This window comes from Lathyrus oleraceus, chromosome 7 (genome assembly GCF_024323335.1).
Source record: "Lathyrus oleraceus cultivar Zhongwan6 chromosome 7, CAAS_Psat_ZW6_1.0, whole genome shotgun sequence".
NCBI lineage: Eukaryota > Viridiplantae > Streptophyta > Magnoliopsida > Fabales > Fabaceae > Lathyrus > Lathyrus oleraceus.
This window is the reverse complement of record NC_066585.1, coordinates 330985773-331274130: the sequence shown is the minus strand read 5'-3', so window position 1 is coordinate 331274130 and position 288358 is coordinate 330985773.

The window sequence follows — 288358 nt, the reverse complement described above, 5'->3', positions numbered from 1 at the left end:
TATGAGAGAGAGAGAGATTAAGAGGCTTCGTGCAGCTTATCTTCCGGCATCCCGAGCTTCTAGGGATCCATAGGATGTTTATTTTCCTTTTCTCTTGTAATAATTGATAATGCTGTACTTCTTTGTCCAAATATATTTGATGAGATATTTTCCATATGCGATTTAAATGCTTAATATTTCAAAGTTTGCAAATAAAACCCTCGAGTTCCTTTGAAATAAAAACAAAGCATATGCACGAACATTGCATGCATCATTTGCATAAGCAGGTGTTGTTCCGGTCTTCTTGTCTGTGGCCTAACTCTGTGCTCTTCATTTATTTTGAAGACAAGCTGACTCATCGGTACTACACCAGAGCCAACTCTGCAAGATTAATGGATCATCTAGAGCAAGAGAATCGTGAGCTGAAGGATGAAGTTGCCAGACTGACTGCTTTGATGGAGCAATTCTTAGCTACTCAGAATCAACCGTCTCCACCACCTGCAACTCCTCCCCAGAGGACGGTTATTTCAGAGATAGTCTCCTCGACAGTGCTAGCTGCCAGTGCTCATTTTGTGCCAACAGCCATGCCACCCGGGTTTCCGTGGGGGATGCCTCCTGGTTATATGCCTGATATTCCAGCTCCGACATTTGCTTCTATGCCGGCATCTAGCCCGGTCCTTGCAATGCCTCCTCCTGTCGTGCATACCATTCCTAGGGTAGACGACACCATCTATCATTCTGAGCCGTCTGAGGGCCCAGATGTGAATGAGAAGATGGATGCAATGAATGACCAATTCCTTGAACTCCGTAAGGAATTGAAGACCCTTCGAGGGAAGGATTTGTTCGGCAAATCTGCAGCTGAACTCTGTTTAGTTCCCGGTGTTAAGATACCTGTAAAATTCAAAGTCCCTGACTTTGAGAAGTACAAAGGGAACACCTGCCCTCTCAGCCACCTGGTTATGTATGCTAGAAAAATGTCTACTCAAACGGATAATGATCAGCTGCTGATTCATTATTTCCAGGATAGTTTATCCGGTGCTGCACTAAGATGGTACATGAGTCTGGATAGTGTAAACATCTGTTCCTTCAATGATCTTGGCGAAGCCTTCGTCAAGCAGTACAAATATAGTGTGGATATGGCTCCCGATCGTGATCAGCTCAGAGCCATGTCCCAGAAGGACAAAGAGACATTTAAAGAGTATGCCTAGAGGTGGCGAGAGCTGGCAGCTCAGATTACTCCTCCGCTGGAAGAGAAGGAAATGACTAAAATCTTTTTGAAGACTTTGAGTTCATTTTATTATGAGCGGATGATCGCTAGTGCTCCCTCTGACTTCACCGAAATGGTGAACATGGGGATGCGATTGGAGGAAGGAGTCCGTGAAGGATGGCTATCCAAAGAGGAAGGCTCTTCTAGCAAGCGATATGGGGCATTTGCTAAGAAGAAAGATGGGGAGGCACATGCTGTACAATCCCATGTCAAGTCCAGAAGACCCTCTGCAAAGAGGAAGCCTGTGCGTCATGCCAGCAGTCAGCATCAGGTGGCTCATATAGCACCTGTCTTCCGTGATAATCAGCAATATCAGCATCAACAACACAACAATCGACAACAATCTCAACAGTATCAACAACATCGCCCTCAGCAGCATGCCTACCAGCCTCGCAACAGTAATCAAGCTGGTCCGAGTTATGAAAGGAAAAAGATCACCTTCGATCCGATTCCTGTATCATATGCAGAGCTGTATCCCTCTTTGATAGAGCGGAAATTGATTACTCCTAGGGATCCTCCGGCTATACCTGCTAACCCGCAGTGGTGGTATAAGCCTGATCAACATTGCGTTTACCACTCTGGTGCTCCGGGCCATAATGTGGAAAACTGCTTTCCTTTGAAGACTAAGGTTCAAGACCTTATGAGATGCGGCATTCTGAGCTTTGAGGACTCAGGCCCTAATGTTACGAAGAACCCATTGCCCGAGCATGGGAAGTCGGTTAACATGGTCCAGGGTTGCCTTGGCAAGTACAAGGTCAAATATGTAAGCCATATTCGACAGTCATTGGTTGAGTTGCATCGTCTACTGTGTGATTACAGTCATATGGAGCACGACCATGACAAATGCCGTATCTGCTCTGTCAATCATCTGGGTTGCCGCCAAGTGCGCAGAGAGCTGCAAGAGTTGTTAGATGATGGGACTATTGAGATTCTTCAAAACAGAAACGTTGATGAAGATGAGCCAGAGGTGAATGTGATTTCTCCTGTGTTCAAGATACCTGAGCCTGTTGTCATTCGTTATGATGGTAGCAAGCAGAAGGTTTCTCCTTCGCTGATTATCAAGCCTGCAGGTCCTGTGCCTTATTCGTCTGATAAAGCAGTTCCCTTCCGCTATAATCCAGTTGCTGTTGAAGATGGGAAGGAAGTGCCCTTGCCTTCGTCTTCTATTGTGAATATAGCTGATGTGAGCGGGTTGACCCGTAGTGGTCGTGTGTTTTCCCCTCCGAAGCCTCAGGCTAGAGCTGATTGTGATGTGCGTCCAGTTGGGAATGCGGTTAATCCTCCAAACCCGACACCTGTTGCCAAAACCTCCTCTGTACAAAAGACTCCTACTTCTTCTGTTGGCCCTAGTGGCACTGTGAATGAAGACTGTGATGAGATGCTGAGGCTCATCAAGAAGAGTGAGTACAACGTTGTAGACCAGCTTCTACAAACACCGTCCAAGATCTCCGTGTTATCTTTGCTTCTGAATTCAGAACCCCATAGGGAGGCTCTGCAGAAAGTCTTGGACTTAGCTTATGTTGATCATGATGTCACAATTGAACAGTTTGACAGCATTTTTGCAAACATCACTGCTTGCAACACTTTGAGTTTCTATGACGCTGATCTCCCTGAGGAGGGAAGAGACCACAACATGGCTTTACATATTTCCATGAATTGCAAGAACGACGCCATGTCCAACGTGCTGGTGGACACTGGGTCATCTCTGAATGTATTACCGAAGACCACTCTCTCTAGATTGTCATATCAAGGGCCTCCCATGAGGCAGAGTGGTGTTGTTGTGAAAGCTTTTGATGGGTCGCGTAAGACCGTAATTGGGGAAGTTGATCTCCCAATCAAGATTGGACCAAGTGATTTCCAAGTTACCTTTCAAGTTATGGATATCCACACATCTTATAGCTGTCTCCTTGGTAGACCATGGATTCACAAGGCTGGCGCTGTGACATCCACCCTACACCAGAAGCTGAAATTCGTTAAGAACAAGAAACTGGTTGTGGTAGGGGGAGAAAAGGCTCTCCTGGTTATCCACTTGTCTTCTTTCTCATACATTGATGCTGAGGATGAAGTTGGAATGCCTTTCCAAGCTTTATCTATAGCCGAGCCGATTGAGAAGAGGTCTCCTTCATTTACTTCCTATCGAGATGCGAAACTGGCCATTGAATGTGGTGCAGTTGCTGGTCTAGGAAAAATGATTGAGCTTGAAGATAACAAGTCCCGGGCTGGCATTGGCTATTCTTCTGGGGTCTTCAACGACAGAGGGCTGTTCAAGAGTGGAGGTTTCATCCACGCCAATCAGAGTGAGGAAGCTGCTGCTATCTTGGAAGAGGATGCAGAGGACTCTGACAATTTTGTCATCCCTGGCGGGATCTGCCACAATTGGGTCGCTGTAGATGTTCCTACAGTCATTCATAAGTCAGCGTAATATGTTCACTTTGTTTAAAAACCCTTCTCCCATGCCAAAAGGAGAAGTGATGACATTGTTGGCATCATATACAATGATATTTCATTCAATTGATGCATGTTAAACATTTGTTTTTCCAATTGTTTTCACTTTTTGCTTTTTGCATGAAAACGGTGATCACAAAAAACCCTGAAAAACAAATAAAAGCAATCTTTTCATCTGCATAATGATTTGCTTGTTTAAATTCTAAAGTTTTTCATTATCCAAAATCGTTATGCAGGGATTTCTAAACCCATTGAACATAATGATCCAATGCCATCTCCCAATTTTGAATTCCCTGTATTTGAGGCAGAGGAAGATGATGTTGAAGAGATTCCTGATGAGATCACTCGTCTTCTTGAGCACGAAAAGAAGGTCATTCAGCTGTATCTTGAGAATCAGCAAAACAGTCAAACTGGGGCATTACAAATGTAATAAAAAAAAAGAGAGGGTAAAAAAAAAATCAAAAATCAATTTTTTTTAAAAAAAAAGAAACAAATAAAAGAAAAGTATACCCTCAAACCCCAAGTTGACTGATGCTGAATGGATTCAGAGTCGTTACGACCAGTTGAATCTCATCGAAGAGAAGCGATTGACTGCCATGTGCCATGGTCAATTATATCAGCAGAGAATGAAGAAAGCATTCGATAAGAAGGTAAAGCCTCGTGTGTTCCGAGAAGGTGACCTTGTGCTCAAGAAAGTTTTGCCTTTCGCGCCCGATTCCAGGGGCAAGTGGACTCCAAACTATGAAGGTCCATATGTTGTCAAGAGAGCCTTTTCAGGCGGTGCTTTGATACTTACAACAATGGATGGGGAGGATTTCACTCGTCCTGTGAATTCAGATGCAGCCAAGAAATATTTTGCCTAAAAATAAAAACAGAATAGCTCGCTAAGTTGAAAACCTGAAAGGGCGACTTAGGCAAAAATGAGCGTCTCGGTGGAAAACCCGAAAGGGCGATCCAGGCAAAAATTAGAGACATAAAAAAAAGAGAATTTGCATCCCGCTAGATTGAGTACCTCACTCTGGGGCAATCTGGGCAAAAATTAGGGATTTGGCAAGTAACTGCATCCTGACAAGACTTTCTGTTTCACAGCCGTCTTTTCGTCAGAGATTCTCGCTCAGTCATCGTCAACTGAAGCGTCAAATACATTGGATTCAAATTGGTAGAGAAATGATCATTATGTTCAATGTAGCCCTCTTCCAATATATATCACCGATTTCAAATTTGTACAGATCTATGGAGTCTTGCCATTTGCAGACTACCATTCCATCAAATCAATTTGAGCTTTTAGCCAATTATTTGCACTCTTATTTGTTTCAATTCAACAAATGTTTTGCATGTTTTAATTGATAAAATATCATTGTTTTCAAAATAATTTTTTTTCTTCACAAAAACAACTTTTAAACAAAGTGAACATTCATAATGATCAAAGGATACTCAAGAGATTCTCAGTGCTCTCCCAAGGGTGGTATGATTTCCAATATGGTAAGACATTTGTTCATATCTCCAGCATAACTGTATCTTTTTCCTGTAGAACCTTTCATGATTTCTCCTCAGCGAGGTTGCTCAGTGCAGTGTTGGTTGAAGTTGTTCAGCTTCATTTCCCCGGCAGTACATCATTCTGCCTCCTAGCCTCTACTAGCCCCATGGTGGTTTTCATCCCCAGTGGAGTGCTGTTCTAGCCCTATTGTGGTTTTTATCCCCAGTAGAGTGCTGTTTGAACGTTTTTGTGGGCCAGTCCCGAGCAGAGTGTTTGTTGAAGACTTCAACTTGCCTCTCCAGCTTTATTCTCTCCCCGACATGGGTGCTTTCCTCTTGGAACGGTAGTTGGTGGATTGACATCCCAGTACTTCGTCTTTTTCCTCAGTGAAGTCGCCATCGGAGTTGTTGGTATGATGTACTTCATCTACGCTATCTCCCCCCATCAGGGTGCTTGTTGAGGTTTTCACCTTTTCTCCCTTCAGCAGAGCAGTGATTATTTCCTCCTCAGCAGTTGTGGTTTCCTTTTGGAAGGTTTGGTATTTGGTGGTTGATCCCCAGTTCTCCTTCTCTGCCTCAGATAAATCCCCAGTAGATTTGTGGTGATGGATTGTATCTGTGATGGTTTTCTCCCCTGTAGAGATTTGGTGATTTCCTGATGCTTTTGATCCCCAGTAGAGTTGCTTGTGTGGCAGAATCTACTTGCGTGATCTTTTCTCCCTCAGTGGATTTATCCCCAATGGAGTTGCTGACAGTATCCCCGGTAGAGTTTCTTGTGCGGCCAGATTCTACTTGTGTGTTCGGTTCTCTTCAGCAGTTTCTGCTTATGCAGTAAGCTCCTTTTCTCAGTCGAGACTGATGATCCCCCTGCAGAAATCTCGTGATTTCTCCACTTCCCCAACAGAGTTGCTTTCGTGGCAGTTTCTGCCTATTGTGAACTTCTGATCCCCAGTTGGGTTGATTGATGATCCATCGCTCAGAGATTTTGTGATTTCTTTGATATTGTCGCATCACGCGAAAAACCGGCGGGAAAACAAGAACAACAGAGCCGCCACCGTGCGTTATTTATCCCAAAAGAGGGAAAGGAAACGCTCAGAGTAAACCTGGAAAAAAGCATGGCCTCACGACCAAAGAGAATGGGATCGGGAGTCGGTTATGCGAAGGGAAGGTATTAGCACCCCTACGCATCTGTCGTACTCGACGGGATCCACGCATAATAGAAAGGAAAATGGTTGCTAAAAACACTGCTCACACACACACAACTGGCTGAAAGAGACACAAGAAAACAAAAGAGACTGACTCGGCAGAATATCGCATCCTGGGCCTACTTAGTCTATCAGGCATAGACATCAGAGTCGAAGTAGTTCAGACTGGGGAAACGACACATGCTCGCTAGGATATCGTATCCTATGCATACATATCTTCTCGGACGAGAGAAGAATCAGAGCATTCGTAGCTCGGCTGACACGCACACAAACAAACACAGGCAAAGGCAAACGTGGAGCCTGAATGCCAATCACTGGACTTACATCAGCATCCGAACCAAAACACACACAAAGAGGCAAACGTGGAGCCTGAACGCCAATCACTGGACTTACATCAGCATCCGAACCAACAAACCCACACTGGAACCCAAATGCCACTCGATGGACTTACATCAGCTTCCAAGCACACAACAAGACAAAACAAAGACACAGGCGCCCGGAGAGATCAGCTCATCTCCTGCCTACGTACCTCATCTGGTATGAGGATCAGGGCGACGTAGTTCCCCTACAGAGGGATACAGGACTAGCCTAACCAGATAACAGAGGGAGACACAACACTAGGGAGACTACGACTCGAGCCTAGATGTTGTCATGCAAGATTGTCCCTAAGTTAAGGTTTCTAGCTAACCGGCACAAGGGCCAACCTATCCTAGACATGACTTGCACAGGAAGCAAGCCACCTCTAACTTGCACAGGAAGCAAGCTAAAGCAAACCTAACTTGCACAGGAAGCAAGCTAAAGCAAACACACAAGCACAAGTAGCACACACTATATGCAAGCAATGGGCTTAAACAAGGTCAGGTTTTAGTCGAGGGGTCATATCAACCTCAACAAACAAACCACTGGAACTGGGTAGTGTTAGCTCTTAACCTTGCCATTGAGGGGCTAAGGTGAAGCAGATGAAAGGTGAGTGAAGATAAGACTTCACAGCTCTTATCCCTGGCCTGGGAGAGCTTAAGACAAGAATGTGTGGGTTCAGAAAGGGGAACCCTTCTGCACATTTGAAACTGACTCAACTGTACAATGGTACAAGATCTTGGGTTTGTATCTGCAATGCATCAACACAGTGATGTGAGCAAAGCAGATGACACACAGAATAGCAGGGGATGGATTGCACATCCCTTGTGTCTGCCAATGCCTCTTCACTTAGGAGGTCTTTGACTCTATACAAGGACAAATGTAAACAGTCACAAACATTGCCTCTTAAGGAGGACTTCAGACAGTTGCCTGGCCAAGTAACAGGCCAGGTCTTCCAGACTACATGAAGATTAGAAATATACCTCAATGCAAATTGCTTATACAAGCAAAGCAAAGCAAAAAGTTCACAAGGAACTGAGCAACTAAAAGCACCTGAAATAGTCAAACAGACATTAGTATACAACTTCAAAACAGAGCAAAAGGAAACAGTCATCAACAGTTAATCATAGGCAAATGGATGTGCAAGGCACAAGGCTCAAGGCATGTGAGCCAAGCAACCTATAAAACAAAACATGTTAGTCATGATAAACAAACACACACAACCAATTTGTATTGGTCTCAATGGACAATTGCTGGTTAACCTGAAAACATGAGCTCAAAGGTGAGTAACATGACCACTAGGGCAAGCCTAGGGTCAAAAAGGAATGAAAAAGTCAAAACAGCAAAAGGCAAGCATCCAAAATCATGTTCAAACAATCAAGAATCAATACCAATTGGTTTCACATTCATATTAATTATCATCATCATTTCATGAACAAACTAGGTCAAGGTATTGCAAACAGAAGCTCATAGAAGTCAACAGCAAGACTTAGCTCAAAAGCAATCTTAAACATTTCCAAAAATCACCAAATAAATCATGGTCAATCATAACCCATAGCATGGTATGCATGTCAAATTTCATCTCATTTGGACAAGTAGAAGATAGTCAATGAAAATCAGAAAGGCAAGGTAATTTTGAACATGCTCAAAGAAGTCAACCAAACATGCATCAACTTGAAAAAATCATAAATCAAGGATGGCATATGATAAATGAATGGGACTAAAACCATGGCAAAGATTATGATGTCTAGTAATCACATATCAAATTTCATGTCCATCCAATAAGGTATGAGAATTTCACAAATGAAATGGGAACATGTGTCACAAAAAGTCAACATAAGACCAGACAGGGGAGAAAATCCCAAACAATTAGGAAATGCCACAAATAATTCCAAGAAAATTCACATGTAAACTAGACATCCAAGAGTACATTCATGAAAAAATTCAAACCAATTTGAGGTCAAGAGGCATGGTATCAAAAATCATGAAGTTGCACATCAATGGTGTGACACAAATTGTCACACCCTAATTCAAAAATTCATAACTCAACAACCAGATAAGATAAATTCACAAACTCTAAACCAAAATCACCATGAATGTGTCTAGTTTAAGCACAAAAAATTTCAGGGCCAAAGGATAATGCATCACTATTTCACAAATGATTTGGCAAAGTGTACAAAATATGAGCACATGTCATAAACCCTAGCACCAATTAAAATCTATCCATGCAAAAATTCTGGAAAAAAATATCATAAAAAACTAGAGGTCAAGATGAACATTTCACAAAAAATCCCATCCAATTTGGATCATCCTTTAATTATTTATGATTTTTTGAAGTTTGTAAAGAAAATGAAATAAAAAAACGAAAATGTAAGGAAATGTTTATTGATTAATTATTTAATAATTATTATTAAAAAAGAAGAAAAGAAAGCAACACACTTGCTGAGCATGAAGCTTCAGCGCTTCATTAAAGGAAGTTTTTTAACGCCAGCCTAAACAGTGCACGGACCAATAAAAAGAAAACACGGCAATTGCAATGGCAGTAAAGCAGACATATCAAAATCATGGTACATGCGGTACGGTACGTTGTAGCTAGCACTGAATTACAAAAGCTGAAGCTTGGCCACTGTAGCAATTGGAAATAAGATAAAGGCTTGGAATTAAAAGAGTAATCAACCCATCATTAATCCTAGGTGGCGGTGGGACCAAGTTGCGCCCTTCCTAGCCAATGGTTTTGTTTGCGTGGCACAGTAATTCGGACCAACAGCAACAGCGGACAAAACCCCAACCAATTAAAATATTCCTTTAAAAAGGCCAACATGCACAGCGTGAATGCAAAAAACCCTAAGGACTTAATGGCACGGCTACAGGAAATTCCAGCATCATGTTTGCAGAAAAAAACGTCCAGTATCCATATGTTCATCACAGCAAATTCCAGCAACACAATTTTTTACCAAAAACCGAAAATCCAAAATACCAAAATGTTCATCTAAACATGCTCAAGCATAAATCAACTTCCATTAATCTCAACTCATGCTAAAATGGACAAATCATGTAAAAAAGTAAATGAACATCAAGTTTGGATTTCAAATTTCTCTCTCAATTCCTAACCGTTTCCTTCGATTCAAAGCTCAGTAAGCTCATGGCAAAGAGATCTTCAAGATGTAGTTCATGATTTTGGAAAAGGATGGATTCGAAACCTTACTTGATTTTGAAGCAAATAGTGAAACAGTGTTGTTTGGATGTGTTGTAGTGAAACAGATGTCCAGCAAGCTTCCCAAAGTTGAATGGAGAGTGACTTGTAGCTCAACAGCCTTTGAAAATGCTCAAATCGAAAATCACCATTGATGGAGCTTGGAGAAAACAGAACTCGAAATGAGCTTTCAGTTGGGATTTGAGACTTGAAATGAGTTTGAAAATGAGGGTGTATGAGGTAGCAAGCAAGGCAGGTCGTGCTTCTTTGAAATTTTGAGCAGAAAATTTCCAAAGTGCAAAATGAATGTTTTAGAGAGAAATGGTTTTCTGTGTGTAATGTTATGGCTGCTAGGGTTTGTTTCAGAGAGAAAATGATGAATATATACTCTGTTTAATGGTACTTAATCAAGGTTCATGAAAAAGTGGAATGGAGTTGGTGAAAAGTGTCCTTTTGCCAATTTTCAAGCAAGTTGGTGATGGGTGTGTGTACTGCACGAAAATGGGCCTTGAACATGTCCAAAATATGATTTCTGAACATATTTGATTGGTAGAATTGGTTGGAAGTGGTTAATTTTGAAACTCATTTTTCAACCTCACTTGAAATTAATTCATGCAAGTCCAAAAATGCCATTTTGATTGGTAATGTTTTGATGCATGATGGTTGCATATTTGGAAAGAGGGGATCAAATGTGACTTGTTGCAAAAAACCCCACCCAATTTGGCCAAATGGTTTGAGAGATATGGCCTTTTGAAGTTCAAAAATTTCTGAAAATGATTCGATCATAACTTGCCAACCATACATGGGAATTGAGAGTTCTTGGACTTTTTGGAAATGGGAGAACAAGATCTTCAACTTTCATGTTGGGCAAAAATTCATTTGAAGCTTGTATCATGATGTAAGTTTGAGGATCAAGACTTTCCATTTTTGGCAAGTTTCAGTTACAGGTCCAGTTTCTATTTTTGGAAATTTCTTGTCTGGCTTCCAATTCTTCAATAATGGTCTTTGACATGATACATGAGGCCTATTTGGACATGAATGAGCTCTCTCAAACCAAATCCAACCATCAAAACCATAAAATCAGACACAGTTGACCAAGTTTGACTTTTTAGGGTTTCTGACTGACTGTGCATTGACTGATGACTTCTGAACATCCAATCCTTGACCAAAATACTTCAAAAGGACCCCTAGGTCATGTGAACATGTTGGACAAACCCTAGGGCCTTGGCTCAATGGAATTTGTACTTGCTTGCTTGACTGACTGATCTCCTGACCAGTTTGACCTAATTCTTCTGACTGGCTTGCATTTGAGGCAAAGGGGACAATGCAATGTTATGCAGTGGACCATGTTATGTTATGACCAAATATGAAAATGTATGTACAATGATAGGTGCAAATTTGAGGTGCTACAGCTGCCCCTATTCAATCGGCTGGGAACCCGAACGGATGATAGCAACGACTGTCAGACTTTCAGGGTAAACAGGGATTGAATACCAAGAACCGTAGAAGTTTGCACTCTGCCGGATATGATACAAGAAGAACCACGTCATTTACCGATGACGCCTGCAATTGACAACTTCAGAAGGGAGAAATCATTTACTGATGGTTAGAAACTGGAAACTTGATATTTACCGATATCAACTTCAGCAAGACCATTTACCGATGGCTGCTGGGAAACAACTCTGATGTAAAAGGAAGCAAGACCATTTACCGATGGCGGCTTCAAAGAAACTTGACATTTACCGATATCAACTTCAACTCGACCATTTACCGATGGCTACTGCAAACTGGGGATCCGATATTTACCGATATCGAAGAAAATGGGGCCATTTACCGATGGCAGATAAAACTGGGCATTCCATATTTACCGATGTCGAAGCATACGGGGCCATTTACCGATGGCGTCTCCACTTGAGGAGGAACAAAATCTTTGTGGTGTAATCAGACAAGACGTTTACCGACGACTTCTGGGGATCTTGATTTTATCAACAAGGAAACAAAGCATGACCAGACATTTACTGATGACTGGGATGAGACTCGATGTTTACCGACATCGAAAGATGATGTTTACCGACATCAAAAGAAACGACCAGACATTTACCGATGACCGGGGAACACTTCACTAAGGGAAAAAACAAATATTTGCAACTAGAAACCAGATATGACATTTACCGATGACTCTACTGGGGATCCCTAGCTGGGGATTATCAGACATTTACCGATGACTGAGGAAAAGACTCGATGTTTACCGACACCGAAACAATGGTGTTTACCGACACCAAAAAATGATGACCAGACATTTACCGATGGCTGGGGAGAATACCCGATGTTTACAGACACCGAAACAATGGTGTTTACCGACACCAAACAAAGAAACACACGCGGGTGCTGGCATGACACTTACCGGTATCACAAGAACGACATCTTAGATATGTCAAGGCAAGGTTGACCACTTGCTGGGGGTCTCACTAGGGAGAAACAAACTTTCTGTCGCCAACGGGTGAGGTAATAAACCTCTCTGGGGATATCAATCCTGAGTGCTGTCAGGAGCCACTGTAGCAGGGTGTTGCACCGATGTTGAACAAATGATCCGCCTCTGCCGGGGATACGGTCTGGTGAGGTTAACACATGAATGCATATGTTTGAATTTTTCTATGGCGTGATGCTCCATATTGAATGGGAATGCTACGCAGTTTGAGGATGCAATGATCACTAAAATGCAAAAATGCAAAAATGATGAAAAACTCCGGCTGGGGAGCCAAAACTGATCGGGTACTCCAACTCTGCGGGGAGACTCTGCAAGGAGAGCAACGACTTCTCACTCATGTTGGAGAATAGCACTGCTGCTGGGGAAAGGTAAACTCCGCTGGGGATATCCTTCAGTCCACAGATAGGATAAATGCTGGAGATAAATTTCAATGAACCTGCCTCACTCGGGGAGGAAATCGGCAAATACAGGCCTGCTGGGGATAGGCAATCCTTAGATCTGTTGGGGAATAGAAGGCACTATCCACAGACGTCTCCGCAGGGGAACATAGCTCTGATAGCTTCCAAACTTGCTTGGGGAAAATATCTGCTGAGGAAACGTCCTCACAGACGCCAACCCGAAAAACAGCACAACAAAATGCCCCCAGAGGATACATGGACAAGATACGCTCAAGTGTCCTCAACATTCAAAATGATTTTCAAATGTTTCGTCATCCTGCAAGCTATTGTTTAGCCTTCATGTTTTTATATGCAATGCTTATCAAAAATTCGGACATTTTTGCAAACAAAACAGTAAAAATAAAAACAAAAGAGCCATTTATCTGAATAACGACTTTATTGATTGAAAATGCGCCTGAAAAGGCAAATACATGGGGAAGCAATTCCTAGAAAGAGGTAATTGCGCACAAAAGGAAAGATCTATCCTAATGGCAATGTGAACACGAAATCCACTATTTCCCAATTCTGTTATAACTCACAGATCATCAGTTTTCCTCCCAACTCCTTGCTTTCTGAGAAGAATGACTGGACAGATCATATCTCTCGAGATGGCAGACGACAAAGCTTGATGAAGTACAGACAACTCAGACTGTAGTCTTCGCTTTAATCCCTCTTTTGGCTGGATCGCCCTTTCGGGTTTTCAATCCACCGGGATACCCATTTTTGCCTAAGCCGCCCTTGCGGGTTTTCGACTTACCGGGTGTACAAATTCTTTTCATTTTATCCCTAATTTTTGCCCGAACCTTTTCTTTCTGTTTTTGGTTCGCCGGGATGCCCATTTTTTGCCTGGACTCTTTTTTCTTTTTGTCCAGCGGGTCAATTTATGCGAAGTATTTTTTGACTACATCTGAGTTAACAGGAGACGGAAAATCTTCACCATCCATAGTTGTAAGCATCAAGGCTCCACCGGAGAATACCTTTTTCACAACATATGGACCTTCATAATTAGGAGTCCACTTGCCCCTGTTATCTGCACCGGGAGGGAGGATCCTCTTCAAAACTAGATCACCGATCTGATAGCTTCGAGGACGCACTTTCTGATCAAAGGCTCGCTTCATCCTTCGCTGATACAACTGTCCATGGCATACAGCTGCTAGCCGTCTCTCTTCGATAAGGCTCAACTCGTTAAACCTTGTTCGAATCCACTCGGCTTCGTCCAGCTTGACATCCAATAAAACTCTCAGAGAAGGAATCTCCACTTCAACAGGTAGGACAACTTCCATACCATACACAAGGGAGTAAGGGGTTGCCCCGGTCGACGTACGTACTGAGGTACGGTACCCATGCAAAGCGAAAGGCAGCATCTCATGCCAATCCTTGTACGTAACGACCATCTTCTGCACAATCTTCTTGATATTCTTGTTCGCCGCTTCTACAGCACCATTCATCTTCGGTCTGTAAGGAGAAGAATTGTGATGTTCAATCTTGAAATCTTTACAAAGCTCTTTCATCATCTTGTTATTGAGATTCGAACCATTGTCAGTGATGATTCTCTCAGGAACTCCATAACGACATATGATTTCTTTCTTGATGAACCGGGTAACCACTTGTTTGGTAACGTTAGCATAGGAAGCTGCTTCCACCCATTTGGTGAAATAGTCAATCGCAACCAAGATGAAGCGATGTCCATTCGAAGCAGTAGGCTCAATCTTCCCAATCATATCAATGCCCCACATGGCAAACGGCCAAGGCGAATTCATGACATTCAGAGGGCTTGGTGGTACATGCACCTTATCAGCATAAATTTGACACTTATGGCACTTCCGAGCATACTTGAAACAATCGGATTCCATAGTCATCCAGTAATAACCCGCTCTCAACAATTTCTTAGCCATTGCATGTCCGCCGGCATGAGTACCGAAGGAACCTTCATGAACTTCCTGCATTAACATGTCTGCCTCGGGTCTGTCCACGCATCTGAGCAAGACCATGTCAAAGTTTCTCTTATACAACACATCATCCTGATTCAAATAGAAGCTTCCAGCTAGCCTTCTCAGGGTTTTCTTGTCATTCTTCGACGCACCTTCAGGATACTCCTGAGTCTTGAGGAAGTTCTTGATGTCATAATACCACGGCTTCTCATCAATCACAACAGACTCGGCTGCAAACACATACGCAGGCCTCTCGAGTCGATTCACCGCAACATGTGGCACATGATTCCACCAATGAACTTTGATCATAGACGACAAAGTTGCCAAAGCATCAGCCATTTGATTCTCATCCCGGGGGACATGATACAACTTCACCTTCTTGAAGAACGTCAGTATTCTTCTGGTGTAATCTCTATACGGAATCAAATGCGGCTGGTTCGTATTCCAATCTCCATTGACTTGATTGACCACTAGAGCGGAATCTCCAAATATATCAAGAGTTTTGATCCTCAGATCAATGGCTTCTTCTATCCCCATGATACAAGCCTCATACTCAGCTTCGTTGTTGGTGACGTCAAACGTCAATCTGGCAGAAAAAGGTATATGAGCACCTTTGGGATTGATCATACTGCCCCACACCGTTACCATTCATATTCACAGCCCCATCAAACATCAGTGTCCATTTGTCATCCGGATCCGGTCCTTCCTCGACAAGAGGCTCTTCGCAATCTTTCATCTTAAGATACATGATGTCTTCATCAGGGAATTCAAACATCATAGGCTGATAATCTTCAATCGGTTGCTCGGCGAGGTAGTCTGACAGAATACTACCTTTGATGGCCTTTTGTGACGTGTACTGAATATCATATTCTGTTAGAATCATCTGCCAACGAGCAACGCGTCCGGTGAGAGCCGGTTTCTCAAAGATGTACTTCACTGGATCCATCTTAGAAATCAACAAGGTAGTATGGTTCAACATATACTGCCTCAGTCGGCGAGCAGCCCAGGCCAAAGCACAGCAAGTTTTCTCGAGCAGTGAATATCTTGTTTCACAGTCGGTAAACTTTTTGCTAAGGTAGTATATGGCATGCTCTTTTCGACCAGACTCGTCATGCTGTCCCAATACACACCCCATCGAGTTCTCAGTCACTGACAGGTACATTATCAGAGGTCTCCCTGGAACTGGAGGTATAAGGATTGGAGGTTTCTGTAAATACTCTTTAATCTTGTCAAAAGCCTTCTGACAATCATCATTCCACTTGATCGCCTGATTCTTTCTTAGCAATTTGAAAATTGGTTCACACGTGGCAGTTAGGTGAGATATGAACCTTGCAATGTAGTTCAACCTCCCTAAAAACCCACGGACCTGCTTTTCCGTTTTTGGTTCAGGCATCTCTTGAATAGCTTTGACTTTCGCTGGATCAACCTCAATCCCTTTCTCACTGACAATGAAGCCTAAAAGCTTCCCCGATCTCACCCCAAACGTACACTTGTTCGGATTCAACCTCAGCTTGAACTTTCTCAACCGGTCAAACAGCTTCTGCAAATTAGCCAGGTGCTCCTCTTCTGTCTGCGACTTCGCAATCATATCATCTACGTACACTTCAATTTCTTTGTGCATCATGTCATGAAAAAGAGTCGTCATTGCCCTCTGATAGGTAGCACCAGCATTCTTTAGCCCAAATGGCATCACCTTATAGCAGAACGTGCCCCAAGGTGTAATGAATGTCGTCTTTTCCATGTCCTCTGGCGCCATCTTGATCTGATTATATCCAGAGAAACCATCCATGAAAGAGAATACCGAGGATTGAGCCGTATTATCAACCAATACATCAATGTGAGGTAATGGGAAATCATCTTTCGGACTCGCTCTATTCAAATCCCGGTAATCGACACACATTCTGACTTTGCCATCCTTCTTCGGCACAGGAACGATGTTGGCCACCCATGGGGGATAACTTGTAACAGCCAAAAAACCTGCATCCCACTGCTTCTGAACCTCTTCCTTGATCTTAGTTGCCATATCAGGACTCGTTCTACGAAGCTTCTGCTTGACCGAAGGACATCCTTCTCTAAGAGGTAATCGATGCACCACAATGTCTGTATCCAACCCAGGCATATCTTGATATGACCAGGCGAATATCTCCACATATTCTCTCAGCATCTCAATCAGCCTCCTCTTGACAGAGTCCTCTAAAGCAGCCCCAATCTTGATTTCTCTTTTGGCGTCCTCAGTACCCAAATTAACAACCTCCAACTCCTCCTGATGAGGTTGGATGACCCTTTCCTCCTGCTTCAGCAATCTGACCAATTCTGCAGGAAGTTCACAGTCTTCCTCACTCTCCTCTTCAGCTTGGTAGATGGGATTGTCGAAATCATACTGAGCCATAACAGAACTGTTCATAGTGAATGCCATAAGATCGCTTCTGCATGTTTAATGCTTTGTTTTAGAAAAAGAGTTCAATAAAGTCACAAAAAACAAAAACATTGCCATTTTTATTGTTTTTGAAAAAAGATGAAAACAAAAAATAGAAAGACAGGGATCACAAAGTTTGATTGCAAAAAATGTCCTTCATTAATGATAATCATTAAAACATGATGAGGCCCTACAATGAATCACTACGCCTTGGGCAGATCGTAGGATTTTCATGCAAAATGAAAAAACAACAGAAAATTACTCTGTCAGAAGAGTAACTTGAACCACTTCTTCAGCCGTCCAGTTGTTGATAGACCTCCCTGGTGCACACGGGCGAACCCAGTTGTCCAAATCACAATCACTGTCACAGTCTTCACTACCGGTTGCAGAGACGTCGCCATGATTCATCAGCCCAGCGCTGGTAAAGGTACTCGGACCCGCTTGACCATTCTGCTCTGCTTGGAGAGGCTCGTAACCAACGCCAAATTTGTCTTCTTTGACAGGCAAATCCACCATCTTGCCCCAGCCTTCAGCTTTGCCAGAATCAACAACCTCCTTAGCCTGCTTGTAAGAAGTAATTGAAGCACCTGGCTTCCTCTGCTCAGCGTACGCCACTTTCTCAAGAGCCACAGTCTCAAACGCCTGGCATAAGGTTTCGTGGATCTCGCCATCCACCTCAACATATTTGAACGAGGATAGATGACTCACCAGAATCTCTTCTTCACCGCACACGGTCACAATCTGACCGTTCCAGACATACTTGAGTTTTTGATGGAGAGTCGACGAGACTGCCCCTGCTGCATGAATCCATGGACGCCCCAATAAACAACTATAGGCGGGCTGGATGTCCATAACATAGAAGATGATATCGAATACCTCAGGACCTATCTTCACAGGCAAGGTAACTTCCCCACACACAGAACGTTTGGAGCCGTCGAAAGCACGAACGATCAGGTCACTGGGAGTAAGCACAAACCCTTCCACATCAATCTTCTTCAGAATCTGCTTAGGCAACACATTCAGCGACGACCCGGTGTCTACCAATACGTGAGACAACACTGCCCCCTTGCACTCCATGGTGATGTGCAAGGCTTTGTTATGGTTCCGCCCTTCAGGCGGTAAGTCCAGGTTGGTGAATCCTACACCATGCCTGGTGCTCACATTGGCCATCACACCCTCCAGTTGATTGACAGAAATCTCCCGAGGCACGTAAGCCAGATTCAACATCTTCAGCAAGGCATTACGGTGTGCCTCAGAGCACAACAACAGTGAAAGTATAGAAATCTTGGACGGAGTTTGATTCAACTGATCTACAATCTTGTAGTCACTCTTCTTGATTATCTTCATAAACTCCTCCACGTCCTTCTCGAATGTGCCCTCGGGCGCTTCCTTCTGGACAGGCTCTTCCTCAACCACAGCTTGCTTACCCTTTGCTTTGGCGAGAGCCTCAGCATTATTGTCCCTCAAAGGCTGCGGTGCGAACAGACGACCGCTTCTGGTAAAACCTCCTGGACCCCCTACATTATCCACAGCCGGACCAACAGTTGCAGGAACTCTATTCGGTAAACCAATTGTCACTAGAGCTTGATTCACTGGTCTCGTCTGACTTTCAGCCCTTCTGCTACTGCGGTAAGCATTATCATACTTCCACGGCACGACTCTACTATTCTCAACAGCCGTTCTTCCAGACGCAACGATAGTAGTTGGAGCACTGATGGTTACAGGCACGGAAATGGTAACTGGGGTACCATTTGTTGCAGGTGCACTAACGACCCTTTGTCCACGTCCTTCAGACGGTTTAAAGTAAATGGTGATAGTTGACACTGTCCCACGATCTTTTACAGCCCTACTGAATTGCAAACAACCCTCATCCATCATACCCTGGATACCGGCCCTTAACTGGTCGCAACCATTCTCAGATTCTGCACAGCCCAAACAATCCTCATCACAGCCCGAGTAGACACCCCCATTCAGCAGACGGCCCTTCACAACTAGCAGAGAAGTCTGAACATCATCAACATTAACAACCAGATCTTCAGCTTCTTTCCCCTCAATATTGTTCACTCTATGCCCACCATGCTGAGGCATAGGGTTGTTTACGACGTTAGGCACTGGAGCGAAGTTGATCGCCTTGGCATCGATCAAATCTTGGACCTTGTGCTGGAGAGCCCGACACTTCTCAGTATGATGCCCTGGTGCCCCAGAGTGAAAGTCACAACGGACGTTGGCGTCGTACCCAGGAGGCAATACTGTAGGCGGAGCCATTGTACGCAACTCAACCAACCCCAACCTGAGTAGTTCGGGCAGCAGTTCGGCGTACGACATGGGTAGCGAATCAAAACGTCGATCAGGCATCCTTTGTCTGGGCTGATACGGACGTTGCTGTTGTTGTTGTTGTTGCGGTTGTTGAACTCTTTGTTGTTGTTGTTGACGAGGTTGAGGTGCCGGAATGGTCACTGCAGCAACCTGACAGCGTTGACTTCTGTTCTGATCTCTGCGGTATTGAACAGCATTAGTTTCACCCTCTCTTCGACGAGGTGCCCCAGCAAACGGCTTCTTAGAAGAAGAGGAACCAGCATCTTGGATCTTCCCAGTTTTAATCAAGCTCTCAGTCCTCTCTCCACAAATGACAACATCAGAAAAACTACCGAATGGGCAGCTCCCCATCCGGTCCATAAACACACCCTGAAGAGTACCGATAAACATATCTGTCAACTCCCTCTCCAGCATAGGGGGTTGAACTCTAGCAGCCAGTTCACGCCACCTCTGGGCGTACTCCTTGAAGCTCTCTCCGGATTTCTGACATAGACTCTGCAGCTGAGTCCGGCTAGGCGCCATGTCCATGTTATGTTTATATTGCCTCAAGAAGGCCTCACCCAGATCCCTCCAGCATCGGATCGAATCTCTCTTTAATTCCATGTACCAGTCCAAAGAAGCCCCAGATAGACTATCTTGGAAAAAATACATCCACATCTTTTCATCATCGGTATACGCAGAGATTTTTCGATAATAAGCCTGCACATGGGTGCGAGGGCAAGAAGTACCGTTGTATTTATCGAAGGACGGTGCTTTGAACTTGTAAGGGATTCTCAAACCTTCCACCAACCCCATATTGGTAACATCAAAACCGAGAGAATTCTGACATTCCATAGCTCTAATTTTCTCAGCAAGGGCATCAACTTTACGATCCCTCTCATCAACCCTTCCCAGAACGTCTTCGTCTTCACTGAGCAGAGTGAACATATCCTCTTGTCTGTCAACAATCGGAGCAGGATTACGGGCCGGGGCACGGACTGCTCTGGCATTAGCGGCATCTGGAGCAATAGGTTGACCGTTGATTCGAATACCCCCCAACTCATCACCTACAGCATAGTTGTTGATGGGTACAGCAGCAGCAACATTATTATCATTGACCGGGCCTCCCTCTGGCGGAGCATGGTTGACCGGTGGAATTGCAGCCTCTTGTCTCTGAACCATGGCTCGAAGCTCTTCTTGACCTTGTGCAACCCCTTGCATCATATTCATAAACTGGGCCATGTTAGCCTTCATCTCAGCCAACTCAGCTTGAACTTGATCCATACCTCTCTGTTGATTCAGTCTTGTTGAGTAGCGGTGCGGACGTTGATCAGCTATCCTGCCTGAACAGGAACCAAGAGTGAGAAGTCACGACCAAGAACACCTGTTATGCAAAATGATATGAGTATGGTGCTAATGATGCGTATGATGCACATGATATGTTCATTCCTCAGGCATTCAAAGAGCCTGAGTCATCCTCAAAAGATGGCAACCTGCAGCAAGAACAACATAGAAGCACAGAAACAACATACACAAGAGTGATGAGTACAAGGTGAAACCAACAACCTCATCTATATGAGTAACAGGATCATACAACAAAGTCGACAAAGAAAATCCAAACAATCGGAGTACAACAATGAATCCCATCCAACAAGCCTGGAGGTGATTCTCAACATACATATCAAAGATACAAGCTAAGACAAACGGCCTCCCGGAATGAGAGTCTTCAAGTACTGACACTGGTCTATCAACAGGTCACATTCTGAACATTCTGGCAAAAGAGTGATCTTCTCCTTCAGTTGTCGTCTAAGCTCTACCACTTCTCCTCCAAGGTGGTTCTCTGATGCCTGTCTCAAGTCTACTTCCTTCTTCAACTGGATGTCTTTATCTCTAAGTTGCTTCTCCAAGTCTCTGATCTTCTTCTGATAGCTGGCCTCAACCCTCTGCAGCCTCAAGCACTCCCGGTGTTCTGCATCTAACATGCTCTCCATCTCCTCGTAGGATCTCTTCTTGCTTCTCAGTCTGCTAGCATCTCCTTCTCGCACTCCTCTGAGTTGATGAGCCAAGTTCAACCTATCAGCTTTGGCTTTGTACAGCTCCATCTGGGTATCTTGCTCCTTCTCTCTCAAACGGCGATTCTCCATCAGGGCTTGCTTGTAGTGCTCCGCAGGCACACTCTCAGCAAGGATCAAAGGTGGTTGCTCCTGCAACGGCTCCATCCTATCGTAGGGTAACAACAAAGTTTCTACTCTCTCCTTGACCCAATCAGTGTAATCGGGCATAGCAACGGTAAACTTCTTCCCTAAGACAGATCCATCCTTCATACCAATAGACTTCCAAGCTCTTCCTATCTGCTCCAATCTATCCGGGTCACTCTGCTTCTCAAAATACACACTTTCTGCTACCTCAGCCTCAAGTGGTCTTCCCTTCATCACAAACCCCAACTGGCGGGGAGAAAGAACCGGGTTGTAATTGATGCAACCCCTAGTCCCTACGAGTGGCACATTGCGGAATCCTCCACAGCTCATAATGACGTTACACACATCTATCCGGTAAGATTGCCATCTGATATCATAGGAGGTAAGAGACATAACCCTCTGAGTCCACTTATGCGTGCTCTGAGCATCCACAAAAGGTCCACTGACTGGCAGAAGAGACAAGAACCATCTGAGCAAAAGCGGGAGACAACACCTGATAGCCCCACCCTTACCATGCCTACTGTGAATAGCGTAGTAAGTGTCAGCCAACAGAGTAGGAACTGGATTTCCTCCAATGAAAATACTGACTGCAGCATAGTCAACAAAATTGGGCATACTCGGAAACAGGACGATCCCATAGATCATGACGGCCAACTGAGCATGAAAGGCTTCCCAACTTCCCTTCTCTGCTTCTTCTCTAGCTACCCTCAACAGAAACTTCAAAGGCAATCCTACAACATCCCCACTGGACTTCCAACTATCACTGACTTCCTTGATACCCAAATGGAGAGCTCTGGCAACAACTCTGAAATCAACCTCCTTGGGCACATCCAAGAAAGGAACCTGATACCGGACCGGGACACTCAGCAGAATGGAGTACTCCTCAAGAGTAGGCGTCAACTGATAATCCTGAAAGGTGAAACAATGAAGCTCTGGGTCGTAGAACTGTAGAAGAGTCTGCAACGGCACCGGATCGACTACCATCTTCAATAGTGTCAGAATATCTCCATACTGGTCAACAAACCCCTTCTGGTTACCACTGGTCATAAGGTTACTCAACTCAATCAGAGACGTCAAAGGTTCACGGTGAAAGCTGTAGGAACAAGTCTTCCGCTTCAACTCTGGGACTGTTGCCATCTCTATCAGTGAACAAGCTCTGGAATGTACCTGAGAAATGATATGCATGCAGGGATTAGTTTTTTTTTCTTTTTTTTTTCCTTTTTTTTTTTGCGTATTTTTTGAAAATAAACATGCTATGATGCAAATGATGCAGACACGACTGGTTGGCTGCGTCTCTCAGAACACAGGATCAAAGCTTCGGCTTGAACTCGGAACCACAAATTCATCTGAAACCCAAAGTCATCTGAGACCCCAAATTTCTGGACCAATAGTCACCAACAGGATCACAAGTCACCAACAAGTCACCAACAAGTCACCAACTGTACCTGTAATAATGATCATTCCCTCCCCACTCACGGGTGTCATCTAGGCCAGGGTAAGGTCGAGAGAAACGCAGCATAAATAACCTTTCGCAGAATATCATCATATACACACCCGAAGTATGTAACGATAATATCCCACCAGGGTCTGAACTGCTCGTGATATCAATGTTCCGCTAAGTGGCGCAATACCACCCGCTTCCCATGAATCACTCTATTCCTAAGTATCCTAGATTTCACTCATGGTCTGGGTATTGGGCCTTTTACCTCATGTAACTCCCACCCCAACAGAGAGAAACAGACATCCAGCCAGATGAATAATGAATGTGAATGAATGCAAACATAAGTGCAAACATGAATGCAAACAATAAATAAATGAATGCAATAAATAACAGCAAAAGCAACCAAACCCTATCCTAGAGAGCGCTAGGAGAGACTCGCTTAGGGGAGATGGACCAGCATAGGTCAACTTCTCTATAGTCCCCAGCTGTCGCATCACGCGAAAAACCGGCGGGAAAACAAGAACAACAGAGCCGCCACCGTGCGTTATTTATCCCAAAAGAGGGAAAGGAAACGCTCAGAGTAAACCTGGAAAAAAGCATGGCCTCGCGACCAAAGAGAATGGGATCGGGAGTCGGTTATGCGAAGGGAAGGTATTAGCACCCCTACGCATCCGTCGTACTCGACGGGATCCACGCACAATAGAAAGGAAAATGGTTGCTAAAAATACTGCTCACACACACACAACTGGCTGAAAGAGACACAAGAAAACAAAAGAGACTGACTCGGCAGAATATCGCATCCTGGGCCTACTTAGTCTATCAGGCATAGACATCAGAGTCGAAGTAGTTCAGACTGGGGAAATGACACATGCTCGCTAGGATATCGCATCCTATGCATACGTATCTTCTCGGACGAGAGAAGAATCAGAGCATTCGTAGCTCGGCTGACACGCACACAAACAAACACAGGCAAAGGCAAACGTGGAGCCTGAATGCCAATCACTGGACTTACATCAGCATCCGAACCAAAACACACACAAAGAGGCAAACGTGGAGCCTGAACGCCAATCACTGGACTTACATCAGCATCCGAACCAACAAACCCACACTGGAACCCAAATGCCACTCGATGGACTTACATCAGCTTCCAAGCACACAACAAGACAAAACAAAGACACAGGCGCCCGGAGAGATCAGCTCATCTCCTGCCTACGTACCTCATCTGGTATGAGGATCAGGGCGACGTAGTTCCCCTACAGAGGGATACAGGACTAGCCTAACCAGATAACAGAGGGAGACACAACACTAGGGAGACTACGACTCGAGCCTAGATGTTGTCATGCAAGATTGTCCCTAAGTTAAGGTTTCTAGCTAACCGGCACAAGGGCCAACCTATCCTAGACATGACTTGCACAGGAAGCAAGCCACCTCTAACTTGCACAGGAAGCAAGCTAAAGCAAACCTAACTTGCACAGGAAGCAAGCTAAAGCAAACACACAAGCACAAGTAGCACACACTATATGCAAGCAATGGGCTTAAACAAGGTCAGGTTTTAGTCGAGGGGTCATATCAACCTCAACAAACAAACCACTGGAACTGGGTAGTGTTAGCTCTTAACCTTGCCATTGAGGGGCTAAGGTGAAGCAGATGAAAGGTGAGTGAAGATAAGACTTCACAGCTCTTATCCCTGGCCTGGGAGAGCTTAAGACAAGAATGTGTGGGTTCAGAAAGGGGGAACCCTTCTGCACATTTGAAACTGACTCAACTGTACAATGGTACAAGATCTTGGGTTTGTATCTGCAATGCAACAACACAGTGATGTGAGCAAAGCAGATGACACACAGAATAGCAGGGGATGGATTGCACATCCCTTGTGTCTGCCAATGCCTCTTCACTTAGGAGGTCTTTGACTCTATACAAGGACAAATGTAAACAGTCACAAACATTGCCTCTTAAGGAGGACTTCAGACAGTTGCCTGGCCAAGTAACAGGCCAGGTCTTCCAGACTACATGAAGATTAGAAATATACCTCAATGCAAATTGCTTATACAAGCAAAGCAAAGCAAAAAGTTCACAAGGAACTGAGCAACTAAAAGCACCTGAAATAGTCAAACAGACATTAGTATACAACTTCAAAACAAAGCAAAAGGAAACAGTCATCAACAGTTAATCATAGGCAAATGGATGTGCAAGGCACAAGGCTCAAGGCATGTGAGCCAAGCAACCTATAAAACAAAACATGTTAGTCATGATAAACAAACACACACAACCAATTTGTATTGGTCTCAATGGACAATTGCTGGTTAACCTGAAAACATGAGCTCAAAGGTGAGTAACATGACCACAAGGGCAAGCCTAGGGTCAAAAAGGAATGAAAAAGTCAAAACAGCAAAAGGCAAGCATCCAAAATCATTTTCAAACAATCAAGACTCAATACCAATTGGTTTCACATTCATATTAATTATCATCATCATTTCATGAACAAACTAGGTCAAGGTATTGCAAAGAGAAGCTCATAGAAGTCAACAGCAAGACTTAGCTCAAAAGCAATCTTAAACATTTCCAAAAATCACCAAATAAATCATGGTCAATCACAACCCATAGCATGGTATGCATGTCAAATTTCATCTCATTTGGACAAGTAGAAGATAGTCAATGAAAATCAGAAAGGCAAGGTAATTTTGAACATGCTCAAAGAAGTCAACCAAACATGCATCAACTTGAAAAAATCATAAATCAAGGATGGCATATGATAAATGAATGGGACTAAAACCATGGCAAATATCAAGATGTCTAGTAATCACATATCAAATTTCATGTCCATCCAATAAGGTATGAGAATTTCACAAATGAAATGGGAACATGTGTCACAAAAAGTCAACATAAGACCAGACAGGGGAGAAAATCCCAAACAATTAGGAAATGCCACAAATAATTCCAAGAAAATTCACATGTAAACTAGACATCCAAGATTACATTCATGCAAAAATTCAAACCAATTTGAGGTCAAGAGGCATGGTATCAAAAATCATGAAGTTGCACATCAATGGTGTGACACAAATTGTCACACCCTAATTCAAAAATTCATAACTCAACAACCAGATAAGATAAATTCACAAACTCTAAACCAAAATCACCATGAATGTGTCTAGTTTAAGCACAAAAAATTTCAGGGCCAAAGGATAATGCATCACTATTTCACAAATGATTTGGCAAAGTGTACAAAATATGAGTACATGTCATAAACCCTAGCACCAATTAAAATCTATCCATGCAAAAATTCTGGAAAAAAAATATCATAAAAAACTAGAGGTCAAGATGAACATTTCACAAAAAATCCCATCCAATTTGGATCATCCTTTAATTATTTATGAATTTTTGAAGTTTGTAAAGAAAATGAAATAAAAAAACGAAAATGTAAGGAAATGTTTATTGATTAATTATTTAATAATTATTATTAAAAAAGAAGAAAAGAAAGCAACACACTTGCTGAGCATGAAGCTTCAGCGCTTCATTAAAGGAAGTTTTTTAACGCCAGCCTAAACAGTGCACGGACCAATAAAAAGAAAAACACGGCAATTGCAATGGCAGTAAAGCAGACATATCAAAATCATGGTACATGCGGTACGGTACGTTGTAGCTAGCACTGAATTACAAAAGCTGAAGCTTGGCCACTGTAGCAATTGGAAATAAGATAAAGGCTTGGAATTAAAAGAGTAATCAACCCATCATTAATCCTAGGTGGCGGTGGGACCAAGTTGCGCCCTTCCTAGCCAATGGTTTTGTTTGCGTGGCACAGTAATTCGGACCAACAGCAACAGCGGACAAAACCCCAACCAATTAAAATATTCCTTTAAAAAAGGCCAACATGCACAGCGTGAATGCAAAAAACCCTAAGGACTTAATGGCACGGCTACAGGAAATTCCAGCATCATGTTTGCAGAAAAAAACGTCCAGTATCCATATGTTCATCACAGCAAATTCCAGCAACACAATTTTTTACCAAAAACCGAAAATCCAAAATACCAAAATGTTCATCTAAACATGCTCAAGCATAAATTAACTTCCATTAATCTCAACTCATGCTAAAATGGACAAATCATGTAAAAAAGTAAATGAACATCAAGTTTGGATTTCAAATTTCTCTCTCAATTCCTAACCGTTTCCTTCGATTCAAAGCTCAGTAAGCTCATGGCAAAGAGATCTTCAAGATGTAGTTCATGATTTTGGAAAAGGATGGATTCGAAACCTTACTTGATTTTGAAGCAAATAGTGAAACAGTGTTGTTTGGATGTGTTGTAGTGAAACAAATGTCCAGCAAGCTTCCCAAAGTTGAATGGAGAGTGACTTGTAGCTCAACAGCCTTTGAAAATGCTCAAATCGAAAATCACCATTGATGGAGCTTGGAGAAAACAGAACTCGAAATGAGCTTCCAGTTGGGATTTGAGACTTGAAATGAGTTTGAAAATGAGGGTGTATGAGGTAGCAAGCAAGGCAGGTCGTGCTTCTTTGAAAGTTTGAGCAGAAAATTTCCAAAGTGCAAAATGAATGTTTTAGAGAGAAATGGTTTTCTGTGTGTAATGTTATGGCTGCTAGGGTTTGTTTCAGAGAGAAAATGATGAATATATACTCTGTTTAATGGTACTTAATCAAGGTTCATGAAAAAGTGGAATGGAGTTGGTGAAAAGTGTCCTTTTGCCAATTTTCAAGCAAGTTGGTGATGGGTGTGTGTACTGCACGAAAATGGGCCTTGAACATGTCCAAAATATGATTTCTGAACATATTTGATTGGTAGAATTGGTTGGAAGTGGTTAATTTTGAAACTCATTTTTCAACCTCACTTGAAATTAATTCATGCAAGTCCAAAAATGCCATTTTGATTGGTAATGTTTTGATGCATGATGGTTGCATATTTGGAAAGAGGGGATCAAATGTGACTTGTTGCAAAAAACCCCACCCAATTTGGCCAAATGGTTTGAGAGATATGGCCTTTTGAAGTTCAAAAATTTCTGAAAATGATTCGATCATAACTTGCCAACCATACATGGGAATTGAGAGTTCTTGGACTTTTTGGAAATGGGAGAACAAGATCTTCAACTTTCATGTTGGGCAAAAATTCATTTGAAGCTTGTATCATGATGTAAGTTTGAGGATCAAGACTTTCCATTTTTGGCAAGTTTCAATTACAGGTCCAGTTTCTATTTTTGGAAATTTCTTGTCTGGCTTCCAATTCTTCAATAATGGTCTTTGACATGATACATGAGGCCTATTTGGACATGAATGAGCTCTCTCAAACCAAATCCAACCATCAAAACCATAAAATCAGACACAGTTGACCAAGTTTGACTTTTTAGGGTTTCTGACTGACTGTGCATTGACTGATGACTTCTGAACATCCAATCCTTGACCAAAATACTTCAAAAGGACCCCTAGGTCATGTGAACATGTTGGACAAACCCTAGGGCCTTGGCTCAATGGAATTTGTACTTGCTTGCTTGACTGACTGATCTCCTGACCAGTTTGACCTAATTCTTCTAACTGGCTTGCATTTGAGGCAAAGGGGACAATGCAATGTTATGCAGTGGACCATGTTATGTTATGACCAAATATGAAAATGTATGTACAATGATAGGTGCAAATTTGAGGTGCTACAGATATCTCTGGATTTTTCCCAGCAGATCTCTGCTTTTTTAGCATTCAGATCTCCAGCAGATTGGCTTTCCAGTTGGATTTCTTGGCTTTTCCTCTGGAAGTGTAGTACCGGGCGTTTGATTCCTGGACCTGTTTGTGTTAGAAATGTCTGTTTTGTCAGCATTCATCAAACATAAATCACGCATATTCATGCATACTTTCAACATTCAGATATTCATGTTGCATTTTTTGCCATATATCTTTTGTTTGCTGTCTCCTGCTATTGGTGATATAGATCTCTCCAGTAGATCTTCCCAAGCAGATGTCGGGTGTTTAATCTCTCAATATAGAGTCAGCCCCATAAGCAGAAAGTGTCTGTCATTCCTTCTACAGTTCCCCACTGAGATATATCCTCGTGGATGGCGGTTGTTTCCGTGACCTCCCAACACATATATTGGGATGGGTTTTCCCTATTGAGTTATATCCTCATTAGGACGAGTCTTGATTCAGTTTGCCTTTTTGGTTTGATCCTGAATTGGCCTTTTTTCAACTGTCTCTTGTGCTTCCCTGTGGAATAAGTGAATAAATTGCCCAGTAACCGACAACAGTTCATTTTATCCTCAGCGGAGTTGGGCCTTCTACCCAGTAACCGGTAGTTATAAGTCCTATCCTTTGGGCCTTCTACCCAGTAACCGGTAGTTGTAAGTCCTATCTTTGTGGCCTCTACCCAGTATTCGGTAGTTGTAAGTCCTATCTTTTCGGTTTTCTACCCAGTAACCGGTAGTTGTAAATCCTATATACCTTTTTCCCTTTTGTGGAATCTGTGGTTGTGAACATTTTGTTCCTCAGCAAGAGTCGGTGGTTTTCTACCCAGTATTCGGTAGTTGTAAAATCCTATTTTTTCTTGCTCTCCAGCAGTTTGTGGTTTTCTACCCAGTAACTGGTAGTTATAAACCCTATTTGTGTTTTCCCGTGCGGAGTTGTGATCCTTTCACTCCCCACACAGAGGCTTTGGTTTTCTACCCCGTATTCGGTAGTTGTAAACCCTACTTTTTGTATCCTCATCAGAGTTTTGGCCCTCTACCCAGTAACCGATAGTCGTAAGTCCTATCTCTATTCCCCTAGCAGAGGTAACCTTTGTGGTTCATTCTGGTTGATGGCGGATTTTGCGGTCTTCTACCCAGTATTCGGTAGTTGTAAATCCTATGTTGTTGTTGTCTCCCTAATGGAGTTTGTGCTTTCTTGTGGATAATTTCCATATGCTAGCAATTTTATCCTCAGCTGAGTCTTTGGTTTTCTACCCAGTAGTTGGTAGTGGTAAACCTCTTGTTTCCTTAGCCAGAGTCTTTGGTCTTCTACCCAGTATTCGGTAGTTGTAAAATCCTTTGTTCTCCCCTTTGCCGAGTTAACCTTGTTGTTCATCCTAAATCGATGATGGTTACTCGTCCGTGGTTTTCTACCCAGTATTCGGTAGATGTAATCCCCTCTTCATGGTTGTCCTCATCCAGTATTCGATGTTGATATTCCCTTGTCTGGGTAATTGCTCTGAGTAAGCAATTGTATCCCCAACATGTTTTTGTGGATAATTGCCGTATGCTAGCAATTCTATCCTCAGCGGGTCCTTTCACCGTATGCCAGTGATTTGTTCCCCGGATCATTGATTTTTTATCAATGCATCCCCAGTGAGTCATCCTTCATCTACCCTTTTATCGGTGATGATTGTTGCTCCCTTTGATCGGTCATCTTTATATACCTAGTTTTGGTATCCCGATGCCTTTCTTGTTCGGATGATTTATCCTTTATTAACCCAGTAACCGGTTATGGATAATCTTCCATGCGAGTATATTATCCATGTTCTGACGGTAATGGATAATATATCTCATGCACTCTTCAGTCGAAGCCTGTTGTGTTTCCCCAGTTGAGTAAGATTCGTGTTCCTTTGCGGAATCGAGTATTCATTTCTATCCCTCTTTTGAGCGTATCTCCCAGTAACCGGTGATATGTCTCCTGGATAATTGCCGTATGTTTGCAATTTATCCCCAACGAGTTATCTCTCGTCTACCCTGTTGTTGTTGGTAACGATTGTTTCTCTTTTCGGTGGGTCACCTATTATATACCCAGTAACCGGTATCCCTGGTGTTCCTTCCATGCGAGTATATTATCTACGTTCTGACGGTAATAGATAATATATCTCATGCACTCTTTGGGTCAAATCTTTTGATTTTTTCTCCAGCAGAGTAAGATTCGTATTTCACTTTCGTGAATCGAATGTCCATCCTATAAACAAGTTTGCATTTTGCACTCTTCCAGGATGATGAGTGTTTTGGCAGTAAAAACCAATTCACGTCTCGGTTGATCACCTATTATATGCCCAGTAACCGGTATCCCTGGTGATTCTTCCTTTCGAGTGTATTATCTATGTTCTGACGGTAATAGATAATATGTCTCATGCGCTCTTTGGTTGAAGCCTTCTGTCCTTCTCCAATCGAGTAAGATTCGTATTTCCCTTTGTGGAGTCGAATATTCCATCCTAAAAAAAAAATAAAAATAAAAATCAAATCAAGTTTGTATTTTGGATGATGAGTGTTTTGGCAGTAAAAACCAATTCACGTTTTCGGTCGGTCACCTATTATATACCCAGTAACCGGTATCCTTGGTGTTCCTTCCTTTCTGCTCCCTATTATGACCTTGGTCCCCTGTGGAGTCAGATTTTCCTGAGTGATATATCCTTTTCGGGTCTTCCTCATATGTTTTGGTTGTTTGATATCTCTCACCCTTATACCGGTCTTAGATATTCTTTCTTCCTGAGCTTGTTGATTCTTTCACCCAGTAACCGGTGTTCAGATCACATGCCTCTTTGAGCTTGTTACCCAGTAACCGGTAACACCTCATCTTACAGATTTTCCCCAGGAGAGTCTCTTTGTTAGACATTCCCCAATGGAGTTTCTGTTGTGATTTTACCCTTTTGCTGTATTGGTGTTTTCCTCAATATATGCAGTTTTCCCCGGCAGGGAGGTTCTGTGTGAATCTTTCCCCAGTCCGAGTCCGGATTTTTATCCGAAGTATCCTTTGTGGATAGTTGTGCTGTGTTGGCGTTTTCCCCAGTACACGCATTTTTGAGTCAGCTTAAGTCTTTCTAATAGATTTGTTCCCTTTGGAAATTTCTTTCCCCAGTTTGAGTCCTTTACTCCCTAGTGAGGTCTCCAGCTCACGCAGTGTCTAGTTTTTCCCTAATTCAGAGTCGTGTCCTGCTCATGCATTTCTTTTTCTTATCCCCATAAGAGTCCTGTTAGAGTCTCCGTTCCTGGTGAGTGTATGACTCCGATGGATCGTCTTTTCTTCTTTGCGGACCCATATTCCCCACAGAGATTTGTTTCTTTTGCATACATACATTTGCATCATGAGGTCTCTTAGGGACCAAAATTTGTCTCATTGTTGTTATTTAAGCCCATTCTACCACGTCGAGATGAAGATTTTAACCTTCACTTCTCCGGCTAGAATGACCTTAAATAGGGGCATCTGTAAGACCCCAATTTTGTCCCTAAGATCCCTCATGGCATCATATCATAACATTGCATAGCCTCAAGGATCATTGGACACCTTGCTTCCTTACCTGTGGGGGGGATGTATTTTTGAGAGTGATTCTTGATCACCAAGCATTGCTTGCATTTTGTATATCATTTCTTTTCTTTTAATCACTAACCAAAAGTACAAAAATATGTCATTAACCTTTGTTACTTGCAGCTGAAGCAATTGCAGGTCAAGCACATCAAAGGCATTCACTGAGCAATAGATGGTGGTATTTTCTTGAGATATGGATCGTGTGATCATCATATGGAGCTTATATGAGCTATAGGTTCATTTTGGAGCAAATTCCGCAAGTGGTTGAGGCTCAAGTTCATCAGAACATGTTCAGGTCATCTAAGGGCCAATGTAGTCAACTGTAAAGTCAACTGTGGACTTTGAGGTTGGGGAGTCGATGGATACACTTCTTTCATGTTCAAACAGGTCTCATTTGACATTTCAAACACTCACATTGAAAAATTTGAGGTCCAGTCAAAAATTTCCAAAAATAGAAAGTGACCTATAATTTCAAGTTTCCAAAAGTGGAAAGGTTTTGGACCAACTTCAACTCAATCTTACATCATCAAGGAAGCTTCAAATAAAATTTTTCTGAACATGAAAGTTGTAGATCTCTCTCTCCCATTTCCAAAAAGTCCAAGATCATGAGCATCTGTTGTATGGTTGAGGAGATATGACCAAATCATTGCCAAGGGTGCATGGAACTTCAAATGGCCATATCTTTTGATTCATAACTCCAAATTGAGTGGCTCTTCTTGCATTTTTCTTGTCATGACATGAAGTATCCAAATCAATCATCAAATTGCATAAAATGTTATCACATGATCATTTTCTATTCCATGCCTTTTTTGGAGGGAAATTGCAAAATTCAAAAATGGTGCATCATGGGAACTTTCTACCATTGCCATTATGTTTAAAAAATGATTTTGAGTGTAATTGATCAAGGAAATGGTACTGTTCATATGGGATTAGTCCATGCACCATGCATTTTTGAAATTTGGCAAAACACCTTATTTTAATTAATCAAGTTAAGTATGGATTAGCAAGGTGATTAAGGAGGCATATAAATACCTAAATCTAACAGAATTTGAAGGAGGTTAATCATTTTTCACCATTTCAAGATCCAAATTCTCTCTCCCTTCAAAATTTTCTCTCAAGCATAATTCAAATTTTTTCCAAATAACATTTCTATTTCTTTCCATATTCTTGTTCTCTGGCTTTGATTTAGTGCAGATCAAGTTTTAGATTGTGGAATTCGAGCAAGAATCAAGTGTAGCAAGTTCATGAAGGTGAAGATGGAAATTCTGATTTAAGCTAGATCCAGCACCTGCCAAGCTTCAATTTCTTCATCAAACATCATTACAAGTGTTATAGAGTGGATTTGGATCATTCAAGGCTTTGGATCGTGCAGTTTCAAGAATCTGCTATTCAAGAGGTCAAGTTTCGAATCTTATAATTTTGCAATTCATGCACATATTCTTGTAGATCTATTCTTGCTGATGATTCTGGTGAAAATTTCATGAAAAATGATGCATTATTGAGTGAGTTATGTGTGAATAAAGTTTTGTGCACCAATCTTATTTTCATCGATTCTCTTTGATCATGTTGAATTAGGCTTAGTTGTTAGTTGATCTATAATCTCCATTGCAAGAGCTTCATGTTGATATAAGAATTTTGAGTTTCTGGAAAAAATTTTGTTGGAGGTGTACTGTTCATCTTCATCTTCGTGAAGAAGATGAAGTTTTCCAGGTTAGCGTCCGTTTTGTGACGGTTTAGCGTCCATTCTGGTTTGGCTAGGGTTTACAGGTGAAACGACATCGTTTTGTTGTGGCGCGCTCCATTTTGAATGTTAACATGGATCGATTCCTGGCGAGAGCAATTATTCAAATTCATTCATCTTTATTACATTTCCCTCCAAATTACATGCTATGTGATCATTTTGTTTTTTTTTCATCAACTTTAAAAATCATAACAAATTGAAAAGTGACTCAAATAATTCCAAATTTTTTGTAGCATGATCCTCTGTTTGTCTAGTTTTTTATGATGATAATTGCTGAAGTTGTGCATGGTTGGATTTTGAATGGTGTTAGACTCTTTGATCATATGTGCTTATGTGACCTTGCCTTGCTCTTTCTATCATGAAATGCTTGATTTTAATCCAATGGACATGAAATTTTACATGATGATTCTTGACATGTTGATGGATGTTTTAGGCTTGGTTTGACATTTTTCCCATTTACCATTTCTGTTTTATACACATGTTTGCATGGTGTGACAATTTGTGTCACACATGTGGTTGATCAACTTGTGCAAATTAATTTCCATATCAAATGATCTCTAATGCTCCTGATTTTTTGTATGATGATCATGTTGAATGTGTTGAATGGTCATGAATATTTCTAGAATTATTTGAATCGTTTCTGTTTTGATTTGGAATTTTCATTCTCAATGTCCAAATATGAGCTTTGAAATTGTCTTTGACTTCCCTTGCACATGAAATGCTTTTGCTTGATGGTTTTGATGTGATCCTTTTTAGGACATGTTAATATGTGTTTGAAGTTGCATTGTGTTGAATTTCAGCTCCTGTTTTGAATTTTTTCTTCACCTTTGACCCTAGGCTTTGAGCTAGTGGTTTGTACTTACATGTGAGCTTTGAATTTCAGGTTCAAGCATCCAAATTCCATGGTTAATGTTGCTTCATAATTTGAATGTTGATATTTGCTCTTTATTGCTAACATTTTCTGTTTTTTAGGTTGATGATAAGTCACTTGAGTTTGCCCTATGGCTTATGTGTTGTACATTGGGATTGTCTGTTTGTTATTGACTGTTGTCTGTTTGTCTGAGTATTGTACTGATTTGTTTAGTTGTTTCCACAGGTACTTAAGTTGATTTAAGTTCATTAGAACTTTGCTTTGCTTTGCTTGTGGTTGGCATACCACTTAGGTATAATCCCTATTCTTCATGTAGTCTGGAAGACCTGTCATGTTATTTTGGCAGGCACCTGTCTGAAGCCCTCCTTAAGAGGCCATGTTTTTGCTTGTTTAATTTTGTGCCAAGCAGGTTAAGTCCTCTTAAGAGGCAATTGGAAGATAAAAGGGATGTATGATCCATCCCCTGCTATTCTGTTGTGTCATTCATTTTGCTCACACCATGTGTTGATGCACTTTGAATAAAAAACCCAAAATCTGGTCCATAGAGTCAGTCATTTGTGGAGAAGAGTTCCTTCATTCTGAACTCCCACACTTTCTATTGATTAAAGCTCTCCCAGGCCAGGGATAAGAGCTATGAGGCATAACCCTCATCTCCATTTCATCTGCTTCACCCTAACTCTCAATGTTAGGGTTAAGAGCTCAAAACACCCATTTCCAGTTGGCTTGTTTGTCAAGGTTGATATGACCCCTTGACTAAAGCCCAACCTTGCTTGAGCCTATTGATTGTGTATAATGTGTGATAATTGACTGCTTGTTTGCTTATTTGCCTATTGGTACATAATTGTCTGTGCCTCTGTGCATTGCTTTCATCTTTGGGCATTAATTGTGCATTATTTCATGATCATATTTCATACTTTGTGACATTTTGTTTTGTCCATTGAGGAGTCAATTGTAAGTCCAGTTATTGGCAGTTGTTTCCTGTGATCTGGTAGGAGTTGGAACTAAGACCATTGAGTGGCATTCCATTTACTTGGAGTCGAGTGTAAGACCATTTATTGGCAACTTGTTTCCTCTTGCTTATTGCATTTGTTTTCTTTGTTTTGTGAGACTAGTATAAGTCCAAAGATTGGCATCCGGTATCCATGTTCTCTTTGTTTTGTGAGATTGGTATAAGTCCATTGATTGGCATCCGGTATCCATCTTTGTTTTATGAGTCTAGTGTAAGTCCATTGATTGGCATCTGGGTTCCATTTATGTTGACTTGTTTCTGATACATTGCTTATCTGTTACCTGCTTGTTGCCTTTTCCAAAGGAATCACTTGGATCATCTACATATGATCTCAAGAGGTGAACTCATAAGAAGTTTTACTCCTCATCCCCACCTTTTGTTTTCTTTAAACCTCCATTTGCATGTTAACCCAAACCAGAAAACTTTGTGCAAACATTTTCACTTGTTTTCAAAACTAGAAACCTAGGCATCAAGCCTTTGATTTTCAAACTTCATTTTCACAATACTTCTTCTGAATTGAATCTAGTGTCAACTTTGACCATTTTTGTGAATATCCTAATTGGTTAATTTCACTCATTCAATTGTTTTGTGGCTTTGCCCGTTCTTGATAAGTTTTCATACATTAGCCATAGATCTCAGTTATCTTAGTGGTTGATGTAAATCTCACCTTTTGTCCTTAGTGATTGATTTGTAAGACTTCCTTGCTTATTATAGGGCATGGTCCCTCACTAGCAAGTTGAAGCTTTTCTCACATGGTGGACTTGTGGTTGTATAGGTTGAGTTTTCTCCCGTGGATAATGAAAGACCTTAGGGCTTTTGTTTAAAATCAATCCACTCATATTTTGGAAATCTTTTAGCCGAACTACGAGGTTTTGATCCTTATCTTTCATGAAAAGGTACGTAGGCAATGTATCTTTCCATCCAAACACAAAAATAATAAAAATTGTATATTCTTCTCTCATCTCTACAATCAATGTTTGCACAAAAATATTTCATAAACAAATAATGATACAACAAGTTGTGAAAAGAGGTTCCCTTGAAGTACCTAGGATGCATTGGGTGCCTAACACCTTCCCTTTGCATAATTACCCCCTTACCCAAATCTCTGACCTTTTATTAGTTTTCTTCGTGTAAAACTTCTTAGGCTTTTGTTCGCTTTCTAGCCATTCCTTTGGATAAATAGAAGTGCGGTGGCGACTCTATCTTTGTATGCTTTGCTTTTGATTTAGTCAATAAATCATAAAGTGACGAATACACTGCTACAGGTGGTCCACGAGACTTATGTCTCTCACTAATGATGATATCTCTTGGTACAACCGTGTCTATGATGGTGTGCAAATTATCGACTCTTGTGGTGAATTCTCTAATGTACCTCTTCTTGGTACATGCGGTGGGATTAATTACAACCCCGTTTTAGCACGTCGTCAGCTTGGGTTCCCCCTAAAGGATAAACCCAATAACGTTCTGTTAGAGGGTGTGTTCTTTCAGGAGGGTAAAGATTCCCAAGGCTTGAAGGGCAGGATGGTCCGCACTTGGCGCAAGATTCATAGGAAAGGAAGGAACGAGCTGGGTCCGAAGAACTGTGTCGCTTTGGAGCCTTACACTGCTTGGGTTAGGAAGAGAGCGTCTGAGTATCTCATGCCTTATGAGTATCCGAGACCTACACCTTTGGTCGTGGCTGGGCCTTCAACCCTCCCTGATCAAGGAGTAGAGGAGTTGAGAGACGAAGACCGTTCACGTGCCTGGATCCGTGAACGAGAAGAGTTGCTTCAGCAGATTAAGGAAAAGGATGCTTTGATTGAGTTCCTTGAGCATCAGGTTATTGATGATCCTAATGATGCATGGACTTCTCTACTTCCTCAGTCTTCCAAGTTCTGGAAGAGGAAGTACGATCGACTCGCCAAGGAGAAGGCAGATATGGAGGCAGCCTATGAGGAGGAGGTGAAGACGCTTCGTGCATCTTATCTTCCTGTGTCCCGAGCGTTAGATGATTGTTTCTAGGGATCCATAGGATGATTATTTTCCTTTTCTCTTGTATGTGGTTACCAATGCTGTACTTCTTTGATGTAAAACTATTTTCCAGATATTAGTGACAAGATACTTTCATATATGATAAGTGTTTAATATTTCCAAAATATGCAAATAGAACTCTAAAGTTCCTCTGAAATAAAAAACAAATCATATGCACGAGCATTGCATGCATCATGTGCATAAGCAGGTTTTGTTCCCGGCTTCTTGTCCTTCGGTCTAACTCTGTGTTCTTCATTTATTTTGAAGACAAGCTGACTCACCGGTACTACACCAGAGCCAATTCTTCAAGACTGATGGATCATCTAGAACAAGAAAACCGCAAGCTGAAGGAGGAAGTAGCCAGGTTGACTGCCTTAATCGAGTCATTCTTGGCCGCTCAGAGCCAATCTTCTCCAACGCCATCAACTCCTCCCTAGAGGACGGTCATTTCTGAGATCGTGACTTCTACTGTGCCTGCTGCAACGACTCATTTTGCGCCATCTATGCCAGCTGGATTCCCTTGGGGAATGCCTCCCAACTTTGTACCAGAGGGTTTCGCCTCTACTCTTGCTTCTCTGCCGGCATTTAGCCCGGTCCTTTCAGTGCCACCGCCCGTTGTGCACACGTTACCAAGAGTCGAGGATACCATCTACCACTCTGAGCCATCTGAGGGCCCAGATGTTTATGAAAAGATGGATGATATGAAAGACCAATTCCTTGAACTTCGCAAGGAACTGAAAACTTTGAGGGGGAAAGACCTCTTTGGTAAAAGTGCTGCTAAGTTGTGCCTTGTGCCCAACGTGAAGATCCCTATTAAATTCAAAGTGCCTGACTTTGAGAAGTATAAGGGAAACACATGCCCCCTCAACCATCTTGTGATGTATGCTCGCAAGATGTCAACGCAAACTGACAACGACCAACTGCTCATCCATTACTTCCAGGACAGTCTGTCCGGTGCCGCTCTCAGATGGTACATGGGTTTGGAGAGTTCGAACATCCGATCTTTCAACGATCTTGGCGAGGCCTTCGTCAAGCAATATAAATACAATGTGGATATGGCTCCTGATAGGGACCAATTGAGAGCAATGTCGCAAAAGGATAAGGAGACCTTCAAAGAGTACGCTCAGAGATGGCGCGAAGTGGCAGCTCAGATAGTGCCTCCCCTAGAGGAAATAGAGATGACCAAGATCTTCTTGAAGACCTTGAGCTCGTTTTATTACAAGAGGATGATAGCCAGTGCTCCCTTAGACTTCACCGAGATGGTGAATATGGGGATGAGATTGGAAGAAGGGGTCCGTGAAGGACGCTTAGCTCGAGACGAAGGCTCTTCAGCAAAGAGATATGGAAGCTTTACGAAGAAGAAGGAGGGAGAGGCACATGCCGTGTCTTCCCATGTCAAAAGAAGACCCTCTGTGCAAAGGAAGACTACCCGCCCAGTCAACAATCAGCATCAGGTGACTCATATAGCACCTGTTTTCAGGGAAGCTCAACATTATCAGCAACCGCAAACTCAGCAATATCATCAACAACAACAGCGTCCACAACAGCAGGCCTACCAGCCTCGAAATAACAACAATGCCAGCATCAGCTATGAGAGGAAGAGGGTCACCTTTGATCCAATTCCGATGACTTATGCTGAACTCTATCCGTCGTTGATCGATAGAAAATTGATTACTCCGCGAGACCCTCCCGCTGTACCTACTAACCCCCAGTGGTGGTACAAGCCCGAACTTCATTGTGTGTATCATTCCGATGCTCCCAGACATGACGTAGAGAACTGTTATCCCTTGAAAACCAAGGTGCAAGACCTTGTGAGGAGTGAGATTTTATTTTTCGAAGACGTAGGTCCAAATGTGAAGAAGAACCCATTGCCCGAGCATGGGAAGTCTGTCAATATGGTCCAGGGCTGCCCTGGCAAGTACAAGGTGAAATATGTCAGTCATATCCGACAGTCTCTGGTTGAGATGCATAGATTGCTGTGTGACTATAGCCATTACGAGCATGACCATGATAGATGTCGAGTATGCTCTGTTAATTAGAGAGGTTGTCGCCAGGTGCGCAAAGATGTGCAAGAGATGTTGGACGAAGGAGTCATTGAGATCCTTCAGAATAGAAATGTTGATGAAGATGAGCCCGAAGTTAATGTGATTTCTCCGGTATTCCGGATACCTGAGTCTGTTGTCATCAAGTATGATGGTAGCAAGCAAAAGGCTTCTCCTACTCTCGTCATCAAACCATCCGGACCTATACCGTACTCCTCCGAGAAAGCAGTTCCCTATCGCTACAACATTGTGGCAGTGGAAAATGGGAAAGAGGTGTCCCTGCCTTCCTCATCTGTCGTAAATATTGCTGATGTTAGTGGTTTGACCCGTAGTGGTCGTGTATTTTCAGCACCGTCAAAGCCTCAAGCTGATGTTCGAGGAAGTGTGGATGCTGATTCTGTTAAGCGCCCGATTGGAAATGCTGTGGGCACCCCGAATCCGGCACTTGTTGTTAAGCCCTCCTCTACGTTGAAAACTCCTGCTTCTGTTGGCCTGAGTGGCAATACGAAAGAAGACTGTGATGAGATGCTGAGGCTCATCAAGAGAAGCGAGTAGAACGTTGTAGACCAGCTTCTACAAACGCCATCCAAAATATCTGTGTTATCATTGCTTTTGAATTCAGAACCACACCGAGAAGCTCTGCAAAAGGTGTTGGATGTGGCGTACGTAGATCACGATGTCACGATAGAACAATTTGATAGCATCGTCGCAAACATTACCGCTTGTAACAACTTGAGTTTCTGTGACTCTGATCTCCCCGAGGAGGGAAGAGACCACAACTTAGCTTTACACATATCTATGAGTTGCATGGATGATGCCATGTCCAATATTCTGGTGGACATTGGGTCATCATTGAATGTTCTGCCAAAATCCACTCTTACAAAGCTGTCATATCAAGGGCCTCCCATGAGGCAGAGTGGAGTAGTTGTGAAGGCTTTCGATGGGTCTCGTAAAACTGTGATTGGCGAGGTTGATCTCCCAGTCAAAATCGGACCAAGTGATTTCCAGATTACTTTCCAGGTTATGGATATTCACCCATCATATAGCTGTCTTTTGGGCAAACCATGGATTCACGAGGCTGGCGCCATGACATCCACCCTACACCAGAAACTGAAATTTGTGAAGAATAAGAAGCTGGTGGTGGTAGGGGGAGAAAAGGCTCTCCTTGTTAGCCATTTGTCTTCCTTCTCTTATATAGATGCTGAGGATGAAGTTGGAACTCCCTTCCAAGCTTTATCTATTGCTGAGCCTATTAAGAAGGGAATTTCTTCATTTACTTCCTACAAAGATGCAAAGTTGGCCATTGAGCATGGCGCAACTGATGGTTTGGGGCAAATGATTGAGTTAAAAGACAACAAGTCCCAGGCTGGCATAGGTTATTCTTCTGGGGTTTCCAATATGCAAGGGCTGTTCAAGAGTGGAGGTTTCATCCACACCAGTCAAGACGAGGAGGCTGCTTCCATCTTGGAAGAGGACGAAGAGGATTCTGGAAACTTCGTCATCCCTGGGGGGATCTGCAATAATTGGGTCGCTGTGGATATTCCAACAGTTATCCATAAGTCCAAGTAATGTTCATTGTGTTTAAATACCCTTCTCCCATGCCAAAAGGAGAAGTGATGACATTGTGGGCGCATAAATACAATGATATTTTTCATTCAATAGATTCATGTTAAATGTTTGTTTTCCCATTTATTTTCCCTTTTCGCTTTTGCATGAAATTGGTGATCACATAAAACCCTAAAAATAAGAATAAAATCAATATTTTCATCTGCATAATGATTTGCCTTGTTTGAATTCTAAAGCTCTTTATACCCAAAATCATTATGCAGGTTAATCAAACCCATTGAACATAATGACCCAACACCATCTCCTAACTTTGAATTCCCTATATTTGAGGCGGAAGAAGATGATGTTGAAGAGATTCCTGACGAGATTACCCGTCTACTTGAGCATGAAGAGAAGATCATTCAGCCGCATCTTGAGAATCTGGAAACAGTCAACTTGGGGTCTGAGGATTGTGTGTGAGAAGTGAAGATCGGGGCACTCCTGGAAGAGTCTGTTAAGAAGGGGTTGATTGAGTTGCTACAAGAGTACGTCGATGTCTTTTCCTGGTTATATGAAGACATGCCTAGTCTAGATACTGATATTGTGCAACATTTCTTACCTTTGAAACCTGAGTGCGTGCCTGTAAAGCAGAAGCTCAGAAGAACTCATCCTGATATGGCAGTAAAGATCAAAGTGGAAGTTCAGAAGCAAATTGGTGCGGGGTTTCTGGTGACTTCTACGTATCCTCAATGGATGGCTAATATTGTGCCCGTGCCTAAGAAAGATGGAAAAGTCCGGATGTGCGTGGACTATAGAGACTTGAATAAAGCTAGTCCGAAAGATGATTTTCCTCTACCACATATTGATATGTTGGTAGATAATACAGCTAAATTCAACGTCTTCTCATTTATGGATGGATTTTCCGGATATAATCAGATTAAGATGGCACCCGAGGATATGGAGAAGACAACATTCATCACACCTTGGGGAACATTCTGTTATCGAGTAATGCCCTTCGGTTTGAAGAACGCCGGAGCCACGTATCAACGAGCCATGACTACCTTGTTTCATGATATGATGCACAAGGAGATCGAGGTATATGTCGATGATATGATCGCTAACGGAGGTTGAACATGTAGAGCACTTGTTGAAGCTTTTTCAGCGATTGAGGAAGTACAAGCTTCATCTGAATCCCAACAAGTGTACATTTGGAGTCCGTTCCGGTAAGTTATTGGGCTTTATTGTCAGTGAAAGAGGTATTGAGGTTGATCCTGTAAAGGTCAAAGCAATACAAGAAATGCCTGCGCCCAGAACTGAGAAGCAAGTCCGAGGTTTTCTTGGCCGCTTGAATTACATTTCCAGATTCATATCCCACATGACTGCCACATGTGTACCAATATTCAAGCTCCTCCGGAAAGATCAGCCTCATGATTGGACCGAGGATTTCCAGAAAGCTTTTGACAGTATTAAAGAGTATCTGTCTGAGCCTCCGATTCTGTCTCCGCCTGTGGAGGGAAAACCATTGATTATGTATCTGACGGTTCTTGAAGACTCGATGGGTTGTGTCCTTGGTCATCAAGACGAATCAGGAAAGAAAGAATATGCTATTTACTACTTGAGCAAGAAGTTCACTGATTGTGAGTCTCGATACTCAATGCTTGAGAAGACATGCTGTGCTTTGGCTTAGGCTGCTAAGCGCTTACGCCAGTACATGTTAAATCATATGACTTGGTTGATATCCAGAATGGATCCAATCAAGTATATCTTCGAGAAGCCTGCTTTAACCGGAAGGATTACCCGTTGGCAGATGTTGTTGTCTGAGTATGATATTGAGTATCGAGCTCAAAAGGCTATTAAAGGTAGTATCTTGGCTGATCACTTGGCACATCAACCAATTGAGGATTATCAGTCAGTTCAGTATGAATTCCCGGATGAGGAGATTCTGTATTTGAAAATGAAAGATTGTGATGAGCCTACGCTCGATGAAGGGCCAGAGCCTGGTTCCAGATGGAGTATGGTATTTGATGGCGCTGTAAGTCAATATGGAAATGGTATTGGGGCAGTAATTATTACTCCCCAAGGCACACATTTTCCTTTTACGGCAAGGCTAACTTTCAAATGCACGAATAATATGGTTGAGTATGAAGCTTGTATTATGGGATTGGAAGAATGCATTGATCTAAGGATCAAGCATCTTGATGTATATGGAGATTCAACCCTCGTTGTTAATCAGATTAAGGGTGAATGGGAAACGAATCAGCCTGGCCTCATTCCATATAGGGATTATGCGAGGAGAATTTCAACATTCTTTACTGAGGTTGACTTCCATCATATTCCTCGAGATGAGAATCAGATGGCAGATGCTCTTGCTACACTTGCTTCAATGATTGTGGTTAGACTTTGGAATGAAGTTCCCAATATCATTGTGATGCGCTTGGACAGACCAACTCATGTATTTGCAGTAGAAGAAGTGGAAGATGATAAGCCATGGTACTATGACATCAAGTGTTTCCTTCAGATCCAGATTTACCCACCAGGGGCATCTGTGAAAGATAGGAAGACTTTGAGGAGATTGGCAGGCAGTTTCTACCTCAATGGTGATGTGCTTTATAAGAGAAATTTTGACATGGTGTTGCTCAGATACGTGGATAGACACGAAGCAGACCTATTAATGACTGAGGTCCATGAAGGTTCGTTTGGTACTCATTCCAATGGACACGCCATGGCCAGAAAGATGCTGAGAGCAGGCTACTATTGGCTGACAATGGAGTTTGACTGTTGCAGATATGTGAAGAAATGCCATAAGTGTCAGATTTATGCGGATAAGATTCATATTCCTCCGACACTTCTAAATGTGATTTCGTCACCATGGCCTTTCTCCATGTGGGGAGTTGACATGATTGGCATGATAGAGCCAAAAGCGTCCAATGGACACAGATTCATTCTCGTAGCCATTGATTACTTCACTAAGTGGGTTGAAGCAGCATCATATGCTAATGTGACCAGGCAGGTGGTCGTGAAGTTCATCAAGAATCAACTCATATGCCGATATGGTGTGACAGATAAGATCATTACTGATAATGGATCTAACCTGAACAACAAGATGATGAAAGAGCTATATGGTGAGTTCAAGATCGTACACCATAATTCTTCTCCTTACAGACCCAAGATGAATGGGGATGTTGAAGCTGCTAATAAGAATATCAAGAAGATTATCCAGAAGATGGTTGTCATGTATAAATATTGGCATGAGATGTTGCCGTTTGCTTTACATGGGTATCGTACATCTGTTTGCACTTCAACAGGGGCAACCCCTTTCTCTCTCGTTTATGGCATGGAGGTTGTGCTCCCAGTAGAGGTGGAGATCCCATCAATGAGAGTCTTGATGGAAGCCAAGTTGACTGATTCTGAATGGGTTCAGAGTCGTTATGACCAATTGAATTTGATCGAAGAGAAGAGATTGACTGCCATGTGTCACGGTCAATTATATCAGCAAAGGATGAAGAAAGCCTTTGATAAGAAGGTCAAGCCTCGTGTGTCCCGAGAAGGTGACTTGGTGCTCAAGAAAGTCTTATCTTTCGTGCCCGATTCCAGGGGCAAGTGGACTCCAAACTATGAAAGTCCATATGTTGTTAAGAGAGCCTTTTCAGGCGGTGCTTTGATACTCACAACTATGGATGGGGAGGATTTCACTCGTCCTGTGAATTCAGATGTAGTCAAGAAATACTTCGCCTAAAATAAAAAACAGAATAACTCACTAAGTTGAAAACCCGAAAGGGCGGCTTAGGAAAAAATGAGCATCTCGGTGGATTGAAAACCCGAAAGGGCGATCCAGGCAAAAATTAGAGACAAAAAAATGATGAATATATGTATCCCGTTAGATTGAGTACCTCACCCTGGGGCAATCTAGGCAAAAATAGGGATTTGGCAAGTAACTGCATCCTGACAAGACTTTGTTCTACAACCGTCTTCCGTCAAAGATTCTCGCTCATTCATCATCAACCAAAGTTTCAAATACATCAGATTCAGAATTGGTGGAGAAATGGTGATTATGTTCAATGTAGCCCTTTTCCAATATACATCACCAATCTCAAATTTGTAAAGATCTATGGAGTCTTGCCATTTGCAGACTACCATTCCATCAAATAAATTTGAGCCTTTATCCGATTATTTGCAATCTTATTTGTTTCTATTCAACAAATGTTTGACATGTTTTAATTGAAAAAATATCATTGTTTTAAATAATCAAATTTTTCATAATTTTGTTTTTAAACAAAGTGAACATTCACAATGACATGAGGATACTGAGAGATCTTCAGTGCTCTCCCAAGGACGGTATGATCCCCAACAGGGTAGGACATGTGTTCATATCCCAGGCCTGCTTGTATCCTCTTCCTCCAGAGACCTTTGTGGAACAGAGTGTTGGTAATATGTTCATCTCTTCCCTTCAGCAGGATAGTGATCTTTCCTCCTCAGCAGATGTGGTCTCACTATTTGAGACGGTATTTGATGACCCTTGGGATAACTTCCCAGTAGAGTTGCCCCTATGTCGGAGTTCATTTATGCCACGACTTTGCCCCAGTAGATACGACTGGCGCTCCTCCCATACAGAGATCTTTGTTGGCCTGGTTCTCTCTCTCTTGAGATGTAGTACCGGATGTTTGTGTACTTATTCTTTGGACCTGTTTGTGTTAGAAATATCTGTTTGTCAGCATTCATTATACATAAACTATGCATGTGTGCATATAACTTTCAATCATTCATATACTCATATCGCATTCTTTGCCATATATCTTTGCTTGCGATCCCCTGCTAGTTGGTAATACATTTCCCCAAGCAGATGTTTGCGTCTGATCTCTCCATATAGAGTCAGCCTCTTAAGTAGAAAAGGTTTATCCTTCCTCCCATATTCCCCACCGTGTTATATCCTCGTGGATGATGGTTGTTTCTGTCTCTTCCCAACACATATATTGGGATGGGAGTCCCCATTGATTTATATCCTCACTGGGACGAGTCTTGATTCAGCTTGCCTCTTTAGTTTGATCCTAGATTGGCTTCTTGTGACTTTTTCCTGCGCTTCCCTGTGGTAAATGAATAATTGCTCAGTAATCAGTAATCATTCATCTTATCCCCAGTGGAGTCTGTGGTTTTCTACCCTTATACCGGTAGTTGTAAACCCTATTTCATCCTCGTGCAGAGTTAACCTTTTGTTCATACTAATCGATGACGGTTACCTTTCTGCGGTCTTCTACCCAGTATCCGGTAGATGTAATCCCCGCCTTGACGACTATCATTATCCAATATTCGGTATTGATAAGTCCTTCACCCCCCGATGATTTATCTCTTGGATAATCGCTCCGGTCAGGCAGTTTATCCACAGCAAGTCATCTTTCATTTACCGATTACCGATAATGTTTGTTGCTCCCCTTGAATGGTCATCATTTTATACCTAGTTTCGGTATCCCGATGCCTTCCTTTGTCGGTTGATTTATCCTTTATTAACCTAGTAGCCGGTTGTGGATAATCTTCCATGCAAGTATATTATCTACGTTCTGACGGTAATAGATAATATATCTCATGCACTCTTTGGTTGAAGCCTTTTGTTCTTCCCCAGTTGAGTAAGATTCGTATCCCTTTTGGGAATCGAATGTCCATCCCTTAATCGAGTTTGCTTTTAGCCCTCTTTTGGATGATGAGTGTCTTGGGAATATTCCCCAATTCACGTTTTGATTGGTCACCTATTATATGCCCAGTAACCGGCATCCCTGGTGTTCCTTCCTTCTGCTCCCTATTATGACCTTGTGTCCCCTTGCGGAGTCAGATTTTCCTGAGCCGAAGTTTACCCTTTTAGGTCTTCTTCAGATGATTTTCGGATGTTTGATATCTCTCACCCTTGTACCGGTCTTAGATATTCATCCTCCCGGAGCATGCTTTCTCTCACCTTTATACCGGTGTTCAGATTACATGTCTCTTTGAGCTTATTACCCAGTAACTGGTAATACCTCATTTGTTATTTCCCTACATGGGTTCGGATTTTTATCCGAAGTATCCGTTGTGGATAGTTTTGCTGTATTGGCCTATTTCCCCAATACAGGCATCTTTGAGTCAGCTCGAGTCTTTCCACTGATCTATTTCACTGGATTTCCTTCGTGTCTCTCAGCAAGTTTCAAGTCGTGACCTGCTCATGCGTTTTTATCCCTTTACTCCCCGGTAGAGTCTCTGTCCCACTGAGTGTATTACTCATATGGATTGTCAGTTTCTCCTGATCTTTTCCTTTGTGGACACATCCCCCCACAAAGTATTACCATTTGCATACATACATTCACATCATGAGGTCTCTTAGGGACCAAAATTCGTCTCTTTGTTATTATTTAAGCCCATTCTACCTCGTCGAGGCAAAGATTTTAACCTTCACTTCTCCGGCTAGAATGACCTTAAATAGGGGCATCTGTAAGACCCTAATTTTTATCCTAAGATCCCTCATGGCATTATAACATTGCATTTGCATTGCCTCAAGGATCATAAGCATCTTGGCTCCTTACCTTTGGGTGGGATCTCTTCTTGTGAGTGGTTTGAGATCACCAAGCATGCTTGAATTGTATATCATTGCTTTTCTCATTTTTGTCTACTAACCAAAAGCACAAAAATATGTCACTAACATCTTTTGTTTATAGCTTGAGCAATCACAAGGTCAAAAGTTTCAAGGAGATCATTGATGCAAAGATATGGCCAAGAGAAGAGGAAAACAAGCATGGTAATGGTTCCCAAAGCTCTCATCCATCAAATATTCCCCCCTAGCATCTCAATTCATCATTTTGATCAAAACAAGTCAAAGGGTTTGAGGTTTGTCCCCCAAGGAAACCCTAGTTCATCTGATCATCCACAATGCCTTGCTCTTGAAGCTACCTCAGCCCATGATCAAATACAATCAAGGGAAGTTCTTTAATTCATCATTTTATGCATATTTGAACTTATTTTAGTGTCCTCAATCTTCAATTTATCAAGATATGAGTCATGGACTTGAGAAGTTGATCAGTCAATCCATCTGACTATTTTGAAATGCACTGAAACCTAACTTTTTATGTGTTGGTCAAATGGAGATGATCCCAAAAGAAAAAATGTTCTTAAGAACAATATGAACAACTTTCATGTTCATAAAAAATTGATTTGAAGCTTGGAAGGTCATCTCCCATTCCAAGACATTATAGGTCATTTTGACTGAAACCCTAATTTTGGGTCAACTTCCCAAGAACATAACTCATTCATTTTTTATGATTTTGAGGTGGGATAAAATGCATTGGAAATATTAAGATGTCTACTTCAAATTTTATGTTGAACAAAATTTCAAAATATCAAAGGAAATACATGTGATAATGCAAATGCATTGAAAGTCAAAAAAGTCCAACTTCAAATGCCCATAACTCTTTCATAAAAAATCCAAATGATGTAAAATGTAAGTCCATTTTTATTGTCTTGAAGAGATCCATAACTTTGATGTTGGAGGTTATTTCATTTGAGACTTGCATCATCAAAACAGAGGGGCTTGAACATTGGCCAAATTTGGAAACCTTGCCTTTGCATGTTTTGCACCTTACACTTTAAATTCAAAATTCACTAATTTCCACACTTCAAATGGATTTTTTCCCAACATAACATTTGTTCCTTACATCAAGACCTTTCCAACCATTACTTACATGCTCATGTTTGGATTTGGAAAATGGCATTTTCGAAGAGGAGAAGTTTTAGGCATAATTGTGCATAACATGTTGGAACTCATTATGCAAGCTTGTGCATTGCCAATTACACGACCATTTCAGCTCAATTATGCTTCAGATTGCATTTGGCATTGAATTTGGGCCTTTTGAATGATCATGCAAGCCCATGCAAGGAGTATCCATTTGCCATGCACACGGATTGATCACACTTGCCTTGCCTCTCCATCTATAAATAGAAGCCTCACTCCATTCAAATATCATCCATGAATCAACCTGAAGTGCTGCTGAAATCAAAACCGAGCCACACCTAAAGGAACTATTTCAATTTTCTTCAATTTCTTAGATCTGAAATTCAAATAAATCAGGTTGAATTTCTAGATCTAAAGTTCCTAGACCTCCCTCTCATACTCCATTGATCTTCTATTTGGCCAAAGGAAGCAAGTAAAAGAGCTCAGATCTCCACAATCCAAGGTTGTTCTTCAACTGGTTTTTTCTTCGAAACTCACCATTTACTGATCTATTTGCTTGGATATTGTGTTGGCTGAAGTCGTCTTCATAGAGGCAATTGTTTTGAGTGCTTAATTGTTGAAATCCATGAAGTTCACATGAACACCACAGAATTTCCATATATGATTTCTCTCAATATAGAGATCTAGAGTGGAATTGAGTGGTACAGGGATGATGTACATCATCCCAGCTTTTCAATGATGTATGGATCGTGTATTTTGGTTAAGCTTTTGAAACCTGCAATTCTGACCGGAATCTTCATGCTCACCGGAGAAGACGGTGGCTCCGATGACCGTCCCTTTGCCAGATGCGTTGTGGACCATTGGATCTGATCTCCAGTTTGTATCCCAGCCCTTGGATCTTTTGACTTTTAATAATGCCATGTGTTTCGCTGATGACTTTGGTACACCATGGAAGCGCGCATGTGGAGCGTCTGATCAGCCACGTCAATTAATGAGGCTTGATCAGACGCTCCTTGTTTTTTTGAATTTTCTAATTTCTATTTTAATTTCTTTTATTCCCATTATTTTTAAAAATTCATATCTTCTTCATTTTAATTCCAAAAAATATGGGACCAATTGCATTCTTCTCCAAATAATTTCTAGTTTCTAATTTTGATTTTTTATTTTTTTTTATTTTGTCATTTGATATTTTTTGTGAATTTTCTCTTTTCTGGTTATTTTTAATTCATTTTAAATAGTTTTTGATATTCAAAAAATACAAAAATATTTTCCTAACCTATTTGAATGATGATGGATCTATGAAAAATATTCTCATCAATTTTTTAATTGATTTGAGATTTATTTGAGATTTTAGTTCAATTAGGTTATTTTTATTCATTTTTAATTGATTAAAAATAGTTTCTGACTTTTAAAAATGCTGAAAATTTTTGTCAAACTTTGTTTGACCTTGTTGAACTTGGGATAAATCACTTGGACCTTTCAAGGTTGATTTGAAGTGATTTTGAAGTTTGACCTTTCTTTTATTTTTAATTCAAGTTTATTTTAACATTAAAAATGCCAAAAATATTTTGCTTGTTATTTGACCTCCAATCTTTATCTCACTTCTGATTTCTCATTGTTTGACTTTGACTTTCAATGTCATTTGGTCAATACACATGGATTGGTACATTTTATTCACTTTATGCATTTTATTCTTTCCATTTTCTTTTCCATTATTCATCTCTTTCTTCTTCTTTTTCTTTTTTGATTAATGAGTTGAAGGTTGATAAGTTAGCATTGATTAGGGAGACTTAATCTTCCTTGATCCAAATCTAATTCATCTTGATCAATTGATCAAGTGAATGGCTTTGCATTAAGGATAGGTTGTTTCCTAAATCATACAAAAGACTTAAACCAATACAAGATCAATTCTCTTTTTGTTTGTGCATGGCAAGTTGTTCGAACTTGGTTCACTAATCAAGACTTCTAACTTGTGTTTGTTGTCTACATTATTATTGACCGGCCTCAGATAGTTGTGACTTCTACATAAGTCCAATTACGATTGCTTAACATAGCGCTAAATTTGCCTTATGGCACACTAACTACTAACACTAACTATTAACCATTAACATTTACTTTTGCTCTTTACTTTTATGCAATTTACTATTCTGGCACATATTATCCATTTGTTTTTTCCTTTGCTCACTTGAGCACATGTTTATGTTAATGCAATTTGCCTTTTGCTCACTTGAGCACATAATTATGTATATATTATTGTGCTTGTGTTTTGATTTGATTGTTGTGGACCAAATGCAAAGAAATGGACAAATGGACTTAGTTTCTAGGATATTCCCTATGCAAAATTGGAGTAAAAGGACCTTAATGTTGAAGATGATCATGAAGGACCAAACCTCTAAACTCACTCTTTTCCATTCTTGATTTGCTTCATAAAACTCTTTGATGTGTGTGTTCTTGTGCTAGGGATTCCATCTTGATTCAAATTTAAGGAACCATTGCCATGAGCTTCTAAGAGAAAGAGTTACAAGATGCCTTGAAGAGCCTTCCAAGAATTCATTTGATTGATGATTGCTTAAGTTTATGCTTATGTGATTGCTTATTCCAAAGGATGGGAGCTACTTGGATCATCCATATGATCTCAAGAGAGGAACTCCATTGTGGTCTTATTCTTTATCCCTCACTTCTTTGTATGCTTATGACTTTAGCCTTTCTTCTTCTTCTCTCCACTCTAACCCAAGCCAAAACTTTGTGCAAACATCTAACACTTGTTTTCAACATTAGAAACCTAAGCCTTATGCTTTTGATTTTCAAACTCTCTTTTTTATAACACTTATTTTGAATTGAATCTTTAAGTCAACTTTGACCATTTTTGTAAATACTTTTCATTGGTAAATATAACTCATTCAAATGTCTTTTGTGGTTTCAATGGCCACTTTCTTAATCAAACTTTTTCATAACCTTTAGCTATTAGGTTTGAGTTATCCTTGTAGTAGATGTAATACTCACCTATATCCTTCGTGATGGACACTGAGTCTTCCATGCTTATTATAGGGTTAACCCCTCACTAGCACGTTGAAGCTATCCTCACATGGTGGATTTGTGGTTTTGGGTTGAGTTTTCTCCCTTGGATAACAAAAGACCTTAAGGCTTTTGGACTAATCAATTCACCAACTTGTTTTTTTGAGATTTTTACCCCGAACTACGAGGTTTTGATCCTAATCTTTTTCAAGATGGTACGTAGGCAATGGGTTTATCCATCCAAACACAAAATGTAAATAACTTGTATATTCTCTTCTCATCTCTTCAATCATGTTTGCACAAGCAAATTTTTCACAAGACAACAACCTTTACAACAAATGTGAAAAGGGTTCCCTAGGAGTACCTAGGATGTTTTGGGTGCCTAACACCTTCCCATTGCATAACCAACCCCCTTACCCAGATCTCTGATTTCTCTTTTACTAGTTTTTGATTTGATAAAACTTTTAGGTTTTTGTTCTCTTTCTAACCATTCCTTTGGATAAATAGAAGTGCGGTGGCGACTCGACTTGTATGGTTTACCTTGGATTTAGTCAATATCTCTAATGGTAACGAATACACCGCTACAATGCTAATCTGAACAAATCTTCTAGTTATTACTAGTTATTGGAGGAACAAATCAGGGCCATAGAAAGATTCTCAGCCCATGGAATGGATGCCAAAGAGTTATGTTTGGTACCCAATATTGTGTTGCCTCAGAAATTTAAGGCCTTTGGCTTTCAGAAATACAAGGGCTTGAGTTGTTTGAAAAGCCATATAACCGTGTACTGCAGAAAAATGGACTTTTATATTGACAATGGCATTTTGCTGATACATTGCTTCTAAGACATCTTGTCTGTAGCGTCTCTGGATTTGTATATGAGGTTGGAATGAAGCAAGATCCAAACCTGGAAAGATCTATTTGATGTTTCCCTAAAGCAATATAAATAAAACCTCGATATGGATCTAACTACAAAACCAAGCTCAAAGAAATAATGAATCTTTCAAAGAATACGCACAATGTTGGAGGGAGATGGCAACTCGAGTTCAACCACCTTTATCTAAGTTTGAACTCATAGGAATTTTCATGAATATGCTCCAGGATTTGTATTTTAAGAAGATGGTTGGAAGCACGTCATCTAACTTCTCAAACTAGGTCACAAACGGTGAACACATAGAGAACGGGCTAAAGACGAGTAATGTAACGCCCCAAACTACTTTCAAGATTACCGACTGACCCCACAAACCAACACGAGTATTTTTCGCATGTTTTGTCCTCACTCATGCGCTTTCTAGGAAACTTCCCATAAGGTCACCCATCTAAATACTACTCCAAGTTAAGCACGATTAACTATGGAGTTCTTATTTGTTAGGCTACCGAAAAAAAATGCATCTTGTTGGCATAGGTAGTTGATCAATGCATTTTGATGCATATTATTATACTATTATACTTAGGCAACTCTATAGTTTATTCTATTATTTTCACTATTTTAGTGTGTTTTAATATTTAAGTTTTTTTGGCTTTATTTTATTTTCGTACTTTATTTTCAGCATAAACAATTATTTGATACCTTATCACTATGTAGATCATAAGTTGAGCTATATGATGCAGATTGATGCATTCTAATATGTGTTGGAAAGATAAGATAAAGAGCTATAAATTTTATGTTGAAGTCAAAAGAAGATTCGGAATGAAGAAGAGTCGAATAATTCATTTAATTTCTAGACTTAATTAAAATGTTAGTTTGAGCCAATTTTTATAATTTTCGATTGATATATGTTCCATAATCATGTTTTCTTAATTTGCGTATGTGTAATACCCCAAAATTTACCCTTCATTTTTCCTGGAGGCATGGGATTATGTTTTACACTTCATTAGCATCATATTAGGTCATACTCATTGCATACTGCATTAGTGACATGGAGATCAGGTTTTGATCGATCACTCCTTAACAGAAGGAGCCCACACAAAGCAAGGTTGAGAATTGGACTTCATTTTCTAAGTATATAAGTCTCAAGGGTCTCAGGGGGGTCCAAGTATCTTATTGTGGTCCTCAGTTCATCAGTCAAGGATTCAAAGATATCAGAGTGTTCATCTGGATTTAATCAGAAATTAGGGTTTCATTGCTACCTGCAACAGACAATGTTTGGTTGGAAGTAGAGGAACTTATCCATGTCATGATTGGAGAGGCATCTTGGCCTACGAAGATTCACAATTGCCTCAGAAAGATCCATTGGCAATCAGTGCAATCAGTTCCTGATCATTTTGCCCTAAAACTAGGGTTTGGTATAAAATCAGTTTATTTATGATTCTTTGGGTGAAACTCTTTTCCATGGCCCTCCATATGTCCACAAGGGTCTACATACAAAAAATCAGCTCTTTATTTGAGCCAGAGGTGCTTCAATTGATCACTGAAATCGGGAATCAGACAGTTTGGGAAAAGTCAACTGTGGGGCCAAAAAAGTCAACTCCTGACATTTTGAGAGTGGAATCTCAAAATCCATGCCTATGGGAGCTTACATGTGAAGTTTGATCAAGGTTGGATCATGGATTCATCATTTAATCAGGAATTGGAAAAGTTACTTAATTTGGAAATGGTTGACTTTCCATTTAGGGCAAGTTTTCATGATTGTTGCACTAACTTTAAACCCATTTTCCATCAAGATAAAAGCTCCATTTGAAAATATCTCCAATATGAAAGTTGTTCCTCTTGTTCCAAGCTTTCTAGAGATATACAATTTTCTCCATTTGGATTTTAATTAAGAAAGTTATGCTTAGTCAAAGTGAGACATATTTTTAGGACACTTAGAAAAATTTCTAAGTCCAAAATCTTCAAAATTTGTCAAGAATTCTTGGCCAGTTTTCTTGCACTTCAAGGCATTATTTGAAAATACTTTCTTCACAAAAATTGTACCTTGTCATGTCCTCTTTCACATCCTTTTGGAATCATCTCATTTGGATCCATGGTTTGAGAGATACATTCATTTAAAGTGGGCACCATGACTTGACTTTCTAGGCAGATTTTGGGTCTGGCTGGCCCAATCAGATTTTCTAAGCATGATGCACAAACCAGTCACGTTTTTTTACCTCTTTTGGCCATACATTAGACATCCATTCACTTAGGTTTGGCCCAAAATAACAACATTTTACACCTCACTTCACACTTTTATTCTTATGGATAAATCACTTATTAAAAAGCCCCTGAGAACACCTAATCCACCCTATTTAAGAAGCTGAAACCCTAACCCTAAAGGAGCATTGGAATTTCGTGGCAAGGAGGAAAAGCTTCATCACATATCAGATTCTATTCCTTTTCCATTCCACTTCTATTTTCCATTAGGTAATCATCTCTTCCATGGCCATGTTTTGATATATCTACGCTTGCTTACCATGTTCATCACCATTAATCCTTCCATTCTCATATTTCTTTTTCTTATTTAAAATATTTTCTTCGTCCATAAAATCACCCAAAAATATTTTTCACTTTTCTTAACGTTTTATTTAATTTTATATAATTTTTATTTTCGTATTGTTTTAATATTAATATTTTATTTTAATTATTTATTCTAAATGGTCCATTTTAACACACTTTTTTTATTGATTTTATTTTTATGACTTAAAATTATTGTTAGCATTTGATTTTTGGGATGAAGGTTGACCACTGTCTCATGGTCAACCTGACCTTTCCTTGGAATTTTATTTCACATTTTAAATTTATTTTGGATTTATTTTTGACCTAGTTTGGTTGGTTGACTTTTAATTTGACTTCTGTTTTATTTTAATTAATTCACGTGCCAATTTTCATTATTTTTAAAATCTTTTTGGGGGATGATGATGTCCTAACCCCAAATTATTTAGTTTAATTTTTCATAATTTTCTTGATTAATTTTCTATTTATTCTTGATTTATTTCTAACCTAGTCTTATTAATTGACTTTTGGTTTGACCTATGTTTTGTTTTAATTAATTCACGTGCCAATTTTCATTATTTTTAAAATCTTTTTGGGGGATGATGATGTCCTGACCCCACCTTATTTAGTTTAATTTTCATAATTTTCTTGATTAATTTGCTATTTATTTGTTATTTTTTAAGTTGACTTGAATTTTCAGTTGACTTCTTTATGATCGATGTTTGACTTAGGGATTGCTTATGGCAATTGAAGAGATCTTTTGATCCTCCCTCGTTCATCTCATATGCCATGTATTAGTGGCCTTTTACCTTGATTTTATTTGGTCCTTACTTCATTTCCTGATTAAATTATTCAGTGGATCCTTCGTGTGCATATTTTCATCTGTTTGATTCATCTGTTATCTTTTATACTTGTTTCTCTAATTCATGCTTTCTATTGCTTGATTATTTAACATGTTCATACTCCCATGCATTGTTTAAATGCTCCATTATTTGATTCTTTGGTTTGATTATATATTGTTTATTTATCCGATCTGATTGATAACTGTTGCCTACTTGTATGATGTATGAGGCATATATTCTTATTGTTTATTTGCCATGAACAATCCCCATTCATAACAAATGTACCCCTCTCCCATAAAGTGTATAATATTTATTTCTTTATTTCTTTAGTCACCTTTAATACAAGAATTAAAATGAACATCCGATAACCATTTCAAAATAAGATCAAAAGCTCGATCCAACGCCGAGTAATCATTTTCAAAACTTAACAAAACCAGCACGCATTCATCCATCCTCTTGTAAGTCGATTGCCTTAGGCACCGCCATCTACCTGTAAGTCGATTGCCTCCGGCATCACCATCTACCCTTATCCGTAACTCCTCTCCGCGCTCCATCTGTCGACTCTTGTTCCGTTTAGGTAGCACCCATTAGGTAGAACCCTTTGTATGATAACATAGGTAGAATTCCCTTATTCTTTGCATGCTAACATTAGGTAGATGATCCCCTTTGTAAATCCTAACACATAGGTCCATATTGCATGACAACTCTAGAGCAGAGGTTCCCCACTTTTAGACCTTCCGTGCGTCTTTGATCTTGTGGCATGTCAGTCCATTCTATTGCAAAGAGGTAACTGCCTAAGACTCGATTCAGCGAGTTGCGACACCTACTGCTAGGACGTGAGCGCATTGCCCACTTTCCTTTGACACAGTTGGTGTCCCCTTTTGTAAGTCCATGTTCAGATGGCAATCCTTAACCCCTAGTTTAGTCGAACTACGACAACTCTGATTCTCATGTTCAGATGAGATACGTAGGCATGAGACGCGATGTCTTGCCGAGTTTGATTGACGACTAACAACTAATCCTTGCTTGCTTTCTCCCTTGCTACGATTCTTTTCTCTCGCCCTCGTTGCGATCGAGACCGTCCGTTTCCCTTGCCCTAGTTGCAATCGAGACCCTTGTTCCCATAGTTAGCCGAACTACGTTTTGCTCTGATTCTCATTCCAGATGAGATACGTAGGCATAAGACGCGACGTCTTACCGAGCTCACTTCTCTTTAACCCATAGGTAGCCGAGCTACGAAGACTCTGATTCTCATACTCAGATGATATACGTAGGCAGTGGATGCGACATCCTTGCGAGTCATTTTCTTTTAACCTTCCTTTTAGTAAATAGTACTTTAGATATACCTACACCCTTTAGACTAGAACAACACTTATGAAAAGGGCTCCCTAGGAGTACCTAGGATGTTTTGGGTGCTTAAAACCTTCCCATTACATAACCAACCCCCTTACCCAGATCTCTGACATTTTTACTAGTTTTTGATTCGATAAAACTTTTAGGTTTTTGTTCGCTTTCTAACCATTCCTTTGGATAAATAGAAGTGCGGTGGCGACTCGACTTGTATGGTTTACCTTGGATTTAGTCAATATCTCTAATGGTAACGAATACCCCACTACAGTATGCTTAACCTGTTTGCTTAATTCGGAATTTGTTTGCTTAATTCAGAAATTAAGAGTACATATCATATATTAGTATCAATGCACTTGATATTGTTACTGTAATCGAAAAGGGATTAGAATCCTCTTAGGGCATGAAAATTATATTAACCAATGATAAGTTAGTAAACCAAATCAATAGATCAACTTATTTCATAATCAATTATAATCACTTTTTATAATCGCTTATTCTAATCGAATCGAAACTCCCTTTTTTTCATTTTCTTATTTGGTTAATTTGTTAAGAGTCCTTGTGATACGATACTCGAGTGTCACTTCCCTTTTTACTGCATTTTTCCTTAAACTCATTTTTGACCCGTGTGCGACAGCGGATCAATAGTACTAATTAAACCTTATAGAAATTACTTCAATAATTCAGTCTCATACATGCACAGCCTCAGGAACCCTCTCATTCCGATGTGAACTCGGCGACCACTCTCCTCCCTCTTGGGCCTCAAGTGTTACATCCACTCTCAGCCCTCTTCGGCCTCAGGTGTTACGTTCTCACCATATTTCATTTGATTCGTCCCCGAACCACATCGTACTGGGAGAGATCTAACTCGGATACCATTTGTAACGCCCTAGAATGCTTCCAAGATTACCGACTGACCCCATAAAGCAACACGAATATTTCCAACATGTTTTATCCTCACTCACGCATTTTTCGGGAGACTTCCTAGAAGGTCACCCATCCAAATACTACTTCAAGTCAAGCATTTTCAACTATGGATTTCTTATTTGTTAGGATACTAAAAAGAAGATGCATCTTATTGGTATAGATAATACCAATTAATATTTATAAGCCTTCCTTCAACCATGCAATCCCATACGTGTACAACCTCAAGAACCCTCTCATTCCAATGTGAATTAGGCGACCACTCTCTTCCATTTTCAGCCTCAAGTGTTACATCCACTTTCCACCCTCTTCAACCTCGGGTGTTACAAGTAAGATTCCACGTGCTGGTGCTGGTAATCAAGCAGGATATAAGAAGCCTTAAGGCAACTTTATCAAAAATAAAGAGGGAGAGACTAGTGTTGTAACGACCAATGTTCATCCCCAATACCAGGCACCCATGGCTCCCATGTCATACTATCTGTTATTGTAAATCATTGCAACATAGTATCATCAATCTCTATTTCAATATCAAGCATCATAAGGGTACCAACAACATCGACTCATACTCCACAGAATCAATAACTCACACAAAATAATCAAAACCAAAGGGCACGACTAGAATAAACTATAGAACAATAGTCAGGAGAGGAAACGTCCCTGCTTTGATAAAATCCCAGTGTCTTATACCCACTTAATGCCTTATCTTGTTCATGTTGGGGAAGTTGTGCCTAAAAAGATAAAGCTTGATATTTTCCCCTATCATCCTAAGCATGACCCTAATGCCTCATGCGCCTACCATGCAGGATATATAGGGCATTCTATACATGATTTTTATTTTTTCAAGAATAAAGTTCAAGAGCTTCTTAATCAAAAGTTACTGGCCTTTACTAAAGAACAACTGAACGTAAAGAAGAATTCTTTACCTGGCCATGATGGGTCAGCGGTTAATGCAATTGACGAGGTAGATGGAACAAAAGTAATCAAAGAGGTCTCCAGGGTCAAGACCTCGATGTCAATAATTAAAGAGAGACTAAAAGACCATGGTTTCTTGCAAGATTTGCATAATGATTATAACATCTGCCAAATGGAACCTGGTTAGTGTAATGAACTGAAGAATTGTGTACAAACTTTGATGAACTAGGGTGTGATCCAGTTCAGAAAAAAATGAACAGGTGTCCACTATTGAACAAATCAATATTGTCTACAAACGGAAACTGATACATGTGCCAGTGAAGAAACTATTGCAACCTATAAATATTTGTATTCCAGGGCCTTTCCCCTTCCAGAGTGTAAGACCCCAATTTTGACCCTAAGATCCCTCATGGCATCATAACATTGCATTTGCATTGCCTCAAGGATCTTTAGCATCTTGGTTCCCTTTGCCTTTGGGTGGGACTCCTTGTGATTGGTTTGAGATCACCAAGCATGCTTGAATTATACATCATTGTTTCTCTTACTTTTGTTTACTAACCAAAAGCACAAAAATGTTTCACTAACATCTTTTGTTTGAAGCTTGAGTATCATCCAAGACACTTTGTGGGTTCTATTTAGATGATCAGTCAACACAAGGGAATGACTTGAGATACTTCCAACAGGTTCAAATGGGGTCTATTCGTCAGTCAAAACGTTAATCTTGAAGGAGAAAAAGTTTGTTCATGAGCTATCATGCTCGCTAGGTGAACAGAATGGGTTGCCTAGCGAGTCCCAAGAAAAGCCACCAGAATCACCTACGCTCTGAGGAATTTCTTGAACTGTCATGCTCGCTAGGAGAAGCCCACGTGTTTAAAAAAAAAGGAAAATAAATAAATAAATAAATAAATAAAATATAACAGAAAATTTTTGGACTTGGGCCTCTCTCATTTGAGCCCACAGGTCCACAAAAATCAGGTTATAAATTCAGAGTTTCAGTGAAACAAAAAGCAATTCTATTCCTATTACCATGGCAGGGAAAAAGATAGTGAGAGAAGAGCTAACAGAGTTCAGAGCAACCTCCAGAGACTGAAGGGAACTCATCGACAAAGAACCAATTCCCTCTCATATAAACCCTAAGAGTGCTTTGCAAACCCAACCGGGCAATTCAATTTCATTCGATCTCTCCAGTCAGGTTTGCCTTATTCCCATTAATTTATGCTTTTAATTTGAATGCTCTGAATGTATGAGGTATTATGGGTGAATTTGATACCCTTTTGATGCATGTGTTTGACAAGAGGTTTAGGCCTCCTACCCTTGGTTGCTTTTTGTGAGCTTTTTGTGAATTTTAATGGCATGATTCATGTGGTTACATTTTGATTTGGGGGAAACTCTTGATTACCCTATCTTGTTTCTCTAACCTGTTTGTTGAGTTTTGTTTTGTGAGGGTTCATATGACTCTTGCAGAGATGGCTTGCCTGGTGTTCCACTTTATTTGTGGGATACCACCTGGAGGTTTATTCCGATTACCTGTATTGACTCACTTTCTTTGATGGTGCTAGCTTGAGAGATCTCTGGGTTTCTTATCTCTTTAATTGCTGTTACTTTGGATCTTTATCCGTACGGTAGATCTCTCGATCCCTTTACTTTTCCCGCGTGTTACCGATTTCTTAGGTTTCATATAGCCTCTCGTGGCATGTCATTTAAGGTAGCGCGGTTCCTTCATCTAGGACTGCCTTTTTGCATGAGCATCCCTAAACACCCCAAAATCATTGATTTTTCTTCTCCTAAGAACACGTTATCTCCTTCTACTACAGGCGAGTAAGTCTCCAAAGGTCGAGCATCCGGTAGATTGCGTAGTAACATCGTTCACCCTAAAACACAACCCTTACCCCATAGGTGGTCGAACTACGTTTTGCTCTGATTTTCATCCCAGATGAGATACGTAGGCATAAGACGCGATGTCTTAGCGAGCACACTCCTCTTTAACCCATAGGTAGCCGAGCTACGAAGACTCTGATTCTCAGATTCAGATGAGATACGTATGCAGTGGATGCGACGTCCGTGCGAGTCCTTTTCTTTTGACCCTTCTTTTAGTAAGTAGTACATTAGATAAACATACACGCTCTTCTCATCCCTTCAATCATGTTTGCACAAATACATTTTCAAAAAAACAACAACCTTTGCAACAAATGTGAAAAGGGCTCCCTAGGAGTACCTAGGATGCTTTGGGTGCCTAATACCTTCCCATTGCATAACCAACCCCCTTACCCAGATCTCTGACATTTTTACTAGTTTTTGATTCGATAAAACTTTTAGGTTTTTGTTCGCTTTCTAACCATTCCTTTGGATAAATAGAAGTGCGGTGGCGACTCGACTTGTATGATTTACCTTGGATTTAGTCAATATCTCTAATGGTAACGAATACCCCGCTATAGAAAAGTGGCGACTCTGTTGGGGATATGTATTTGCCTAGTGGGTTTTGCCGACTTTTCATGCTTGTTGTATTGTATTTGTTTTGTGACATATTTTTGTGCAATTTGGGATTACTGTATTGTATGTAATGATTGAATTTCTTGAATATTAATTCCTTGTATGCTTGGTGATCTTTGTGAGATGAGTTCTATACCCGAACTCGAGTGCACTTAGGATAGGAGAATGGCATAGTCTTGTCGACTTGTGTGGAGTTATTCCTTAGCAAGTTGACTTGCAAGTCCATTCACTTGGTGGCGGTTATGTTGGGATCAATAATGTCACACAAGTAAGTTGTGGTTAGACATTACTCTTTCCAATATAGACCTTAGAAGCCAAGGACCTTAGTTTACCAAGCCCATCTTGGCCTATTCTTAGGATGTAGTACGAAAGTCGTTCAAGTGTAAGATTTGATACGATTGTTACGCGATACTACACTCATAAGAGTCTCTCTTGAGAATATTTTCGGAATATCGGAAAGATGGGATGATGACTATGGGAACCTCTTGTAGAACATGTTTGGCAGGTTTAAACCCTAGTACACTCCCTTTTGGGTGGTTCTTAACCTAACTCGATGCTCGTGACTTACAACAAACCCTTGATTCATGGTTGATCCGTTCATGAATCCTTAATACTAATGGAACTTGGGTGTTGATAAGGTGTAAACCATAATCCACCAAAATGGATGATTGCTATTAAGGATAACATGATCCATCCCATGACCTTTGTTTGGTGTGCTTTGCTTGATCCTTGAGTGTGATTGTTGCATTCATGCACCCATTTGCATCCATATCATCAATAAATAAGAAAATTTTCAAGGAACTTAAGAGGTTTATTTGCAAAATTTTCAGACATGGAAAGACAAAGAAGGAATACAAAGAAGTACAGTTTCAGACAACCAGACTTGAAAGAGTTAAGGAATCTGACATCCTATGTATTAGATCCTTTGGGTTTCAAGGCTCGTTTTGGGAAGCTTCTTCCTCTTCTGACTACTCAGGTGGATGAAGGGTTGATGAGTATATTGGTGCAGTTTTACGATCCTTTGTACCGTTGCTTCACGTTTCCGGATTTTCAGCTTTTGCCTACACTTGAGGAGTATGCTTATCTCGTGGGTATACCTATTCTAGACCAAGTGTCGTTCAGTGGCTTGGAGAGTATTCCTACTTCTCAAGAGATAGCTGACATGTTACACATAGATGAATCTCTGGTTGGTGCTCATATGACTACCAAAGGTGGAATTCAAGGTCTCCCTTCTGAGTTCCTCATTGCTCAAGCTACTATATATGGGAAGGCCATGAGTGAGGACGCCTTTGAGGCCATATTTGTACTTCTCATCTATGGGTTAGTGTTATTCCCCAACATCGACAAGTTTGTGGATGTGAACGCTTTTAGGATTTTCTCTACTCTTAATCCCGTTCCGACTCTGTTGGGCGATACCTATTTCTCTTTGCATATGAAGAATGCGAAGGGTGGTGGCACCATTGTGTGTTGTTTGCCTCTGTTGTATAAGTGGTTTATTTCTCACTTACCTCAGACGGTCGCTTTCAAGGAGAACAAGGAATGTCTACGGTGGTCCACGAGACTTATGTCTCTCACTAATGATGATATCTCTTGGTATAACCATGTGTATGTTGGTGTGCGGATTATTGACTATTGTGGCGAATTCTCCAATGTACCTCTTCTTGGTACATGTGGTGGGATTAACTACAATCCTGTTTTGGCACGTCGGCAGCTTGGGTTCCCCTTAAAGGATAAACCCAATAACATTCTGTTAGAAGGTGTATTCTTTCAGGATGGTAAAGATCCCCAAGGCTTGAAAGCTAGGATGGTCCGCGCTTGGCGCAAGATTCATAGGAAAGGAAGGAAAGAGTTGGGTCCTAAGAATTGCATCGCTTTGGAGCCTTACACTGTTTGGGTTAGGAAGAGGGCGTCTGAGTATCTCATGCCTTACGAGTATCCGAGACCTACACCTATGATTATGGATGGGCCTTCAACCCTCCCTAATTAAGGAGTAGAGGAGTTGAGAGACGAAGACCGTTCACGTTCCTGGATCCGTGAACGTGAAGAGTTGCTTCAGCAGATTAAGGAGAAGGATGCGTTGATTGAGTTTCTTGAGCATCAGGTTATTGATGACCCTGATTATGTATGGACTTCTCTACTTCCTCAGTCTTCTAAGTTCTGGAAGAGGAGGTATGATCGACTCGCCAAAGAGGAGGCCGATATGGAGGCAGCCTACGAGAGGGTGGTGAAGAGGCTTCGCGCATCTTATCTTCCTGTGTCCCGAGCTTTAGATGATTGTTTCTAGGGATCCATAAGACGATTATTTTCCTTTTCTCTTGTATATGATTGACGATGCTGCACTTCTTTTCCCTGATATTATTTGATGAGATATTTCCATATGTGATAAAATGCTTAATATTTCCAGAATTTGCAAATAAAACTCTAAAGTTCCTTTGAAATAAAAAACAAATCATATGCACAAACATTGCATGTATCATATGCATAACCAGGTTTTGTTTCCGGTCCCTTGCCCTGTGGTCTAACTCTGTGTCCTTCATTTATTTTGAAGACAAGCTGACTCACCGGTACTACACTAGAGCCAACATTTCAAGACTGATGGATCACTTATAGCAAGAGAACCGCGAGCTGAAAGAGGAAGTGGCCAGATTGACTGCCCTAATGGAGTCACTCATGGCTGCCCAGAGCTAGTCTTCTCCGACACCTTCAACTCCTCCCCAGAGGACAGTTATCTTCGAGATCGTCTCCTCTACTGTGCCCGCTGCCAGTGCACACTTTGTTTCAACAGCCATGCCAACCGGGTTCCCGTGGGGGATGCCTCCCAATTTCATGCCTGAGGGTCTTGTTCCCACCTTTGCTTCTCTGCCAGCATCTAGCCCGGTCCTTGTCGTTCCTCCTCCTGTCGTGCATACTTTGCCCAGGGTAGACGACACCATCTATCATTCTGAGCCGTCTGAGGGTCCAGATGTTTATGAGAAGATGGATGCTATGAACGATCAATTTCTTGAGCTTCACAAGGAATTGAAAACTCTCAGAGGGAAGGATCTTTTCGGCAAGTCTGCTGCCGAACTCTGCTTGGTTCCAAATGTGAAGATCCCTGTGAAATTCAAGGTCCCTGATTTTGAAAAGTACAAAGGAAATACTTGTCCTCTCAGCCACCTGGTCATGTATGCCAGGAAGATGTCGACTCAAACCGATAATGACCAACTACTCATCCACTACTTTCAGGACAGTCTGTTCGGTGCCGCTTTGCGTTGGTACATGGGTTTGGACAGCGCGAACATCCGATCCTTCAATGATCTCGGCGAAGCCTTCGTCAAGCGGTACAAGTACAACGTGGATATGGCTCCCGATAGAGATCAATTGAGATCCATGTCCCAGAAGGATAAAGAAACATTTAAGGAGTACGCCCATAGGTGGCGAGAGGTGGCAGCACAGATCGTGCCCCCGTTAGAAGAGAAAGAGATGACTAAGATCTTTTTGAAGACTTTAAGTTCTTTTTATTATGAGCGGATGATTGCTAGCGCTCCTTCTGACTTCACCGAGATGGTGAATATGGGGATGCGTCTAGAAGAAGGGGTCCGTGAAGGACGGTTAACCAGAGAAGAAGGCTCTTCTTCCAAACGTTATGGGGCGTTTGCAAAGAAGAAAGATGGAGAGGCACATGCTGTGATCTCCCTTGAGAAACCAAGAAGACCCTCTGTGAGGAGGAAGACTGTGAGTAACCAGCACCAGGTGGCTCATATAGCACCTGTTTTCAGAGACAATCAACAGTATCAGCAACATAGTAACAATCAGCAACCACATCCGTAATATCAGCAACAACAGCACCGACCGCAGCAGCAGGCCTACCAACCTCGAAACAGTAATCAGACCAGTACGAGTTACGAGAGGAAAAGGGTCACCTTCGATCCTATTCCTATGACGTACGCAGAGTTATATCCCTCTTTGATAGAAAGGAAGCTGATTACTCCGAGAGACCCACCGACTATACCTGCTAACCCCCAGTGGTGGTATAAGCCTGAGTTACATTGTGTTTACCATTCTGGTGCTCCCGGCCACGACGTGGAGAATTGTTACCCTTTGAAGACCAAGGTTCAAGACCTTGTGAGGTGTGGTATTCTATGTTTTGAGGACGTATGCCCTAATGTGAAGAAGAACCCATTGCCCGAACATGGGAAATCTGTCAACATGGTCCAGGGTTGCCCTGGAAAATACAAGGTCAAATATGTCAGTCATATTCAACAGTCTCTGGTCCAGATGCATCGTTTGTTGTGTGACTACAGTCATTATGAGCATGACCATGATAGATGCCGAGTCTACTCTGTTAACCGATTGGGTTGTTGCCAGGTGCGCAAGGATGTTCAGGAAATGCTGGACGAAGGAGTCATTGAGATCCTTCAAAACAGGAATGTTGATGAAAATGAGCCTGAGGTCAATGTGATCTCCCCAGTATTCCGGATACCCGAGCCTGTTATCATCAAGTACAATGGTAGCAAGTAGAAGGCTTCTCCCGCTCTGATCATTAAGCCTGCTGGTCCTGTGCCTTACTCTTCTGAAAAGGTAGTTCCCTATCACTACAACGCCGTAGCAGTAGAGAATGGGAAAGAGGTGTCCTTGCCCTCTTCTTCTGTTGTGAATATCGCCGATGTTAGCGGTTTGACCCGTAGTGGCCGTGTATTTTCAGCACCGCCGAAGCCTCAAATTAATGCTGATTTTATTGAACGCCCGATCGGGAACGCTGTGAATTCTCCGAATCCGGCACTTGCTGTTAAGCCCTCCTCTGTACTGAAAACTCCTACTTCTGTTGGCCCTAGTGGCAATGTGAAAGAAGACTGTGATGAGATGCTGAGACTCATCAAAAGGAGCGAGTACAATGTTGTAGACCAACTTCTACAAACGCCATCCAAAATATCTGTGTTATCCTTACTCTTAAATTCAGAACCACACCGAGAGGCTCAGCAGAAGGTGTTGGATGTGGCATATGTAGATCACGATGTCACTTTGGAGCAATTCGATAGCATTGTTGCAAACATTACTGCTTGCAACAACCTGAGCTTTTGTGACTCTGATCTCCCTGAGGAGGGAAGAGACCACAACTTGGCTTTACACATATCTATGAATTACAAAGACGACGCCATGTCCAATGTGCTGGTAGACACCGGGTCATCATTGAACGTATTGCCAAAGTCCACTCTCTCAAAGCTATCATATCAAGGGCCTCCCATGAGGCAGAGTGGAGTAGTTGTGAAGGCTTTCGATGGGTCTCGCAAAACTGTGATTGGGGAAGTTGATCTCCCAATCAAGATCGGACCAAGTGATTTCCAGATTACCTTCCAGGTGGTAATCTTCATCCAATATTCGATGATGATATCCCCTCATCTTCTTGGATAATTTCCCTGATTACGCAATTTATCCCCAGCGGGTCATCTCTCGTCTACCTTGTTGTTGTTGGTAACAATTGTTTCTCCCCTGAATTGGTCATCATTATATACCTAGTTTCAGTATCCCGATGCCTTTTCTTTTCGGTCGATTTATCCTTTATTAACCCAGTAACCGGTTGTGGATAATCGTCCATGCGAGTATATTATCTATGTTCTGACGGTAATAGGTAGTATATCTCATGCACTCTCGGGTCTAAAGCCTTTTGTTCTTCCCCAGTTGAGTAAGATTCGTATCCCCTTTGTGGAGTCGAATATCCATCCTATAATCGAGTTTGCTTTTAGCCCTCTTTTGGATGATGAGTGTTTTGGGAATATTCCCCAATTCACGCCTTGGTTGGTCACCTATTATATGCCCAGTAATCGGTATCCCTGGTGTTCCTTCCTCTCTGCTCCCTATTATGACTTTTTGTCCCCCGTGGAGTCAGAATCCCTGAGTTGAAGTATACCTTTTAGGTTTTCCTCAGACGTTTTGAAGTTTTGATATCTCTCACCCTTATGTCGGTCTTGGATATTCATCTCTTCCTGAGCATGTTGTATCTCTCACCCTCATACCTGGCGTTCAGATCACATGTCTCCTTGAGCTTATTGCCCAGTAACCGGTAATACCTCGTTTTGCTGCTTCCCCAGGAGTGTCCTTGTGGACATCCCCAGCGAAGTCCCTTAGTGGATTGTTTTCATCCGGATTTTATCCGAAGTATCCGCTGTGGATAGTTTTTCGCTGTATTGGCATATTCCCCAATACATGCATCTTCGAGTCAGCTCGAGTCTTTCCATTGGATCTTCTCCCTTTGGAATTTTGTTCCCCGCGCTTTGAGTCATGACCTGCTCGCGCATTTTTATCCCTTTTCTATCCCCAGGAGAGTCCCCAAGGTCTTGGTCCCATGGAGTGAATTGCTCATATGGATTATCAGTGGCTTCTGATTTCTTTGCTTTTGTGGACACATATCTCCACAAAGTGCTACCATTTTTCATACCTACATTTGCATCATGAGGTCTCTTAGGGACCAAAATTCGTCTCTTTGTTATTATTTAAGCCCATTCTACCCCGTCGAGACGAAGATTTTAACCTTCACTTCTCCGACTAGAATGACCTTAAATAGGGGCATCTGTAAGACCCCAATTTTGACCCTAAGATCCCTCATGGCATCATAACATTGCATTTGCATTGCCTCAAGGATCTTTAGCATCTTGGTTCCCTTTGCCTTTGGGTGGGACTCCTTGTGATTGGTTTGAGATCACCAAGCATGCTTGAATTATACATCATTGTTTCTCTTACTTTTGTTTACTAACCAAAAGCACAAAAATGTGTCAATAACATCTTTTGTTTGAAGCTTGAGTATCATCCAAGACACTTTGTGGGTTCTATTTAGATGATCAGTCAACCCAAGGGAATGGCTTGAGATACTTCCAACAGGTTCAAATGGGGTCTATTCGTCAGTCAAAACGTTAATCTTGAAGGAGCAAAAGTTTGTTCATGAGCTGTCATGCTCGCTAGGCGAGCAGAATGGGTCGCCTAGCGAGTCCCAAGAAAAGCCACCAGAATCACCTACACTCAGAGGAATTTCTTGAATTGTCATGCTCGCTAGGCGAAGCCCACGTGTTTAAAAAAAAAAAGAACGAAAAACGAAAAAAAAAAAACGAAAAAAAAACACAAAAATAAAATAAAATAATAAGTAAATAAATTAAATATAACAGAAATTTTTTGGACTTGGGCCTCTCTCATTTGAGCCCACAGGTCCACAAAAATCAGGTTATAAATTCAGAGTTTCAGTGAAACAAAAGGGATTCTATTCCTATTTACCCTGGCAGGGAAAAAGATAGTGAGAGAAGATCTAACAGAATTCAGAGCAACCTCCAGAGACTGAAGGGAACTCATCAGCAAAGAACCAATTCCCTCTCATATAAACCCTCAGATTGCTTTGCAAACCCAACCGGGCAATTCGGTTTCATTCGATCTCTCCAGTCAGGTTTGCCTTATTCCCATTACTTTATGCTTTTAATTTGAATGCTCTGAATGTATGAGGTATTATGGGTGAATTTGATACCCTTTTGATGCATGTGTTTGACAAGAGGTTTAGGCCTCCTAACCTTGGTTGCTTTTTGTGAGCTTTTTTTTTAATTTTAATGGCATGATTCATGTGGTTACATTTTGATTTGGGGCCAACTCTTGATTACCCTATCATGTTTGCTCTAACCTGTTTTGTGTTTGTTATGACATTGTTTTCTCCTAATTCCGTCATATTACGCTAACCTGTTTGTTGAGTTTTGTTTTGTGAGGGCTCATATGACTCTTGCAGAGATGGCTTGCCTGGTGTTCCACTTTATTTGTGGGATACCACCTGGAGGTTTATTCCGATTACCTGTACTGACTCACTTTCTTTGATGGTGCTAGCTTGAGAGATCTCTGGGTTTTTTATCTCTTTAATTGCTGTTACTTCGGATCTTTATTTGTTACTTCTTATCTCTATTCCCGTGTGTTACCGATTTCTTAGGTTTCGTATAGCCTCTCGTGGCATGTCATTTAAGGTAGCGCGGTTCCTTCATCTAGGACTGCCTTTTTGCATGACCATCCCTAAACACCCCAAACTCATTGATTTTTCTTCTCCTAGGAACACGTTATCTCCTTCTACTACAGGAGAGTAAGTCTCCAAAGGTCGAGCATCCGGTAGATTGCGTAGTAACGTCGTTCACCCTAAAACACAACCCTTACCCCGTAGGTGGTCGAACTATGTTTTGCTCTGATTTTTATCCCAGATGAGATACGTAGGCATAAGACGCGATGTCTTAGCGAGCACACTCCTCTTTAACCCATAGGTAGCCGAGCTACGAAGACTCTGATTCTCAGATTCAGATGAGATACGTATGTAGTGGATGCGACGTCCGTGCGAGTCCTTTTCTTTTGACCCTTCTTTTAGTAAGTAGTACATTAGATAAACATACACGCTCTTCTCATCCCTTCAATCATGTTTGCATAAATAAATTTTCAAAAAAACAACAACCTTTGCAACAAATATGAAAAGGGCTCCCTAGGAGTACCTAGGATGCTTTGGGTGCCTAATACCTTCCCATTGCATAACCAACCCCCTTACCCAGATCTCTGACATTTTTACTAGTTTTTGATTCGATAAAACTTTTAGGTTTTTGTTCGCTTTCTAACCATTCCTTTGGATAAATAGAAGTGCGGTGGAGACTCGACTTGTATGATTTACCTTGGATTTAGTCAATATCTCTAATGGTAACGAATACCCCGCTACACAGAGTACCAAGGTTGTGCTCGGAAATATGAAACTACTACTTATGTGGGAGGAAATCCCATAGACCCATAGAAATCTCTGAGTAAGAAATCATCAACATAGTAGGAACTGGGAGAATGGCCCAGAGTGGTCGTGTGTTCGCCTCAAATTCACAATGAAACCAGATCCACCTACAACATCTCTCACCAAGGAGAAAAGTATAACAGTAGCGTCTCCCCAAGAGGAAGGGGTACTAACATCCATTCCTCATAATAAGGTTACACCAGATTCTCCACCCAAGGTGAATGATGTTATGAATAAGCCAACAAAAGCTACTCCTTCCAAGGAAAAGGGTAGTGGACGTGGAGGCACAACTAGAACCTCACAAAGAGAATATCTCTCCTGATGAAAATCAGAATTCCCCAGAATAATTTGGAAGAGAGACTTCAAGATTGTGTACCAATTAGGTCAGACACCATCTAAGATCTAGGTCCTATCACTGCTCTTGAGCCCAAAGGCTCATCGAGCAACTTTGATGAAGGTACTTAATGTTGCCCATGTAATGCAAGATATCATTGTTGACCAGTTTGACAAGGTAGTCACAAATATTACAGCCAACTGTTACTTGGGATTCAAAAATATGGAGTTACCAAGTGGAGGAGCTTCCCACAACAAGGTGTTGCGTATCTCTGTTACCTGCATGGACACTCTCCTATCCAGAGTTCTTGTAGATACCAGTTCCTCCCTGAACATAATGCCAAAGAATATGTTGAATCAACTATTAGTGGAAAGGAAAAAATTAGAGCTAGTGCATTATTTGTAATAACTTTTGATGGTTCTAGAAGACAAGTGATCAATGAGATCGATTTACCAATTCGGGTTGGACCTCATCTGTTTACCATTACGTTCCAAGTGATGGACATTAGCCATGCTTATAGCTATTTACTTGGGAGACCATAGATTCATGCTACTTGGGCAATAACTTCTATGTTGAATCAGAAGTTGAAATTCATGGTGGAAGACAAGTTGGTTATTATCTCCGGTGAAGAAGACCTGCTTATAAGCGAGTTATCGACATTTTGATATGTTGAAACCGACGAGGGTGAAATAGAGGTCTCCTTTCACTGCTTGGATTTGATAATGTCAATACCACTATGTCTAATCTGGACAAGACACCATAATTGATCGTTTCTTCACTGAAGAGTGCCAAAGAGACCTTTGAAACAGGTAACCCTACTATTTGGGGATATGTGCTTGACATCACTAAGAAGAATAACTAGTTTGGTATTAGCTGCCATCCATCACCAAGCATGCCTAATCCAGAAGACCAGAAGAAATTCTGCAATATACAAGAGGTGTTCAGTAGTGATGTGTTCCAACATGGCAACCTAGTGGAAGTCGTGGGAGATGCAAGCGAAGAAATTCCAAGCTTCATACACCGGTGTCCACCTGGCTTTGCATTAAATAACTGAACGACTTCTGTAGTTCCTGCAATATTTTAAATATCAAAGTAATGCATTTGTATTTTCTAAATCCCTTATTAAGAGGATAGCTTTGTAAAGGGCCTCCCTATGTTTAAAAGCATTATATTTCAATCAATAAAAAGTATTTTGCATTCAAAATCTCATTCGTTTTCTTTCCTTTATTTTTATTTTTCACAAATAAATGAAAAAAGCTTCTTTTTCTTTGCATTTTTACAAGTATACTTCTAAAATAAAATCCCATAAATATGTAGAAATAATGAGTCCATTGATAACAACACTGGTATAATCCGCTGTAACTCAAGGCTCCCAATTAACCACGCCGAAGATGACGATGAGGAAGATTGTGAACTTCCAGCTAAACTAGCCAGGCTCCTTGAGCAAGAACAAAATGAGATTCAACTGTACCAAGAGCCAGTAGAGGTCATTAATCTAGGGACTGAAGAAGGCGAAAAGGAGGTAGAGGTTGGGGCATCTCTAGAGAAACATATGCATATAGAGTTGGCCAAGTTACTGTAAGAGTATGCGGATGCCTTCGTCTGGCCTTATCAAGATATGTTTGGTTTAGACACTAACATTATTGAGCATCACTTACCACTCAAGCCTGACTGTTTGCCTGTCGAGCAAAAGCTCAGAAAGACAAGACCAGACATGACACTCAAGATCAGAGAAGAGGTTAAGAAACAATTTGATGTTGGTTTCTTAGCTATATCTGAGTATCCTCATTAAGTTGCAAACATAGTAATAGTCATGAAAAAGGATGGTAAGTTCAAGATGTGTGTGGACTAAGAGACTTAAATGAAGAAAGCTTGAAGGATGATTTCCCTTTGTCTAATATTGACGTCTTAGTTGACAACACCGCCCAATTCTACGTCTTTTCATTCATTGATGGTTTCTCTGGATACAATCAAATAAATATGTCTTCTGATGACATGGAAAAAAACTACCTTTATCACCCTGTGCGGAATGTTCTGCTATAAAGTCATGCCTTTCGGTTTAAAATATGCAAGGCAACCTATCAAACGACCATGGTAACCCTCTTTCACGATATGATACATAAAGAGATATAGGTTTACATAGACAACATGATTGCCAAGTCTAGGACTGAAGACAAACATATTAACCATCTGAGAAAAATGTTTGCTAGACTCGGGAAATATAAGCTATGGTTGAACCCTACAAAGTGCACCTTTGGGGTTAGGTCCAGTAAACTACTGGGATTCATCGTGAGTCAACGAGGCATTGAATTTGACCCTAACAAAGTTCGAGCTATTCAGGATATGTCATTTCCTAGAACAGAAAGGGAAGTCTAAGGTTTTTTGGGTAGACTAAATTACATCTCAAGGTTCATCTCTCATCTAACAGCTACATGCGAACCTATATTCAAATTATCGAGGAAAAATCAAACGATTGAGTGGAATGACGATTTCCATGGGGTATTCGATAAAATAAAAAATTACTTGCAAAAACCATTGATCATAATACCACAAGTTCCAGGTAGACCACTAATAATGTATCTCACAGTTGTAGATGAATCAATGGATTGTGTACTTGGTCAGTACGACGGTACATGAAGAAAAGAGCACGCCGTCTATTAGATGAGCAAGAAATTCACTGATTGTGAGACCAGATACTCACTTTTGGAGAATACTTGTTACGCTATGGCATGGGTTACTTGATACTTAAGGCAGTACATGGTATATCTGTCGCATCTCGAAAAATATGATCCCTCGCGATGGTCGCGAAAAAATTTAGTTCGAACAGAGTCGCCACCGAACTTTATTTATCCCAATGAAGGAATAGGAAAATATCGATAAAACCTTTGAAAAATTGAATAATGGTCATCACAACCATATTCGGGTTCAGGAGTCGATTACGCAAGGGGAAACTATTAGCACCCCTCACGTCCATTGTACTCAATGGGAACCTTTTAGTTTAATTTGTGATTTGAATGTTAGCTAATGTTGTTTGTTTTCTTCGAGTGATAAAAATATTGAAAAAAGAGATGGATGGAAACCTCAGAAGGGGGGAAAGGGGAGGTTTTTTATTAGTGTTCTCGCCAAGATCTCGCAATCTCGTGCCTAAGTATCCTTATAGTGCAATAAGGAATTCAGAACATTCGTAGTTCGGGGAACTACGGTTGATTGGTATCTTTTAATGAACAGTTGTTTAGGTCACGTTCTAAAGGCTAAACGTTGGCTTGTCTACTCTCGGCGGAGGCTTAAGCACTAGTTTGTTGTGCACGTTAGAAAGGATTAAACAGTGTTCTTTTTTAAAAAAGTTTCGATCGCACGGGGGTGACGAAAGAGGTTTGATAAGTTGGATGTGTTTTAATGAACAAGTGCTTAGATCGCATCCTATCGGTTAAACGTTGGCTTGCATGCTCGCGGTGGAGACTTAAGCGCTACTTTGTGTATGCACTAGAAAGGATTAAGCAATGTTCTTTCTAAAACGATTTAAGTTGTTGGTCGCACAGGGGCGAGAATTTAGGTTTAATGTGTTTGGTATTTTGAATAAGAACGACGAAAGATTGAGCAATACGGTGCACACAAATCATTCAATCTTTCGAAAAATAACAAGGTGAACGTCTCCTATTTCCTTTTTCGTTCAAATTAATATTAAAAGTTGTTTGTGGAAATCGAATATGCGCGGTGGTGAGGCGAGCGCCTCCCACTTGCTTATTCAAGGAATAATGAGGCGCGCACTACCCATTCCTTTATCCAAGTTCATTTAGCGTGTTTTAATCCGAAGTCGATAATTTAAGCAATATGGCGAGCACCAACCATTCAATTATTCGAGAGGTGGTGAGGCGTACGCCTCCCATTCTTTTTTCATCCAAAGTTTAAATTATAAGGATTATCTTAGAAGTTTTATTGATTTGATAAATGGTTTGAATTTGTACGGTTAATCAGATTTAAATAGAAATACTCGGCATTGGACCAAGATTTTCGCTTATGAGCGAGATTGAACGGGTTTTAGTTTAGAAATGATGCGAAATGGTGATAGTGAACAAAATCGATCAACTTCTAGTAAACAAAATTAATTGATTAAAATTTGATTAAATCACTTATCTAATATAATAAAAAATAATTATCAAAATTGTTTGATTTAAATCAAATATTCAAGATAATTAAAATTAATTATTAAAATTAACTAATTTAAACAAAGCTCAATTAATTAATTAATTTAATTGAAAATTATTGAAATAAATAAATCACAATGTGCTCAAAAACCGGTTTGTGCGAAATAACCACGGGATTAATGTCATACGCAAGATCATAACACGGTGAAAATATTCTATTGATGTATTGAATTTTTCGGGTGGCATAACGACACATAAAAGTCGTATCCATGGATTAAAATCTTAATTTATCGTGATGAAATCGAATAGAAACCAACATCATCACACAATTATATTTATTTCTTACAAATCTTGTGTGCATAGAGTAATGACGAATTTTAAAATAACGCACATGTTAGTACCTGTCGAACTGAAAACTCAACATACAGAGATAATATGTGCACAATTGCAACGGGCTTATAGACACAGAAGCAAGTTGGCCCAACAGATCTCTAAACATGATTATTAATTATAGTGGTAAAAGAGATATAAATAATAATAACATAAATTGTGTTGACTTTCCAAACCAAACTCAAACTTTCCTTATGTAAGAAAACCTGCATTCTGTTAGGGAGAAATGTAAAATCAAATATCCATCCTTCTTTCCCCTTTTTTTATAGATAAAATTAGAACAACATAATTATAGTGATAATCCAGTCTTGCTTTCTGACTTAATTTTTCAAACAAACATCAACCAAAAGATCACGAAACCTATGATCATTTATCTAATCTCTTTTTCACATATAATTCATATCTTAACATATAAACAGTGAAGAGACGTGGCCAAAACAAACTCGAAGCAAATAAAATGGCTCATGATACTGCACAGAAAGAAAGAAAAATAAAAAAGATATCAAACATTCACCATTTCTCTTATCCCTCTCTTTGACTCTCTCATGCTTTCATAAAGTCATCACACAATACAAATTGATTATCCATAAACATAAACAATAATAAAACAAGTGCGTTATTAAAACAAATCCAATATTTACATCTCTAATTTACTCAAAACAATCAACACCCAAAAATGATGCAGTAACAACAAGGAATGAAACTCCATCCAAAAATCATTACCAAATGCCAAGAAATTCCACATCGATATTTTTGAATGCAATCGTCATTGTGGAAGGAACACACTCAACACAGGTGATGGAATGAAGTGATATCACTGTAAAGTTTTACTCTTTGTGAGAACCACCATCGGTTGGAAGTGAGCAATGGTTGAGAGAGAAGATCTCGCAGCGCCATGGATGGAAGGTTGTCGCCGTTGGTGGCCTTCGATAGTTTTATGGTTTGTTTGAAGGTTGGGTACGGAAGATGTTGTGGAGGTGTTTGAGGGTGGAATCTCCGGCGGATGGTAGTTGTTGATGACGTTGTCGGTGGTCATTTGGTGGACGGAGTGGAGAACGGTGATAGGTTTTTTCGTGGGGTTGTGAAGCCAAAACGGCGGTCGGAGGTTGTTAGGAAGGCGACGAAGGTTATGGAGGAGGTGAGGACGAACGGAGGTGAAGGGGATGTTGTGTGGAAGAAGAGCGATAATGTGTGTTATAGGTAAAGAAGAGAAAAGACGAGAGGTTTTGGAAAGGAAGAAGAAGGACTTCCTCCCACCTCTTAATTTACTGAGTTTTTTATTCTTTCCTTTTTGAGAGGAGATCTTGAAGAAAATAGGTGAGTATCCATTTTCATCACGAGTGGAGGCTTTTTTTTATTGATGAAGAAGAGGAGTTGAGAAAAATCCATCCAAAAAGCAAAAAACCCTCTAAAAAAAGTTTTTTTTAATCTTTTTCCCTTCATGACCGTTGGAGTCATAGAGAGGAAAAGCCTCTTTTTCTTTTCCAAGAAAACGTGTCCCCTTATGTTAGCTGGCTCTTTCTTTCTTTATCATCTTACCCCCCAAGCACGGTACTTTCACACCCAACTCCAAAAGGAAAATACGCGTCCGTTTCCAATTGCATTGGAGGGAAATATTTTTATCACAACCAATGAGAAAAGATTATGACAAAACGTTACCCAACCAAAAGAGGACACGTGGCAAATCCTGAAGAGAAGGAGAGAAATATTTGTATTTTCTAGCTAGCTGTCACGTGGAGAATCCCACAGTGAGTGGAGAAAGAGATATTATTTATTTCCTAATTCCATTTGTTAATCTATTTAATTAAACTCTTGATTTTTGATTGGTCAATAGAAAAATACATGGATAGCTAATGAAGACCATTAATTAATTTGAAACAAGGATTAGGATTTAATCAAAGAAGCACAAACAATTCAAAATGTCAAAGTTATGCCTTCTAGATGATTTAATTGATTTAAACAATTTAAATCAATTGAATCAAATAAAATTCACAACTTTCTAAATAAATATGATAAACATAAAATGTGAACATGGAAAATTCTATTTATTTAATTTGAATACTTTGACAAAAGAATAAAAATAAAACGACTGATTGTGAGTAAAAATCGGGCGCCAAAGTGCTCGAAAAATTAAATCGGATGCACTAAAATGATCAGCACGAAATATACTTACTAGAAAAATACAGCGTTTCTTTTAATTTTGAAATAAATTTTGACCGGTTAAAAGGCTTAGGCGGGTCAAAATGCGACTGAAAAAGTTGTCGAAAAATATAACGAGCACATCAGGTTAAACTACGCGAACCGTAGATTAATAATACTGATGTCTGCAAGCTTGACTTCAAAACTTTTTACCCGCTGATTTTGCACGTGCTTGAGGAATGATTTAACCAATTTTTCTGTATCTTCGAGAATTTATTCCGACTGATATTTTAGGTATTATTCATGATGAAATGCATGTCATGCTATACATATGATGCAAATTGAAAATGAAATCAAATTTATGAAAATTTTAAAATGCCTGGACAAAATTGGGGTATGACAATATCATACTACTTTATGATATCCAAAATGGATCCAATTAAGTACATATTCGAAAAACCTGCTGTCACTGGAAGAATAACTTGTTGGAAAATTCTATTGACTAAATATGATATCCAATATGTTACCTAAAAGGCAATCAAAGGAAGCGTGTTAGCATATCATCTTGCTCACCAACCTCTGGAATAATATCAACCAATACCGTTTGACTTCCCTGACAAGGATGTAATTAATTCTTGTAAAAGACTATGAAATTCCCCGTCCAAATGAGGAACCTCAAATTCTATGTGGCATGGAATTGGATCCTTCTCGATCACTCAGAATAATGGTTATATTCCTTTGACTGCGAGATTATGCTTCAACTGTACAAACAATATGGTTGAATATGAAGTTTGTATCATAGGTCTCGAAGTTGCTTTCTTCCTAAGGATCAAAACTCTAAAGGTGTACGGATACTCATCGCTCATTATCTATTAAGTAAAAGGTGAATGGGTAACCCGTCACTCAAACTTGGTTCCTTATTGTGATCATGTCTTAGAATTGATGAAGAATTTTGAAGAAATTACCTTTCATCACATTCCTAGAGAAGAAAACCAAGTGGAAGATGCTTTAGCTACATTATCATTAATGTACAAAGTAAACTACCCTATTGAATCACCAGTAATAAAGATGGATCTTAGAGATGAACCAACAATTTGTTTCACATTCGAAGAAGAATCTGATGGCAAACCTTGGTACCATGACATCAAGTGTTTCCTTAAAAACAAGAGTATCCAACAGGGGCATCCAACTGTGGCCTAAAATATATGCGAAGACATGTTTTCAAATTTTTCATCAATGAAGATGTACTCTACAAAAGAAACTATGACATGGTCTTGCTCAGATGCATGGATAGACACGAAGCAAACATGATTGTAAAAGAAATCCATGAGGGTTATAAAGGGATCCAAGCAAATGGATATGCTATGACCAAGAAAATCCTTCGAGTTGGCTACTATTGGGCGACTATGGAGTCTTACTGTTTCAACTACGTCAAAAGGTGCCACAAATGCCAAACATATGCTGACAAGATTCATGTGCCACAAACTCCTTTAACCGTCTTAACATCACCATGACCCTTCTCTATGTGGGGAATCAATATTATTAGAATGATCAAACCAAAAGCTTTGAATGGTCATTGCTTCATTTTAGCCACTATCGATTACTTCAGTAAATGGGTGGAATCTGGTTCATACACCAATGTCACTCGACAAGTGGTTACACTGTTTATCGAAAAGGAAATAATATGTCACTATGGAGTTCATAGAAAAAATATCACTGACAATGCCAGTAACCTAAATAATAAAATGATGAAAGAGCTGTGTGAAAGCTTCAAAATTGAACACCACAACTCTTTACCATATTGGCCTAAGATGAATGGCATCGTGGAAGCAGCGAATAGGAACATCAAAAAGATTGTCTAGAAAATGGTAAAAACCTACAAAGATTGGCATGAGATGCTTCCCTTCTCTCCACATGGCTAAAGAACTTCGATACATACCTCTACTAAGGCAACTCCATTCTCACTTGTATATGGCATGGAAGTTGTGCTTCTAATCGGGGTTGAAATTCCATCAATGAGGGTCATCATGGAAGCCAAACTTGATGAATCAGGATGGATCTAGACCAGGTTTAATCAGCTAAATCTCATAGAAGAAAATTTCTTGAATTCTCTCTTCCATGGTCAGCTATACCAAAGATGACTCAAGAACGCTTTTGGCAAAAAGGTTCAACCCTCACGAATTCCAAGAAGGTGACCTAGTGGTCAATAAATACTTGTCAATACATTTGGGTCCACGAGGCATGTCGACTCTTAACTATGAAGGACCATTTATCATAAAGAAGACCTTCTCAGGTGGAGCCATGATCCTCACCACCATGGATGGGGAGGAGTTTTCACTTTCAATGAACTCTGATGCAGTCAAAAAATATTATGCCTAAAAAAATGATGAACAAAGTGCCCAATAGGTTAACATCCGAAAGGACAACCTAGGAAAAAATGGGTATCCCGGTGTACCAAATAAATAAATGTCTATTCAAAAATTAGGGATCAAATAAAAAATGATGATAATAAGCCCGCTAAGTCGAAAACTTAAAAAGGAAATTTAGGCAAAAATGGGTATCCCAGTGGACGAAAAAATTTGAAATATGTCTAGACAAAAGTTAGGGATAAAGGAATTTAACTGCAACATTTAAGCCTACTTCACCACGACCAGAATTCAAACGACATGGATCAGTCCAATCATCATCGGCTGAAGTAAAGTATTAGGATTCAGATCTTATAGTGGATGATAGCATGCGTTGTAATCATTAGAAATTTGTATAAATTTCCCATTACCATTTACCATATTTTTCAAGTTATTGTAAATTCCTCTTTTAGGATTTTGCATTCTTGTACTCACATGTTATGTACAAACTTTCTACATCCAATAAAATTCTCTTTGTTTTCCTTTAATTTTCCTTCTTTTTCTATATTTTATATGCAAAATGTTGATTATTGTTGATAAATAATATTGCAAAACATTGATAATAACAAAAAGCTCCAAAAGAAAAACTTTTGCATTGCCCTGATTACTTGAAAAAATTTAAAGGAAGATCGACAGTCTACAATGTACGCTTAATACATGATAGAATCTCGATGCCCGTCCGATCAGATCATAAACTATTCTCTCTCAGAAAGAATCAAAATGAATCTCCAACAGTTATGGTAACCTGAAGTTCTCTCTTTTACTACAAGTTCTTTGGTCCAACTATCAGATGTAGGAGAATCAAATTTCACCACCATACCAAGAACCATAACTAGAGGTTCATTCTTGTAGATACCAATCATTTCCTTCATAAAAATAGCCTACATTTCTACATAACATGCAAAATCTCATGCATCATATATTCAAACATAAGTATTGCATGCATAATGCATAACACAAGTCAAAATATGACAAGATATATCTCTTTCACGATTGATCTATTTCCCAACAAAGTATATCAGTCAATCCTCAGCAAATAATCCCCACAGAGTCTACCTTCTATTTCGTATCCCCATCAAATAAATTCTCAATAAATACATCTAGTCTCATTGCATTATAGTGCATATCATTGACAAAGAGAATTTTTTTGGGTCTTTGTATTTAATCATCTTCTACCTTGAATGTCTAAAAAGATGTTGTTATTCATACCTTCAAGTTTAAGATGATTAAATAGGGGAAACTATCATACCCCAAAATTTGCCATACCCTTTCATTCAACTTCATCTGGCTCATGCTTTCAAATTTATCTACCCACATCCATCCTAACCATTCATTTGCATTCATTTGCATAGGGTAACATGATTGGTTCAAAAGATTCACGATTTCAACAAGATTGTCTCAACATTTGGGATATTGAGGATTTAATCATATAACTATGATTTGTGCTCTTTTTGTTACTTGTGGAACAATATGTTGTGAATTTCAATTGGGTGCTATTGGCCTCATGGACTATGGTTTTGTTGTTGTTACTTATGGATCAAGTCATTTTGGACTATTACTTGGAAAAGAAGAAATTGTTGCTTCAGTTGATTTTGGTCAAAGTCAACTATGAGAGGTTGACTTTTGTTGACCTATTTATTGGGACTTTCTTATTCATGAGGGATCATGGTTACATTTTGGATCCATTTATTGAAGACATTTTGGATGCATTGGTTGACTTATGGTCAACCAAGTCAATCATAAAAGGTTGACTTGTTATTGACCAAGTCATATTGATTTTCTCATTACCATTATCATTGGAATACATTATGGTTTCAATTGGATATTGATTTTTACATTCAAAGTGAACTCAAATTCAAATTGGAAAATTGGAGGGTAAATTGTTTTATTACTGAAAGAACAAGTTACAATCCATTTACAAGTCAAAAAGTTGCCCATTCCTTGACCCGAGTTTGACCTAACCCTAAATTGATCCTAGACCTATTTACAAGTTATCTTTAGAATTCTTCATGTCATCAAGCAATTGCATCATTATCTTGTTCTTCAAGTGATCAAAATCTAATTATTGTTTGGTGCCTTCAAGATAAGCCATGTTCATGCTAAATGAAATCCAAACCCGCACTAGACCCTATAAACATAAACATCAGCATCACATAGTCATACATATTTCTACCATATATTAGCTCACACTTAATGCAACATAAACTGTGTAGTCCAGTTGCAACACATATATAGTAATCATACAATAAAACTCATATCCAAACCAAGCACTGCAGTAATACATAAAAATATCCAACTATCAAAATCATGCTAAATAACCAATTCACATAAAAATGACAAACATAAAATTCATCATCAATATAATCCAGCTTAAGAAAACCAATGTAATGCATACGTCATAATACAAAATAGGCCTTCAAACAAACCCAAATCAAGCTCCAAATCAAAGTTCAACATACACAAACTATATCCTAATAGAAGTTTAATGTCATGGTTAGCCACATACATCATCATAACACAATTAAGTCACCATATATTAGCTCACACTCAATATGATCAAACACATACATAGTCCAAACCCCACCATTATCTCATCTAAACATACATCAATCAAACTCAACTATTATAACATCCATACATACACACACAATCTTTAACCTCATAACCAATTGTCAATTAACCATGTAACTAACCTTTCCCCATTGCCCTATTTAACTGCCCAAGTTACTTTCAATGTTAACTACCTTAAAACTAACTTACACCTCAAATTAACAAAATTCTAACTTATACCCTCTAACCAACCTTAACAAACTTGAAACAAGTCTGTAACTGCCTCAACAGCTAGTGCCACGTGCCCTATGCCAAAGTATCATATTGCCCCTCATTTCAAAATTCCCTCCAAATCAATTTCAAACTCTAACTAATTTCTAACTACCAAATTAACACAAATCCACTCAAGTTTCTTCACTCAACAAAATCATAACCTAACTGTTTTTTTTTACTCTCAACCATTGATTAACTCTAGCCTAGGATCACTATCCAAAGGCTAGAATTCAATCATGCCTAACTGAATTAACAATATTTCACTCTTAAAATCTCATACATTTATCTATATAAGAACCCTAATCTTTATCATCAAGTTTTCAACCACCCTACTATTACTTTGCACAATTCATTCCCTAATCTTACAAACCCTCACTCATAGCTCTATCTCCTCAATTTATAGAGCTTCAACCTCTTAGGCTCTGTGAAATAGAGCTTGGCCTCTCCATTCCCACATCTCTCTGCAAACTATCAACACCAATCCTAATTCCCATCTCTATCTACCATTGTACCAGCACAACAACAATCTCATCAACTCAGTTACAAGAGAATTATAAAAAGAAGAGGTAGAACAAGAGGCAAGGATCAAGACTCATACCTTGTAGCTAGAACCTTCCCTATGGATTTCTATCTACTCCGTCACCATTTTCAAGCTTGGCATTAACAACTACCATAACGTTCCTCTGTTTCGTTGGTAAACACGAGCCTCCAATTCTTCTCCTTTCCTTTTGATTCTTGATACCATGCTATGATATTGAGCTTGTTGAGTTTCATCTTGCCTCCAATTGCTTGATTTCATGGAGATTTAAGGTTTAACTTTTTTCATAGTTAGGGTTTAGTTAGGGTTTTGGGGATTAAGAGATATCCATGAGGTAATAAAAGATATGAAGGTGAGATTCAAATAGAGGTTCATGATACAATCAGAATGGTGGTGGTTTGGGGTTATTTTGGGCCGCACCACTGCCAGAGGAGATTTTCGGTGAGACGGAGATTTCAGGTGAAAGGGAGAGTGAGAATAAACGAGGGACAAGTCTGAAGAGTGAGAGTGTCAAATGAGGGTGTTTTTTTTCCTTTTACTTTTTTTGACCCTCTCATAGGCCATGGATCTAAGGCCCACTGGCCTTTGCGTATGAAGTAGAAATATACCCGAACGTATCGCACGTTCGAACATATAATAGAGTCTCCATCAAAATTTATTTATTCCCGAAGGAAAGGGAGAACATCAATAAAACTCGAGGGAAAGAGATAACTGGGTAAGGAAGTCAGTTATGCATGAGGAAGATATTAACACCCCTCACATCCGTTGTACTCAACGAGAACCATTTTGATTGTTCTTTGCTCAGATGGGGGTTATATCTAAGGTTACTCGCAAAAGAATAAGGGAAAAAGGAAAAGAATAGATAGAGTGCTCGATGAGGATTAGGGCCATCATGCCTACGTATCCTTATAGTGTAATAAGGAATTCGGAGCTTCGTAGTTCATAAAACTAATGGCGGGAGGTGAAAATAAGTTGTGATAACAAATGGTCTGAACCAAAAGGATCATGTTGTTTGACTCAAAAAATGAATGAAATCTGGACCTAAGAGTAAATCTGGCATTAACCAATATGTGGGTAGCTTGAAGCATTCGCCACTATATATGGTACAAAAAAAAACAAAGAGAATTAAGTGTTTAGTTTCACAACACAAACAACTCTTGGTTCATAAGCAGACACAAGATGGATCTCAAAGAAATAATGTATTTGGCTGAAGAAGGGAGGTATATCACATGAAGTGAATGAAGGTATAATTTGAATGAAGGATTATGGAAGATCTAGATGATGCCCTGAGGAAGAAGGAAAACTAATGATAAATATACTCGTGGAGGATTAGAACCCTCATGCCTATGTATTCTCACCGTGCAATAAGAAAATCAAAGCTGCGATGTGTAAGACCCCAATTTTGACACTAAGATCCCTCATGTCATCTCATCATTTACATTGGCTTTGGGATCACACCTTGGCATCCTCCTCACCCCCCATTTATTGGGTTTGCATTGGAAGAGATAACCAAGCATTTTTTATTGTATCATACTTTATATTTCTTTATTTTACTAACCAAATACCAAAAATATGTCTAGTGTAGTGTTATTTCTTTTGTAGGTAGTGTGTGCATCCACATGTGCCTCATCAAGTTCACATCTAGGGTTTTAGACCCTCAGTGCAAGAGACCAATCAAATAAGGGTACACAATGGTTCTAAGCATCATATATGTATCCCCGTGTTCTCTATTTGTCATTTTTATCAAGAATCATCAAGTGTGTGAAGCTTGTTTATCATGGAAGCCCTAATTCATCTGGGTATCTTATGTGTCTTCCTTAGCAAGTTTCTTTAACAAATTGGTAAAAAATATCAAAGGATACTCCATTTTACTTCATCATAAGCATATATGATCCTACATGATCCTCTAAGATCAAAGGAACTTCAATTTTGTAAGTTGATTCAAAGAGGTTGATAAAAAAAGTCAACTGGTCAAATCTAGGGTTCCTTACACTCTATCTCCTACAATTTATATCATATGAAAATGATTCCAATAGAAAAGTTACTCTTTATGACACTACAAACAACTTTCATTTTGGCATCAAGATCTAATTTGGCTTGAAAAAGCATTTTTTATGGTGAAAGATTATAAGTGATTTTGTATATGCCCTAGATAGAAGACCCATTTCCAAGAACCATAACTTACTCAATTTGTATGATATGAAGATCATCCAAGTTTCATGATTAATTTCAAAATGTCTTCTCCAATATTCTTCATTGATAAATTTCAAATTTCACTTGCAAGGGCATGTGCTAAGAGGAAATATTATAGGTCATTTTGGGCCATCACCATTGAACAAGCAATTTTCCACAACTTCTAAAATTCATAACTCCATCATGCTAGATCCAAATGGTGTCAAATTTGTGACTAAATTGAAGAGTATTGAAATATATACAAATTTGAAGAAGGAACCAAAGTCATTTGAAGCTCATAGAAAAAGTTATTCAAGGTGGAAAAAGGGGTCATTTGATTTTTAACTTAGAAACTTTTCAAGCATGTTTGATTCCTCCAACTTCCACACCAAAATTCATGATGATCCAAGCTCCAAATGGAAAAATTTCCAACATCAAAGTTGTTACCCTTCACGGTAGCTTTCCAAATAGTCCAAGATCATTGCATTTGGATCAAACTTGAGGTTCTTGCACATGGTTATTTTGAATGGCCCTATTTGGAAACTTTTGAACTCAATTTTCAACCAACATTGCATGGCTTCATAAAGTGATCTCAGCATCAATTGTGCATGAATTAGGACTTGTTGCAATCATCATTTAGACCTAAATACATTCCCATTCACCCATGCACACAAGTTACTATTTTTGACCAACTTTTGAAATGGTGTGGAAATTGTAGCGGGGTATTCGTTACCATTAGAGATATTGACTAAATCCAAGGTAAATCATACAAGTCGAGTCGCCACCACACTTCTATTTATCCAAAGGAATGGTTAGAAAGCGAACAAAAACCTAAAAGTTTTATCGAATCAAAAACTAGTAAAAATGTCAAAGATCTGGGTAAGGGGGTTGGTTACGCAATGGGAAGGTATTAGGCACCCAAAGCATCCTAGGTACTCCTAGGGAGCTCTTTTCACATTAGTTGCAAAGGTTGTTGTTTTTTTTTGAAAATTTATTTGTGCAAACATGACTGAAGGGATGAGAAAAGCGTGTATGTTTATCTAATGTACTACTTACTAAAAGAAGGGTCAAAAGAAAATGACTCGCACGGACGTCGCATCCACTGCATACGTATCTCATCTGAATCTGAGAATCAGAGTCTTCGTAGCTCGGTTACCTATGGGTTGAAGAGGAGTATGCTCTCTAAGACATCGCGTCTTATGCCTACGTATCTCATCTGGGATGAAAATGAAAGCAAAGCGTAGTTCGACCACCTATGGGGTAAGGGTTGTGTTTTGGGGTGAACGACGTTACTACGCAATCTACCGGATGCTCGACCTTTGGAGACTTACTCGCCTGTAGTAGAAGGAGATAACGTGTTCCTAGGAGAAGAAAAATCAATGAGTTTGGGGTTTTAGGGATGCTCACGCAAAAAGGCAGTCCTAGATGAAGGAACCGCGCTACCTTAAATGACATGCCACGGGAGGCTATACGAAACCTAAGAAATCGGTAAAATACGGGAAAAGTAAAGGGATCGAGAGATCTACTGTACGAATAAAGATCCGAAGTAACAACAATTAAAGAGATAAGAAACCCAGAGATCTCTCAAGTTAGCACCATCAAAGAAAGTGAGTCAGTACAGGTAATCGGAATAAACCTCCAGGTGGTATCCCACAAATAAAGTGGAACACCAAGCAAGCTATCCCTGCAAGAGTATGTGAGCCCTCACAAAAACTCAACAAACAGGTTAGAGTAATATGACGGAATTAGGAGAAAACAATGCCATAACAAACACAAAATAGGTTAGAGCAAACAGGATAGGGTAATCAAGAGTTGCCGCCAAATCAAAATGTAACCACATGAATCATGCCATTAAAATTAAAAAAAAGCTCACAAAAAGCAACCAAGGGTAGGAGGCCTAAGCCTCTTGTCAAACACATGCATCAAAAGGGTATCAAATTCACCCATAATACCTCATACATTCAGAGCATTCAAATTAAAAGCATAAAGTAATGGGAATAAGGCAAACCTAACTGGAGATATCAAATGAAATTGAATTGCCCGGTTGGGTTTGCAAAGAAATCTGAGGGTTTATATGAGAGGGAATTGGTTCTTTGCCGATGAGTTCCCTTCAGTCTCTGGAGGTTGCTCTGAACTCTGTTAGATATTCTCTCACTATCTTTTTCACTGCCAGGGTAAATAGGAATAGAATCCCTTTTGTTTCACTGAAACTCTGAATTTATAACCTGATTTTTATGGACCTGTGGGCTCAAATGAGAGAGGCCCAAGTCCAAAAATTTTCTGTTATATTTTATTTATTTACTTATTATTTTATTTTTATTTTCGTTTTTTTTTTCGTTTTTTTTCTTTTTTTGTTTTTTTTAAACACGTGGGCTTCGCCTAGCGAGCATGACAGTTCAAGAAATTCCTCTGAGCGTAGGTGATTCTGGTGGCTTTTCTTGGGACTCGCTAGGCGACCCATTCTGCTCGCCTAGCGAGCATGACAGCTCATGAACAAACTTTTGCTCCTTCAAGATTAACGTTTTGACTGACGAATAGACCCCATTTGAACCTGTTGGAAGTATCTCAAGCCATTCCCTTATGTTGACTGATCATCTAAATAGAACCCACAAAGTGTCTTGGATGATACTCAAGCTTCAAACAAAAGATGTTATTGATACATTTTTGTGCTTTTGGTTAGTAAACAAAAGTAAGAGAAACAATGATGTATAATTCAAGCATGCTTGGTGATCTCAAACCAATCACAAGGAGTCCCACCCAAAGGCAAAGGGAACCAAGATGCTAAAGATCCTTGAGGCAATGCAAATGCAATGTTATGATGCCATGAGGGATCTTAGGGTAAAAATTGGGGTGTTACAGATGCCCCTTTCTCAAACTTATAAATACATGTCCATTGCCTCAGAATTAAGGACCCTTGCCCAAGCTTTGATCTGCAAATCCCCCTAACCTTCATTTCAAGAATACCTTGAAGGTTTCACTTGAAATCTAGTTTTAGTTCTCTTTCTGTTTTTGAGATAAAACTCCAAGGATTCAAAGCCATTTATGCTCTAATCATCTCCTACAAGCAAGAGGAAACAAAGCCAAGAAGAATTGCATCGAGATCAAGCCAAATCACTGCAACCCGAAGGTGGATCTTTAGAAACTTTCCTTCTTTGATTCTCTCTTATTTCTCCATAATTTTACTTGATTTATAGTTAGCTGAAGTCCTACCAATGTAGGAAATAAGTTTGAGTTTCTTTGAGCTTAAATCTAAGAAACTCAGTTTGCATACCGTATTTTTCAATTCCACACATCTTTTCATATAATGAGAATTAGAAGAAATGGATGTCAAATTCGTGTTCCTCGTGTTTTCTCTTCAAAACCATATATGGATCTTTCATTTTTGTGAAACTTTTGGTTGGAATAGTCCGGTGAGGGTCACCAGAGATGATGACCGGAGCTAGGGCTCCGATGGTGCGCTGAAGTGATCCAGGCCATTTGATCTAATCCTTGGCTTATAATCCTGACCCTTGGTTTTGATTACCTTGTTTGCCACGCATTGACTTCTCTCCACCATGGAATACACTTGCGTGGCCATCCGATTTGGCACCTGAATTAATGAGGGAGATCTCATGGCCCTCATTTTTTCTGATTAATTGATTTTTCCTTTTATTATTTTAATTATCCTTTTCTTATTAAATTCATATTAATTTCAATTTTATCCAAAAAATATGGGACTTTCACCAAAAATCTTTAAATAATTTCCTCTTCCATATTTTGAATTAAAATCATTTTTTGGATTGGATTTGATATTTTTTGTGAATCTAATAGTTTTTGACCTATTTTTAATTAATTTTAAATACTTCTGACTTTCAAAAATTTCTCAATTTTTTTGTCTAAGATCGTTTGACCTTGTTTGACCTAGGATAAATCCCTTGACCGCTTATTTGGTGATTTGAAGGGATTTGAGGTTTTTTCCCTTTTAAAATGCATTTTTATTCATTTAAAAATTGATTTTAATTTGATTAATTATTTAAATATTATGTTGAGCTATTTGGTTTACCTTGTGTTGTTTCATCTTCTGTTTAACGTTGATCATGGTTGATTTGAATTTCCATTTGATCAATACTATTGGGTTTAGGGGGTTGATGAAGTGTAAACTTCATCCCCCAAGATGAATGGATAGTATTGATTAGATTAAATTCTTCCATTAATCAATTTGGGATTCCATTTCCATTTCTCTTCATCTTCATCTCATTCTTCCCTAACCCATCATTGACCAATGACTTCTCAAATATTCAAATGCTAGTTGATTCCTCAATGACCTTGTGTCAGATGAATCAACATGAGCTTGATTAAGATATGTCCATCCCATTTTATTTTTGTGTGTGGAATGCTTTAGGAGCTTGGTCATTATACCTTGTCTATAGCATGCATTAACACCAATATTTTTATTGCCCAACCTCAGATAGTTGCGACTTCTACATAAGTCTAATTACGATTACTTAACATAGAGCTAAATTTGTCCCAAAAGGATAGTGTTTTTGTAAGTGAGATTGTAAGTCTCCCATTCCTCATGGTATTGTGTGAAGACATAAACTTTTATCCATTTGTGAGAGCTATTGGCATACTTGTTGATTTATCCACGTTGGATCCCTTCTCATGGATGATGTCTTGGTTCATGTCTTCATGCTTGTGAGTGGATGATTAAGTGTTCTCCAAAGAATGACTTAAACAATTGTGTTCTTCACTAACATTTCACTAACATATCTTTGTATTGCTTTACTCTTATACAATTTATTTTAATGCAATTTAAAATTATGCACTTTATCATTCATTATCATTTATATTTCATGCAAGTTGTTTATGTTTCAATCATTTTCACTTTACTCACTTGAGCCATATCTTGTGTTTGTATATACTTGTGTGCTTGTGATTTTGTTTTGTTTGTGGTCTTAAAACCTTAAAATACCTAATAACCAGAAGAACCTCTATCTTGAATTGATATGAGCTTTTAGACTTAGAATAGGCAACATCCTTATGTTGTGGAAAGGACTTGGCCAATGCCATTATTTGAGACTGAGTTATCTTGGCCAATCCCATTCATCTGATACAAGCTTTTAGAGACCCGTTGGTTTATCTGTTATTTTGTCTATGTAGTTAAGTTATTATCTTGATCCTATTGTTTATATCTGATGATTGTTTCTATGAGTTTGCCACAAGGAATATTTCATCTAATACATTTGAAGACACTGAAGACTGCTTACTTTTAGAGTGCTTGCTTGGATGTTAGTGTAGCGGGGTTTTCGATACCTTTAAGTTTATTGACTAAACCAAAAGTCAACATACAATTCGAGTCGCCACCACACTTTTATTTATCCAAAGGAAAGGCTAAAAAGCGAACAAAAGCCAAGTAAGAAGTTTTTCAAATCATAAACTAATAAAAATGTCAGAGATCTAGGTAAGGGGGTTGGTTATGATATGGGAAGGTTTTATGCATCCAAAACATCCTTAGTACTCTAAGGGAACCCTTTTTGCAAATATGTGTTGGAGGTTGGTATTTGTGAAAAGATTTGTGCAAAAAGATTGGAGGGATGAGAAGAGAATAGATTATATTTACAAATTTTGTTGTTTGAATGGATGAACCCATTGCCCACATACCATCACAAAGGAGGATCAAAACCTCATAGTTCGTGGTAAAAATTTCAAAAGTTGGTGAATTGATTTTAATCAAAATCCTTAAGGTCTTTTGTTATCAAAGAGAGAAAACTCAACCTAAACCAACAATCCACCATGTGAGGAAGCTTCAACATGCTAGTGAGGGGTTAACCCTATAATAAGCATGGAAGGCTTACAATCCAACACTAAGGATGAGGTGAGATTTACATCAACCACTATGATAACTCAAACCTATGACTAATGTTTTTGAATTTTTTTTAACAAGTGGCCATTAGGACCACAAAAACAACTTGAAATGGGTTATATTTATAAGTTAAATTTATTTACAAAATGAGGTCAAAGTTGGATTAAAGTCTATTTACAATGAGTATTTATGAAAATGGTTTTGAAAAGTCAAAGGCCTAAGGCCTAGGTTTCTAATTTGAAATAAAGTCAAAGTTTTGAAAATGAATTTTGGCTTGGTTAGAGTGGGGAGAAGAGAGAAGGGCTATTCCTAAAGCATACAAAGATAAAAGGGGAGAGATAACCCTTGGAGTTCCTTTTCTTGGAGTCATAGAGATGACTCAAGATGCTCCTTTCTCTTGGATTTAGCACACAAAACAAGCAATCAATAAATTGAATTCAAGCTCCTAGGATCTCCATTTGGCTTGGCTCTTAAATTGGCTACTCATGACAATGGTTCTCTTTTCACAATCTTAAGATGAGGTTCCTATCACACAAAAGCACACATAAAAAAAAGCTCAAAACATAATAAAGGGGATGGGCAAAAAATAAGTTTGAGGAGAAGTCCTTTGAGGTCAACTTTGAATTTTAGCATTCTAAAGGCATGAGACCTAGTTGCTCTTCAACGCATTTTGCATTCTAAAGGCATGAGGCCTAGTTGCTCTTGAACTCCTTTAAGCATGGATGAATCCTAATTCTAAGTCCTTTCACCTTTTGTATTTTGGTTCACATCAAAACAAACACAAAAACAACACAAAATAGCAATATATTTATACATAATAATGGGCTCAAATGAGCAAAATAAAAATGACATAAACATAAAATATGTGCTCAAGTGAGAAAAAATGAAAATCAAGATGAATAATGAGCAAGAAATAAATGACATTGAAAGTAAATGACAAGAATTTAAAAGAACAAATTAAAGTTAGTAGTTTGTAGAGTTATCTTAGTTTGTCATTGTCGTACCCCAAATTTTGCCCACACTTCATATGTTTTCTAGTGCCATTTTATTTCAAATAACTGAAATGGCACATTTGATAAGAGAGCATGTGTAAGGAGTACAATCATAAGGTCTTGGGTTCAAATCCCAACTCTCATTTTTTTAGTACATTTTTCTCTTTTTCCGTTATTTCTACCTTTCACAAAAAATTAAAAAAAATTACATTCTTATTTTTGATTTTTGATTTAATATTTTTAGATAAATACAATCTTTCCATTTTTATGAACTTTTATTTAAAAAGAGTAAAAAAATATCCAGAAAAATATTATTAATATTACTTGTTCCATTTTATGCACTTTTATTTAAAAAAGAGTAAAAAATATCCAGAAAAATATTATTAATATTACTTGTTCCATTTTATGCACTTTTATTTAAAAAGAGTAAAAAAAATATCATTTAAGATTACTTGTTCGATTTTATGCATTTTTATTTAAAAAGATTAAAAAAATATAAAAAAGTTTTATGGTATATATTTTTGCTCCATTTTATTTCAAATAATTATAATAGCTCAGCTGATGAGAGTTTAAGTATGAAGAGTGGCAAACATAGGGTCCTAGGTTTGAATTATGTTGGGACATTTTATTAATTTTTATTTCTTCTCATTTTTCTTATTTTAATTCATTTTCTATTCTTCTTCTTTTTATTTATTTATTTACTATTATAACTATTATTATTATATTTTGATATTATTAGTAACATTAGGTACTGTTATTATTATTAAAAGAAAAAATCAAACAAATCTTGGTTAGTTAATTTTACTATTAATTTCATTAGGCATAGTATTATCATTGTCTTAAATGTTATTATTATAAGTATTAAAAGAAAAAAAAGTAAGAAAAAAGAATTATGTTATCATTATTACTATTATTAAATTGAATAATTATTTTTGATATATTATTATTAATTATTTAATTATAGTCATTTATTATTATTATTATGCTATTTAACCAATAAATATCCCAAATATAAAAAAATAATAGTACAAGATCTTGCAATAGCATTTCAAAATCAACCCCAAATTAAAACCAGATCAAAACTTCTTTTTTTTCTTCCCAGATAAAAATAGAAAAAAAATCAAAATCTTTTTACATTGCTATTATTATTATTATAAATTATTATTCTTATTTACAAGTAAAATTCATAAAATGTTTTTTCAGGATATCATTAATATCTTTATTATTAGTATTGATTCCTTTAATTATTATTGATTTACTATCATCAATTATCCGGATTATCATCATCAATTATCCAGATTATTATAATCAAACATCAAGTCAAAAAAATCATTTTTTATCATTTAATTAAAAACATTAATTTTTTTCATTAAAATTATAATTTTATGCCTAAAATCTCAAAATATCGTAAAATAAAAAAAAATTGGAAATATTTTGTTTATATTTATTTTAGGATAGTAATTCAATTTCATTTAACATTTCATTTTAGGATAGTAATTTAAATCGATTTTTAATATAAAGAATATACAAAACGTAATTAAGTGATTTTGTTCTTTTTAAATTTTTCCATAATATTTTTATTTTTTTTTTTTATTTTGGAAATAATCAACATTACTAGTTTCTAAAGCTAAAAAAAGTAAGTTTATTTCTTAACTTTCGGTTTTCTTTTTAGATAATTTTTAAAAATTATTATTTTGTACTTTTAGGTATTATTAGTAAAACAAAAATCAGAAAATGTGTCATTAATTTGATTGACTTCATTTTTAGCATGTTTTAAATATAAATATAGAACTTTAAGAAATATCAAGTTAATTAATAAAAATAATTGAAATTCAAGTCAAATGAAATATGTGTTTTTGGACTTTTGAATTGTTTTAATTAATTGTTGGAATAAAATTAATTTGTTTCCTTCTTAATTTAACCTAATTTTATCTATAAATAGGACTTATGTTTACACTTCACAGTCATCCACAATTTACATACTCTTATCCTAAAATTGTTGCTCTTCACATCGAAGAACAACAACAAATAAATCCTAGACTCCAAAATCAAGTTGATCAAGAAATATCGAAAGAAAAAGGAAGAACGCGAGGAATAGGAGGAAGGAAGCAGCAGCTTACGTGGGTCACGACACTTCAGGTTGGTATTTTCATACTATTGATTATCAATTGTATATATTCATTCTTGAATTCTTGTTTGGATTGCGATTTGGGGTCTGAATTAATTTTTGTGTGTTTTATTATTAAATAATTATGTATTTGAGTATTTAATTAATTTGATGTTGTATATACTTAATTTTGTTTTTGTGTAAGATTAACTTTTATTAAATTTTTATATAATCAAGTTTAATTATCATCATAAACTAAAATAACCTAACTTTACAAAATTCTATTCCCTGTAAAAAAAATTTATACAATTATCACAATTTTGTTTTACATCTAATTAACATATTATCTTGCCAAAACTCATAAACATAATCCTAATAACCTAAAACAAAATCTCACGAAGCCTAATAAAACAAACCTGCATTTTATTTTTCAGTGAGTTTACAAACGTTCTCACACTAATGCAATTTCAAACACATCTTTAAAAAGGGCTGAATTGTTAACATTGAACCTTCCATATTTTTTTCAGTAAAAAAACTCAATACAAGGGATAAAAACAAGGGATAAAAACAAGGGATAAAAACAAGGGATAAAAACAAGGGATAAAAACAAGGGATAAAAACAAGGGATAAAAACAAGGGATAAAAACAAGGGATAAAAACAAGGGATAAAAACAAGGGATAAAAACAAGGGATACAACAAGGGATAAAAACAAGGGATACAACAAGGGATACAACAAGGGACAAAAACATGTATAAAATTCTATAACAATTTCAAGGGATAAAAACAAGGGATAAAATTTATGGGATAAAATTATGAGATAAATATAGGGATAATATGGGATAAAATTTGGGGATAATTTCTAAGATTTTAAGGGATTTAAATTAGGGATAACATTGGGATAGAGGATTTATCTTATTACATTTTTTTAATTTTCTTAATTAAATTAAACTATATTTTCAAATCAAATGGGAGAAGGACATGGGATAAAGTACTAGGAATTTTCAAGGGATAAAACTATGGACAAAATTAGGGATAAGGGTTATGTCTAAATATTCGATTATAATCACTAATTTATTTTCTTAAATAAGTTAAATATTTTTATTTTTATAACATAACATGGGATAAAATCTATAACATTTGTTAGGGATAAAATTGGGATAAGGGATATATCTTATTACATCTAAATTAATTTATTTTTATTAATTAAATTAAATTATATTTTTAAATTTAATGGGATAAGAATGCGGGATACAATGTGGGATAAAACTCTTTTCTTTCCAAGGGTTAAATTGGGGATAAAATTGGGATAAAGGATTACATCTAATACATAACTATGACTCTTAATTTATTTTCTCAAATAAATTAAAACAACATTTTTCGCAAGGGATAAAGGGATAAAGTCAATTCAAACTCACTTCAAATCATAAGACCTCTACCCTAGTGTATTGAGGCATTTTTTAAGATTACTTCTCCACCCCCGATGCGCGAGAACTTTTAAGGGATAAAAATAACCAACCAACCAACAATTTTTAAGAAGAACTACGGTACTCTGATCCCTCGCCTAATGCGAAGGTACGTAGGCATAGAGTTGTAAACTCTAGCGAGTACAATTATGAAAAGTATTTTTGGGTTTCTCGTCCATTTAAAAGTAATACATTCTGTAAATAAATAAATAATTAATAATTAATAAATATTAAAGCAAACACTTTAGAAACACACACTAGCCCTAAAATTGTAGGAGGATCCCATTGAGTACAATGGAGGTAAGGGGTGCCTAACACCTTCCCCTTTCTTAACTGACTCCCGAACCTAGTCTCTTACTCTTAACTATTAGGTTTTATCATTATTTCCCTGTTCCTTAGGAACAAATAAAGGATGGTGGCGACTCTGTCATTTTTTCCAGCCGCGACAGCTGGCGACTCTGCTGGGGAGTTCTTATACTTTCCCTAAAGAGAGTCAATCCTAACCTTGGGTTTTAAGGTTGTGTTTGTTTCTATGTGTATTTGCTTTCCTTTATTTATGTTTATCTATTTATTTATTCACTTTATTATTTAATATATTATTATGCCTGTCATATCATGTTGATTGGGATTTTCAAAGGTGTGAAGCCAAAACCCAGGCTTGAGAAAAAATATAAGCTTAAGTAAGGGGTCGTCCTGTCTCGGCCATCGGGGTTTTCATCCCGTAGGGTCTTTGATGACGATTCCGCCCAGAATAGATCAATTCAAAAGGGTTGTCATGAGAAGGCCAGCACTTCTTCGTGATAAAACTTTGAATTCGATCCATGACTCTGGGGACCTCTTCTAGAACCCTCTTAACTTAGGGTGACCTTATGTTATCAACCTGCAAAGGTCGTTACTAAGGTCCCGCCTAGACGAGACTTATCCCGAAGGATTACGGTAGGAAGGCTTGCTCCTTCTCATGGTAAAACAAGGGTATAATCCATGACTCTAGGGCTATCATCCTACAAAAACTTTATATCCTACAAGTGAGGGGATTGGGTAGTCTAAGCCTAGATCTGACATATCATAAGGAATCTACCCTTAACTAGGTCATGCTTGCATATTATCTTACATATCTCAAAATCGTTTGGGTTTACCATGGCAATTATTACCCCTATAAATAAGGAACCTTTTTAAAAAAGGTGTCCTTATATTCGACATTATCCTTAAACCCATATGTGGGTTCTACATTCATCACAATCTCTAAACCCGTGTGGGTTCTCTTATTTGTCATTATCCTAATGTAACACTTGCATTGCATCTAAAAGAAAACCTTTTAGCATACCTTCAAAGTAAAAAATAAAAAATATTTTTGCATACCCACGCATTTTCGTGCATTTGCATACATACATATACATTTGCATACATACATATACATTTGCATATCCTTTCCACTTTCTCCCCTATCCAGCTAGCAAGTCTCCCGATGCTCGCAAATGAACTTGCCACATGTCTCAAGAAGAGAAAGTACCATCTAAGAGAGAAGGTAACCCTTTTCCTTGCAAGCCACCGACCTATCCAATGCTTTAAATACAACGAACCTGGATGATGTCACCGTAACAAGGTCAGCAACAATATCTTCTTCAGCAGCAGCCCTATGCGCCTCATTAATCACAACAAAGGAAGCTTGGAAGGGAATTGGATCCTATACTAACCTCTCATGACTTAATCAGAGGTTCCCTAGTAGGACTACAACCGAATGATCTCTCTTATGGTTTATACCCTAGAAGTCATGGCGACAATGCCCGATGTAAGCACAAAGTACAAGACCTACAATTGACTTTCAAAGAAGGAGTCCCATTGATGAATGGTCACCCTTACTTTAACAATGTGCAAAGACATCAAGAAAAGCATCCCCTAAAGATAATGGATCAACAATGAAGCTCATCCCTGGAATCAATAGACTTTATCATTGCTAGTTGTAATTTCTTTTTTGCTAAGGGTTGTTTGTATTTATAATTTGTACTCTTTGAAAAGTAATTTTAATAAAATGAGCATGCACATTTTTTGGATTGATCCATTCGTTTTCACTCTTTCTTATTCCATAAAAGAATATCAAGGCTTTTCCATTCCACTTTTCAACCATCAACAAACTTATGAGGAGAATGATATAAAAAATAACTAAATTTTGCTGACTATGCTTTTAATAGTAAGACCTGGCTGACGATGTAAGGCATTGTTTCACTTCCCAAACACTGGAGAAATAAGGAGATAATCCGTAGTCAACCCCCTCGAGCTAGAAGTTGGTGTTTCTCTTTCTATTCATAAAAACCCTTAATATTAACCAGGGGCAGGGTAGTTTCAATTAAGTCAATGATGCATTCTAGTCTCAAGAGAATTGTTCCATGTAATCACAAGGATGATAGGTCCAAGCACATCTTATTCCTCACACCATTCAACATCGAGGAAGCAATAAAGTCAAAGCTTACAATAGCTAACATGATAGTCACAACTTTTGAAATCAAAAGCAAAATCACAAGAGTTGTTTAAAAAAGACCCGCTAAGTAAAAAAAAAAAAAAGGAAACAACCAGAAATATTTTTGACTTAGGCAAAAGTTAGGGCATTATTTTGTTTAAAAAAAAAGCCCTCTAAGTCAAAAACTAAAACAGAGTTGACTTAGGCAAAAGGGGCATCCCGATGGACCACAATTCAAAAGAATTGGTGCGTGCAAAAATAGGGATTAAAAATAAAAAAATAATAAAAAACGAAAACAAGCTTCTAAGTGAAAGTAAGTGACTGCCACCTCAAGAATCTCATCAGTACTTGAATCATTACATCTACTTCCATCATCATCTATCAAAATTCTCTTGCAGACTAAATGCATGTGTTGAATTAATTGGATTTAGGAATGAAGATCATCAAGGAGAAGGGGTGGGATAAAATTAAAATTTGAGCCTTATATCTTTTGTTTCATAAACCGTGAACCAGACCACGTTATAACATTTAAAAGTCCTAATTGAAGCTAGGTTCACTATGAAAGCATACTCGGCAAAATCGTTATTAAACTAACTCTGAATGTTTGTTATTAACCAGCTTATTCTATCATATCTTCCTTTATACCAACCTCATGGCCATATATCATATGTATACACCATGTTCGTTTTCCATAATAATTTTCAATTTCAAAAACTTGCATGAGCATGATGTTATAATTACTTTTCAAAGAGAACATTTTTCTCACAAATCAATACTTAGCATCAAGGAAATTTCAGCAATAGTCTGATCAAAGGCGAACAGTTTCAAGACACTAGAGGTAAGTCATCTAAGGATCCTTCTAGTTAGGGGAAATCCTTATAATCATGGGCAAATCATCCAAAGATCCTACTAACTAAGGGCAAAGCGTCCCAAGATTTGACTCATCAATGCTGAATCACTTCTATGACCCTAATGATAAGGGGAGAACCTTGCAAAACTCAAATATTGGGGCAGCCTATATCCAATTCATATCACAGCATGGCAAGATCCATGTTCCTTTTCGGGCAACACCTTTGGATCCTAATTGTCAGGGACATACCTTTCAAGACTCTCATACTGGGGCATACCAACTCAGGGGCATATTGAGGCTAATCACTCCAAAAAGTCATCCAATCTGGGGCATACTTTTCAAAGATTCAAATACTGGGGCAATTCATATAAAGGTCATATCACAACATTGTGGGATCCAAGTTCCTTCTCAGGACACTCCTTCAGACCCTAATAATCAGAGACATGCTTTCCAGGATTCATATACCGGGGCAATCCATATCAAAGTCATACTACATCATGATGGGATCCAAGTTCCTTTTCAGAAAATACCCTCCAAGCCTTTATCAATCTGGGACAGACCGCCATAAGGCTTGATCAAAAGAGACCACTTCAAAAGAACAATTCATCTGGGGCAATATCATTCTAAGGGTCGATTAGTCAAGGACGGATCTCTCCAAGGCTAAAATTACGACATGACGTCTCAAGTGCATGGTATGGCTAAGTCACTTCAAATACATATTGACATGAATTTCTTCAAAGACCTAACAGACAGGGGAAACTATGGGATACTGCAGGGACAATCCCTCTCAATACTTTCAAGATGCATGTACAAGATCTATCATAAGATCAACAATCGTCAAGTTTCAAACGGGTATCGGGAAGCCATGCTAGCGTAACACCCTACCACCTTTTGACAAACTAACTTGGTTACACGAACAACCTCTCTAATCCCTAACAGTCCACGACCCACCACAGAGGCACTTGTGGAAACATTCAAATCATTGTCATGCATTAATCATGTCGCTACGCTCTAGCGTCAAACCATTCATATCATCTCATTCATATAGAATATTCCCATATCATGAATCTAACATCTACAAAAGCCCAACCTCACTTGGCACTTACATCCAGAAAGCCCAACCTTGCTTGGCATTCAATACCTACAAATGTCCCAATCTTCAGCGGCACAACCCAAGACTAATACATTGCATGCATCAATCATCACATTAATACATCATATCACACGAATGTGAAACATTATACCATACAAACACTAAACATGCATAAATGACACAGCATAACATGCATACATAACATAGATACATAACACAGACTGAGACTCAAGACTCATCGTGAGAGTCTGGATATCCCCAGTTAATCGGTGATAGATCTCAGTCCAAGCTTCTCCCGAGATCTTTTTTCATTGTACACCCAGTGGGTTAGTCTTAAGGACAATTCCCCCGCAAGTATCCTTGGAACTCATTCTCCAAGCAGAAAATACTTAGCAGCATTGTCCCCAGTATGCCCTAATGGTATACAATTCCTTCACCAGATCCTTGCAGGGATTTCTTAGGGCTTTCTCCAACACCCGCGCTTCTTAGGGAACCTTGCCTGGAAGCATATTCCCTAGTAGACAGTCATCTTACGTGACACCAGTCTTCCCCATTAGGGACATCGAGTTCTTTTGTCAATCTCCTTTTATTCACGTCTTCTTAGAAAACTCCTCAATAAAAGTTCTATTACCATTGTCACTTTGGTTCTTACACCACTGTTCACTTTGGTTCTTACACTATTGCCACTCAGTCACTTCGGCTTTCACACCGTTGTCATTTACTCACTGTGGGTTTTACGTCATTTTCATCCAGTCATTTTGGTTTTTACACTGTTTATCAATTCATTTGTATGGGTTCTTATACCGTTTGTCATTTCAGTTTACGGTTCTTCTACCGTTGTTACTTCTTTTAGTTCTTATACCACTATCACTACTCTCGGGGTTTTACAACAACGATAATTTATTTAACATTGGTTCTTATATCGAGGATGATTGAATTCTCAATCCCCAGCTACACAAGTACAATTCCCAAGCAAGAATGCTTATTGGGCTTCCCCAATAAGTAACCATCTCCATAGAGCCTTTTCAATAAAGGACTTTCCCAACAAACTCACTCACCGTGAGTCGTCAGAGGAATATATCCATTAGTCTGTCATCCTGAATAATCGTTATCAACTATTGAGCGGGTACTCACCTCTTACATCTCTAGCTTATTAACTTATCCCAAACGAGGGATATGTTCCATCAAATGCACCAGGGTTTTATCAAAGGGTTACACCGGGGTTTTTCAAGGGGTTCCATCAAGGGTTTCATCGAAGAGTTTTTACCAGGAGTTCCATTAGGGGTTTCATCAAAAGTATAAAGGATTTTCATCAATGGGTTCTACCAAGGGATTTTATCAAAGGGGTTTTATCAAAGGGGTTCAATCAAGGAGTTTTCATCAGAGATTATCCGCCGAGGGTTCACTAGGGTTTTACCAAGAAGTTTCAACAAAGGGTTAATATCAAGGGGTTTCATCATGGATTTATCAAAGGGTTTCACCGGAATTTTCTATCAAAGGGTTCTGCCAGAATTTTATCAAAAGGATTTTTTCAAGGGATTTTATCAAAAGGGTTTATCAGGAATGTCATCGAAAGATTTCATCAAGGGTTCTACAAGAATTTTACCAAGGGTTTCATCCAGAGTGATCGGGGTATCAGAAGAGTGCTACCCGATTCCCGTAAAATGATCGGATGGTCATGGGAATCGTATGCAAGTTTCACCTAGAAGGGTTAAGATTGATCAAAAAGGGTTTCATTAATAGGTTTCATCAAAGGTATTACGGGTTTCATCATGGTTTTATAAAAGGGTTCCACCAGGATTCCACCAGGTTTACACTGTGGGTTTCACTAAGGATTTTATCAGGGGTTTCATCAAAAGATTCTATCAGGAGTGTCATCAAGGGGTTTCACCAGATTTCTATCAAGGGGTTTCACCAGATTTCTATCAAGGGGTTTCATAAAGGGATTTCATTAAAAGAGTTTTATCAAAGGTTTCATCTAAGAATTCTATCTGAAGGATTCTATCAAGGAGTTCTATCAAGAGCTTTATCAAAGGGTTCTATCAAGGGGTTTCACCAGATTTCTATCAAAGAGTTTCATAAAGGGATTTCATCAAAAATGTTTTATAAAGGGTTTCATCTAGGGATTCTATTTGAAGTTTCATCAAAAGTTTCCATCAAGGGGGTCTACCAGAACTTTCTCAAGGGGTTTCACCAGAATATCACCAAAGGGGTTTCATCTAGAGTGACTGTGATATCACCAAAGTCGTATTCGACTCCAGTGACATGATCAGAGGATCATAGGCAAATATCACCCGGAGAGGTTGAAACTGATCATCAGGGATTAATCAAGGGGTTCCATCAGGAATTCGTCAAAGGGTTTCATTAGGGTTTTATCATCAGATGTTCCATTAGAAGTTGTATCAGGGGTTTCATCAAGAGTTTTGCAAAGGATTTTATTATGAGTTTTATTAGGGGTTCTACCAAGGTTTTATCAAATAACGACCGGAGGATCATCAGAGTCCTACCCAATTTCAATAACATGATCGGGTGATCATAAGAATTGTATGCAAATTTCACTCAATTGGACTGAAATTAATCGTCAGGGTATTATAGGGGTTCCATCAAAGGTTGGTCTTGATCCCATTAGAGCATTAAATATCGTTCAATCATTGCGTACTCCCAGAATCTACTGACTACGTGGTCAAAATTAGGGTCTCTCTCTATATTTAATCATCTTTCACCATGAGAAGATGAAGGCTCAACGTCATCATCCTCTCAGTTTGAAGCTGATTAAATAGGGGCAGCTGTCGTACCCCAAATTTTGCCCATACTTCATATGTTTTCTAGTGCCATTTTATTTCAAATAACTGAAATGGCACATTTGGTAAGAGAGCATGTGTAAGGAGTACAATCATAAGGTCTTGGGTTCAAATCCCAACTCTCATTTTTTTAGTACATTTTTCTCTTTTTCCGTTATTTCTACCTTTCACAAAAAAATAAAAAAAATTACATTCTTATTTTTGATTTTTGATTTAATATTTTTAGATAAATACAATCTTTCCATTTTTATGAACTTTTATTTAAAAAGAGTAAAAAAATATCCAGAAAAATATTATTAATATTACTTGTTCCATTTTATGCACTTTTATTTAAAAAGAGTAAAAAATATCCAGAAAAATATTATTAATATTACTTGTTCCATTTTATGCACTTTTATTTAAAAGAGTAAAAAAAATATCATTTAAGATTACTTGTTCGATTTTATGCATTTTTATTTAAAAAGATTAAAAAAATATAAAAAGTTTTATGGTATATATTTTGCTCCATTTTATTTCAAATAATTATAATAGCTCAGCTGATGAGAGTTTAAGTATGAAGAGTGGCAAACATAGGGTCCTAGGTTTGAATTATGTTGGGACATTTTATTAATTTTTATTTCTTCTCATTTTTCTTATTTTAATTCATTTTCTATTCTTCTTCTTTTATTTATTTATTTACTATTATAACTATTATTATTATATTTTGATATTATTAGTAACATTAGGTATTGTTATTATTATTAAAAGAAAAAATCAAACAAATCTTGGTTAGTTAATTTTACTATTAATTTCATTAGGCATAGTATTATCATTGTCTTAAATGTTATTATTATAAGTATTAAAAGAAAAAAAAAGTAAGAAAAAAGAATTATGTTATCATTATTACTATTATTAAATTGAATAATTATTTTTGATATTATTATTATTAATTTAAATTATAGTCATTTATTATTATTATTATTATGCTATTTAACCAATAAATATCCCAAATATAAAAAAATAATAGTACAAGATCTTGCAATAGCATTTCAAAATCAACCCCAAATTAAAACCAGATCAAAACTTCTTTTTTCTTCCCAGATAAAATAGAAAAAAAATCAAAATCTTTTTACATTGCTATTATTATTATATAATTATTATTCTTATTTACAAGTAAAATTCATAAAATGTTTTTTCAGGATATCATTAATATCTTTATTATTAGTATTGATTCCTTTAATTATTATTGATTTACTATCATCAATTATCCGGATTATCATCATCAATTATCCAGATTATTATAATCAAACATCAAGTCAAAAAAATCATTTTTTATCATTTAATTAAAAACATTAATTTTTTCATTAAAATTATAATTTTATGCCTAAAATCTCAAAATATCGTAAAATAAAAAAAATTTGGAAATATTTTGTTTATATTTTATTTTAGGATAGTAATTCAATTTCATTTAACATTTCATTTTAGGATAGTAATTTAAATCGATTTTTAATATAAAGAATATACAAAACGTAATTAAGTGATTTTGTTCTTTTTAAATTTTTCCATAATATTTTTATTTTTTATTTTTTATTTTGGAAATAATCAACATTACTAGTTTCTAAAGCTAAAAAAAGTAAGTTTATTTCTTAACTTTCGGTTTTTCTTTTTAGATAATTTTTAAAAATTATTATTTTGTACTTTTATGTATTATTAGTAAAACAAAAATCAGAAAATGTGTCATTAATTTGATTGACTTCATTTTTAGCATGTTTTAAATATAAATATAGAACTTTAAGAAATATCAAGTTAATTAATAAAAATAATTGAAATTCAAGTCAAATGAAATATGTGTTTTTGGACTTTTGAATTGTTTTAATTAATTGTTGGAATAAAATTAATTTGTTTCCTTCTTAATTTAACCTAATTTTATCTATAAATAGGACTTATGTTTACACTTCACAGTCATCCACAATTTACATACTCTTATCCTAAAATTGTTGCTCTTCACATCGAAGAACAACAACAAATAAATCCTAGACTCCAAAATCAAGTTGATCAAGAAATATCGAAAGAAAAAGGAAGAACGCGAGGAATAGGAGGAAGGAAGCAGCAGCTTACGTGGGTCACGACACTTCAGGTTGGTATTTTCATACTATTGATTATCAATTGTATATATTCATTCTTGAATTCTTGTTTGGATTGCGATTTGGGGTCTGAATTAATTTTTGTGTGTTTTATTATTAAATAATTATGTATTTGAGTATTTAATTAATTTGATGTTGTATATACTTAATTTTGTTTTTGTGTAAGATTAACTTTTATTAAATTTTTATATAATCAAGTTTAATTATCATCATAAACTAAAATAACCTAACTTTACAAAATTCTATTCCCTGTAAAAAAAATTTATACAATTATCACAATTTTGTTTTACATCTAATTAACATATTATCTTGCCAAAACTCATAAACATAATCCTAATAACCTAAAACAAAATCTCACGAAGCCTAATAAAACAAACCTGCATTTTATTTTTCAGTGAGTTTACAAACGTTCTCACACTAATGCAATTTCAAACACATCTTTAAAAAGGGCTGAATTGTTAACATTGAACCTTCCATATTTTTTTCAGTAAAAAAACTCAATACATAATATACTTCCGGCCTATTTTTTAAGGGATAAAAATTTATGGGATAATTTAGGTATAATAAATAGGGATAATTTTTTAGGGTTTTAGGGATAAATAATTAGAGATAAGGGATAAAAACAAGGGATAAAAACAAGGGATACAACAAGGGATACAACAAGGGACAAAAACATGTATAAAATTCTATAACAATTTCAAGGGATAAAAACAAGGGATAAAATTTATGGGATAAAATTATGAGATAAATATAGGGATAATATGGGATAAAATTTGGGGATAATTTCTAAGATTTTAAGGGATTTAAATTAGGGATAACATTGGGATAGAGGATTTATCTTATTACATTTTTTTAATTTTCTTAATTAAATTAAACTATATTTTCAAATCAAATGGGAGAAGGACATGGGATAAAGTACTAGGAATTTTCAAGGGATAAAACTATGGACAAAATTAGGGATAAGGGTTATGTCTAAATATTCGATTATAATCACTAATTTATTTTCTTAAATAAGTTAAATATTTTTATTTTTATAACATAACATGGGATAAAATCTATAACATTTGTTAGGGATAAAATTGGGATAAGGGATATATCTTATTACATCTAAATTAATTTATTTTATTAATTAAATTAATTATATTTTTAAATTTAATGGGATAAGAATGCGGGATACAATGTGGGATAAAACTCTTTTCTTTCCAAGGGTTAAATTGGGGATAAAATTGGGATAAAGGATTACATCTAATACATAACTATGACTCTTAATTTATTTTCTCAAATAAATTAAAACAACATTTTTCGCAAGGGATAAAGGGATAAAGTCAATTCAAACTCACTTCAAATCATAAGACCTCTACCCTAGTGTATTGAGGCATTTTTTAAGATTACTTCTCCACCCCCGATGCGCGAGAACTTTTAAGGGATAAAAATAACCAACCAACCAACAATTTTTAAGAAGAACTACGGTACTCTGATCCCTCGCCTAATGCGAAGGTACGTAGGCATAGAGTTGTAAACTCTAGCGAGTACAATTATGAAAAGTATTTTTGGGTTTCTCGTCCATTTAAAAGTAATACATTCTGTAAATAAATAAATAATTAATAATTAATAAATATTAAAGCAAACACTTTAGAAACACACACTAGCCCTAAAATTGTAGGAGGATCCCATTGAGTACAATGGAGGTAAGGGGTGCCTAACACCTTCCCCTTTCTTAACTGACTCCCGAACCTAGTCTCTTACTCTTAACTATTAGGTTTTATCATTATTTCCCTGTTCCTTAGGAACAAATAAAGGATGGTGGCGACTCTGTCATTTTTTCCAGCCGCGACAGTCATAAAACAATGTAGCACTATGTTAAGCAATCGTAAATGGACTAATATAGTAGTCACACCTATTTGAGGTTGGTCAATAAGAATATAGGCAAAAAAACACAATTTAGAGGTCATGACTAGTAAGCCAAGCTCCATGAACTTGCCATGCCAAACAAAAGGGGAAGGGCCTTGTGTTGACTTTTGGTTATTTTCTTGACCAAGAAGTAACCTATATTTGACACAAAATAACTCACTTGATCATGGATCAAGTTGAGTTGGTTTGGATCAAAGAAGATTAAACTCCTATTTGTCAAGACCAACCTCAATACTTTAACTCATTGGCCATTGAGGGAAAGAAAGGGATGAGGATTAAAGGGAGGGGGGGTGGGGGGTAAGAAGTCAACAACCAATCCCTATTAATCAAGGGATAACTCATCCTTGATCAAATTCATTCATCTTTCTAGGTGATGATCCTTAAGGATTCTCAAACCACAAGATCCAATGAATTTGATCAAAGTTGAATCAATTCAACCTTGATCAACACCAAACAGAAGAGAAATGAATATAACAAGTCAAGAAGTCCACAATATTTTTTTGGTATTTTTTGAATTAAAAGAAAATACAAATAAAAAATAAACAAAAAAAATTGAACCTCAAATTTAATTCAAAGCAACTTCAAAAAGTCCAATTAAATTTTCATACGTTCAACATAGTCAAACACATTTTGACTAATTTTCTTACAAATTTTTAAAATCATAAAGTAATTAAATACAATTAAAAACAACCAAAAAATAGTATAATATGAATTAAAATCTCAAACAATCTCAAAACAATCAAGAAATTGTTGAGACTATTTTTCATTGACTTATCATGATCCATAGGTGATATGAAAATATTTTTGTATTTTTTAAAAGTCAGAAAGCATTTTAAAATTAATTAAAATCATTAAAAACCAAATAATTCATGAAAAATATCAAATGAAGTCACAAAAATAATTAAAAATCATAATATGAAATTAGATTTTTCAAGAAAAATTTCAAAGTTGGTCTCATATTTTTTTGACTTCATATGAATTTTTAATGAATTTTTGAAAATAGAATGAATTAAAGAAAATAAAAGGAAAATGAAATAAAACCAAAAATGCTGAGCCACCGGATCCAATTCATTAATTGACGTGGCAATGGTGCATGACTTGGATATGAGGACACACGATGCACTTAAGTCAACATCACCACATAATGAATTAAAACAAGTAATTAAAACGGACGCATGCGATTAGATCGTGAGAGAGAGATCCAAAGGCTATGAGCTGCACACGTGGTGGTGGTGGTGGTGGAAACCACCGTCTTCTCCGGCCAACCAACAGATTCCGGCCAGATTTGTAGAAAAATAAATCTCAACAAAAATGAAAAACAAGGACATGGAAATGAAGCTCGTGTGATGTTGATCATCAATGTACCATTGGATTTCTTTCATTCTTCCTATATTGAGAGAAAGATGAAGGAGAAAATCACGGTGTCCACACGGATTGTTCATGAAATGGCAAATTGAATGCACCAAAAGCTTGCCTAAAGTTTGAGGACTTCAGAGAACCACCAAAACACAAGAAAACTACATTGAATTAGGAGTTTCAGATGCAAATAGTTTGAGTTTATACCTTCAAAATGATCAGCTTCTAGCCACGAATTCTTCAAGCGTTTTGCTCCTATTTGATCTCTGAGTGTAGGGAAGATGATTGGCTTTTTTTTAGGAATCTAGCTTTGAAACTCAGGTAATGTTACTGAATTTCAAGCTCGAAAATCTAAAAAATTATGAGTGATTCCTTTCATGAGGGTTATGGTTTCAGTTCTGCAGCATATGGGATCTCCAAAAGGTTGTGAAATGAAGGAGAAGAAGCCTCTATTTATAGGTGAATGCATCTGAGTTCACACTTTGCTCATGTGCATGGGATTTGAAATTTTGAGTGCATGGGCCTTTGTGGACGTGTGAGAGGCCCATGTATGGCTGAAAAAGCTTGCTGATATCATGAGAAAGGCATGTGGTCGTGCACTTGGAGAAAAGCTTGCTGATATCATGAGAGGCCCATGAAAAGAAATTCGAATCTCCCAAATGGTAGACCCCAATGACTATTGTGAGTAATGGTTGGAAAACTCTTGAAATAAGGAATAAAAGTCATGTTGGGAAAAAAATCATTTGACGTGTGCAAATTGATCAAAACTGGCTTGGAAAGTTCATGTATAAAACATATTCAAATGAAAAAGTTAACCAAAAGTTAACCAAAGTTGTAAGCTTAATCAAACCCCTCTGTCCTCATGATACAAGTTTCAAATGAAAATATCTCCAACACCAAAGTTGTAGATAGTTTCAAGATGGTCAATCTAGAATCATAGTTTGCATCATTTGGATTTTCTATGACATAGTTATGGGCATTTGAAGTTGGGTACTTTTTCAAATTCAATGAATTAGGTCCAAGATGACCTATAATGTTTTGCAATATCACATGTATTTCCTTTAGGATTATGAAATTTTCTCCAACATAACATTTGAATTATACATCTCAATATTTTCAATGCCTTTAGTTTCACCTCAAAATCATAAAAATTAAGGAAGTTATGCCCTTGGAAAGTTGACCCAAAATTAGCATTTTAGTCAAAATGACCTATAATGTTTTGAAATGAATGATGACCTTCCAAGCTTCAAATGGATTTTATGAACATGAAAGTTGTTCATATGGTTCTTAGGAACATGTTTTCGTTTGGGGTCATCTTCATTTTACAAATACATCAAAAGTTATATCTCATTTATCCTCAGCTTAGTCAGATGACTTGACTGGTCAACTTTTCAAAGTCAAACTTCCAATCTTGATGAATAAATGATTGAGGGGCCTCAAATATGGCCATATATGCATAAAATGATAAATTAAAGAACTTACCTTAATTAAATTTGATCAGCGGTTGAGATTGCTTCATGGGCAAGGCACAGTCAAAACACATGGAAATTAGGGTTTCCTTGGGAAACAATCTTCAAGCCCTTTGGGTTATCTTGATCAAATTGGAAAATTGAGATACTTTGGAGACATATATGATGATTAGGAACTTTGTGGACCATTGTCATGTTATCTCATCTTCATCTAGCCATTACATCGGGCTTAGGAGCCTCCTAGGAGCATTGTGGAGCACGTGATCGCTTGAGCTTAAAAAAAGAGTTAGTGACATATTTTGTGCTTTTGGTTAGTAATAAAATAAGAAAACAATAACATAAAATACAATCATGCTTGGTGATCTCAAATTACTCAAACAAATCCCAACCCTAGGGTTAAGGAGCCAAACATGCTATGATCCTTGAGGCAATGCACTTGTGCAATAACATGATGCCATGAGGGATCTTAGGGTCAAAATTATGGTCTTACAGATGCCCCTATCTAAGGTCACTCTAGCCGGAGATATGAAGGTTAGAATCTTCGTCTCGACGAGATAGAATGAGCTTAAATAATAGCAAAGAGACAAATTTTGGTCCCTAAGAGACCTCATGATGAAAATGTATGCATGCAAAATAAAATCTTCATGGTGAATGATTCCCACGAATGAAAAGAAATTGGGAGAACTGAAGACCCATAGGAGTAACTCACTCACTAGGGAGACAGAGACTCTGGGGGGAAATAAGGTAAAAATGCGTGAGCAGGTCACGACTTGAAAACTTGCTGGGAGACACGAAGGGATTCCACGAAAATAAATCGAAGGAAAGACTCGAGCTAACGCAAAGATGCATGTATTGGGGAATATGCCAATACAACAAAACTATCCACATCGGATAAAAAATCCAGACTCAGACGGGGATGTCCACAAAGGACTCAGCTGAGGAAGAAACAACGAGATATTACCGGTTATTGGGTAATAAACTCAAAGAGAGACATGTTATCAAAATACCGGTTACTGGGTGAGAGAATAACAAGCTTAGGGAGAAAGAATATCTAAAACCAGTATAAGGGTGAAAGATATCAATCATCCAAGACATCTGAGGAGGACCCAAAAGGCACATCTCAACTCAGGAAAATCTGACTCCACAAGGGACAAAAAGTCATAATAGGGAGCAGAAGGAAGGAACACCAGCGATACCGGTTACTAGGTATATAATAGGTGACCAACCAGGCGTGAATTGGGAACATATCCAAGACACTCATCATCCAAAAGGAGGGCTGAAAAACCAAACTCGACTTACAGGATGGACATTCGATTCCATAAGGAAATACGAATCTTACTCGACTGGGGAAGAAAAAGACTTCGACTGAAGAGCAGATGAGATATATTATCTACTACCGTTATATGGGTAAAAATGTAGATAACATACTCGCATGGAAGATTATCCGCAACCGGTTACTGGGTTAATAAAGGATAAATCGACCGAAAAGAAAGGACATCGAGATACCGATTACTGGGTATAAAATGATGACCAATCAGAAGGAGAAACAATCATGACCAAACAAGGGTAAATGAAAGATGACTCGCTAGGGACAAATTGCCTGACAACAGCAGTTATCCAAGAGATATATCACCGGTTACTGGGTGGTATACTCAAAAACGAAGGAATATCAATACCAATTACTGGGTAGAGATAACCAACAAAGAGGGGATTACATCTACCGGTTACTGGGTAGAAAACCACAAAAATAGGACTTACAACTACCGGTTACTGGGTAGAAGGCCCGAAAGTTTGTTGGGGAAAGGATGAATAATTACTGGTTACTGAGCAATCAAACAACTGAACCACAGGGAACTGCAGGGGATAACAAGAAAGGAAAATCAATCTAGGAACAAACTAGAAACACACAATCAAACAAGACTCAACCCGGTGAGGATATAACTCAGTGGAGATGAAAGAAGGAAAGATAAACACTTTCTGCCTATGGGGCTGACTCTATGTGAAGAGATCAGACACAAACCTCTGCTTGGGGAAGAACATTTCACCAATAGCAGGAGATAACAAACAAAGATATATGGAAAAGAATGCATCATGAATATCTGAATGCTATGATTATGCATGTATATGCATGATTTGTGTATAATTAATGCTAACAAACAGACATATCTAACACAAACAAGTCCAAGAGTCACGAATAGACACTCAGCAAACGTCTCGACAAGAAGGGCGAAGCTTACTGGAGAACTCAGCTTGGGAATAACCCGAGGAGGATGAAAATAAATCATCGGGGATATCAAACCCTATCCCAAAGCTACACTTGCTGAGGATACAAAGAAAATGTATTCAAGGGCAACGAAAGAAAATAATCAAATAGAGAACTCAACTCTGATGGGGATTATCTCTAGAATAAAAGGAAACAAAGGGAAGGCTTTAACCATAGCTGAGGATAGGCAAAGTCAAAGCTTCCAACTGTAGGAAATAACACTCTGCATAGGATAAGTCTTCCAATAGCAATCAATTCTGACATAAGGAAGATGCAGAAAAAATCTGTCGGGGAGTTTCCATCAACTCTCTTGGGGACATGTTGTTTAATAACAATAAGATCCGCCAAAGAAGAAGCTCTACTAGGGAAGCTTATCAAGGAATGATGTGAAACTCTATGGGGAACAACCACCAATCAGATGTACATCAATTAAAAAATCACTTTTATTTGCTGGAGAGGAAACTCTGCAAAAGGGAATAATAGCATTTTGCTCCACTGGGGACGAAAGTAAACATTTTCACCACCAGCTCTGAATGCTAGAAGAAATCTTCAGACTCGGAGGAGATATAAACATCAAACTCTTATCTGGCAACCCTACTGGGGACAAGCTGCAAATGCTCTTGAGGAAACTATCCTTGCTGGAGAAATTGGAAATGAATCCTTCATCAACAAGCAACATGTCGGGGATACCTCTTTTCAAAATAAATGAAACGAGAAATAAGCCCTTCATCAATTGCACTCGGTAACTTCCTGCTGAGGAGACAAATATCTGGAAAGATAGCTCTGCAGGGAACACATGCATACTCCGTTGGAGATTCTTACTTAGGCTGGGGAAAGGCACACTTCCTCGTGAGTAGATAGTCAGGATTGTGAGACAAAGGATATTCTCAAATAAATCATATCAACTTTTTATCAATCTATAAGGGATTTTAGCTCAATCTGCACAAGGGATGACAACCATACAAATGATAAAACACAAATGCCAGTGCCTGATACAGAGGGATACATATCTCTAAAATATCGAGGCAAAAATTTGGAAAAGAAGGGATCATTCACAGATCAACCATATACCAATCATGGATTGCTAAAACTCCGCGGGGAAAACAAGTATGTATACACAAACAAACTACCAGGAATGCGTTGGATGAGAATCCAACTAGGGGAAGGCAATCCATAAGACAAATCAATCCACTTCCATCAAGGAGAACTTCTCATACCAGACTCTCTTTGAAGCTGATGATGAGGATATAAGGAGAAAGAATGCCAGAATATGAACAAATGTCTTACCCTTTGGTGATCATACTATCCTTGGGAAAGCACTGAGGACATTCCTCTTATCCTTTCAGTCATTGTGAATGTTCACTTTGTTTAAAATAGTTTATTTATGAAAACTTTATTTTTTTAAAACAATGATATTCATCAATTAAAACATGCAAACATTTGTTAAACATAAACAAATAAAAGTGCAAAGAATAGGATAAAGGCTCAAATTTATTTAAGAGAATGGTAATCTGAAAATGGCGAAACCCCATGGATCTTTACAAATTTGAAATTGGTGATATACATGGAAAATGGATACATTGAACATAATGGCCGTTTCTCCACCGACTCTGAATCCATTGTATTCAAAACTTCAGTTGATGATGACTGAGCGAGAATCTTTGACAGGCGATAGTTGTAGAACAAAGTTTTGTCAGGATGCAGTTACTTGCCAAATCCCTAATTTTTGCCTAGATTGCTCCAGGGTGAGGTACTCAATCTAGCGGGATATAAATTCATTTTTTATGTCTCTAACTTTTGCCTGGATCGCCCTTTCGGGTTTTCAATCCACCGAGACGCTTATTTTTGCCTAGGCCTCCCTTTCGGGTTTTCAACTTAGCGAGCTATTCTGTTTTTTTATTTTTAAGGCGAAGTATTTCTTTACTGCATCTAAATTCACAGGACGAGTGAAATCCTCCCCATCCATAGTTGTGAGCAACAAAGCACCGCCTGAAAAGGCTCTCTTAACAATGTATGGACCTTCATAGTTTGGAGTCCACTTGCCCCTGGAATCGGGCGCGAAAGAAAAGACTTTCTTGAGCACGAGGTCACCTTCTCGGAACACACAAGGCTTGACCTTCTTATCAAAGGCTTTCTTCATCCTTTGTTGATATAACTGACCATGGCACATGGCAGTTAATCTCTTCTCTTCAATCAAATTCAGTTGGTCATAATGACTCTGAACCCATTCAGCCTCAGTCAACTTGGCTTCCATCAAGACTCTCATTGATGGGATCTCGACCTCTACGGGGAGCACAACCTCCATGCCATATACAAGGGAGAAAGGGGTTGCCCCTGTTGAAGTGCGGACGGATGTACGATAGCCATGCAAAGCAAATGGTAACATCTCATGCCAATCTTTGTACGTAATAACCATCTTCTGAATAATCTTCTTGATGTTCTTGTTAGCAGCTTCAACAACCCCATTCATCTTGGGTCTATAGGGAGAGGAATTATGATGTGCAATCTTGAACTCGTTACACAACTCTTTCATCATCTTATTGTTCAAGTTAGATCCATTATCAGTAATGATCTTGTCTGGCACACCATATCGGCATATGAGTTGGTTCTTGATAAACCTCACAACCATATTCCTGGTCACATTTGCATACGATGCAGCTTCAATCCACTTGGTGAAGTAATCAATGGCTACGAGAATAAAATGGTGACCGTTTGATGCCTTAGGCTCAACCATGCCAATCATGTAAATTCCCCGCATGGAGAAAGGCCATGGTGAGGAAATAACATTCATAAGTGTCGGGGGAATATGAATCTTGTCCGCATAAATCTGACACTTGTGGCATTTCTTCACAAACTTGCAGCAGTCAGACTCTATTGTCAGCCAATAGCAGCCTGCTCTCAACATTCTTCTCGCCATGGCATGTTCATTGGAATGAGTACCAAATGAAGCCTCATGGACTTCAGTCATCAATAGGTCTTCTTCGTGTCTATCCACGCATCTGAGCAGAAACTTCCAGATAAGGTAAAGCACATCACCATTAAGGTATAAACTACCAGATAATCTCCTCAAAGTCTTCTTATCTTTAACAGATGCCCCATGCGGGTAAGTCTAACTTTGGAGAAAGCACTTGATATCATAATACCATGGCTTATCATCTTTCACCTCCTAAATTGCAAACACGTGAGTTGGTCAATCCAAGCGCATCATAGTAATCTTTAGGACTTCATTCCAATAATTGACAGCAATCATTGAAGCAAGCGTAGCGAGAGCATCCGCCATCCGATTCTCATCTCGAGGAATATGATGGAAGTCAACTTTAGTAAAGAAAGTTGAAATCCTCCTTGTATAATCTCTATATGGGATGATACCAGGTTGATTCGTCTCACATTCACCCTTAATCTGATTAACAACAAGGGCCAAATCGCCATAAACATCAAGATGTTTGATCCTAAGATCAATACATTCTTCTAAACCCATAATACAGGCCTCATACTCCGCCATATTATTCATGCATTTGAAAGTTAGCCTTGTTGTAAAAGGAAAATGTGTGCCTTAAGGAGTAATAATCACTGCCCCAATACCATTTCCATACTGATTGACAGCGCCATCGAACACCATACCCCATCGGGAACCAGGCTCTGGCCCTTCATCGAGCATAGGTTCATCACAATCTTTCATTTTCAAATGCAAAATCTCCTCATCAGGGAATTCGTATTGCACAGACTGATAATCTTCAATTGGTTGATGCGCCAAATGGTTAGCTAAGATACCGCCTTTAATAGCTTTTTGAGCTCGATCAATATCGTACTCAGATAACAACATCTGCCAATGGGAAATTCTCCCAGTTAAAGCAGGCTTCTCAAAGATATACTTGATCGGATCCATTTTGGATATCAACCAATTTGTATGATTTAACATATACAGGCGTAAACGCTTAGCAGCCCAAGCCAAAGCACAATATGTCTTCTCAAGCATTGAGTACCGAGAGTCACAGTCAGTGAACTTTTTACTCAAGTAGTATATTGCATATTCTTTCTCTGATTCATCTTGTTGACCAAGGACACAACCCATGGAATCATCAAGCACAGTCAGATACATAATCAATGGTCTCCCTTCAACAGGCGGAGACAGAATCAGAGGCTCGGACAGATACTCTTTGATACTGTCAAAGGCCTTTTGGCAATCCTCGGTCCAATCATGACACTGATCTTTCTGGAGGAGCTTGAATATAGGCGCACATGTGGCAGTCATGTGGGATATAAATCTTGAAATGTAATTCAAGCGGCCAAGAAAACCTCGGACTTGCTTATCAGTTTTGGGCGCATGCATCTCTTGTATTGCTTTGACCTTGGCAGGATCAACTTCAATACGTCTCTCGCTGACAATAAAGCCTAATAACTTGCCGGAATGGACTCCAAATGTACACTTGCTCGGATTCAAACGGAGTTTGTACTTCCTCAAATGCTAGAAAAGCTTCAACAAGTGTTCTACATGTTCAACTTCCGTTTTCGACTTTGCAATCATATCGTCAACATACACCTCGATCTCCTTGTGCATCATGTCATGAAACAAGGTAGTCATAGCATGTTGATACGTGGCTCCGGCGTTCTTCAAACCGAAGGGCATCACTCGATAACAGAATGTTCCCCAAGGTGTGATGAATATTGTCTTCTCCATATCCTCGGGTGCCATTTTAATCTGATTATAACCGGAAAATCCGTCCATAAATGAAAAGACATTGAATTTAGCCGTATTGTCTACCAACATATCAATGTGTGGTAGAGGAAAAACATCTTTTGGACTAGCTTTATTCAAGTCACGGTAATCCACGCATATTCGGACTTTTCCGTCTTTCTTAGGTACAGGCACAATATTGGCTACCCATTGAGGATATGTAGAAGTCACCAGAAACCCCACATCAATTTGCTTATGAACTCCTTCTTTAATCTTCACTGCCATATCAGGATGAGTTCTTCTAAGCTTTTGCTTCACAGGCACACACTCAGGCTTCAACGGTAAGAAATGTTGCACAATATCAATATCTAGACCAGGCATGTCTTCATACGACCAGGCAAAGATGTCGACATATTCTCGTACCAACTCAATCAACCCCTTCTTAATAGACTCTTCAAGGAGTGCCCCAATCTTCACTTCACGAATGCAGTCTTCAGACCCCAAGTTGACTGTTTCCAGATTCTCAAGATGTGGCTGAATGATCTTCTCCTCATACTCAAGCAGATGGGTAATCTCATCAGGAATCTCTTCAACATCATCTTCTTCTGCCTCAAATACAGGGAACTCAAAGTTGGGAGATGGTGTTGGATCATTATGTTCAATGGGTTTGATTAACCTGCATAATGATTTTGAGTATAAAAGAGATTTCAGGATTCAAACAAGGCAAATCATTATGTAGATGAAAAAGATTGTTTTTATTCTCTTTTTAAGGTGTAAGACCCTAATTTTGACCCTAAGATCCCTCATGGCATCATATCATTGCTCATTGCATTTGCCTCAAGGATCATATCATCTTGGCTCCTTACCCTTGGGTTGGGACTTGTGTGAGTTGGTTTAAGACCACCAAGCATGCTTGAATTGTATATTATTGCTTTTCTTATTTTGTTTACTAACCAAAAGCACAAAAATATGTCACTAACTTGTTTGGTTTTGAAGCTTGAGCAATCATGTGATCCAAGGCTCCTAGGAGGCCCCTATGCCCATTGAAATGGCCAGGTGAAGTTGAAAGCAAGCATGAAAATGGTTCCAAAATCTATCATTCATCATATATGCCTCCCAAGTATTGTCAATTTGGTCAAGATGAACCAAGGGGCTTGAGGATTGTTTCCCAAGGAAACCCTAATTCAACTGATCATTGACTGTGCCTTGCTCATGAAGCAGCCTTAACACATGATCAAATACAATTAAGGGAAGTTCTTTCATTCATCATTTTATGCATATATGAGCTTATATGAGTGTCCTCAATCATCAATTCATCAAGATTTGAGGTTTGGACATGAGAAGTTGATCAGTCAATTCATCTGACTATTTTGAAATCCACTGAGACCTAACGTTTGATGTGTTTGTCAAATGGTGATGACCCCAAGAGAAAACATGTTCTTAAGAACCATATGAATAACTTTCATGTTCATCAAAAATCCATTTGAAACTTGGAAGGTCATCATTCATTCCAAAACATTATAGGTCATTTTGACTGAAACCCTAATTTTGGGTAAACTTCCTAAGGACCTAACTCACTCATTTTTCAGGATTTTTAGGTGGGATCAAATGAAATGGAAATTTCAAGGTGTCTACTTCATTTGTTATGTTGAAAAAATTTTCATAATACTAAAATAAACAGATGTTATAGTACAAAACATTATAGGTCACTTTGGACCAAAGTCATTGAAATGTGAAAAAGTCCAACTTCAAGTGCCCATAACTTTCTCATAAAAAATCCAAATGATGCAAAATTTAATGTTGGAGGTTTCTTATAATACAAAACATTATAGCTACAACTTTGATGTTGGAGGTTTTGTCATTTGAGTCATGCATCATTGAACCAGAAGGGCTTGAAGTTTGTCCATTTTGGCAAAATTTCCATATACATGTTTTGCACCTTGAACTTCATGATCAGTTTTCAATACTTTCCCAACTCCAAATGGATTTTTGTTCAACATAACATTTGTTCCTCGTGTCAGGACCTTTCCAACCATTACCCACATGGCTATGTTTCAATTTGGTAAATGGTATTTTCGAAGAGGTGAAGATTTGTGTTCATTTATGGAAACCATGTTGAATCTTTGTGCACAAGCCAATGCAATCAAATCTGCACGTCCACACCATTGAACACTCATCTCAGCTTGCATTTGCAATGGATTTTGGGCCTCACATGCGCCTGTACAGGCTCATGCATGGAGGCCCCAACTTCACATGCACATGAGTATTTCATTGCTTGCATCATGTCTGGCTATAAATAAAAGCTCCATTCCTCTTCAAAATCCAACCTTAAGGCACCTGAATTGCTGCAGAAGTAAAATCCCAACCTCCATTAAAAGGAATTTTTCTTTTCTCTTTTAATTTTCAAGTTCAATTTTCAACTTCATTGGTTGATCATTGAACTTCAATTCCTAAACATTGCTTCCTTGCCATCTCAAGAACACACTGCATCAAAGAATTGGAGTGGATCAAGTCTTGTAAAGCTGCACTTCAAAGGTTGTTGTTCAAACTTTTTTGATTCGAAACTCCTTGGATACTGATCATTTCTTGTGTTCATTGGTACCACTGAAGTCCTCATGTGAGAGGCAGTTGATATGTGCATTTAATTTCATGAATTGAGCAAGTTCAGTATGAACACCATAAATTTCCATCTCAGATTTCTCTCTCTAGAGATCTTGAGTGGAAACCAATGGCACAGGGGTGATGTACATCACCCCAGCTTTCTAAAGATATTTAGATCGTGCATTTTGGTGAAGTTTTTAAAACCTGCAAGTTTTGGCCGGAACTGTGAATCTCGCCGGAGAAGACGGTGGTTTCCACCACCGCCCCCACGTGGCTGAGTTCTTGGCCCTTGGATCTAATCTCAGCGCTTCACTTGATTGACTTGATTTTATGCTTTGTGTGATGCTGTTGACTCAAGCACACCATGCGCGCGCGTTTTCCCGCCCTCTGATGCGCCACGTCAATTAATAAATCCAGATCTGACGCCTCTGGATTTTTGTCATTTTTAATTTCTGATTTTATTTTCTTTTATTTCAATTATTTTCAAAAATTCATAACTTCTTCATTTTTAATTCAAAAAATATGGGACTAATTTCATTATTTCCCTTTTAAATTCTAGTTTCTGAAAATGATTTTTAATATTTTTTATGAGTCCATTTAATATTTTTTGTGAATTTTCTCTTTTCTGGTTATTTTTAATTCATTTAAAATAGTTTCCAATATTAAAAAATGCCAAAAAATATTTTCTTAACATATTTGAATGATGTTGAATCTATGAAAAATATTCTCATCAATTTATTAATTGATTTGAGATTTATTTGAGATTTTAGTTCAATCATGTCATATTTTCTTCATTTTTAATTTTTTAAAATTAGTTTCTGGTTTCTAAAAATTATGAATTTTTTTGTCAAATCTTGTTTGACCATGTTGAACTTAGGATGATCCATTTGGACTTTTCCAAGTTGATTTGAAATGGATTTGAAGTTTGACCTTTATTTTTTTATTTTAATTCAAGTATTATTTTAATTTCAAAAATTACAAAAAATATTTTATTTGTTTCTTAACTTTTAAGTTTCATCTCACTTTTGTTTACCATTGATTGATGTTGATTCCATTCATGTTTGATCAATGTGTTTTGTTTATGTCATTTCAACTTCAATTATGTACATTCCATTTCTTGTTCTTGTTCTTCTTCTTCTTCTTCTTCTTCTTTTTGTTTTTGATCAATGAGTTAATGATTGGTGGTTAGCCTTGACATATGAGGGGCTTAACCTTCTTTGATCCAAATCAAATTCATCTTGATCAAAGATCAAGTGAATTGCTTTGCATTAGAGATAGGTTGCTTCTTGGTCAAGCAAAAAACCTAAATCCATATAAGATCATTCTTCTTTTTCTTTTGGCATAGCAAGTTGTAGGAGCTTGGCTTACTAGTCATGGTCTCTAACTTGTGTTTGTTGCCTATAGTTTTATTGACCGGTCTCAGATAGGTGTGACTACTACATTAGTCCACTTACGATTGCTTAACATAGCGCTAAATTGCCTTATGGCACACTAACACTAACTACTAATCAATAAATTTTAATTCAAGCATTTAATTCTTGCAATTTACCTTAACGCAATTTAATTTCTTGCACATTAATTCATTTGTCTTTGCCCTTTGCTCACTTGAGCTCATATTTATGTTAATGCAATTTGCCTTTTGCTCACTTGAGCACATTATTGTGTATATACTATTGCTTTGTGCTTGTTTTGTTTTGTTTGTGTGAACCCAATGCAAATGGAGAAAGGACTTGGATTTTAGGATCTTACCTATGCTAATGGAGTTTGAAGAGAAACTAGGCCTCATGCCTTTAGAATGCTATAAATTTTCAAAGAGCAACTAGGCCTCATGCCTTTAGAATGCCTAATCTTGAAGAAGACATTGAAAGGACCCCTAATTCTAAACTCACTCTTGTCCATTCTTTCTATTGCATTTTGGAACTTTTTGATTTGTGCGTTCTTGTGTGTTAGAGATCCTAAACTTGAGCCAAGTAGAAGAACCATTGTCATGAGCATCCAAAGTGAGAGATACAAAAGCCAATTGGAAGATTCCTAGGAGCTTGATTGATTATTTGCTTGATCGCTTGAGTTATTTGCTTATTGATTGCTAAATCCAAAGGAAGGAGCAACTTGGATCATCTTTATGATCTCAAGAAGGGAACTTCAATGTGGTTTTATTTCTCTTCCCTCGTCTTTGCATGTTTAGGACCTAGCCCCTTCTCTTTTTCTCTCCACTCTAACCCAAGCCAATTTTTTGTGCAAACATTAATATTATTTTCAAAAATTAGAAACCTAGGCACTATGCCTTTGATTTTTTCAAACTCTTTTCATAACACTTATTTTGAATTGAATCCTAAGTCAACTTTGACCTTACTTTGTTAATACTTTTCATTTGTAAATACAACTCACTCAATTGTTTTTGTGGTTCCAATGACCATGTGCGTTAAAGCTTTTCATAAACATTAGCTATTAGGTTTGAGTTATCCTAGAGGTTGATATAATACTCACCTATATCCTTAGTGATGGACTATAAGTCTTCCATGCTTATTATAGGGTTAATCCCTCACTAGCATGTTGAAGCTCTCCTCACATGGTGGATTTGTGGTTTTAGGTTGAGTTTTCTCCCTTTTGATAACAAAAGACCTTAAGGCTTTTGACCAATCAATTCACCAACTTTTTTTGAGATTTTTACCCCGAACTACGAGGTTTTGATCCTACCTTTTTAAGATGGTACGTAGGCCATGGATTTATCCATTCAAACACAAAATTGTAAATAACTTGTATATTCTTTTCTCATCTCCCCAATCATGTTTGCACAAATATTTTCAGAAATACCAACCTACCTTACAAAATTTGTAAAAAGGGCTCCCTTAGAGTACTAAGGATGTTTTGGGTGCTTAGAACCTTCCCATTGCATAACCAGCCCCCTTACCCAGATCTCTGACATTTTTATTAGTTTTTGATTTGATAAAACTTCTCGGTTTTTGTCGCTTTCTAACCTTTTCTTTGGATAAATAGAAGTCTGGTGGCGACTCGAATTGTATGATTTACTTTTGATTTAGTCAATAAATCTAAAGGTAACGAATACCCCGCTACAAAAAAGTGGCGACTCTGCTGGGGAACATTTGCCTAGTGGGTTTTGCCTACTTTTTCCTTTGTTGTATTGTATGTTTATATTATTTGTGACATATTTTTGTGCAAATTTGGGATGACAACATTGTTTGTAATGTACGAATTGCTTGATATATATCAATTGCTTGTGTGCTTGGTGGTCGTTTGTGAGAAGAGTTCTATACCCGAACTCGAGTGCACTTATGATAGGATAATGGCATAGTCTTGTTGACTTGTGTGGAGTTATTCCTTAGCAAGTTGATTTGCAAGCCCATTCACTTGGTGGAGGTTATGTTGGGATCAATAATGTCATACGAGTAGTCGTGGCTCGACATTACTCTTTCCAATATATGCCTTAGAAGCCAATGACCTTAGATTACCTAGCCCATCTTGGCCTATTTTAGGACGTAGTGCAAAGGTCGTTCAAGTGTAAGATTTGATACGATTGTTACGCGGTACTACACTCATAAGAGTCTCTCTTGAGAATATTTTTGGAATACGAGTAGTCGTTTATCCGATAATATCCGAAAGATGGGATGATGACTATGGGAACCTCTTTTAGAACATGATTGTCAGGTTTAACCATAGTACACTCCCTTTGGGTGGTTCTTAACCGAGACTCCATGCTCGTGACTTGCAACAAACCCTTGATTCATGGTTGATCCGTTCTTGTATATCCTTATTCAATGGAACTTGGGTGTTGATAAGGTGTAAACCATAATCCACCAAAATGGATGATTGATATTAAGGATGACTTAATCCATCCCATGACCTTTGTGTGGTAAGTTTTGCTTGATCGTTGAGTGTGATTGTTGCATCCATGCATTCATGCATTCATACACATCCATATCATCAACAATGAGAAAATTTTCAAGGGACTTAAGAGGTCTATTTGCAAATTTTCAGACAGATGTGCTGGTGCAGTTCTATGATCCCTTGTACTGTTGCTTCACTTTCCCGGATTTCCAGCTTTTTCCTATGCTTGAGGAGTATGCCTATCTTGTGGGTATACCTATTCTAGATCAGTTGCCGTTCAGTGGCTTGGAGAGGGTCTCTACTTCTCAAGAGATTGCTGATCTGTTGCATATAGATGAATATGTTGTTGGTGCTCATATGACTACCAAAGGTGGAATTCAAGGTCTCCCATCTGATTTCCTCATTGCTCAAGCTACTATGTATGGGAAGGCCATGAGTGAGGACGCCTTTGAGGCCATATTTGTACTTCTCATCTATGGGCTAGTGTTATTCCCCAACATCGACACGTTTGTGTATGTAAACGCTATTAGGATTTTCTCTACTCTTAATCCCGTTCCTACTCTGTTGGGTGACACTTATTTCTCTTTGCATATGAGGAATGCAAAGGGTGGTTTATTTCGCACTTGCCACAGACACTCGCCTTCAAGGAGAACAAATGATGTCTACGGTGGTCCACGAGACTTATGTCTCTCACTAATGATGATATCTTTTGGTATAACTGTGTATATGATGGTGTGCAGATTATTGACTCTTGTGGTGAATTCTCCAATGTGTCTCTTCTTGGTACATGTGGTGGGATTAACTACAACCCTGTTTTGGCACGTCGTCAGCTTGGGTTCCCCTTAAAGGATAAACCTAATAACATTTTGTTAGAAGGTGTGTTCTTTCAAGAGGGTAAAGATCCCTAAAACTTGAAGGGCAGGATGGTCCGCGCTTGGCGCAAGATTCATAGGAAGGGAAGGAAAGAGCTTGGTCCAAAGAATTGTATCGCTTTGGAATCCTATACCTCATGGGTTAGGAGGAGAGTGCTTGAGTACCGTATGCCCTATGATTACCCGAGACCTACACCTATGGTTATGGATGGGCCTTCAACCCTCCCTAATCAAGGAGTAGAGGAGTTGAGAGATGAAGACCGTTCGCGTGCTTGGGTCCGTGAGTGAGAGGAGCTACTTCAGCAGATTAGAGATAAGGATGCTTTGATAGAGTTTCTGGAGCATCAGGTTATCAACGAGCCTGATGATGTGGTGACTTCTCTTCTTCCTCAGTCTTCCAGGTTTTGGAAGAGGAAGTACGATCGACTCGCCAAAGAGAAGGTGGATATGGAGGCAGCCTATGAGAGAGAGGTGAAGAGGCTTCGTGCATCTTATCTTTCGGTCTCAAGAGCTTTGGACGATTGTTTCTAGGGTTCCATAGGATGTTCATTTTCCTTCTCTCTTGTATTGTATTTTGGTTACCAAGACTGTACTTCTTTGGTGTAAATTTTTTTTTCCAGATATTATTGATATGATATTTCCAATATATGTCTAAATGATTAATATATCCAAATGTTTGTAAATAGATCTCTAAAGTTCCTCTGATTAAAAAAGTAATAAAATCATATGCACAAGCATTGCATGCATCATGTGCATAAGCAGGTTTTGTTCCAGGGCTTCTTGTTCAGTGGTCTAACTCTGTGTTCTTCATTTATTTTGAAGACAAGCTGATGCACCGGTACTACACCAGAGCCAACTCATCAAAGCTAATGGATCACCTCGAGCAAGAGAACAGGGAACTCAAGGAGGAAGTGGCAAGATTGACTTCCCTGATGGAGTCTTTCTTGGCCGCCCACAGCCAATCATCTCCAACACCTTCAACTCCTCCCTAGAGGACGATCATCTCAGAGGTTGCTTCCTCTACCATGCCTGCTGCCAGTGCTCACTTTGCGCCGTCTGCTATGCCAGCCGAGTTTCCCTGGGGGATGCCCGCTAACTTTGCTCCAGAGGGTCTCGCCCCTACATTTGCTTCTCTGCCGGCATCTTGCCCGGTCCTTGCTGTGCCACCTCCAGTCGTGCATACTTTATCGAGAGTTGATGACACCATTTACCACTCTGAGCCATCTGAGGGCCCATATGCCTACGAGAAAATGGACGCTATGAATGATCAATTCCTTGAGCTGTGCAAGGAACTCAAAACTCTCAGAGGGAAGGACCTCTTTGGCAAATCTGCTGCTGAGCTATGCCTCGTGCCTAATGTCAAGATTCATGTCAAATTCAAAGTGCCAGACTTTGAAAAGTACAAAGGAAACACTTTCCCGCTCAGCCATCTTGTGATGTATGCACGCAAGATGTCGACTCAGACCGACAACGATCAACTCCTTATCCACTACTTCCAGGACAGCCTGTCCGGTGCCGCTTTGAGATGGTACATGGGTCTGGATAGTGTGAACATCCGCTCCTTCAACGACCTTGGTGAAGCCTTCGTCAAGCAATACAAATATAACATTGATATGGCTCCCGATAGGGACCAACTGAGGGGCATGTCCCAGAAGGAGAAAGAAACATTTAAGGAGTACGCCTAAAGGTGGCGTGAATTGGCTGCACAAATTGTGCCCCCCGCTTGAAGAGAAAGAAATGACGAAGATCTTTCTCAAGACTTTAAGCTCTTTCTACTACGAGCAGATGATTGCTAGCGCTCCTTCTGATTTCACCGAGATGGTGAACATGGGGATGCGTTTAGAAGAAGGAGTCAGGGAAGGGCGCCTGACCAGAGAAGAAGGCGCTTCTGCCAAACGTTATGGGGCGTTTGCCAAGAAGAAAGATGGAGAGGCACATGATGTGACCTCCCATGTTAAATCAAGAAGACCCTCTGTGAAGAGGAAAACTGTGCGTCCGGCCAGTAACCAGCACCAGGTGGCTCATATAGCACCTGCATTAAGAGAAAACCAACATTATCAGCATCAGAATCAATAACAACAACATCGTCCTCAACAACAGGCCTACCAGCCTTGAAACAACAACCAAACCAGCACTAGCTATGATAGGAAGAGGGTCACTTTTGATCCAATTCCGATGACCTGCGCAGAATTATATCCTTCATTAATTGAAAGGAAATTGATTACTCCACGTGACCCACCTGCTATACCGACCAACCCTCAGTGGTGGTATAGGCCCGAGCTTCACTGTGTTTATCATTTCGGTGCTCACGGACATGATGTGGAGAACTGTTACCCTCTCAAGACCAAGGTTCAAGACATTGTTAGAAGCGGTATCTTGTTTTTCGAGGACGTAGGTCCTAACGTCAAGAAGAACCCATTGCCCGAGCATGGGAAATCTGCTGTTAACATGGTTCAGGGTTGCCCTAACAAGTACAAGGTCAGATATGTCATCCATATCAGACAATCACTGGTCGAGATGCACAGACTGTTATTTGGATATAGTCATTACGAGCATGACCACGACAGCTGCCGTGTATGCATTGTCAATGAGAGGGGATGTCATCAAGTCAGAAAAGACATCCAAGAAATGATGGACCAAGGTGTGATAGAGATACTTCAGAATCGTGATGAGGATGAAGTTAATATGATATCCCCTGTATTTAGATTACCTGAGCCTGTTGTTGTCAGATATGATGGTAGCAAGCACAAGGCTTCTCCTACTCTCATTATTAAGCCAGCTGGCCCTGTTTCATACTCTTTCGACAAGGCTGTTCCCTATCGATATAAGGCAGTTGCATTAGAAGATGGGAATGAGGTGCCTCTACCCTCCACTTCTGTTGTGAATATTGCTGATGTTAGTGGATTGACCCGCAGTGGTCATGTATTTTCGGCGCCGTCGAAACCCCAGGCTGACACCAGAAGAGTTGATACTGTTGATAATGCTACCCTTCTTTTGGGGAATTCTTTTTCTTCTCCGAATCCGGCACTTGCTGTTGATACACCTGCCACTGTTGCTAGAGCTCCTGTCCCTGCTGGCCAGAATGGCATGATTAGAGAGGACTGTGATGAGATGCTGAGGCTCATCAAAAGGAGTGAGTACAATGTTGTAGGTCAGCTGCTACAAACGCCTTCAAAGATATCAGTGTTGTCTTTTTTGATGAACTCCGAGCCACACCGTGAAGCTTTGCAGAAGGTGTTGGACGTGGCGTACGTAGATCACGACGTCACCATAGAACAATTTGACAGCATTGTTACAAACATTACTGCTTGTAACAACCTGAGCTTCTGTGATGCTGATCTCCCCGAGGAGGGAAGAGACCACAATTTGGCACTACACATCTCTATGAACTGCAAGGATGATGCTTTGTCTAATGTGCTGGTAAACACAAGATCATCGCTGAATATGTTGCCAAAATCCACTATGGCGAAACTTTCATACCAGGGGCCTCCCATGAGGCAGAGTGGAGTGGTCGTTAAGGCTTTTGATGGATCCCGAAAGGCAGTGATTGGCGAGGTTGAGCTCCCAGTCAAGATAGGTCCTAGTGATTTCCAAATCACTTTTAAGGTCATGGATATCCACCCATTATATAGTTGTTTGTTGGGTAGACCATGGATTCACGAGGCAGGCACCGTGACATCCACCATACACCAAAAGTTGAAGTTCGTGAAGAACAAAAAGCTGGTGGTGATAGGGGGAGAGAAGGCTCTCTTGGTAAGCCATCTATCTTCCTTTTCTTATATTGATGCTGAGGATGAGGTTGGGACGCCGTTCCAGGCCTTGTCTATTGCTGAGACTTCTAAGAAAGGAACTTCTTCATTTGCATCCTACAATGATGCGAAGCTGGCCATTGAGCATGGCACAACTACTGGTTTAGCACAAATGATTAAGCTGGAAGACAATAAATCTCGGGCTGGCATAGGGTATTGTTCAGGCACTTTTAACAAGCACGGTTTGTTTCAGAGTGGTGGTTTCATCCACACGATCGAAGACCAAGAGGCTGCTGCTATAGTGGAAGATGATGCAGAGGAAGATTCTGGAAACTTTGTCATCCCTGGAAGAGTCTGCAATAATTGGCTCGCTGTTGATGTTCCAACGGTTGTCCATAAGTCCACGTAACGTTCATTTTTGTTTAAAAACCCTTATCCCATGCCAAAAGGAGAAGTGATGACATTGTTGGCCTATAAATACAATGATATTCATTCAATAATTACATGTTAAATGTTTGTTTTTCCAAATTATTTTCACTTTTCACTTTTTGCATGAAATTGGTGATCACATAAAACCCTAAAAATAGAATAAAATTAATCTTTTCATCTGCATAATGATTTGCCTTGTTTGAATTCTAAAATCTCTTTTATATCCAAAATAATTATGCAGGTTGATCAAACTCATTGAACATAATGATCCAACACCATCTTCCAACTTTGAGTTCCCTGTATTTGAGGCCGAAGAAGATGATGTTGAAAAGATTCCTGATGAGATTACCCGTCTACTTGAGCACGAAGTGAAGATCATTCATCCGCATCTTGAGAATCTAGAAACAGTCAACTTGGGGTCTGAGGATTGTGTTCGAAAAGTGAAGATTGGGGCACTCCTAGAAGAATCTGTAAAGAAGGGGTTGATTGAGTTGCTACGAGAATATGTCGACATCTTTGCCTGGTCATATGAAGACATGCCTGGTCTGGATACTGATATCGTGCAACATTTCCTACCTTTGAAGCCTGAGTACGTGCCTATGAAGCAGAAGCTCAGAAGAACTCATCCCGATATGGCGGTGAAGATTAAAGAAGAAGTTCAGAAGCAAATTGATGTGGGGTTTCTGGTGACTTCTACATATCCTGAGTGGGTGGCCAATATTGTGCCCGTGCCTAAGAAAGATGGAAAAGTCCGAATGTGTGTGGACTATAGAGACTTGAATAAAGCTAGTCCAAAAGATGATTTTCCTCTACCACACATTGATATGTTGGTAGACAATACAGCTAAATTCAATGTTTTCTCATTTATGGACGGATTTCCTAGTTATAATCATATCAAAATGGCACCTGAGGATATGGAGAAGACAACATTCATCACACCTTGGGGAACATTTTGTTATCGAGTGATGCCCTTCGGTTTGAAGAACGCCGGAGCCACGTATCAACGAGCCATGACTACTTTGTTTCATGGTATGATGCACAAGGAGATCGAGGTATATGTTGATGATATGATTGCAAAGTCGAGAATGGAAGTTGAACATGTTGAGCACTTGTTGAAGCTTTTTCAGTGTTTGAGGAAGTATAAACTCCGTCTGAATCCGAACAAGTGTACATTTGGAGTTCGTTCTGGCAAGTTATTGGGTTTTATTGTCAGTGAAAGAGGTATTGAAGTTGATCCTGCCAAGGTCAAAGCAATACAAGAGATGCATGCGCCCAAGACTGAGAAGCAAGTCTGAGGTTTTCTTGGCCGCTTGAATTATATTTCCAGATTTATATCCCACATGACTTCCACATGTGCGCCAATATTCAAGCTCCTCCAGAAAGATCAGCGTCATGATTGGACCGAGGATTGCTAGAAGGCCATTGACAGTATTAAAGAGTATCTGTCCGAGCCTCCGATTCTGTCTCCGCCTGTAGAAGGGAGACCCTTGATTATGTACTTGACTGTTCTTGAAGACTCTATGGGGTGCGTATTGGGTCAGCAAGATGAATCAGGGAAGAAAGAGTATGCCATTTACTATTTGAGTAAGAAGTTCATTGATTGTGAGTCTCGATACTCAATGCTTGAGAAAACATGTTGTGCTTTGGCTTGGGCTGCTAAGCGCTTACGCCAATATATGTTGAATCATACGACTTGGTTGATATCCAAAATGGATCCAATTAAGTATATCTTCGAGAAGCCTGTTTTAACTGGGAGGATTTCCCGTTGGCAGATGCTGTTGTCTGAGTATGATATTAAGTATCGAGCTCAAAAAGCTATTAAGGGTAGTATCTTGGCTGACCACTTGGCACATCAACCAATTGAGGATTATCAGTCAGTTTAGTATGACTTCCCGGATGAGGAGATTCTGTATTTGAAATGAAAGATTGCAATGAGCCTACGCTTGATGAAGGGCCAGAGCCTGGTTCCCGATGGAGCATGGTATTCGATGGCGCTGTTAATCAATATGGAAATGGAATTGGGGCAGTGATTATTACTCCTCAGGGCACACATTTTCCTTTTACAACAAGGCTAACTTTCAAATGCACGAATAATATGGCGGAGTATGAGGCCTGCATTATGGGTTTAGAAGAATGTATTGATCTTAGGACCAAGCATCTCGATGTGTATGGTGATTCGGCCCTTGTTGTTAATCAGATCAAGGGTGAATGGGAGACGAATCAACCTGGCCTCATCCCATACAGAGATTATGCGAGGAGGATTTCAACGTTCTTTACCGAGGTTGACTTCCATCATATTCCTCAAGATGAGAATCAGATGGCAGATGCTCTTGCTACGCCTGCTTCTATGTTTGTGGTGAAGTTTTGGAATGAAGTCCCCAATATCACTATGATGCGCTTGGATAGACCAGCTCATGTATTTGCAGTAGAAGAAGTGAAAGACGATAAGCCATGGTATTATGATATCAAATGTTTTCTTTAGAGTCAGATTTACTCGCCTAGGGCATCTGTTAAAGATAAGAAAACTTGGAGGAGATTATCTGGCAGTTTCTACCTCAATGGCGATGTGCTTTATAAGAGAAATTTTGACATGGTTCTGCTCAGATGCGTGGATAGACACGAAGCAGACCTGTTGATGACTGAAGTCCATGAGGGTTCATTTGGTACTCATTCCAATGGACATGCCATGGCAAAGAAGATGTTGAGAGCAGGCTACTATTGGCTGACAATGGAGTCTGATTACTGCAAGCATGTGAAGAAATGCCATAAGTGTCAGATTTATGCGGATAAGATTCATCTTCCCCCGACACTTATGAATGTGATTTCATCACCATGGCCTTTCTCTATGTGGGGAATTGACATGATTGGCATGATAGAGCCAAAAGCGTCCAACGGTTACAGATTTATTCTCGTAGCAATTGATTACTTCACCAAGTGGGTTGGAGCAGCATCGTATGCGAACGTGACCAGGCAGGTGGTTGTGAAGTATATTTAGAACCAACTTATATGGCGATATGGTGTGCCAGATAAGATCATTACTGATAATGGATCTAACTTGAACAACAAGATGATGAAAGAGTTATGTAGCGAGTTCAAGATTGCACATTATAATTCTTCTCCTTATAGACCCAAGATGAATGGGGCTGTTGAAGCTGCTAATAAGAACATCAAGAAGATTATCCAGAAGATGGTTGTTACGTACAAAGATTGGCATGAGATACTGCCATTTGCCTTGCATGGCTATCGTACATCTGTCCGCACTTCAACAGGGGAAACCCCTTTCTCCCTTGTATATGGCATGGAGGTTGTGCTCCCCGTGGAGGTTGAGATCCCATCAATGAGAGTCTTGATGGAAGCTAAGTTGACTGAGGCTGAATGGGTTCAGAGTCGTTATGACCAACTGAATTTGATAGAAGAGAAGAGATTGAATGCAATGTGCCATGGTCAGTTATATCAGCAAAGGATGAAGAAAGCCTTTGATAAGAAGGTCAAGCCTCATGTGTTCCGAGAATGTGACCTCGTGCTCAAGAAAGTCTTGTCTTTCGCTTCCGATTCCAGGGGAAAGTGGACTCCAAACTATGAAGGTCCATATGTTGTTAAGAGAGCCTTTTCAGGCGGTGCTTTGATACTTACAACTATGGATGGGGAGGATTTCACTCGTCCTGTGAATTCAGATGCAGTCAAGAAATACTTCGCCTAAAATAAAAACAGAATAACTCGCTAAGTTGAAAACCCGAAAGGGAGGCTTAGGCAAAAATGAGCGTCTCGGTGGATTGAAAACCCAAAAGGGTGATCCAGGCAAAAGTTAGAGACATAAAAAATGAATATATATCCCGCTAGATTGAGTACCTCACCCTGGGGCAATCTAGGCAAAAATTAGGGATTTGGCAAGTAACTGCATCCTGACAAGAGTTTGTTTTTTCAACTGTCATCTGTCAAAGATTCTCGCTCAGTCATCGTCAACTAAAGCTTCAAATACATTGGATTGAGAGTTGGTGGAGAAATGGTCATTATGTTCAATGTAGCCTTTTTCCAAAATATATCACCAATTTTAAATTCGTAAAGATCCATGGAGTCTTTCCATTTGCAGACTACCATTCCATCAAATAAATTTGAGCCTTTATCCAATTCTTTGCACTCTTATTTGTTTCTGTTTAACAAATGTTTGCATGCTTTAGTTGATAAATATCATTGTTTTAAATAAATAAAAGTTTTTATAAACTGTTTTTAAACAAAGTGAACATTCACATTGACTTAAAGGATAAATGGATTGTCTTCAGTGCTCTCCCAAGGATAGTATGATCTCCAAAAGGGTAAGACATTTGTTCATATTCCTAGCATATCTGTTATCTTCTTCATCATCTTTCAGGTTGTCTCCTCAGTGAGCGCAAGAGAAAGTGATACACCACTCAGATCCCCTGAGAAGTCTGGAGTTTGGTCCTAATATTCTAGCTCCCCAGTAAGGCTGGATCTAGCATCTATGTTATCAATTATATGGTTGTCATCCCTTGTGTGGATTGACCTAAAATCCCTTATAGATTGATAAGTTGGCATGCTATCTTTTTCGAGGAAATTGGTTTGTAGCCTATCCCCTGTGGATTCGCCTACATTAATATCCAGCGGGTTTACCTCCCGTTCATCCTCAGCAGGGTTGTTCGCTTCAGACTTCCCTAGTTTGGTCACCAGCAGGTTATTTCCAGCTGATCGCCTACAGGTTGTTCCTGGTTCAGTCCTCAGCAGTTGTTCCCTAATGGAGTTGCCTGATCAGAGTCTGATTGTTGTTGCTTCCTCCTTCTCGGATAATTTTCCTCCTAGTAGAGCGAGTGATGAAAATGTTTATTTTCCTATCCCCAGCGGAGCAGTGTTTCCCTTTTCCTCGGCAGAAATTTGTTTCTCCAACAGTTTGAGAAAATGTGATGGTTTTAGAACTTTTGCTCGGTGGTTATTCCCCGAAGAGTTTCTTATCTTTCCTCAGCTCTTCCCTAGTAGAGTTACTTCTACAGTGGATCTTACATGTGTTAAGCTCCCCAGTGGTGATGGAATAGCTTCCCCAGCTAAGGCTTTACCTGATTTTAGTGTGGCGTTGGAACTTCGAGGAAGATGTGTTGATTCCTTCCCCAGCGGAGTGACTGGTCTTCCTTCTCCATAGCAGAGATATTTCCTTCTGTGATTAGAAGTGAATGTTTGTTGGATGTGCTTCTGTTTGGTGGTTGTTCCCCACAAAAGTCCACATCACCCCTTGATAAGATCCCCAGTAGATTTCTTCTCTGTTTGATCTTATCCTCGTCTCTGCGTATTCTTGGAGGATCCCCAGCTTTGGTGATTGTGATCCCTTGCTCATTCCCAACAGCGGTCTCTAATTCCCCGTTGATCCTCTGCTTGTTCCCTTAACAGTAGTCTTTGTTCCCGGCAGCGACTCTGTTTGGTCCTCAACTTTGGCCTTTATCCCCTGCAGAGATTGGTGTTTCCTGGTATTTTGCTTCCCCCACCAGATTGGTTTGCTCCTATGGGCCTGGCTTTCTCTTTTTGAGATGTAGTACCGGATGTCTGTCCTTTGGTTCCTGGACCTATTTGTGTTAGATATGTCTGTTTGTCAGCATTAATCATACATAAACCACACATATACGTGCATAATTATAACATTCAGATATTCATGTTGCATTCTTTGCAATATATCTTTGTTTGATATCTCCTATTATTTGGTGATATATATTTCCCCAAGCAGATGTTTGTGTCTGATCTCTCCATATAGAGTCGACCCCATAAGCAGAAAGTGTCTATCCTTTCTTCCATATTCCCCACTGAGTTATGTTCTCATGGATGATTATTATTTCAGTTCCTCCCAAAACATGTATTGGGAAGGAATTACTCCCCTGAGTTATATCCTCATCAGGTTGAGTCTTGTTTCATTGTGTCTCTCTAGTTCGTTCCTAGATTGATTGCTCTTGTTATTTCCTCTGCAGTTCCCTGTGGATCAGGTGACCAATTGCTTAGTAAACATTAATTGTTCATTCTCTCCCCAGCGGATGTTGTGGCCTTCTACCCAGTAACCGGTAGTTGTAAGTCCTATTTCTGTGGTTTTCTACCCAGTAACCGATAGTTGTAAACCCCATTTTGTCCCTTTGCAGAGTTAACCCTTGATTTTGTTCATCCTAACCGATGACGGTTACTCTCTTCTGTGGTTTTCTACCCAGTAACCGATAGATGTAATCCCCTCCTTGTTGGTTATCTTTATCCAATATTCAGTATTGATATTCCTTCATTTTGAGTATTTCACCCAGTAACCGGTGATATATCTCTTGGATAATTATTCTGATTAAGCAATTTTTCCCTAACGAGTCATCTTTCATTTACCCTTGTTTGGTAATGATTGTTTCTCCCCTTTGATTGGTCATCATTTTGTACCCAGTAGCCGATATCCCGATGTCCTTTCTTTTTGGTCGATTTATCCTTTATTAACCCAATAACCGGTTGTGGATAATCTTCCATGCGAGTATGTTATCTACGTTCTGACGGTAATAGATAATATATCTCATGCGCTATTCAGTCGAAGTCTCTTTCTTCCCCAGTCGAGTAAGATTCGTATTTCCTTATGGAATCGAATGCCCATCCTGTAATCGAGTTTGCTTTTTAAGCCCTCCTTTCGGATGATGAGTGTCTTGGAAATATTCCCCAATTCACGCCTAGTTGGTCACTTATTATATGCCCAGCAACCGGTATCCCTAGTGTTCGTTCCTTCTGCTCCCTGTTATGACTTTTTGTTCCCTGTGGAGTTAGATTTTCCTGAGTTGAAATTGCCTTTTTAGGTCTTCCTTAGATGTTTCGGATGATTGATATCTCTCACCCTTATACCGGTCTTAGATATTCATTCTTCCCGAGCGTGTTGTTCTCTCACCCTTATACCGGCGTCTTGATCACATGTCTCTTTGAGCTTATTACCCAGTAACTGGTAATACCTCATTTGTTTCTTACTCAACTGAGTCCTTTATGGATATCCTCGCCTGAGTCCCTTAGTGGGTTTTCCTCATCTGTGTCCGGATTTTTATCCGAAGTATCCTTTGTGGATAGCTTGCTGTATTGGCATATCCCCCAATACATGCATCTTTGCGTCAGCTCGAGTCTTTCCATTGATTTATTTTCATGGAATCCCTTCGTGTCTCTCAGCAAGTTTTAAGTCGTGTCCTGGTCGCGCATTTTATCCCCTTTACTCCCCAGTAAAGTCCCTAGAGTCTCTGTCCCATTTATGAGTGTATTACTCATATGGATTTTCAGTTTCTCCTGATGTCGTTTTCCTTTGTGGACACATATCCCCACAGAGTATTTTACTTTCGCATACATACATTTGCATCATGAGGTCTCTTAGGGACCAAAATTTGTCTCTTTGTTATTATTTAAGCCTATTCTACCTCGTCGAGACGAAGATTTTAACCTTCATATCTTCGGCTAGAATGACCTTAAATAGGGGGATCTGTAAGACGCTAATTTTGACCCTAAGATCCCCCATGGCATCATATCATTGCTCATTGCATTTGCCTCAAGGATCATAACATCTTGGCTCCTTACCCTTGGGTTGGGACTTGTGTGAGTTGGTTTGAGACCACCAAGCATGCTTGAATTGTATATTATTGCTTTTCTTATTTTTTTACTAACCAAAAGCATAAAAATATGTCACTAACTTGTTTTGTTTTGAAGCTTGAGCAATCATGTGATCCAAGGCTCCTAGGAGGCCCCTATGCCCATTGAAATGGCCAGATGAAGTTGAAAGCAAGCATGAAAATGGTTCCCAAAGCTCTCATTCATCATATATGCCTCCCAAGTATCTCAATTTGTCAATTTGATCAAGATGAACCAAGGGGCTTGAGGATTGTTTCCCAAGGAAACCCTAATTCAACTGTGCATTGACTGTGCCTTGCCCATGAAGCAACCTCAACCCATGATCAAATACAATTAAGGTAAGTTCTTTCATTCATCATTTTATGCATATATGAGCCTATGTGAGTGTCTTAAATCATCAATTCATCAAGATTTGAGCTTTGGACTTGAGAAGTTGATCAGTCAATTCATCAGACTATTTTGAAATCCACTGAGACCTAACTTTTGATGTGTTTGTAAAATGGTGATGACCCCAAGAGAAAAAATGTTCTTAAGAACCATATGAACAACTTTCATGTTCATCAAAAATCCATTTGAAACTTGGAACGTCATCATTCATTCCAAAACATTATAGGTCATTTTGACTGAAACCCTAATTTTAGGTCAACATCCCAAGGACCTAACTCACTCATTTTTCATGATTTTGAGGTGGGATCAAATGAATTGGAAAGTTCATGATGTCTAATTCATTTTTTATATTGAACAAAGTTTCATAATCCTAAAATAAACACATGTGATAATACAAAACATTATAGGTCACTTTGGACCAAAGTCATTGAAATGTGAAAAAGTCCAACTTCAAGTGCCCATAACTTTCTCATCAAAAATCCAAATGATGCAAACTTTAAGTCTAAATTAATTGTCTTGAAAAGATATAAAACTTTGGTGTTGGAGGTTTTGTCCTTTGAGTCTTGAATCATTGAAACAGAAGGGCTTGAAGTTGGTGCATTTTGGCAAAATTTCCATATACATGTTTTGCACCTTGAACTTCATGATCAGTTTTCAATAATTTCCCAACTAGAAATGGATTTTTGTTCAACATAACATTTGTTCCTCATGTCAAGACCTTTCTAACCATTACCCATATGGCTATGTTTCAATTTGGTAAATGGTATTTTTGAAGAGGTGAAGATTTGTGTTTATTTATGGAAACCATGTTGAATCTTTGTGCACAAGCCAATGCAATCAAATCTGCACGTCCAACCATTGCACACTCATCTCAGCTTGCATTTGCAATGGATTTTGGGCCTCACATGCGCCTGTACAGGCCCATGCATGGAGGCCCCAACTTCACATGCACATGAGTATTTCATTGCTTGCATCATGCCTGGCTATAAATAGAAACTCCATTCCTTTTTAAAATCCAACCTCAAGGCGCCTGAATTGCTGCAGAAGTAAAATCCCAACCTCCATTAAAAGGAATTTTTCTTTTCTCTTTCAATTTTCAAGTTCAATTTTCAACTTCATTAGTTGATCATTGAGCTTCAATTCCTAAACCTTGCTTCCTTGCCATCTCAAGAACATACTGCATCAAAGAATTGGAGTGGATCAAGTCTTGTAAAGCTGCACTTCAAAGGTTGTTGTTCAAACTTTTTTGATTCGAAACTCCTTTGATACTGATCATTTCTTGTGTTTGTTGGTACCTCTGAAGTCCTCATGTGAGAGGCAATTGATCTGTGCATTTAATTTCATGAATTGAGCAAGTTTAGTATGAACACCATAAATTTCCATCTCAGATTTCTCTCTCTATAGAGATCTTTAGTGGAAACCAATGGCACAGGGGTGATGTACATCACCCCAGCTTTCTAAAGATATATAGATCGTGCATTTTGGTGAAGTTTTTAAAACCTGCAAGTTTTGGCCGGAACTGTGAATCTCGCCGGAGAAGACGGTGGTTTCCACCACCGTCCCCACGTGGCTGAGTTCTTGGCCCTTCGATCTAATCTCAACGTCTCATTTGATTGATTTGCTCTAATGCCTTGTGTGATGCTATTGACTCAACTACACCATGTGCGCGCGTTTCCATGCCCTCAGATGCGCCACGTCAATTAATGAATCCAGATCTGACGCCTCTGGATTTTTGTCATTTTTAATTTCTGATTTTATTTTCTTTTATTTCAATTATTTTCAAAAACTCATAACTTCTTCATTTTTATTCCAAAAAATATGGGACTAATTGCATTATTTCCCTTTTAAATTCTAGTTTCTGAAAATGATTTTTAATATTTTTTATGAGTCCAGTTAATATTTTTTGTGAATTTTCTCTTTTCTGGTTATTTTTAATTCATTTAAAATAGTTTCCAATATTCAAAAATGCCAAAAAATATTTTCTTAACATCCTTGAATGATGATGAATCTATGAAAAATATTCTCATCAATTTCTTAATTGATTTGAGATTTATTTGAGATTTTAGTTCAATTATGTTATATTTTCTTCATTTTTAATTGTTTAAAATTAGTTTCTGGTTTTTATAAAAATGATGAAATTTTTTGTCAAACCTTGTTTGACCATGTTGAACTTAGGATGATCCATTTGGACTTTTCCAAGTTGATTTGAAATGGATTTGAAGTTTGACCTTTATTTATTTATTTTAATTCAAGTATTATTTTAATTCAAAAAATTACCAAAAATATTTTATTTGTTTCTTAACTTCTAAGTTTAATCTCACTTCTGTTTACCATTGATTGATGTTGATTCCATTCATGTTTGATCAATGTGTTTTGTTTATGTCATTTGAACTTCAATTATGTACATTCCATTTCTTCTTCTTTTTTTTCTTTTTGATCAATGAGTTAATGATTGGTGGTTAGCCTTGACATATGAGGGGCTTAACCTTCTTTGATCCAAATCAAATTCATCTTGATCAAAGATCAAGTGAATTGCTTTGCATTAGAGATAGGTTGCTTCTTGGTCAAGCAAAAAACCTAAATCGATACAAGATCATTCTTCTTTTTCTTTTGGCATAGCAAGTTGTAGGAGTTTGGCTTACTAGTCATGGTCTCTAACTTGTGTTTGTTGCCTATAGTTTTATTGACCGACCTCAGATAGGCGTGACTACTACATTAGTCCATTTACGATTGCTTAACATAGCGCTAAATTGGCTTATGGCACACTAACACTAACTACTAATCACTAACTTTTAATTCATGCATTTAATTCTTGCAATTTACCTTAATTCAATTTAATTTCTTGCACATTAATTAATTTGTCTTTGCCCTTTGCTCACTTGAGCTCATGTTTATGTTAATGCAATTTGCCTTTTGCTCACTTGAGCATATTATTGTGTATATACTATTGCTTTGTGCTTGTTTTGTTTTGATTGTGTGAACCCAATGCAAATGGAGAAAGGACTTAGATTTTAGGATCTTACCTATGCTAATGGAGTTTGAAGAGCAACTAGGCCTGATGCCTTTAGAATGCTATAAATTGTCAAAAGAGCAACTAGACCTCATGCCTTTAGAATGCTTAATCTTGAAGAAGACATTGATAGGACCCCTAATTCTAAACTCACTCTTGTCCATTCTTTCTATAGCATTGTGGAACTTTTTGATTTGTGTGTTGTTGTGTGCTAGGGATCCTAAACTTGAGCCAAGTAGAAGAACTATTGTCATGAGCATCCTAAGTGAGAGATACAAAAGCCAATTGGAAGATTCCTATGAGCTTGATTGATTATTTGCTTGATTGCTTGAGTTATTTGCTTATTGATTGCTAAATCCAAAGGAAGGAGCAACTTGGATCATCTTTATGATCTCAAGAAGGGAACTCCAATGTGGTTTTATTTCTCTTCCCTCATCTTTGCATGTTTAGGACCTAGCCCCTTCTCTTCTTCTCTCCACTCTAACCCAAGCCAAATTTTTGTGCAAACATTAACATTGCTTTAAAAAATTAGAAACCTAGGTACTATGCCTTTGATTTTTTCAAACTCTTTTCATAACACTTATTTTGAATTGAATCCTAAGTCAACTTTGACTTTACTTTGTTAATACTTTTCATTTGTAAATACAACTCACTCAATTGTTTTTGTGGTTCCAATGACCATGTGTGTTAAAGCTTTTCATAAACATTATCTATTAGGTTTGAGTTATCCTAGAGGTTGATATAATACTCACCTATATCCTTAGTGATGGACTATAAGTCTTCCATGCTTATTATAGGGTTAACCCCTCACTAGCATGTTGAAGCTCTCCTTACATGGTGGATTTGTGGTTTTAGGTTGAGTTTTCTCCCTTTTGATAACAAAATACCTTAAGGCTTTTGACCAATCAATTCACCAACTTCTTTTGAGATTTTTACCCCGAACTACAAGGTTTTGATCCTACCTTTTTAAGATGGTACGTAGGCAATGGGTTTATCCATTCAAACACAAAATTGTAAATAACTTGTATATTCTTTTCTCATCTCCCCAATCATGTTTGCACAAATATTTTCAGAAATACCAACCTACCTTACAAAATTTGTAAAAAGGGCTCCCTTAGAGTACTAAGGATGTTTTGGGTGCTTAGAACCTTCCCATTGCATAACCAACCCCCTTACCCAGATCTCTGACATTTTTATTAGTTTTTGATTTGATAAAACTTCTCGGTTTTTGTTCGCTTTCTAACCTTTCCTTTGGATAAATAGAAGTGCGGTGGCGACTCATATTGTGTGATTTACTTTTGATTTAGTCAATAAATCTAAAGGTAACGAATACCCCGCTATTATTGAATGAATATCATTATATTAACAAAATATGCCAACAATGTCTTCACTTCTCCTTTTTTCACGGGAGAAGGGTTTTTAAACAGGAATGAACATATTACGTTGACTTATGGATAACTGTTGGAACATCCACAGCGACCTAATTATTGCAGATCCCGCCAGGTATGACAAAGTTGTCGAAGTATTCCTCTTCATCTTCTTCAATGATGGCAACAACTTCTTGATCTCCATCGGTTTGGATGAAACCTCCACTCTGAAACAACCCAAGATCATTAGAAATACCGAAAGAATACCCTATACCAGCCCGGGATTTATTATCTTCCATCTTTATCATTTTCCCCAAACCATTAGTTGCACCACTTTCGATGGCCAACTTCGCGTCATTGTAGGAGACAAATAAGGAAAGTCCTTTCCTAGAAGGCTCAACAATAGATAAGGCTTGGAATGGAGTTCCAACCTCATCCTCAGCATCGATGTAGGAAAAGGAAGATAAATGGCTGACCAAGAGAGCCTTCTCTCCCCCTATCACCACCAACTTCTTGTTCTTGACGAACTTCAACTTTTTGGTGTAGGGTGGATGTCACGGCGCATGCCTCGTGAATCCATGGTCTACCAAGTAAACAACTATATGACGGATGTATGTCCATAAATTGGAAAGTGATCTGGAAATCACTAGGTCCAATTTTGATCGAGAGGTCTAATTCGCCGATCATGATCTTGCGCGATCCATCAAAAGCTTTTACTACCACTCCACTCTGCCTCATGGGAGGTCTCTAATACGAAAGTTTGGCGAGAGTGGACTTTGGCAATACATTAAGTGATGACCCTGTGTCCACCAACACATTAGACATGGCATCATATTTATAGTTCATAGAGATATGTAATGGCAAATTGTGATCTTTTCCCTCCTCGAGAAGATCATCATCGCAGAAGCTCAAATTGTTGCAGGCAGTTATATTTGCAACAATGTTATCAAACTGTTCAATTGTGACATCGTGATCCACATATGCCACGTCCAACACCCTTTGCAACGCCTCATGTGTGGCTCTGAATTCATCAACAAAGATAGGACAAATATCTTTGATGGATTTTGAAGCAACGACTCCACAACATTGTACTCGCTCCTCTTGATGAGCCTCAGCATCTCATCGCCATCCTCACTCAATATGCCAGACTGGCCAACTAGCATAGGAGCTTTATCAGCTTTGACTACAACACGGTCAACACCCTTCACAACAGAAATAGAATGATTTGAAGAAGACATTCCCACGGGACCGGCAAGACTAACAACATCTCTCTTCACGACGTTTTCATGGGATTTCGGCTGAGCCGAGAAAACACGACCACTACGGGTCACTCCACTAACGTTGGATATGCTTACAACAGAGGTTGAGGGCAACGACACCTCCTTCCCATCTTCCAGCATAACAGCATTGTAACGGTACGGGACCGCTTTATCTAACACATACGGAACAGGGCCCGCAAGCTTTATCACAAGAGTTGACACCACCTTCCTTTTGCTGCCATCATACTTAATGACAACAGGATCAGGAATATTGAACACGGGGGTAATAACATCAACTTCATCCTCATCACGATTTTGAAGTATCTCAATCATCCCTTGGTCTAGCATCTCTTGGATATCCCTTCTTATCTTGCGGCATCCTCTTTCATTGAGAGTGCACACATGACACCTATCGTGATCGTACTCATAGTGACTGTGCTCACACAACAACCTATGTATTTCCACCAGGGACTACCTTATATCATTCACATAAAGGACTTTATATTTTCCAGGGCAACCCTGGACCATGTTGACTGCCGCTTTCCCATGCTCGGGCAATGGGTTCTTCATAACATTCGGGCCTACATCCTCAAAGAATAGTATCGCACTCCTCACAAGGTCTTGCACCTTGGTGTTCAACGGAAAGCAATTCTCCACATCACGTCTGGGCGCACCAGAATGATACACACAATGAAGTTCAGGCTTGTACCACCATTGCGGATTGGCTGGCACAGCAAGAGGATTACGTGGAGTTATCAACTTCCTATCAATCAAGGAAGGGTACAATTCAGTGTAGGTGATAGGAATCGGGTCAAAAGTCACCTTTTTTCTCTCATAATTACTGGTACTGTTGTTGTTATTGTTGTTACAAGGTTGGTAAGCCTGTTGTTGTTGACGAGATTGTTGTTATTGTTGAGCTTCTCTGAAAGCAGGTGTTATATGAGCCACCTGGTGTTGGTTGACGACTGGTCGGACTTCCTTCCTCCTCACAAAGGGTCTTCTTTTATTATGGGAAGAAACAACATGAGTCTCCCCTTCCTTCTTCCTGGAAAATCCTCCATACTTCTTTGCCGAAGAATCATCACGGGACATACGTCCTTCACGGACTCCCTCTTCTAGCCTCATCCCCATATTTACCATTTCGGTAAAGTCCGAGGGAGCACTAGCAATCATGCGCTCATGATAGAAAGAGCTCAAAGTCTTCAAAAAGATCTTTGTCATCTCCTTCTCCTCCAATGGTGGCACTATCCGAGCTTCAAATTCTCTCCATCTCTAGGCATATTCCTTGAAGGTTTCCTTATCTTTTTGGGACATCTCCCTCAGTTCATCTCTGTCCGGAACCATATCCACGTTGTACTTTTAGTGCTTTACAAAAGCCTCACCGAGGTCATTGAAAGTGCGCACATAGCCACAATCAAGACCCATATACCATTTCAAGGCAGCGCCAGACAGTCTGTCTTGAAAATAATGGATGAGCAGTTGGTCATTATCGGTATGCGTAGACATTTTTCTAGCATACATAACCAAATGGATGAGTGGACAGCTATTCCCCTTGTATTTTTCAAAGTCTGGGACCTTGAATTTCATTGGAATCTTTACATTTCAGACCAAATAGAGCTCATAGGCGCTCTTCCCAAACAAGGCTTTCCCTCTAAGGGCCTTCATTTCCTTCCTCAAGTCAGAGAACTGGTCTCTCATCTCATCTAATTTATCATACACATCCGGGTTCTCAAAGGCCTCGAAATGGTAGATAGTCTCGTCAACACAGACTTAAGGAATGTGAGCTAGAGTAGGAACAGAATTAACCATCGGGGGTGGCACCACAGGGACCGGGCTAGATGCCGACTGAACTTGCACTTGCGGATGATGTCCTTCAGGCATGAAATTATGGGGCATCCCCCAAGGGTAACTGGAAGGCATGACACTGGCTGATCCTATAGCAGGGGCTGGTATAGAGGTAGGAGCTACCTCAGGCGCTTGATTGGACACCCATGCTTGCACATTCACAGATTGCTTCTGAGCTTGGAGCAGAGACTCCACCAGAGCAGATAACCGGTTGACTTCCTCTTTGAGTTCTCTGTTCTCGTTCTCTAGTTGTTCATCCATTTCCTTGATGTTTGCGCGAGTGCGGTATGGATGCGTCAGCTTGTCTTCAAAATAAATGAAGAGCCAAGAGTTAGACCACTGTATCAAGAGCTCGGAACTAAAACCTGCTTATGCATATGAGCATGCAATGCTCGTGCATATGTTTTTGTTTTTTATCGGAGGAACTTTATAAGGGTCCATTTGCAAATATTTTGAAAAATATTGAACTTTTTGAGACATATATGGAATACTCATAGCAATATAATATTTGGAAACTTTTTACACCAAAGAAGTAGTACAGTTTTGGTAACAAAATACAATACAAGATAAAAGGAGAATAAACATCCTATGGAGCCCTAGAAGCAATTGTCTAAAGCCTTCGAGATCGGAAGATACGTCGCACGAAGCCTCTTCACCTCTCTCTCATAAGCTGCTTCCATGTCGGCCTTCTCTTTGGCAAGCTGATCATATCTCTTCTTCCAAAACCTAGATGAGTGAGGCAGGAGAGAAGTAACCACATCATCGGGCTCATCAATAACCTGATGCTCTAGAAACTCGATCATTGCATCCTTATCCTTGAGTTGCTGAAGAAGCTCCTCACGCTCACGAACCCAAGCACGCGAACGATCTTCGTCTCTCAACTCTTATACTCCTTGATTAGGGAGGGTTAAAGGCCCAACCATAACCATAGGGGTAGGTCTTGGATACTCATACGGCATGCGGTACCCGAGGGCTCTCTTCCTTACCCAAGAGGTGTAAGGCTCCAAAGCAACACAGTTCTTCGGACCAAGCTCATTCCCCCCTTTCCTATGAACCTTGCGCCAGGCGAGGACCGTCCTATCCTTCAAGTTTTGGGGATCTTTACCCTCTTGAAAGAATAAGCCTTCCAACAAAATGTTGTTAGGTTTATCCTTTAAGGGGAACCCAAGCTGACAGCGAGCCAAAGCAGGGTTGTAGTTAATTCCACCACATGTACCAAGAAGAGGTACATTGGAGAACTCACCACAAGAATCAATAATCTTAACACCATCATAAACACGATTATACCAAGAGATATCATCATTAGTGAGAGCCATAAGTCTCGTGGACCACCGTAGACATCCCTTGTTCTCCTTGAAGGCGAGCGTCTAAGGCAAGTGCGAAATAAACCACTTGTATAACAAAGGCAGACAACATACAATGGAACCACCACCCTTCGCATTCCTCATATGCATTGAGAAATAAGTGTCACCCAATAGAGTCAGAACGGGATTAAGAGAAGAGAAAATCCTAATAGCGTTTACATCCACGAAGTTGTCGATGTTGGGAAATAACACTAGCCCATAGATGAGGAGTACAAATATGGCTTCAAAAGCTTCCTTACTCATGGCCTTCCCAAACAAGGTAGCTTTTGCAATCATAAAATCAGACGGGAGACCTTGAATTCCACCCTTGGTAGTCATATTGGCAACAATGTCGGATACCTCCACCTGAAGCATGTCAGCAATCTCTTGAGAAGACAGAATCTTCTCCAAACCACTGAACGACAATCGGTCAAGTATAGGTATACCCATATGATAAGCGTACTCCTCCAATGTAGGCAAAAGCTAGAAATTCGGAAAAGTGAAGCACCGATACAGAGGATCGTAGAACTGCACCAACACACTAATCAGACCCTCATCCACCTTGGTAGAGAGAATAGCTAGAAGCTTCCCATAGTGAGCTTTGAACTCCAAGGGCTCTAATACATAATATGTTATACGCCTTAACTCTCTCAAGTCGGGTTGTCTGAAATTGTACTTCTTCGTATTCCGTCTTTGTTTATCCATGTTTGAAAATTTGTAAATAGACCTTTTAAGTTCCTTGTAAAAATCTTATTGTCGATGACATGAATGCGGATGGATGCATGGATGCATAGATGCAACAAACACACTCAAGGATCAAGCAAGTCACACCACACAAAGGTCACGGGATGGCTCAAGTCATCGTCAATATCAATCATCCATTTTGGTGGATTATGGTTTACACCTTATCAACACCCAAGTTCCATTGATTTTGAGGATATACGAGAACGGATCGACCGTGGATCACGGGTTTGTTGTAAGTCACGAGCATGGAGTCTCGGTTAAGAACTACCCAACGGGAGTGTACTATGGTTAAACCTGACAAGCATGTTCTAGAAGGTTCCCATAGTCATCATCCCATCTTTCGGATATTATCGGATAAAACGACTACTCGTACTCCAAAAATATTCTCAAGAGGGACTCTTGTGAGTGTAGTATCGCGTAACAATCGCATCAAGTCTTACACTTGAACGACCTTCACACTACGTTCTAAAATAGGTCAAGATGGGCTAGGTATCTAAGGTCCTTGGTTTCTAGGGTTCATATTGGAAAGAGTAATGCCTAACCATGACTACTCGTGTGACATTAGTGATCCCAATAAAACCTCCACCAAGTGAATGGACTTGCAAGTTAACTTGTTAAGGACTAACTCCACACAAGTCAACAAGACTATGCCATTCTCTTATCATAAGTACACTTGAGTTCGAGTATAGAACTCATCTCACAAGAAACCACCAAGCATACAAGCAATTAATATCAAGCAATTCCTACATTACAAATAATACATTCATCCCAAATTTGCAATAAAATATGCCACAAATAAATATAAACATAAAACACATACAAGTGAAAAGTAGGCTAAACCCACAGGGCCTTCTTTGTATCCCCACTAGAGTCGCCACTTTTCTGTAGCGGGGTTTTCGTTTCCTTTAGGTTTATTGACTAAACCAAAAGTCAACATACAATTTGAGTCGCCACCTCACTTTTATTTGTCCAAAGGAAAGGCTAAAAAGCGAACAAAAGCCAAGTAATAAGTTTTTCAAATAAAAAACTAATAAAAATGTCAGAGATCTAGGTAAGGGGGTTGGTTATGAAATGGGAAGGTTTTACGCATCCAAAACATCCTTAGTACTCTAAGGGAACCCTTTTTGCAAATATGTGTTGGAGGTTGGTATTTGTGAAAATATTTGTGCAAAAAGATTGGAGGGATGAGAAGATAATAGATTATATTTACAAATTTTGTTGTTTGGATGGATGAACCCATTGCCTATGTACCATCACAAAGGAGGATCAAAACCTCGTAGTTCGTGGTAAAAATTTCAAAAGTTGGTGAATTGATTTTAATCAAAAGCCTTAAGGTCTTTTGTTATCAAAGGGAGAAAACTCAACCTAAACCAACAATCCACCATGTGCGGAAGGCTTCAACATGCTAGTGAGGGGTTAACCCTATAATAAGCATGGAAGGCTTACAATCCAACACTAAGGATGAAGTGAGATTTACATCAACCACTATGATAACTCAAACCTCTGACTAATGTTTTTGAAAAAGTTTTAACAAGTTTCCATTGGGACCACAAAAACAACTTGAAATGGGTTATATTTACAAGTTAAATTTATTTTAAAAATGAGGTCAAAGTTGGATTAAAGTTTATTTACAATGAGTATTTATGAAAATGGTTTTGAAAAGTCAAAGGCCTAAGGCCTAGGTTTCTAATTTGAAATAAAGTCAAAGTTTTGAAAATTATTTTTGGCTTGGTTAGAGTGGGGAGAAGAGAGAAGGGCTATTCCTAAAGCATACAAAGATAAAAGGGGAGAGATAACCCTTGGAGTTCCTTTTCTTGGAGTCATAGAGATGACTCAAGACGCTCCTTTCCTTTGGATTTAGCACACAAAACAAGAAATCAATAAATTGAATTCAAGCTCCTAGGATCTCCATTTGGCTTGGCTCTTAACTTGGCTACTCATGACAATGGTCCTCTTTTCACAATCTTAAGATGAGGTTCCTATCACACAAAAACACACATAAAAAAAGCTCACAACATAATAAAGGGGATGGACAAAGAATAAGTTTGAGGAGAAGTCCTTTGAGGTTAACTTTGAATTTTAGCGTTCTAAAGGCATGAGGCCTAGTTGCTCTTCAACGCATTTTGCATTCTAAAGGCATGAGGCCTAGTTTCTCTTGAACTCCTTTAAGCATGGGTGAATCCTAATTCTAAGTCCTTTCTCCTTTTGTATTTTGGTTCACATCAAAACAAACACAAAACCAACACAAAATAGAAATATATTTATACACAATAATGGGCTCAAATGAGCAAAAGAAAAATGACATAAACATAAAATATGTGCTCAAGTGAGCAAAAATGAAAATCAAGATGAATAATGAGCAAGAAATAAATGACATTGAAAGTAAATGACAAGAATTTAAAAGCTCAAATTAAAGTTAGTAGTTAGTAGAGTTATGTTAGTTTGTCATAAGACAATGTAGCGCCATGTTAAGCAATCGTAAGTGGACTAATATAGTAGTCACACCTATCTGAGGTCGGTCAATAAGAATATAGGCAAAGAACACAAGTTAGAGGTCATGACTAGTAAGCCAAGCTCCATGAACTTGCCATGCCAAACAAAAGGGGAAGGGCCTTGTATTTACCTTTGGTTATTTGCTTGACCAAGAAGTAACCTATCTTTGACACAAAATAACTCACTTGATCATGGATCAAGTTGAGTTTGGTTTGGATCAAAGAAGATTAAACTCCTATTTGTCAAGACCAACCTCAAGACTTTAACTCATTAGCCATTGAGGGACAGAAATGGATGAATATGAAAGGGAGGGGGGTAAGAAGTCAACAACCAATCCCAATTAATCAAGGGATAACTCATCCTTGATCAAATTCATTCATCTTCTAGGTGATGATCCTTTAGGATTCTCAAACCACAAGATCCAATGAATTTGATCAAAGTTGAATCAATTCAACCTTGATCAACACCAAACAGAAGAGAAATGAATATAACAAGTCAAGAAGTCCACAATATTTTTTTGGTATTTTTTGAATTAAAAGAAAATACAAATAAAAAATAAACAAACAAAATTGAACCTCAAATTTAATTCAAAGCAACTTCAAAAAGTCCAATTAAATTTTCATAGGTTCAACATAGTCAAACACACTTTGACTAATTTTCTCACAAATTTTTAAAGTCAGAAAGTAATTAAAATCAATTAAAAACAACCAAAAAATAGCATAATATGAATTAAAATCTCAAACAATCTCAAAACAATCAAGAAATTGTTAAGACTATTTTTCATTGACTTATCATGACCAATAGATGATATGAAAATATTTTTGTATTTTTTAAAAGTCAGAAAGCATTTTAAAATGAATTAAAATCATTAAAAACCAAATAATTCATGAAAAATATCAAATGAAGTCACAAAAATAATTAAAAATCATAATATGAAACTAGATTTTTCAAGAAAAATTTCAAAGTTGGTCTCATATTTTTCTGACTTCATATGAATTTTTAATGAATTTTTGAAAATAGAATGAATTAAAGAAAATAAAAGGAAAATGAAATAAAACCAAAAATGTTGAGCCACCGGATCCAATTCATTAATTGACGTGGCAATGGTGCACGACTTGGATTTGAGGACACACGATGCACTTAAGTCAACAACACCACATAATGAATTAAAACAAGTAATTAAAAGGGACGCATGAGATTAGATCGTGAGAGAGAGATCCAAAGGCCATGAGCTGCACACATGGTGGTGGTTGTGGAAACCACCGTCTTCCCCGGCCAACCAACAGATTCCGGCCAGATTTGCAGAAAAATAAATCTCAACAAAAATGAAAAACAAGGACATGGAAATGAAGCTCGTGTGATGTAGATCATCACTGTACCATTGGATTTCTTTCATTCTTCCTATATTGAGAGAAAGATGAAGGAGAAAATCATGGTGTCCACACGGATTGTTCATGAAATGGAAAATTGAATGCACCAAAAGCTTGCCTCAAGTATGGGGACTTCAAAGAACCACCAAAACACAAGAAAACTACATTGAATTAGGAGTTTCAGATCCAAATAGTTTGAGTTTATACCTTCAAAATGAGGAGCTTCTGGCCACGAATTCTTCAAGCTTTTTGCTCCTCTTTGATCTCTGAGTGTAGGGAAGATGATTGGCTAAGGAATTTCAAGCTCGAAAATCTGAAAAATTATGAGTGATTCCTTCGGTGAGGGTTATGGTTTCAGTTCTGCAACATATGGGATCTCCAAAAGGTTGTGAAATGAAGGAGAAGAAGCCTCTATTTATAGGTGAATGCAGCTGAGTTTACACTTTGCTCATGTGCATGGGATTTGAAATTTTGAGCGCATGGGCCTTTATGAACGTGTGAGAGGCCCATGGATGGCTGAAAAAGCTTGCTGATATCATGAGGAAGGCATGTGGTCGTGCAGTTGGAGTGAAGAATGCTTGCATTTCCAATTTTAACATAAAATATCAAAAGTGCACATAAATGAAAAGAAATTCGAATCTTCCAAATGGTAGATCCTAATGACTATTGTGAGTAATGGTTGGAAAGCTATTGAAATAAGGAATAAAAGTCATGTTGGGCAAAAAATCATTTGACATGTGAAAATTGATCAAAACTGGCTTGGAAAGTTCAAGTATAAAACATATTCAAATCACTTTGAAAAAGTTAACCAAAAGTAAGCTTAATCAAACCCCTCTGTCCTCATGATACATGTTTCACATGAACAAATCTCCAATATCAAAGTTGTAGATATTTTCAAAATGGTCAATATAGACTCAAAGTTTGCATCATTTGAATTTTCTATGACAAAGTTATGGGCATTTTAAGTTGGGTACTTTTTCAAAGTCAATGAATTAGGTCCAAGATGACCTATAATGTTTTGCAATATCACATGTATTTCCTTTAAGATTATGCAATTATGTCCAACATAACATCTGAAGTAGACATCTCAAGATTTCCAATGCGTTTGGTTTCACCTCAAAATCATAAAAATTAAGGAAGTTATTCCCTTGGAAAGTTGACCCAGAATTAGGGTTTCAGTCAAAATGACCTATAATGTTTTAAAATGAATGATGACCTTCCAAGCTTCAAATGGATTTTTGATGAACATGAAAGTTTTTCATATGGTTCTTAGGAACATGTTTCATTTTGGGGTCATCTTCATTTGACAAATACATCAAACTTTATATCTCATTGATCCTCAGCTTAGTCAGATGACTTGACTGGTCAACTTTTCAAAGTAAAACTTCCAATCTTGATGAATAAATGATTGAGGGGCCTCAAATAGGCTCATATATGCATAAAATGATAAATGAAATAACTTAACTTGATTAAATTTGATCATAGGTTGAGATTGCTTCATGGGCAAGGCATAGTCAAAGCACAGGGAAATTAGGGTTTCCTTGGGAAACAATCTTCAAGACCTTTGGGTTATCTTGATCAAATTGGAAAATTGAGATACTTGGGAGACATATATGATAATTAGGAACTTTTTGTACCATTGTCATGCTTTTTCTCATCTTCATCTAGCCATTGCATCAGGCTTAGGAGCCTCCTAGGAGCATTGTGGAGCACATGATCACTTGAGCTTAAAAAAAGAGTTAGTGACATATTTTTGTGTTTTTGGTTAGTAATCAAATAAGAAAGCAATAACATAAAATTCAAGCATGCTTGGTGATCTCAAATCACTCAAACAAGTCCTAACCCTAGGGTTAAGGAGTCAAACATGCTATGATCCTTGAGGCAATGCACTTGTGCAATAACATGATGCCATAAGGGATCTTAGGGTCAAAATTAGGGTCTTACAGTTAGCTATCTTTATTTGATGCCTATGATCTTCATATTAATTTCTTGGATGGTTATGCTTGTTGCCTTCTTAATAGTGCAAATAAAATGTGTTTCTACCTGACATTCTTGTCTTGTGTATTATATTCCATTGGTCAGATCTTTTCAACTCTAAACTTTTAATTTTTGTTTAGGATAATACCTTTATATCCTCCTTTCGTTCTTAAAATTCAGTATCTCTCCCTCATTTTAAAACCTTCTTTGTTTGTGTTTTCAACTTAGATTTGTTTTGATGAGTAGAAACTTTGGCCATATGCCATTGATTTTCAAAATATCTTCTTAATCAAACTTGTGAATAAACTTAATCATATTGACTTTAATTTCAAAAAAAAAAGACAAAAAGAACTAACAACCTCATCTAATCCTTTTGGCTATATTGTGCCTTTTGCTTTTAATTTTTTCAAAAGAAAGCATTTATATATGAGTTATCTTTGGTTGAGATATAATTCTCCCATTCCATGACATTGATCATAAGTCTTTCCATTTACTAGGGGTCAGTGGCATACTTGTTGATTGAATCCAAGTTGGAACCTTCCCTCTTAAATGTTGTAAAGCACTCATTATTGGTGGATGTTTGGTTGAGTATTATCCCATTGATGCCAAAAGATCTTTAAGATTTTGTTAAAACCAATCCACCAATCTTTGAAATTTTTACCATAAACTGCGAGGTTTTGATCCCTCATTTTATGTTGGTACGTAGGCATAAGACCGAAGGTATTTTCAAACACAAAAATATAATTAATGAATTCTTTTCTCATCCCCACATTAAAATTTTAGCGAACATCATTTCCAACTAAAACACTTGCACATAAAAAGGGCTCCATAGGAGTACCTAGGACACTTTGGGTGCTAATACCTTCCCTCCGTGTAACCAACCCTCTTACCTTTAACCTCTGACATTTTATTAGTTTTGTTTTGAAAACTTCTTATCTTTGGGTTTTGTTCGTACTTTTTCCCTTTTCCTTTAGAAACAATAAAAGCGTAGTGGCGACTCTAGTTATATTGATGTTGTGTTAATCAATAGCTCAATGGTCATGAATTTACCACTACAAAAAGAAAGTGGTGACTCTAATGGGGAGTAGTCCTCAGTGGATATAGCCTACTTTTTATGTGTATTATATTTGTTGATATTTGATGTTTTTTTGTATATATTGTTATGTGATACTCTCTATCTCTTATGCTTGGTGATCTCTGAGTGGTGAGATAAGTTCTAACCCGAACTTGAGTGCAATTAAGATATGAGGATTGTATAGTCATGTTCGACTCGTGTGGAGTAGTCCTTAACGAGTTGGCTTGAGATCCATCTACTTAGTGGAGACCCCCTTGGAATTACTGATGTCACACAGGTAAGTCATGGATAGACATTACTTTTGCTGACCTGGGAGTCCGAGAAGCTGAGGATTGTAGATAATTTCAACCAACTTGGCCTATTTAGGATGTAGTGCTGAGACTGTTCAAGTGTAGACTTGATAACAATTGTTATGCGATACTACACTCAGAAGAGTTTCTCTTGAGAATACTATGGGTTGATGAGTCAGTCATCCTAACCTATAGTGTTCGATAGATGGGATAACGACTTTAGGAACTTCTTAGAACACGCTCTACAGGTTTTTATCCTTAGTATACTCCTTTAGGATGATTTTATTAACCTGAATCCATGCTCGTGACTCACAACAAACCCTCTGATTATCAGTTGATCGGATCAGTTATCATCAGAATCAATGGATCTTGGGTGTTGATAAGGTGAAAAAACCATAATCCACCAAAATGGATGATTGATCTTGATGATGACTTGATCCGTCCCGTGACCTTTGTTTGTGTTTGCCTTATGTGTGATCCCTTGTGTGTGATTGTTGCATTCATACACATCATAACATTCATCACATTAATAATTTTCAAGGAACTAAGGTCATGTTTGCAAATATTTTTCAGACAATGGATTGTGGGCTAAAGAACACCAAAAAGTACAGTTTCAGATGTCCCAACTTGAAAGAGTTAAGGTAGCTATCATCCTTTGTATTAGATCCCTTGGATTTCAAGCAACGTCATGAGAAGCTTCTATCTGTATTGTCTACCGAAGTTGTGGAAGGACTCTTGAGTGTCTTGTTCTAGTTCTATGATCCTGTTTATCGGTGCTTCACTTTTCCTGATTATCAGCTTTTGCCCAAGTTGGAAGAGTATGCTCATCTCTTAGGTATACTCATGTCTAACAAGGTGCCTTTCGGTGGATTAGAGGAGATTCCAAGGTCTCAAGTCATAGCTGAGGCTCTTCATTTGAAGAAATCCGAGGTTGATGCTAATATGATGAAGAAAGGAAGGATTCTAGGGTTAACTTCTGAGTTTCTCATTGGTAGAACTACTGCTTTTGCTCAAGTTGGTATCATGGACGCTTTTGAATCCATTTTTATCTTGCTCATCTATAGTCTAGTGTTGTTCCTTAACATTGATAGCTTCATTGATGTTAACGCCATTAGCATTTTCTTGATTGGGAATCTTGTTCCGACTTTGCTGGGTGACACGTATTTCTCTTTGCATTTAAGGAATTATAAAGGTGGTGGAACCGTTGCGTGTTGTGTTCCTCTTCTGTACAAGTGGTTTATTTTGCACTTGCCTAAGACACCCGTCTTATTGGAGAACAAGCAATGTCTATGGTGGTCTCAGAGACTCATGTCTCTCACTAATGATGATATTGTTTGGTATGATTCTACATATGATGGCTTGTAGATTATTGACAGTTGTAGTGAGTTCTCTAATGTGCCTCTTATTGGTACACAAGGAGGAATCAACTACGACCCTGATTTCGCTCATCGTCAGCTTGAGTTCCCTTTGAAGGATAAACCTAATAACATTCAGTTAAAAGGTTTGTTCTATCAAGAGGGTAAATATCCATAAAATTTGAAGAGTTGAATGGTGCATGCTTGGCATAATACTCATAGGAAGGGAAAAGCCGAGTTTGGTCCGCGTAATTGTGTAGCTTTGGAAGGTTACACTTCTTGGGTTAATAAGAGAGCTTTGGAGCTTAAGATTTCGTACGTGTAGCGGTGTATTCGTCACTTTATGATTTATTGACTAAATCAAAAGCAAAGCATACAAAGATAGAGTCGCCACCGCACTTTTATTTATCCAAAGGAATGGCTAAAAAGCGAACAAAAGCCTAAGAAGTTTTACACATAGAAAACTAATGAAAGGTCAGAGATCTGGGTAAGGGGGTAATTATGTTGTGGGAAGGTGTTAGGCACCCACAACATCCTAGGTACTCCTAGGGAACCTCTTTTCACAACTTGTTGTATCATTATTTGTTTATGAAATATTTTTGTGCAAACATTGATTGAAGAGATGAGAAAAGAATATACAAGTTAGTTATTTTTGTGTTTGGATGGATGAAACCCATTGCCTACGTACCTTTTCATGAAAGATAAGGATCAAAACACCGTAGTTCGGCTAAAAGATTTCCAAAAAGTAAGTGGATTGATTTTAAACAAAAGCCCTAAGGTCTTTCATTATCCACGGGAGAAAACTCAACCTATACAACCACAAGTCCACCATGTGAGAACAACTTCAACTTGCTAGTGAGGGACCATGCCGTATAATAAGCAAGGAAGTATTACAATTCAATCACTAAGGACAAAAGGTGAGATTTGTAAAGGTAAAAAGTCAGACAACATACGATCGCAAGTTTCGATGATGACAAATGACCACCATGCACGTCTACAAACAAATGTAACACATTACCTATCATATCCTTTCCTATGCTTATCTAAATCTGTTATAATTCTTAAAAACATATGTGGACAAAATGTGATCATGACGAAATGCATGAAAATCACAAAACACAAATTTTTGCAGATTTGAAGACTTTGAGTCGACCATAAGGGTCGGCGCATAGCTCACGGGTCAGCGCATAACTCAGACAAATTGGAGATTGGTCAGCGCATACTTGCTTGAGTCGACCATAAGGGTCGGCGCATAGCTCACGGGTCAGCGCATAAAACCCTTGAGTCGACCACAGGTCGGCGCATGGCATAGTAATGCTATCCACGGGTCAGCACATGAAATCTTTGAGTCGACCATAAGGGTCGGCGCATCTCCCACGGGTCAGCGCACGCCGACCTATGGTCGACCGCTCGTGCGTATACTCAGTTTTCTGAGTACTTTCCACTGTTTGAAAAGCTGTTATTGTTGGTTGGTTTGCTAGCTACTATAAATAGAAGTCAAAACACTTTTATTAACCAACATTTGCCAATTTGAATTCAAGTGTTCAAGGAAACAAGAAAGAGTGAAAAAGGTGTCCAAGATTCATCATCTTCATCCTCATCATTTCACAACACATCAACTGCACACAATTACTTTTGATGTGGTTTGTGATTGATTAAAGGTGATAAGGTTCGAAGCTACGATTGGAGAATCCGGTTCGAGTTGAAGCTTGTGGCAGGTTCTTTCTTGATTAAAACCGTTAGGGTTTTGTCCTCCAATACCGGTTTGTGTTTGGGGGTTTTTGGACGAATTACTTCATCAATATTCAGCTGAGCGAAGGTGATTGAGAAGAGGAAGTCTTCATCAGTCTAGTAGCGGATTCGGTGATATTGAATTAAAGGATTCAGGTTCGATTCATTGTGTTTGAGATCAGCCGGGCCGAGGGTTTGAAGAACGGAATATTCTTCAACAAAGGGGCTGGAATCGGAGGTCTAGCAACAACGATCGAAGGTCTTGATTCGTCTTGAATCAAGGAACAAGGAAAGGAAGCAGCATTCAACACATTGAGAGTTCTGTTGTTTACTTGCTTTGCAATCCTTGTATAAACCGTTAAATTTCACAGGTGATATCTAATAAAATCATCTCAATTCTAAGTTTAGAATTGAGGGTAGACGTACCCCGAAGCGAGGACGGCGGGGGAACTGCCTCATCAAATCTCTGTCTTCTTTAATTTTCTGCATAAGTGTTTTTCAGCTTAAAAATTAAGTGATTTTAGTTTAAGCAATTTTACCAAACATTGATATAAGTTGAGTAAGAGATTAAAACTCCTGTTTGAATAACAAAGTACAATAGTATATTGTACTAGGTCAATTTGAATTACTTACTCAACTCAAATATCACTTAGAGTGTTTATGCACACCAAGTGTTTGTTAATTTGCATAAGCCAAAGTTGTCTTAAGTTTGCATCTAGTTTAATTTGGTATTTTGGATCATTGGAACTAGGCTTGCTAGTAAGTGAAATATATCATTGATTGTGCAAATAGTGTAGTGATTTGTATTTCACTTTATCTCTAATCCATTAGCTTAACGCATATCCGGTTTTCCAATAACGGTTCGTTTTAGACTAACATTTTTCCTCGGCTGCTTCCGCACTTAAAACAAATTTTCAAAACCAATCTTTAAATTGGTAGCGCCGACTCAAGTTTTTAATTGGGATCTATTCAACCCCCCCCCCCCTTCTAGATCCGTGCCATAGTCTAACAAGATCCACATCAACCACTAAGATAATTGAGATCTATGGCTAATGTATGAAAACTTATCAAGAATGGACAAAGCCACAAAACAATTGAATGAGTGGAATTAGTCAATTGGAATTATTCACAAAAGATGGTCAAAGTATGATTAGAATTCAATTCAAAAGAAGTATTATGAAAATGAAGTTTGAAAAATCAAAGGCTTAAGGCCTTGGTTTCTAGTTTACAAAGAAATGAAAATGTTTGCACAATATTTTTTTGGTTTGAGTTAACATGCAAATGGAGGTTTAAGGAACAAAAAGGTGGGAGGTTAAGGGATGCAAAACTTCTTAGGTGTTCATCTCTTGAGATCATATGTAGATGATTCAAGTGATTCCTTTGGAAAAGACAACAAGCAAATAACAACATAAATGGAAACCAGATGCCAATCAATGGACTTACACTAGACTCATAAAAAACCAAAATGGATACCAGATGCCAATCAATGGACTTACACTAATCTCACAAAACAAAGAAAAAACATGGATACCAGATGCCAATCAATGGACTTATACTAGTCTCACAAAACAAAGAAAACATGGATACCAGATGCCAATCAATGGACTTATACTAGTCTCACAAAACAAAGAAAACAAATGCAATAAGCAAGAGGAAACAAGTTGCCAATAAATGGTCTTACACTCGACTCCAAGGAAATGGGATGCCAATCAATGGTCTTAGTCCCAACTCCTACCAGATCACAGGAAACAATTGCCAATAAATGGACTTACAATTGACTCCTCAACGGACAAAACAACATGTCACAAAGTATGAACAATGATCATGAAATGATATACAATTAATGTTTAAAGATGAAAGCAATGTACAGAGGCACACAAAAACAATTATGCACATATGGGCAAACAAGCCAACAAGCAACCAATTAGCACACACTATACACAATCAATAGGCTCAAGCAAGGTTAGGCTTTAGAAACAAGCCAACTGGAATGGGGTGTTTTGAGCTCTTAACCCTAACATTGAGAGTTAGGGTGAAGCAGATGAAATGGAGATGAGGGTTATGCCTCATAGCTCTTATCCCTGGCCTGGGAGAGCTTTAATCAATAGAAAGTGTGGGAGTTCAGAATGTAGGAACTCTTCTCCACAAATGACTGACTCTATGGACAAGATTTTGGGTTTTTTTATTCAAAGTGCATCCACACATGGTGTGAGCAAAGTGAATGACACAACTGAATAGCAGGGGATGGATTACACATCCCTTTTATCTGCCAATTGCCTCTTAAGAGGACATAACCTGCTTGGTACAAAGATAAACAAACAAGAACATGGCCTCTTAAGGAGGGCTTCAGACAGGTGCCTGCCAAAATAACATGACAGGTCTTCCAGACTACATGAAGATTAGGGATTATACCTAAGTGGTATGCCAACCACAAGCAAAAGCAAAGCAAAGTTCAAATGAACTTAAAGCAACTTAGGTACCTATGTAAACAACTAAACAAATCAGTACAGTAATCAGATAAACAGACAACAGTCAACAACAAAATAATCCCAATGTGCAACAAATAAGCCATAAGGCAAACTGAAATGAGTTATCATCAACCTACAAAACAACAAATGTTAGCAATCAATAGCAAATATCAACATTCAAATGATGAAGCAACATTAACCATGGAATTTGGATGCTTGAACCTGAAATTCAAAGCTCATATGTAAGTACAAACCACTAGGGTCAAAGCCTAGGGTCAAAGGTGAAGAAAAAATTCAAAACAGGAGCTGAAATTCAACACAATGCAACTTCAAACACGTATTAACATGTCCTAAAAAGGATCACATCAAAATCATCAAGCAAAAACATTTCATGTGCAAGGGAAGTCAAAGACAATTTCAAAGCTCATATTTGGACATTGAGAATGAAAATTCTAAATCAAAACAGAAATGATTCAAATAATTCTGGAAAAATTCATGAACATTCAACACATCCAATACAATCATCATACAAAAAATCAGAATCAACAGAGGTCATTTGATATGGAAATGAAATTGCACAAGCTGATCATCCAATTGTGTGACACAAATTGTCACACCATGTTAACATGTACATAAAACAGAAATGACAGATGAGAAAAATGTCAAACCAAAACCAAAACATCCATCAACATATTAAGAACAATCATGTAAAATTCATGGCATTTGGATTAAAATCAAGCATTTCATGATAAGATGAATGGAGCAAGGTCACAAATGTACACATGTTCACATATTCTAACACAAATCAAAATCCAGCCAAGCACAACTTCAAAAATTAACATCATCAAATAGAGGACATCTCAATGAACAAGTAGCAAAAAACCAGGTATTTTTTGGAGCATTTTTCAATTTTATATGAATTTTTAAAGTTGGAAGAAAAAATTGAAATCAAAATGAACACATGGCATGAAATATGGAGGGAAAGGCATATATGTGAAAACGTTTGAAAAATTGTCTTCGCCAGGAATCGATCCGTGTGAACATTTGAAATGAAGCGCGCCATAAGATGAAACGCACCGTTTCATTAAACAGCGTGGCACAGTCAACGCTTATTTGGCGCGGTCAGACTAATGTGAACCAATGGAAATGCTAGCGAGGAAATAACGTGGACCAATACAAACAAAACCCTAGGCCAGCGTGTACAAAAACCAGAATGGACGCTAACATGGAAGCTTCGGACGCTAACCTGGAAAACTTCATCTTCTTTACGAAGAAGAAGATGAACAGTACATGCGTATGAACAAAATTTCCATATTTTCAAAACAAGTATATCATTTCAAAGATCCTTCCATGGTGATTACAGATTGAGCAACAACTATGCCTAATTCCATATAATCAAAGAGAATCGAGCAAAAGAAAATTTGTGCACAAAACTTGAATCATTCATATCTCATTCAATAATGCATCATTTCATGTGATTTTTAGCTCAGAATCATCAGGAACACAAGATCTACAAGAATATGGCAATGAATTTGAGAATTAAGAGATTCGAAACTTGACCTCTTGAAGAGCAGATTCTTGAATTCGCACGATCTGAAGCTTTGAATGATCCAAATCCACTCTAGAATGCTTGTGATGATATTTGATGAAGAAAAGGAAGCTTGAAAACGTGTAGATCTAGCTCAAAACAGAATTTCCATCTTCAACTTCATGAACTTGCTACACTTGATTCTTGCACGAAATTCACAATCCAAAGCTTGATCTGCATTCAACCAAAGCCAGAGAACAAGAATATGGAAAGAAATAGCAATGTTATTTGGAAAAAATTTGAATTATGCTTGAGAGAAAATTTTGGAGGGAGAGAGAATTTGGATCTTGAAATGGTGAAAAATGATTAACCTCCCCCAAATTCTGTTAGATTAGAGTATTTATATGCTCTCTTAATCACCTTGCTAATCCATACTTAACTTGGTTAATTAAAATAAGGTGTTTTGAAAAATTTCAAAAATGCATGGTGCATGGACTAATCCCACGTGAACAGTACCATTTCCTTGATCAATTACACTCAAAATCATTTTTTAAACCCAATGGCAATGGTAGAAAGTTCCCATGATGCACCATTTTTGAATTTTGCAATTTCCCTCCAAAAAAGGCATGGATATGCAAATGATCATGTGACAACATTTCATGCAATGTGGTGAATGTTTTGAAAAGCTCATGTCATGACAAAGCATTTTAGAAAAAGAGGCACCAAATTTGGAGTTATGAATCAAAAGATATGGCCATTTGAAGTTCCAAGCACCCTTGTCAATGATTTGATCATATCTCCTCAACCATTCATCAGATGCTCATGATCTTGGACGTTTTGGAAATGGGAGAGAGAGATCTTCAACTTTCATGTTGGAAAAAAATTAATTTGAAGCTTCTTTGATGTTGGAAAGTTGAGTTGAAGTTGGATCAAAAAATTGCCATTTTTGGAAAGTTGAAATTATAGGTCACTTTCCATTTTTGGAAACTTTTGACTTGACCTCAAATTCTTCAACCTTGATCTTTGAAATGATGAATAAGCATTATTTGGACATGAATGGGATGAAGAAACTCAATTTCTCAATTCAAAACCCACAGTTGACTTCTCAGTTGACTGCATTGGCCCTTAGATGACCTGAAAATGTTCTGATGAATTTGGGGCCTTTGCCACTTGGGAATTTGCTCCAAAATGAACCTATAGCTCAAATAAGCTCCATATTATGATCACATGATCCATATTTCAAGAAAATACCATCTGCTCTTTGTACCATGAATTCACCTGATGCCTTGACCTGTTGACTGCTTAAGCTGCAAGTAACAAGGGTTAATGACATATTTTTGTACATTTTTGGTTAGTGATTAAAAGAAAAGCAATGATATACACATGCAAGCAATGTTTGGTGATCAAAAAACACTCTCAAAAAGACATCCTCCTACAGGGAAGGAAGCAATGTGTCCAATGATCCTTGAGATTATACAATGATATGATATGATGCCATGAGGGATCTTAGGGACAAAATTGGGGTCTTACAGTACGCCTATGAAAGACCTATGTATATGGTTGTGGTTTAGCCATCAACTCTCCCCAACCAAGATGTAGAGGAGTTGGAAGATTCACTTGCCAAGATGAAGCAAGAGAATGACCTTTGGGAAGAACGGTTCCATGCTTTGAACCGAAAGTATGTGGAGTTGGAACTTGAGTCGAAAGACAAAGATGAACTCATTGAGGTTATTGAAGAGCGTGCATTGAAGAGAAAGAGAGAGCAGGAGGATTCATTTTAATCATGTATTCCTCATCCTTCCGGTGCTTCGAAGAAGATCCTTGATCAACTCGTCATCGAGAAAGCTCAAATGAAGACAACTTTTGAGTCAGAGATCAGACGCATCCGAATGAAGTATATGCCCTTGGCTAGTTCAGCTGATTCATTTGCTAGGGATCCTTAGGATGAGACTCTCCTTTTCTCTTGTATTTGTACTTTTTGGTTTCTGAAATTGTACTCAATGTAATCCTTCCAAAATTTTATGAATAAAAAGAGAGATTTTATGGTAAAAAATTGTTATTACTGATTATTATTATTGATTTTTAAAATATTTGCAAATAGGACTTTGTATGTTCCTTGAAAATTAAAATAAATTAAAAACCATTGCATTTCATGCATCACTTGCATAACAGGTTTCTTGCATTCTAACCTTCAGCCAGATATCTTATTGTTCTTCCTCTTTGTATCAGACAAGTTGACTCATCACTATAACACTCGAGCTAATCTCCAGAGAAGAATGGATCATCTACAACAAGAGAACCGAGAGCTCAAGGAAGAGATTACTAGGCTCATTGATTTGATGGAGTCTGTCATTGTTGCTCAGAATCAACCATCTCCGCCTTCCATAACTCCTCCTTAAAGGACTGCTATCTCTGAAGTTATTTTTGCACCAGTGCCTATAGTTCTCGCTAGCCAGTCTGCACCAGTTATGCCTGCCGGATTCCCGTGGGGAATGCCTCCGAACTTCGTGCCTAAAGGATATGCTCCAACTTTTGCTCATATGTCGACATATAGTCCGGTCATGATTGTACCTCCTCCTGTCGTGCATACTTTGCCTCGTGTCGAGGAAACCATCTATCATTCTGAGCCGTCTGAGGGCCCTGATGTTTATAAGAATATGGATGAGATGAAAGACCAATTTCTTGAGCTGAGAAAGTAACTGAAGACCCTAAGGGGTAAAGATTTGTTCTGTAAGAGTTCTGTTGAGTTGTACTTAGTGCCCAACGTCAAAATCCCTGTCAAATTTGAGGTCTCATACTTTGAGAAGTATAAGGGAAATACATGTCCTCTGAGTCATCTTGTAATGCATGCCCGCAAGATGTCTACTCAGACGGACAATGTTCAACTACTAATCCACTACTTCCAAGACAGTTTAACTGGTGCTGCACTTCAGTGGTATATGGGTTTGGACAGTGCAAGTGTCCGTACTTTAAATGACTTGGGCGAGGCCTTCGTCAAGCAATACAAGTACAACATTAATATGGCTCCCGATCAGGACCAGTTACGGTCGATTTCTTAGAAAGATAAGGACACATTTAAGGAGTACGCACAGAGATGGAGAGAACTTGCTGCTCAAATTAGCCCACCCTTAGAGGAGAAGGAAATGACCAAGATCTTTTTGTAAACTCTGAGTTCATTTTATCATGAACATATAATTGCTAGTGCTCCTAATGGTTTCACTAAAATGGTAAACATGGGGATACGGTTAGAAGAGAGTGCCCGAGAGGGCCGATTATCTAAAGAAGAGGCGTCTATGAGCAAAAAATATGATGGAAATTTCTCCAAGAAGAAGGAAGGGGAAACCAATGTAGTGTCTGTAGGGAGGCAGAGGAAGCCTCATGTGAGGAAAAATGCCAGATCTCAGCAACAATATCAAGTATCAGAAGTTATTCCTGTTTTTACCAATAATTCAACAATTCAATAAGTACTCGTTCAACAACAACATCAACAACAACAACGTACCCACAACAATCACTACAACAATAATCAAAAAAAATTTGAGAGGAAGAAGGTTACTTTTGATCCTATTTCGATGACTTACGCAGAATTATATCCTTCTTTGGTTGTTAAGAATTTGATTCAACCAAGAAACCCTCCACATACACCTGAACCTTTGCCATGGTGGTTCAAGCCCGATATGCATTGTACTTTTCATCAGGGAGCCCCTAACCATGACATTTAAAATTGATATCCTTTGAAGAATGAGGTCCCGAAATTGATCTAGAATGGTATGGTGTCCTTTGAGGACCGCACGCCTAATATCAAAGTTAATTCATTGCCTGCTCATGGCAATGCTTCTGTGAATATGGTAGATGGTTGTCCTGGGAATTTCAGGGTTTTCGATGTTCTTCATATTCTCCAATCATTTGTAGAGATTCATCGAACTCTGTGCCTGATCAGTGATTGTGAGCATGACCATGATGGTGGTGTTATATGTAGTGTCAACCCTCGAGGATGTGTGATTGTCAAAAGGGATATTCAGAAATTGGTAGATGAAGGTGTAACTCAGAGCCGACAATCCAGACATATGGGTAATGCTGTAAATGTTATCGTACCAGTGTTTAAAGCTCCCGAGCAAGTAGTCATCCAGTATGACAAAAACAAGACTGACAATAGATCGGTATCGCCATTGGTAATACGGTTAGCGAGCCCAGTCCCATATTCATCCGATAAAGTTGTGCCTTATAAATACAATTCTACTATGATTGAGAATGAGCAAGAGGTTTCTCTTCCCGCTGCAAATTACGTAGTAAGCATTGCAGATGTCGTCAAGGTGACTCGTAGCGGTCGTGTATTTGGCACAGTACCTCCTAAGGTTATGGAAGATGTTGGTAAGAAGGCTGATGTCCCTTCAGTTGATCTTGTTAACACTTCAACTTGCCAATCTAGTGAATCCAGCGGGTTGCAGGTTAAAGATGATGATAATGATGAAGTTCTGCGATTAATCAAGAAGAGTGAGTTCAACATAGTGGAGCAGCTGCTCCAAATGCCACCAAAGATTTTTGTGTTATCTTTATTGATGAACTCCAAAGCGCATAGAGAGGATTTACAAAAAGTGATGGAGAAAGCATATGTAGAGCATGATGTCATAGTGGATCAGTTTGATCATATTGTTGCCAATATCACTTATTGCAATAATTTGAGCTTTTGTGATGAAGAGCTTCCCGAGGAAGGCAGAATCACAACTTGGCACTCCACATATCCATGAATTGAAAAGAGGATGCTCTGTCAAAATTTTTGGTGGATACCTTTTCGTCATTAAATGTGCTACCGAAATTAACTTTGGCAAGACTGTGTTATCAAGACGCCCATATGAGGTACAATGGTGTGGTGGTAAAAGCGTTCGGCGGTTCCCAAAAAACTATCATTGGAGAGGTGAACCTTCTAGTCAACATAGGTATGAGTTATTTTCAGATTACTTTTCAAGTAATGGATATTCACCCGGCATACAACTGTTTACCGGGAAGGCCATGGATTCATGAAGCTGGTGCTGTGATGTCTACTCTACATCAGAAGCTGAAATTTGTTAAGATTGGCAAGCTCGTCGTTGTTGGTGGAGAGAAAGCGTTATTGGTTGTCCATCTATCATCCTTCACCTATGTAGAAGCTGAAGACGAAGTTGGAACGTCGTTCTAAGCTTTGTCTATTGCTGATGAGATTCAGAAAACTGGGGCATATATGTCTTCTCTGAAAGATGCAAGGGAAATTGTTCAGGCTGGTAGCACCGACAAGTGGGGTCGTGTTGTAGAGGTCGTCGAGAATAAGAACAAAGCGGATTTGGGATTCCAGCAAGGGCCGTTCAACGACAGTGTCAAGACTGTGCAACCAGTTTTCCACAGTGGAGGGTTCATTCATAAGAATGAACAACACTCGACTGTAATTATTGAAGATGACGATGAAGATGAAGCTTGTGCCAACTTTGTGACACATGGCCAAACTTGCAACAATTGGGTTGCAGTAGACATTCCTATTGTTATACATCATTCAAAGTGATTTGTTTTATTATTAAAAGAAAAACACTTCTCTTATGCCTAAGGGAGAAGTGAAACATTGTTGGGCATTTTCAAATTTATCATCAATAAAAATACAATTTTATTCATCCACATCTATGATGTTTGTTTTTACTCTTTGCTTTTCTGAAAAATGGTAATCACTGAAAGCATAAATGAACAATAATTTTCCCATATCTGCATAATATTTGTGTGCATTCCATTTCTCTAAAATCAAAATATCAAATCATTATGCAGGTTGGTTCTCAAACCCATTGAACATGATGATCCTACTCCCTATCCAAACTTTGATTTCCCTGTGTTTGAAGTTGAGGAAGAGAATGCTGATGAAGAAGTTCCTAATGAGTTATCCTGACTGCTTGAGCAAGAGAAAAGAACCACTCAGCCATTTGAAAAGCAAATTGAATTAGCCAACTTGGGTACCGAGGATGATGTCAAGGAAGTCAAGATTGGGTTGCAACCTTGTCCCGAGGTTAAGAAGGCGTTGGTTTATCTTATTTGAGAATACTCTGATGTGTTTTCTTGGTCCTATCAAGATATGCCAAGTCTTGATACCGATATTATGGAGAATAAATTATCGTTGAAGCCAAAATGCCCACAAGTCAAGCAGAAGTTAAGAAGACTCATCCTGATATGGAAGTGAAGATTAAGGAGGAAGTGCATAAGCAGATTGATGCTGGTTTCCTTGTTATCTCCGAGTTTCCACAATGGGTGGCCAATATTGTACATGTTCCTAAGAAGGACAGAAAAGTCCGCATGTGTTTTGACTATAGAGATTTGAATAAAGCCGGTCCGAAAGATGATTTTCCTCTGCCACACATTGATATGTTGATAGATAATACAACTAAATTCAAAGTCTTCTTTTTTATGGACGGATTTTCCAGTTATAATCAGATCAAGATGGCACCCAAAGATAAGGAGAAGACCATATTCATTACACCTTAGGGAACATTATGTTATCGAGTGATGCTCTTCGGTTTAAAGAATGCTGGTGCAACGTACCAGAGAGCTATGAACACTCTTTTCCATGATATGATGCATAAAAAGATTGAGGTCTATGTTGATGATATGATTTCTAAATCAAGAACTGAAGATGAACATGTTGAGAATTTGTTAAAGCTAGTCCAGCATTTGAGGAAGTATAAACTCTGCTTGAATCCAAATAAGTGTACATTTGGTGTTCACTCTGGTAAGTTGTTGGGCTTTATTGTTAACGAGAAAGGTATTAAAGTCGATCCTGCCAAGGTCAAAGAAATACAAGAGATGCCTGCGCCCAAGACTGAGAAGCAAGTCATAGGTTTTCTGGGCCGCTTGAACTATATCTCAAGATTTATATCGCATATGAATGCCACATGTGCACCTATATTCAAGCTTCTTCGGAAAGATAAGTCTTGTGGTTGGACCAAGGATTCCAAAAAGATTTTGACAGTATCAAAGAATATCTGCTTGAGCGTCCGATTCTGTCTTCGCTTGTTGAAAGAAGACCGTTGATCATGTATTTGATTATGCTTTAAGAGAGTATGGGTTGTGTTATTGGTCAGTAAGATGAATCTGGGAAGAAAGAATATGCAATTTACTACCTCTGTAAGAAGTTCACTGATTGTGAGACTCGGTATTCTATGCTTGAGAAGACATGATGTGCCTTAGCTTGGGCTACTAAGAGTCCACACCAGTATATGTTGAATCATACTACTTGGTTGATATCCAAAATGGATCCAATAAAGTACATTTTTGAGAAGCCTGCTTTAACTGGGAGGATGGCCCATTGGCAGATGTTGTTATCTGAGTATGATATTGAATACCGAGCTCAGAAAGCTAGTAAAGGTAGTGTCTTGGCTGACCATTTGGCTAACAAACCTATTAATGATTATCAGTCTGTGCAATATGATTTTCCTGATGAAGATATCTTGCATTAGAAGATGAAATATTATGATGAACCATTGCTTGAAAAAGGGCCAGAACCTGGTTCCCGTTGGGGCATGGTATTTGAGGGAGTTGTTAATTCGTATGGTAATGGCATTAGGGAAGTGATTATTACTCCTTAAGGCACTCATTTTCCATTCACAGCTAGATTGACCTTCAAATGTACATATAATATGGCTGAGTATGAAGCTTGCATTATGGGGCTCAAAGAAGCCATTGATCTTAGGATCAAATATCTCGATGTCTATGGGGATTCAACTTTGGCGGTTAACCAGATCAAAGGTGAATGGAAGACAAATCAACCCAGTTTGATATCGTATAGAGATTATGCAAGGAGGATATCAACTTTCTTTACAAAGGTTGAGCTTCATCATATTCCTCGAGATGAAAACCGGATGGTAGATGCTCTTACAACATTGGCTTCCATGATCGTGGTGAAGTTTTGGAATGAAGTTCCCAATTTGACTGTGATGTGTCTTGATAGGGAAGCTCATGTATTTGATGTTGAAGAAATCAAGGATGAAAAATCGTGGTATTATGATATCAAATGTTTCCTCCAAAGTCATATTTACCCTCCTGGGGTATCTTTGAAAGATAAAAAGACTTTGAGTAGATTAGCTGGCAACTTTTACCTGAATGATGATGTGCTTTACAAGAGGAATTTCGATATGGTTTTGCTCAAATGTGTGGATAGATACGAAGCATACCTATTGATGACAGAAGTCCATGAAGGTTCCTTTGGTACTCATTCCAATGGACATGCTATGCAAAAGAAGATATTGAGAGCAGGTTACTATTGGCTGACAATGGAATCTGACTGTTACAAGCTTGTGAAGAAATGCCACAAGTATCAAATTTATGTAGATAAGATTCATGTTCCTCCTACACTTTTGAACTTCATTTCCTCTCCATGGATCTTCTCCATGTGGGGAATTGATATGATTTGCATGATTGAGCCTAAAGCATCAAATGGGCATCATTTCATTTTGGTGGCTATTTATTACTTCACAAAGTGGGTTGAAGTGGCATCATATGCTAATATGGCCAAGCAAGTTGTTGAGAGGTTTATCAAGAATCAGATCATATGTCGTTATGGTGTGCCAAGTAAGATCATCACTGATAATGGATTGAACTTGAATAACAATATGATGGAAGGTCTCTGCAAAGACTTTAAGATAGCACATCATAATTCTTCTCCCTACAAACCCATGATGAATGGGTCTGTTGAAGCCGCGAACAAGAATACCAAGAAAATTATCTAGAAGATGGTTGTGACGTACAAAGATTGGCATGAGATGCTCCTATTTGCTTTGCATGGGTAACGTACATCCGTCCACACTTCAACATGGGCAACCCCTTTCCCTCTTGTTTATGGTATGGAGGTTGTGCTCCCCATAGAGGTTGGGATCCCGTCAATGTGTGTATTGATAGAAGCCAAGTTGACTGAAGCTGAATGGTGTCAGACCAAATATGACTAACTCAATTTGATTAAAGATAAGAGATTGAATGCCATGCGTTATGGTCAGTTATATCAGCAAAGAATGAAGAAATCGTTTGATAAGAAGGTCAAGCCTCGTGTGTTATGCGAAGGTGACCTCATGCTCAAGAAGATTTTATCTTTCAAACCTGATTCTATGGGCAAATGGACTCCTAATTATGAAGGCCCGTATCTTGTTAAGATAGCCTTCTCAGGCAGTGCATTGATTCTTACAACTATGGATGGAGAAGAGTTCACTCGTCCTGTGAATGCCGGTGCAGTCAAGAAATACTTCGCCTAAAAAAGAAAAGAACAACTCGCTAAGTTAAAAACCCGAAAGGACGGCTTAGGTAAAAAATGAGCGTCTCGGTGGATTGAAAACCCAGAAGGGAGGTCCAGGCAAAAGTTAGAGACATAAAACAAAAAATTATCCCAGTAGATTTAGTACCCCACCTCGGGGAAATCTAGGCAAAAATTAGGGATTATGGCAAGTAACTGCATCCGGCTGGATCTGATCTTTGAAGCAGTTTTGAATAGGTCATTTGGTTCTGATTCATCATTCTCAACCGAAGACAAGCACCACTAATTTCAAATTTGGTAGGGAGAGTAGTGGTAATTGTATTTAATGTAGCCCATTTTTTCCGTGTAAATTACCATTTTCAAACTTTGAAAAGATCCACGGAGTCTTGCCATTTGCAGACTACCATTCCATTAAATAAAGTTGAGCATTTATCCAATTATTTTCAATTCTTATTTGTTTCTGTTTAAATAAAATTAAAATTTTATGATGATAATTTTTGAAATAAATTAATCAATGAATAATCATTTTTCTAAAAAAATAAGGCATTTACTTTAAGAACATCAAATTCAAAAAGGAATGTCAACAACAATCTAAGAACGATAAGTCTTGATGCGTGAAGTATTGTTGTCTTCCCTAAGCAGTCGTTTTTGAGTTTCTTTCCCCAACAGTTTGTTGTTCATCCCTAGTATGGTTGATGAGTTTCTCCATAAGTAGTTTATCATTTATCCCTAGTGGAGCTGATGTGTTGTTCTCTTTGAAGTTCATCCTTCCCCAACTGAGGCTTTCTTGGTTTTCATTCTCAATTTGCATTTGTGAATGGACCTTGGATCTTCGGTAAAACCTTTATTTGGTTTTCATATCCCCAACACTCCTTTATTTGGTTGTCGCATAACTGTGGCCGCTTTCCCCCTGTGTGAGTCTGCAGATCCGATTAATATTTGGTACCTTGGAATTGGTTTATTTCTCAATATCCAAGAAAAGTCTTGTGACTGTTGTTTTCCTTTTGAGGAATTTATCGCCGATTTACATCCTCGTGTGGCCTTTGATTTGTCCTGGTAGATTTTGAGAGCAGGTGAAACCCCTCACAAAGTTGATTTTTTTGGAATCCCCAATAGATTGTCTGGTTCCCTACTCAGAGTTTTACCTCTTGTTGTGACGTGGATTCCCCGTGGAGTTTCCTCTTTTGATAAAGACCTCTTCACTCAGACAATGTTTGACTCTGAGCAGTATTTGATATAGTCGTCCCCTGTAAGGTTGACTCCCATTTGATATGGTGTTGACCTAAAATTCCCCGCAGCGTTGACTTCTTGCTTTGAAGTACTTATATATCCCTTAGCTTGAAGATGTGGATCCTCAGCAGATCTCTCTTATCCTCAACATATTGGTTGATATCCTCAGTATTACTTTCGTCCCCGACAAAGTTGCCAAGCTGTATTTTCTCCTCTCCCAGAGAGTTTCAGTTTTAAGCAAGATCTATGTCAATCTTTGCTTATCCCCTAACAATTGTTCCTCCTATTTTGAGAGTTGAGTTTTGAGTTGGATTTGTTTCAATCCCTTTGATTGCTACAAATATATATTCCTCTTTTCCTCTGAACGCTGAGTCTTCAACAGTTTTTGGTCGGATGCATGTTCTCCATGTCTTTCCCCAACCAGAGTTGAGCATTGAAGTTGGATTATGATCTCCCCGGTCTTCCTTGAGCGATTGGTTATGTGCCATCCCCAGGGAATTTAATATATTTGAAGTTAGGTTTTATATCCTCGATGATTTATTTTCATCCCTAGTAGTTTCTCGAGTAGGTGTTCCCATCTTGCTGAGATTAGCCGAGTGTCTAGTTGTGATGATTGTATATTCATGTTTGTATCCTTTGTGCTCGTTTGACAGCGTTAGTCATATACATACTCATGCATACACATGCATAAACATAACATTAGATATTTCATTGTGCATTTTACACATTGGACCTTTTTTCTGATCCCTTGCTTTGGTGATATCATTTCCCCATGCAGATTTGGTGTGCCTGTCCTCCTTTAATGTAGAGTGTCAACCCATTAAGAAGAAAGAGTTTATTCTTTCTTCTTCCCCACTGATTTATTTCCTCGTGGATGATTATCATTTCTATCTCCTCCCTAGTTCATTATCTGGATGGAACCACTCCCCTTGAGTTACATTCTCATTGGGTTGAGTCTTGTTTAACCTTTTCTTTCTAGTTCTTACCTAGATAGATTTTTTGTTCCCCAAGAGTTTATTACCCAATAACCGGTAATATCCTTCTTGATGTTGAGTACTTTACCTGTGATTTACCCAATAACCGGTAAAAGGTAGTTTACTTCTTTGTTCTTTTCAACGGATTCATTTTTACGTTTTCCCAGCAGTCTATCCTTGATATGTTCACCTTAACTGGTGACATATATTCTTCCTTCTGAGTTTATCCTTGATATATTCACTTTAACCAATGACAGATACTCTCTCTTTGGTCTTCTACCCATTAACTGGTAGTTATAAATCCTTCTTTTCCTGCAAGTCTATCCTTGATATGTTCACTTTAACCGGTGACAGATATTCTTCCTGTTCGGTATTGTACACAATAAATGGTAGATATAAATCCTATTGTTTTGAGGACGATCACCTTGTTTAAGATGCCCTAACCGGTAGTAGGTGACTCTCCCTTTGAGTTTATCCTTGATATATTCATCTTAACGGGTGACAGATATTCTTCCTTTTGAGTCTATCCTTGATATGTTCACTTTAACCAGTGACCGAAACTCTCTCTTTGGTCTTCTACCTAGTAAACCGATAGTTGTAAATCCTATTATTTTTTTCAGTAGGCTATTCTTACCCAGTAACCGATAATGAATATTCCTCATTTTCCTCAGCAAGTCATCCTTGATATGTTTACCTTAACCAATAACGGATGTCCCTCTGCCCGAGTGTATTATCTCCCTACCCAGTAACATGTGGTAGATAATATATCTCTTTTACTCATGTGTTGAAGTTTTTTCTTCCCCAGTTGAGTTTGGATTCGTATTTCTTTCTGAAGTCGAATTTCCTTTGGTGTCTGGGTATTTCAGCTTTGTTCTGATTTACGCATTTCCCCAGCGAGTGTTTCTTATTGTATTGGTGTTATCCCAATACATGCAGATTCCCTTTCCCCTAGTCTGAGTCTTTCCCTTGATTTATTTTCATGAGAATCCCCTTGCGTCTCCAGCAATTTTTAAGTCGTAGCCTGGCCTACGCATAACTTTTTATCCCTTAGAATATCTATCCCCTCAGTGAGTTTTCCTTATGGAATATGCTCATGTGGACTTTCAGTCTCTCCCATATTTCTTTTCCTTTGTGGCAATATATTCCCGACAAAAATTATTTTTGCATTTATATCATATGCATCATTAGGTCTCTTACGGACCAAAATTTGTTTCTTCATGTTGTTATTTAAGTCCATCATAACGAGTTGATACGAAGATTTTAACCTTCACATCCTAGGATAGAATGTCCTTAAATAGGGGTAGCCGTAAGACCCCAAATTTGACCATAAGATCCCTCATGCCATCTCATAATTTGCATTGGCTTTGGGATCACACCTTGACATCCTCCTCACCCTCATTCATTGGGTTTGAATGGGAGAGATCACCAATCATTTTTGATTGTATCATACTTTATCTTTCTTTTTTCTACTAACCAAATACCAAAAATATGTCTAGTGTGCTGTTATTTCTTTTGTAGGTAGTGTGTGCATCCTCCCGTGCCTCATCAAGTTCACATCTAGAGTTTGAGACCCTAAGTGCAAGAGATTAATCATAGAAGGGTTCAAAATGGTTCTAAGCATCAAATATGGATCCCCATGTTCTCTATTTGTCATTGTGATCAAGAATCATCAAGAGTGTGAAGCTTGTTTATCATGGAAGCCCTAATTCATCTGGGTATCTTATGTGCCTTCCTCAACAAGTTTCTTTAACAAATTGGTCAAAAATATAAAGGGATACTCCATTATACTTCATCATAAGCATATATGATCCTCCGTGAGCCTATAAGAGTAAAGGAACTTCAAGTTTGCAAGTTGGTTCAAAGAGGTTGACCAAAAAAGTCAATTGGTCAAATTTAGGGTTCCCTAGACTCTATATCCTACAGTTTTTATCATATGAAAATGATTCCAAGATAAACGTTACTCTTTATTACATTACAAACAACTTTCACATTGGCATTAAGATCTAATTTTTCTTGTAAAGTCATTGTTTATGGTGAAAGATTATATGTCATTTTGTGTGTGCCCTAGACAGAAGGTCAACTTCCAAGAACCATAACTTGCTCAATTTTTATGATATGAATATCATATAAGTTTCATGATCAATTTCAAGCTATCGTATCTAACTTTGATTATTTGAGAAAGGTCAAATTTCACTTGCAAGGGCATATGCTAAGAGGAAACATTATAGGTCATTTTGGGTCATCACCATTAAACAAGCAATTTTCCTCAACTTCTAAAATCCATAACTCCATCATGCTAGATCCAAATGGTGTTAAATTTGTGACCAAATTGAATAGTATTGAAATAGCTACAACTTTGAAGAAGGAACCAAAGTCATTTGAAGGTCATAGAAAAAGTTATTCAAGGTGGAAAAAGGGGTCATTTGACTTTTAACTTAGAAAGTTTTCAAGTATGTTTGATTCCTCTAACTTCCACACCAAAATTCATGATGATCCAAGCTCCAAATGGAAAATTTTCCAACATCAAAGTTGTTCCCCTTCATGGTATCTTTCCAAAGAGTCCAAAATTATTTCATTTAGATCAAAATTGATGGACTTGCACATGGTTATTTTGAATGACCCTATTTGGAAACTTTTGAACTCAATTTTCAACCGACATTGCATGGCTTCATAAAGTAATCTCAACATTAATTGTGCACGAATTTGGACTTGTTGCAATCATCATTTAGGCCTAAATGCATGCCCATGCACTCATGCGCACAAGTTACTATTTTGACCAATTTTTAAAATGGTGCGGAAATGAATTTTCAAGCTTATAAATACATGTCCATTGCCTCAGAATTGAGGACCCTTGACCAAGCTTTGATATGCAAACCCCCCTAACCTCCTTTGAAAGAATACCTTGAAGGTTTCACTTGAAATCGAGTTTTAGTTCTCTTTCTGTTTTTGAGCTAAAACTCCAAGGATTCAAAGCCATTTGTGCTCTAATCATATCCTACAAGCAAGAGGAAGCAAAGCTAGGAAGACTTGTATCAAGATCTAGCCAAATCACTGCAACCCGAAGGTGGATTTTCATAAACTTTCCTTCTTCGATTCTCTCTTATTTCTCCATAATTTTACTTGATTTATGGTTGGCTGAAGTCCTACCAACATAGGCAACAAGATTGTGTTTCTTTGAGATCAAATCGAAGCAACTGAGTTTGCATACCTCATTTTTCAATTCGACATATCTTTTTCATATAGTGAGAATTGGAAGAAATGAAGGTCATATTCATGTTCCTCGTGATTTTCTTTTCAAAACCATATATGGATCTTTCATTTTTGTGAACCTTTTGGTTGGACCAGTTCGGTGAGGGTCACTGAGAAGATGACCGGAGCTAGGGCTCTGGTGGTGCGCTGGAGCGATCCAGACCATCTGATATGGTCCTTGGCTTCTAATCTTAACCCTTGGTTCTGATTACCTTGTTTTCCACGCCTATGTCCACCATGAAATACGCGCGCGTGGCCATCAGATTTGCCACCTTAATTAATGAGGAAGATCTGATGGCCCTCATTTTTATGATTAATTGATGTTTCCTTTTATTATTTTAATTAGCCTTTTCTTATTAAATTCATATTAATTTCAATTTTAATTCAAAAATATGGGACTTTCACCAAAAATCTTTAAATAATTTCCTCTTTCATATTTTGAATTAAAATCATGTTTTTTGGATTGGATTTGATATTTTTTGTGAATTTAATAGTTTTTGACTTGTTTTTAATTAATTTTAAATACTTCTGACTTTCAAAAAAATTTCAAATTTTTTGTCTAAGGTCATTTGACTTTATTTGACCTAGGATAAATTCCTTGGCCTTTATCATGGTTGATTTGAACTTCCATTTGATCAATACTATTGGATTTAGGGGGTGGGGTGATGAAGTGTAAACTTCATCCCTCAAGATGAATGAATAATATTAATCAGATACAATTTTTCCCTTGATCAATTTGGGATTCCATTTCCATTTCTCTTCATCTTCATGTCCTATCTTTATTTGATGCCTTTGATCTTCACATTAATTTTTTGGATGGTTATGCTTCTTTCCTACTCAATATTCCAAAGGAAATGAGTTTCTATCTGACATTCTTGTCTTGTGGATTACATCCCATTTGTCAGATCTTTTCAACTCTATACCTTTAAATTTTGTCTAGGATAGTCCCTTCCTCTCCTCCTTTCCTTCTTAAATTTCAAAATCTCTCGCTCATTTTAAAAAATTATTTGTTTGTGTTTTCAACTTAGACTTTTTTTAATGAGTAGAAACTTTGCCCCTATGCCATTGAATTTCAAAATATTTTCTTAATCATACTTGTGAATAAACTTAATCATATTGACTTTAATTTCAAAAAAAAATAAAAAAAAGAACCAACAACCTCATCTAATCCTTTTGGTCATTTTGTGCCTTTTGCTTTTTATTTTTTTTAAAAGAAAGCAATTAGATTTGAGGTATCTTTGGTTGAGATATAATTCTCCCATTCCATGACATTGATCATAAGTCTTTCCATTTACTAGGGGCCAGTGGCATACTTGTTGATTGAATATAAGTTGGAGCCCTCCCTCTTAAGTGTTATAAAACACTCATTATCGGTGGATGTTTGGTTGAGTATTCTCTCATTAATAGCAAAAGATTTTTAAGATTTTGTTAAAACCAATCCACTAATCTTTGAAATTTTTACAATGAACTACGAAATTTCGATCACTCACTTTATGTTGGTACGTAGGCATAAGACCGAAGGTCTTGTCAAACACAAAACTATAATTAGTGAATTCTTTTCCCATCCCCATATTCAAATTTTTGCAAATATCATTTCCAACTAAAACACTTGCACACAAAAAAGGCTCCCTAGGAGTACTAGAACACTTTGGGTGTTAATACCTTTCTTATGTGTAACCAACCCCCTTACCTGTAATCTCTGACATTTTATTAGTTTTGATTTGAAAACTTCTTATCTTTGGGTTTTGTTCGTACTTTTTCCCTTTTTCTTTGGAAACAATAAAAGCGCGGTGGCGACTCTGATTTTATTGACGTTAAGTTAATCAATATCTCAATGGTCATGAATTTACCGATAAATGATGTCGAGTCAAACAATTGCGAGATTGTTGCGTGATAAATTGTTGTGAGATTGTGCGTGAGGTTTGAGAGAATTGGAGAGATTGAGGTGAAGAATATGCTCTATGATTTTTATTCTCAATGAGTTTTGATTCGTGCTGATGAGTGAATGAAGAAGAATCATTGAGAGTGAAGAGAGCACTGATTTATAGAGCTTGAGTTTTGTTGTCAAATGCGAGCGAAATTCACATGAAATTCGATTGTTAGTTGGACACGACAAATTCTGTTAACCAGTTAGTTATCAAATTAATTATGAAATTTAACTTCTGTTAGTAACTGATTATGAAATTCAGATAAGTGCAAAACAAATTTGGTTTGATTTTAGTTTTAATTCCACTTTCTATGCGTGCTGCGTTTGCATTTGCTTATAGTGGAAAGTGGAAATTCAAAATGCTGATAATCGTTAATTGCAGTGAAGTCTTATTTTAGTGTTCTGTTAAAAACGCAGGTGTATGTGTTTTGAATCTTCTGCATGTGAACTACTATATGTTCCATTAATTCTTACTTGTGAATTGTTAGTGTCAATAAGTTAATGGCTTTGATATAGTTACCTGTTAATTATCTTATGAACTTGACAAATTGTGATAAAAAAGGTTCGGTTATTTATGTTTGTTAGCAGTCTACTTGCTTTTTGAGTTAATGTGCCATCCTGCTTCTAAGACACGGACCCACTGCTTGCGGCATTACATGTGATGTGCATTGGTCTGCTTTCACATTAACTTAATTTGAACTGAAATTAGGCAAGAAAATGGTACTAAAAGTAGTTGAAACCGAGATGCTGCTAATTGTTAGTAAATTAGTTAGTTCAGGTTTACAAAATTTAAATTTTGATGTGAAGTTAAAACTAGTTAGAGAATTTAGGAGCTAATGGTAAACTTAGTAAATGAATTAGAATTAAATTGATTTGCATTTATTCAGTTAGTTGATGAATTTGATTTTGCAAGTGTTGTTAAATGGAACAAAACAATGCTAAATGGTTTTATGATAATACAAGTTGGTGGCGCTTGGAATTGTACTCGGAAAAAGGGCGGTTTCGGCAAGCTAGGAAATCAAAAGGGCAGCCTCTTCCAATTTAAAATGTAAGGCTATATGATGTAGTAGGACTTGTGTAGACTTTGTATGGACTTTGGAAGCTTTGTTCAAAATGTAAAGAAAACCAATGGTTCATGTAATGAAAGAAAACTAATGTATCCATTTTGATTGGAATTCTTAATTGTATTGCCAAAGGAATATGTGTGAAAATTCTATTATCATGAAATGCACAAAGCTTTCTCTTCAAATTATTCTTTAAATGAAACTTGACCAAATGCAAATGGAAAAGAATCCATGATAAATCAAACTTGACAAATTCAACATAATCGACTAAAACCCAATATGACAATGAAATGGACTATGATTTATGGCAATTTGTATACATCAAAATTGGTTGACAAATGCAAATGTCGGTTAACTTAGTGTATGTTCAAAACAAGCAATTGTTCTCCATGAATGCAAACTTATCAAATTGATTAAACTTGGTGACTTAAATGTATGGATGCAAATGATTTCAATGTAACAAGCCTAATGGATGAGATGAATTAAAAAGGCACAACATAGACTATACTTAGAAGCAATATTAGTGATATGTTGACTTTGGTCGATTGGTTGACCAAAAGTCAACAGTTGATCAAAAGTCAACTTAATTAGGAAATTCAATATGCAATGCTAATGATATTGAGTGAATGATGCAAGTTGAAACCTTTCTGGACCAAGGATGAAACATGAGCCTTGATCAGAGAATAAGGGCCTTGAATCAAGAACTAGGGTACCGGACAATCCACAAATGACTAGGCATGAAACACCTCATAGATTAGGATTTGGGATCAAGGATCAAGTCACATATGATTAGACAAATAACCAGGGGTCAAGGGCATATGGTTTGTAAGTTTGTATGGTCAAAAGATGATTAGATGTTCCACAATGCCTTAAACAAAGGATTACAACCAAAATAAGGGTCTTCTTTGATCAAAGTGGAATGGTGAAATGAACAAGTACCAAGGCTCAAGAAGTAAGCTCATATCCATCCCCCTACCACTAGGGTTTTGAGCCCAAACCAAGGTCAACAAATGAGTCACCCATGATGAGCACCCACATTTAGGGTTTGATGGATCAACAGATTCATTTAGGACAAGAGCTGAGCACATTAGGGTTTAGGCATGAAATATCACGATGCAATCCCCCAAGATCAAGCAAGACCATATTATGTTATCCACAAGCGTTGAATATATTATGTTTATGAGAATGAATGCATGATGCACATGAATGCAGATGAATCTCAAGTCATAGTTTGGATGAAATATGAAAGGGGGAGGGAAAATTTTGGGGTACGACAGCTTCCGCACACCCTTTCATTACCAGTCACACCCCTATCTGAAAATAAATAAAAATAATGACTTGGGTCATGCATCTATGGACTCAACAACCTATATCTCTTCACACACTTCTTTAACCCTACATTGCCTGTCATATTTATTTTATTTATTCATTTCTTTAGAATTTCCTTTTTACTTATTTTATTTCTTAGGACTTCTTTGTTTTTTTTAATCTCTTTTAATCTTTTTAAATACATCAAAATAATTTCTACTCATCATTAGGTTTGTTTTATTTAATTAGTATTTAATTCCTAAATTAGGACTTAAGTTTCCTAACTAGGATTAGATTGGAATTAGGTGAAAGAAAATTAGAGTTCCATGACTATAATTTTGACTTCTTTGTCCTTAGTGTGTGTGGATTGTTCTTGACTTATAATATTACATGCTCTCCTTTGTCTTAGTTTAATTAGTTGACCAAAAGTTATTTTACTAAATTAATTAAATTTAGATATTTCTTTAGCCATGTTAATTGATTAATCCTTTTACATGATCAAAAACCCTAGGGTGAAAACGTTGGAACACTTGCGTGATAAAATTAGGATTAACACACTTTTGGTACATTAATGTATCTTTCTTTGTTATCCCACTTATCTTTGGTTCACTTATCCAATTTAAGACCAAAGGCTCTTTTTTCAAATAAACAAAAAAAATACTTAAAAATACGATGCGAATTATGCGCTATGAGCCTTAAAAAATTAAGAAGAATGAGAAGGTGTATTCCTATCCTCATTTTGAATATATTTGGATACATGATGCATGATCCAATTGTTCAAAGTATTCACTTCCATTCATAGACTTTAGTTCAATTTATTTTAAGGAAAATTTTCATAATAAAATGAAGAAAAAGGAGGAGGGTGTAGGCTCTCTCTCCCCGAATGTTCAGACACTGTTGTAGAGCTCCTTATCTGAATATTCGTCTTCAGATTAAAATTAACCACAACCAACATCAAAAACATTTCGTAGTCATTCTCTCTTGGTTTCAATACAACTCCTATTGGTTTTGACACCCATACTCTTCTTTTTTTCCGTTTTCCTTTTTAATCCCCTGGTTTAGGAAAAATCTCTTTCTTTATCCCGATTGCCTTGTTAATCCTTTGGCTTAGGAAAACTCTTATTCCTTTTCCCATTTTCCTTGTTAATCCCCTAGGTTAGGCAAACTCTTATTCTTCTTCTTGTTTGCCTTGTTAATCTCCGGTTTAGGCAAACTTTTACAATTCTTTGTCCTTGGTTCAGACACCGCCTTTTACAATTCTTTGTCCTTGGTTCAGACACCGCCTTTTACAATTCTTTGTCCTTGGTTCAGAAAGGACAAAGAATTGTAAAAGAAATTTCTTTTCATGAAAGAACTATTATAATCCACTCCTTAGAAGTGAGACTAACAACTTAGAGAATTCGAACCAGGATCAAACAACTAATGTCAAAACACTTCTATGATACAATTATAACATTGTTCCCTAAAATCAACCAACAAACACTTATTTTCTACCCCACGAACTACAGAGCTCTAATTTTCTTATTGCACTATGGGAATAGGTAGGCACATAATTTTGAAATCTTTGCGAGTACATTAATTAAAAACTTTTTCTCTTAATTAAAAGTAACCCTTAGATAATAACACTCATATGCGCAAAGAATAATCAAAATGGTTCCCGTTGAGTACAACAAATGTGAGGGGTGCTCATACCTTCCCCTTGCATAACCGACTTCATTAACTTTTTCTCTTTCGTTTGGGTTTTGTTGATATTTTACCTTTCTCTTAGAATAAATAAAATTCAGTGGCGACTCTGTTGTATTTCGAGCCTGCGATGCGCTCAAGTATTTTTTGCGGCGACACTAAACTCATAACTTGATGGGCGTATCTTTTGTGTACATAACTAGTCTCATCGCCCTTGGAGAGTCCTCCTATTATAGTGTTTAGGGTATCACGTACCGCTTTATTGCCCTCGCCCTGGGATGCTTCCATGGCTTTGTTTGGTCTAGGACTTTTGGCGCCTATTTTCCTGTGTGGGTTATATCTATCTGTCGGGTTGGACGAATCGCCCTTTACATATTTCTTGAGGTGTTCCTCTTGTATCAATTTATCTATTTCCTTCTTTACCTGTTAGCAGTCATCGATATGATGTCCTTTGACCCTATGAACCTTACACCGCCTTCTAGGCTCATATCCCATCACCTCAAACTTGGGGCAGGCGGTGTCAGGATGTTGTATAGGTGGAATACCTTACTCCAGATCTATTCTCAGTGTGTATTAAAATGTGTGAGACTCTTTGTCGTCTTCCCTACTCTTTTAAACACAAACTTGTCCTTTACGGGCGAGGTGTAACTTTTTTTCCTAGAAGGGTGAGCGCTCTCGGCGCTAGGGATGCGCTTTTTGATGTAGCAAGCCTTCTTTTCCGCATTTTTATCTTTCCCTTTGATGTATCACTCCGATCTTGTGGATACTTCATCCAGTGTGAGTGTCAACATTTTGGTGAGGGATTCATTGAAGTGTCCCGCATTGAGTCCATTTTGGAATACACCCACGAACATTTCTTGGTTCAGAGGGACAATCTTGATGGTGGCTTCATTGAAGTAAATGAGATAGTCGGACCTTGAAGAATGTTAAATAGGCTGGTGGTGGACATTGTCCTATGGCGACTGGCGGAGAACTAGTGTACTAGCTTCCTTACCAATTCTTGGTAGCTACTAGTAAAAGCACAGGGAAGACCTGTGTACCAAATGAGGTAAGAATCTCTTAAAGTTCCTGATAATAACTTGCATTTCAAAGAGTATGATGCTCATATGATGGCCATCTGCATGTTGATGGAGGATACATGCTCGTAGGCATCGTTGCATCTGTCAAAGTGTATGATGTTGTGGATATCGTCCTCGAACGCCCAGTTATGGCGTCGTAGTTCGTCCATGGCCACATGCATCTCTTCCATGGCATCGAAATCACCGCTACGGTTGGTGACTTCTGGAATACATGATGGAGCTCTCCTAGAAACCATGGTTAAAAGTGGATAGGTTCAGGAGTGAAGGGAAAAAACGAAAGGGATGATGGTGACGAGATAAGGTGTAGCCTAGGTTAGTTTTACTCGGGCCCCACGGTGGGCGCCACTGTACTGGTAAAAAAGTACAGGGTGTTGGTGTTCCCTCTACAAGGGAATGGGAACTCAGAGGCCTAAGTAAGTTTATTACAATTTAAATAGTGACAACTTACTCATGCCGGCAAGAAGCCATGTGCGGTGGTTTTTGAGATTATTTAAGAGACCAACTCACGTGAGGTGAGAGGCCATGTTGGTGGCCGACACTGTTAGGTTACATGAGGATGGTTAGGTTAATCGTGTGTTACGGATGTTCAGAGTGTAATGATTTTTGAGTAGTGAGGAATGTGTATGACTTGAGAGTCTCTTTATCCCCTTGAGGGATACAATATTTATATGAGTTCCCACTTCTTAAGGTTTTTACCTCATACACGTGGTATTAACCACTCCTCCTTATAAGGGAGGTATTGACCGCCTATCTTCTTGGAGTCAACAGGGACTTTCTCTTGCTTGACTCCCACATTGGTGGGACCTCTCGGGTGATTCCCTTGGATTCCATCTAGGCGGCCCAATTGTTAGGAGAGGACGCCCTAATCTAGGGATTTACCAAATATAACACTACAAGCCCTACAAACTTTGGTACGATTGACCTTCATCTTGTAGGAGTCTTTATCCTTATTTTTGTTGCACTTGTTGAGACTCAAACATGTAGTTCGATAATGAACTCACTTTTCACATTCAAGGCATGTAACATTTTATTCATTTTTCTTTTCTTCTTTCTTATGTTGATGAGATTTATTAAAGTTGATCAAAAAATTTCTTGTTGAAGTGCTTGAGTCGGCGTTTCTTTATAAATTGATTGTAGCGCTTGACGAATAACCCCATTTATTCCTCTTCGAAAGAATATTTGTTAGAATGTTCATCATCATCCTCTAATTTCCTTTCCTTAGACGAGAAGGCTTGCAACAAGATGGTCCTAGTTCTCTTCTTTCCCTTTTTATTTCTTTTTGTCATTTAATTTGTCTGCATTGAGCCTTCATAATTCATTTTCATGTTCACTCAGTTTTCTGAATAAGGTTGAAATATCCAAAATAATAAGATAATTTGATTCCTTAATGGTTGTAACCTTAGGTTTCCATTCGTTGCACATTGATCTTAAAATTTTATTAGCACAATCATTGTTAGAAACAGACTTGTCTAAATGTTATAACTTGTTGATTAAGTGAAGAGAATGAGTATGCATGAGTTTCACTGTTTCACCGAGTTCCATTCGGAATAGTTCTTACTCCTCTGTCAACATGTTAACTTTAGACTCCTTAACATCTTCAATACCCTCATGGAGCACTTGAAGAGCATTCCACATTGAGTGTCCAGACTTTTGCGCTTAATACAGAAATAAGTATGTTCATCACTTTCAAATCATAAGATGCCTTTTTGGTATCTTCATCTGACCAATCCTTTGGGAGTTTTTTTGGTAAAAGGTCCATCAGTGATAGACACCAAAAACATTTTCTCTGCTGACATTAAGTGAACATACATATTTTTTCCCAAATAAGCAGAGTTTTGCCTTAGAAAATTAGGGCTCTATTTTATGCTACCTTCGGATAATCATTACCCATATTCTCAACTTTTTAAGTTATCAAACGACCATTTCTTAGGCTAATTGTTTGGAAAGAATATGGAATAGAATGGTCTAGGAGAGGGGGTTTAATATATCTTTTTAAAAAATAGACCAATTTTAAATTTTTCTTTTGAAAACCAGAGTTTGAAAATTGTTTTGCCCGACGGAAGGGTTACGTACAATATGCATTTGGGATGGAATCGATTACACACTTAATCAGAGATACAAAATAGATGATAGATAAAATAAGGACAATATAACTAATATGCCGATTTAACTAAAATTGATTTACACGAGTTGTGCAAAGCAAATCTTGTCGATTCGATAAGAAATCTAACATTATAGTTTCTCAAATTTAATCAACAATAAGAATACTTCAGAGGCTCAATTTAACAAAATCTAAAACTTACAAAACGAAATTGTTATCAACATGATAAACCCTAATATCATGTGATTCTAATAAAACATTAAACCTAAACATGCAATACCAAATAAAATGCTAATGCAGAGAGAAAGAGAAGCACATAGTACGCCAGATGTATAATGGTTCAAAGACGTGTCCCTGTTATGCTTACTCCACTCTCCAATGACGTCCCTTTCAAATTTTGTTGTTCTTCAACTATGATTTTTTAAAATTTACACAAATTTGTTTAGTATTATCTCAATTCTAATAATGTTGAAAATGAAGATCTTTGATCCAAACCCTCTTATGTATACAACTTATGACACTCAACACTTTTGAAATCTTGGTTCGACTTCGACTTAAATATTCTATCTTCAAGAATTCTACTCAAAGCTTCCATTATGAAATGATCTTTACTCAATCCTATCACTTCCTTGAGCCTTGAGTTGTCAGAAGATGATAAAATCCAAACTTTTTCTATAAGTTTCCACATAACTCTACCAAAGTAATCATGGAGAGAAGAACCTCCTTCTTTTTTTATAGTTTTTTCTATCCCATCCACACACACACACGCACATACACACACACACACACACACACACACACACACACACACACACAAAAGTCTCTGAAATCCTAAAGAAGTCTTCACAAAACATTAATCACAAAAATGATCCTCTTCTTAAGTCTCAAACCCTAAGATCATAACTTAATACAAACAACAATGGATGATGCAAGAGGTTAAAGATGAATAGATTTCAATTTCAAAGCACAAAACAAGATTCAAAACCCTTTTGAAAGTTGAGAGAAAATGTGTGTTGTGAGTTGTAAATCATAAAATGGGTTTCTATGTTATGAAAATTCTGAAAGGGAATTGAAAATTGATTTATATATATGTTTGAGTTTGTCATACCCTAATTTTTCATCCTAAGATCCCACATGTCATTTGCATCCTTGCATACAAACAATATCACATCTTTGACCTCTCTTTGGTTTTCCTTTTTGCAGGGATCATCAAGCACCTCTTTGTTGGCGTTTTACCTTTGTGTTTATATGTTCATTGTTTATCTAACCACTAATAAAATATAGAAAAAATAATGTCTTGTTTTCTTTAGGTTTATTGTGCAAGGTATGATTTTTTCATCAAGAGCATCAAGCATGGCTCCTCAACTAGGTTTTCTTTGATTCCTCAGTAAAGTGTGTTCAACCATTGATTCTAAAGGGGATATATCTCAAAACATGATCTCTAAGGTTCTCAAGCATATTTCAATCTCATTTTGATCAAGAGCATCTCAAAGTCTTGTGGCTTACTTCTAAAGAAAATTCAAAGGTTCATGTGTTCATTTCCATGCCTTCTTCAATAAGTTACCTCAAACTTTGAGCAATATAATCAGGATACATTCAAGGACACATTATTTTGAGTTCATATGATCATCCATGTACCTTGAAAGGCAAGAAAAGTCCAAGTACACAATTTTATTCCAAGAGGTTTGACCAAAGAGTCAACATTTAAAGTCAAAGATCAAAGGATTATAACTCCTTCAATTCTCAACATTTTTGAATGCTTATTTTTGCATAGGACTCTTATCAATATCCTTTACAACTTCTATTTACATTACAAGAGACAATTATTCTTGGAGGATCATCAAAAGTTTGAAGACATTATAGGTCATTTGTGGACTTAGTGAAATTTGACCTATTTTCAAGTGACTTTTGCTCAACTTTCAAGGATTATAACTTCTTCAATTTTCAACATTTGAGGCTGATTCTTTTTGCACAATATCAATTATGATGGCCGCTAAAAGTTTGATTCAAGGATCAAAGTTAAATTATGCTTGGAAAGCCTTGGAATTCTTTGAGACATTATAGATCATTTTCAGCCATTTGGGACTTAGAATTTTCCAAGTTACATTACCAGATTTTCGTGCCAACTTCAACAAGTCACAACTTTGTGCTCAAGCATCCAAATGCAACCTTTCTTGACACATTGTGATCTTTGATATGATGTCAACAAATATCAAGAAGAATGGGATCAAAAAGCCTTCCGAGCAAGATTCCATATTGAGTTAAACATTGAGACTTGGAACCGAAGAAATCACCATGATCCAAATTTTAAACTTCACTAATCTTAATTACAAGCCAAATTACCACGCGTTTTGGACCTAAACATGTTTAACCAATTCTCATGAAGTTAATTGACTCCAAAAATGCATGATTTGGTTGAGTTTTAATGGTTTGCAAGTCACACTTTTCACACATTCTGATGGAATTCGTTTTGCACGGATTGAGCATTCTTTGGCACAAACGATATCACCAATCCCTTCCCTATAAATAGAGAAACATGATTTTTTCATTCACATGCTTTGGAGAGCCAAAGAACCCCTATTTCACTCTAAATTTTTTTCCAGAAAATTGAGCTATCATGTTTTGAGTTCCAGCTTGTTAGAATCCAATTTCTTGATTCCATTAGCACCTTCGGTCTTCTCTGAAGCTTTTGCAAAAATTCCCAAGCTCTAAGACCTTCAGAAATGCCTTGGCCAGATCGAGCTTCATCAACTTCTGATCACCATTTGGTCAAGGTAGTTTTGAGCATCATTTGAACTCAAACAAGTTACGACAATGTAGTCCTTCACTCTCTGATGCTTTCCTCTAACTTATCTGGTGTTGATTGATCGTGTTCATCATTTTATTTTATTTTTTGTGGCTTGCTTGTTTTTGAAACTTCTCTAAAATTCTCCATGCTTAGTTTAGATAAATGAATTTTGAGCGTGAGGTTGAATTCGTGATGAGGAGGCGATCACATTGGTGGTGGTCTCATGCTCTAAATTTGCAAAATGATGAAACTCTGGTGATGGATCATCGAGGAAGAAGACCAAGGTTATCTCAGGTCATCTGAGTTTGCTTATACGTTGGCAATTTGAAATGTTCTGATTGGTCCATTTTTTTATTCAATCTTATGTTTTATTTTGGCTAATTTCCATCGTGTATCATAGCTTGAGGATTGTTGGATCTGCCACATCAATTAATGAGGCCAAATCCAACGCTCCATGTTTTTTCTGATCTTATTTCTTCTTCTTTTTCATTTTTAAATTGCATTTTCTTTTAAAATCATAATAATTCATTTTTCATCCAAAAAATCCCAAAATAATTTCTAAGATTTTCTTTTATTTTTTTGCATCTGATTTTTATTTTTGCATATTCTATTTTCTTTATTTTATATTTTTTATTGAATTTTCTGTTTTCTCCTTTGTTTTATTTTGTCTAAAAGTACTTTTAGGCATTTAAAAGTTCTTAAAAATTTATTTTATGTCTTGAGTAGTGAGGAATTTATTTTATGGCCATTTTTAGTGTTTTTAATTTTCTCTTTTCTCCTTTGTTTTATTTGAATTCCTTCCATAATTTGCTTGACCATTTATTTGAAGTTTTCAAGGACTTTATGGATTTTCTCTTTTATTTCCCTTTTAAAATATTTTTATACATTTTATTTTATTTTTCTTGCATTTTATGCTTGTTTGACCTTTGTTGACTTCTGTTGGCCTTGGATCATGGTTGTTTTGATCATATGTCTCATCAAACTCAATGGATCTTGGATGTTGATGGAGTGAAAACCCTAATCCACCAAAATGGATGATTGATTTTGATGATGACTTGATAAACCCTTTGATCCAATTTGGGGTTGGTTTCTCTTCTTCTTTTTCATCTCTTTCTCTTCCTCTTTACCCCTTGATCAATTGAATGGTTTGTGTCCATCTTGTTCATGATGTGTAGATTGGTACTTGATGAACTTTCATTATTTTAAATCTACCTCCTAATTGATCATGGATCAGTTAATGTACTTTGAATTGATACATAAGTTTGTCCTAAATATCATGAAGTATTGATTAATGTAATGGATCCAACTCTCTTGGCCTCTGTGTTTGATCAATCCTCTTTTATTTTTTATGTGGCATAGCTTTAGGATAATGATCTACATATCATTTCTCTAGCATGCATTAAAACAAATATTATTATTGACCGACCTCAAATAGTTGTGACTTCTACATAAGTCCAACTACGACTGCTTAACATAGCGCTAAACTTGTCCCAAATCTAAAAGAAAGTCATTTTCGTAAGTGAGATTGTAAGTCTCCTACTCCCCATGATATTGTGTGAAAAATATTATTTTCTTTTCACTTAAGAAATATAGTGGCACACTTGTTGATTTTATCCAAGTTGGAGCCCTTCTCATAGTGATGTAAAGGTCCATATTTTCATACTTGTGGATGAATAGTTGAGTGCTCTCCCAAAAATGGCAAATTATTTTTCTATTTTTGATTACTAACACCACTTAATAACATATTATTGTATTAACTTTACTTTAATGTCATTTATCTTATTCTCTTTATTTCTTCCTATTTACTTTAACATCCCATATCATATTTGCTCTTTGTCCACTTGGACCTTTCTTTATATTTATGCTCTTTTTCCTTTGTCCATTTGGACTTCATTTTATTTTAAAGACATTAATAAAGGGATAACCCCCTAAAAAATGGTTCTCTTGATTTATGGACTTGTGGTTACTATCCTTGGCATTGTTGTGGAGTTACGGACTTGGAACTAGGACCTTGACTCTTGCTTTAGGGGTTTGTGATTTGATACCTTGGGATTTATCTAGTACCTTTGACGTTGGGCTTCTTTTGAAGACTTGGCTTGGTTATTTTGGTTGTATCTGGCACATGATTATTCTTTTCTTATTTGGCTTGCTTGAGGCTTAATCCAAACGAGGGAATTATTACTTGACTTATGCCATAAAGCTTGCTATCTCTTGGTTAGATCTTTCCTCCCTAGATTTTAATTTATGTCCTAGAATAGTCTCTTCATCTCCTCCCCTTCTTTGATTTTCAAAATCTTCTCCTCTTTTCAAAAATCTTATTTTTTTCAAACTTGAACCACTTTCTCAATAAACCTTGAATTTTGTTAAGAGATTTTCAAAATATTTTCTTAATAAATGCTAACATATCTTAAGCATATAAAAACAAATTTCAAAAGACTAAAAAAATGCATAACTCATTCAAACCATTTTGTGCCCTTTGTGCATTTTTTATTTTAAATTTTTTTCTCAAATTTTAGACATAACTCATTTCCATAGTTGAGATATAATTCTCCTATCTCCATAGTATTGATGATAATTCTTTTCCATCCAAGAGAGCTAGTAGCATACTTGTTGATCTTTATCCAAGTTGGAGCCCTTCTTTGTGGTGATGTAAAGTTCTCATACTTGTGGGTGACTAGTTGAGTATTCTCCTTAAAATAACAAAATATATTTTCATTAAAAATGAATCAAAATAATCATCTTTAATATTTTTAACATGAACTACGAGGTTTTGATCCTACATTGCACTTTGTTGGTACATAGGCATGAGACTCAAGAAGTCTTAGCATACACAAAATTATGAAAAACATTTCTCTCCTCTCCTCCCTAATATTTTTCAAAAAGCACCATTTTAAAGCCACAATGCACAAATTTTCAAAGAAGTTCCTATAGAGTACTATATATACTTAGGGTGCTAATACCTTCCATTTGCATAACCAACCCCCAAACCCTTATCTCTCCTTTTATTAGTTTTGTTTTAAAACTTCTTTGGATTCTGTTCGTACTTTTTGGAAATAATAAAAGTGCAATGGCGACTCTTGCTTTATGAGTTAAGTTAGTCAATAGCTTAATCTCAAAAAATTTACCGCTACAGAAAATTGGCAACTCTACTGGGAGTAGTCCTCAGTGGGTTTAGCCTATCTCTGCTTATCTATGTATTATGTTTTCTGTTGGTTATTATTGTTTGTTCTGTCTGGTGCTTGGTCATCTCTGTGTGATGAGATAAGTCCTATACCCGGACTTGAGTGCTTTTATGATAGGAGGGTGGTATAGTCTTGTTTGTCTTACATGGAGTTAATCCTTAATGACCTGACTTGAATTCCCATGCTCAGTGAAGGCCCTTTTGGGATTACTGATGTCTTACGAGTAAATGTAATTGGCATTACTTTCTATGACCTGGGAGCCCGAGAAGCTAAGGACCTTAGAACCCTTAACCCATCTTGGCCTTTTAGGATGTAGTGTGGTGGCTATTGAGGTGTATACTTGAATTAGTTATTACGTGATACTACACTCATACGAGTTTATCTTTAGAACATTATTAGTTAGGGAGTAGTCGTTTAAGTCGGTAATATCCAAAACATTGAATTATGACTATGGGAACTTTTTTAGAACCTTGTTCTACATGTGATTATACCCTTAGTACATACCTTATGGGTTGGTTCTTATCCTTGGCTCTATGCTCGTGACTTCGAACCTTTGGACCTTACTTGTGTGCCTTGTGTGATCTTATTTGTGGTTGTTGCATCATGCACTCATTGCATTCATGAGCATTTTTCTTAGTTTTCAAGGAACTTAGAGATTCCCTTTGCAAACATCGCAAATATTTTGACCATGGATATTGAAAGAAGGAATACTCGGAAATACAGTTTCAAATGTCTTGATCTTAAGGAATTGAGAAACCTAACATATTTTGTGGATGATCCTAAGGATTTCAGAGACAATTTTGGAAGACTTTGCCTATTCTATCTACTGATGTTGAAGATGGTCTTCTTTGTACTCTGATTTAGTTCTACGATCCCGTCTACTGGTGCTTCACTTTCTCTGATTATCAGTTGTTGCCTAACATGGAGGAGTATGCTTATCTTTTGAGTATACCAGTTTCTGATAGGGTTCCTTTTTGTGATTTGGAAGGAATTACGGAGTCTCAAGTTATTGCTGGAGCTACTCACTTGAAGAAATTTGACGTAGATGTTAATCTCACTGTCAAAGAAGGTATCAAAAGGTTGACTTCAAAATTTCTGATTGAGAGAGCTTCTTCTTTTGCTAATGCTGGTAGCATGGTGGCCTTTGAAACTATTCTTGCCTTACTCATCTATGGTTTGGTCTTGTTTCCCAACATTGACAATTTTGTTGATGTTAATTATATTAGGATCTTTTTGGTTGGTAATCTAGTTCCAACTTTGCTTGGTGACACCGATTTCTCCATTCATCATATGCCTTCTAAAGGAAGCAGAACTATTGTCTATTGTGCACCTTTGTTATACAAGTGGTTTATTTTAAACTTGATGCAGTCTCTCATATTCATAGAAAATAAGGGTTGTTTAAGATGGTCTCAAAGACTGATGTCTCTCACTAATGATGACATCACCTGGTATTCTTCTATTTATGACGACGTCGATATTATTGATAGTTGTGGGTAGTTCTCTAATGTGCCTCTTCTTGGTACATAAGGAGGAATCAGCTATAATCCGGTTTTTGGCAAGACATCAACTTGGGTTCACTGTGAAGGACAAACCTAATAACACTTTGTTAGAAGGTTTATTTTTCCAAGAGGGGAAAGAAATTCAAGGATTGGAGGCTAGTATGATGCATGCTTGGCACAATACTCATAAGAAAGGAAATAATGAGCTTAGATTGAAGAATTGTGTAGCTTTAGAGCCTTACACTAGTTCGGTAAAGAGGAGAGCAAAATAATCTATGTTATGATGTCAACACATTACAAAAAGAATGGGATCAATAAGCTTCCTTAGTAAGATGCCCCATTGAGTTGAACACGGTGACATGGAACTGAAGAAATCATTGATGCCCGAAATTTGAACTTCACTAATATCAATTCCAATCTAAATTCACATGTGTTTTGGATCTAAACATGTTTCACCAAGTCTCCAGAAGCTAATTGACCCTTGAAACGCCTCATTTGGACGAGTTTTGATGGATTGCAAGTCACACTTTTCTAACATTCTGATCAAATTCATTTTGCACAAATTAAGCTTGATTCCACACATATTTAGATCCAAACACATTGCATATATATAGAGGAAGCTACTACATTCATTTCTAAGCTTTTGATAGGCAAGAAACCCCTGCTGCAATATGAAGTTTTCCAGAAAAATCCAACTATCGTGTTTTGAATTCCAACTTATTTCAACCCTATTTCTTGATTCCATTAGCATCTTTGGCATCCTATGAAGCTTTTACAACAATTCCCAAATTCTTAGACCTTCTGAAGTGCTCTAACCATATCGAGCTCCATCAACTTCCGATCATCATCTGGGAAAGGTAGTTTTGAGCACCATTTGAACTTAAACAAGTTACCACAATGTAGTCATTCACTCTCTGATACTTCCCTCTAACTTATCTGATGTTGATTTATCGTGTTCATCATTTAATTTAATTTTTCGTGGCAAGATTTCTTCTAAAACTTCTCTGAAATTCTCTGTGCTCAACTTAGATAAATGAATTTGGAGCATAAGGTTGAATTCAGGATGAGAAGAGGATCACAATGGTGGTGGTCTCATGTTCTGAATTTACCAAATGATGAAACTCCGGTGAGAGATCACCGGAGAAGATGACAGGAGTGTTCCAGGTCGTCTGAGTTTGGCCAGACACGTTGGACAAACGAAATGTTTTAATTGGTTCATTTTGAATTGGATCTCGTGTGTTATTTGTGTTACATTTCATCGTCAGCCCTAATTCGAGGAGTGTTAAATCTGTCACGTCAATTAATGAGGCGTGATCCAACGCTGAGTGTTCTTCTGATTGTGAATTATTTTTTTTATTATTTTAATTATTTTTTCTTTTAAAATTCATAGAAAATTCATTTTACATCCAAAAATCCCAAAATAATTTATAAAAATCTTTTTTATTTTTCTTCATCTGATTTTTATTTTTTCACATTTTATTTCACTGATTTTTTATTTTTCATGAATTTTCTCTTTTCACCTTTGTTTTAATTGGTTTAAAAATATTTTTCTGCATTTTTAAATTCCTAAAAAATTATTACATGCTTCTTATTTTGTTTCCAATCTTTCATAATTTTCTTGGCCATTTATTTGGTGTTTTAAAGGACCTTATGAATTTTTTATTTTATTTTCATTTTAAAATCCATTTAAAAATACTTTTGGTGCATTTTTATTTCATCTAATTTTATTTTATATTTGTGTGACCTTTGTGAACTTCTGTTGGCCTTGGATCATGATGGTTTGGACCATAAGTCTCATCAAACTCAATGGATCTTGGGTGTTGATGGGTGAAAACCCTAATCCACCAAAATGGATGATTGATTTTGATGATGACTTGATCAAACCTTTGATCTAATTTGGGTGTGTTCTCTCTTGTCTCCTTCTTCTTCATCTCTTTCTTCTCCCTTTAATCAATTGGATGACTTGTGTCTATCTTTTTCATGATATGTTGTTTGGTGCTTGATGAACCTTCATCATTTCAAATCTACCTCCTAATTGATCATTGATCCTTTAAGGTACTTTGGATTGATGCATAAGTTTTTCTTAAGCATTAGGAAGTATGGATTGAAGTAATGTCATTCTCATAGCCTTTGTGCTTGATCATTTCTTTTTTTCCTTTTTTGTGTGGCATAGCTTTAGGAGAATGATTTACATATCATTTCTCTAGCATGTATTAACACATATATTATTATTGACCGACCTCTGATAGTTGTGACTTCTACATAAGTCCAATTACAATTTCTTAACATAACGCTAAACTTGTCCTGAAAGTAAGGCATTTTCGTAAGTGAGTTTGTAAGTCTCCTATTCCTCATGGTATTGTGTGAAAATATTTCTCCCTATTCATTTGTGAGAGCTAGTGGCATACTTATTAATTTTATCCAAGTTGGAGCCCTTCTCATGATGATTTATAGGTTCATATTTTCATGCTTGTGGGAGATTGTGATTTGAGACCTTTGACTTTGGACTTCTTTTGGAGACTTGGTTGAGCTACTTTGGTTTCATCTAATTCATAATTATTCTTTGTTTATTTGGTTCCCTTTTTGCTTATTTGGCTTGCTTGAGGCTTAATCCAAAGGAGGGAATTCTTCCTTGACCTATCTCATAAAACTTGCTATCTCTTGGTTAGATCTTTCCTCCCTAGCTTTTACTTTATGCTCTAGGATAATCTCTTCTTCTCTCTCCTTTCTTTAATTTTCAAATCTTCTCTCCCTTTTCAAAAATCTTCTTGATTTCAAACTTGAACCACTTTCTCAGTAAACCTTGACCCTTGTCAAGTGATTTTCAAAACATTTTCCTAATAAATGCTAATTCATATCAAGTATATTCAGACCAATTTCAAAAGACTAAAAATGTATAACTCAGTCAAATCATTTTGTGTCATTTGTGCACTTTTCTCTTTAAATTTTTTTTTCCAAAGTTTAGACATGAGTCATTTCAATAGTTGAGATATAATTCTCTTATCTCTATAGTGTTGATGATAATTATTTTCCATCTAAGAGTGCTAGTGACATGCTTGTAGATTTTTATCCAAGTTGGGGCCATTCTCATGATGATGCAAAGTTCTCATATTTGTGGGCGACTAGTTGAGTATTCTCCTTAAAATGACAAAATGTCTTTTCATTAAAAAAAATCAAAACAAACATCTTTGATATTTTTACCATGAACTACGAGGTTTTGATCCTCCATTGCACTTTGTTGGTACGTAGGCATGAGACTTCAAAAGTCTTGGCAAACACAAAAATTAATAAAAACATACTTATTTTCCAATCCCTCCAATCTTTTGCAAATAACACCTTTTTCAAAACAAAATGTACACATCTTCAAAGAGGTTCCCATGGAGTACCAAATATGTTTAGGGTGCTAATACCTTCCCTTTGCATAATTAACCTCTGGGCCTGTATCTCTTTTTATTAGTTTTATTTTAGAACTTCTTTAGGTTTTGTTTGTAATTTTCCCCTGTTCCTTTGGAAATAATAAAAGCACGGTGATGACTCTTTCTTTATGAGTTAAGTTAATTAATAACTTAACCTCAAAAACTTTACCGCTACAGAAAAGTGGTGACTCTACAGGGGAGTAGTCCTTAGTGGGTTCATCCAATCTTTGTTTATGTGTATATATTATGTTTGTTGCTATTTGTTATTGTTTGTTTTGTTTGGTTCTTGGTGATCTCTGTGAGGTGAGATAAGTCATATACCCGAACTTGAGATCTCTTACGATAGGAGGGTGGTATAGTCTTGTTTGGCTTACATGGAGTTAATCCTTAATAAGATGACTTGAGATCCCCGACTCAGTGGAGGCCCTTTGGGATTATTAATGTCACACAAGTAGTCATAGTTGCCATTACTTTTTTCGACCTTGGAGCCCGAGAAGCTAAGCACGTTAGAACCCTTAAACCATCTTGGCCTTTTAGGATGTTGTGCGGTGGCTATTTGGGTGTAGACTTGAATTAGTTGTTACGCGATACTACACTCGGATAAGTTTCTCTTGAGAATATTATTGGTTAGAGAGTAGTCGTTTAAGCCGGTAATATCAAAAAGATGGAATTATGATTCTGGTAACTCTTTAGAACCTTGTTCTACATATGATTATACCCTTAGTACATATATTGTGGGTTGGATCTTACCCTTGGCTCCATGCTCGTGACTTCGAACCTTTGGACCTTGTTTGTGTACCTTGTGTGATCCTATTAGTGATTGTTGCATCATGAGATCATTGCATTCATGAGCATTTTATCTCGGTTTTCAATGACCTTAGAGACTCTCTTTTCAAACATCATAATTATTTTAACCATGGATATTGGAAGAAGGAATACTCGGAAATACAGTTTCAGATGTCCCGATCTCATGGAATTAAGGAAGCTAGCATCTTTTGTGGATGATCCTAAGGATTTCAGAGACCATTTTGGGAGACTTTTGTCTGTTCTATCTACAGATGTTGAAGATGGTCTTCTTTGTACTTTGGTTTAGTTCTACGATTCTGTTCACTAGTGCTTCAACTTTCCTGATTATCAGTTGTTGCCTACCATGGAAGAGTATACTTATCTTTTGGGTATTCCAGTTTCTAATAGAGTTCCTTTTAATGGGGTGGAAGGAATTCTTGAGTCTCGAGTTATTGCCAAAGCTATTCACTAGAGGAAATCTGACATAGATGCTAATCTCACTGTCAAAGGAGGTATCAGAGGACTAACTTCAAATTTTTTGATTGAGAAAGCTTTTTCTTTTTCCAATGATGGTAGCATGGTGGACTTTGAAACTATTCTTGCCTTACTCATATATGGTTGGGTCTTGTTTCCCAAAATTGACAATTTTGTTGATGCTAATGTTATTAGGATCTTTTTGGTTGGGAATCCAGTTCTAACTTTGCTCGGTGACACTTATTTCTCCATTCATCATAGTACTTCTAAAGGGGGTGGAACTATTGTCTCTTGTGAACCTTTACTGTACAAGTGGTTTATTTCTCACTTGCCGCAACCTCTTATCTTCAAAGAAAACAAGGGTTGTTTAAGATGGTCTCAAAGAATCATGTCTCTCACCAGTGATGATATCACTTGGTATTCTTCTATTTACGATGACGTCAAAATATTAATATTTGTAGGGAGTTCTATAATGTGACTCTTCTTGGTACACAAGGAGGGATAAACTATAATCTAGCTTTGGCAAGACGTTAACTTGGGTTCGCTATGAAGGACAAACCTAATAACACCTTGTTAGAAGGTTTATTTTTCCAGAAAGGGAAAGACACTCAAGGGTTAAAATCTAGGATCGTGCGTGCTTGACACCATATTCATAGGAAAGGAAAAAGTGAGTTTGGATTGAAGAATTGTGCAGCCTTGGAGCCTTACACTAGTTGGGTGAAGAAAAGAGCAAAAGAATTCAAGATGTCATACGCTTATGAAAGACCTAATGTATTTATGGTCAAATCACCCACTATTAAAGGCATACAGGAGATGCAAGAGGTTTTGGATAAGATGAATCAAGACATGGATGATTGGGAAGACAAGTTTCACACCTCATACCTTGAGAAAGTAGAATTGCATAACCAGTTGAAGGAAAAAGACGACTTGATAGAGTTTCTTGAGCAACGTGTTGTGAAGAGATCAAGGAACCAAGAGGATTTATTTTCCTCTAGCATTTCATCTATTCACACTCCTACTTTCGTTGGTTGGAAAGGCATTGTAGACCAGCTCGTGATGGAGAAGGATGTTATGAAAAGCAATTATGAAAGAGAGATCAAAAGGCTTCGCAAGAAGTATCAACTTGGAGTTGGGTCGTCATCAAACATGATTCCATAGATCTAGTTTCTTTCTGATTATAATCGTTGAAATTGTATTTCTGATTGTAATCCTTCACATAATTAATAAAATGAGATTTTAAGTACTTTAAAATGCGTTATTCCCTTTATGATGTTTGCAATTTATTTTTTGTCTTAAAGTTCCTTGAAAAATAATATTCACATTTACATTTGCATATCATGTATAATTTTGGCCTTGCTTTGAGTAAGTTTGCCAGGGGTCTTATTTCTTGATTTCTTGGTATTTGTTCAGACAAGTTGTCTCACCGGTATAACACTCGTGCTAATCAACTAAGAAAGATGGATCGTCTAGAGCAAGATAATCGTGAACTCCATGAAGAGGTGACTACTTTTAGGGAAAATTATGAAAGGCTTGTTGTTATGATGGAAACTCTGGTGGCTGCTCAAAATCAGCCTCCTTCCCCTCCTCCTTATCAGACTCCTCTTCAAAGGACTGTGATTTCTGAAATTGTCTCTACGCTTGTTTCTGCTGCTCCAGTTAGTGCTCCACAGCATCATATTTCTTCTAGTTTCCCTTGTGGCATGCCCCCTAACTTCGTGCCTGAAGTGTATCAACCTGCTGTTGAAGTTCCTATGGCTCAACCTATTATGTCTGTACCAACTCCTATGGTCCATGCTGCTCCTTATATTGAAGAACCTATTTTCCATGCTAATTAGAGTGAAACTGTTGGAGTCTATGAAAGGATGGACGAGTTTCAAGATCAGTTTCAATCTATGTAGAAAGAGATTTAGGCTTTTAGGGGAAAATATTTGTTTAGCAAGAATGCTCATGATTTGTGCTTAGTTCCTAATGTGAAGATCTCGCATAAGTTCAAAGTTCCAAATTTTGAGAAGTATAAGGGCAACTCTTGTCCTCTGAGTCATTTAGTGATATATGCTCGCAATATGTCTACTCAAACTAATAACCACCAACTATTGATTCACTACTTTTAAGACAGTCTAATTGGTGCTGCTTTGAAGTGGTACATGGGACTTGATAGCACTCGGGTTCGAACTTTTAATGACATAGGTGAGCTTTTGTTCGTCAGTACAAGTATAATGCTACCATGGTGGAAGATGGTAAATAAGTCCATATTCCTTTTTTTCCTGTTGTAAACATTACCGATGTGAGTGGTGTGACCCGAAGTGGTCGAGTCTTTGCTGCTGAAGCTCCTAAGAGAACTGAAGATGTTGTAGTAGGAAAGCCAACTCAAGAGAAAACTCCTACTATGCAATATGGTCAATCCAATGGTGTGGATCAGAATTTTGATCAGGATGAAGTGTTAAAATTGATTAAGAGAAGTTATTTCAATGTGGTGGATCACTTATTGCATACCCCGTCCAAGATACCCATCTTATATTTGTTGATAAATTCAGAAGCTCACCGAGAGGCTTTTTAGAAGGTCCTGGAGCAAGCCTATATGGATCACGATGTAACGATTGATCAGTTTGATGGCATTATGGCCAATATCACCACATGTAACAATATGAGCTTCAGTAATGAAGAGTTTCCAGAGCAATGGAGGAATCATAGTTTGGCTCTGAACATATCTATGAAATGTCATGAAGATGCCTTGTTCAATGTGTTGGGGGACACTGGTTATTCTCTAAATGTTATGCCCAAGTCCACTTTGTCTGAACTTTCTTATCAAGGTGCTCCGATGAGGTTTAGTGGGGTTGTTGTGAAAGCCTTTGATGGCTCAAGGAAGACTGTAATTGGGGAAGTTTATCTCCTAATGAAGGTAGGTATGTGCTTATTTAAGATCACTTTTCAAGTGATGGATATTAATCCCACCTATAGTTGTCTCCTGCGTCATCCATGGATTCATGAAGTTGGGGCAGTGACTATAACTCTTCGTCAAAAGCTAACGTTTGTGAAGAATGGGAAGTTATTGATCATGGGTGGCGAGCATGCCATGTTGGTAAGTCATCTCTCTTCATTTTCATACATTGATGTTGACGAAGTTATGGGAACTCTATTTCAAGCTCTTTCTGTTGATGATAATGTTGTTAAGAAGAATGGGGAATCCATGACATATTTGAAAGATTCCTAACAAGTGTTGGAAAATGGCCAACCTACTAGATAGGGATAAGTTGTTGAACTTGCTGAGAACAAGAATAAAGGTGGTTTGGGCTTTTCACCAGGTTCAATCCGAAGAGATTTAAAGTGAATTCAAGAAGTATTTCACAGTGTTGGCTTTATTCATTCCAAAGGTCAGTCTGCTGTCGCAATCATCCTGGAATATAATGAAGAACACGAAGCGCCAAACTTTGTGAAACATGGATTGATATGCCAAAATTTGACTGTTGTTGATGTTCCTTCTATTACTCATTTGTCAAAGTAATTTGTTTTTGTTATTTTCAAAACCCCTTCATTATGCCCAAGGTAAAAGTGAATCTATGTGGGCTTTGTTTCAAATTTTGTCATTATTAATAAAATGATCCATATTATGTTTTCTCTTTTTGATTTTTTTTTTCCTGAAAAAATGGTAACATAAAAAACCAAGATAATATATAAACTAACTCTTTTGTAGGTAGGGCATGTGCTCACCTTTGATCTATCAAGCTCACATCTAGAATTTAAGACCCTCAGTGCAAGGAGTTCAATTAAGAATTGATTTGATGTGGCTTTAAGCATCATATATGAATCCCCATGATCTTTATATGTTATTTTAATCAAGAAATCATCAAGAGTTTGGGGTTGGTTTTCCTTGGAAACTGTAACAACCCAATTTTTAGTATTTAATTATTATACTATTATTACTTATGTGGAGTGTTAATTAATTATTTAGTTGATAGGAGATATCATGAATAATTGAATTAATTAACTTTGTGGATATATGGTGTTAGTTTAATTTATTTGAATTAAATAGACATATTTAAATATTAGGCCTTATTGGGCATATTAATTAAATTAGAAGTATAATGACTTAAGCCCAAATAGAATACTAATATAAATAGTAAGAGGTGAGGAGAGTGAGAATTAGAATTCATTTGATCATTGAAGGCAATAGAGAAAGAGGAGAGGAAAAGTAAAGAGAAGCGCTAGGGTTTCCAAAAAATTGAAGAGGTAAGGGGGGAATCCTTATTGTTATGGGTTAGTATGATCGGGTCAATGGGTAGATGTATGTTTAGGTTAAAATCCCTAATTTTGCATGGTTTTGGAATTGTTAGGTCTTGATGAATATTCTCGATTTGTGGTGATTTGATTGACTTAAAACTGTAAATTAATGTTATATACTTAGAGTATTGTATGAGTTATAATTTTCTGAACGTGTAGCTTTTTACGGAATCGAAATCGGAGGTCCGGAAGTCCTCCAACGATGAAAAACGCAGAAAATTCTGCATGCTGTTTTACAGTAACCGGTTACTCACCGAGCGTTAACCGGTTACTTGCTTAAAAATCTGCATTCTGTTAAACTGAGTAACAGGTTATCCACAGAGCGTTAACCGGTTACTTGCTTAAAAATCTGTTAATTCTGTTTTACAGTAACCGGTTACTCGCCGAGCGTTAACCGGTTACCACTATTTGAAAAGGGAAAAATTGAGATTTTAAATGATGTATTTATTTTGAAATACAATCTAAGTGTGTGTAGTTGATAATTAGCCTATATTTGTGAATGATATACTGTTATGAATGTGTATATGTACCATTGTTGGATTGTGAATGATATATTGTTATGAATGTTTATATGTACCATTGATGGATTGTGAATGATATATTGTTATGAATGTGTTTATGTACCATTGGTGGATTGTGAATGATATATTGTTATGAATGTGTATATGTACCATTGGTGGATTGTGAATGATATATTGTTATGAATGTGTATATGTACCATTGGTGTATGATTCATAGAGTTGAATTATAGTGATATGTGGAATGTTAAGATGGTAGAGATGATCTTAATTGCATATGTATTGGTATTTGTACATTCATTCATGGCATGGTCGGCTTCATTGTGGAAGCGGTGAAACTGTGGGTTCACATGGTATTAGACGTTGATCCTTAATTGGAAATAGGCGTAGCAGACGTTGATCCCTAATTGGAAATAGGCGTGGTAAATAGACGTTGATCCTTAATTGGAAATAGGCGTAGCAGACGTTGATCCTTAATTGGAAATAGGCATGGTAAATAGATGTTGATCCTTAATTGGAAATAGGCGTAGCAGACGTTGATCCTTAATTGGAAATAGATATTGAATCGGAAAGCGGTGAAACGTTGGGTTCACATTATGGTACCACATGCATAGAGTCACATGTCTTGCATTGAGTCACATTAGAGTCATGTGATAGTTGAATGTTTGCATTGTTATGATTGTGATGTGTGTATGAGATATGGTAATTGAATTTGGTGATGTTTGGATACATAACTTGGCAAATTATGTGATTATGTGATAATTGTCGTTATGTGTATTTTTGGGAATATACTATTGGATTTGAATATTATACTTCTTGAGTTTTTATGTGTGCTTGAAACATGTGAAATAAATGTTGTTTAATATTATTTACATGGTTATATGAAGTGTGACGAATTCCTTTAATTGTTGATTTAATCATTGTGCTTGATTAATACTTCTTCATAATGATTTGAATTCTCACCCTTTCTGTTTGGATGTTACCTTTACATGGGTATCGCGCAGATACTCAGGAGTTGTATCGCTGAAGTAAGTGGACGGTAGCTCACTCGAGATTAGCTGGAGAGCTGCGATACTTTGTTTAGAGACTAAGTAGTGAGTCAATGCTCTGGTCATGTAACACTGGGTAGATTGGTAGTATGGAACTCATATCTGATTTGGATACGTTTTATGTTATTAATTGTGAACATGTTTAATTGAAGAGATTATTGAGAGATGGATCATGGTATGGGACATGGATCATTTGATGAAATGCATGGATATTCGTTATTTTCCGCTGCGAACGCATATGCTTTTCATGATAATTGAAATGTGTTATTTTAAATGACCAGGTGTAGTGTATATTGATGATGAATGATGTTGGTTTTTGAAAGCTCTTAGTTTTTGAAAACGTCGATGTGACGCCCTTTTGTTTATATGCGTGCTTATTTACTCTGATTATATGTTAAGTATTTTGGGGTAGAAAAAGGGGTGTTACAGAAACCCTAACTCATATGGGTATCTTGTGTAACTTGTTCAACAAGCTTCTTCACCAATTGATCAAATATTTCAATAGATACTTCAAATTTCATCATCATATGCATATATGATCCTCCAAGAGTCCCAAAAGTCAAGATAATGGAAAGCTAGCAAGTTGGTTCATGGTGGTTGACCAGAGGAATTCATCTGATCAAAATTGGGGTTCCCTAGACCTTATCTCCTACAATTTTTATCATATGAAAATGATTCCAAGAGCAAATTTTCTCTAAGTGACATTACAAACAACTTTCATGTTGAGGTCTAGAGCTAGGTTTTCTTGGAAAGTCAATTTTTATGGTGAAAGATTATATGTCATTTTGTCTAAACCCTAATTTGGAGGTACACTTCCCAAAGCCATAACTTGCTCAATTTTTATGAGATAAAAGATTTACAAGTTGTACAATCAAATTCAAGATGTCTACATAAACTTTTATATTTTGAGGATGAGCAAATTCAACTTTTATATGCATGTGATATGAGGATACATTATAGGTCATTTTGGACCAATGCCATTGAACAAGTGATTTTCCTCAACTTCAAAAATGCATAACTCCTTCATGCTAAATCCAAATGAGGTCAAATATGTAACCATTTTGAAGTAAATTGAGAGAGCTACAACTTTGACGAAGGAACTTTTCTCAGTTGAAGCTCACATAAAAAGTTAACCAAGGTGGAATAAGTGAACATATGGCTTGACACTTAGATTTTTTTTGACATGTTTGATTTTCCCAACTTCCACCTCAAAATTCATCATGATCCAAGCTTAAAATGGAAAAGTGTTCAACATGAAAGTTGTTCCTATTGATCTAACCTTTCCAAAAATTCTAATTTCATCCCATTTGGACAAAGTATGAGTGACTTGCGTATGGCTTGAACATGGATGACCATTTGGCATGATTGAACTTGCATTCCTCATACGCAATTGCATGGCCTGCGAATGTGACTTCAACAATGTTAGTACTCATTTTTAGACCTGAAGAGATGATTACATGGGCCTATCACACGCTCATGCATCCATGCAATGTACATTTCTATTTTTGGAACTTATTTTGAAGTGTGCAATTAGCATTCGTTTTGCTATAAATAGAGTCCTCCATGCTCAGATTCAAGGACCCTGTGTGCCAACTTTGAATCCCTAGCTCCAGACCCTCTCATTCAAAGGATAACCTTGAGAATTTCCAATGGAAATTGAGTTTGAATCTCCACTATTTTGAGATTCAAATCTCTAAGACTCTTGTACCTTTTTGTGATTCAATTCCATTCCATCAAGTGACCTGAGCAAGATCAAGAGCAATTGGAAAGCAAGATCGAGTTCATATAGACCTGAATTGAAGGTATTTTCCAGAAATTTTCATCTCTTCGATTCTCACTCAATTCTCCATAATTCTTCTTGATCTTTGGTTTTCTGAAGTCCTATCAATGTAGGCGACAAGATTGAGTTGCTTCGAGGTCAAAATGAAGTAACTCAGATCATGATCCTCAAAATTTAACTCCCTGTATCTTTCAATATACTTGGAGTTAGGAGAAATAGAGGCCAGATTCGAGGTCCTCAGCATTTTTACTTTAAATTCATGTCCTCCTTTTTTAATTTTGGTGATGGTTGTGAGTGAACTAGTCCGGTGAAGCTCACTGGAGAAGGAGATCGGAGCTTTGGCTCCGGTGGTGTGCTGACGCTCATCTGAACCACATGATCCTTTTGAAATGTTTTAGTCTCGTGCATTAGTTTTGAATACCATCCTTGCAACGCTTTGACTCGTGTCCATCATGGAACACGTGATGAGGACCACTTGATCTACCACCTTAATTAATTAGGGAGATCAAGTGGTCCACGTTTTTTACTATTTTCAGATTTTCATTTTATTTGGTTTATTTTCATTAATTCATATTAGTTTTAATATTGATCCAAAAAATATGAGAGTTTCACCAAAAATGTTAAAATAAATTCCTCTTTCATTTTCTGAATTAAAATTATTTTTTAGATCATTATTAATATTTTTCATGATTTAATTGTTTTTGTGAATATTTTTAATTGTTTAAAAATAATTTTAAGTTTCCAAAATTAATGGATTTTTTTCTCCAAGGTCCTTTGACCTTGTTTGACCTATGATAAATCTCATGGCCATTTATTTGGTGTTTTGATGGAGTTTTAGGATTTTGACCAACCATAATTTAATTTAATGCATTATTTAATTGATTTTAATTGTTTAAATGCAAAATAAATTGTGTTGAGCTTTTGATATTGACTTGTTGAGTTTGACTTGTGTTGTCGGGCATTGGTCAAGGTTGATTTGACTTTGTTGAGTTAAAATCATTGGACTTAGGGGATTGATGAAATGTATATTTTATCTCCCAAAATGAATGAATGATTTTAATTTGATAAAAGTCCTCATTTGACCAATTTGTGTTAGATTCCATTCCCACTCCCTCTTCATCTCATTCCCATTCTCTTCTCATTCATTTCATGGACCTATGATGTATCTATATCCTAAGGCTAGTTGATTGCAAAATCAACATAAGTGTGGATGAGATTAGGTTCACCCCTTTTGCATAATCTTTTAAGTTTGGTATGTTTTAGGAGTATCGTTCATAATACCATATTTCTAACATGCATTAACACTAAAATGTCTATTTCCCGACCTCAAATAGTTGTGACTTCTACATAAGTCTAATTACGATTTCTTAACATAGCGCTAAATTTGTGACACAAAAAGGCATAACATTCTAGTAAGTGAGATTGTAAGTCTCCCCTCTTTCATGGTATTGTATGCAAACTTGGCCTTTTTTTCTTCCTTTGAAAGATGTCTTGGTTCAAGGATCCATGCTTGTGAATATTGGGTTGAGTGTTCTCCAAAGAATGACTTAAACAAAACAAAAGCAAAAGCAATACTAACTTATAATCAACTAACAATTAACATTTAATTTCAAGTCATTTACTTTTATGCACTTTAATTTTTAGTTTTTATTCATTTTCCATTATTATTACCATTTAACTTGTTTACTTTAATGCCATTTTTAGTTTGCTTATTTGAGCCTTATCTTGTGATTATATTGTGATTGTATATACTTGTTTGTGTTTGTGGTCTTTTGACCTTAATGTACATAATAACAACAAAAACCCTAAAAGACATTTTGTGTGGACTGCTGGATTTAATCTGAGACATTGGACTTAGAATTAGGCAACACTCCCTATGCAAAAGGACTTGGCCAATGCCAACTTTAATGAAACCAAGTGCTTGTGAATTGAAACTTCATCTGAAGCAAGTATTTAAGATCCATTTGAATTCATCTGCTACATGGTCTGATTGAAGCTGTTACTTTGAACTTGTGCCTAAGTGCCTATCTTTGAGTACATCTGATACATGAAAGATTATGAAGAAGATCATGGAGTTGCTAAGCTTGGATGTGGATATCTTTATTTGATGTGTTGCTCTTCATCTTGCTATTTCTGTATTGACATTGCTTGATTCTAAAGTCCAATGGAAATTTGGATTTCTATATGACATTCTTGTCTATTGGATTACAGCCCATTGGTCAGATCTTTTCAACTCTTAACTTTTAATTTTTTCTTAGGATTAGTCTCTTCATCTCTTCCCCACTTCTTTAATTTCAAATCTCTCCCTCCATTTAAAATCTTATTTGCTTGTGTTTTCTAAACCTTGACCATATTGCAAATTAGAAACTTTGGCCTTATGCCATTGAATTATTAAACTCTATTCTTAATCAAACTTGTAAATGAACCTAACTATACTTGACTTAAAATTTCAAAATACAAAAAGAACTAACACTCATTCAAACCTTTTTAGGCCTTTTGTGCCTTTGTTAAACTTAAATATTTATTAAAAGCAATGCATTCATTTTGAAATTGTTACCACGAACTACGAGGTTTTTATCCCTCATTTTATGTTGGTACGTAGGCACAAGTCCGAAGGTCTTGTCAAACACAAAAATATAATTAATGAATCCTTTTATCATCCCTCCACTCCCTTTATTGCAAACATCATTTTGTAAAAAAGCACATATGCACATAAAAAAGGGCTCCCTAGGAGTACCTAGGACACTTTGGATGCTAACACCTTCCCTCTGTGTAACCAACCCCCTTACTTGTAATCTCTGGAATTTTATTAGTTTTGATTTGAAAATTTCTTATCTTTGGGTTGTGTTCGTACTTTTCTCTTTCCCCTTGGAAACAATAAAAGTACGGTGACGCCTCTAGTTTAATTGACATCTAGCTTATCCATAGATTGATGGTCATGAATTTACTGCTACAGAAATTAAGTGGCGACTCTGCTGGGGAGTAGTCTCTAGTGGGTTTATCCTACGTTTTTGTGTGTATATAATTGTATATTTGATGTATGTATATTTGTTTGTGTGATATAATCTGCTTGTTGTGCTTGGTGATCTCTGAGTGGTGAGATAAGTTCTAACCCAAACTTGAGTTCCATTAAGATATGAGGATGGTATATTCATGTTCGACTTGTGTGGAGTAGTCATTAACAAGATTGCTTGAGACCTATCTACTCAATGGAGACCCTTTTTGAGTTATGAATGTCACAAAAGTTATTTATGGTTAGGCATTACTTTCTATGATTCGGGGTCCGAGAAGCTGAGGACCATAGAACATTTAACCCCTCTCGGCCTATTTAGGACGTAGTGCGGAGACTGTTCAGATGTAGACTTGATATAGTTGTTACGCGATACTACACTCATACGAGTTTCTCTTGAGAATATTATGGGTTGATGAGTCAGTCGTCCTAACATGTAATACCCGATAGATGGAATTAAGACTCTGGGAACTTTTTAGAACATGATCTACAGTTTTATCATTAGTACACTCCTTTGGGATGGTTCTTACCCAGACTTCATGCTCGTGACTCACAATAAACCCTTGATTCTTAGTTGATCCAATCAAGTCTTGTCAATATCAATGGAACTTGGGTGTTGATAAGGTGAAAACCATAATCCACCAAAATGGATGATTGATCTTGACAACGACTTGATTCATCCCTTGACCTTTGTTTGTTTTCCTTGTGTGTGATCCCTTATTTGTGATTGTTGTATTCATGCATTCATGCACATTATTACATTCATCACACCATAAATAATTTCAAGGAACTGAGGTCTTATTTGCAAATATTTTTAGACCATGGATTATGGACGAAGGAACACTAAGAAGTACAGTTTCAGATGTCCAGACTTGAAAGAGTTAAGGAAGCTGTCATATTTTGTATTAGATCCCTTGGACTTCAAACAACATCATGGGAAGCTTCTGTCTATTTTGTCTGCTGATGTGGTTGAAGGACTCTTGGATGTGTTGGTTCAGTTTTATGATCCTCTCGACCATTGCTTCACTTTTCCTGATTATCAGCTTGTGCCTATGTTGGAGGAGTATGCCCATCTCTTGGGAATACCTGTTTCTGACAAAGTGCCTTTTAATGGATTGGAAGAGACTCCCATATCTCATATTATAGCTAAAGCCCTTCATCTGAAGAAGTCTGAGATTAAGGCTCATTGGGTGAAGAAAGGAGGACTGTTTGGGTTGACTTCCGAGTTCCCCATCAAGGAAGCTACTACTTTTGCTCAAGTAGGTGGTGTGGATGCTTTTGAAGTTATCTTTGTGTTGCTCATCTATGGATTAGCCTTGTTCCTTAACATTGACGGTTTTGTTGATGTTAACACCATTAGAATTTTCTTGATTGGGAATCATGTGCCTACTCTATTAGGAGATATGTATTTCTCTTTTCATCTAAGGAATTCTAAAGGTGGTGGAACTATTGTATGTTGCGTTCCTCTTCTGTACAAGTGGTTTATTTCGCACTTGCCTCAGACGCCTGCTTTTGTGGAGAACAAACAATGTCTAAGGTGGTCTCAGAGACTTATGTCTCTCACTAATGATGATATAGTTTGGTTTGATTCTTCATTGGGTATCTTGGAGATTATTGATTGTTGTGGTGAATTCTCTGATGTGCCTCTCATTGGTACACAAGGAGGAATCAACTACAACCCTGCTTTGGCTCGTCGTCAACTTAGGTTCCCCTTGAGAGACAAACCTAATAACACTCAGTTAGAAGGTCTTTTCTATCAAGAGGGTAAAGATCCCCAACATTTGAAGCAGAAGATTATGCATGCTTGGCATAACGTGCAAAGGAAAGGAAGATCAGAGCTTGGTCCGTGCAATTGTGTATCTTTGAAAGCTTACACTCTTTGGGTGAAAAAGAGAGCTTTAGAATTAAAGATGCCTTATGCTTGTGAGAGACATATGTCTATGGTTGTGGTTGAGCCATTAACTCTCCCTAAACAAGATATAGAGGAGTTGGAAGATGCACTCGCCAAGATGAATCAAGATAAGGATATGTGGGAAGAACGTTTCCATGCTTTGAGCAGAAAGCATGAGGAGTTGCATCTTGAGTCTAAGGACAAAGATGCACTTATTGAGCTTCTTGAAGACCGTGTAATAAAGAGACAGAGAGAACCATAGGTTTCATCTTCCTCTAGTATGCCTCAGCCTTCCATTGCTTGGAAGAAGATTATTGATCAACTTGTCCTCAAGAAGACTCAGATGAAAACTTCTTTTGAGTCCAAGATCCGACGCATCCGAAGGAACTACGCGCCTACGAATCGATCTTCTAACACTGTTGTTAGGGGATCCTTAGGATGACTAGTCTCCTTTCCTCTTGTATTTTGTAATTTTTGGTTTCTGAAATTGTACTCAGTGTAATCTTCCAATTATATAAATAAAAGAGATTTTATGGTCAATCAAATTGTACAATTGTTATTGTATATTTGCAATTAAAATAGTAAGTTCCATGAAAATAAAAAACAATCAAGCATTGCATTTCATGCATCATTTTCGTACAGGTTTTTCTTTTGCCAGATGTCTTATTGGTTCTTCTTCTGTGCTTCAGCCAAGCTAACTCATCGATACAATAACCGCACCAATCATCCGCGAATCATGGAACACCTAGAGAAAGAGAACAGATACTTGAAGGATGAAATTGAAGGAGAAGAGCGATCCAAAATGCAACGGAATTTAAAAAACATTCTCCTTTAGTGATCCTTACAAATGGGCATGATCCGTGATAGAATCATTACCTCTTGTGGTGATTAAAACCTTTAATGCAGATCTACGGAGCGACCAAGAATGTTGAATGGTGACAACGCCTCTACTCAGTCCACACGAACGAATTCCTTCAATCTCAGTGCTAGCTATTACGAATGAAGGCTTTGAGTGTGTGTGTGTGTGTGTGTGTGTGTGAGAGAGAGAGAGAGAGAGAGAGAGAGAAACGAAATTGCAACTGGACCAATGCTTCTGCACAAGGGTTCTATTTATAAAACCACTTGTATGGGCTGCAAGCTAAAAAGCCCACTTAAGTTTATGTGGCCCATACCTTATAATATGCCAAAACCACTTAAGCGTGTGGTACCTTACCATATCTCGTATTCTACTTAAGTACACCATACCTTACGATGTTCTACAATTCACTTAAGTGCACCGTACCTTACGATGTTCCTTAGTTACTCTATCTCTCATCAATCCGTCCTTTTGTGTGTGACTCTGTAGGTTTTCGCGGCATTGGCAATTATATTAAATCACGTATTTAACATAATAAACAATGAGCGGTATCTAGCAACACATCACTGCTACCCAAGACACGAAAATGTCATGTGATCCGACAAATCCTTTTGTGATAATAATTATGTGTACAATTACCCTTTTGTCCTTATGTTTATATTGAACACAAGGCATAGACTGTGTCATCCTTGTCCAGTTCAATATTGGGCCCGTAGACATTTATCCTTTTACGTGGGATGGGCAAATTCCATCTAGGTCACTCATGTCCCTCAGCATGCTTCGTGGAGTACCTATCAACTGTCTTTATGGTCATCCAGTTACGGACAATGTTTGATCAGCAATAAGGCATTCGACTCTACATCTAGGGTACATAGTGGTTTCAGGTTAAAGGGTGGTATACACCATTATTACCATGAGAATAACTTGTGACACTTGGCATAACATTCTATATAGTATTCTCATAGTGGGTTAATCCAGTATAAATATTACTCTCAATATTCATACTTATGTTTAAGACTTGATAACTCCTTATCCATGATCCATGAGATGTGATCATCAGTCTATATACATAATAGTCTTAATGCTTTAATATTATCCCACTTCACAACAAAGCTCGACTACGAATACTTTAAGAATAATGTCCTTATGTTTAATGGGATCTCATGATTAAGTAACACTTGATACATTAAACAGACTAGCTATTCTAGGGACTTTATTAAACAAACATAATAAAGAAAAAGCCTTTTATTATTAATAAATAATTGGATACAAGTACCAAAAGTATTGGCCTCTAGGGCTTACACCAACAGAAATTTCCCGTCTGACTGCCATGATGGGGTCAGTCCTAGATGATCAAAGTCAACCTTCTCCAACGCCTACAACTCCTCCTCCTCAAAGGACGGTCATATCAGAGGTTGTTTCTTCAACTTTGTCTGCCGCACATTTCGCTCCTGCCATGCCTGCCGGATTCCCGTGGGGAATGCCGCCCAACTTTGTGCCTGAGAATTTTGCACCTACTTTTGCTTCCATGCCGACATCTAGCCTGGTCATGTCTGTTCTGCCATTGGTTGTTCACACTCTGCCTCGTGTTAAGGATACCACCTATCATTCTGAGCCGTCTGAGGGTTCGAATGTTTATGAAAAGATGGACGAAATTAAAGACCAATTCCTTGAGCTTCCAAAGGAGTTGAAGAACCTAAGGGGAAAAGATTTGTTCGGTAAGAGCGATGCGGAACTTTGCTTAGTTCCTAATGTCAAGATCTCGATGAAGTTCAAAGTACCTGAATTTGAAAAGTATAAGGGGAACACCTGTCCACTCAGTCATCTCGTCGTGTATGCTAGAAAGATGTCGACGCAAACTGATAATGATCAATTACTGATTCATTATTTCCAAGACAATCTGACTGGTGAAGCTATAAGGTGGTACATGGGTTTGGATAGTGCGAGTGTTCACACGTTCAATGATTTGGGTGAGGCTTTCATGAAGCAGTACAAGTATAATGTAGATATGGCACCAGATAGGGACCAATTGAGTTCATTGTCTTAGAAGGATAAGGAGACGTTCAAAGAGTACACCCAGCGATGGAGAGAGCTTACCGCTCAGATTACCCCTCCTTTGGAAGAAAATGAGATGACCAAGATTTTTCTCAAGACCCTGAGCTTATTTAACTATGAGTGCATGATTTCCAGTGCCCCTAGTGATTTTACCAAAATGGTAAACATGGGGATGAGATTAGAAGAAGGTGTCCGAGAGGGACGGTTATCTAGAGAGGAGGTTCTGTCTAGCAAGAAGTATAGAATTGGGTTTTCCAGAAAGAAAGAAGGCGAGACTAATGTAGTATCCGTTGGGAAGCAGAGGAAGCCTCATGTTAGAAGGAATCTGCAACCCCGTCAACAACATCATCAAGTATCATATGTTATTCCTGTATTTTCCAACAATCAATCAATGCCCGTTCAACAACAACGTCAACAACAACCACCACAAAGAACAAACAACTACAACACCAACACCAACAATCATCAACAACAAAACTTTGAGAGGAAGAAGGTCTTGTTAGACGGTGTGGCTAGTGATCGAGAGGGGGGTGAATAGATCACCTCTTTAAAATTAACGGATTTAACGTTTAATCAGAGTTTTCAAAAACAGCGGAAAAAGCAGTCCCGAATCGACTTCCGTCTATTCTGAACTGCTACTAGAAAGCCGGACACGCAAGTACAGTTGCTGGATTTTAATGAGAATGACAGAAATAATACACACAGAATTTTAACAGATTGAATGCGCTTATCCTCAAATACTATTTCCAATAAACACAATCAAGTTAACCGTTTTGTCAAACAGTTGGTGTGTGAGTGTTTGATGATAAACAGCAATGGTGTATGACTAAAGGTTTTATTATCACTGCTGTCCAGAAATATGATCAATCACCACACACTAACAGAAATTGCAAAACAATTTTGAAACGTAAAGAAGATTAAGGTAAGAGTACGATACGCAGAGATTTGTTAAGGAAGTTCCCCACGTCGTCCTCGCGTGTGGGTACGTCTCCCTCTCAATTTCAAATGAAATTGAGAACTTTTGATTATCAATTATTGCCGAATCCGTTGATACAAGGTTTTGATACAAAGACAGAATTTCTAAACTCCAAGAACCTCTTCTTGTATAAACCTTCACTTGATCTGAGCTCGATCAAGATTTTCCTGCACAAAGTTGCAAACAATTCACCGGTTCCACGACCTGCTTGCGAAATCCCCCGATCTCCAAACGCAACGCTGCGGCTGAATCTGTTCTGCAAATGTGACTCCCAAACCCTCAAGAACACACCAGTTCTTGAAGGACAAACCAGTAGGTTTTTCCTAGAAACCCCCTTCAATCTTCGACTCAGCTAGATCCTCGATCGTTCCACTGCAACCCACAGCTAGATCCTTGATCGTACCACTGAACGTTATCTCAATGCTTCTTTAATCCAAAGAACAAGAATTGTTATGTGTAAATGTTCTTGAAGAAGAGTGATTGAGAAGATGAAGAAGATGAAGTCTCTTTCAGGTTTCTATGTGCTCACAAAACAATTGCTCCAACACTGCTTTTGATCTGTGTTCAATTGTTTTCCCTCAATGAATTCGTGTTGACCACCTGCTGTTGAAACCTGTATTTATATCCTTCAAGAAACAGTTGCTGTTATGACTTAAAACAACTCTGTGTATTGATACATAGAAGTGTGTATCGATGCATACTGTAAGTTGTATAGATTTTTGGTGAAATTAATTAATCATGTATCGATGCAGGAATCGTGTGTATCGATGCATGTGAATTTTACACTAATATGTATCGATGCCCAATGCGTATGTATCGATGCACAGGCTGACTCAAGTAGTCATGTATCGATGCAGGTGTCGTGTGTATCGATGCACAGAGTTTTTGGCCTTCCATGTATTGATGCATGGTTCGTATGTATCGATGCATACTGAACAAGAATTGTTTTGTGATTAATCACAGGCTACATGTATCGATGCAAAGGGTCATGTATTGATACATACTGACATAAAATGCATTTTAATTGTTATTTTAAAGGAAATTTTCAATGTAGGCTTATATGTGTGGTTATGCAACAATAGAATGGGATGAATTACAAAGTAAGAACACAAATATATCATGTAATGCAATGCACAACCAATTTGGATGATGATCACACAATTTGCTATCATTAAAAGTTAATTCAAGTTAAAGAATTCTTTCACAAACTCCCCCTTTTTGATGATGGCAAATTCTTGCAAGATGTGTGATACTCCCCCTGAGTTTGTGCATATCTACATTTTTCTCCCCCTTTGTCAACATCAAAAAGAGGAAGAACCAAAGTTATCAAGCAGAAAGTGAAGCAGGGCATGGCAAAAATGGATAAAAGGCTATCAATCACAAAGAAAGAAGCTGCAAGTTAAAGAATCATTCAAACAGTAAGGGCAATAACAAATAGAGGTAAACAGAAATTGAAAAGCATTTTAAGTGTGCGAACAAGTTTAAGAGTTACATAAGCTAAACCATATAATGTGCAACAAAATAAAATATGAGCAATATGAAATGAAATGCAGTGAGATGAAAGGGTGGTTGGTTAATTTGGATTGTTGCCACCACAGGACTCCTCATCATGTCTGTCAGGATCTCGGTAGCTTGGCGGAGGCGGAGGAGGAGGCATTGTGTCTGGATTTTGGCCCATGAAGGAGTATCGCCTAAATCGATTCTGAACTTCAGTGCTTCTAAAGCTGTCCATAATCCCAGGGTTTTCACGGCAATCATCCATAAAGCCGGACATTTCGTTGTAGAAAACCTGATGCCATTTAACCAAGTCTTGGTGCCAAGCGTGTTGATTGTGATACATCCGTGTATGCTCATCATGCCAGTCCCGATGCTCGTTGTGCCATTCAGTTTGTTGAACATGCCAGTACCGTGCTTCTTCATGGTGTTCTTTGTTGACGATTTCCATCTGTTGAAGCATGTGAGCTGCTTCCTTTCCCTTTCCTTTTCCTTTGGCTCTGGCTGGGATGGTGCGTGGAGGCATGGTGATATGAGATTTAGGGTTTTACCAAGTTTGTGAGAGAGTGAAGATGAGAAGGATTAGGGTTAGCCACTGGTTTTGGGGTTTTTGAGGGCAGATGAGATGAAGTAATGAGATAGGAAGTGAGATGATTGGTTGAGGTGTCGATGCATGAGAGAGAAAAAGAATGCATTTAATTCAGATGACAGCAGTAAGTATCGATGCAGAGAGTTATGCGTCGATGCCAAGTATTTCAAAATTGTCATGTGTATCGATACATGCGATGGATGCGTCGATGCCTAGTGTTTACAATTGCCTTGTGTATCGATACATGCGATAGATGCATCGATGCATACTGAAGCAGTTTTTCAAAAAATTTAATTTCAGAGTATATGTATCGATGCAGGCTTCGTATGTGCCGATACATACTGATGCTGAACTGGTTTTTAATGAGTTTTAATGCAGTATGATTATGCAGTTGCACTATGTCATGATAATTTTGCTCAGAAATCAGATTGTTAATGAACACACATTATAGACAGGAAGTATATTCAAGCAAATTTTACATCAACTAGAGTAAGCATATTTGTTTTAACATACACAATCACTAATCAATAAGAAAATTGTAGAAAGGATTGATATTACCTCTGTTGGAGAGATCTTGTGAAGGATAATTGACATCTAAAACAGTGCTTGTCACACACGGTGAGGCATAATATAATTAAGATGTAACATGCTTATGACATCAAATGAGATAGATCTAAGATTCCTAATTCACGACGTATGTTGAAGAAAGGTTCCGTTGCCAATGGTTTAGTGAAAATATCAGCAAGCTGATTTTTGGAGTCAACGTGCTCAAAGACAACGTCTTCTTTTTCAATATGATCGCGAAGGAAATGATGTCTAATCTCTATGTGTTTAGTGCGTGAGTGTAAAACAGGGTTTTTAGTAAGGTTTATGGCACTAGTGTTGTCACATTTGATAGGAATACGCTTGAGTTGAATGTTGAAGTCTTGTAGTTGCTGCTTAAGCCATAAAATCTGAGCGCAACAACTACCGGCTGCAACGTATTCGGCCTCTGCAGTTGACAAAGCCACAGAAACTTGCTTTTTGCTGTGCCAACTGACCAAGGAGTTTGAAAATAGGTGACACGTACCACTTGTAATTTTCCTATCTGATTTGCAGCCAGCAAAATCAGAATCGGAGTACCCTACTAGGCTACAATCACTTCCTTTAGAATACCAAAGCCCATATTTAGATGTTCCATGAAGATATCTAAATATGCGCTTCACCGCTTTTAGGTGCGATTCTTTAGGATTTGATTGATAGCGTGCACACATGCAAACACTAAACATGATGTCAGGTCTAGAAGCAGAAAGATACAAGAGAGATCCAATCATACCTCTGAATCTTTTGACATCTACACACTTACCGTGCTCATCCTTTTCTAGATTTCCGTTGGTAGGCATTGGAGTGTCGATTGATTTTGAGTCATTCATTCCAAAGCGCTTGAGTAGTTCTCTGCAGTATTTTGTTTGACATACTGCAGTACCTTCATCAAGTTGCTTTATTTGCAGTCCTAGGAAGTAGTTTAGCTCCCCCATTAGACTCATCTCAAATTCACCCTGCATAACCTTAGAAAATTCTTCGACCAAGTGTATGTTAGTTGAACCAAATATGATGTCGTCGACATAAACTTGAACTAAAAGAATGTGCTTCCCTTTGTGTTTAATAAAGAGAGTATTGTCCACTTTACCTCTTGAATATCCATGATCAATTAGGAATTTGCTAAGCCTTTCATACCAAACCCGAGGGGCTTGTTTAAGACCATACAAAGCTCTTTTTAATTTGTAAACATGATCTGGATTTTCAGCATTTTCAAAACCGGGAGGTTGTGAAACATATACTTCTTCATTTATGACACCATTAAGAAAGGCACTCTTTACGTCCATTTGGTAAAGCTTAAAATCCTTAGAACACGCATAGGCAAGCAAAAGACGTATAGCTTCGAGGCGAGCAACTGGAGCATAAGTTTCCTCATAGTCTATGCCCTCCTCTTGGTTATATCCTTGTGCTACTAAGCGTGCCTTGTTCCTAGTAATCACTCCGTTTTCGTCAAGCTTGTTTCTAAAAACCCACTTAGTGCCTATGATATGATGATCTCGCGGACGAGGGACAAGTTCCCAAACGTCATTTCTTTTAAATTGATTAAGCTCTTCTTGCATGGCCATTAGCCAAAATTCATCAATCAAGGCCTCTTTGGCATTTTTAGGTTCTACTTGTGAAACAAACGCGAAGTGAGAACAAAAGTTACTTATCTTAGACCGGGTCATTACTCCCTTTGAAATGTCTCCCAAAATGTTGTCGATGGGATGGTCTTTTGAGGATCTCCAAGCTGTTGGAAGATCATTCACTTCAGCTGTCTTTTCTTCCTCAATTTCTTCATGACTTGTATCTTCCTCCTTCTCATGGGCAGCTGTTTTGGACTGATCAATTTCCTCAACAGCTTCCTTGAGTATGTCTTCTGTAGATACACCTGCGTCATCAAAAGAAATACCTTTTCCGACATTTTTCGGATAAGACTCATCAAAAGAAACATGAACCGACTCTTCAACAGTAAGTAAACGCTTATTATACACTCTATATGCTTTACTTGACATTGAGTAACCAAGAAAAATACCTTCATCCGCTTTTGCATCAAACTTCCCAATGTTTTCCTTACCGTTATTCAAAACAAAACATTTACAACCGAATACGTGAAGATGTGACAAGTTTGGTTTTCTTCCTTTCAAAAGTTCATAAGGAGTTTTGTTCAAAATAGGGCGAATTAAGATTCTGTTTAGGACATAACAGGCTGTGCTAACAGCATCAGCCCAAAAGTATTTTGGTAATCCACCCTCATTAAGCATTGTTCTTGCCAACTCCTCTAAAACACGATTTTTACGCTCCACAACGCCATTTTGTTGTGGAGTGCGAGGGGCTGAAAAGTTATGCTCAATGCCATACTTGTCACAAAACTTCTCAAAGTGATAATTTTGAAACTCACCACCATGATCGCTACGAATTGTAACTATTTTGGAATTCATTTTGTTTTGGGACAGATTTGCAAAATTTTTAAAAGCAGAAAAAGTTTCATCTTTGCTATGAAGGAATATAGTCCAAGTGAATCTAGAGTAGTCATCAACTATTACAAAGCCATAGTAGTTTCCACCTAGGCTCTTTGTCCTAGAAGGTCCAAAGAGGTCCATATGGAGAAGCTCAAGGGGTCGTGAAGTTGAAATTACATTTTTAGATTTAAAAGACACCCTTGTTTGCTTTCCCATTTGGCACGCGTCACATAGGTGGTCTTTTGAAAATTTTATTTTTGGTAGACCAACTACTAGATCCTTAGATACAACCTTGTTTAGCAAATCGAAGTTAACATGAGCTAAACGTCTATGCCAAAGCCAAGAATCATCATTCAAGGTGACTAGACATTTAGTATTTGTTAACGGTACATCAAACAAGTCAAGCCTATAGATGTTGTTTACTCTTACACCCTTAAACACAATGTTTTGTTCAGCATGTTCAATTATGCAGCAAGTTTTTGTAAACGAAACTTTATAGCCCATGTCGCATAGTTGACTTATGCTTAACAAATTGTGTTTAAGTCCCTCAACTAAATGGACATTTGAAATAGTAGTGGTGGAGGGATTACCTACACTACCTTTGCCGAGTATAGCTCCTTTGTTGTTGTCTCCATAAGTAACATATCCCTTTTTCTTTGCCTTGAAATCTATAAAAAGCGATATGTCACCGGTCATGTGCCTTGAGCAGCCGCTGTTAAGAAACCACCTTCTATCTACGGAGGCAAGGCACTCATCCTACAACATCAAAAGAGAGAAGTTGGTCCCCAATTTTCATTGGGTCCAAGAGGGTAAGTGTTAACATGGTTGCCTTTTGGCTTCCATTGATAAATACCTTTAGGGACTAGGAATCTCCTAAATTTGCATTTCTCAATGGTATGGCCAGCATGACAACAATAATGACATAAACCATGATGATGTGTTTGTTGTTTCTTGTTCATTGAATCCTTTAAAATAAAAGATTATTTTGCATATGGAGGATTCAATGACTTCTTAAACAACTTGGGGTCAACGGCATAAGTAATTTTAGGTTGTAGCGCTTTCTCTAGTTTGACCTTAAGAGTGTTTACCTCTTTTTGCCAAACATAACAAGCGTCACAATACCTAACTCTACTACATCCGTCAATGTTAGTAGTTTTTGAATTTTCTGCAATACTAGTTTTCAATGCTTCTAAATCAATTTCAGCTTTGTTTACTTTACCTTCCAAAAAAGAGAAGATATGTTTGTCGGAAGCAAGTCGTTTAAAAGCATCTACAGCTTCGTTATGCAGTTTTTCAAAAGCTATTTTTAATTCCGAAAAAGACATAGAGGAGAAGTTATTGAAATAGGCTTGTTTTACCTTTTTGTCATTGCTTTTCTTCTTGTGGTAGGACTGAATTTTTGTGTGAGCCATAAGGCACAGATTTGCAGCTTCATCATCATCACTTGAGCTTTGTGTGCTTGATGAATCACTATCACTTTCCCATGCAATATACGCTCTTCTTTGCTTGCTGTACCCTTTTGGTGAGTCTTTTCTTTGGTCCTTATACTTCATAGGGCAGTCCGTTTTAAAGTGTCCGGATTTACCACAATTAAAGCATGATCCTCTTCCTCTACTCTTCTTGTTTTCTTCTTGTTTCGAATTTATGGATTGTCTTCGAAACTTCATGAGATTTTTGTCGGAATGCTTGACTCCATTCTTTCGAATGAATCTATTGTATCTCCTTACAAACAGTCCCATTTCCTCATCATCCGAGTCTTTGTCACTACTTGAATCATTGTCGCTTTGCTCTTTTCGTGAGGACTTAGAGCTAGAAGCCACAAGAGCTATTGGCTTCTTCTCTCCCTCTTTGTCTCTTTTCTTCTCCTTTTCCTTCTTACTTTTATTCTCATATTTTTCAAGACTTTCCAAAGCTTGCTGATGTTCTTCCAGCTTTCCAAACAGTGTTGTAATCGTAAGTCTTGTAAGATCGTTGGCTTCCTTGATTGCTGTAACTTTAGGTTGCCACTCCCTGCTTAGACACCTGAGAATTTTATTAGTAGCAATTTCATTGGAAATAGGTTTTCCAAGAGCATTCAATCGGTTAGTTAGATGGGTGAATCTCTTTTGCATGTCGGAGATGGATTCTCCTTGTTTCATGCGAAAGAGTTCAAACTCTTGATTGAGTGTGTTAATGCGGGACTGTTTTACTTCAGTAGTACCCTCATGGGCAACTTCTAAAGCGTCCCACATTTCTTTAGCTGTCGTGCAATGTGATACTCGATAATACTCATCAACACCAAGTGCTGAAATTAACATGTTTCGAGCTCTCCAATCACACGACCACTTTTTTTCATCTTTCTCATTCCAATCATCTTCTGGTTTAGGTACTATGGCGCCAGCCGCATTAGTCATTGTAATTTGAAACGGACCGTTTTCAATGGCAGCCCATACTAACCTATCCACAGAATTTATATGAACTCGCATGCAGTCTTTCCAGTAGCCATAGTTTTCACCGTTGAAAATAGGCGCTCTATTATACGCCCCCTTTGGTTCAGAATCCATACTGTTACAGGCAGCCACAGAGCACCAGCGAACCGGCGCTCTGATACCACTTGTTAGACGGTGTGGCTAGTGATCGAGAGGGGGGTGAATAGATCACCTCTTTAAAATTAACGGATTTAACGTTTAATCAGAGTTTTCAAAAACAGCGGAAAAAGCAGTCCCGAATCGACTTCCGTCTATTCTGAACTGCTACTAGAAAGCCGGACACGCAAGTACAGTTGCTGGATTTTAATGAGAATGACAGAAATAATACACACAGAATTTTAACAGATTGAATGCGCTTATCCTCAAATACTATTTCCAATGAACACAATCAAGTTAACCGTTTTGTCAAACAGTTGGTGTGTGAGTGTTTGATGATAAACAGCAATGGTGTATGACTAAAGGTTTTATTATCACTGCTGTCCAGAAATATGATCAATCGCCACACACTAACAGAAATTGCAAAACAGTTTTGAAACGTAAAGAAGATTAAGGTAAGAGTACGATACGCAGAGATTTGTTAAGGAAGTTCCCCACGTCGTCCTCGCGTGTGGGTACGTCTCCCTCTCAATTTCAAATGAAATTGAGAACTTTTGATTATCAATTATTGCCGAATCCGTTGATACAAGGTTTTGATACAAAGACAGAATTTCTAAACTCCAAGAACCTCTTCTTGTATAAACCTTCACTTGATCTGAGCTCGATCAAGATTTTCCTGCACAAAGTTGCAAACAATTCACCGGTTCCACGACCTGCTTGCGAAATCCCCCGATCTCCAAACGCAACGCTGCGGCTGAATCTGTTCTGCAAATGTGACTCCCAAACCCTCAAGAACACACCATTTCTTGAAGGACAAACCAGTAGGTTTTTCCTAGAAACCCCCTTCAATCTTCGACTCAGCTAGATCCTCGATCGTTCCACTGCAACCCACAGCTAGATCCTTGATCGTACCACTGAACGTTATCTCAATGCTTCTTTAATCCAAAGAACAAGAATTGTTATGTGTAAATGTTCTTGAAGAAGAGTGATTGAGAAGATGAAGAAGATGAAGTCTCTTTCAGGTTTCTATGTGCTCACAAAACAATTGCTCCAACATTGCTTTTGATCTGTGTTCAATTGTTTTCCCTCAATGAATTCGTGTTGACCACCTGCTGTTGAAACCTGTATTTATATCCTTCAAGAAACAGTTGCTGTTATGACTTAAAACAACTCTGTGTATTGATACATAGAAGTGTGTATCGATGCATACTGTAAGTTGTATAAATTTTTGGTGAAATTAATTAATCATGTATCGATGCAGGAATCGTGTGTATCGATGCATGTGAATTTTACACTAATATGTATCGATGCCCAATGCGTATGTATCGATGCACAGGCTGACTCAAGTAGTCATGTATCGATGCAGGTGTCGTGTGTATCGATGCACAGAGTTTTTGGCCTTCCATGTATTGATGCATGGTTCGTATGTATCGATGCATACTGAACAAGAATTGTTTTGTGATTAATCACAGGCTACATGTATCGATGCAAAGGGTCATGTATTGATACATACTGACATAAAATGCATTTTAATTGTTATTTTAAAGGAAATTTTCAATGTAGGCTTATATGTGTGGTTATGCAACAATAGAATGGGATGAATTACAAAGTAAGAACACAAATATATCATGTAATGCAATGCACAACCAATTTGGATGATGATCACACAATTTGCTATCATTAAAAGTTAATTCAAGTTAAAGAATTCTTTCACAGGTCTCTTTTGACCCGATTCCTATGTCTTATGTTGAATTGTATCCATCATTAGTTCTCAAGAACCTTTTGCAATCGAGAAATCCTCCGCAAATTCCTGAACCACTTCCATGGTGGTACAAGCCAGAGCTTCACTTTGCCTTTCACCAAGGGGCTCTTGGCCATGATATTGAGAACTGTTACCCCCTGAAGTACGAAGTCCATAAGTTGAACAAAAGTGGGATGGTGTCCTTTGAGGACCGTGCACCTAATGTCAAAGCTAACCCACTACCTGCTCATGGTAACCCTTCTATTAATATGGTAGATGATTGTCCTAGGGAGTTCAAAGTATATGATATCCATTTCATTAGAAGGTCCTTGGTGATAATGCACAAGGATATCTGTATGGTGAGTGATTGTGAGCATGACCATGATGGTTGTGCAATTTGCAGTGTCAATCCCCGAGGTTGTATGGTTGTGAAGAGAGACATCTAGAGGTTGATTGATGGGGGTATGATCCAGATTCTTCAGTCCCGTCACTTAGGTGAAGATGTGAATGTTATAGTTCCAGTATTTAAGACACCAGAGAGAGTGGCGATTTAATTTGACAGCAGTAGTAGTAATAGTGTCAGCAATAGATTGGTACCGCCGTTGGTAATACGGTTAGCGGGTCCAGTCCCGTATGCATCCGATAAGGATGTCCCGTACCAGTATAATGCGACTATGTTAGAGAATGGTCAAGAGGTTCATTTGCCTACGACCATTTCTGTTGTGAGCATTGCTGATGTTACGAAGGTGACCCGTAACGGTCGTGTTTTTGGGTCGGTGTTCCCAAAGAATGTAGAAGATGTATCTGCCAGTAAGAGAGTTGAAATGCCTGCAATTGATTCGATTAGCGCTCCAAAGTGTCAGTTTGATGAATCCAGCGGTTTGGAGCCTAATGATGATGATGAGGTACTCCGCTTAATCAAAAAGAGCAAGTTTAATATGATGGAGCAGCTGCTCCAAACTCCCTCAAAAATTGCAGTGTTGTCTCTACTAATGAATTCTGAAGCGCATAGAGAAGCATTGCAAAAAGTATTGGAGCAAGCTTATGTTAAGCATGATGTTATGGTTGATCAGTTTGATCATATTATGGCTAACATCACTTCCTACAAAAATCTGAGCTTTCGTGATGAAGAACTTCCTGAGGAAGGTAGAAATCACAATCTAGCGTTGCACATTTCAATGAACTGCAGGGAGCATGCTCTGTCAAACGTGTTGGTTGATATCGGTTCTTCATGGAATGTTCTTCCCAAATCAACTCTTTCCAGATTATCGTATCAAGGAGCTCCAATGAGGTATAATGGTGTGATTGTCAAGGCATTTGATGGTTCTTGCAAGACTATGATTGGTGAAGTGGACCTTTTTGTGAAGATAGGTCCGAGTGATTTCCAAATTACTTTCCAAGTAATGGATATCCACCCGGCCTATAGCTGCTTGTTAGGAAGGCCATGGATACATGAGGCATGAGCCGTTACGTCAACACTACGTCAGAAATTGAAGTTTGTCAAGAATGCAAAGCTTGTTATCATCAATGGGGAGAAGGCTTTGTTGGTAAGCCACCTCTCGTCTTTCTCTTATGTAGAATCTGGGGATGAGGTTGGAACTCCGTCCCAAGCTCTATATATTGCTGAGCAAAAGAGAGTTGGGGCACCCATGTCCTCCTTCAAAGATGCTTAGAAGATTGTTGAAGACGATATTTCTGATTAATGGGGACGGATGGTGGAAGTCACCAAGAACAAGAGCAGAGTTGGTTTGGGTTTCGAACAAGGTTCATCTGAGATTAGAGCTGAAGATGTGCAACCCAGTTTCTGTAGCGGAGGGTTCATTCATGGTAATGAACAACACTTAGTTGTCGTGATCGAGGGTGATGAAGATGAAGACTACACCAATTTTGTGATGCGTGGAAAAGCTTGCAACAATTGGACTGCTGTGATGTCCCTGTTATTATGCATCATTCTAAGTAATTTCTTTTATTGTTTTTAAAAATCCTTCTCCTATGCCTAAGGGAGAAGTGAACATTGTTAGGCATTCTCAAATTTGATCATTAATAAAATTCAATTCTATTCATCCACGTCTACGATGTTTTATTTTTACTTTTTTCCTTTTTCTGAAAAAATGGTAATCACAAAAAACATAATTAAAATATAATTTCTCCATCTGCATAATATTTGATCACCAATTCACTTCTCTAAAATCAAAATATCAAATCATTATGCAGGTTGGTTTCAAATCCATTAAATACAATGGTCATACTCCTTCTTCAAACTTTGAATTCCCTGTGCTTGAGGCTGGGGAAGGAAGTGATGAAGAAGTATATGATGAATTGTCTCGTCTACTTGAGCACAAGGAAAAAGCCATTGAGCCATTCGAAGAGCAGATTGAGTTAGTCAACTTGGATTTCAAAGATGATGTGAAGGAAGTCAAGATTGGGTCTCGACTGCATCCAGAAGTGAAGAAGGGATTGATTGATCTCCTCCGAAAGTATTCAGATGTGTTTTCCTGGTCCTATCAAGACATGCCTGGGTTGGATTCTGAGATTATGGAGCATAGATTGTCGTTGAAGCCAGAATCCCGCCAGTCAAGCAGAAGTTGAGGAGGACTCATCCTGATATGGCAGTAAAGATCAAAGAAGAAGTGCAAAAACAAATTGATGTTGGTTTCCTTGTTACTACTGAGTATCCGCAATGGGTGGCCAACATTGTGCCTGTTCCAAAGAAAGATGGAAAAGTCCGCATGTGTGTTGATTATAGAGATTTAAATAAAGCTAGTCCGAAAGATAATTTCCCTCTGCCACACATTGATATGTTGGTTGACAATACAACTAAATTCAAAGTCTTTTCGTTTATGGATGGATTTTCCTGATATAATCAGATCAAAACGGCACCTGAGGATATGGAGAAAACCATATTCATTACACCCTGGGGAACATTCTGTTATAGAGTGATGCCTTCCGGTTTAAAGAATGCTGGTGCAACTTACCAGAGAGAAATGACTACTCTTTTCATGATATGATGCATAAAGATATCGAAGTCTATGTTGATGATATGATTGCCAAATCCATTTATGAAGAGGGACATGTTGAACATTTGTTGAAGTTATTCCAGCGTTTGAGGAAGTACAAACTCCCCTTGAATCCCAATAAGTGTACTTTTGGTGTTCGTTCTGGTAAGTTGTTGGGCTTTATTGTCAGTGAGAAGGGCATTGAAGTTGATCCTGCCAAGGTCAAAGCAATACAAGAGATGCTTGCACCCAAAACTGAGAAGCAAGTCAGAGGTTTTCTCGGCCGCTTGAATTATATCTCGAGATTCATTTTGCATATGGCTGCCACATGTGCGCCTATATTCAAGCTTCTCCGAAAATATCAGTCTTGTGATTGGACCGAAGACTGTCAAAAAGCTTTTGATAGTATCAAAGAGTATCTGCTTGAGTCTCCGATTTTGTCTCTGCCTATGGAAGGAAGACCTTTGACCATGTATTTGACTGTGCTTGAAGAGAGTATGGGTTGTGCTCTTGGTCAGCAAGATAAGGCTGGAAATAAAGAATATGTTATTTACTACCTCAGTAAGAAGTTCACCGATTATGAGACTCGGTACTCTATGCTAGAGAAGACTTGTTGTGCATTGGCTTTGGATGCCAAGCGTCTGCATCAATATATGTTAAATCATACCACTTGGTTGATTACCAAAATGGATCCAATCAAGTATATTTTTGAGAAGCCTGCTTTAACTAGGAGGATTGCCCGTGGGCAGATGTTACTATCAGAGTATGATATTGAATACCGATCTTAGAAAGCAATCAAAGGTAGTGTCTTGGCTGACCATTTGGCTCACCAACAAATTGAAGATTACCAGTCAGTGCAATATGATTTTCCTGATGAAGAGATTTTGTACTTGAAAATGAAAGATTGTGATGAACCATTGCTTGCAGAAAGGCCAGAACCTAGTTCCCGTTGGGGCATGGTATTTGATGGAGCTGTTAATCAATATGGTAATGGTATTGGGACAGTGATTATTACTCCTCAAGGCACGCATTTTCCATTTATAACTAGATTGACTTTCAAGTGTACAAATAATATGGTTGAGTATGAAGCTTGCATTATGGGGCTTGATGAGGACATTGATCTCAGAATCAAGTATTTGGACGTCTATGGAGATTCAGCTTTGGTTGTGAATCAGATCAAAGGTGAATAGGAGACTAATCAACCCGGTTTGATACCATATATAGATTATGCGAGGAGGATTTCAACTTTATTTACAAAGGTTGAGTTTCATCATATCCCTCGAGATGAAAACCGGATGGCAGATGCTCTTGCAATATTGGCTTCGATGGTTATGATGAAGTATTGGAATGAAGTTCCTAATCTGATTGTGATGCGTCTTGATAGGCCAACTCATGTGTTTGCTGTTAAAGAGGTCAAAGACGAGAAGCCGTGGTTTTTGATATTAAATGTTTCCTCCAAAGTCAGACTTATCTGCCTGGGGAATCTTTAAAAGATAAGAAGACTTTGAGAAGATTAGCCGATAATTTCTACCTGAATGGTGATGTATTGTATAAAAGAAACTTTGATATGGTTTTGCTCAGATGCGTGGATAGACACGAAGCAGACTTATTGATGACTGAAGTCCATGAAGGTTCCTTTGGTACTCATTCCAATGGACATGATATGGCAAAGAAAATGTTGCGAGCAGGTTACTATTGGTTGACAATGGAATCTGATTGTTGCAAGTTTGTGAAGAAATGCCACAAGTGTCAAATTTATGCAGATAAGATTCATGTTCCTCTGACACTGTTGAACGTCATTTCCACCCCATGGACCTTCTCCATGTGGTTAATTTATATGATTGGCATGATTGAGCCTAAAGCGACGAATGGACATCGGTTCATTTCGGTGGCAATTGACTACTTCACGAAGTGGGTTGAAGCGGCATCGTATGTGAATGTAACCAAGCAAGTTATTGTGAGGTTTATCAAGAATCAAATTATATGTCGTTATGGTGTGCCAAGTAAGATCATTACTGATAATGGATCTAACTTGAACAATAATATGGTGGAAGCTCTTTAAAAAGACTTCAAGATTGCACATCATAATTCTTCTCCCTACAGACCCAAGATGAATGGGGTTGTTGAAGCTGCAAACAAGAACATCAAGAATATTATTCAGAAGATGGTTGTGAGGTACAAGGATTGGCATGAGATGCTCCCATTTGCTTTGCATGGGTACCATACATCCGTCCGCACTTCAACAGGGGCAACCCCTTTCTCACTTGTTTATGGCATGGAACTTGTGCTCCCAGTAGAGGTGGAGATCCCATCATTGCGTGTCTTAATGGAAGCCAAGTTGACTGAGGCTGAATGGTGTCAGACCATATTGACCAGCTGAATTTGATAGAAGAGAAGAGATTGACTGCCATGTGCCATGGTCAGTTGTATCAGCAGGGAATGAAGAAAGCTTTTGATAAGAAGGTCAGACCTCGTGTATTCAGAGAAGGTGACATTGTGCTCAAGAAGATTCTATCTTTCAAGCTAGACTCTAGAGGCAAATTGACTCCTAATGCAAAAAAATTGGATTATGGCAAGTAACTGCATCTTGGTGATCTTCAGTTTTGAAGACATTCTTGAGCAAATCGGTCAGTTCTGATTCACCATCCCCGATGAAGTCGCCAAGAGCACAGTGGACATCAAAAGCTGGTAGAAGGATTAGTGATCATTGTATTCCATGTAGCCCTTTTCCATGTAAATTACCATTTTTTCAACTTTTGTAAAGATCTATGGAGTCTTGTCAATTACAGACTACCATTCCATTAAAAAAAAGTTGAGCTTTTTATCCAATTGTTTCTACTCTTGTTTAATTCAGCCAAATAGATTTAAATTTTATTATGATCATTTTTTAAATTAAATTTTAAATTAAAATCATATTTTCTTAAATATATAAAAGTAGTATTTTAAGCAATCAATATCATTTAAAGGAATATAAACAGTGGTTTGAAGAGTGGTAAGCCCTAAATGCAGAGAAATATTGGTTCTCCTAAGCAGTGGGCCTAATCCCTATTTCATCCCCGACAACATTTCAGTAACCAAGTTCTGTTGGTTTCCCCAGCCAAGTTCGGTTGGTTTTCCCAACCGAGTTTGTTGGCCTCCCTTGAGTTGTAGGCGCGTTGTTTCGGCAGTTTGCACAACTTTGTCAGATTTTTGTTTCTCCGCAAATCGTCAGAGTTACTCCTGATTTTGAGCAACTATTGTGTTTATCCCCTACAGGGTTGTCTCCCATTTGATATGGTGTTGACCTAAAATTCTCCGAAAGGTTTATAGCAGTTTCCTCAACGGATCCTCTCCTTGTTCTTTACCTAGCCAGAATCGAGCCTCGAGATGTTTGTTTCTCTCCAGCAGTTGTTTCCCTCCCATGAGGATTGGCTAGGGATTGTATCGATTATTCAAATTAGTGACATTTGTATCCTTTGTGATCGTTTTGTCAGCATAATAATCATATATGCATATATATATATATATACATATACATATACATATACACTCATATAATTTGATTATTTCATTGTTGCACTTTGTGATTCAACATTCACTTTGATCCTCTGCTATGGTGGTTTACTTTTCCCCATTCAGATTTGGTTTGTCTGTCCTCTTTCAATTGTAGAGTGTCAGCCCATTAAGCAGAAAGACTTTCCCCACTGAGTTGTTTCCTCGTAGATGGTCATTATTTCAGCTTCCTCCCCAGTTGATTATCTGGATGGAACCACTCCCCTTGAGTTATATCCTCATTGGGTTGAGTCCTTTGATTGACCTTTTCTTTCTAGATCTTACCTAGATAGATGCGTTTGGTCTCCTGAGAGTCTATTACACAGTAACTAGTAATATTCTTCTCATGTTTGTCACTTTTGCCCAATACCCAACAAAGGTAACCTTGTTTCCCCAGCGGATTCGTTTCCACGTCTCCCGGGAAGTATATCCTTGATATGTTCATCCTAACCGATGACAAATATTTTCTTCCCTTGTTTGAGCCTATCCTTGATATGTTCATCCTAATCAGTGACGAATATTCTCTCCTTTTGGTATTCTACCCAGTAACCGGTAGTTGTAATACCGATTTTGTTCCCCAGAGAGTTAATCCTTGATATGTTCATCTTAACCGGTGATGAATTTCCTTCTCTTTGCAGTCTTCTTCCCAATAACCGGTAGTTGTAAATCCTTTTATTCTCCCCTTCACAGAGTTTATCCTTGATATGTTCATCCTAACCGGTGACAGATATTCTTTTGTTGGTATTCTATCTGGTAACTGATAAATGTAATTCCTATATTTTCCCTCTGAGTCTATCCTTGATATGTTCATCCTAACCGATGATGAATATTCTCTTTTCGGTATTCTATCTAGCATTAGATAGATGTGATTCCTACTTTTTCAGGCAATTTATCCTTGATATGTTCATCTTAACCGATGACGGATATTCTCCCTAGAATTCCCCAGGCAAGTCTATCCTTGATATGTTCATCCTAACCGATGACGAATTTTATTTCCTTCGAGTTTATACTTAATATGTTCACTTTAACCAGTGACGGATATTCTCTCTCTTTGGTCTTCTTCCCAGTAATTGGTAGTTGTAAATCCTATTTTTGGCTTTCCCAAGCAGTCTATTCTTGCCCAGTAACCGGTAATGAATACGCCTCCTGGTTGCCTTCAGCGAGTCATCCTTGATATGTTTACCCTAACCTGTAACAGATGTCTTCCCTGTCAGATTTTGTTATTCCCTTTCCTAGTAACCGATAATGGATAATATATTTATGCTCCTCCTGTGTTGAAGATCTTTTCTTCCCCAGATGAGTTTGAGTGCACATTTCCTTAGTGAAATCGTTGTTTCCTGCTTGGTTCAAGTATTTCAGCTTTGTTTTGATCTACTCGTTTCCCCTGTAGATGTCCCTTTTGTTCCCCGACTGAGTCTTTCTGTTGATTTATTTTCATGGAATCCCGCGAGTCCCCCAGTTGTTTTTAAGTCGTAGCCAGGCCTACGCATAACCCCTTTTCCCCTAGAGTCTCTGTCTCCCAGTGAGTTTTCCTTATAGAATGCATTATACTCCTGTGGACTTTCAGTCTCTCCAGATTCTTTTCCTTTGTGGCAACATTTCCCCACAAAGATTATTTTAACATTTCATATCATATGCATCATGAGGTCTCTTATGGACCAAAATTTGTTTATATATGTTGTTATTTAAGCCTATTCTACTGAGTCGATACGAAGATTTTAACCTTCATCTCCTCAGCTAAAATGTCCTTAAATAGGGGCAGTTGTAAGACCCCAATTTTGACCCTAAGATCCCTCATGCTATCTCATCATATGCATTGGCATTGGGATCACATCTTGGCATCCTCCTTACCCCTTATTCATTGGGTTTACATTGGGAGGGATCACCAACCATCATGTGATTGTATCATACTTTGTATTTTATCATTTTTACTAACCAAAATACCAAAAATATATCTTTGTATAAACTAACTCTTTTGTAGGTAGGGCATGTGCTCACCTTTGATCTATCAAGCTCACATCTAGGGTTTAAGACCCTTAGTGCAAGGAGTTCAATCAAGAATTGGTTTACTATGGCTCTAAGCATAATATATGAATCCCCATGATCTTTATATGTTATTTTGATCAATAAGTCATCAAGAGTTTGGGGTTGGTTTGCCTTGGAAACCCTAACTCTTCCTAGTATCTTGTGTAACTTCTTCAACAAGCTTCTTCACCAATTGATCAAATATTTCAAGGGATACTTCAAATTTCATCATCATATGCATATATGATCCTCCATGAGTCCCAAAAGTCAAGAGAATGGCAAGCTAGCAAGTTGGTTCATGGTGGTTGACCAGAGGAATTCATCTGATCTAAACTGGGGTTCCCTAGACCCTATCTCCTACACTTTTTGTCATATGAAAATGATTCCAAGATCAAAGTTACTTTAACTGACATTAAAAACAACTTTCATGTTTAGGTCTAGAGCTAGTTTTGCTTGGAAAGTCATTTTTTATGGTGAAAGATTATATGTCATTTTGTCTAAACCCTAATTTGGAGGTCAACTTCCCAAGGCCATAACTTGCTCAATTTTTATAAGATAAAAGATTTACAAGTTTCAAAATCAAATTCAAGATGTTTGCTTCAACTTTTATTTTTGTAGGATGAGCAAATTCAACTTTTATATGCATGTGATATGAGGATACATTATAGGCCATTTTGGACCAATGCCATTGAACAAGTGATTTTCCTCAACTTCAAAAATGCATACCTCCTTCATTCTAAATCCAAATGAGGTCAAGTTTGTGACCCTTTTGAATGAATTTGAGATAGATACAACTTTGATGAAGGAACTTTTCTCATTTTAAGCTCACATAAAAAGTTAACCAAGGTGGAATAAGTGAACATATGGCTTGACACTTAGAATTTTTTTTAACATGTTTGATTTTCCCAACTTCCACCTCAAAATTCATCATGATCCAAGCTTCAGATGAAAAAGTGTTTAACATGGAAGTTGTTCCTCTTGATCTAACCTTTTCAAAAATTCCAATTTCATCCCATTTGGATAAAGTATGAGTGACTTGCGCATGGCTTGAACATGGATGACCATTTGGCATAATTGAACTTGCATTCCTCATACACAATTGCATGGCCTACCAATGTGACTTCAGCAATGTTAGTACTCATTTTTTGACCTGTAGAGATGATTATATGAGCCAATCACACGCCCATGCATCCATGTAATGTACATTGCTATTTTTGGAACTTATTTTGAAGTGTGCAATTAGCATTCATTTGGCTATAAATAGAGCCTTCCATGCTCATAATCAAGGACCCTACGCGCCATCTTTGAACCCCTAGCTCCAAACCCTCTCATTCAAAGGATAACCTTGAGAATTTCCATTGGAAGTTAAGTTTGAATCTCCACTATTTTGAGATTCAAGTCTCTAAGAGTCATGTACCTTTTGTTGATTCAATTCCATTCCATCAAGTGTCCTGAGCAAGATCAAGAGCAATCAGAATCAAGATCGAGTTCATACAGACCTGCATTGGAGGTATTTTCCAGAAATTTTCATCTCTTTGATTCTCTCTCAATTCTCCATAATTCTTCTTGATCTTTGGTTGTCTGAAGTCCTACCAATGTAGGCAACAAAATTGAGTTGCTTTAAGGTCAAATCGAAGCAACTCAAATCATGATCCTCAAAATTCAACTCCCTGTATCTTTCAATATACTTGGAGTTAGGAGAAATTGAGGCCATATTCGAGCTCCTGAGCATTTTTACTTTAAATTCATGTCCTTCTTTTTTATTTTGGTGATGGTTGTGAGTGAACTAGTCCGGTGAAGCTCACTGGAGAAGGACACCGGAGCTTTGGCTCCGGTGGTGTGCTGGCGCTCATCTGAACCACATGATCCTTTTGAAATGTTTTAATCTCGTGCATTAGTTTTGAATACCATCCCTGCAGCGTTTTGACTTGTGTCCATCATGGAACACGCGCTGAGGACCACTTGATCTGTCACCTCAATTAATGAGGGAGATCAAGTGGTCCACATTTTTTTACTATTTCCTGATTTTCATTTTATTTGGTTTAATTTCATTATTTCATATTAATTTTAATATTGTTCCAAAAAATATGAGAGTTTCACCAAAAAAATTTAAAAAATTCCTCTTTCATTTTCTGAATTAAAATTATTTTTTGGATCATTATTAATGTTTTTCATGATTTAATTGTTTTTGTGAATATTTTTAATTGTTTAAAAATTGTTTTATGTTTCCAAAATTAATGAAATTTTTTCTCCAAGGTCCTTTGACCTTGTTTGACCTATGATAAATCTCATGGCCATTTATTTGGTGTTTTGATGAGGTTTTAGGATTTTGACCAACCATAATTTAATTTAATGCATTATTTTGTTTGATTTTAAATGTTTAAATGCAAAATAAATTGTGTTGAGCTTTTGATATTGACTTGTTGAGTTTGACTTGTGTTGTTGGGCCTTGGTCAAGGTTGATTTGACTTTGTTAAGTTAAAATCATTGGATTCAGGGGATTGATGAAATGTACATTTCATCTCCCAAAATGAATGAATGATTTTAATTTGATAAAAGTCCTCATTTGACCAATTTGTGTTGATTCCGTTCCCCCTCCCTCTTCATCTCAATCCCATTCTCTTCTCATTCATTTCATGTGCCTGTGATGTCTCTATATCCTTAGGCTAGTTGATTGCAAAATCAACATAAGTGTGGATGAGATTAGGTCCACCCCTTTTGCATAATCTTTTAAGTGTGGTATGTTTTAGGAGTATGGTTCATAATACCATATCTCTAACATGCATTAACACTAAAATTTCTACTGCCCGGCCTCAATTAGTTGTGATTTCTATATAAGTCCAATTACGATTGCTTAACATAGCGCTAAGTTTGTGACACAAAAAGGCATAGCATTCTAGTAAGTGAGATTGTAAGTCTCCCCTCTTTCATGGTATTGTGTGGAAACTTGGCCTTTTTTCCTTCCTTTGGAAAATGTCTTAGTTCAAGGATTCATGCTTGTGAATAGTGGATTGAGTGTTCTCCAAAGAATGACTTAAAAAAAAGCAAAAGCAAAAGCAATACTAACTTCTAATCAACTAACAATTAACATTTAATTTCAAGTCATTTACTTTTATGCACTTTAATTTTTAGTCTTTATTCATTTGCCATTATTCATACCATTTAACTTGTTTACTTTAATGTCAGTTTAACTTTACTCATTTGAGCCTTATCTTGTGATTGTATATACTTGTTTGGGTTTGTGGTCTTTTGACCTTAATGTACATAATAACAACAAAAACCCTAAAATATATTTTGTGTGTACTGGTGGATTTGATCTGAGACATTGGACTTAGAATTAGGCAACACTCCATATGCAAAAGGACTTGGTCAATGCCAACTTTCATGAAACTAAGTGCTTGTGAATTGAAACTTCATCTGAAGCAAGTATTGAAGATTCATTTGAATTCATTTATTGCATGGTCCGATTGAAGCTGTTACTTTGAACCTGTGCCTAAGTGCCTATCTTTGAGTTCATCTGATACATGAGAGATTATGAAGAAGATCATGGAGTTGCTAAGCTTGGATGTGGCTATCTTTATTTGATGCCTTGCTCTTCATCTTGCTATTTGTGTATTGATATTTCTTGATTCTAAAGTCCAATGGAAATTTGTTTTTCTATAGGACATTCTTGTCTATTGGATGCAGTCCATTGGTCAGATCTTTTCAACTCTTAACTTTCAATTTTTGCTTAGGATTGGTCTCTTCATCTCTTCCCCTCTTCTTTAATTTCAAATCTCTCCCTCCTTTTAAAATCTTCTTTGCTTGTGTAAACCTTGACTATATTGCAAATTAGAAACTTTGGCCTTATGCCATTGAATTTTTAAACTCTTTTCTTAATCAAACTTGTAAATGAACCTAACTATACTTGACTTAAAGTTTCAAAAGACAAAAAGAACTAACACTAATTCAAACCTTTTTAGGCCTTTTGTGCCTTTGTTAAACTTAAATATTTATTAAAAGCAATGCATTCATTTTGAAATTGTTACCACAAACTACGAGGTTTTGATCCCTCATTTTATTATGGTACGTAGGCACAAGTCTGAAGGTCTTGTCAAACACAAAAATATAATTAATGAATTCTTTTCTCATCCCTCCACTCCCTTTATTGCAAACATCATTTTATGTAAAAGCACATATGCACACAAAAAAAGGCTCCCTAGGACACTTTGGGTGCTAACACCTTCCCTCTGTTTGACCAACCCCCTTACCTGTATTCTCTGGCATTTTATTACTTTTGATTTGAAAACTTCTTATCTTTGGGTTTTGTTCATACTTTTCCCCTTTCCCTTAGAAACAATAAAAGCGTGATGGCGACTCTAATTTAATTGACGTCTAGCTTATCCATAGCTTGATGGTCATGAATTTACCGCTACAGTATCATACTTTATTTTCCTTTGTTTACTAACCAAAATACCAAAAATATGTCTATGTGTAGCTTTGTTTATTTTGTAGGTAGTGTGTGTGTCTATTTGTGCCTCACCAATCTCAAACCTAGGGTTTAGGACCATCAATGCAAGGGATCAATCAAGGATAGGTTCACCATGGTTCTAAGCATCATATATGGATCCCCGTTTTCTTTATTTGTCATTTTGATCAAGAATTTATCAAGAGTTTGAAGCTTGTTTGCCTTGGAAGCCCTAATTCGTCTAAGTATCTCGTGTGACTTCCTCAACAAGTTTCTTCAATAATGGTCAAATATTTTAGGGGATACTTCATGATATATAATATTATACATATATGATTCTCCATGAGCCCCAAAGAGAAAAAGAACTTCAAGTTTGCAAGTTGTTTCAAAGAGGTTGAGCAGAGAAAGTCAACTGGTCAAAACTGGGGTTCCTTAGACCCTATCTCCTACAATTTTTGTCATATGAAAATGGTTCCACGAGAAACGTTACTCTTTATGAAATTCCAAACAACTTTCATGTTGAAATCAAGAGCTAAGTTTGCTTGGAAAGTCACTTTTTATGGTGAAATATTATAGGTCATTTTGTTTCTACCCTAGTTAGGAGGTCAACTTCTATGAATCATAACTTGATCAATTTTCAGGATATGAAGGCCATCCAAGTTTCATGGTTAATTTAAATATGTATTATACAACTTTTATTCTTTGAGAAATGTCAAATTCTACTTGCAAGGGCATGTCCAAGTGGAAACGTTATAGGTCATTTTGGGCAATTACCATTGAATAAGCATTTTTCCTCAACTTCTAAAATCCATAATTCTCTCATGCAAGACCCAAATAGTTTCAACTTTGTGACTAAATTGAATAGGAATTATATATCTACAACTTTGGTGAAGAAACTATTTTCATTTGAAGCTCATAGGTAATGTTATTCAAGGTGGAAGAAGTGGTCATTTGACTTTGTACTTAGAAACTTTTCAACCATGTTTGATTTCTCCAACTTCCTCCTTAAAATTCATCATGATCCAAGTTCCAAATGAAAAATTCTTCAACAGAAAAGTTGTTCCCCTTCATGTCACCTTTCTAAAACATCCAAGATCATGTCATTTGGAGCATTTTTGAAGGTCTTTCACATGGGTGTAATTCATGGATTCATTTGGTAAGTTCCATGGTCAACTTTCATTTCACTAATGCATGACTTCATGCTATTGTTTCAGGTTGGTTTACACATCATTATGGACCATTTCCAATCATTTCATGGGCCTATCACATGCCCATGCACCCATGCAACTTGAGTTTCTATTTTTGGACAAATTATGGAAAAGTGTGGAAAGCAACTCTCATGCTATAAGTACATGCCCTTGCTGATCAGAAAAGAGATCCTGCTTACCCAAGCTTTGCACCATTGCCTCCCTAACTTCCACTTAAGGATAAACTTGAAGATTTCACTTGAAATCGAGTTTCAATTCTCATTTTGTTTTGGAATTGAAACTCCAAGAATCCAAGCCTTTCATTAATCCATTTCACTTCGTGCAAGTTGTTAAAGTTGAGCCAAGGCAAATTGGAAGCAAGATCAAGCTCAATTGAAGCAAACCAAAGGTGAATTTTTCAGATTTTTCTCCTCCTCGATTCTTCCTTAATTCTCCACTATTTTTCTTGTTTATTGGTTGTATGAAGACCTACCAATGTAGGAAACAAAATTGAGTTGCTTTGAGGCCAAATCGAAGTAGCTCAGATCATGCACCTCAAACTTCAAATCCACGTATCTCTCAATATACTTAGAATTTGGTGAAATTGAGGTCAGATTCGAGCTACTGAGCATTTTTTTCTTTAAAATAGTGTGTGCATTATTCATTTTCTTGGTGGTTTGTGGTGGACCAGTCCAGTGAGGTCCACCGGAGAAGATGACCGGAGCATTAGCTCCAGTGATGTGGTGGCTTATTCCTACCCATCAGATCGTCTCCCCATGTTATAATCCTGATCATTCATTATGTTTACCATGTTTGCCACGTAGTTGACTTGAGCGCATCATACATCCTAGCGCGTGGCCATCAGATCTGCCACCTCAATTAATGAGGGAGATCTGACGGCCCTTGTTTTTTTTTAATTTCTTTTATTTTTCTGATTTTTCTTTTAATCCTTTTATTTTGTTTAATTCATATTAAATTCATTTTTAATCCAAAAAATATGGGTCTTTCACCAAAAATCTTTAAATATTTGTTTCTTCCATATTTTGAACTAAAATCATTTTTTGGATTAATTTTGATATTTTTCATGAATTAAATGACTTTTAACTTGTTTTTAAATATTTTAAAATACTTTTGACTTTCCAAAAATTGTGAAATTTTTTGTCTAAGGTCCTTTGACCTTGTCTGCCCTAGGATAAATCCCTTGGCCATTTATTTAATTTTTTGAATGGATTTGAGGTTTAGTCTATTTAAAAATGCATTTTAACATTTTTAATTGGATTTTTAATTGAATAACCGTTTAAAAATTATGTTTAACTATTTGATTGGTCTTGAGATGTTTGACTTGCTATTTGGCCTTGATTATGGTTGATTTGACTTTTGTTTGACCAATACTATTGGATTTAGGGGATTGGTGAAATGTACATTTCATCTCCCAAAATAAATGGACAATATTGATCAGATGAAATTCCTCCTATGATCAATTTGGGTTTCTATTTCCCCTTCCATCTTTATATTCATCCATATTCTTCTCCAATCCATCATTGACCAATGAATTCTCTTCATGTCTACATGCTAGTTGATTCATAAATGACCTTCTGGCAGATGAATCAACATGAGCCTGATTGAGATAGGTCCTTCCCACTTCTTTTAGCGTGTGGTATGTTTTAGGAGTTTGGGTTCTTTGTACTAAATCTCTAACATACATTAACACCTATATTTTTTATGCATGACTTCAGATAGTTGTGACTTCTACATAAGTCCAATTATGATTGCTTAACATGGAGCTAAATTTGACCAAAAAGACATAGCATTCTTGTAAGTGAGATTATAAGTCTCCCATTCTTCATGGTATTGTTAGAAAACTTGACATTTTTTTCTTTCATGAGAGCTAGTGGCATACTTGTTGATTTATCCAAGTTGGAGCCCTTCTCATGGATGATGTCTTGGTTCATGTATTCATACTTATGAATGAATGGTTGAGTGTTCTCCAAAGAATGATTTAAAAAATTAAAATTCTTCACTAACCATTGACTAACTTCTTATTAACATTACTTTACTTTCAAGTCATTTACTTAATGCAATTTAAATTCAAGTACCTTTATCATTCATTGCCATTTACATTCCATGCAAGATATTTATGTTTCAGTTATTTTCACTTTCTCATTTGAGCCATATCATTTGTACTTGTATATATTGTGTGCTTGGATTTTGTCTTGTTTGTGGTCTTAGGACCTTAAAATACTTAATAGCAACAAAAATCCTAAAAACTGTGCTGGTGGACTGTTGGACTTGACCTGAACTTTTGGGCTTAGGATAGGCAACCTCCCAATGCTTTAAGGACTTGGACAATGCCACTATCTGAGACTGAGTTATCCTTGAATGTGCCTTTCATCTGATGCAAACCTTGAGTACCCTTGGTTTATCTCCTATGTGGTCTCTACGTTGAAGCTGTTATTTTGTCTTTGTGATTAATGTCTGATGATTGTTATGAGTTAACCAAGGGATATTTTCATCTCATACATTGGAAGGTATTGAAGACAACTAGCTATTGGATTGCTTGCTTGGATATTATGGCTATCTTTATTTGATTCCTTGATCTTCATATGGTTTGCTTAGGTATTGCTTATTCTTGTTGCTTGCTAAAATCCAAAGGAAAACGGGTTTCTATATGACATTTCTGTCTGTTGGATTGCATCTCATTGGTCAGACCTTTTCAACCCTTAACTTTTAATTTTTGGCTAGGATAGTCCCTTCATCTCCTCACACTTCTTAAATTTAAAAATCTCTCCCTGTTTTCAAAAATCTTCTTTGTTTGTGTTTTTCAATTTAGACATGTTTTAATGATTAGAAACTTTGGCCTTATGCCATTGAGTTTTCAAACTTTTTCTTAATCAAACTTATGAATAAGTTTGACCATATTGACTTTAATTTCAAAAAGACAAAAAGAACTAACAACCCCATTCAAATATTTGGCCTTTTATGCCTTTTATTATTAAAATTTGGTTAAAATCAATTCACCAACTTCTTTGAAATGTTTACCACGAACTACTGGGTTTTGATCCCTCATTTTTATGTTGGTACGTAGGCATAAGACTGGAGGTCTGTCAAACACAAAAATATAATTAATGAATTCTTTTCACATCCCCCATTCCATTTTGTATCAAACATCATTTTGACAAAAAAAAACACTTGCACAAAAAAGGGCTCCCTAGGAGTACCTAGGACACTTTGGATGCTAACACCTTCCCTCTGTGTAACCAACCCTCTTACCTATAATCTCTGACATTTTATTAGTTTTGATTTGAAAACTTCTTATCTTTGGGTTTTGTTCGTACTTTTCCCTTTTCCTTTGGGAACAATAAAAGCGTGGTAGCGATTCTGGTTTTATTACGTCAAGTTTTCCATAGCTGGATGGTCATGAATTTACCGCTACAAAAATTAAGTGGCGACTCTATTGAGGAGTAGTCCTCAGTGGGTTTAGCCTACTTTTTTATGTGCAATATTTTGTTGATATTGTTTGTTTGTATATATTGTTTGTGTGATATAATCTGTCTGTTGTGCTTGGTGATCTCTGTGTAGTGAGATAAGTTCTAACCCGAACTTTAGTGCAATTAAGATAAGAGGATGGTATAGTCATGTTTGACTCGTGTGGATTAGTCCTTAACGAGTTGGCTTGAGACCCATCTACTCAGTGGAGGCCCCCTTGGAATTATTGATGTCACATGAGTAAATCATGGATTGGCATTACTTTTTCCAACCTGGGAGTCTGAGAAGTTGAGGACCATAGAACATATAACCCAACTTGGCCTATTTTAGGACGTAGTACGGAGACTGTTCAAGTGTAGACTTGATAACAGTTGTTACACGATACTACACTCACGACTCTGGGAACTTTTTAGAACAAGATCTACAAGTTTTTATCCTTAGCACACTCCTTTGGGATGGTTCTTAACCAGACTCCATGCTCGTGAGTCACAATAAACCCTTTGATTCTCGGTTGATCCGATCAGTCTCATCAATATCAATGGAACTTGGGTGTTGATAAGGTGAAAACCATAATCCACCAAAATGGATGATTGATCTTAATGATGACTTGGTCTATCCCGTGACCTTTGTTTGTGTTTGCCTTGTGTGTGATCCTGTGTGTGTGATTGTTGAATTCATGCATACATACGCATCATAGCATTCATCACAGAAAATGAAATTTCAAGGAAACTAAGGTCTTGTTTGCAAATATTTTCAGACCATGGATTATGGACGAAAGAACACTAAGAAGTATAGTTTCTGATGTTCTGATTTGAAAGAACTAAGGAAGTTGGCATCCTTTGTATTAGATCTCTTGGATTTCAAGCAACGTCATGGGAAGCTCTTGTATGTATTATCTACTGATGTGGTTGAAGGACTTCTTAGTGTTTTGGTTCAGTTCAATGACCCTCTTTATCGGTGCTTTACTTTTCTCGACTATCAGCTTATTCCCACGTTGGAGGAGTATGCCCATCTCTTAGGTATGCCCGTATCTAACAAGGTACCTTTCAGTGGATTGGATGAGATCGTGAGATCTCATGTCATAGCCGAAGCTCTTCATCTAAAGAAATCTGATATTGATGTTCATTTGGTGAAGAAAGGAAGGATTATAGGGTTGACTGTTGAGTTCCTCATTGGTAGAGTTGCTGCTTTTGCTCAAGCCAGTAGCGTGGATGCTTTTGAAGCTATCTATGTATTCCTCATCTATGGTCTAACATTGTTCCCTAACATTGACAATTGTGTTGATGTTAACACCATTAGAATTTTCTTGATTGGGAATCATGTTCCAACTCTGTTTGGTGATTTGTATTTCTCTTTGCACTTGAGGACTTCTAAATGTGGTGGGACTGTTGTGTGATATGTTCCTATTCTGTACAAGTGGTTTATTTCACACTTGCCTTAGACACTAGTTTTCTTGGAGAACCATCAATGTCTACGGTGACCTTAGAGACTTATGTCTCTCACTAATGATGATATTGTTTGGTATGATTCTGCATTGGGTAGTTTGGATATTGTTGATAGTTATGGTGAGTTCTCTAACGTGCCTCTCATTAGTACGCAAGGAGGAATCAACTACAACCCAACATTGGCCCGTCGTCAACTTGGGTTCCCCTTGAAAGATAAGCCTAGTAACGTTCAGTTAGAGAGTCTATTCTATCAGGAGGGTAAAGATACCTTACTTTTAAAGAGTAGAATGGTGCGTGCTTGGCACAATGTGCATAGGAAAGAAAGATCCGAGTTTTGTCCATGCAATAGTGTAGCTTTGGAAGCTTACACCATATGGGTGAAGAAGAGATCTTTGTAGCTCAAGAAGTTGTACGCTTGTGAGAAACCTATGTCTGTGGTTGTGGATGAGCCATAAACTCTCCCTAACCAAGATGTAGAGGAGTTGGAAGATGTACTTGCCAAGATGAAGCAAGAGAGACACTTGTGGGAAGAGTGGTTCCATGATTTGAACCAAAAGCATGAGGAGATGCAACTTGAGTTGAGAGACAAAGATGCGCTTATTGAGATTCTTGAGGAGCATGCAGTGAAGAGACAAAGAGAGACAGAGGATTTATTTTCCTCTAGTATGCCTTAGCCTTCCGCTGCTTGGAAGAAGATTGTTGATCAGCTTGTCCTCGAGAAAGCCCAGATGAATATGTCCTTTGAGTCAGAGATTAGACGCATCCGGAGGAAGTACACTCCCTTGACCAGATCATCTGATGCAGTTGCTAGGGATCCTTAGGATGACATTTTCATTTTCTCTTGTATTTGTATTTTTGGTTTCTGAAAGTGTACTCAGTGTAATCCTTCCTAAATTTTATAAATAAAAATAGATTTTATGGTTAATTGAATTTTTATTATTGTTATTACTAATTGAAAATATTTGCAATTGAGACTTCATATGTTCCTTGAAATTAAAAATAATAAAAAACATTGCATTTCATGCATCATTTGCATAACAGGTTTCTTCCGCCAGATGTCTTATCAGTTCTTCTTCTGTGTTTCAGCTAAGCTAACTCATCATTATAACACCCGAGCTAATCGACTGAAAAGAATGGAGCATTTTGAATAAGAGAATAGAGAATTGAAGGATGGGATTGCCAAACTCACAACCTTGATGGAGTTTGTAATCACTGCTCAGAACCAACCATCTCCACGTCATGCAACTCCTCCTCAGAGGACTGTCATTTCAGAGATTTCTTCATCATCTGTGCCCGTGATTGCTAGCCAGTCTACTCCCATGCCTGCTGGGTTCCCGTGGGGAATGCCACCAAATTTTATGCTTGAAGGGTACACGCCAACATTTGCTTATAGGTTGGCATCGAGCCCGGTCCTGTCTGTGCCTCCTCCTATTGTGCATACTCTACCTCGTGTTGAGGAAACCATCTGCCACTCCGAGCCGTCTGAAGGTCCAGATGTTTATGAGAAGATGAATGAGATGAAGGATCAACTTCTTGAGCTGCGCAAGGAATTGAAGACCCTAATAGTAAAGGATTTATTTGGTAAGAGTGTTGTCGAGACGTGTTTAGTTCCCAATGTCAAGATTCTGATGAAGTTCAAGGTCCTAGACTTGGAAAATATAACGGGAATACTTATCTGTTGAGCCATCTTGTCATGTATGCCTGAAAGATGTCTACTCAGATCGACAATGATCAGCTGCTTATTCACTACTTCCAAGATTGTCTAATAAGAGCTTCCCTCAGATGGTATATGGGCCAGGATAGTGCTAGTGTTCGTACTTTTAGTGACTTGGGAGAGGCCTTTATAAAACAATATAAGTACTATGTTGATTTGGTGCCGGATCGTGACCTATTCCTATGACATATGCAGAACTGTACCCGTCCTTGGTAGTCAAGAACCTTATCCAACCAAGGAATCCTCCACAAATTCCCGAGCCACTTCCATGATGGTTCAAACCTGATTTACATTGTGCTTTTCATCAGGGAGCTCCTGGTCATGATATCGAAAATTGTTATCCCCTGAAGTACAAGGTTCCAAATCTAGTCAAAAGTGGTATGGTGTCCTTTGAGGATAAAGCGTCGAATGTTAAAGCCAACTCGTTGCTTGCTCATGGCAACTCTTATGTGAACATGGTAGACAGTTGTCCTGGGAATTTCAGGGTATTTGATGTGCGCCGTATTTGTAGGTCCTTGGTGGAGATTCACAGAGACTTGTTCCTGGTCAGCCATTGTGAACATGACCATGATGGGTGTGTTATTTGTAGCGTTAATGCTCGAGGGTGTGTAATTGTTAAAAGGGATATTCAAAGGTTGATGGATGAGAATGTTATTCAGATTCAACAGTTAAGGTATATGGGAAATGATGTAAACGTCATTGTGTTGGTATTCAAAACCCCTGAGTGGGTAGTCATTCAATTTGATAGCAGCAGCAAGAAAGAAAACAAATCGGTATCGCCGTTGGTTATACAGTTAGCAGGCCCCATCCCCTATTCATCCGATACAGCTGTGTCATACAAATATAATTCTACCATGATAGAGAAGGGTCAAGAGGTTCCTCTTCCAGTTGCAGATTCAATGGTGAGCATCGCAAATGTAGTAAAGGTAACCCGTAGTGGTCGTGTGTTCAACCCGATACTTCCTAAGTTTATAGAAGATATTTTCGTGGGTAAGAAGGCAGATATTCCTACAATTGATCCGGTTAGTGTTCCAACTTGTCAGTCTGATGAATCCAACAAGTTGAAGTCTAATGATGATGATTAGGCATTGCGGTTGATTAAAAGAAGTGAATTTAACGTTGTGGAGCAGTTGCTTCAAACGCCGTCAAAAATTTATGTGTTGTCGTTACTGATGAATTCTGAGGCAGACAGGGAAGCTTTGCAGAGGGTATTAGAAAAAGCTTACGTGGAACACAATGTTATTGTGGATCAGTTTGACCACATTGCTGCCAACATCACTTCTTGTAATAACCCGAGCTTTTGTGATGAAGAACTTCCCAAGGAAGGAAGAAATCACAACTTGGTGCTTCATTTTTAAATGAATTGCAAGGAGGACACTTTGTCCAATGTGTTGGTTGACACAGGTTCGTCATTGAATGTGTTGCCAAAGTCAACTCTAGCAAGAATTTCTTATCAGGGCGCCCCGATGAGGTACAGTGGCGTAGTTGTTAAAGCGTTTGACGATTCTCAAAAAATCTGTCATTAGAGAAGTGAACCTTCTTGTTAAGATAGGTCCGAATGATTTTCAAATTAATTTTCAAGTAATGGATATTCACTCAGCCTACAACTGTTTGTTGGGAAGGTCGTGGATCATGAAGCTGGCACCATAACGTCTACTCTACACCAGAAATTAAAATTTGTGAAGAACGGCAAGCTTGTCATTATTGGTTGGGAGAAAACGCCATTAGTAAGCCATTTGTCATCCTTTACTTATGTAGATGCTGAAGAAGAAGTTGGAACACTGTTGCAAGCTTTGTCTGTTGCTGATGAATTAAAGAATGTTGGGGCACCCATGTCTTCTCTAAAGGATGTCAAAGAGATTGTTCAGACTGGTAGCACCGACAGATGGCGTCACGTTGTGGAAGTTATTGAAAATAAGAATAGAGCAAGGCTTGGATTTCAACAAGGGTCATTCAACGCCAATGTCAAGGCGATGCAAGAAGTTTTCCATAGTGGAGGGTTCATTCACAAGGATGATCAACACTCAGCTTCCATTATTGAAGACAGTGATGAAGACAACATTTGTGACAACTTTGTAACACATGATCAGACTTGCAACAATTGGGTTGCTGTTGATGTTCCTGTTCTTATGCACCATTCGAAGTTGGTTCTCAAACCTATTGAATGTGATCTTACTCCCTCTCCAAACTTTGATTTTCCTGTGTTTGAAGCCGAGTAAGAGAATGATGATGAAGAAGTATATGATGAGTTATCCCGATTTCTTGAGAAAGAGGAAGAAGCCATTCAGCCATTTGAAGAGCATATCGAATTAGTCAACTTCGGTTCCGAGGATAATGTGAAGGAAGTCCAGATTGGGTCTCAACTGTGTCCAGAAGTTAAGAAGGGGTTGGTTTAACTTCTTCAAGCGTATTCTAATGTGTTTGCTTGGTACTATCAAGATATGCCTGGTTTGGATTCTGAGATTGTGGAGCATAGATTGCCTTTGAAGCCAGAATGCCCGCCAGCCAAGCAAGAATTAAAAAGAACTCATCCTGATATGGCAATGGGTGGCCAATATTGTGCCAGTTCCTAAGAAAGATGGAAAATTTTGTATGTGTGTTGATTATAGAAATTTGAATAAGGCCAGTCCGAAAGATGATTTTCCTCTGCCACACATTGATATGTTGGTAGACAATACAACTGAATTCAAAGTCTTTTGGTTTAAGGACATATTTTCTAGTTATAACCAGATCAAGATGGCACCCGAAGATATGGAGAAGACCATATTCATTACACCTTGGGGAACATTCTGTTATCGAGTGATGCCTTTCAGTTTAAAGAATGTTGGTGCAACATACCAGAGAGTCATGACCCCTCTTTTTCATGATATGATGCATAAAGAGATTTAGGTTTATGTTGATGATATGATTACTAAGTCAAGAGATGAAGAAGAGCATGTTGATAATTTGTTGAATTTATTCTAGTGTTTGAGGAAGTATAAACTCCACTTGAATTATATCTCAAGATTTATATTGCATATGACTATCACATGTGCGCCTATATTCAAGCTCATTCAGAAAGATCAGTCTTGTAATTGGACCAAAGATTGCCAAAAAGCTTTTAATAGTATCAAAGGGTATTTGCTTGAGCCTCTGATTTTGTCTCCGCATGTTGAAGGAAGACTGTTGATCATGTATTTGATTATGCTTGAAGAAATTATGGGTTGTGTTCTTGGTCAGGAAGATGAATCTAGGAAGAAAGAATATGCAATTTACTACCTCAGTAAGAAGTTCACCGATTGTAAGACTCAATATTCTATGCTTGAAAAAACATGTTGTGTGGCGTGGGCTGCTAAGTGTCTGCGCCAGTATATGTTAAATCATACTACTTGGTTGATATCCAAAATTGATCCAATCAAGTACATTTTTGAAAAGCCTGCTTTAACTCGGAGGATCGCCCGTTGGCGGATATTGTTATCTGAGTATGATATCGAATACCGGTCTCAATAATCTATTAAAGGTAGTGTCTTAGCTGACCATTTGACTCACCAACTATTGAAGATTATCAGTCAGTGCAATATGATTTTCCTGACAAAGAGATTTTGTACTTGAAGATGAAGGATTGTAATGAACCATTGCTTGAAGAAGGGCCAGTTCCTGGTTCCCGTTGGGGCATGGTATTTGATGGAGCTGTTAATTCATATGGTAATGGCATTGAGGTAGTGATTATTACTCGTCAAGGCACTCATTTTCTGTTTACAGCTAGATTGACTTTCAAGTGTACAAACAATATGGCTGAGTATGAAGCTTGCATTATGGGGATTGAAGAAGCCATAGATCTCAGAATTAAATATCTTGACGTCTATGAAGACTCAACTTTGATTGTGAATTAGATCAAAGGTGAATGGGAGACGATTCAGCCCGGTATAATATCGTATAGAGATTATGCGAGGAGAATTTTAACTTTCTTTAGAAAGGTTGAGTTTCATCATATCCCTTGAGATGAAAACCGGGTGGCAGATGCTCTTGCAACTTTGGCTTCCATGATTGTGGTGAAATTTTGGAATGAAGTTCCCAATTTAACTATGATGCGTCTTGATATGCCAGCTCATGTATTTGCCGTTGAACAAGTCAAAGATGAAAAGCCATGGTATTATGACATCAAATGTTTCCTCCAAAGTCAGATTTACCCGTTTGGGGCATCTTTGAAAGATAAGAATACTTTGAGAAGATTAGCTGGCAACTTCTACCTGAATGGTAATGTGCTTTATAAGAGAAATTTTGATCTGGTTTTGCTTAGATGCGTGGATACATACGAAGCAGGCCTATTGATGACTGAAGTCCACGAAGGTTCCTTTGGTACTCATTCCAATGGACATGCTATGGCGAAGAAAATGTTGAGAGAAGGTTACTATTGGATGAAAATGGAATCTAACTGTTGCAAGTTTGTGAAGATATGCCACAAGTGTCAAATTTATGCAGATAAGATTCATGTTCCTCCGGCACTGTTGAATGTCATTTCCTCTCCATGGCCTTTCTCCATGTGGGGAATTGATATGATTGGCATGATTGAGCCTAAAGCTTAGAACGAACATCATTTCATTCTGGTAGTTATTGATTAATTCACAAAGTGGGTTGAAACGGCATCATATGCAAATATGACCAAGCATGTTGTGGTCCGATTTATCAAGAATCAGATTATATGTTGTTATGGTGTACCAAGTAAGATTATTACTAACAATGGATCAAACTTGAACAACAGTATGGTGGAAGCTCTTTGCAAGGACTTCAAGATTGCACATCATAATTCTTCTCCCTACAGACCCAAGATGAATACGGTTGTTGGAGCTGCAAATAAGAACATTAAGAAAATCATTCAAAATATGGTTGTGACGTACAAAGATTGGCATGAGATGCTCCCATTTGCTTTGCATGGGTACCGTACATCCATCCTCACTTCAACAAGGGAAACCCCTTTCTCTCTTGTTTATGGCATGGAAGTTATGCTCCCCGTGGAGGTTTATATCCCATCATTGCGTGTTTTGATGAAAGCCAAGTTTACAAAAGCTGAATGGTGCCAGACCAGATGTGATCAATTGAATTTTATTGAAGAGAAGAGATTGTTTGTCATGTGTCATGCTCAGTTATATCAGCAAAGAATGAAGAAAGCTTTTGATAAGAAGGTCAAGCCTCGTGTGTTCAGAGAAGGTCACCTCGTGCTCAAGAAGATTATATCTTTCAAACCTGATTCTAGGGGAAAATGTACTCCTAATTATGAAGACCCATATGTTGTTAAGAGAGCCTTTTTAGGAGGTACCTTAATTCTTACAATTATGGATAGTGAAGAGGTCACTCGTCCTGTGAACGCTAATGCGGTCAAGAAATACTTCGCCTAAAAAAAAGAACAGCTCGCTAAGTTGAAAACCCGAAAGGGCGGCTTCGGCAAAAATGAGCGTCTCGGTGGATTGAAAACCCGAAAGGGCAATCCAGGCAAAAGTTAGAGACATAAAATAGAAAATTCATCCTGGTAGATTGAGTACCCCATGTTGGGGCAATCTAGGCAAAAATTAGGGACTTATGGCAAGTAACTGCATTCGGATGGTCTTGATCTTTGAAGTAGTTTTTGCACGGTCATTTGATTCTGATTCATCATTCTCAACCGAATGCAAGCACAATGGATTTTGAAGTTGGTATGGAGAGTAGTGGTCATTGTATAAAATGTAGCCCTTTTCCATGTAAGTTACCATTTTCAAACTTTGTACAGATCCATGGAGTCCCTCCATTTGTGGACTACCATTCTATTAAATAAAGTTGAGCTTTTATCCAATTATTTCATATTCTTATTTGTTTCTGTTTTAAAATTGAATTTTTATGATGATAATTTTGAAATAAATAAATCAACGAATACTCATTTTTCTTAAAATAACAAGGCATTTACTTTAAGAACAATCAATTTCAAAAAGGAATATCAACAGCGATCTTGAGGGCGGTAAGTCTTAATGTGTGAAGCATTTGTTGGTCTTTCCCGAGCAGTGGTTTGGTGACTTTACCTCCACAACAATTTGTTGTTCGTCCCCAGCATGATTAGTGGGTTTTCATCCCCAGTATCTGATGTATTGTCCCATGTGCAATTCATCTTTCCCCCGGTGAGGTGTTCATGATTTTGCATCTCTCGGTTTATGTATTAGTGAATGAATCCTGGATTATCTTGGAACCTTTATTTGGTCTCCAAATCCCCGACGCATTTATTGGTGTGTTGCATAGCCGTGACAGTTTCTCCTCTGCGTGAGTCTACGGATCTAGTTGATATTTTTTTACCTTGGAATTGGTTTATTTTTTTCAATCTCCAAGAAGAGACTGATGACTATTGCTTTCCTTTTTGAGGAAACTTTTGTTGATCTTTGTATCCTTGTGCGGCCTTTGATTTGTCTTGGAAGATTGTTGTATCCCTAGTGAAGCCTCATATAGATGTTTTTTTGGATGGAATCCCCAATAGAGCGTCTGGTTCTCCTCACTCTGAGCTTTACCTCACTTCTATTTTCTGATAGAATCTCTTCCCCCATCAGTGCTTGGTTCTGAGCAATATTGATGGTGTCCCCTGCAAGGTTGTCTCCCATTTGATATGGTGTTGACTTGAAATCCCCCCACAATATTGACTTGTTTCTTTGATAGGATCCTCGGCATATCCCTCTTTATCCTCAACATTTTGGGTTGAATACACGTTCTTCATGCCTTTCCCCAGCCAAAGTTGAATTCATCTTGCAATTAGGATTTTATATCATTGATGATTTATTTTCATCCCTAGCAGGTTATCCAGTTGGTGTTTCCATCTTGTTGAGATTACCTGAGTATTTAGTTGTGATGATTCAGATCTTCGTGTTTGTATCCTTTGTGCTCGTTTTCCAGTATAATCATGTACATACTCATGCATACTCATGCATAAACATAGCATCAGATATTTCATTGTGCATTTTGTAGCATTAGCCTTTTTTCTGATCCCCTGCTTTGGTGATATTATTTCCCCAAGCAGATTTGGTGTGTCTATCCTTCTTTAATTGTAGAGTGACATCCCCTTAAGTAGAAAAAGTTTATCCTTTCTTTTTCCCCACTGAGTTATTTCCTCATGGATGATTATTATATCAGTTTCCTCCCCATTTCATTACCTAGATGGAACCACTCCCCTTGAGTTATATCCTCATTGTTGGGTTAAGTCTTGTTTGACCGTTTCTCTCTAGTTCTTACCTAGATAGATCTTTTGGTCCCCTGGCAGTTTATTACCGAGTAAGTGATAATATTTTTCTTGGTGTTGAGTACTTTACCTGTGCTAATTTACCCAGTAACCGATAAAAGGTAATTTACTTTTTTTTCTCTAGCGGATTCGTTTTTTCGTTTCCCCAACAAGTTTATCCTTGATATGTTCATCTTAACCGGTGACGAATATTCTTCCTTTTTGGTATTCTACCCAGTAAAAAGGTGGTTGTAATTCCTAATTTCCCCGGAAGAGTTCATCCTTGATATGTTCACTTTAACCAGTGACAAATTTTCTCTTTCTTTGGTATTCTACCCAACACTGGTAGATATAAATCCTAGTCTCCCCTCCGAGTCTATGCTTGATATGTTCACTTTAACCGATGACGGATATTCTTCTTTTGTGTTTATCCTTGATATGTTCATCTTAACCGATGACGGATACTCTCTCTTTAGTTTTCTGCCCATGAAGAGGTAGTTGTAAATCCTATTTGGTTTCTTTTTCCCAGTAGGTTATTCTTACCCAGTAACCGGTAATGAATATTCCTTATTTTCCTCAGCGAGTTATCCTTGATATGTTTACCCTAACCGGTAACGGATGTCCCTATGTCCGAGTGTATTATCTTCTTACCCAAAAATCGATAGTAGATAATATATCTCTTTTACTCCTGTGTTGAATTTTTTCTTCCCTAGTTGAGTTTGGTTTCGTATTTCCGTGAGAAATTGAATTCCCTTTGGTGTTTGAGTCTTTCAGCCTCTTCCTGATTTACGCATTTCCCTAGTAGGCGTTGCTTGCTGTATTGGTGTTATCCCAATACATGCAGATTTCCTCTTTCCCCAATCGAGTCTTTCCACTGATTTATTTTCATGGAAAACCCCCTCGTGTCTCAAGTAGTTTTCAAGTCGTAGCATGGCCTACGCATAACTTTTATCCCCAGAATCTTTGTCTCCCTAGTGAGTTTTCCTTATGGAATGAATCGTGCTCTTGTGGACTTTTCAGTATCTCCAGATTCTTTTCCTTTGTAGCAATATATTCCCCACAAAGATTATTTTTGCATTCACATCGTATGCATCATGAGGTCTCTTAGGGACCAAAATTTATTTCTAGAAGTTGTTATTTAAGTCCATTCTGCTGACTTGATATGGAGATTTTAACCTTCACATCCTCAACTACAATATCCTTAAATAGGGGCAGCTGTAAGACCCTAATTTTGACCCTAAGATCCCCCACGATATTTCATCATTTGCATTGGCTTTGGGATCACACCTTAGCATCCTCCTTACCCCTCATTCATTGTGTTTATATTGGGAAAGATCAACAATCACATTTGTGATTGTATCGTACTTTATTTCCCTTTGTTTAGTAACCAAAATACCAAAAATATGTCTATATGTAGCTTTTTTTCTTTTGTAGGTAGTGTGTGTGTGTCCATTTGTGCCTTGACCAAGCTCATACCTAGAGTTTGAGACCCCTAATGCAAGAGATCAATCAAGGAAATTTTCACCATGGTTCTAAGAATCATATATGTATCCCCATGTTCTTTATTTGTCATTTTGATCAAGAATGTATCATGAGTTTGAAGCTTGTTTGCCTTGGAAGCCCTAATTCATCTAGGTATCTTATGTGGCTTCCTCAGCAAGTTTCTTCAATAATTGGTCAAATATTTCAAGGGATACTTCATGATATATCATCTTATACATATATGATTCTCCATGAGCCCCAAATAGAAAAATAACTTCAAGTTTGCAAGTTGGTTCAAAGAGGTTGACCAGAGAAAGTCAACTGGTCAAAACTGGGATTCCTTAAACCTTATCTCCTACAACTTTTGTCATATGAAAATGATTCCAAGAGAAACTTTATTCTTTATTATATTCTAAACAACTTTCATGTTTACATCAAGAGCTAAGTTTGCTTGGAAAGTCACTTTTTATGGTGAAAGATTATAGGTCATTTTGTCTATACCCTAGTTAGGAGATCAACTTCCATGAATCATGACTTGCTCAATATTTATGACATGAAGGCCATCCAAGTTTAAAGATTAATTTAAATATGTCTTCTCCAACTTTTCTTCTTTGATAAATTTCAAATTCTACTTGCAAGGGCATGTTCCAAGAGGAACCATTATAGGTCATTTTGGGCCATTACCATTGAACAAGAAATTTTCCTCAACTTATAAAAATCATAACTCCCTCATGCATGATCCAAATAGTGTCAACTTTGTGACAAAATTGAAGAGGAATGAGATAGCTACAACTTTGGGGAAGAAACCATTTTCATTTGAAGCTCATAGAAAATGTTTTCAAGGTGGAAGAAGTGGTCATTTGACTTTGTACTTAGAAAAGTTTCAACCATGTTTTCTCCAACTTCCACCTTAAAATTCATCATGATCCAAGTTCCAGATGAAAACATCTTTAACAACAAAGTTATTACCCTTCATGTCACCTTTCTAAAACATCCAAGATCATGTCACTTGGATAATTTTTTAAGGACTTGCACATGGGTGTAATGCATGGTTTCATTTGGTAAGTTCCATGGTCAACTTTCATTTCACTAATGCATGACTTCAGACTATTGTTTCAGGTTGGTTTACACATCATTATGGACCATTTCCAATCATTTCATAGGCCTATCACACGCCCATGCATCCATGCAACTTGAGTTTCTATTTTTGGACAAATTATGGAAAGGTGTGGAAAGCAACTCTCATGCTATAAATATGTTGATTCTAAGTGTTGGCAGCAATTTTGGTAAAACAAAGAGTGTTCACAAGATGTTATGTGTGATGTCTTAACATGAGATATCCTATGTACCTGCTGGAGTTCAAGGACATGTTCATGCAGGATTGTTTCATAATGTCATACACAAGGTCATGGCATCTGATATATGTGTACCTGTTGGAGCTTAAATGAAAGACATGTTCATGCAGGATTGGCTCAAGATGTCATACACAAGGTCATGGCATCTGATATGGTTGTACCTGCTGGAAGTTATAAAAGGAATTATGGAATTATGCAGGATTTTTCCAGGATGTCAGACCCAATGTCATGACATCCTGTACACAGAACATTCAGTATGAATGTCTGGTGTTTTGTGATTGCACAATTAATGGTAATCTATGTATGATTGAAGATCTGATTTGCAGACGCATTCAATCATGGATTACAACCTGATTTACTTATTTTCCAAGGAGATCTAACCAACTGTCATGAGAAGATTTAATTGGAGAATAGATTTAGGGTTTTCAAGTTGTCCAAGCCCAGCTGAAAGCTTCTATAAAAAGGGACTTAGAAAACCTGTTTTACAACACAACCAATACTGAACGAAATATAGAGAGAGAGCTAGGGTTTGTGTCTGTTTAATCGTGAGACTTGTAAGCCATTCAGGTCATCTTTTGATGATTGAATTGGACTGATTTGTGGTTGTAATTTGTAACTCTAAAGCTGTTAAGCAAGAGTGTGTGTCTACTTGATCAAAGCTGTGAAGAAAGATCAAGAGTGTGTCTTCTTGATTGAAACTATGAAGTAAAATCAAGAGTGTGTTATTGAAAAGTGTTTTCTTTTCTCAAGGGATTGTTGTTTAAGATCACACGTGTGATTGTAGGGAAGTGAGTGGGTTCTCATATCTAAGAGTGCTTAGGTAGAAATTGCACGGGTAGAGATTAGGTGAGAAAGACTGTAACTTGTTGAAGTGTACGGAGAGTCTTTGAACTGATTCTATTTTAGTTAATTTCCTTCCTGGCTTGGTAGCCCCCAGACGTAGGTGAGTTGCACCGAACTGGGTTAACAATTGCTTGTGTCTTTTGCATTACCATTCTGTATCTTTCTTCTGTTTGTGTAACTCAGATATTAGTGTCGTGACATTACCTTCGACATCTCATATCTGATACCAGAATTTCAAAATACATGCCCTTGCTGATCAGAAAAGGGATCCTGCTTGCCCAAGCTTTGCACCATTGCCTCCATAACCTCCATTAAAGGATAAACTAGAAGATTTCACTTGAAATCGATTTTCAATTCTCATTTTATTTTGGAATTGAAACTCCAAGAATCCAAGCCTTTCATTGATCCATTTCACTTCCTGCAAGTTGTTAGAGTCGAGCCAAGGCAAATTGGAAACAAGATCGAGCTCAATTGAAGCCAGCCGAAGGTGAATTTTCAGATTTTTCTCCTCTTAGATTCTCCACTATTTTACTTGTTTATTGGTTGTCTTAAGACCTATCCAAAGAAGGCAATAAGATTGAATTGCTTTGAGGCCAAATAGAAGCAACTCAAATCATGGACCTCAAACTTCAAATCCACATATCTCTCAATATACTTGGAATTGGGTGAAATTCAGACCAGATTCGTGCTCCTGAGCATTTTTTCTTTAAATTAGTGTGTCACTTTTCATTTTCTTGGTTGTTGGTGGTGGACCAGTCCGGTGAGGTCCATCGGAGAAGATGACTGGAGCCCTAGCTCCGGTGATGTGGTGACTTATTCCTACCCATCAGATCTTCTCCCCATGTTATCATCCTGATCATCCATTATGTTTACCATGTTTGCCACGTAGTTGACTTGAGCACATCATACATCCTAGCATGTGGCCATAAGATCTGCCACCTCAATTAATGAGGGAGATCTGATGGCCCTTGTTTTTTTCAATTTCTTTTTTTTATGATTTTCTTTTAATCCATTTATTTTGTTTAATTCATATTAAATTTATTTTTAATCCAAAAAATATGGGACTTTCACCAAAAATCTTTAAATATTTTTTCTTTTCCATATTCTGAATTAAAATCATTTTTTGGATTAATTTTTATATTTTTCATGAATTCAATGATTCTTAACTTGTTTTTAAATATTTTAAAATACTTCTGACTTTCCAAAAATTATGAATTTTTTTGTCTAAGACCCTTTGACCTTGTTCGACCTAGGATAAATCCCTTGGCTATTTATTTGGTGTTTTGAATGGATTTGATGTTTTGTCCATTTAAAAATGCATTTTAATTCATTTTAACTGGATTTTTAATTGAATAATGGTTTAAAAATTATGTTTAGCTATTTGATTGGTCTTGAGATGTTTGACTTTCCGTTTGGCCTTGATCATGGTTGATTTGACTTTTGTTTGACCAATACTATTGGATTTAGGGGATTGATGAAATATACATTTCATCTCCCAAAATGAATGGATAGTATTGATCAGATTAAAATCCTCTTATGATCAATTTTGGTTTCTATTTCCCCTTCCATCTTCATTTTCATCCCTATTCTTCCCTAATCCGTCATTGACCAATGAATTCTCTTCATGTCTAAATGCTAGTTGATTCATCAATGACCTTGTGTTAGATGAATCAACATGAGCCTGACTGAGATAGGTCTTTCCTATTTCTTTTAGTGTGTGGTATATTTTAGGAGTTTGGGTTCTTTGTACCAAATCTCTAACATGCATTAAAACCTATATTTTTATTGCTCAGCCACAGATAGTTGTGACTTCTACATAAGTCCAATTACTATTGCTTAACATAGAGATAAATTTGACCAAAAAGACATAGCATTCTTGTAAGTAAGATTGTAAGTCTCCCATTCTTGATAGTATTGTGTGAAAACTTGACCTTTTTTCCTTTCATGAGAGCTAGTGGCATACTTGTTAATTTATCTAAGTTGGAGCCCTTCTCCTGGATGATGTCTTGGTTCATGTATTCATACTTGTGAATGAATGGTTGAGTGTTTTCAAAAGAAAGACTTAAACAATTAAAATTCTTCACTAACCATTGACTAACTTCTTATTAACATTACTTTACTTTAAAGTCATTTACTTAATGCAATTTAAATTCAAGTACCTTTATCATTCATTGCCATTTACATTCCATGCAAGATGTTTATGTTTCAGTTATTTTCACTTTGCTCACTTGAGCCATATCATTTGTGCTTGTATATATTGTGTGCCTTGGATTTTGTTTTATTTGTGGTTTTAGGACCTTAAAATACTTAATAACAAAAAAATCCTAAAAAATATGTTGGTGGATTGTTGGACTTGATTTGAACTTTTGGACATGGGATATGCAACCTCCCTATGCTTTAAGGACTTGGACAATGCCACTATCTGAGACTGAGTTATCCTTTACTGTGTCTTTCATCTGATACAAACATTGAGTGCCCTTGGTTTATCTGTTATGTGGTCTCTATGTTTAAGTTGTTATTATAACTTTGTGATTAATGTCTGATGATTGTTCTGATTTGACCAAGGGATATTTTCATCTGATACATTGGAAGATATTGAAGACATCTAGCTATTGGATTGCTTGCTTGGATATTATGGCTATCTTTTTTTGATGCCTTGATCTTCATATGATTTTCTTGGGTATTTCTTATGCTTGATGCTTGCTAAAATCCAAAGGAAAATGGGTTTCTATATGAAATTCTTGTCTGTTGGATTGCATCCCATTGGTCAGACCTTTTCAACCTTTAACTTTTAATTTTTGTCTAGGATAGTCCCTTCATCTCCTCCCACTTCTTAAATTTAAAAATCTCTCCCTCTTTTCAAAAACCTTCTTTGTTTGTGTTTTTCAATTTAGACATGTTTTAATGATTAGAAACTTTGGCCTTATGCCATTGAATTTTCAAACTTTTTCTTAATCAAACTTATGAATGAGTTTAACCATATTGACTTTAATTTTAAAAGGACAAAAATAACTAAAAAAGCCCATTCAAATCTTTGGCCTTTTATGCCTTTTCTTGTTAAACTTTTGTTAAAATCAATTCACCAACTTCTTTGAAATTTTTACCACGAACTACGGGGTTTTGATCCCTCATTTTTATGTTGGTACGTAGGCATAAGACCAAAGTTCTTGTTAAACACAAAAATATAATTATGAATTCTTTTCACATTCCCCCATTCCATTTTGTATCAAACATCATTTTGACAAAAAAAAACACTTGCGCACAAAAAAAGGACTCCCTAGGAGTACCTAGGACACTTTAGATGCTAACATCTTCCCTCTGTGTAACCAACCCCCTTACCTGTGCTCTCTGACATTTTATTAGTTTTGATTTGAAAACTTCTTATCTTTGGGTTTTGTTCATACTTTTGCCTTTTCCTTTGGAAACAATAAAAGCGTGGTGGTGACTCTGGTTTTATTGACGTCAAGTTTATCCATAGCTTGATGGTCATGAATTTACCGCTTCAATGGGGTGAAAACCCTAATCCACCAAAATGGATGATTGATTTTGATGATAACTTGATCAAACCTTTGATCCAACTTGGGTGTGATCTCTCTTGTCCCCTTCTTCTCCATCTCTTTCTTTTCTCTTTAATCAATTGGATGGGTTGTGTTCATCTTGTTCATGATGTGTGGCTTGGTGCTTGATGAACTTTCATCAATTCAAATCTACCTCCTAATTGGTCATTAATCATTTAAGGTACTTTGGATTGATGCATAAGTTTTTCCTAAGCATTATGATGTATGGATTGAAGTAATGGACCATCCTCCTAGCCTTTGTGCTTGATCATTTGTTTTTTTTTCCTTTTTTGTGTGGCATAGCTTTAGGAGAATGATTTACATATCATTTCTATAGCATGTATTAACACAGATATTATTATTGGCCGGCCTCATATAGTTGTGACTTCTACATAATTCCAATTATGGTTGCTTAACATATCGCTAAATTTGTATCGAAAGTAAGGAATTTTCATAAGTGAGATTGTAAGTCTCATATTCCACATGGTATTATATGAAAATATTGCTCCATTTTCATTTATGAGAGCTAGTGGCATACTTGTTGATTTTATCCAAGTTGGAGCCCTTCTCATGATGATGTATAGGTTCATATTTTCATGCTTGTGGGTGAATAGTTGAGTGTTCTCCAAAAAATGACCAAACCATCTTCCATTTTTTGATCACTAACATAATTTACTAATCTCCTATTATATTAGCTTTATCTTAATGTAATTTATTTTATGCCCTTATTTCTTGTTATTTACTTTATGTTTTTATTTTAGCATCATATCATATTGTTTTATGGATTATTATTTGTTCTTTGTCCATTGTGACTTTCATTTCCTTGTAAAAAACATTAATAAAGAAAGACCCCTAAAATTTTTGTTTCCCTTGATTCATGGACTTGAGGCTACTATCCTTAGAAATTTTATGGATTTATGGACTTAGAGCTAGGACCTTGACCTTTGCTTTGGGAGATTGTGATTTGAGACCTTGGGATTCATCTGATACCTTTGACTTTGGACTTCTTTTGGAGACTGGGTTGAGTTGCTTTGGTTTCATCTAATGCATGATTATTCTTTGTTTATTTGGTTTACTCTTTGTTGTTTATTTGGCTTGCTTGAGGCTTAATCCAAAGGAGGAATTTCTTGATTGACCTATTTCATAAAGCTTATTATCTCTTGGTTAGATTTTTCCTCCCTAGATTTTACTTTATGCTCTAGGATAGTCTCTTCTTTGCCCTTCTTTCTTTAATTTTCAAATCTTTTCTCCCTTTCCAAAAATCTTCTTGATTTCAAACATGAACAACTTTCTCAATAAACCTTGATCTTTGTCAAGTGATTTTCAAAAACTTTTCCTAATAAATGCTAATTCAACTTAAGCATATTCAGACCAATTTCAAAAGACTAAAAGTCCATAACTCATTCAAATCATTTTGTGCCATTTGTGCACTTTTCCCTTTAAAACTTTTTTTTGCAAAGTTTAGACATGAGTCATTTCAATAGTTGAAATATAATTCTCCTATCTCCATAGTATTGATGATAAATATTTTCCATCTAAGAGAGCTAGTGGCATACTTCTAGATTTTTATCCAAGTTGGGGCCCTTCTCATGATGATGCAAAGTTCTCATATTTATGAGCGACTAGTTGAGTATTCTCCTTAAAATGACAAAATGTCTTTTCATCAAAAATAAATCAAAACAAAAATCTTTGATATTTTTACCATAAACTACGAGGTTTTGATCCTCCATTACACTTTGTTGGTACGTAGGCATGAGACTTTAAAAGTCTTGGCAAACACAAAAATTAAGAAAAACATACTTCTTTTCCCATCCCTCCAATCTTTTGTAAACAACACCTTTTTCAAACCAAAATATACACATCTTCAAAGAGGTTCCCATGGAGTACCATGGATGTTTAGGGTGCTAATACCTTCCCTTTTCATAATTAACCCTCGGTCCCGTATCTCTTTTTATTAGTTTTGTTTTAAAACTTTCTTGGGTTTTGTTCCTACTTTTTGCCTTTTCCTTTGGTGACGACTCTTGCTTTATGACTTAAGTTAATAAATATCTTAATCTCAAAATTTTTACCGCTACAACGTTATTAATCTGTCGGAAACCTTTTGACAACATCAAGGACTATCTGCTTGAACCTACTATATTGTCCCCTCCAGTGGAAGGAAGACCATTGGTAATGTATTTAACTGTTCCAGAAGAGTCCATGGGTTGTGTACTTGGACAACAAGATGAAACTGGTAGAAAGGAGCATGCCATATACTATTTGAGTAAGAAGTTTACAAACTGTGAGTCTCCGTACTCCATGCTTAAGAAGACTTGTTATGCTTTAGCTTGGGATGCCAAACGTCTATGCTAGTATATGATTAATCATACCACTTGGTTGATATCCAAAATGGATTTAATCAAGTATATTTTTGAAAATCCTGATTTGAATGAGAGGATTACTCGTTGGTAGATGTTATTGTTTGAATATGATATTAAGTACCGCACTCAGAAGGCGATTAAAGGAAGTATTCTTGCTGATCATTTGGCTCAACCAACAATTGATGATTATCAAACCATCAGGTTTGGCTTCCCTGATGAAGATGTTATGTACTTAAAAGCTAAAGATTTTGATGAACCATTTCCTAAAGAAGGACCAGAGCCTGGATCCCCGTGGTGTTTACTGTTTGATGGAGTTGTTAATGCTTACGGTAATGGAATTGGGGCAATCATCATTACTCCTCAGGGTTCTCATATCCCTTTCACTACAAGAGTAAGTTTGATTGTATGAACAACATGGCAGAATATGAAGCTTGTATCATGGGTCTTGAAGAAGCCATTGATTTGAGAATTAAGATCCTTGATGTATATGGAGATTCAACCTTGGTGGTTAATCAAATTAAAGGAGAATGTGAGACTCATCATCCTGACTTGATTCTTTACAAAGATTATGCAAGGAGGTTGTTAACTTTCTTCAACAAAGTTGAGTTTCATCATATACCTCGTGAAGAGAATCAGATGGAGAATGCTTTGGCTACTTTGTCTTCTATGTGCAAAGTAAATCGTTGGAATGAAGCGCCCAGTATCAGAATTATGCTCCTCGATAAGCCTGCTCATGTGTTAACAGCAGAAGAAGTCACAAATGATAAGCCTTGGTATCATGATATCAAGTGTTTCCTCCAAAATCAGGAGTACCCACTTAGGGTATCTAGAAAAGATAATAAGACTTTGAAAAGACTGGCTGTCAATTTCTTTCTGGATGAATATGTGTTATACAAGAGAAACTTTGACATGGTATTGCTTAGATACGTGGATAGACACGAAGAAAACATGTTAATGCAAGAAGTTCATGAAATACCATTTAGTACTCATGCCAATTGATACAATGGATAAAAAGATGTTAAAGGCAGGTTACTATTGACTGACAATGGAATCTGATTACTGTAAATATGCAAAGAAGTGCCATAAATGTCAGATTTATGCTCATGGCCTTTCTCTATGTGGGGAATTGGCATGATTGGTATGATTGAACCCAAAGCTTTGAATGAATATCCTTTCATTCTGGTGGCTATTGATTACTTCAGCAAATAGGTGAAGAAACATCTTATGATAATGTGACCAAGCAGGTTATGGTCAGATTTATCAAGAATCATATCATTTGTCGATATGGTGTTCCGAGTAAGATCATCATTGATAATTGGTCAAACTTGAATATTAAGATGATGAAAGAGATTTATGACGACTTCAAGATTGAACATCATAACTATTTTGTTTACATACCTAAGATGAATGAGGTTGTTGAAGTTGCAAATAAGAATATTAAGAAGATTATCCAGAAAATGATTGTGACATATAAGGATTGGCATGAGATGCCCCCTTTTGCTTTGCATGGATATCGTACATCCATCCGCACTTCAGCAGAGGCAACCCTTTTCTCTCTTATGTATGGCATGGAAGTAGTGCTCCCCGTAGAAGTTGACATCCCATCAATGTGCTTCTTGATGGAAGCCTAATTTTCTGAGGCTGAATGGTGTCAAAGAATATATGATTAACTAAATCTGATTGAAGAGAATAGGATGACAAATTTGTCTCATGGCCAATTATATCAAAAGAGAATGAAGAAAGCATTTGACAAGAAGGTTCGACCCCGCGTATTTAGAGAAGGCGACCTCGTGCTAAAAAAGATCTTGTCTTTCAACATTGATTCTAGGGGAAACTGGACTCCTAATTATGAAGGCCCATATGTTGTTAAGAGAGCCTTCTCTAGAGGTTCAATGACTCTTACTACTATGGATGGTGAGGAGCTCCCTCATCCTGTGAATGCTAATGTAGTCAAGAAATACTCCGCCTAGAAAAATAAAAGAACAACTCGCTAAGTTGAAAACCTGAAAGGGCGACTTAGGCAAAAATGAGCGTCTCGGTGGATTGAAAACCCAAAAGGGAGGTCCAGGCAAAAATTAGAGACATAAACAGAAAATAATCATCCCTATAGGTTGAACCAAAGAGGGAAATCTAGGAAAAAGTTAGGGATAATGGCAAGTAAATGCATCAGGGCAGACTTAATCGTTTGAAGCAACATTGCTCCAGATTAATAACATTCTCAGCGGTCTCATGAGAAACATCTGTTGGTTTCTTACTAAGCAAGGTTTTACCTAGAGAGCATAATCCCTCAGCAACCACTTCTTTCTCTGATCTATATGAATCATCATCTTTCTCAGTTTGGGGTTCCACCTCAGGTAAGGGGTCCCTTCTAGACAGAGGGGTAGAAACACCCTTGACTACATGCCCTTCGTTTAAAATCCTAGTTACCAGGTTCCTAATGACACGATCTGTAAAGTGCATGTCATCCTTAGGAGGAGGGTCAGTAGAAGTGTTACCTTGATTGTTCCCAGCCGTGGAAGAGGGACCAGGGGCGTCACCTGGAATTACAGAAAGGGGAGTAACGTCCAACACGTATTCATCTAGAAACTCCATGGAGGGAGTCCTTGCTTGATGAGTGGGTTTTGAACTAGAGGATTAGGGATGTTGAGACATTTTGTTGAACTTTTGAGAGAAAGTTTGTTGCCCTAGCAAAGATGATCTGAGCAGTTTGATGAAGATGGAAATGGTTGTTTTGAGGTAGCGTGTGATAATGGTGTAGATACTAGTTCCAATACTAGGTAATGATTTATCATTAATGTGGCTCTTTCTTTTAAGTGGGCAGACAATATTTTTATTACCTTTTCCACTCCACTTTAATTGCTATAACTTCACAAGAATCAAAATCCCCGATTTCCCTCTTAAACATTCAAACTGATTATCATCCAAAACCCTTTCAAATTTGTCAGCTAATTGCATTTCATGCTTTAGAGCTGTGATTTTGTCTTCCACAAATTCTCTAATGGAGTGATGACAAAAATCAATGTGCTTGGTCCAACTGTGCTGAATAGGATTTTTGGACATAGTTGTAGCACTCAGGTTGTCATAGTACAATGTCATGACATCGTGTGTGACATTATACTCAGTCAGCATTAGTTTCAACCAACCCTGTTGAGAACAGCTACTTCCAGCTGCTATATATTCAGCTTGATATACAACACAAACACCATTTTCATCTTTCAAAGGAGCAGGTGTCCTTTCACTCTCCATCCCACTCTGCTTAACATTGTTCTTGGAACATTTGATTTGAGATAGACACGTAGGCCCATCTATCTGCTTGACTTGTAGCTCAAGTCCAACAAAGTTCTTTCCAACTTCGTACTGCATATGACTAGCAACATGTTCAATCATCTGATCCAACCTCATATCTATTTGAGCCACCATGAGCTTTTCTCCTTTGGAAGTGATGTCAAGTTTGAGTTTCTGGTGTGACATCCTTGTCTGACATTTCCCACAGACTTGTCTTTCATTAATCTTGGGAGTTCCTCTAGCAGATATAATCATCTTCATCCCTTTTTCTTTGACTAAGGTACATTTTGAGGAATAACCAATTTGAGAGCTCCACATGTAACAATTGTCTTTGGTCCTAACTCCTTTCATGATCATTTCACTTTCTTTGTTAGTAATCAGACATTCAGTTTTAGTGAAGTTAACATTTAGACCTTGGTCACATAGTTGACTGATGCTTATTAGATTTGCAGTCAAGCCCTTAACAAGTAGGACCTTGTCAAGTTCAGGACCTCCAAGGCAATCAAGCTTACCTATCCCCTTGATTTCACCCTTTGCTCCATCACCAAAGGTTACATAGCTTATGGCATGAGGATTAAGGCCAGTTAGCAGGTCTTTGTTTCCAGTCATGTGTATGGAGCATCCACTATCAAAATACCAATCTTCTTTAGCTGAAACCTTTAAGGAAGTGTGAGTTATTAGACTTGTAGCATTAGTCTTAGGAACACATTTCTTCTTGTTGACAGACCTGTGATGTTTGGGTCTTAGTTGATAGTGACTCTGATGATGAACAGGGCTAGGATAACCATACAGCATATAGCAGAAGGGCTTCAGGTGGCCAAATTTTCCACAGTAGTGGCATCTCCATCTTTGGTGTTTCCCTTTCTGATGTCTTCCTTTCTGATGTTGTGACATATGATGTGACATCTCAGGTTTGCTTTTAATATGGCTGCACTTAGGTTTGGATTTAGGTTTCCAACCAGTGTAACTGCACTCAGGCTTAGATTCATTATAACCAATGCCAGATTTGTCTCCTGTTATTTGTCCAGTTTGGAGAATCTCGTCTAAGGAGTCAGATCCATTGTTTAACATTCTTACATACTTGGTCATCTCTTCTAGTTTAGAATTCAAGAACATAGCTTCAGTTTGTAACTTGGAGATGGTTTCCACATGTTCTGCCTTCTCATTCTCTAGTTGTACTATCACTTTCTTCTGGCTTTCAACTTGTTGACTTTCATCTAGCTTGTCATTCAGAACAACTGCTTCTGTTTTTAATTTGGAGATGGTTTCCAAGTGTTCTACATTCTCATTCTCAAGTTGAGTTATTATCTTCTTTTGGCTTTCAACTTGTTTACACACCTCTTCACTTTTGTGACACAACTTTCTGTAGGTAGTGGCCAACTCTTCAAAGGTTACTTCATCATCACTTGAGTCTTCCTTAGAACCCCATCTTTCAGTCAAGGCAGTCACTAGATTTTCATACTCTTCTGTTTCACTCTCATCAGACCAAGTGGCAGCAAGACTCATCTTCTGTTTCTTGAGGTAGGTTCCACATTCAGTTCTAATGTGTCCATACCCATCACATTCATAGAACTATACTTCTTTTCCTTCTTTGGGCTTATCATCTGACCTTGTCCTTCTTCCAGCATTATTGGATTTACTGATGTCAGATGAGATGTTCTTGACATTAGCCTGAGATCTAACATCCATCTTTTTCAACAATATGTTAAACTGTCTTCCTAGCATTGTTACATCATTTGCCAGATCTTCATCAACATCCTGACCATTTTCATCCTCTGTGTTTGACATGAAGGCTATGCTTTTGGTTTTATTTTCAGATCCATCACTCATTCCCATCTCAAATGTTTGGAGGGACCCAATTAGCTCATCAACTCTCATATTGGAGATGTCATGAGACTCTTCTATGGCTGTCACCTTCATAGAAAATCTCTTAGGGAGTGACCTGAGTATTTTTCTTACTAATTTTTCATCTGACATCTTCTCTCCCATGGCTCCTGAGGCATTAGCAATTTCAAGGATACTCATATGAAATTCATGAATATTTTCATCTTCTTTCATCCTTAAATTTTCAAACTTGGTGGTGAGCAATTGTAGTCTAGACATCTTTACCCTAGAGGTGCCTTCATGAGTGGTTTTGAGAATGTCCCAAGCATCTTTAGCTACCTCACAGTTGTTTACCAACCTGAAGATATTCTTGTCTACTCCATTGAATATGGCATTCAATGCTTTAGAATTTCCAAGGGCTAGATCATCCTCCTCCTTTGACCATTGTTCTTCAAGCTTCTTGTCAGTTGTGGCTTCTCCCTCCTTAGTAATTACTATATGTGCCCAACTTGTTAACACAACCTTCCAAGCCTTATTATCTAGAGATTTTAAGAAAGCTACGATTCGAGGTTTCCAATAGTCATAGTTAGATCCATCCAAAATTGGTGGTCTGTGAACAGATCCTCCATCTCTCTCCATTGTACCAGAAAGTATTGTCCCTAGATCTCACCCAGAACCAGAGCAGGATGCCTGCTCTGATACCAATTGAAATTCTGGTATCAGATATGAGATGTCGAAGGTAATGTCACGACACTAATATCTGAATAAAACACACATGATAAAGATAAAGAATAGTAATGCAAGAGACACAAGCAATTGTTAACCCAGTTTGGTGCAACTCACCTACGTCTGGGGGCTACCAAGCCAGGAAGGAAATCCACTAAATAGAATCAGTTCAAAGACTCTCAGTACACTCCACAAGTTACAGTCTTTTTCACCTAATCTCTACCCGTGTGATTTCTACCTAAGAACTCTTAGATATGAGAGCCCACTCACTCCCCCCTCAATCACGCCTGTGATATTAAACAACAATTACTTATGAAAAGAAGACACTCTTCAAAGACACACACTTGATCTTGAATCAAGTAGACAGACACTTGATCTTCAATCAAGTAGACACACACTTGATCTTACTTAACAGCTTCAATCAAGTAGACAAACACTTGATCTTACTTAACAGCTTCAATCAAGTAGACACACACTCATGCTTAAAAGCTTAGAGTGACAAATTATAACTCACAAATCAGACCAATTCAATCATCTATGGATGAATTGAATGGCTTACAAGTCACACGACCAAACAAGACACAAACCCTTATTCTCTCTCAATATTTCGCTCAGTATTGGTTGTGTATCAAATCAGGTTTTTCTATGTCCTATTTATAGAAGCATTCAGCTGGGCTTGGACATCTTCAAAATCCTAAAACTATTTTCCAATTAAATCTTCTCATGACAGCTGGTTAGATCTCTTTGGAAAATAAGTAAATCAGGTTGTAATTAATGATTGAATGCGATTGTGAATCAGATCTTCAATCATACATAGATTTCCATTAAATGCGCAATCACATAAGACATAACATTCACCCTGAATGTTCTGTGTACAGGATGTCATGTCATCGGGTCTGACATCCTGGAACAATCCTGCATAATTTCATTTTAAATATCCAGTAGGTACATAATATCAGATGCCATGACATCGTGTATGACATCCTGAAACAATCCTGCATAATTATATTTTTTAACTCTAGCAGGTACAAAGATATCTTAAGGTAAGACATCACATGCAACATCTTGTGAACACTCTTTGTTTTACCAAAATTGCTGCCAACACTTAGAACCAATATTTTTCATATAAAATTTGTTGATACAGACCATTAATGGTCTGATATCTTTACAAAACCCCTTGCTGAAAATAAATTTGTTTTCATTATGAAAAACTTATTTATGGATTTATATTCAGAATGAAAAGATGTATTTCAGAATGTTTAAGTCTTTAGAACTCTAGATTAGATTCAGAGAATCTTTTTTGTTGACTCTGAAATATGAACTTTTTGAAATAAGGAAGTTTTCATGAAACAAAATGGTTCTGATCAGAAGAAATCTTATCAATTTATCTTCTTGATTCTAAAAAGTTGTTGCATTAAATGGTCGTCATATCGTTTGATTTCATGTGGTTCTAAGTGGTGATAGTAGTCCCACTTTCTGAGCATGCGTGATAAAAGCGTGACACATTGGGTTTCACAATTCTTGGAATTAGGTTTAAAACTCTTACGCTTCCCTTTATGACAACGTATTTTTACCTTGTCATCATTGCAAAAAATTCTATATAAACCCACTTCACTCACATTTTCACACCTTAAATTGGTATTCTTAGGACCAATAATCTAAAAATCAACAAATTGAAGCTTGTCCTCTTCAACACTCTGATGGAACTTCATCTGGAGAAATTCCTGATGCACTTCAAAAGACCATTGAGGAAATCAAAGTTGATAATGCTCTGGTCAAAAATCGTCTGGGCATACAGAATATGATCTTTCAGTTGATATTATCCAGACTTCCTCCGCCTTCTCCTCAGAACCCTTAGCACTTTGTTTTCTTGAAAAAAAATTTAAGTGTTTTGATGTTTCTGACTGTATCTTTTCTGCTTGTTGGCATTAATCAATGAAAATTTTGTTTGTTTGTTTCTATTTTTTTATTTTATTTATCTATGTATTTTTTATTGATGACAAAGGGGGATAAACATATCTAAGGGGAAGATTCATAATTATTTTTAATATACCTAAATTCCTAACTAAGAATCCAAACATTGTTTAATGTTTTCTGCTAACAACTACTTCGAACAATAGTTTATTAACTATTTTGTAGGGTTAAGTTCATAGTCCATAATGGTTTAGTTCAAATATCAGAGGCTCTTGTGAAGTTTCAAAGATCAGAATGTAAGTTACCAGTTTCTGAAGAAATTGTGTACTATATGAGTCTAAGAAACCTTCATATTGATGATTAAGAATAAGATGATGTTCTGAACTCAGAACATTGAGAACTTGGCATTGAGTTTTTAAAGAATTAGAAATTTTTGGCATCTAGCTATGTGGAAGAGTATCCTCTATAGTAATCATACTTGGTAATCAAGTTCTTAAGAAGAATTCTTAACCAGGTTCTGAAAGTTATTTTCAAAGAGTTCTTCTCTTCAAAGGCAATCTAGCTCTGAAAGAGAATTTCAAAGAGAACCATAATTCAAGCTCTGACTGAAGATAAACATCTCTAAAGCTTCTTCAAAAGAAATAAATCAAGCTTCTGAAGTGAAGCTCATCAGAATGTTGATGTTAACAAACCAGTGCTCTGGACAACATCAAGCAACTTCAGAAGACAAACTAGATTTTGATTGAAGATTACTCTGATACTTCAAAAAGGTCAATCATGAAAGTGTTCTTTCATTCCAATTTTTATCTTTTTAGGATTATACATCTCAGGGGGAGATTTGTGCTTCTCTAAGATGTATTCTTCTGTAATTACCATGTACAAAACTGTTCATCAAAGTATATGTTTTTTCATCATAAAAAAGGGGGAGATTGTTAGAATAATATTTGGTTATGCATATATATCTTGAGTTTTGATGATAACAATGTTGTATTTATGTGAGAACAATTTTGGTACTCTAATGGTTTGTTATTGTGTAGCTTTAACAACAAGTTCTGATTCTCAGTATATGACGTGCAACGTCATACGTTTCTGGACAATGAGTTTTATTTCCGCTTTTGCTCCAATTATAAGAAGTTCTGAAAGATGTTCAAAATTGTTGTTGCAATAATCTTTCTGCTTCTATGTTGATTCATTCTTGAGAAGCTTCTGAGGAGACATTATGTTACTACTGCAACGTTCTCTCAGTGCGTGCTTCTAAATGTGGCTCTGATCACCAGGCTTTTGAAGAATGGAAATATTCTAAAGTTTTGTTACGTAGATGAAGATTTTGAAGATCTCAGGCCAGACAATTGAGATTATCAAGGTTCTGACTGTAGATTCTAAAGATTCTGAAGTAACTGAAGATCTCAAGCCAGACTACTGACGTTGTCAAGGTTCTGACCAAAGATTCTGAAGTTTCTGAATCTAGCTTTATGTTTCTTCATTTCATGTTTCATCAACTGTTTTCAGAAGCCAATGAACTTGAAGATAAGATCAAATGGGTACGTGATCAAATAATACATAGTACAAATTGAATATCCTTTCCACTACCTGATTTCATGGGCAAAGGACAATACTATACATCACACCTGTCACTGATTTTATGGGCGAAGGGCGGTATGCAGTATCACTCCTTTCACCATCCAACAATGGACATCCGCTCTATGGGCTTTCCCCATTTTTCCCTCCAATGGTCTTCTTCTTATGCTATATAAGTAAGACTTGGAGACTTGAAGAAATCTGTCGGTGATACAACATTTTGACAAGTTTGTTTCTTTGTGAAAAGCTATCAACGTTTGTACACAATTTTTCTTTGAGTTATTGTTTATCATTTGTGTAAAATCTGCTTGTATAGAAGCAACTTCTAACACACAAAATATTATTCAAACGGTTTGTTTGATTCCTTAAGGCGACTAAGGTATAGTCGGATCCTTGAGAAGACAAAGAAGGTTATTTTTGTGAATCCTTAAGAGACTAGGGTATAGTAGGATCCTTGAGAAAACAAATAAGGTTATTCTTTGTGATTATTGTAATTTGTTGATTATAGTGGATTAAGTCCTTGGGTATTAGGCAAAATCACCTTGGCGGGTGGACTGGAGTGGAGTAGCTTTGAGTTTCAAGCAAACCGGGATAAAAATACTTGTGTTTCTATCTCTTTTTTAATAACTTTTTAGTGGTATTCTTGAGTTGGTAACAAGCTTTTGTTTTGTAAAACTCAATTCAAACCCTTTTTCTTGTATTTTCACACCTTCAGATAAGGCAACAACCTTCTGAAGTGTTGCTTTCAAACTGATTGATATGTCAAACATAGTGAACACGTATCCAAAAATAGATTTTCTAGAATCCATACAACCTGCTTAATCAGAGTCGACATACCATTCTATTTCTGCTTTACTATTTTCACCACATGCTCACCATAAATCAGGACTTTGTTCAGATACTCATTTATGTACCTTAAAGTCCACCTTAATGCTTATCGATGAGCCTTTCCAAGACTCACCATGTACCTGCTTATAAGAATTACTACATATTCTATGTCGGGTCTAGTACAAACCATATCTTACATCAAAGAATCTATTATGTTAGCATATGGGATACTATTCATATAAGCTCTTTCGACCTTAGTATTAGGACACTAATCTGTACTCAGCTTGAGTTGAGGGTTTGTCGGAGTCACAAGAGGCTTTGAATTTGACATATAAAATTTGTCGAGAATCTTTCATAGGTGTGTCTCTTGAGATAAGCATAATTTTGATTACTTTCTGTCTCTTCAGATGTCAATCCTAAGAATCCTGGATGCAGCTCCCAGATCCTTCACATCGAACTCCTTATTGAGTTCAACCTTCACCTTCATTACATCCTCGACATTGATGTTTTATATGAGAATGTCATCTATAAAAAGCAACAAAATAACTAATGAATTTCCAGGTCAAAATCTGAAGTAAACATAGTGTTCGAACTGACTTCTAATGAAACCTATGTGTGCATGAACTTGTTGAATATCTTATTCCATTGTCGAGGATATTCTTTTACTCCATATAAAGATCTATTCAGCTTGTACACATAATCTTCCTTTCACTTTTCTGCAACATCCAAATGCCTCTAGCTCAGCATCCCTAGTACCCTCCCGAGGTGGCACTAATTCAGCAACATCAGCAGTAGAAGGTGGCAGTGGTGCCACTGGTGACTCGAGTACCTCAGGCGCCTGAATAGGTGAAGCCTGGTGCCTGCGGGAGGAGGGAGGTGTAGCGGGGTATTCGTTACCATTAGATATATTGACTAAATCCAAGGTAAACCATACAAGTCGAGTCGCCACCGCACTTCTATTTATCCAAAGGAATGGTTAGAAAGAGAACAAAAACCTAAAAGTTTTATCTAATCAAAAACTAGTAAAAATGTCAGAGATCTGGGTAAGGGGGTTGGTTATGAAATGGGAAGGTTTTAAGCACCCAAAGCATCCTAGGTACTCCTAGGGAGCCCTTTTCATAAGTTTTGTTCTAGTCTAAAGGGTGTAGGTGTATCTAAAGTACTATTTACTAAAAGGAAGGTTAAAAGAAAATGACTCGCAAGGATGTCGCATACACTGCTTACGTATCTCATATGAGTATGAGAATCAGAGTCTTCGTAGCTCGGCTACCTATGGGTTAAAGAGAAGTGTGCTCGGTAAGACGTCGCATCTTATGCCTACGTATCTCATCTGGAATGAGAATCATAGCAAAACGTAGTTCGGCTAACTACGGGAACAAGGGTCTCGATTGCAACTAGGGCAAGAGAAAGGGAAGGTCTCGATCGCAACGAGGGCGAGAGAAAAGAATCGCAGCAAGGGCGAAAGCAAACAAGGATTAGTTGTTAGTCGTCAGTCAGACTCGACAAGACATCGTGTCTCGTGCCTACGTATCTCATCTGAACATGAGAATCAGAGTTGTCGTAGTTCGGCTAAACTAGGGGTTAAGGATTGCCATCTGAACATGGACTTACAAAAGAGGACACCAGCTGTGTCAAAGGAGGGTGGGCAGTGTGTTCAACGTCCTAGCAGTAGGTGTCGTAGCTCGTTGAATCGAGTCTTAGGAAGTTACCTCTTTGCAATAGAACGGACTGACATGCCACAAGATCGGAGACGCACGGAAGGTCTAAAAATGGGGAAGCTCTTCTCTAGAGTTGTCATGAAATATGGACCTATGTGTTAGGATTTACAAAGGGGAACATCTACCTAATGTTAGCATGCAAAGAATAGGGGAATTCTACCTATGTTATCATACAAAAGGTTCTACCTAATGGGTGCTACCTAAACAGAACAAGAGTCGACGGATGGAGCGCGGAGAGGAGTTACAGCTAAGGGTAGATGGCGATGCCGGAGGCAATTGACTTACAAGTAGATGGCGATGCCTGAGGCAATCGACTTACAAGAGGATGGATGAATGCGTGTTGGTTCTGTTAAGTTTTGAAAATGATTACTCGACGTTGGATCGAGCTTTTGATCTTATTTTGAAATGGTTATCGGATGTTCGTTTTAATTCTTGTATTAACAGGTGACTAAATAAATAAAGAAATAAATATTATACACTTTATGGGAGAGGGGTACATTTGTTATGAATGGGGATTGTTCATGGCAAACAAACAATAAGAATATATGCCTCATACATCATACAAGTAGGCAACAGTTATCAATCAGATCGGATAAATAAACAATATATAATCAGACCAAAGAATCAAATAATGGAGCATTTAAACAATGCATGGGAGTATGAACATGTTAAATAATCAAGCAATAGAAAGCATGAATGAGAGAAACAAGTATAAAAGATAACAGATGAATCAAACAGATGAAAATATACACACGAAGGGTCCACTGAATAATTTAATCAGGAAATGAGGTAAGGACCAAATAAAATGGAGGTAAAAGGCCTCTAATACATGGCATATGAGATGAACGAGGGAGGATCAAAAGATCTCTTCAATTGCCATAAGCAATCCCTAAGTCAAACCTCGATCATAAAGAAGTCATCTGAAAATTCAAGTCAACTTAACAAATAATAAATAAATAGAAAATTAATCAAGAAAATTATGAAAAATAAAATAAATTAGGTGGAGTCAGGACATCATCATCCCCCAAAAAGATTTTTAAAATAATGAAAATTGGCATGTGAATTAATTAAAACAAAACATAGGTCAAACCAAAAGTCAATTAATAAGACTAGGTTAGAAATAAATCAATAATAAATAGTAAATTAATCAAGAAAATTATGAAAAATTAAACTAAATAAGGTGGGGCAGGACATCATCATCCCCTAACAGTATTTTAAAAATAATGAAAATTGGTACGTGAATTTATTAAAATAAAATAGAAGTCAAATTAAAAGTCAACCAACCAAACCAGGTAAAAAATAAATCCAAAATAAATTGAAAATGTGAAATAAAATTCCAAAAAAAGGTCAGGTTGACCATGAGACAGTGGTCAACTTTCATCCCAAAAATCAAATGCTGACAATAATTTTAAGTCATAAAAATAAAATCAATAAAACAAGTGTGTTAAAATGGACCATTTAGAATAAATAATTAAAATAAAATGTTAATATAAAAAAAATACCAAAATAAAAATTATATAAAATTAATAAAATGTTAAGAAAAGTGAAAAATATTTTTGGGTAATTTTATGGACGAAGAAAATATTTTAAATAAGAAAAAGAAATATGAAAATGGAAGGATTAATGGTGATGAACATGGTAAGCAAGCGTAGATATATCAAAACATGGCAATGGGAGAGATGATTACCTAATGGAAAATAGAAGTGGAATGGAATCTGATATGTGACGAAACTTTTCCTCCTTGCCACGAAATTTCAATGCTCCTTTAGGGTTAGGGTTTCAGCTTCTTAAATAGGGTGAATTAGGTGTTCTCATGGGCTTTTTAATAAGTGATTTACCCATAAGAATAAAAGTGTGAAGTGAGGTGTAAAATGTTGTTATTTTGGGCCAAACTTAAGTGAATGGATGTCCAATACATGGCCAAAAGAGGTAAAAAAACGTGACTGGTTTGTGCAGCATGCTTAGAAAATCTGATTGGGCCAGCCAGGCCCAAAATCTGCCTAGAAAATCAAGTCATGGTGCGCACTTTAAATGAATGTATCTCTCAAACCATGGGTCTAAATGAGATGATTCCAAAAGGATGTGAAAGAGGACATGGCAAGGTACAATTGTTATGAAGAAATTATTTTCAAATAATGCCTTGAAGTTCAAGAAAACTGGCCAAGAAGTCTTGACAATTTTTGAAGATTTTGGACTTAGAAATTTTTCTAAGTGACCTAAAAAAATGTCTCAATTTGACTAATAATAACTTTCTCAATTCTAATCCAAATGGAGAAATTTTTATATCTCTAGAAAGCTTGGAACAAGAGGAACAACTTTCATGTTGGAGAAATTTTCAAATGGAGCTTTTATCTTGATGCAAAATGGGCTTAAAGTGAATCCAACGATCATGAAAACTTGCCCTAAATGGAAAGTCAACCATTTCCAAATTAAGTAACTTTTCCAATTCCTGATTAAATGATGAGTCCATGATCCAACCTTGATCAAATTTCACATGTAGGATCCCCTATGCATGGATTTTGAGATTCCACTCTCAAAATGTCAAGAGTTGACTTTACTGGCCCCACAGTTGACTTTTCCCAAACTGTCTGATTCCTGATTCCATTGATCAATTGAAGCACTTCTAGCTCAAATAAAGAGATGATTTTTTGTATGTAGACCGTTGTGGACATATGGAGGGTCATGGAAAAGAGTTTCACCGAAAGAATCATAAATAAACTGAAATTCTAGTTATCAGACTTTGGATGTCAAACTGGTTGTTATGACATCCAATTCTGCACAGACAGGGATTATGCAGAACTTAATTGTAAGTGCAGTAAATAACACAAGTAATTGTTCACCCAGTTCAGTCCAACATGACCTACATCTGGGGGCTACCAAGCCAGGGAGGAAATCCACTATTAGTAGTATCAATTCAAAGCTAAACTCACCCGTTTACAACTTATCACTTAATCCCTACCCAATGCAATTTCAATCTTAATCTAAGATCAGAGTTCCTACTCACTCCCCCTCAATCACCTCAGTGATATTAAACACACTTTGAAGTCACACTTCAAAACAACTCTTGGTTATGCTTCACAGCTTAAACCAAGATACACAGCACTCACGCTTAAAAGCTTTGAGTGACACAACACTTACAACTCAATGAACACCCTATGCCAAAGCAATCATCTATTTGATAATGACTTGGCTTACAAGATACGTCTAATTCTAGACTCACAAAAATACAGCAGTGAAGTAAGATGGACACACTAAATCTTCACGCCTCAAAATCCCTAAAACTGAATGGAGGAATGCCTTCCTTTTATATTGCAGCACCTGGGCTTTTGCACCTGTATTTTCCTGAATTTTAGGTCACATACGTTCCCTCAAATTCAATATTTAGGTTGCTAACAAATAGGCTATTTGTTAGGTTCATTGAATGTAGCTTGGTTGTTGATTTCCTGGATTTTCTCTAAGCTGTTGACTTCCTAAAGAATAGCCTGAGAAAGCTGTAACAGAAAACTGAACAACCTACAATTTAGCATATGCTGTCAGGCATGAATGTCACGACATTCAGCTTGACATCAAGGTCCATATGCTGAGTCTGTTTTCCCAGAAACCAGACTGTACAAAGCTGCTGACCTGTACATGATCAATATGACCATACTACAGTACCAGCTTACATTAGTAAATGTCAAAGTGTCCAACTTAACATTTACACAGTTGGCCTTAGGTTAGTTCTGTAATTCTCTTGAAGAACAAACTAACTAATATGCTGAAGTAGAGCAGAACACCACTCTGCCCAATCTTCAGTAGCTGCTGTCAATGATGAATGTCACAACATCCAGTTTGACATTCAATCAGTAGGCCTTATGCCAGGTCTGGTTCTTCCTTGATAACCAGACTGCAAGTGAATACTAAGTTCTAACAGAGCTTTTGTTCCTTAGTATCTGTTGACAGGTATGAATGTCACAGCATTCAATAATCCTGTGTTAGCTAGTCCTGCAGTAACTACAATGTAGTTACATATACATGTCATGACATCAGTCAAGACATTTGTGTTTTACCATACAATGCAGCCAATTAAACACCTACAAACTCCCCCTTTGGCAAATTTTTGGCTAAAACACTTTGATCCCCATAACAGAGTTCATAGCAGCGGAATAATACTAGCTAATACACTCAGAGTGGCAGCACACTCACACACATGGAAGTTAAATGAAAACTTCACATAGCAGCACATATATATTAGAAGTTGCACCTAAACTTCAACATCAGCTGCAGGGGGGGAATCTTCAGGTCTGTCATGAGAGTCTGTTTGTAGAGACCCACTCTGTTTGTCAGGGGTATTGGTGGTTATTACTCCCCCTTTTTGTCACAAATGTTGCCAAAGTCAACAACATAGGCAGAGCACAATGACAGAGTTCCAGACTTGGTTTTACTTCACAGTTTCAACCAAGTTCACATCCACTTGATCTTGCTTCACAGCTTCGATCAAGTGATCACCCACTTTTGTTTTACAGTAGGTACCACCATATCAGATGCCATGATGTTGTTTCTGACATCCAGAACCACTCCTGCATGAACAGCATCCTTGAACTCCTGCAGGTACAGAGGCCTTCTCTCTGTAGGGTGTCCCCTTACCCTCTTGTATTCACCCTTGTTGTGCGCAGCATATCTATGATATGTTGACCAATCATAGTCTTGTACAAATCGTTTAATAGGCAGAGATATTAAACAATTTATCCCAAACATCAGTGGTTGCTATAATGTCTCAGAGAGACATATTCCCAGTTTGCTCCTTAAGTTTTCAAACTGAGTAGCATCCAGAGCCTTTGTAAATATGTCAGCCAGTTGAAGATCCGTGGCTACATGTTCCAAAGTGATCACCTTGTCTTCCACCAGATCTCTGATGAAGTGGTGCCTAATGTCAATATGTTTGGTCCTGCTGTGTTGGATGGGATTCTTGGAGATGTTGATGGCACTGAGATTATCACAGAACAATGTCATGGCATTTTGAGTGACATTGTACTCAGTGAGCATTTGTTTCATCCAAACCAGTTGGGAGCAACTGCTTCCAGCCGCTATGTATTCAGCCTCTGCGGTGGACAGAGAGACACAGTTCTGCTTCTTGCTGAACCACGATATGAGGTTTTCTCCTAAGAAGAAACATCCACCTGATGTGCTTTTTCTGTCATCAGCACTTCCAGCCCAATCAGCATCACAGTACCCAGATAGGACAAGCTCAGACCCATGTGAGTACAGCATCCCATAGTCACATGTCCCATTGATGTACTTGAGGATCCTTTTGACTTGATTCAAGTGACTCACCTTGGGCTCTGCTTGATATCTGGCACACACTCCAACTGCATAGGAAATGTCAGGTCTACTTGCAGTTAGATACAGCAGACTACCTATCATGCTTCTGTACAGGCATTGATCAACACTGGGTCCTCCATCATCTTTGGTTAACTTCAGATGAGTAGGAGCTGGAGTCCTCTTGTGCCTGGCATGATCCATACCAAACTTCTTAACTATGTTCTTGGCATACTTGCTTTGGGAGAGAAACATGGAGTCCTCCATTTGGTTTACTTGCATTCCAAGGAAATAGGTCAGTTCTCCCACTAGACTCATTTCAAACTCAGATTGCATCTGGTGAACAAATTTTTTAACCATTTGTTCTGACATTCCACCAAAGACTATATCATCCACATAGATTTGAGCTATCATGATTTTGCCTTCCTCATCCTTCACAAACAAGGTTTTATCTATGCCACCCTTTCTGTATCCATTTGTGGTCAGAAATTCGGTTAACCTTTCATACCAAGCTCTGGGTGCTTGCTTCAACCCATACAAGGCTTTCTTCAGCTTGTATACATGCTCAGGTTGGTTAGGATCACAAAACCCTTTGGGTTGTTCCACATAGACTTCTTCATTCAGGTAGCCATTCAAGAATGCACTCTTCACATCCATTTGAAATAGCTTAAACTTCAGGATGCATGCTACCCCCAACAGCAATCTGATGGACTCAAGTCTAGCCACAGGAGCAAATGTCTCATCAAAGTCTACTCCTTCAACTTGAGTGTATCCTTGAGCTACTAGTCTTGCTTTATTTCTAGTAATTACTCCTTTCTCATCAGATTTGTTTTTGTAGATCCACTTGGTACCAATGATGTTGGACCCTTCAGGTCTTGGAACCAGCTCCCATACTTCATGCCTCGTGAACTGCTCGAGTTCCTCTTGCATGGCAATGATCCAGTATTCATCAGTCAGGGCTTCTTTCACATTCTTTGGTTCAACCTTGGAAACAAAGCAGGAATTTGAGTTTATTCCTCTTGACCTGGTAGTTACACCACTGGTGGGATCCCCTATGATAAGATCCTTAGGGTGGTCTTTCTGAATTCTGATAGATGGCACTTTGGTAGGTGCTTCTACTTCACATTCAGGAGAAGGTTCCTGTACTTCTTCAGGCTTGACTGGACTGTCAGTTGGACTATCAAGGAATGTTTCAACATCCTCCATGACATCGGTTCCTTCCTCTTTATCATCCACAATGACATTTATGGATTCCATCAGGACATTGGTCCTGTAGTTGAACACTCTATAGGCTCTGCTGTTCGTGGAGTATCCCAGAAATACGCCTTCATCACTTTTGGGATCTAGCTTCCTTCTCTGTTCACGATCTGTGAGAATGTAGCATTTACTTCCAAAATATGAAAGTACTTCACAGTGGGTTTTCTACCCTTCCATATTTCATACAGAGTGGAGGAGGTTCCTTTTCTCAAGGTGACTCTGTTGTGAACATAGCACGCCGTATTCATTGCTTCAGCCCAAAAGTGCATAGGGAGCTTCTTTGCATGAATCATTGCTCTGGCAGATTCTTGAATAGTTCTATTTTTTCTTTCAACTATTCCATTCTGCTGAGGAGTTATAGGGGAGGAGAACTCATGGCTTATTCCTTCAGATGAGCAGAACTCATCAAACTTGGAATTCTTGAATTCAGTGCCATGATCACTTCTAATCCGGACCACACAACTGTCCTTTTCTCTTTGAAGTCTTATGCACAGATCCTTGAAGACATCAAATGTATCTGACTTCTCTCTGATGAAGTTTATCCACGTGTATCTGGAATGGTCATCAACCACCACGTAGGCATACTTCTTCCCACCAAGACTTTCAACCTGCATAGGTCCCATTAGGTCCATGTGCAGCAGTTCCAGAACTCTGGAGGTTGTGGAATGTCCCAGCTTTGGGTGTGACATCTTGGTTTGCTTGCCCACTTGGCATTCTCCACAGACTCTTCCTTCATCAATCAGAAGCTTTGGCATTCCTCTGACTGCTTCCTTGGATATGATCTTCTTCATTCCACGTAAGTGGAGATGGCCAAGTCTTCTATGCCACAGCTTTACCTCCTGTTCTTCCTTGGCTGAGGAGCAAGTTGTGGAAAAGTTAGAGAGGTCAGGTTCCCACAGATAGCAGTTGTCTTTGGACCTGGTTCCTCTCATAACTTCCTGATTGTCACCATTTGTCACAATGCACTGCTCCTTAGTAAACTGAACCTGAAAACCTTGATCACACAGCTGACTTATACTGATGAGGTTTGCAGTTAGTCCTCTTACTAACAGCACATTGTTCAGTTTTGGCACTCCAGAACAGTCCAGTTTGCCCACACCTCTGATTTTTCCTTTGGCACCATCACCAAAAGTCACATAGCTGGTGGTGTGAGGTTGAATGTCTACCAGTAGATTTTCCATACCAGTCATATGTCTTGAGCATCCACTGTCAAAGTACCAGTCTTCTCTGGAAGAAGCCCTTAGGGCAGTGTGTGCTATCCTAGCATACCATTGTTGTTTCTTAATGGGAACACATCGCTTGCGTGTGTTATGCTTAGGTCTGACAGGTGAGGCTCTGTTAGGGAAGCCATGAATCCAGTAGCAGAAGGCTTTTATATGTCCAAGCCTGCCACAGTGGTGACACCTCCAATTCTGGAATATTCTCTTCTGATGATCATTCATCCTAGCTCCTCGATGTTGAGACATCGGTTTTGACATCTGCTTGAACTTCTGAACTTTAGCCTTTGGGCGTTTGTGTTCAGCTCTTTTTCCAAATCCTAGCCCAGATTTGGTTCCAGACTGCTGTCCCACCTTTAGGATTTCTTCCAAGGTGTCAGTTCCCTTATTCATCATTCTGATGGATTTGGTCATCTGGTTCAGCTTGGAGGTCAGCAGGGCTATCTCATCATTCAGCCCTTCTATGGCAGACAGTTGTTTCTGTCTCTCATCTTCCAGTTCCTTGATGAGTTTCTTCTGCTTTTCACCTTGTGCACGCACTTCTGCACTGGTGGTACACAGCTTCTTATATGCTGCAGCAAGTTCATCAAAGGTAAGCTCATCTGCACTTGTGTCATCTTCAGAGACACACACACTAGTTAGTGCAGTGACATGTTTGGCAGATTCTCCTTCAGATTCACTTTCAGAATCTCCTTCAGACCATGTGATAGCTAGCCCCTTATTTTGCAATTTGAGGTAAGTAGGACATTCAGCTCTGACGTGTCCATACCCTTCACAACCATGACACTGGATTCCCTTCCCATGGTTGAACTTTTCTTCAGAAGTTGATCTTTTCTTAATGTCAGACGGGATGTTCTTGACATTGGGTCTACCTCTTTGATCAATCTTCTTCATGAACTTGTTGAATTGCCTTCCAAGCATGGCTAAGGCTTCTGATATACTTTCATCACCTCCAGTATATCCTTCTTCTGCCTCCTCTTCAGCATTAGATACAAAGGCTATGCTTTTCTTCTTCTCAGCATACTCACCTAAGCCCATTTCAAAGGTTTGGAGAGAACCAATGAGCTCATCTACCTTCATATTGCTGATGTCCTGAGCCTCCTCTATGGCAGTGACCTTCATAGCAAACCTCTTAGGCAAGGACCTGAGAATCTTTCTTACAAGTTTCTCTTCGGTCATTTTCTCACCTAGTCCACCAGAGGTGTTTGCAATTTCAAGAATATTCATGTGGAAGTCATGAATAGTCTCATCCTCTTTCATCCTCAGATTTTCAAACTTGGTTGTCAGCATCTGAAGTTTTGACATCTTCACCTTGGAAGTACCTTCATGAGTTACCTTGAGGGTATCCCAAACTTCCTTAGCTAGTTCACAATGGTGCACCAGCCTGAAGATGTTCTTAGTGATTCCATTGAACAGTGCATTCAAGGCTTTGGAATTTCCAAGAGCTAATGCCTCTTGTTCCTTGTCCCAATCTTCTTCAGGAATCTGCACACTGACTCCATCTTCATCAGTCCTCGTTGGATGTTCCCATCCCTTGTTGACAGCTCTCCAGACTTTGCTGTCTAGAGACCTTAAGAAGGCTATCATGCGAGGCTTCCAGTCATCATAATTAGATCCATCCAACATGGGTGGTCTGTTTGAGTGTCCTAAATCCTTGTCCATGGTACTAGAAAGTAACTTCCCTAGATCTCACCCAAAACTTCACAGGCAGGGTGCCTGCTCTGATGCCAATTGAAATTCTAGTTATCAGACTTTGGATGTCAAACTGGTTGTTATGACATCCAATTCTGCACAGACAGGGATTATGCAGAACTTAATTGTAAGTGCAGTAAATAACACAAGTAATTGTTCACCCAGTTCAGTCCAACATGACCTACATCTGGGGGCTACCAAGCCAGGGAGGAAATCCACTATTAGTAGTATCAATTCAAAGCTAAACTCACCCGTTTACAACTTATCACTTAATCCCTACCCAATGCAATTTCAATCTTAATCTAAGATCAGAGTTCCTACTCACTCCCCCTCAATCACCTCAGTGATATTAAACACACTTTGAAGTCACACTTCAAAACAACTCTTGGTTATGCTTCACAGCTTAAACCAAGATACACAGCACTCACGCTTAAAAGCTTTGAGTGACACAACACTTACAACTCAATGAACACCCTATGCCAAAGCAATCATCTATTTGATAATGACTTGGCTTACAAGATACGTCTAATTCTAGACTCACAAAAATACAGCAGTGAAGTAAGATGGACACACTAAATCTTCACGCCTCAAAATCCCTGAAACTGAATGGAGGAATGCCTTCCTTTTTATATTGCAGCACCTGGGCTTTTGCACCTGTATTTTCCTGAATTTTAGGTCACATACGTTCCCTCAAATTCAATATTTAGGTTGCTAACAAATAGGCTATTTGTTAGGTTCATTGAATGTAGCTTGGTTGTTGATTTCCTGGATTTTCTCTAAGCTGTTGACTTCCTAAAGAATAGCCTGAGAAAGCTGTAACAGAAAACTGAACAACCTACAATTTAGCATATGCTGTCAGGCATGAATGTCACGACATTCAGCTTGACATCAAGGTCCATATGCTGAGTCTGTTTTCCCAGAAACCAGACTGTACAAAGCTGCTGACCTGTACATGATCAATATGACCATACTACAGTACCAGCTTACATTAGTAAATGTCAAAGTGTCCAACTTAACATTTACACAGTTGGCCTTAGGTTAGTTCTGTAATTCTCTTGAAGAACAAACTAACTAATATGCTGAAGTAGAGCAGAACACCACTCTGCCCAATCTTCAGTAGCTGCTGTCAATGATGAATGTCACAACATCCAGTTTGACATTCAATCAGTAGGCCTTATGCCAGGTCTGGTTCTTCCTTGATAACCAGACTGCAAGTGAATACTAAGTTCTAACAGAGCTTCTGTTCCTTAGTATCTGTTGACAGGTATGAATGTCACAACATTCAATAATCCTGTGTTAGCTAGTCCTGCAGTAACTACAATGTAGTTACATATACATGTCATGACATCAGTCAAGACATTTGTGTTTTACCATACAATGCAGCCAATTAAACACCTACATAAACTGATTTTATACCAAACCCTAGGTTTAGGGCACAATTGATCGGGAACTGATTGCACTGCTTGCCAATGGACCTTTCTGAGATGATTATGAATCTTCCTAGGCCAAGATGCCTCTCCAATCATGACATGGATGAGCCCCTCTACTTCCAACCAAACATTTCATGTTGCAGTTATCCATGAAACCCTAATTTCTGATTAAATCCAAATGCACACTCTGAGAGCTCTGAATCCTCCACTGATGAACTAAGGACCATAATAAGACACCTGGATCCCCCTGAGACCCTTGAGACTTGTATACTTAGAAAATGAAGTCCAGTTCTCAATCTTGCTTTGTGTGGGCTCCTTCTGTTAAGGAGTGATCGATCAAAACTTGATCTCCATGTCACTAATGCAGTATGCAATGAGTATGACTTAATATGATGCTAATGAAGTGTAAAACATAATCCCATGCTTCCAGGAAAAATGAAGGGTAAATTTTAGGGTATTACAGCTGCCCTTATTCAATCAACTAGAAACCCGAAAGGAAGATAGCAACGAATTTCGCACTTTCAAGATATCAAGTGATTGAATACGATAAAAGCCCGAAAATTTACACTGAAGTGAAAAAATGAAGTAACAATGCATGTTAGAATCGGCCAAGAGGTGGTCTTGAAAAAGAATTTGTCTGGTACGGTGAGAGTCGGTCTGAACACCGAAACAAGGAATGTTTGCCTGAATACTAAAATAAATGGTAACACAGAAATAACCATGGCCTGAATGCCGCTCATCAATCTAAATACTGGAAATGACTTCGATCTGAGCATCAGACGATACTTTCACTACGCCAAATAAGGGAAAAGAGGGCGATTATTTTGGCCTATAACAGCGCTTTTAAGCGCCCTCTAAAGTGGCGCTGGCATAGGTAAAGACAGCGCTTTGTTTTCCTGGAGAAAGCGCTATCTAAAGTGGCCCTTTAAGGGCCACATTATAGTGCGCTTTCAGAAAAAAGCGCCCTCTGGAGTGGTCCATAAAGGGACACCTTAGAGGGCGCTTTCTGGAAAAAGCGCCCTCTAAAGTTGTCAATGTAAAGTGTTTAGAGGGCGCTTTCTGGAAAAAAACGCCCTCTAAAGTTGTCAATGTAAAGTGTTTAGAGGGCGCTTTCTGGACAAAGCTCCCTCTAAAGTTGTCAATGTAAAATGTTTAGAGGGCGCTTCCTACATAAAGCGCCCTCTAAAGTGTTAAGCGCCCTCTAAAGTTGTCAATGTAAAGTGTTTAGAGGGCGCTTTCTGGATAAAGCGCCCTCTAAAGTTGTCAATGTAAAATGTTTAGAGGGCGCTTCCTACAGAAAGCGCCCTCTAAAGTGTTAGTTGTTTTAAAAAAATTTGTTTGAAAAACAGTGGATATTTAATTGGTAACCTGTTCGCATGCTGCAAAAGTGTAAAATTCATATTGATTTCATCCTTTAATCCAATGTTATACACCATTAATCCATTGATATATACAACATGAATCCATTTATATACAACATTAATCCTCCATATATACAACATAATATATGATTCTTTGATCAACAATATACAACAACATATTCATGAGTTAGTAAAAGTATAACAACAATATACAACATATATACAACAACAGCATACAACAACAACATTCCATACATATATGTACAACAATATACAACCTAGCTATATGATTCTTTGATCAACAATGAATTGACACAATTCATCCTTCATTTCATCCAAATGAGCTCTTGAGTAAGATTTGTATTCCTCAAAGTACTACAATTAAGAGAATAAAACATATTCATGATTTAGTAACAAATTAGATGAAATATCCGATAATATTAAAATAAACCCTAAGTTATTATTCCATACCATTTTTGGGATGTCTATACGATTCAACGCAATGATATCTCTCATAAATCTCAATACAAAAAATCCGCAATCGACCGAATTATTTTGCTGAGGACACTACACAGAAAAACAAACAATATATATATAGTTAATTTCTTACAAACACTATTATAAGCAAAAAAAACAAACACTATTATAAGCAAAAATAAGATACTTAATATATACCTGAACTCTGATTCAGGTAATGTCCTTCCTATTGCGATAATTCTTTTTCGATCTAAATTTTATTATTGCCCTAACAAAATAAAAACGTATATTGAGATCAATCTGACAGACATAATTAAATATACAAATACACACGAATATTTAGGGGAATTTCACTTACGCGTCAACCGTCTTCTTCATACTCGGATATTTACTCCAATCACCCGATAACGAATCGAGATAATACACTATTAGTCTCGAAAGATCCATAGCAACCAACACCCAGTGACCACTGTAAAATAAAACAAAAATTTAGATGAATGAAAATTTTCTACGTAAAAGATATACATAGATTAGAATGAAATTATTAGAAAGAAAATCTAACCCGTTGCCAAATTAAACGGTAAAAAATACAAACTGGGTGTAGTCTTATCGCCGGCCGCCATGAATCTATCGACTAGATCATTCTTTACGGATGTTGGATTTTTCGTTATTAACGTTGCGTTGATACGGGAAGCAGCAATAAAATTGAAACGGTTACACAATTCAGTTCCCCGCAGCAATGTTACATACATATACCTTAAATAGAAACATAATAAACATTAGACTACTCATTGAAATGTGTAAATAAATTGTTCAACTAAGTAAATTATAGATTGATCGGAGTACCATATGTATGTATGAATGACAGCGATGCCCAATTCGTCGTGTTCAAAAAGTTGTTGCATGTCCTCCTTTGCAATTATTTCGAAATGAGCAGCTCCGAAAACACCTTCATCAAAATCTATGGTACGAATGGCCCCTTGCATAATATCGGACTCATTCACCATTTTCTCAAGACACATCATAATTTGAGATTTTGTCCCGGACATCGTTGGAGGAATATCGTTACCAGCTTTTTTCAACTTTCGACCGGGAACCTAAAAATTCATATAAATTAAATCATGACTTTTTGTGATGCAACAGAATCGTTGCGTATATAATTCAATAGGTATATATATTTGTACCTCTTTTAGAGATGCAACCGACTCGATACGTCTTGAAATCCCTTTACCAGCTTTATGCGTGGGTCTTGTAGGAGTCTAACATTACCATGTAATAAGGATTGATTAAATATCATAATTGTAGCTGAATTGAAATGTGAATACTAAAGATTCATAATCATTTAGAACATATATACCTCGGCATCTGGGAAAATTAGATCTGACGGCCATCCAACAAAGGATCCGACTGCTTCTCGCATCAACGTTGTCTCTGAACAACGTCAGGTAATGGTAGAAGCGCGTCGGTATCTAATACAAGGTCAACCGAAACTTTCATATATCCCACCGGGAGGGGATTATGGTGAAGTAATTCACCCGAAGTGTTGTGCACTTTTCCCTTGCCAACCATGCGATAAGTTGGTGACGATAGATACAGCTGACAAGGTGAAATGCCCTAAACCAATAATAAATGTTATTGTTAACGTGTATATGTGTCAAGTAAAAAAGTGCTATTTTAATTTCATAATAACATATATAATTACCTCGGGAAATTTCGGTTGACAATTGATACTAGCTCGGTCACTAGTATCTTTTGCCTCGGAGGCGCACCTTTCCTCTCTATACCTTGCATTCTCGTTTTGAAGTTGGAGTACTTGTGCCCTTAACTCCGCCAAGGTCTCCATCACCTCTTTGTTGGTAGGATTTTTTGTTTTTGGTTTTTTATAAAATGACGACGGAGTCACACCAAAACCCTTACCCCTCACACGACCGGAATACTCAGGAACATTTAGTACTCGACTAAGTACGCTCCTGCAATCCTGGACCTCGGTTGAAGGTACGGTTTGGGATAAAGTCTCCTGAAATATTATTAGAGGAGATTAAAAATGAATTATATGTCTAACAAAATTTCGATATAATTAAAGAAATAATGTTACATATACTTACACATTCGTCATAAACAGTTTGGACCGCTTCAACGACAGCCCCATCCTTCCCAACCCGAGCAGCCTTCCATAATACGTGCTCCGGAAGAGATGTTGCGTCACTTTTCTCCTCGGCTAGCTACACATTGAATTAGATTATAAGATCATCAATTATAACATATTGTGACAATGTATAAGCTCATAGCATTTGAATATACTCACAATTCTTTGTTGTAACCGTGCATATCCCGTACGCCCTTTTTTGTACGGATACGCGGGTTTTGATGCCCTTTTCCGATTTATGTCGCTTACTTCCTGGATAAAAAAGTTTAAGGCATATTAGAACCAAGTAACTTAACAATTGTATAATACCATAATTAATAGACATTACATGGAATTTTTCGTTTCTTCGTTTGGCGACAAAGTTATTCCATTCATCGGCTGAAATAATCTCGGCATACTTCATTGGCCGTTCTGCTTCAACAAATTTTCCTTCCTCATCCTTGAGAAATTTGTTGGACAAAAAGGATCGAAATCCTCGGAGTCTTTTTCCGGCCAATTGAATACAATATTTTTGCCGGCTTTCATCGATGTGAAAGGATCTCTAAAAAACATACACATGGAGTGTGTTATTATAAAGTAATATTATAACAATATATGGTCAACAAATAGTCAACAAAAAAAACATATAACAATATATGGTAAGTACCTGTATCTCCGACCATATTTTTTCTTTGCCAACCTTCAAGTCCGGACTTCTCCAATTATCACATGTAATCGGAATATGTTGTCGAACAAGGAAACCAATGTAACTTGCCAACATTGAACCGTTAGGCTCAATTAGTTGGTCTTCAGCACTCCAATGTACTTCAAATTTTACACCCTTGTCTCTTGCACGAATGATTGACTTCATAATAGTCAATCCTCGTTTGATTTCTTTTTCAACATTGTTACGTGATCCATTCGCGTCATGGGTATCGTCTTGGTTAGCCATTTTATCTGTAATATAGAAATGATTCAATAAGACCCAAGTAAGACAATGATTCAATACGTGAACACATTCATATACCTTCCATTTCTCATGCAAAAGACCTACTGCATGCAAAAGACCAATGCAAACTCACACACACCTACTGCATGCAAAAGACCAATGCAAACTTATGGTGTTTGGAACATGAACAAACTTGCATCCATAATCATCAAACTTCCAAGCACAAGCTCAAACACACTTCAAATGATATCAGTTTTCAATCAGAAATAAAAAACTCAGTTTGCCCTAAACAACATTAATCAACATAATGCACAAAATGTAAAACTAAGTTTAGAAAATGCCCTAATCAAACACATGAAGAAAGTGAACGGTAAAGATGGAGAAGAGAAATACCTTCAAGGTGACGGTAACGATGGAGAAGAAAGTGAACAGTGACGGTGGACGTGAACGTGAACGCAGCAGCAGAAAAAGGCGACGGCGACGACGACGGTGAGGGAGGGAGAACGAACGGAGGACGAGAGTAATCGCAGTAGACG